We start from the raw sequence: 222,654 nt of genomic DNA, 5'->3' as shown, positions 1-222,654 counted from the left end.
GTAATTAATTAATGACTTTATTTTATTCGATCATAACTGGCATTCATCTAAATGTTTTTTAGATTTTCAAGTGTAAGATGTACACATCTAACACAAGTAACTGCGAGACCGCCGTACAGTTAGCAGACAAATATGATAAATCTTTTTTTTTTATTGCAATCGTTTGGGAATCATTTGGGAAAGTTTAGGAAACAACTTTTAGAGTTTGGGAAATAATAGTTTTTTAATAATTAATGAAAATTAGTTGAGCGTATAGTTATCATTCCAAATAGTGTTCTTTTTCGCTTCTTTCAACGCCAAATCATTTGGGAAATACGCCTGTAATGTTTTTAGAGTTTGGGAAATACTAATTGCATCTCCAAATAAAGTTTCATGTCATCAACCAGACTTCCCATACAGCACGAAAACATTTCAGAAATATTTCAGAAGTATTTCATCTGACAGATGAAAGCATCTCATAAACATTGCAAAATGTTTCTGCAACAGTTATGAGACAACTCCGGAATAGCAAAATGTCCGCGACACTTGCATTCAAAACCTTATAGAAAGGTTGCTGAAAGGTATAGATCAATCTGCAACCTTTCTGAAGTATTGCCGAAAGATTATTAAAATAGCTGAAATCTTTTCGATATATTACTAAAGGTTAACTGAAATAATTTTAAAACTTTCCTATGATGTTGCACACAAATTACAAAGCTCTTATTAAAATAAATTGAAAATACTTTAGACATTATATTTAAATTTATTATACGAGTATTCAGAAGGTTGCAAATACTAAAAAGTTATAATAAAAATTATATATAAAATGTATTTATTGTTTTTATTGTACGTTTTTATTTAATATTTGCAATCTAATTAATATAATAAATGATTTCTGAAATATGCTTAATGAAAAAAATACATAATATATATAAGATGTATATAGATATACACATACATAGCTAAACCAAGTATTCACCAAGTTTCCCTTTAAAAAGCGTGAATTGTTGGCACATTGACAAAGAGCCATTCTTATATTATATATTTTCCTTTTTCTTCCTCCAAATAGTTGATTAAAAGGAAAGAATTATATAGATATATAATTCTCTGTTCAACCAACACTTATATTTGAAAGAAAAAAAGGATACGTGAAGATAATGCGTTTTTTTGTCAACTGGTTAGCTTCACTAAAGATCGAATACTTGGTCTAGGTATATATATATATATATATATATATATATATATATATATATAATTTTACTTTTTACAATATTTACATTTTTTCAAATTTATTGCATGTGGTAGGTTTTAGAAACATCCCAGGCAGCACATGTTAGCCTAATATATGTTTCTTAGACGTATCTAATGTCTAAGAAACATAAAGTACCATTTAAGAAACGGTTTAAATAGAAACCGTTTTTAGACCTAAATTTTAAAAACGTATTTTTCACGTTTCCACAGAAACGAAAAATGTGTTTTATTAAATTGATTTGAAATTATATAATTAATATAGAAAAAATAGTAATTTCTACTTTGCGAGTATTAATTATTTTTACATCATACGTTTTAATGTACTCGATTATGGAATAAGAAACAAAAACACAAGTGCGTGTGATTCCCGCCTCTGATTCACCAAGCGACCGATAGATGGCCAGGCCAGACGTGACGTTCTCACAAGTAACATTTGTGTTATCACCTTATAAATAACCATCCGGAAAACCGATCCAATACTCTTTTCTTCTTCTTTTCTTTTGAAACTTTTAAGATCACTATTACTTGAAGTGATATTTCAAAAGAGAGATTCCACTACACGAAATTTAGAGAGTAATTCATAAAATATAAAAATCTAGTTTTTTACAAAAATGTGACTTACTCTGTCTATCTTTGAGGCACTGATATATAGAATTGATAAATATTTTTCTGATGGTTTCTGAAACGTTTTGCCGAAAAAGAAACGTTTCTCCTAACGTTTTTTCGTTGGACATTTTTCTCCTAAATAAACGTTTCAATAAAATGGTTATAAAACGTTACGACAAAACGTTTATGAAACGGTTTTGAAACCAATGTGTGCTGCCTGGGATTTCTATTACAACATTTCATATGACATATTGCGGAATCCTTTCAGAAATGTTGCATATGAAATGTGAAATCTTGAACTGATTTTAAAACCTTCCTGAAAGCTTTCTGTATTAATCGGTGCTGTATGGGTTCAAGCCAAAACGCTAGGGATTTTTTGACCATAGCCTATATAATGGAAAATGTTTATAATCTTCGATATATCTCATTGTTTTCTAATGTTTTCTATTGCAATCATTTGGGAATCGTTTGGGCAAGTTTAGGAAGGCACTTTCACAGTTTGAGAAGCAATAATTTTTATAATTAAGGTGATCCTGCAGTGACTAGTGAAACAGTGTTGCCATTTGCACAAAAATTACAGTTAAAATGCTTTTTACAAAAATTTGGCAATTTGTACGTACAAGATTGAGGCGGTCCCGTATCAAAATAAAATAAAGGAATATAATGAAGATTTTCGAAGTGACTTTAGAGGCGTAATAAAAAAGAAAGGTGTATTCTTCTTTACAGAATACAGAATACATATAAACTTCCTTACTGTAATATTATTAATTTTTTATACTGGGAAAGTATATGCTTGGGTGGAAGAGCACGAGGAGACGGGCTTCGCCCGTCACCTAGTACTCTTCCACATAAAAAAAATAACAAAACTTTCAGATGACCAAAAGTACAGCGTGGAAGTTACAATATAGAACCTTGCTTTGCGTGGAACCTCGCTTCACATGAATTAAAAACCTGTATTTGGAATCGTACTAATTTGCATTGTAAGTACAATTAGTACGATTCCAAATACAGGTTTTTAATTCATGTGAAGCGAGGTTCCACGCAAAGCAAGGTTCTATATTGTAACTTCCACGCTGTACTTTTGGTCATCTGAAAGTTTTGTTATTTTTTTTATGTGGAAGAGTACTAGGTGACGGGCGAAGCCCGTCTCCTCGTGCTCTTCCACCCAAGCATATACTTTCCCAGTATAAAAAATTAATAATATTACAGTAAGGAAGTTTATATGTATTCTGTATTCTGTAAAGGAGAATACACCTTTCTTTTTTATTACGCCTCTAAAGTCACTTCGAAAATCTTCATTATATTCCTTTATTTTATTCTGATACGGGACCGCCTCAATCTTGTGCGTACAAATTGCCAAATTTTTGTAAAAAGCATTTTAACTGTAATTTTTGTGCAAATGGCAACACTGTTTCACTAGTCACTGCAGGATCACCTTAATTATAAAAATTATTGCTTCCCAAACTGTGAAAGTGCCTTCCTAAACTTGCCCAAACGATTCCCAAATGATTGCAATAGAAAACATTAGAAAACAATGAGATATATCGAAGATTATAAACATTTTCCATTATATAGGCTATGGTCAAAAAATCCCTAGATTTTTGGCTTCACGTCTGGGCATCTATCACGTAACTTTTCCCCTAGGATGGAAAATGAAAATTTCGCGTGAACTTTTACGTTATGATTTGCTGCTGAGATGAAGAAATTTTCATTTTTCATTTTCCATCCTAGGGGAAAAGTTACGTGATAGATGCCCTGGTTGATGACATGAAACTTTATTTTGAGATGCAATTATTATTTCCCAAACTCTAAAAACATTACAGGCGTATTTCCCAAATGATTTGGCGTTGAAAGAAGCGAAAAAGAACATTATTTGGAATGATGTCTGCTAACTATACACTCAACTAATTTTCATTAATTATTAAACAGCCATTACTTCCCAAACTCTAAAAGTGGTTTCCTAAACTTTCCCAAACGATTCCCAAATTATTGAAATGGAAAACAATGAGAAATATCAAAGATTATATACACTTTTTTCATTATATAGCCTATAGTCAAAAAGTTCCTAGATTATTCCCTAGATTATACTGCACGTCTGGGTGATGACTTTCAACTCAATTTTGAGGGGAAATCATTATTTCTCAAACTCTGAAAACATTATAGGCGTATTTCCCAAATGATTTGGCGTTGTAATAAGCGAAAAAGAAAATTATTTGGAATGATGTCTGCTAACTATACGCTCAACTAATTTTCATTAATTATTAAAAAACTATTATTTCGCAAACTCTAAAAGTGGTTTCCTAAACTTTCTCAAACGATTCCCAAACGATTGCAATAAAAACAAATAAGATTTATCATATTTGTCTGCTAACTATACGGCGGTAACTGCAAGTTGGCTAAGACACCCGTACGGTATGAGGGAGGTCCCAGGTTCGAACCCTGGCTGAGATGATATTTTTCACAGTGAATATTATTTAAATTATTCCTTATTAGGTAAGATTGCTTTCTACCATAGGAAAAATGGCTGCGTTGTAAGACTGACAAATCCCGTTGGCGCGCAGTTACTTGTGTTAGATGTGTACATCTTACACTTGAAAATCTAAAAAAACATCTAGATGAATGCCAGTTATGATCGAATAAAATAAAGTCATCAATTAATTACGTTAATAATAATTTACTGGCGAAGTTAAGAATATAACATCTCTATATCAAATAAAATATTCTTAAACTTCATTTTATGTCTAATAAAATATTTAGAAAAGAACTAAAGATTACCTCTAAATTCGTTGATAATTCTTAGAGAACTAACCAAAAACCATGCGGTATCAGGCGACAGTCAAGAAAGCCGGTACCGGCAATATCGGAAATGACGTAAAATACGCTACTATCTGAATAAATCGAAAGTATATTCTAAGAATATATGGAGCATATACGAAACATAATATACTGTAAAAGATATTAAAAGTATATTCTGAGAATATACGAGAATATACGAAAAATAATATACTGTAAAAGATATTATTAGTATATTGTGAGAATATACAAGAAATAATATACTATAAGAGATATTGTAGGGATGTTCTCAGTATATTATGTTCAGTACGTACATTCACAGTATGTGTATAGAATATTCGAATGATATCATGTGCTGTTAGGGATTATGCACCTTCCATATACACACACACTCTCTCTCTCGCATCCGCATCCGCACAATCTTCTCTCCGTCGCACTCACGTAGAACCTTCTTACTACTTTTCATGCTGTTCCGTCTGTTAGATCAGCGTGGCTTTCAACTTACTTTCATAGCATTAGAAACATGTTGTAAAAATTACAACCTTTATGAAACAATTTGAGTACCATACCATTAATAATACAATTTTACTGTCTATAAGTCCAAGCCAACCAAGACGCCTGGCATATTTTTTTATTTTTCAAAAAGGTATACAATTTTATGTATTAAAATTTCAACTTTTATACTTAATTTTTGTCAGTATTTCTTCTTACAGTTTTAAAAAAATTAGGGGTGCGCTTCCGGCCGACACTGGCCAGCCAGGTGCTCAATATCTTATTCAGATAGGAAAAAATATCTTTCTACAAAATTTCAACCTTTAAAAGGTATTTTGAACAAATTGTACACCAGCTCTCCGTCTAATAATAAAGGAAGAGATTTTCTGATTTGCATAAATACCCATTTATTTCATAAGAGTTTTTAAATATAATTTTAGAATGGTAACACATATTTTTTTTATATTTCTTATCGAATCAGGAAAACCCAATAAAAATGAAAAGAAATTTACTGCTAAACCTCAGAGTATTCAGCACATTATGAAAAGTAGTGTGATAAGAAGAAAAAAATATCACTTCTATTTTCATCATAACAGGTATATTGAAATCTGAATAATTTCTGTATTCCTATTATTAAATTATATTTTACATACAGTCCTTATGATACTTTGAATACAATAATGACGTGTAATAACATATAATAATATTGTAATCAACTTCAGAAATAAATCCACACTGTGCAAGCTATAATAATATTCGCTAGCAATTATTTCTTCGGAATGAAATAAATGAAAACCTCTTCACCTGGTCGATAACTGATCGAGAAGTGGGGATAAATCATGTCAGGAGTTTTTACACTTTTCACCCTCCACTTTCTGAAAATCGCCGTTAACACAATTTTTATTACAAGTAAAGCAAATTTCTGACCAATGCAGTTTCTTGGCCCAGCACTGAATGGAATATAGGCATATTGATCCCCGATTTTTCTATTTTCTGGAAGGAATCGATCCGGATCAAACTTTGTTGGTTCTGGCCAAAATTCCGGATTTCGATGAACTAGTATAATTGGCAACGCAACTTCAACATTTTGCGGGAGCATGTAATCACCTAAAATAAAACGGATCAACATAACTATTCCAAAACATTATGTGGACTACTTTTCTAAATAAATATATACATAATTTATATAAAAGATAAAAAATATATAAATATATGAAGATTTTGTACAAAATTACAACTCTAATAAGTTAAATAGATATCTAGTGCATATATATTAATATTCAGTGGATTTCTCCGTGGTATCCATTCATGATATCGTTAGTGTAAGACAATAAATGGAACATGACTCTAAAATTGCAAAATAACATAGATATAAATATAAATAAAATATCAATAAGAAAATATACATTTAATTGCACATAAATAATAAAAATTGAACAGAATTTTAATTGCAGAAATACTATATGACAGAAATGTGATTATAATGTCACCATGATTTATTAAGAAATATTAAGAAAAGAGTACTGGATCGGTTTTCCGGATGGGTATTTATAAGGTGATAACGCAAATGTTTCTTGCGAAAACGTCACGCCTGGCCTGGCTATCTATCGGTCGCTTAGTGAATCAGAGACAGGAATCTCCATGGACCATGGATATAAATAACATCTTATAGGCCCGTATTCATAGTCGGATCTTATATTTAAGACCGTCTTAAGTTTATCTGAAGATGCTGTATGGATCATTTCATTGGCTATGGAGTATCTGAAAATACACTTAAAACGGTCTGAAATATAAGATTCGACTATGAATACCGGCCATAGATATCTTTGATAGCTTTGTAATAGACATGGATATGTGAATAATATGTAAATATCCACTAGATATCTTCAATAATTACTTGGTGAATATGGATATATAAATAATATATAAATATCCAAGAGATATCCCCCTAGTTATTCTAGAGATATAGATATTTTGTATATCTATTAAATATCGATACGTTATCCATAATAGATATGGACATCAAATAGATATGTAGATATTTATTAGATATTTAATGAACATTTTGTTCTGTGTGGGATTATACTATACATCTTTATCTTTATTTTTTATTAAACAAAAGAAAAACATTTAAGAAATATACTTTTTGCTTTCTCAAACTATTGAAAATGTTACAAATAAATCTACATATTAGAAAAGTTTCTAAAATATCTATATATACATGTTACTTTTGGCAAATAAAGAGAAAAGTATATCGTACCTATTTTTATGTCTTCACTTAGATTCCTTATGATGAAAGGTGCGCTTGGATATAATCTAAGCGTCTCTTTTACTATTCTACCAAGATATTTTAACTGTGATACCTCGGTTTCACTAGCCAGTGTTTCTGAATTTTGAAAATGTTTCTCAAGTTCTTCGTGAAGTTTCTCTTGATGCTCGAGATTAGTACCCAAGAGGACAAGCGCCCAAATTATTGCAGCTGAAGTTGTATCTTGGCTCTATATGTATACAATGTAGTTTTTAATGTAAAATACATACATACAATGTCTATAAATATACTGATGTATTATCATTATGAGATAATTCCGGTATAGATGGCCACATGAGAGAGATAATCAATCGTTCTAATTTCGCTACTGGCTGTATAACTTTGTGTTATCACTCAGTCTGTGATGAATTTTAATTGTGTTTGCAAGAGAAAGTTTTGTAGAAAAAAACATAATAATTGAGAAAATATTTCCATTTAAACTTTACTGTCTGCTAGTAATTTTTGTGTCTGTTACTAATTTAGTTTAACTATCTGGCTTGAACTGACAAAAAGATTTAAGGTTTATTTAAAGCTCTCTGAGTATGCCTGCTATATATCACTTGCGTCCGTTATATTTATAATGAAGCGTTTTGCTCATCTCTCTCGGATAATTGGGGGAGATGGCTACAGCACTTCAAAATACTTGGTCAACCTTTGAATAAATAAAACTTTTGACTCACTGCAAGAAGAAATGTATGAATTTGTGCCACCAATTGATCATCGCTTAAAGGCTTGTCAGTTTTGTCGTTCTCATCTAACAGCAAATCTAAAAAGGCTTTCTTCTTTCGTGCAGCTATAGCATAAAAAGTTTTGGTAATTATTTAGATTAACGGAGCAACCTCGAATGACCTTAATCTTGACATATGTTGTCACGGTCACCCTCCTGAGTGACCTTCAAAAGGTTTTAGCCATCGCTCATTGTTTATTAAAAAGTTATTAACAAAAGAAGTTTCGAAAATATAGTAGTTATTTTGAATATTGAAAGACATAAACGACGAATATGAACGAAGGAAGGAAAGTGATTTAACCTAATCTAACCTAACCTAACCTGGTTAGGTTAGGTTAGGTTATATTTTCCGAAACTGGAGCCCCTCCCCCCCCCGCCAGGATCCGTGCCGTGTACCAGGTGATCAAAATCTGTACAGTGAAATCTGTAATACCGGCTCCGGCGGGGGGAGGGGCAAAGCCCCCCGCGAAGCGGACTGAAAACGAGCGTATGTGTCCGGGGCATAGACTTATAGAGATAGACCGGCCCTCACCGAAGAAAGCAGCGCAGCAACATCACGGTGCAGACATAGCCTTGTGGAGTAGACCCGTCCTTCTCTTTTAGTCGCTGGTGGGGAGAACGAACACGCCCCTTATCGTATCTATAGATATAGGAAAGTTCAGTTCTCGCTAACTCGCAGGCTCGCAGTTAGAGAGAAGAACAGTGTATACCGAATTACTGAACGTGCATACAAAAAGTGAGATGAAATTTATGAGATTATATTAATAATGGCAAGATCGTGCTGTATCTGCAAGAAAGAAGCTGGTATAGAGGAAAACGTGACTTTTCATCGATAAATATTCGCAGTATATATTATGCTATATAAAACGAAATATAAATATTGTCTATGTCGCTTCCATCATATTTGCAAGTAAATACATTTATTCGATGTTTTTATACACACAAGAATATTTGAAAATTATCGTTCTTTACTTACTCTGAAAGGAGTAATAAAACGTTAAAATGTTAAGTTAGAGATTACAACTGTGAACTTTGCTATGTAGAAGATGGCAAATTTATTTAGAAGCATACAATTATATAAACTCGACTTTATTTAAAATGAAATATACCCTACTATGGCTGCGTTCGAAAATTCACTGCCAATACCGAAAGTCTATAGTGTACGTGACATAAACTTATAGACTTTCGGTATTGGCAGTGAATTTTCGAACGCAGCCATAGTAGGGTATATTTCATTTTAAATAAAGTCGAGTTTATATAATTGTATGCTTCTAAATAAATTTGCCATCTTCTACATAGCAAAGTTCACAGTTGTAATCTCTAACTTAACATTTTAACGTTTTATTACTCCTTTCAGAGTAAGTAAAGAACGATAATTTTCAAATATTCTTGTGTGTATAAAAACATCGAATAAATGTATTTACTTGCAAATATGATGGAAGCGACATAGACAATATTTATATTTCGTTTTATATAGCATAATATATACTGCGAATATTTACCGATGAAAAGTCACGTTTTCCTCTATACCAGCTTCTTTCTTGCAGATACAGCACGATCTTGCCATTATTAATATAATCTCATAAATTTCATCTCACTTTTTGTATGCACGTTCAGTAATTCGGTATACACTGTTCTTCTCTCTAACTGCGAGCCTGCGAGTTAGCGAGAACTGAACTTTCCTATATCTATAGATACGATAAGAGGCGTGTTCGTTCTCCCCACCAGCGACTAAAAGAGAAGGACGGGTCTACTCCACAAGGCTATGTCTGCACCGTGATGTTGCTGCGCTGCTTTCTTCGGTGAGGGCCGGTCTATCTCTATAAGTCTATGGTCCGGGGCTCCAGTTTCGGAAAATATAACCTAACCTAACCCAAACCTATTTCTGATTTAAAGATAAAATTCCATCAAATATACTCTTTCGTAAATGTATATGATATCGTAAAATTATGCTCTATTCATTAAACTTTTTTGTTAATAACTTTTTAACAAACAACGAGCGACGGGTGAAACCTAGTGCGGGTTATTCGGGAAGGTGACTTTTGTAATATATGTCAAACTCAAGTCCTTGCTTCGCGTGGACAGTTGAAAATTCGTGCAAAATCATTAAATTTCTTTTGTTAATAACTTTTTAATAAACAGTGAGCGACGGCTAAAACCTTTTGAAGGTCACTCAAGAGGGTGACTTCTATAATATATGTCAAGGTCAAGGTCATCCGAGGTTGCTCCGTTAAACTAAATAATTACCAAAGTTTTTGTTAAATACAATTTATATAAAATAGCAAAATTATTATATTGCGTTACAGGAAAATCCGTGCAAAGTTTTTAAACAAACTTCAAGTGCGAAACTTTGTATTAATACTTAATATATAATGTCAGTCTTAAAGTTTGCTAAAATCATTCTCTTGGACTTTTCAATCAATCCAATATAGTATGTTACATATCACATCAATTTTATCAGTACATTACTATTATTTTATCTCACCTATGTCAAAGTCGTCTTCATTATTTATACTGATATGATTGCTTTGTGATTGCCGTAAAGCTTTTTTCTTGCGTATTACCTGAAAATTGTTATCTATTTGTAATAAGACTTTGGTCAATCTATGTAACATTTAATACGGATTCGACGCGGAAACTTGGTTGAGAGCGGTCATGCGTTGCTGTCGGTTGAGAAGATGAAGAGGTTAAGCGTTCGTAACTTTGCGACTATAGAGGCAGAGAGGAGATTTGTGTTAAAATATTAACTATTAGATAGAAGTGTATTTTAAAAAAATAGTGAAAAGAGGACCTCAAGCATATAAAGAAGCCGAAGGAGTATCCTTCGGGTTCCACGTGAGGATTGCCGCGAGGGAGAAAGAGACGGCGATAGACGGTGCGCCGGAGACAAAGGAATGGAACGATACGGGAGAAAGTGAAAGCATTTCGAAATGTAGAAGAGAAGAAAGGATTAGTAAAGCCAGGCGCCGCGAAAGACTGAGTAAAAGCGTTTAGACCGGAGAGAGACCAAAGAAACGACGAAAAGAGTAGCGAATTGTCCGAAAGTCGAATTGAAAGAGAGATACTCATGCCTAAGACACATCGAGTGACGCCCAGTTGCGCACAGAATAAATCGGACACAGCAGGTGTAGTGAATCGGACATGGACCCAATCGGACACAATAAGAAACGGACACACTGCGTGTGGAATCGGACACATTGGCAATCAGACACATTGTCAATCGGACACAGTGCCAATTGCGCACAGTAGGAAACGGACACATATTCCGTGACAGTTTCATTCTAATAAGGAAGAGTCAAAATTAGATGTAGAATAAACATTGCTTTGTCTTGCAAAGTACATGCGTGGATACAGTGTGGATACTTTCCCAGTATAAATTTTCTTACTTTAATATTATTAATTTTTTATACTGGGAAAGTATATGCTTGGGTGGAAGAGTACTAGGTGACGGGCGAAGCCACATAAAAAAATAACAAAACTTTGGGGTGACCAAAAGTACTGCGTGGAAATTACAATGTAGAACTTTGCTTTGCGTGGAACCTCGCTTCATATACTCTCAGCATATGCTTTCTAAATTTATTAAATATCGCACGTATGCGCAAAGTAAGCATGGTAGCATTGCTACGCCATATAAAGAAATAGAAATAGAAAAGTCCTTACAAGTAACATTTTCAGGTTAGGAAAACTGTCACGGAACATGTGTCCGTTTGCAACCACCGTGTGTCCATTTCCTATTGTGTCCGATTGCAACCACTGTGTGTCCGTTTTCTACTGTGCGCAATTGGCACTGTGTCCAACTGACAATGTGTCCGATTGCCACTGTGTCCGATTAGCGTTGTGTATGATTATCACTGTGTCCAATTCTTATACACACAGTGTGTCCGTTTCTTATTGTGTCCGATTGGGTCCGTGTCCGATTCACTAAACCTGCTGTGTCCGATTTCTTCTGTGCGCAACTGGGATCATTCCAGACACATCGAAACAAAAGACGAGGGGAGGAGAAGGTAGATATGGGGGATACGGAAAAAAAGAATAGGTTATTAGAGGTATTGGGTCATCCGGAAAGTTCGTGCCGATTTTGAAGGAAAATTCAAAGGCAACATTTTTTTATGTCGATAAATATTTATTAACTTATGTATGCACCGTTTTGTTTCACAACCTTTGTCCATCTTTCACGCAACTGGAAGATTCCATTCTCTCAGAACTTCTTAGGTTTCTCGGCAAAAAACTCCTCAAGGTGGTTTTTTATGTCAATCAAAGAGTTGAAGTTCTTGCCGCTAAGAGAATTTTGCAAAGACCTAAATAAGTGAAAGTCTGAAGGTGCAATGTCTGGTGAATACGATGGGTGAGGTAGCACACCCCAGCCAAACTCCAACAATTTTTGTCGGGTAGTCAAAGAAACATGAGGTCTGGCATTGTCCTGATGGAACACGACGCCCTTCCTATTAGCTAATTCTGGACGTTTTTCCTGAATCGCTGTCTTTAATTTGTCCAGTTGCGAGCAGTACTTATCTGCATTTATCGTTTGGTTGTGTGGTAGGAGCTCATAATATAGGATTCCTTTCCAATCCCACCAGACACAGAACATGACTTTTTTTGGATGAAGGCCGGCTTTCGGAGTGGTTAATGCTGGTTCATTTCGCTTACCCCAGGATCTTTTTCGTTCTATATTGTTGTAAATGATCCATTTTTCATCACCCGTCACTAATTGCTTCAAAAATGGTACGTTTGCGTTGCGCTTGTACAGCGAGTCGCAGATGGAAATGCGATCCATTAAATTTTTTCGGCCAAATTATGCGGAACCCATATATCATAGCGACTTACGTAACCAAGCTTCACTACATGATCGTGGACAGTGGTTTTCGATATTTTCAGTATCTCTGCTAATTCACGTGTCGTGTAGCGCGGGTTATTCTCAATCAGTGTCTTGATTTGGTCATTATCAGTAGTAGAGGGTCTGCCCGAGCGTTCTTGGTCTTTAAGGTTAAAATCACCAGCTCTAAACTTAGCGAACCACTTACGTACGGTTCTTTCAGCTAAAGCGCCTTCTCCGTAAACAGAACATATCGAATTTGTTGCTTGTGAGGCATTTTTGCCTTTCCGGTAATAGAAAAGCATCAAGTGTCTAAAATGTTCTTTGTTTTCTTCCATCTTCAAAAGAGTACAAAACTGACACGAATCAATTTATCTCAAACAACTTTTTTCCTAAAGATGCGTTGAAATGTCACCTTTAAGTATATGTATATAATCGTATGTTTTTAATAACATTGATATATTCAGACATGTTCCAACGCCATCTATTAAAAATCGGCATGAACTTTCCGGACGACCCAATAGCTTCGACTAGTGGGCGGGAACAGGATAGGTTAAAAAGGAGTAGAGATCGTGCAGGTAAGGATAAGGATTTTCAACATTTATCGACAAGTAAGCCGCTGTAGCGTACGGAGAGTGAGATATTAATGGAGGAGACGGATATGGAGACGGATATCGAGGTAAGCGTAATAGATAATGTAGATATAGCTGATATTATTGGTGTGAACACATCTAAAGAGCAAGTACGTAAGGATGGTAAAGTTAAGATGGTTGTGGTTAATGGAAAATTATTTTATAAGGAAGCAAGTGGAGATAAGGTTATAGTGGATATTAAAAATGAGAAAGAACGATATGATGGCGATCATAAGGGAGAAATAATTGTTGAAGCGCGGGTTAGCCAAAAATATCTATCCAAGAGTAGAGCCAGTAATGCGCTTAAGATAGTGTCATATATTTTTTAAAAAAGGGATACGTGTCGATACAATTAGAAATAAGGGATTTAATATGTCGGAAATTGATTTTAAAAACATTGTAGAGGTGCTTATTGTTAGATATGGAAGTCGCGAATGCGGACAGGCCGGTCTTGTGTGCAATACCTCATAGAGTTAAAAGGTGTAAAGGAGTTATATCGGATTGAGATTTGGAAATGCCGTTGCATGAACTGGTGGAGGCTTTACAGGATACAAAAGAAATTTTACAGTTAGAACGAATGAGGAGGAGATTTCTGGATCGAGATACCAAGGAAGTTAAAATCTAGTATACGCACAATATTCTGATTACTATGGATGGAAGGTAATGAGTTACTTAAGGAACTACGCATCTTCAATGGACTGACGACAATAAAGGTACGACCGTTTATTGAACCAGTTAAACAATGTTTTAACTGCTTTCAATTCGGACACGTAAAGGCTTCATATAAGACTTCTAAGTTATGTAATTTGTGGAGAAACCTTTCACGATACCTGCGAACTTAGGTTGAGATGTGTTAACTGCGGCGAGAGGCATAAACCCACGAGCAAAAGGTGTACAGTGTGGGAGTACAATTACCAGTTGAAGCGATTAATGGCAGAAAGGAACATCTCCATCCAGAAAGCACGGATGCTGCTGAGAAAGGATTGCAGAGTAGAGGAAATAAGAGTGGGACAGGTTAAGGAGTGGCCTGAAGTACATCCTAAGGAACCGGACGGGATACACGGGAATGATGAGATAAGACAGTATCATGTAAACATATCATATGCAGAAGTAATTCGAGAAGAGAAGATAAGATCGACGGAACGGAATAAGATTGTGGAGAAGGATGCAGACAAAAGTAATCGCACGTCCCCGGGCGGCAACGTCCGACAGGGGCGGGAGAGGCAAGAGCAGCGACAAAGGTTTAACGTCGTTGGTAATAATAGAGAAGGTGAGCTCAGCAGAGAAAAATGGGGAATTGCAGCGAGGAATTGAAGAGATACGGAGGAACAAATAGAAGAGGCGACAGAGGAGATGCTTGGGTGAGAGGAACAGGTGAGTGAGAGATTGTTAGTTTTGGAAGAGAAGCTGGATAAAGCTTTAGTAAAACAGCAAGAGGAGATGGATCGAATTGTCGGACTCTTGCAAACTCTTCTCCGGTCACGGGGCTTTGAGGCAGGGGCAGAGAGAAACAGCACTCTGCGTAGTACTAGATAGAAACTTACCATTATGGGTTTGAAGATTCTTGTTTGGAATGCCTGAGGATGGAGGAACAAAAAAGAGGAAATAGTATAAAGAGCGAGGAGTTATGATATTAGTATTATAACAGAAACTAAAAGCAAGGAAGAAGATCGACTTCGAGTCTCGGGTTACGTAGTCCTGCATAAGGCGAGAGAATGTAATACGAGAGTAGGTGTTAAAGGGATAGCCTTCTTAATAAGGAGAGATATTCAATTTAAGGTGGTGTGAGGCACGCACTCGAATAATATAGAAACACTAGGAATATTATTAACAGGCCTGGCCAAGAAGTTAGGTATTGTAGGAGTATACAGGAAACCGGGAGCTACGGAACCTAATGGAGCATGGAAACAATTATTGACAGATATAGAGACAACAGATAGCCTATTGGTCGCAGAGACTTCAATTCTCACAACACAGTATGGAATTGTAAGTATACAGACAAAAATGAAGAAATCCTATTAGAAGAGATGGAAGAGAAGGACATGTTTATTACTAATAGGGATACTAAATCACGGTTGGGAGAGAGAGGAGAACGGGATTCGAACTTAGATTTACTTTTCGCATCACACAATATCTTACCGCATTTAAGTATACACAAATAGACGTGGGGGTCAGACCACTTTCACATTTTATTTGAATTAACATTTAATAGTGTACGTTACAGGAAGAAGACGAACAGAGTCTCTACGAAGCGAACTGACTAGAAAAGATTTATGAACGAATAATTGTAGAACAAGAAGAGTTGCTACAGGCAAAGGATTATTTAAGTTTAAATGTGAAATCCAAATATTCACAAATATGCGAAGTTATGCGACAGGCAGTGAACATAGCCACTTATGGCGAAGTACGACCTGCGACAGGAACAAAGAGAGATACACGAGTCAACAGATACAAGAAAAATCCTGTTAATTGATGGGATATGGAGGGCGAGCAAGTCATCAATGATCATAGGAAGAAATTGAAAGAATTTCAACGGAATCTTGACCTGCATAGTTATATTGAATATAAACGGGCAAGAGCGTTGGCGAGGCGGGTAATAAGGTTTAAGAAGAAGCAGGATTTTCAAAGTTTCGCGTGTAGTTTGAACAAAAACGCGAACATTAAATACGTGTGGAACCGGATGAAAATTATGAAAAAGAGTTTTAGGCCGGTATTCGTAGTCGGATCTTATATTTAAGACCGTCTTAAGTGTATCTTCAGATACTCCGTAGCCAATGAAATGATCTATACAACATCTGTAGATAAACTTAAGACGGTCTTAAATATAAGATCCGACTATGAATACCGGCCTTAGTAATATTGAGTGGAACAAGTGGCAAAAGACTGATAGAGAGGCAGAGGTGAGAGCCGAGATCGATAGGATAGCTTCGCCTTGGGTAGAGGAGGGTAGAGTACAGTTCAGTGAAACGAGAGAGGAAGAGTGTGAAGGAGAGGAAAGCTTGAACCGTCCTTTTTTAATGGAAGAATTGTTTAGAGCGTGTAACAATTGCAGAGAACGATCAGCTCCTGGATTAGATGGAATTGAGTATAGGATGGTTAAGTTGCTAAGTATGAGATTTAAATAAGAATTGCTTATGTTTTTTAATTATTGTTTTCGTACGGGGATTTAATTTAAGGAGTTGAAAGAACAACAGACTATATTTATCGACAAAGCGAATAAGGAAAAAGTCCGACCGATCACGTTATCGTCATATCTGGGGAAAATAATGGAACGAATGGTAAACGAGAGACTGTTATGATGGGTAGAGTCCTATACAGGGTGTCCCAGACCTACCGTACCACCGGTTATTGGTAGATTCCTGAGGTGATTCTGAGACGAATGTTCCTCTTGCAAAATGTCGAGGGTGGCGTAGTTTCGGCGCTACGAAGGGTTGTAGTTATCCTATCCTTGTGTAAAATTTTTCCGCGTTCAGTGACGGTGGGTCAAAGGAATCCCGCGCATCGCGCACACTTCAATTTGATCTTAATTTTTCGCGGCTGTTCAAATTTAAGTGTGCGCGATGCGCGGGACCCCTTCGACCTACCGTCACTGAACGCAGGAAAATTCTACACAAGGATAGGATAACGCCACCCTCGACATTTTGCAAGAGGAACATTTGTCTCAGAATCACCTCAGGAATCTACCATTAACCGGTGGTACGGTAGGTCTGGGACACTCTGTATAATAAGAGAAGCGCAATCGTTAGGGCTATCCTACACGAATTTGCATAGCGGCATATGCATAGTATAAGAATGTATAGACCAATAAACATCGAGCATTAATCATCGACATATAGAATGGACTGCGCATCGCGGTACCAAAGCTCGCGCCCGCTGTAGAAACGAGGTACTATATAATAGGTCTATGTCTGCCTCTGATTGGTAAGTTCGTCCCCACCATTGACGAACTTACTAATGAAAGCTGCTAGCAACAGAGGCAGACATAGGCCTATCATATAGTACCTCCTTTTCTACAACGGGCGCGAGCTTTGGTACCGCGATGCGCAGTCCATTCTATATGTCGATGGCATTAATCTATGCTATGTTATGTAAATCAATATGGCGACTTAATGCTGGATGCTCATTGGTTTAGACAATCTTATGCTATGTATACGCAGCTTATGCAAATTCGTGTAGGATAGCCCTTACCTCCTCTATGCTTCCTATTGCTGGTTGCTATGTTGGGCCCGCAGCTGTCTATTTATACAATACTATACAACGCTTATGTATCTGGTCCATTTGGTTATTCTCAATAGAAATAGTACAGGTTATGGTATGATATATCTTTAACTTGTACAACATGTATATCTAAGATGTTTCAAAAATGTCTCAGGGATATCTAAAATATATTTTTTTAGAAAATAACATTATAAATATATTTTTTTCTCACTTATGATACACCGATTGCAGTTAGTTTGCCCATAGGATTCACTACGGGACCAACATGGCAATCAGCCAATCAGTAAGTGAGACTCCGATTGCGCTTCTCTTATTATGGCTGCGTTCCAATATTCACTGCCAGTACTGAAAATCTATAGTTCACGTGACATACACTATAGATTTTCAGTACTGGCAGTGAATATCGGAACGCAGCCATAGGACTCTAATGGTGGGCTGAGAAGAATATTAAATTTAATAAATGGCACAACGAATTTTGGCGAGGAAGATCTTATATTGATAACCTTGTGAAAATGACGGCGGAGATAGAAGCAGGTTTAATCGAGGGTAAGAATACGTTTACTGTTTTTTTAAATGTGGCTTCAGCGTATGACAATGTTAGACGAGAAATTTTGGTGGAGGTTTTGAAGCAGGCAGGGTGTCCTATAAAGATTGTGCAATACGTAAATGAATGAATGCGGGATAGAAGAACGACATTTATCATCAATCAAGAGGAAGAGGTTCAGAGGACGGTACATAAAGGATTGCCACAAGGCGTGGTAATCAGCCCCACTTTATATGCTCTGTACACTAAATGTATTACGAGCGGTATTGTGCATTGGGTGAGGGTTTTACAGTACGTGAATGATATTACTATGTATATTATCGGAGACGATTTCGAATGACAGATTGAGGAACTCGAGAGGGCCCTTACATCTATTTGGCGGAATTTAGCAGATTTGGGGTTAGAATTAGAACCACATAAATGTACGTTTGTTGTTTTTACCAATGATCGAAATGGAGCGGAGAAGTATAAGATACGGATAAGGGATCGATTAGTTAGTGATGTGGAATATGTTAGATTTTTAGGCATTTATTTTGACAGGCATTTAACTTTTAAGAAACAAGTCGATAGTGTATAGAATAAGGTAAATAAGGCGGTTCATATTCAGCGATATTTGAACAAAATTTCTTGGAGCATGGAAACAAACACGTCGCTACTTATATATAAAAGTTACGTACAGTCTATACTTGATTACGGATTATTTGTGTATTTTCCACGGGATTTTAGTGGTAGAATGAAAATAGAGAGATTGCAATACAAAAGGATACGTATAGCGTTAGGATATAGAAACAGCACACCTACAAATGTGATGATTTCAGAAGCAAAGGTGATGAGGTTGGAAGAGAGGGTGGGTTTTTTAGCGAGTAATTATTGGTTGAAAACTTATTCGTATGGTGATAGTAACACGATAGGCACTATGAATAGGCTCGAGCTTGAATTCTCGGCAAAGAGTGGCTAGACTTCGAGGTATGAGGCAAGTAATGTTAAGCTCATGGAGGGCTTTTAAGACTCGTCGAAAGGATTTAGAATGAATAGGTAAACTTGAACTTTATAATAGCGCCAATTATATTATTGGTCTTTAAGGCTGAAATCACATGGTACGGAATAGAGCGTGCGGAATAGAGAGTGCGTCATAAAACAGTCAATCAGCGATATTCCGCACGCGTAATGTGTAATGCGGAATAGCGCTGATTGGCTGTTTTATGACGCACTCTCTATTCCGTACCATGTGATTTCAGCCTAACAGAACAAATTAGTGTTAATATCGAAATCGGTAAGAGGCGAAAAAAAGAAGAGTGTTCCGATAGGGATTTGTTAAATTGGTATAAAGATAAGTATGCAGGCGTATCCCGTTTGCACACGGAACGATTTCACATCTCACGATCGGCCACCGCACGATTGCACACGCACATTGCACGATTGGACACCGCACTATTAGGCACTGCACGATTGTTTAATAAAACTGTATGAACGAAAAAGTTTTAATGATCAGTAAATGATTCCGCATAATCTATTTATTGAACCTCAATGAGGTCCGTGCCTTGAACATTCCACACCAATCGAGGTCCATCGCGGGTGGGGTAGGCCCCCTGAAGTTTGTTTATATTTTTTTTCGGCGCCGAAGGCGAAGCCCTTTCACTTGCATTACCCGCCCCACGCAAACACTGTTAAGTCATCGGTACGATTCCACATAGGTTCAATAACATGAAGTCAAAAACAGTCCTCTTTGAACATACGCGCGCTGGCTCTTATTGAATATCATCGGTTGTAAATTGGTGTCCAATCGTACAGTGTCTAATAATGAGGTGTCCAATCGTGCAATGTGCGTGTGCAATCGTGCGATGGCCGATCGTGCGGTGTACAATCGTTCTGTGTGCAATAGAACAGTGTGCAATACAACGTGTGCAATATTACGTGTGCAATCATGCGGTGTACAATCGTTCCGTGTGCAAATAGAGGCCACCCTGGATGTGGGTATCGCCATAGAGGAATCGGATGTAGCATATAAACTTAGTATAGATAAAAGGTGTTCCATTTATACTGCGGAGGCACTCGCCATTGAGAAAGCAGTAGGTTGGTTACAGGATAATGAGTGTAGAACTGATGTATTGATTCTTACGGATTCGATGAGTACATGCCAAGCATTAACTAATAACAAATTAAGCGTCTCTCAGAATAAATACATATATAAAATTCGGGAGAGAATATATAAGTGGAAACATGAGGTAAGACAGTCAGGGGATAACAAAACTAAGTTAGTTATTGGATGCATTCCGAGCCATATGGGGATTAGGGGTAACAAGGTGGTAGATGCTGTGGCAAAGGAAGCGGCTGGGGAGGATAAAGATGATAGGATCAAGGTGCCAGTGAGAGATTGGATTCCCATTTTTACGATTGCAATGTATAAGAGAACGAGAGCTAGAGTAGAAATTGAAGGACGGTATAAGGGCGCAAAATTTTTTAATGAATATTATAATAGGGAAGAAGCCCGACCATGGTTTAGTAATATGAATGAACCGAGAGGTTTGATTTCGACGGTTAATAGATTACGAGCGAACCATTACAATTTAAACGCATCTCTCGCGAGAAAAGGATATATACATAGTGCGAGATGCGATTGTGGGCATGAGTTTCAAGATATCGGACATATGTTATTTCACTGCGCTAATCATGACGAGACTAGAGGAAATTTTTATCGGGAACTAGAGAAAGCAAGGATTCCCTACCCATACGATATACATAGACATATGGCTGAAGGACGTCAACATAACACCTCTTAAGGGGATGCTGGAGCTGCTAGTGAACTTCTTCGCGATGGTGCTGCCATCGCACAATATTTGCACAATAAAATGCTTTTTACAAAAATTTGGCAATTTGTACGGACAAAATCGCTGTTGAGCGGTGTTTGGACACAATTAAGGAATATGAGGATACTTTTCGAAATGACTTTAGAAACGTCATAAAAGAGAATTCTGTGTTCTCCTGTATTCTAACCTCTAATCCTAAAGGAAAACACAGAATTCTCTTTTATGACGCTTCTAAAGTCATTTCGAAAAGCATCCTCATATTCCTTAATTGTGTCCAACCACCGCTCAACAGCGATTTTGTCCGTACAAATTGCCAAATTTTTGTAAAAAGCATTTTATTGTGCAAATATTGTGCGATGGCAGCACCATCGCGAAGAAGTTCACTAGCAGCTCCAGCATCCCCTTAAGGGGATGCTGGAGTTGCTAGTGAAACAGTGTTGCCATTTGCATAAAATTTAAACTTAAAATGCTTTTTATAAAAATTTCGCAATTTGTACGCACAAAATCGCAGTTTCGCTGGGTGAGAACACAATTAAGGAATATAATGAAGCTTTTAAAAGTGCCTTTAGAAGCGTAATAAAAAAGAAATTCCTAATCTACTTTACAGAATCAAGCAGATTAGGAATTTCTTTTTTATTACGCTTCTAAAGGCACTTTTAAAAGCTTCATTATATTTCTTTATTTTATACCGAGAGGGCAATTTTGTGCGTACAACTTGTCAAATTTTTATATTAAGCATTTTTTTTGTGCAAATGGCAGCACCATCGCGAAGAAATTCCCTGGTCACTCCAGCATCCCCTTAAGGCGATGCTGGAGTGACCAGGGAATTTCTTCGCGATGGTGCTGCCATTTGCACAAAAAAAATGCTTAATATAAAAATTTGACAAGTTGTACGCACAAAATTGCCCTCTCGGTATAAAATAAAGAAATATAATGAAGCTTTTTGAAGTGACTTTAGAAGCGTAATAAAAAAGAAAGGTTTAATCTTCTTTACAGAATCAAGAAAATTAAACCTTTCTTTTTTATTACGCTTCTAAAGTCACTTTGAAAAGCTTCATTATATTCCTTTATTTTATTCCGAGAGGGCATGGGTACAAGTTTGTGCGTACAACTTGCCAAATTTTTATATTAAGCATTTTAATTGTCATTTTTGAGCAAATGGCAACACTGTTTCACTAGTCACTCCAGCATCCCCTTAAAGCTAACTGGACCTTTTTACAGAAGATTGGAAAAGTTATATAAAAGTGGAACGTGTTATTGTGTGTAACGGGCAGAGGCTCTTTTACGGAAAGAGTAAAGACTGTGTCATAATAACTACAAGCATTGCTGGTTGGAGGCACGTTAAATACTCGGAAAAAAGTAACATTTAATAGATTGCTACTGTAAATTAACTTAATGTTTACTAATATTTGTTGCGGAAATTAATTCGGTATTTTTGCTTGTGGAAATCGAACCTTTATTTATAGTAAAATAATAAACATGTCAATCTTCGAAAACTTCACCATGATTTTTTTTCTTTTATCGAGTAACTGACGAAAAACAGGCTTCTCTCGTAAAAAAGGCAGCTATGAATCGATGAAATCATTGATGTATTTTCGGATATCTTTTATTTACCGGATCGCGATTAAAAAATACATCGGCCATTCCTAGTTGTAACGAAAGTTCATCAAATCTCAGAAGGATTTCCATTGAATAATTACTCAAGCTCCTAGTCCTCAAGTCTTTTCGCCGACACTTTTTTCATCGGTACAGAAATCACCACTCCGAAACTTATGGTACCACTTTAAGATTTTATGCGTTGCAGCACATTTCCCCAAAACGGAGCAAATAATTTTTGCAGCCTTGCCAGCAGTTTTCTCCAACTAAAAAGCTAAAAGAATTGCAATGTCTCATGCTGCATGTCGGACGTTGGCTGTCGTGGTTGATACTGTTTTGCGAGATTATGTTGTCAGCTTCATCAAACTACATATCTAACGCATTTTAAACTTTAAAGTTGGCACTTTAAAAGTTTCTAGACGGGAAGATATTTGAATTTAAAAGTTATGATTGAGTTAAGATAAAAACATCGAATTAATTTCCGCATCTAATATTTTAATGATATAACATATATACATATGACAATATATAATATATTGTTGCGCTCCGCGGCAAAATGTTGCGCTTCGCGGGCGTCGCCGCGAAATGTCGCGCTCTGCGATCTAGCACTGCGCTTTCTAAGGCGACGCGCTAAAGACGAGCCCGCGCTTTCCACGAGACATAACATACTCCGTACACTTATTAATTAATCACAACACTTATTTATTGCAACACTATTTACAATGAGCCACGTATTATTAATTATAATCCACAAGCCCGCGCACGTCTGGCTTGCCTGACAGCCACTGCTCGACTCGATATTCTCCTCTTGTTTTTCCCGATCGCCTGGAAACCGCAACAGCTGACAACCATCAGCTGAGCGGCGACGATCCTCGATCATGACGCGTGTTGCACTTGCCATGGGCGCAACAATATATATTGTCAGTGCTTCAGCATACCTCGTTTGAAAATTCGTTAAGTCTGTTAACTAATGATTTGTATTCTTTTCCACTACTTGTTAGATAGTAGAGCCACTCTATCCAGAACCATGGTTGAAGAATCCGCTCAAATACTAACGCATAGCCTCTAAGAAATATGATTAGTAATTTATAAGTTTATACAGGGTGTCTCATAACTCCATTACTGCCGGTTAATGGCGTATAGTTTGGACTTAGTTGAGTCGAAAATCACAAAATGATACAGGACTTTTCGACTCAGCTAAGTCCAAACTATACGCCATTAACCGGCGGTAACGGACTTATGAAATACACTGTATATATTATTTATTTATAATAAACTTTATTGGTTTGTTAATAGCGGTAATTACTAATTATGATGTACAATGCATATTTAAACTGACCTATCTTTTAAATAAGTAAATTCACTTTCAATTTCTTGAATACGTAAATCCACCCCCATCGCTGTATCTGCAATTTAACAATTATTCTAGTGAGATTTATTTTTATTTCTACTTATATATAGTGAGATATTCTTGCTGTAATGCCTCGTCACTTATAAAGTTAAAAGTCGAAGTAATAATTATAATTTATACATAAACATTACCGCATGTAATATCGAGAGTAGCTTTTCCAATGAAAGGAACAATATCGATAGCATTGCCTGAATTTCTTTCGATTTCTCTCTCGAGACATTTTATCAAAATCTTTGTTTTTTCCGACATAATCGTGGCATAATTGTTTAATACACTCATATGGAACGTTGGTGTAATGAGTTTCCTGTCATGAAGCCATTGTGTTGCTAAAGCATATTAAAATGAAACAAACAAATTATATTTAACAGAATATTATAGATGATTGAATATTGATAAAAAGGTAATAGAAGCAAACAAAAAATACATCGCATGTTCATTATTATCATTTCAATTATTTCTAAAATGGCGTGAATATTTTCTTTTCTCTGTGTTTCAGTATCGCATTTTAGCAAAGTAAACGAATAAACATATATAAGTAATCCCATGAATTATATAACGAAATTGAAATACACATATATCCCAGGCAGCACTTGTTAGCCTAATATATGTTTCTTAGACGTATCTAATGTCTAACATAAGAAACATAAAGTACCATTTAAGAAACGATTTAAATAGAAACCGTTTTTAGACCTAAATTTTAAAAACGTATTTTTCACGTTTCCACAGAAACGAAAAATGTGTTTTATTAAATTGATTCGAAATTATATAATTAATATAGAAAAAATAATAATTTCTACTTAATTTGCGAGTGTTACGTCCAGGAGACTCCACGGTTCCTCGCTTCCATAGGGAAAACATAAAATAAAGGGAAGAGACAGATAAGATTTAATCCCCATTAGCGGGAAAACGACCGGACGAGCGTAGGGGGGAACAGGTGGTCTTATTGTAATAGATATCATGAAACGATACGTAAACCATAAGGTTCACAAAATTATTTCACACACCCCCACCTGCGCTCGGCTGAAACGTTCGATAAGAGAAAGAGGGAAAAATCACCCGGAATCAATAGTTAATCACTAAACAAAGACCGCTTCTGATTCGGAAAGACGGAGCGGGACTTGGGAATTGTCACTCGCTGACGGCAATAAAAGTAATCCACCGATAAGGAACCCTGCCATACAGGGGCAGCTGTAAAATAGATTAAGAAAAAAGTAAACATGGATTGTAATATGGATGGTCAAGTGAAGGATCTTCACAAGTCAAGCGCTGGACTCTAATCCTTGGAAACGATAACGTAAATCCATCAGATATCATAGTAATACAGTAGCAATGGACGCTTCATTAGAAACAAGTTTATTGCCTTTTTCCGTTGTTCTTCTTTTCTGGGAAAAGAGTGACCCCGCCTACATTTTTTAGCCCTATATAAAGGGAAAAATTTGGCCAGAGAGCCTCTTCTATCTTGGCCAGCCTGCAATTCACATCGTTACTGTTACGTTCCCGTGATCGGGACATCGGGCTTAAATATTAGAGTCAGTGTTGGACTCCACCCGAGCGATTCTGGTCTGGTTGGCTCCATCGCCTGACTCATTGACGATCAACTCCATCCGAGAACCGACACAAGAAAAGTAAGCCTTTTTAATTATTTCATTTAATTACCCTCTAATCGTTTCGCGATTCCAGTAGAGCAATTCTCTATTCCTATTTATTTCCATTTAAGTGGCTGATAATATTCGCGGACCAACCGATTCCTCAGCAGATTCGGGTTATTTTTTATCGGCAGACTTGCTATCGTGCGACCAAACCGCACCCCTCCCCGCGCCGGAAACAACCGAACAACTTGATACACTTAGCGATAGAACCGAGCAGCGATTATCACCATTTACAATTAGCATACCATCTCCTACCTCAACGACTGCTAATTCACCTTCCTCCCCTAGTGTTTCCCCTTTTTCCCTACCTAAGTTATCCCCGCGGTGGTACTCACCCATCCCTTCTGAACAGCTTGGACAATTCCTTGACTTTCCACCCCCCCCCCCCGTTCATGAAAACCCTGAAACTGAAGGGATATCAATCCCCTCAATTTCAGCACTCCAAGAATTTTCCCAGATAGCCCTCAACTTGGTTATTGATTATTTCCTGGATCTTTTCCCCACCTTCACTCATCCTCTTCCTCCACACACCGTTATTTGCGGCCCTGGCTTAATCGACATATCGGCTCTCGGGGAAGCGCTCGTTTACGCTGGCCGTGATACCTTTATCCCCTTTATCACCCACAACCGCATTCACCCTGTCCTGATCCCCGCGTCTTACATAAGTGAATTTTTATATAATTTTAATTTTGAAATGTAGGCGTAAATAATGTAATGATAGTAATTTGTATCAACGTTTTTTGGATTAATTATTATACGTTTGAGTTAGAATTAATTTAGAATTATAAAATATGTACCGATGTTCTTCCGAATGAATCGGATTAATTTTTAACTTGTACAAATATTTTAGTAAAATGCGTTTTGATATTATATTGCGTTTCCCGTAGCGGCGTTTTAATCGAATTATAGTTTTTATAATCATGTTCAAATCCGCAAGCCAGTTTCAAAATTCTAACCATTTGTACTCGTATTTCTGATGATTATTGACAGAATAAATTATTGTTAATTTACCAAATAAATTTCATTTTAGTTAATTACCCTCGTTTCACCCTCGTCCTTGACAGATCGTACGGGTCCTATCCTTGTGTAATAGGGATTTATTTCCCTTACCAAAAAAGGACCATCGAGTTGACCGTCTCGAACTATTAGAGTAGATCGACTTAGTTGGTTGACCCAAAAATCGAGTGTCCGTTTCGAATAATAGGGTAAAATCGACTTTGGTCGTTGACCCGAAAATCGAGGGACCGTTTCAAATAATAGGGTAGAATCGACTTTGGTCGTTGACCCGAAAATTGAAACAAAATCGGTCGGCTCGAACACACGAGGTACTGCGGTTGTGTGCCTACGTACCTCGAGAGGCGTCTGGTTGCGCCCTTCCTCGAGCTCACGGAGCTCTGGACGTAACACGAGTATTAATTATTTTTACATCATACGTTTTAATGTACTCGATTATAGAACAAGAGACAAAAACACAAGTGTGTGTGATTCCCACCTCTGATTCACCAAAGGACCGATAGATGGCCAGGCCAGGCGTGACATTCTCCCAAGAAACATTTGCGTTATCACCTTATAAATAACCATCCGAAAACCGATCCAGTACTCTTTTCTTCTTCTTTTCTTTTGAAACTTTTGAAATCATTATTGCTTGAAGTGATATCTCATTTCAAAAGAGTGAGATTCCACTACACGAAATTTAGAGAGTAATTCATAAAATATAAAAATCTAGGTTTTTACAAAATTGTGACTTAACTCTGTCTATCTTTGAGGCACTGATATATAGAATTGATGAATATTTTTCTGATGGTTTCTGAAACGTTTTTTTCCCGAAAAAGAAATGTTTCTCTTAACGTTTTTTCGTTGGACTTTTTCTCTTAAATAAACGTTTCAATAAAATGGGGTAATTATGCATTATAGGGGAGCCAGCCCCGATGACCTTGACCTTGACATATATTATAGAGGTCACCCTCCTGAATGACCTTCAGAAGGTTTTAGCCGGCGGTCATTGTTTATTAAAAAATTAATAACCAAAGAAGTTTAATAATTTTGCACAAATTTTCAGCTATCTACGCTCGTTCACAGCCCGGTTCGCGGGAGGACTGGGGGCAGGGGCTTCGTTCCTCCCCCCCGCCGGAGTCAGTGTAAAGCCTATTATACAATGCAAAGGAACAGGCAACAGGAATAGGGAATAGCCAATCGCGTTGCTCGATTTGGTCATCCGTACTCAAATCGTGTAACGCGATTGGTTATTCTCTGTTCCTGTTGCCTGTTCCTTTGTATTGTGTAATAAGCTTAACAGATTTCACCGTACAGATTTTGACCACGTGGTACACGGCACGGATCCTGGTGGGGGAGGGGCGAAGCAGGTTAGGTTAGGTTAGGTTAGGTTTTTGTCAAGAAACCTCAAAAACAAAGATATATCAATTTTTATTTAATTTAAGTTTATTCATAATTTATATTTTCAGTTACGGGATATTTAATAGCCATTATTTCAAAGAACCTAACCTAACCTAACCTAACCTGGCTTCGCCCCTTCCCCACCGGGATCCGTGCCGTGTACCACATGATCAAAATCTGTACGGTGAAATCTGTTACACTGACTACGGCGGGGGGGGGGGGAGCGAAGCCCCTTCTCCCAGCCCTCCCGCGAAGCGGGCTGAAAACGAGCGTATGTACCCGGGGCTTCACTTTCGGAAAATATAACCAAGGTTAGGTTAGGTTAAAGCAGAGAATATTTTGTACTTATATTAAAAGAAACTATTCTATATATTAACGATTCACTGCTTTAAATGACTTTCCTTCCTTCGTTCATATACATATTCGTCGTTTATGTCTTTGAATATTCAAAATAACTACTACATTTTCGAAACTTCTTTTGTTAATAACTTTTTAATAAACAATGACCGCCGGCTAAAACCTTCTAAAGGTCACTCAAGAGGGTGACCTCTATAACATATGTCAAGGTCAAGTTCATCGGGACTGCCTCCCCTATAATGCATAATTACCAAAATAGTTATGAAATGTTACGTTAAAACGTTTATGAAACGGTTTTGAAACCAATGTGTGCTGCCTGGGATATCTTATAGAAATAAATAAATAAATAAATATTTAAATTAATTATAGAAATAATTTAATGAAAATTTGTTTATTTATTTATACCTGTAGAAGTGATAAGTCCTTCTCCTATGAAAGATTTAGTCAAGTTATAAATTATTCCCTTGTCAAGATTCACAGTACTAGTCAAAATAGGCTAGAAAACAATTTAGCAATATATAAATATACAGAGTTTCCCACAAACCACCTGTAACAATTCTTGTTGCTTTCTGAATTAGAAGGGATTAAAATTCATCAATAATAGAATTATTATTATAATAGAAAAATTTTCAAATCAATAATAGAATTAATTTTCAATTTTTGTCGTTGATAACTCAAGAAATGATGATTCCTCATGCACGGGTGGAAGTTGCAAAAGATCTCCAAAAAGAAGTATATGTTTTTCGCCGAACCATCCATTATCTGATTCGCCAGTATTAAATATCTCTGTTAATCGAAGATATATGTATGTACATTAATGTGATATTTGAAATCATTGAAATTTCATCGATAACTATACTAAAACAACATTTTTAAGTTTCTCTCGTATAATTTTAAGAACTATATCAGAAAGTTGTTTATAGTTGGCAGTACGACCATGTTCTACTGGTAACTGAAACAAACTATGAATAATACCCAGACAGCACATAATATTTATGATAAATATTCATAAATATTTATTGATATTTATTATTTTAAATATTATATAAATATTTTAATAATATTGAAGATACATAAAGACAATACAAAAATAAAAATTGTATTCGACATATTATTAAAATAAATATTAAATATTTTATATAATATTTACGGTAAGTAAAAATAAATATTTATAGTAATATCTTGTAAATATTTGATTGGTTTATTGTGTGCGTGTGAGATTCCCGCCTCTGATTCACCAAGCGACCGATAGATGGCCAGGCCAGGCGTGACGTTCTCGCACGAAATATTTGCGTTATCACCTTATAAATAACCATCCGGAAAACCAATCCAGTACTCTTTTCTTCTTCTTTTCTTTTGAAACTTTTGAAATCATTATTGCTTGAAGTGATATCTCATTCCAAAAGAGTGAGATTCCACTACACGAAATTTAGAGAGTAATTCATAAAATATAAAAATCTAGTTTTTTACAAAAATGTGACTTAACTCTATCTTTGAGGCACTGATATATAGAATTAATAAATATTTTTCTGATGGTTTCTGAAACGTTTTTTTCCCGAAAAAGAAACGTTTCTCTTAACGTTGTTTCGTTGGACATTTTTCTCCTAAATAAACGTTTCAATAAAATGGTTATGAAATGTTACGTTAAAACATTTATGAAACGGCTTTGAAACCAATGTGTGCTGCCTGGGAAGTAATTTTAGAATATTTAATTAATATTTATGATAAACATTTTAAAGATATTTATGATAAATATTTATGATCTGTTTAATCTAACAAAGAGACACTACGGTCTGGGAAATTAAGTTTGGGATGAGACTTCGTGTGGTGGTAGTGTACCCTTAAGGTGTTAATATACTAAAATACTAGGGCGTACTATTCAGCCAATTTCGAGGAAAAAAAAACGGTCCAAAGTTTTCAAGCGTTACATACGAAAAAGTTATTCATTTTTGAACTGCTCGAGCAGTTCAGGCGTTAGCGTGCTTGTTTCACGAACCCGAGGTTACGGGTTCGATTCTCGGCTGGTGCAACTTTTTTTTATCCAAATAATTATTTCATGCAATTTAAATATTTATTTTCAAAAGCAGATTTTTTCACGAAACGTTTTTAATTTACAATATTCCGTAGAAAATACCACATAAATACTTTCAGAAAAAAATATAAATGAAAAGTAATGCAAGACATTAAAATTAAATTAAAAAAGTTTCTTGAAAAAATCTGTTTTCGAAAATAAATATTTAAATTGCATGAAATAATTATTTGGATAACACAAAGTTGCACCAGCCGAGAATCGAACCCGTAACCTCGAGTTCGTGAAGCAAGCACGCTAACGCCTGAGCTGCTCGAGCGGTTCAAAAAGGAATAACTTTTTCGTATGTAACGTGCTTGAAAACTTTGGACCGTTTTTTTCCTCGAAATTGGCTGAATAGTGCGCCCTAGTATTTTAGTATATTAACACCTTAAGGGTACACTACCACCACACGAAGTCTCATCTCAAACTTAATTTCCCAGACCGTAGTGTCCCCTTGTAAGACTACAAAAAGATTTATGAAATATTTTGATAAATATTTATAAAATATTTAAATAAATCTTATAAATATTTTATAAATATTTCATAAATATTGTGTGCTGTCTGGGTAAGTCCATCGATATTAAAAGCAACTATACTAGTTGGTGCAGTTATCGCTGTGTCTTTTCCAACATTTTTTTATCCAATAGTAACTTCTAATAGTTCTTATCAAAAACTTTTTCCAGTACCACCCTCACCGCTTACATAACACCTAAGAATTTCATTATTAGATAATATACTAATGGTTTCAGCAAAATGTAATTCCGTAGAAGTAGTATGCTTAGACTGTCCACAAAACGCATTCATATAATCTATAATATTTGATGTGTTTGCATAATCTATAATCCCAGCAAACACAGATATATAACTATTATATTGCCACTATATAACGAAATGTAACAGGTAATATAACGTATACGTTACATGTAACGTATACATTAATTGTAATTTCCACCCATGGATTATTACAGTAATATAATATAAATACAGTAATATAATATAACAAGTAATTAAAATGTTATATAACAGTTATATAGCAGAAATATAACTTGCTGCGTCATTGTAATATAACTATAGCGTGATTGTTATCGTACTGCGTTATTATAATATATAAAAACTGCGTCATTATAATATATATATTATAATGACGCAGTTTTTCCAGAGGAAAGGGAAAAATATAAATATTTAATCATTATATTTTGCACTCTAAACATATATGTTTAGGAAGAAAATATGTTCGTCAGATTTGGTTCACATTGGAGACCAATTGAGGACACAGTAGGCTCTGGCTTTGGCATTATAGTTCCGCTGACATTTGTTTCTCATTTGGCAACATCCCACAACCAAAATGTTTGCTGACATAGCGTGTTGTTGCGTGTTATGGAAGCGTTCTCTTTATCCAAGGTAATCTTTTCTAACAGTAACATTAATATTAAAAGTATTCAAACTAAGTATTATATTATAAAGAAAACTAAATATTTGTACATATAATTTTACCAGTATTCTTTAACTTATTGCAGTTAATCTATGCATATGTAAAATGGTAGTAGATGCAAAAGTCGCATTGCAAGAATGCAACGCCGAGTCATTTCCACTTATACGGAGCATTTAGAAATACTTAATTTCATTATCAATCTTTAGAGTTTTGTACATTTGATAATGATAAGCATTTCTAAATGTTCCGTAGAAGTGAAGACGGCCCGGTATTGTATTCTTGCAATGTGACTTTTGCATACATAACCTACTACACCATTTTACATATGCATAGATTAACTGCAATAAGTTAAAGAATACTAGTAAAAATATATGCACAAATATTTAGTCTTTATAATAATACTTATTTTAAATCAATGTTAGAAATTAAGGATTACCTTGGATAAAGAGAGCACTTCCATACCACGCAACAACACGCTGACACGATGAAAAAACCAGCAAGAACTGAAAAGAACGCAAGGATGCCAACGACGAAAAGAGGAAATATTTTAAATATACAGGGTGTCCCATTTTATATTTGTCAGTCAAATATTTCGATATGACGTTGGGTGTTTTCCATCAACGACACAGTGCGACACATAGTATCATTCTATCTTCTTTCAATACCAGTGAACAACAAAGATAGAATGATATTGGGAGCTTTCCAGCAACGACACAGTGCGACACAGAGTATCATTCTATCTTTGTTGTTCACTGGTATTGAAAGAAGATAGAATGATACTCTGTGTCGTACTGTGTCGTTGCTGGAAAGCTCCCGTTGCTTCAGAGAAAAATGTTTCAAACAAAAGTGGTATGGCTTCGAGGGGGCAAGATGATGATATTATCACTTTAATTATAGATGGCGCCACTTTAGAGATTTTATCATGGCGGCCATTTTTTAAAATGGAAGTCGATTTTTTTCTCAAAATAGAAGTTGTACCTGACAATGAGATGAATACAATGGTTTTTCGTTTTTTGCAATTGGGTCATTTTTCAGTGAGTTACAGCGGTCCAAAGTATGATATTTTATAATTTAAGTAAAAAGCTTCCATCTCCATACAGTATGCGTATTTTGTGACTCCAAACCACCCTCCACCTCTGTGTGTGTACGCGCGCGAGCGTGTGTCTGTGTATGTTGTTCCTATCCATTATCCTGTTCTGGACTGATTCTGTTTGATAATCCATCAGCTCCAGACTGATTGACACGCATTTTGCCATGCTTATCATTACCAGGATGAACGACGTGCACGTGGCGAGGCTTTTATTAAGCTTTGGAGTGCTTGATTTACGTGAATCCCCTTACCTCTCACGATTCGGTGTGCTTGATTAGCTTGAGTCCCCTTGCCTCTCACAATTGTTTATAAACATATTACAAAAGATGTTCAAAGACGTTTCCATTTTCTTGGACACATAAATGCGGTTCTTTGCTCTCAACAGCTAACAGTTTCTAGTAATACGACCCGTGGTATATTTGTACAAGCAGTTTTAATTCTCTGAATCATATCTTCTCGAGTTGTGGGTTCGCGCTCGTACACGACATTTTTTAAATGTCAATCACAACTCGAGAAGACATGATTCAGAGAATCGAAACTACTTGTACAAACATACCACGGGCCGTATCACTAGAAACTGTTAGCCGTTGTGAGCAAAGAATCGCATTTATGTGTTCAAGAAAATGGAAACGTCTTTGAACATCTTTTGTAATATGTTTATAAACAATTGTGAGAGGCAAGGGGACTCAAGCTAATCAAGCACACCGAATCGTGAGAGGTAAGGGGATTCACGTAAATCAAGCACTCCAAAGCTTAATAAAAGCCTCGCCACGTGCACGTCGTTCATCCTGGTAATGATAAGCACGGCAAAATGCGTGTCAATCAGTCTGGAGCTGATGGATTATCAAACAGAATCAGTCCAGAACAGGATAATGGATAGGAACAACATACACAGACACACGCTCGCGCGCGTACACACACAGAGGTGGAGGGTGGTTTGGAGTCACAAAATACGCACACTGTATGGAGATGGAAGCTTTTTACTTAAATTATAAAATATCATACTTTGGAACGCTGTAACTTACTGAAAAATGATCCAATTGCAAAAAACGAAAAACCATTGTATTCATCTCATTGTCAGCTACAATTTCCATTTTGAAAAAAATCGACTTCCATTTTAAAAAATGGCCGCCATGATAAAATCTCTAAAGTGGCGCCATCTATAATTAAAGTGATAATATCATCATCTTGCCCCCTCGAAGCTATACAACTTTTGTTTGAAACATTTTTCTCTGAAACGACGTCATATCGAAATATTTGACTGATAAATATAAAATGGGACACTCTGTATATGTTATATTCATGTTATAATATATACAGGGTGTTTCCTAATTAAGTAGACAAACTTAAGGAGGATATTCCTTGGCTTATTTTAAGAAGAAAAGGTCATATAAACATATGTCCTAAACTGCTTTGTTTTCCAAAAAAAGTACATCACTGTTTTCGTTCCCTTTTCGTTTATTATAGAACAGTTTGTGTTATTGCAAATGAAACAAATGAAAAACTTTTTGATTGGTCCTGTCTTTCTTCCCTTGAAACTTAACGGTGCTTCGTATCTACATTTTCTTGAAGATGAGCTACCTTTGGAAGATATTCCACTCATGCTCAGAAATAGAATGTGGTTTATGCATGATGGCGCTCCACCCCACTTTAGCTTAGCAGTTCGTCAATTTTTAAACAGGAAGTTTGCCAATCGATGGCCTTATGGCCTGCAAGATCCCCAGACTTAAATTCAGTAGACTTTTTTCTATGGGGACAGCTTAAATCTTTAGTTTACGCTACACCTATTCAAAATGAAGAAGATCTCAGAAATCGCATAATAGATGGATATAAAAGAATACGTAACACTCCAGGTATTTTTGAGCGTGTACGTCAATCAATGGAAAGGAGAGTTGAGGCGTGTATCATGACTGCAGGTGGACATTTTCAGCAGTTACTGTGATGTTATTATTTTTCTTTTTAGTTACTATTTTCTTTTTCGTTATAATTTTTCTTTTTGGTTACTATTGTTTTTCATTTGTTTCATTTGCAATAACACAAACTGTTCTATAATAAACGAAAAGTGAACGAAAACAGTGATGTACTTTTTTTTGGAAAACAAAGCAGTTTAGGACATATGTTTATGACCTTTTCTTCTTAAAATAAGCCAAGGAATATCCTCCTTAAGTTTGTCTACTTACTTAGGAAACACCCTGTATAATATAAAATGAATATAACATCTCTATATAACACGTTGTATAACATCAAAGTAATAATAACACAACAAAATTACCTTTTTAAAAAAAAGGTATAAAAAAGCGTCAAGTATACGCGCCTGAAGTTCTTTCAAAAAAGGACTCTATAAAACTAATGATATGAACAAATTGCGCCAACTATAATGGGTATATTTATGCAAACCAGAAAATCTATTACTTTATTATTACTCTTTGGCCGATATTCATTGTTGATTCTGATTTAAGACCATCTTAAGTACAATCATAAGATATTTGAAACCAATCACACAGTCGTATTAGCATCTTAAGACATTACTTCAGATCGTCTGGAAATAAGAATGGACTATGAATACTAGCCTTTGATATTAAAAAATAAAGAACATAATAATATTAAACAGATATTTTTATACGAATAACTATTTTAATACATAGAAATATATTTATTAATACAAATAAGTGTTTTTTTCAAAATACTTGGCGCTGCTAAACCGAATGATTATGTTAATTGCCTCATTCTCTTTTTTTCTTTTTTGTGAATGCGTGCATGTGTGTGTATGTGTGTGACATTAGAATTAAGCATAGAATAAGTTTAACTACATTCCCAGCAAACACAAAGTAACAGTAATATACATGTTAATTATAATTTCCCACTCAACGATGTAGTTGTTACATAACACGTATGTTATGTTCTATTTATATTAATGAGTGGGAAATTATAACTAACATGTATATTACTGTTACTTTGTGTTTGCTGGGTTTATACATATATGTATTTCAGCGAGTTGTTATGTAATTTAGAGTTTAAGGAAATTATTGTAATCTTTAGATTATTTAAATACTAAGACAATTTTTGATTCGGTTTAGCAGCGCCAAGTATTTTGAAAAAACACATTTGTATTAATAAATATATTTCTATGTATTAAAATATTTATTCGTATAAATATATATATATCTGCTTAATATTATTATGTCCTTTATTTTTTAATATCAAAGGCTAGTATTCATAGTCTGTTCTTATTTCCAAACGATCTGAAGTAATGTCTTAAGATACGACTGTGTGATTGGTTTCAAATATCTTATGATTGTACTTAAGATGGTCTTAAATCAGAATCAACAATGAATATCGACCAAAGAGTAATAATAACCCAGATAGCCAAATCGGACAGAGCACGTTTTACAATTGTGTTCTACATTATTATGTTGACAAAACTGCAGCAACAGCTAAGCATGATCTGCCCTCTTAATTAATGTCGGCAGAAATATAGCAGAAAACAAGCAGTCTCTGCGTTATGCTTCAAAAAATACTATAAAATTTAAGCAGATCTTAACATAAAAAGTTTAGATTTTAAACATTATGTGTTGGCATAATATATCGACAGATAATAAACTGAAAGTGAGCATAACATGACATCATGCTATATTGGCAGAATATCCTCAGAAATCGAGCTAATCTGCAAGCACGACGTGACGGCAGAAACGCGGCAGAAATGGAGCATGCCCTGCCATGTCAAAATATAACAGCACAAACACAGCAAAAATACAGCATAGCTTGTTGCCACGTTTTTAGCATCACGATGCAGATCATGCTCCATTTTTTCTGCGTTTTTGCCATTAATAGCTGATAAGATAGATCGTGTTCTGTCTTTACCGCGTTTTTGCCATTACGGTATGATGGCAGACAATGCACGATTTTTTATTTATATTTATATTTTATTAAACGGGAAAAACCCTCTAGTATACAGTAGATTACAAGAGAAAATGAAAAAAAAGACGAAGATGAAGAGTACATAGAATCCAACGGACACGTGATACAACGAAAACGAAAAAACATGATGTTGTTTGATTGCGGTACAAATCAATGGGCAGTGACATTCCATTAATTAGTAAATTCACTGCAAGGATAGTCCAGTATATACAGTCCCACAATAGTGGTCAATACAAAAAATACAACCATTGTTATCACCCACCTTGAATCTTAATACGGGGAAAAGCAGCTCTAATCGCATTAGGAGAAGCATAACAAAAGTCAATATATGGGGAAAATGTATTCGCAGCAATACGGAGACGATTTAATGGCTTATGGTAACCACACGATGAACGAAGAGACTCAACATGAAACAATTCAGCCCGCCTTACGGTCCTACCAGGGACATGCAGACCGATGCATTCCAGCAAATCTGGGCAATCAATGCGACCGCTAATTATGTTCCGCACAAACACCAGATGCGCCTGAGTTCTCCTGTCCCTTAAAGATAACAAGCCCAATTCGCGATGCAAATAATCATAATCGTGGTCAAAAAAGTTCATCGGTCTAAGCAACCTAAAACTGATCCGGCGGAGAAAGCGGTGCTGGATATGCTCAATTATGTCGCACTGATATACCAGATAGGGAGCCCAAACTATAGATGCGTATTCGAGCAGAGGTCTCACGAGGGAACAATACAGAAGCCTCAAGGTACCAACATTACTGAAAAACTTACAGGCCCGGTTGACAAAGCCCAACCTTCTAAGCGCATTGTTCGTAATAGTTTCTATATGTTTTTTAAAGGATAAGTCGCTACCAAACGTCACACCCAGATCACGGATGGAATCAACCTTGGTAAGAGTAGTTCCACTCAAAACGTAATCATGCCTATAACCATCCGTTTTCCGGCTGAAGTGAACAACATGACACTTAGATAAATTAAGCCTCATGCCATTATCCTCACACCAAGTATCCAATCTCAAAAGGTCACACTGAAGTAACCATGCATCTACAGAGTTAGAAATTCTTCTATATACCTTGAGGTCATCTGCATAAAGTAAAAAATTCGAGTTCTCAAATACATGTTTGATGTCATTAATAAAAATGTTAAATAATAGAGGACCCAAATGAGACCCCTGCGGGACTCTCGATGTAACCACTACGTCCCTCGACAGCGTATTATTGAATCTCACCGCCTGCAGCCTACCTGTTAAAAAACTGGATATCCAATTCAGAAACACACCATCAACGCCAACCAGCCGTAACTTCTTTAAAAGAATCACATGATCAACTCTATCAAATGCCTTACTAAAGTCTGTATATACGGAGTCAACCTGTGATCCATCGTCAAGAGCATTTGTAATGTAGTCATGATATAAAACAAGGTTGGTCGACGTTGACCGTCCCGCCATAAATCCATGCTGCTCATTAACTATGATATTCTTCATCAATGAAGACATTTTACACGCCACAATGCAGTCAAACAACTTGGCTATATCGCACTGCTTGCTAATAGGTCTAAAATTGGTTACAACATTGTCACCACCTTTAAAAACAGGCGTCACAATGCATTTTTTCCAGAAACTCGGGAAAATGCCACTGGACAATGATTTGTTAAATATCATTCAGAGGATTCTCGACAAAATATAGCAGCATGACTTTATAAATATAGATGGGATTCCATCACTACCTGGGCTAGAGCTTGATTTCATTCTATTTATCTGTGTAAAGACTTCTCCAATACTGATATCTATGGATATTACTTCACTATTGGTTTTCACACCTACATCATGCCCCGTCATGTCGATTAGGATCGAACCATTTGACGCGCCACAAGTAATGCTATTATTATTGTACACAGACTCGAAAAAGTCAGCAAAGTGATTCTCCGTAGCTATCTCATCACTCGTATGCACCCCATCCCTATAGACATAAGGGGGAGAGGAGCCCTTATTAGTAATAGTATTTATAAAATTCCAGAAATTATTGATATTATTCGGGATGGAGTTCTCGGTTCTACCGACATAATCCCTCCACACCACCTCAGACAGAGCCTTACATTGTGATCTGGCATTTGAAAACACCAGATAGTCTGAGAACAAATTAGTTCTTTTAAAAGTATAGTGAGCTCTCCTTTTTGATTTAACAAGGGCAATCAATTCTCTTGTGAACCATCTAGGGTAGGTAGATGGACGAATCGTGCATACCGGTACATACGATGAAGCGGCATAATCCAGGTGCGAGTACAGTAAACCAACAGCGCTCTCAACGCTCAATCCCTCAAGCTCCACGTCCCAGTGAATACCTCCCAAATAATCATTTATTGCCACGTAATTCGCGCGACTAAAGTTCCGTTTCACAACTCGTGGCCCGCATTCAAGTTCCACCTTTGAACACGGCAACGTAAAGTCAAGGGCTGGGTGATACTTATCGCAGCTTAACAATGATTCGACGGCCAGATACGCCGGGGCCATTTGAACGGTAGAAAAAACAAGATCTAGCGTATTACCAGTCACATTGCTAACAAAGTTGTGTTGGTACAGTTGCAACTCATTGAAATGAGTTACCAGTGTATTTGCTTGCCTTAACATATTACATCGGCCTTTAATTTCATATGTTAGAACTCCCCGAACGTCAGAACCGACCACCAAGTGTGGAAGATTATAGTCACCGGCAATGACCAGATCAATATTGCGAGATTTGGAGCAAATGTCCTCAACAACCGAGCAATGCGACTCGTAAGTCATCGTATCCGATCCCAGCGGTATATAGACCGCACCGAAAACAATGTGTTTATGACCAATCTGGACATCAATGTATAAATGTTCTACAGCTGATTCACAAATATTTAGCGCCCTCGATGGATAGATCTCACGGACCGCTATCAAAACGCCACCTCCTCTGACGCAATCACCAGAAGCGCTCTCTCTGTCACAACGAAATACATTATACCGGTCCAAACCAAGTTCAGCATTATTTATACTTTTATTCAACCACGTTTCGACTAGGATTATCACATCGTACGACATCGTAGATAAGTTCGATGCACAGCGCAAATCCGGCAATTTAGTTCTCAGACCACGCACATTTTGGTAGTATACTCGAGGATAAATTACACGTTTTTTGAATTCATTGGCTGATTCGCATTTACAATTTTAGGCACACCACCAATATATCTAATTGTCTTACTCTCGCCCGCGTCTTGAAGCTCTCTGAGATGAGCTTTTAGATTCATCAAGTACTTTCGTTGTTTCGGTGTTTGATCTTGATAGATTTTTGCTGGTCCAGTGTACTTCCCCTTATTGCGTAGTACCAGTATCGCTTCTTGTTTTGAAGAAAATGAAACGCACAGAGGCCTGGGTTGACCATGTTTCTTCACTCCCAATCTTCTAACTTTATAACTCGGCTCCAAACTGGGCAAGATAGTATGAAGAACATCGTTAACAAGATCCTTATCCGAAACGTCGTTACTATCCGAATGTTCCGGTTCATCTAGAGAAAACATAATGATATTCGAAGCTCGACTTTCTCGTTCCGCGATCTCGGCGAACAGATCCTCCTCGGCCAGCGATACTCCATCACTGGCACGCCGCTCCACATTTTCGAGTCCGTCAATCCTCTCAGCCAGTTTCTGCATATCCTCCCTTATAATTCCAATGTCGGCCTTAAGAGATTCTACTATCTCTCTCCGAAAAATGGCAAATTCAGACCTTATCAGCTCGCGAATCTTATTGATAGCCGAACCAGAGAGACCGGCATCCGCCGGACAGGCCGTACAATCTAGAAATTTTCCATTCAGATACGGATGCCCAGTACGAGGGATGCACGCTGGATGAGAAGCAATGCCACACTTAATGCAGACAATAGGCTTTGCCACAATCGTGTTGCAACCTTTACACACTTTTTTATTATCGGACATGATGATTTAAAATGTATCGAGCAAATTCAACCGTCAATACAGCGAGTACAGCAAAGTTGTTTGTCAGAGAGTCGAGGAAAACACATTCAACCTACACCGCTGACTAGACTAGACTAGTTTTTGTTGCGTTTGTGCCGTATATATCTAATATGATAGATTTTGCTCGATATTTGTTATTTTTCTGCTATCATAACATAATAGTAATTCATACTCGATTTTTGCTGTATTTTCATTATCAAATTACATCAACAAGATGTGCTATCAGAAACTAAGCTTAATGGGAACGCAGCAGATTAGAATCTGCTGCAAAGTCATGATTGACTTTGCTTGTATACTGCTGGCATTTTGCTATCTGGGAAAGTAATAGATTTTCTGGTTTGCATAAATATCCATTGTAGTTGGCGCAATTTGTTCATATCATTAGTTTTGTAGAGTCCTTTTTTGAAAGAACTTTAGGCGCGTATACTTGGCGCTTTTTTTAAAAAGGTAATTTTGTTGTAATTTTACACATTTTGTAGTGTGAAGTATGTTATTCTTTTTTATAATATATAAGGAGATGGTCTCGCTGCGCGTATACCTGGCGCGAGACACTACCGTGTCTCTTGAACCTCCTGAGTAACAAGTTTCAGGCCAATCTGTTTGATTTTTAAAATTACGTCCGCCGTATTGGTTCCGCCATTTTGAATTATTTATTTTTGACTTCAAATTTGTAATCAGCGTCCCCGAAAACTCTTATTGTGGTAAGTTTCAAAAAATGAAATTTACTAGAAAACAACGTGAAACAAAGGGTTAAGATACTATAGCATTTCACAATTAAAGTGAAAGTATATTGATAAATATGAAATATTACATTATATTTATAATTATTTTATATTTTGTTATCATACACACACATAATAATTAACATTTTAGTCTATGTCATACAAGCTCTCTTTAATGCATTAGCTCTATATACATAACGAGTCATCTCGATCCTTGTTGCCATCTAGTGGCGACACCTAGAGACTCACATTTCTTCATTCCCCTTACCGCGAGCCCCCTTGCCATCACTTGACGATGATAGAAAAAATGGAGTATCTTAATCGAAAAATCGTGACATTTCGACTTTGCATCGCAATATCTTCGCTCGTAGGACACGTAGGAGAAAAATGAAAACACTTTTATTACATAATTCGATCCCAAGCTATCTATTGAGCCTACTCTGAACTTGATCCGTTCAGCGGTTATTGAGATCTAATAGATGATTTTCCAGCAACGACACAGTGCGACACAGTGTATCATTCTATCTTTGTTGTTCGCTGGTATTAAAAGAAGATAGAATGATACACTGTGTCGTACTGTGTCGTTGCTGGAAAACCCACATAATCTGAGTGTCTGCGAAAGCGTCGCTTCGCGTAATAGTGTCACGGTTCGGTCTCGTTGCGCGTATACTTGGCGCGAGACACTATCGTGTCTCTTGATATAGCATTTGTAATATCACGTGTTATGTTCAATTTATATTGCTGTTATATTATTATAACCAGGAAATACCCCAGCCAGCAAAACGATAACATAATGAGCTCTTAAAGAGGTCATATTTGAGAGTATGATGTCTTACAATACCATCAAAAAGATATCATAATGATATCATAATGTTGCCCAATGCGTCGATTTTAGAGGAAATGAAGACATCATAGAAATGATGTCGCAAAGAGCTCTTCAAAGTGACATGTAATAGATGTCACAAAAGCCTTTATATTAGGAGGTGGACAGTGACCGAAATAATGTTATTAATAACAGGGCAGCGATCACTTAACTGTTCTCTTAGAGAGGAAATGTGATAAGTTTCATTAATATATATGGAATTTACCAATGACACTTTTCGCGTTTCTTCTTTAGCGGAACAGTTAAGTGATCGCTGTCCTAGCTGTTATTAATTATTTCTGTGGAATATTTTCTATAAAATAAGTGTAGGATATAACGTATAATTATTTATTTTTTCTTAAAAATTTGGCTCAACAGTTTTTACCAGATCTAAAATGGCATTTTTGAGTCCATAATGAACATATTCTCCAGGAGGAACATCACGCACAATAATATTTTTTGGAGTCTTCAGCAATGTCCTAGGATTAAGTGGAAGATTTTTCACGTCTTCTCCATTAACATTTTTTAATAATTGCAGTAGTGCACCAGCTGCTGCATGAGAAATGTTATATTCACATATCCATTGATTTAATTGCTCGTTAAAGTTAATACAGGGTGTCCCATGGGAAGTTGCTGAAAGTAAACGATTGGTTCTCCCCTCCATGACTTCAGAAAGGGTCTTACGGTTAACGGTCGTTCATCTGAGTGTCCGCAGTTTTATTCTGGTTGTGGTAGATGCAAGTCCGTGCGCGTCAAAATGAGTAATCTGACGACGGAAGAAAAGATTTATCTTGTCGAGTGCTTCTTTTCCAGAGGAATTGTTTATAGCAATGCTTACAGGGGGTTTCGTACTAAATACGGAACACATAAAGTTAAGAGCGAAAACACGCTGAAAAGGTTAGAATTTATTATTTCTTTAAACGTATGCGTTACGTCACTCCATTTTTTGGCAATAAATCTGCATTAAAATAATGTTTTGTGTTATTTTTATCAGAATTATCGATAATTTTATGCAGTATGGAACTATCCAAGACCGTATGTCTACATGATCTGCCAGGTCCTTCTGTGTCTGTAGCTGCAGAAGAAAACATTGAAGATATTAAGAAGTATTTTGAAGAGAATCCAAATTCTTCCATTCGGAAAGCTACCCAAGCTCTTGAAATATCCAAAACAACGTTACACAGGATTTTAAAACATTTCCTGAAAATGCATCCCTATAAAATAACATCGCATCAATTGCTAACCAAACGTGCTATGACGAAACGTGTGGAATTCTGCAAGACGATAAATGAAATGTTTGAAGATGGAGAACTTGATGCAAAATTGATAATTTACACGGACGAAGCACATTTCTGGCTAAATGGTTATGTTAATAAACAAAATTATAGATTTTGGGGGTCGGAAAATCCCAACGTTTCCCTGGCTAAACCTTTACATCCACAAAAAATAACAGCATGGGCTGCGATCTCGGTAAAAGGAATTTATCTGCAATTCTTCGAATCAACAGTCACTGGTGAAAGTTACAAGCAGCTTCTCGAAACACAATTCTTCCCTCATGCAAAAAAAAGAGGCCTGGTCAGAGGATTTCATTTCATGCAGGATGGAGCAACACCACATCGAACCCAGGAGGTCTTCGAAACAATCCATAAAGTTTATGGCAATCGAGTCATCGGTCTGGGATACCCCAAATTTGCCCAGGGGGGGGGGCTAGAATGGCCACCGTACTCGCCGGATTTAAATCCATGTGACTTCTTTCTTTGGGGATACATTAAGGACCATTGTTATGCTGGAAATCCAGAAACAGTGTCAGATTTAGTAGTAGCTATTAAAAAGGTTGTCAGCAACATTAAAGACGACATGTTAGAAAAAGTTTTCACAAGTTTTCGTAAAAGAATTGATTTTTGTACAAATTCAGATGGTGCACACTTTGAAAATATTTATCATTAGCTTACTTGATTATTAGCATATTTTTCATTAATAAAATAAACCGATATACAAACATTTTGCTAAATTTTATTTATACCCATTAAAAACTGCAGACTTTCCTCTTTCCAACGCAATTTTTGTTTCTTTAATAATTGCATACGTTTAAAAATGACAGCTGATTAGTTTCAGCAACTTCCCATGGAACACCCTGTACTTTCCTGGCGTCTTAGAATATTTACATCACAATTTTCTCGATTATCACTATCCGACTCTGATGATTCCATATCAGAATAACATTGGAACACACATTATATTTTTCTTGCCGAGTCTGATTTGTGTTTCTGGATGTGCTTGCACATGGTTATTTTCAATATTTTTACTTTGAGCAACCCAGTAAGCAAACTGTCAGCAGTATGTCGACAGATTGGCAGCAGATTCAATCAAAATAATGCAACAGATCCGGTACCATCTGTGTCCGCATTAAGATTGTGTTCTGCCAGCAGATTCTGCTAACATGATCTGACAGCAGATTGGCGACAGAAACCGAGCAGAGCCTGCCGACATAACCTGGTGGCAGATTGGCGGCAGAAATAGATAAGGATTTGCGCAGTGTAGGTGGCAGCAGATTGGGAGCAGAAATCGAGCAGGCTCTGCGAGAAAGTGCCGTAGTAGTACAAATTTATTGGAGCAATATTGGTTAACAATATAAATCTAATTTTTTATGTGGGGTATGAATTAATTTCTTATATTGGTCCACTATTGTAAAGTAATCTGTTTTTTTAATCAATACTTAATTTGATTAAATGGGCAAATTTAATGCCTTCAGATTGCTTGCGGCGTGTGTGGACGTTGTCCATGAGAACCTCTGTGCCGCAAGTGCAAAAATTCTTAGAAAAATTAATATTATTATGTCAAGACGCGTATATTAACTTATATAACTGTCAGGCTAAATCTTAACATCGAGTAAGAACTCAACATGTTCACCACCTAGCGGTGCGGAGCGAAAACGCATATTCCTAGCCGTGTAAATTTGAATAGTGTCAAAAGCTGCAGATCCTGTTCGGTTTCTGCCGCCAACCTGGCGCCAGGTTATGTCGGCAGGCTCTGTTCGGTTTCTGTCGCCAATCTGCTGCCAACTGAACTGCGCAGATCCTGCTCTATTTCTGCCGCCAATCTGCCGCCAGGTTATGTCGGTAGGATCTGTTCAGTTTCTGCCGCCAATCTGCTGTCAGATCATGTTATAAGCAGGATCTGCTGGCAGAACACAAGCTTAATGCGGACACAAATGGTACCGGATCTGTTGCATTATTTTACTTCATATCTGCTGCCAATCTGTCGGCATACTGCTGACAGTGTGCTTACTGGGTGGATTTTGTACCCAATCTGTGGCCTCTCTGCTCACATATTTTGTCGAACAGATTTTGCCAATGTCTGTTCTTCGCAGGTTTGGCTTACTGGGAACTTCACTTTGAACAACTTCAATATTTTCACTTTGAGTTGCATTGTTGAAATTCAATATAATTTTACGCAAAGATTACACGCAATAGCAACAAAAAAGAAATATATTGAAACGCAAATATAGAAAATAGCACAATACGCTCTGTGTGCCACGTGCTCTTGACAAATCAAATGTTCTCGCTTTTTCAAATAAACAATTCTAAATAAACAAATATAATACTGAATACAAACTAATATGCTCTCTCCTTGTTACGCATACATGAACTTATAATATCTAACAAAAAAGGTTTACTTATCTTTTACACGCTTTCTGTATCGGTGAGCTCACCCGCGACTGGTCTACCTAAAGGGAGAGAGAGCCTTCGCCGCGCTACGCAAGCATATATATCGATTTAATTAAGGCATGTTTCCACACAATCAGAGAATAGACAAGACCGTAAGAGGGCGCCAGAATTACTATTTCCAACATGCATGATTATGCAACTCACAAACTTTACGGAGTCTTCTGGTTTTTTGACTTGCTGACAGGCTTTTAAAATCTTTGCGGAAAGACATTCTGACATTCACAATAACAGTTTTGCAGGTTATCAAATCTAGCTATAATATACCGAGGTTATCGACTATACTGAGAACACATTATGATCTCGTTTCCATGATATCTTTTATATTTCTTTCTAAGGATAACATTGCGAGTTCTCTTATTAGACATCTCTACAAATAGACAACATAAAGAGCTCGTTTCAAAGATGTCTCTTAGAATGACAACTTAAAGAACTCATGTTCCCAACAATGCTGACTGGGACAGTTATAATAAAGTTTTAAAACAAAGTAATATTACAGTTATAAAAGGAAATTATGTAGCCTCAATATTAATAGTGCATAACAACTGTTATATTATCTTATTTTTCTTTTGATGGACATACATACAAATTTTTGGTACCTCGATGGGGTCTCCAATTTCAATGATAATTGCTGATATGGTGTTACAGGACGTGGAACAGGTTGCTATAAATAGTTTGAATTTTGAAGTTCCTATATTTTTTAGATACGTCGACGATGTTTTGTTTGCTACCGACCCTAAATATTTTGACATTATTCTGGAGACTTTTAATTCGTTTCATAATAGACTGCAGTTCACGATTGAAAATAACGATAATAACATTATTAACTTTCTTGACTTTTCTATAAGTTTTGTTCAAAGTGCGCTTAGTCCCAGTGAGCATTGTGATATCAAAAAGAGCTCTTCAAGTAATCAAGTTTGAGAGTTGGACTTCTGACAATGCCATCTTGAAGATAACATAATGATGTCAATAAGCTCTCTAATGCGTCAATATTTGAGACAAAAACGACATCACATAAATGGCATCTAAAGGAATACAAGAATTTGATATCTTATAAATGTCAAGAAAATGTTAACATTAAGAATTGCTATTTACTAGTACTATTTATATGAAAAAAGATAAAATAACCGAATATATGTATTACATATATAAAATTTTATTACACGTACATATAGAATATAATATTATTATAATATTATAAAATCATTTTAGAAATTACATTTTAATAATACAAAAATAATTTTTTTATAACATACAAAACTATAATTTCAAAAATAATAGAAAATACTGAATTGGTGTATGTATACGACTCACATATATGCATACAAAAAATGAACATGTTATATTAAAATTTTAATTAAACTTTTAATTTCATTTGAATACTTGCCATATTGCACGCACGTGAAAACTAAAATCATGACAATAATATAAAGAAAATTTCAATATCACTTTTAAACATTTTTTAAACATTTACCGATAAACACAATCAAATATTAGAGTCAAAATCAAATATTAAAAAAATTAATGGATGCATTCAGTAATACAATCGCTCACTGAGCGACTAAGTAGATCCGCTACTTTTTCTCCACTATTTTTCTAAACATTTCATTTCTTCAATTCATGTCGTTTGGTATTTTGATTGATCCAATCTCCAGCATGCTGTAACCAGATTTTAATAACTGTTTGGATAGAATGGGAAGAAATACTGTTTCCACTACCACTGATAATGACTTCTGTAAAAATACGATTAATAAAATTTTTTTAATAAAAAATTATTAATTAATAAAACTTATAAATTGTTCATTTTATGTATTTATTATTTTCTAAAAATATATTAAGAAATATCAGAATACAAATGTTTCCAAAAGAAATTAAAATTAATTCTTGAACGTTAAACGTATGTAGTGAATACTTAATGAACAAAATTAACTGGAAATAATATATAATAATAATAGTTATTATAATAATTTGGAAAAATTGCAACAAAACTATTTTTACAATTGTTTTGCTATTTATGCTCAATGCAATTTTCATTATTATAAAAACATAATGACAAAAAATGATAACGTTACCTCTTGTTTCCTTCTTCCTAGTCTCTTGTAGTCAGGTTATGTTCCACTCAGTGAACTTTATTAACAATATTATAGAAAAAAATTAAAGCCGAGTGAGACCGAAAAATAGTGCCAAAGTTCTTTCTCTCTTTGAGAGTAATTCTCTCTCTATATATATAGTAATTCTTTGTATTTTATAGATATTTCTGCGTGCAATGTAGCGCTATATACCTTTTGCCATATGAAAGTAAATGGTCGCAAATAACCGCGCGAGGCACGATTGCACGGAAGGTATCATAAAGAGCTTTTTTGAAAGACATCTTATGAAAAGATAACTTATTGATATCGTTTTTAGAAGATGTTAATGAGGTCTATAAAAAGTCTTCTTAAAGAACTCATGCTCTCAATAATGCTCACTTATTGATATCGTTTTTAGAAGATATTAATGAGGTCTACAAAAAGTCTTCTTAAAGAACTCATGCTCTCAATAATGCTCACTGGGGTTTTAATTGGTATTACAAGCCCACTTTTTCGGGGAGATTTCTTAATTTCAATTCACATCACCCTATAACTCACAAACGCGGTGTGATATTTTACCTGGTGGAGAGGGTTCTGCGCCTGTCTGATCCACAGTTCCAAAAAGAGAATTTGGACTTAGTTATTAATACTTTATTAAACAATGGCTATCCGTTACAATTTATTTTTGCTAATATTAATCACGTTTTGAGGAAACATGTATACAAGGATGATAACATAGCTGACGACAACAGAAAAAAGTACTTTACGATTCCTTATGTAAAATACATTTCAGAATCTTTGGCTAATAAGGTTAGAGGGTTTAATTTTAATGTTGCATATAGGTGTTCTCATTCTCTCAACGGTATCATCATATCTGGAAAGGACCGCATAAATAAGATGTCGCATTGCAATGTGGTGTACAAAATATCTTGTAAGGATTGTGAGGCATCTTATGTAGGCTAGACGAAGCGTCAGCTCTGCACTAAGATGAAAGAACACAAGAACGATATTAATAAGAGATCTGGTTCTCCATCAGTCATCTCTTCCCATCGTAGTAATTTCAATCATGATTTTAAATGGAACGAGGTTCAGATTTTAGACGAAGAGACATTATATAAAAAAAAGGTTGATCTCGGAAATGGTCAATATTAAAAGACAAAAGGAATCGCTTAATTTGCAAAGTGACACACGGCTTTTATCAAAGGACTATTTGCCGATTTTAAACTTGTTTCCTGCTCTCTGACCTTCCCTTCCATCTCACACTTGTTTGCTTGTATGTATGTCTTGGTTTGCTGAGCCTCGCTTATCTCAATAAGGTTCGTTACATCATAATGACGAGATCTAACAAGGGAACATCGGCAACTGTCAAATTCAAAAAATTCTGAAACTTTGCATAAATATAGAGTAGATGAACCTAATAAGGAAACAATTTTCTGTTGGGGCTCATATTCACTTTTAGTGGTGGAAACACCCCTTCGAAAAATTTTGGTTTTATTCTTTCTAAGCGAATATCGTCGAAAGGATGAGAGATACGAAAAAATGTTTCGAATAAAAGTTGTATGGCTTCAAAAGCGCTTTATATCTGTGTACATAGATTTTCCAAAAATTGTAAATTTTTCAAAATGCCCCCACCACTCACCCTTTTTTTGGAAATTTAAAAATCTTTTTGCAACTAAAATAAAACTTATTTTACACCAAATTCAACCATATATAACAAAGTTATAAAATTTCGAAAATATATTTTTGAGAAATAATTGGAGACATCCTTATATGTATACGTATGCTGTCCGCACCAATCTTATCGGCTCGTTACTTGGCAACAGTCTCTCTTTTTTTCATTATGATTTTCCACAGTACGAGATAACGAAGAAACATGTATTCGTAATACATTTAATTAAATAATAAAGAATTGTTTCATATTGTTGCATTCATTTTATACATAATAATAATAGTTAACGTACATAGCAAACTCACAAATAGGCAAAAAATAAATCATCATCTGTAATAATAGAATAACACAGCGCGATATAAATAGCGCGAAAATAAACATATGTATAGTAATACATTATGCACCATGCATATAAATCATACATAAAGTTTTCTGTTATGTAGATTTATATTCATAAGCCTGGAATATTGTCAACACGCTTATATTGATGCACATTTGATATAATATGTAATTCCAGACAGTCATTGCGACTGCAAACAAAAGTACATATGAATACCAAATTAGCTATAGTTCTATGATCTTTCAAAGTTAACAGGTTTCGTACAATTAATACGTATTTATAATTGTGATTATATAATTTCATCGGTTTATACGTCTCATTGATTATATATCATCATATATTTAAATAGAAACAAACAAACTACAATAGACTACAATATTGAAAGAAATATGTAGAGAATACTCTAATTACTTATGCAGTAGTAATTACATGCTACTTACACTTCTTTATTATTTAATTAGATGTATTACGAATACATGTTTCTTCGTTATCTCGTACTGTGGAAAATCATAATGAAAAAAAGAGAGACTGTTGCCAAGTAACGAGCCGATAAGATTGGTGCGGACAGCATACGTATACATATAAGGATGTCTCCAATTATTTCTCAAAAATATATTTTCGAAATTTTATAACTTTGTTATATATGGTTGAATTTGGTGTAAAATAAGTTTTATTTTAGTTGCAAAAAGATTTTTAAATTTCCAAAAAAAGGGTGAGTGGTGGGGGCATTTTGAAAAATTTACAATTTTTGGAAAATCTATGTACACAGATATAAAGCGCTTTTGAAGCCATACAACTTTTATTCGAAACATTTTTTCGTATCTCTCATCCTTTCGACGATATTCGCTTAGAAAGAATAAAACCAAAATTTTTCGAAGGGGTGTTTCCACCACTAAAAGTGAATATGAGCCCCAACAGAAAATTGTTTCCTTATTAGGTTCATCTACTCTATATTTATGCAAAGTTTCAGAATTTTTTGAATTTGACAGTTGCCGATGTTCCCTTGTAAGACTTCTTGTTGTATAATTTAGTCTATTCACCTTACTACATCATGAAATTTAGTTATTTATTAAATGTATAATTTATGTATATTTGTTCTGAAAGGTATGGTATTCCATCTTGTAATTTAATTAAGTTATTTTGCGTATTATTATTGATATGATATATTGATTGGATAGGATTTTGCACTGAAGATGGCCCAACGCATGGACCGAAACGTTTGTTATTAATGTATCCCACGGTGGAATAAATGAACACTGGCATCAACATCTAACTACGCTCACAGCCTCATTTATTATCTATGTTATATTACGTGTTACTTCTGAGATATATAATAGTTATATTCTGTGTTTGCTGGGATGTTTGATGTGGAAAATTCTGTTACGCGAGTTAAGCATACTTAGCTATTTGTTTATACTTATTAAATTTTTTTTTCATTTGAATAATATAAAGTTGTTTGGTATAGAAACACCTTTTCACTATATGCTCTGCTTCTAATCTATTTTCATATAATGACGGCATCCTGAGAAATTTTGATATATTTCTAATATATTTTCCTTTACTATATTTTAGTTTTACATTTGTGGGCAATCACGTATATGTACGCCCCTGTGCATAGCACGGATTGGGCATAGCGGGCCGATACCGAGTTTAGTCTTATCCGATTAGTCAGTCGAGAAACATATTTACTGTTATCGTCCCGAGGTTCTAACGATTGTAGTGTTCTACGAGATCTAAATATATATTGCTTTGTTTCGAACTCCTATCTATTGAAATCCTGACCATAAAGAAGACATCCTGACGACACATTATATTGTAACATATCATTAGCATTACATAATTTCTTTTTATGTGTGAAAACTGAATACTGGAAGTCAAAAGTGTTATTTTACATGGATTCGACTCGAGATTTCAGGATTTACTGTACCAATTTCATTCGGATTACTCGCAATCGAAAGATCGTATCAACATTATATAATAAAAGTATCATTAGATTTTCTATGACCTTTGTTTCCGACATTATTTTATCGGACAAGGCGAAAAAAATGTGAAAACTCGAGATAAAGCTACTTGGTAGCGCCTCGACGATGCAACGCTACCGCGCCGCTTGATTATAAATTATCCATACTTGATAGTTGATTATGCGTATCTAATATGTGCTGCGCATAAGAAAAACAATTTATTCGTGAAGTTATTGGTGAATATTTATACAATGACTTCAAAAAATATTGTCAAAAAGAGTTCTTTTCGCCGAAACATCTATCCTGTATGATATTTCGACATAGTCGCACAAAAGTTCTGTTCTGTCATTCATGAATTTTAATTTTTCATTTAAGAACAATTGCAGTCTCTACTCTTTCTTATTAAATTTTTATCTTTTTCCTTGAATATTCCATAGAATCTGCCTTCACAATTATGTACTGCTCCCTTATAAGATAAGTAACAAGAATTCCATTTCGGAATTTTTCCGCAACCATATATGAATGGTACTATTATGAAATATTTAATTTTTGCAGTAATAATATTTAACGTTTAAAATTTAATTAATGAAATAAATTTATTTAATTAATGAAAAATACTTAGTAGTATATTGAGTTCTTACCTGAACTAATTCCGGCTTAAATACAAATATCATCGGCATGCCTCCAATCCATTCTAAGCATATACCTTCTTTAAATCTGTCGATGAGTGACAGACCCCATTCTATTCGTTCTGTACACAAAAGCACACGTTCGCACAACTAGATTTACTAATTATACTACATTAATTACACACATATATGCACTGAGAAAAATATCATGGCCTATCTAATCGGATAATCCAATTAAATAGTAACAAACGGATATATCCGATTAAATTGTATAAAAGACAAAGAAAATGATCGGACATATCCGATGAAGGTAATCGGACATATCCGTCATTTAATCGGAAAACAAGAGTAACAATCGGATACACTATTTAATTGCGGGTTTATCCGATGAAAATTTTTCTCAGTGTGACTATTAGAAAATATTTCATTTCTGCACTAATAATACTTAATTTACAAACTTTCCCACCTTTATCTAACATTCTTATAAGCGCAAGCGAACTGCCAATAAAAGGATACACGTCCTGAGGAAGATGTCTGACTTTACTCCAAATAATATATTGTCTATGCATTATCCGCATAATTTTCATTATTACAACAATGCATAAAGTGCATAATATAAGAAAGATAATATCCATTTTCGTAGTCTGTAAATATTTTAATATATGTTGATTTATAATTATAACGATGTATAATTTATGTAATGTTTGTACAAATAATGTTTATACTGTATATATAATATTTAACAACATATGTTTATACTTCATACATGTATGGTTTACTATACCTGTATTATATAATTGTATTATTACACGTACGCTTCAATCCACACTAACTCGTTAGCTCTCAGCAGTACTCACTTCTGACGACGGTTATCTAATGCTTTGAAACATTCCAATGATAGGTATTTATAGAGTGTTCCGATACATTACAGATGTTTATTCCGAACTGATTTTTATTAGTTGAGACGAAAAAAATATAATATCACTAGAGCATTTACATACATATATATGATTAAAAAAACACAGTATGTAGTGACGCAATGTTATCATTCAATGTTTTATCACATTGCACAGTATGCAGTGATAACCGAAGATGATTTGTATAACTCTCGTGCATAAAACCGGTTATTGTATTATATAAAGGCAGGTCCATATGCAACGTTTTTTATTCAGTTATAATTTTTATTCAATTATAATTGCACAAATAAAACGGAAAAAAGTGTTGCAGTACAATGATCCCAGCAAACACAGAATATAACTATTATATATCTCAGAAGTAATACGTAATATAACAGTTGTTATACACTATTAATATTGAAGCTACATAATTTCCTTTTATAACTGTAATATTACTTTGTTTTAAAACTTTATTATAACTGTGTTATTTCCTGGTTATAATAATATAACAACAATATAAATTGAACATAACACGTGATATTACAAATGCTATATTATTATTACTTTGATGTTATACAACGTGTTATATAGAGATGTTATATTCATTTTATATTATATGTATTATAACATGAATATAACATATATATTTAAAATGTTTCCTCTTTTCGTCATTGGCATCGTTGCGTTCTTTTCAGTTCTTGCTGGTTTTTTCATCGTGTCAGCGTGTTGTTGCGTGGTATGGAAGTGCTCTCTTTATCCAAGGTAATCCTTAATTTCTAACATTGATTTAAAATAAGTATTATTATAAAGACTAAATATTTGTGCATATATTTTTACTAGTATTCTTTAACTTATTGCAGTTAATCTATGCATATGTAAAATGGTGTAGTAGGTTATGTATGCAAAAGTCACATTGCAAGAATACAATACCGGGCCGTCTTCACTTCTACGGAACATTTAGAAATGCTTATCATTATCAAATGTACAAAACTCTAAAGATTGATAATGAAATTAAGTATTTCTAAATGCTCCGTATAAGTGGAAATGACTCGGCGTTGCATTCTTGCAATGCGACTTTTGCATCTACTACCATTTTACATATGCATAGATTAACTGCAATAAGTTAAAGAATACTGGTAAAATTATATGTACAAATATTTAGTTTTCTTTATAATATAATACTTAGTTTGAATACTTTTAATATTAATGTTACTGTTAGAAAAGATTACCTTGGATAAAGAGAACGCTTCCATAACACGCAACAATACGCTATGTATATTTTATATGTATATGTTTACCCAGCAAACACAGTCATATAACAGTGATATGGCCATAATATAACAGAATGTAACACGCAATATAACATGTTCGTTACATGTAATGTATATGTTAGTTGTAATTTCCCACTCATACGAAATTGCAGTAATATAACGTGTTACTAAAATGTTACTTAAATGTTATATAAATGGAATATAATTATTCTTTCTTCCTCTTTCTACAACTACTACTAGGTTTGTGTTTAATTTATTTTCCTAAACGTTGTGCAGAAGTTAGTACTTTGCTCTTATTTATTATTCGTTCAAAAATGTACTACTTCATTGTAGAAATGGACTTATAATACAAGTTGTACCGTGCCGTGATCACCGTTCTTATATATATTTTGTATCATATTTTGCATACGAGAAACGGAAGCCATCTAGCGGACGACTCGACATCTGTATGTTAAAAATGGTATATAACATAGACATAATATGCAAATATTACAGTTATATAACATCGCATATTTAAGTTATATTACTGTTATATTATTATAACCAATATATAATAGCAATATAACAGTTTTATAACACAGTTATAGTGCAGTTACAAAGAAAATTATGTAAATTTAACATTAATAACATATAACAGTTGTTATATTGCGTGTTACTTCTGTGTTATATAACAGTTATATTTTGTGTTTGCTGGGTAGAGTGCAAAATATAATAATTAAATATTTATATTTTTCCCTTTCCTCTGGAAAAACTGCGTCATTATAATATAACTATAGCGTGAGTGTTATCGTATATGTTACTGTATTAATTTATATATTTTATACATACTAATTCCAAGAAAGGTCTTTGAATTAATTTCGAGCGAAAGCAAATGAAATAGTTTGTTCTTGCTTAGAATTAATTCAAAGACCTTTTCTGGGATTAGTATGTATAAAATATATATTTTTATTCTACAGTTTCTATTCAGTTACAAAAATATAACAGTAATATAACAATTACATAATTTACATCACGATTATATATATCCCAGGCAGCACACATTGGTTTCAAAACCGTTTCATAAACGTTTTGTCGTAACGTTTCATAACCATTTTATTGAAACGTTTATTTAGGAGAAAAATGTCCACCAAAAAAACGTTAGAAGAAACGTTTCTTTTTCGGGAAAATAAACGTTTCAGAAACCGTCAGAAAAATATCAATTCTGTATATCAATGCCTCAAAGATAAATCAGTGTTAAGTCACATTTTTGTAAAAAAACTAGACTTTTATATTTTATGAATTAACTTAACATTTCCTTAACAACCTCATTCATAAAATATAAAAATTTTGTTTTTGCAAAAAATGTGACTTAACACTGTCTACCTCTGAGATACTGATATATTATGCTTTCTAAATATACTCTTTGTGCAATTAATAATAATGATAAATATTGCTTGAAAATTTATCAATGATGCTTCATATAAAATTTCTTTGGCAAATTAAGAAACAACATTTGTCACTTTGTTTTTTAGTGTACAAAAATCATTTGGAAAGCTGAACGTATATCTTTTTATGCTTTATCATATAAATAAAACTTTGATATATAAAAGTATTTTAAACGATTTCTGAAATTGGTATTGGTAATATAGAAAATTACACCTTATATACTATATCAAAGAAGACGCTTTCTTTGAGATTTCGCTTTACAATCATTCTACACACACACGCACGCGCGCACAAACACACACACACACACACACACACACACACACAATGACGATAAAATAAGAGCGACCAAAGAGGTTCCCCTCCGAACGCGCGCATGTAGAGATTATACATTCAACTACACTTTTTATTAAAAGTTATAATTTTATATTTACATATATATACATATATGTAAAATTTCAGGACCACCCTGTATATATATGTGAACTTCATATTCTGTTTTTGATAACATTTGCAGAACATAATTATAAATAATATATTTTAGAAATACAACACAATTTAGAATTGTACATTTGTACTAAAACTTCAGGTTTGTTTTGTATATGTTTTATAAGGAAAATGTCGGTACAACTTAAAAGTACGATGTTTTTAGTATTATAAATAAGAATAAATGTGATACTTAATGTTTAAAGAGTAAATAACAACGTTAAAATAAAATTAATTAACGCATATAAAAGTTGTAAAAGCATTACACACACAAGCTACAAAATAAACTAAATGTTAATGTAATATTAAACTAATACATAATATAAAACTGAAACATTATAAAATAAAATGCTAAACTGTTACTGATATTTTTATGGTATTAAAGTATATAATTTTTGTTATATCTTTTTACCACCGTCAAAGTATCAGGAACATCGCCAACTAAAAATGTGTAAAAATATATAATATTGCACATTGCGTATACATATATGTACTAAGTTTTAAATTTAAGTTTTAAATGTAAGTTTTTAAACTAAAGTTTTTATCGATTTTGGTTTTAATTTTTAATTACATAATTGTATTACGCATAACATTATAACAAAACAACTAACAGTGCTTTTATATTATCGGTCATCTTTGCGATACATTATTAGGTGGTAAAGAGATATATACTTATTTTAATGCTTCAATGAGATCACGTTTCAGTGGCGAGTGCGAGTACATTGCAGAATACTATGATAATACATATTCCTAATTGTCCTGCAAATTACTAAATAATAAATCTCAAATTCTTGAAATGGAATGGATAGAAATATGTAAATACAAATAAACATTAATATCGAAACTGAAACGATGAGAAATTATACTTTTCTTGAATTTGTCTTCAATGCCCTGGAATCGGCTAAGGCTACACGAAGAGGTGCTAATTTGAGCCAATCTTTTATGAACTTTTCTACATCATATATTGCAGCATTTGGTTCAATAGCCTTGACAATAGCTAAAAAAAAAGAGATAAATTTACGTATGATCAAATGCCATATATTAAATGTGATAAATGTTGATCAATACTAAAAATTAAGACGATACAACAATAAACATGTGAAATTATGATTCAACAATAATGAAGTTTTTGGAAGAAAATTTAATCAGAAAATAATTTTTCAGCGCAAAACTTATATGTAAACATCAATAAGAAATTAACATATGTAATATCGTATGTATTGTCTATCATGATTAGTATTTATATAAAATTTATTATAAAAGAAGAAAAAACAAGACAAACCTATTTACTAAGTCCTTTTTTTTAAGAATCTTGAAAGATTTCTTCGGTGTTCTTCCTGCCGTTAAAATTTCTAGCATAATTATTTGTAATTATTCTTTCCAGAGTCCTTCTACTGATCTGAGAAACAGTTGTGCCACCTGATATGCTTAAAGTATTAACCTATCAAACAACGATGATAATTAATGTGTTAGTTTTATATGAAAAACATAAAGCAATAAAAAAAGATAATCACAATACAAAAGAAAGAATTTCAAATTGTAGTGTTAGAATATCAGTGTTCGAAACATAAAGTTTAACTTTAATACTATTTGACACTGATGAATAGATCAAATAAAGAGGACAACAGAAATAACAATTACCATGTACTCAAAATTTGTATTAGTATCCAAAAACCTTTCGAATTCTTCCAAATTTTCATCACTGTCAACTGGAAGTTTGGGAACACCTTCCATATGAGATACTTTCGATAGTCGGAAGTGTACTATAAGTTGCTTCACCATTGGAAGAAGTATATTCATTGAGTTTTCTAATGCTCCTAATTTTATAATAATAACACGAAACAAATCTGAAAAGAACATGTAACGTTTAGACAAATAAAAGTATTGAAAAAATAACAAAATCTAACTTAGGTTGTTCGCAATCGATGCTAATCGGTGCTATTATGATTTTGTAAATATAAAAAAATCCTGTCAAAACCGTACCTGATGAGTGCCTAAGTGAAGTATTTAATAGAATGTCATGTAAGCGCTGTGAAGACTCAGTTCCTCTTGATGATGAACTTTTCACACTTAGTACAATATTACAAGGTGAACGTCTTGGAGATGAACGTCTTGGAAATAAACATGATGGAGAAGAAATTGTTTTTGACGAAGGTGTACACGTCTTATATTTTGATATAGTGCATATTTATTATCTATTAAGAATTTTATTTATTGAAACAATTTATCTGCTTTATTTAATTTGTCTTGCTTTCTTTACAATATCATATGATATTGTTATGTCCGAAGTCTGCCCGAACACATAACAATATTTATAGGTTAAGAATATTCATGTCGAGATAACTTGTTTCAATAAATAAATTTCTTAATTAGGTAATAAATTCTCAATCATGTAATTAGAATATATTAATAAATCAGTACACAATGCTTACCTTAATAAACTGGCTTTTCCCACCTTCTGTAGAGAGAGAGAGAGAGAGGGAGAGATGATGATGAAATCGAACCCGAGCTCTTCTTCTTTTTGCGGAACAGAACAGCTTTCCGTTCAAGGCAATAATGGGAAATAAGGTTAATAATTCAATTAACCAAAGCGCCGATACTCGCAAGATAGCCTAGGCACACACAAAAGAAAACCCGGCTGCATAATACACGAACGTGTACAAACATGTGCGTTCCACTGCGCTCGACAATCAACAGGCCGATGCTTCGACGTTCGAATATTTAGCGTAGAAGAAAACAATATATAGCCTTTTCTATCTCTTGTCTACCGATCATGCGAACGCGCGCTCGATGCTGGCGCGTGCAATAATTATGTTATTTTTCCGCGAAATGTAAATGTATAAATAAAAACATAAATTTAAAAATAAAATAGGTACAACTTTTTTTGTTTCACTTACAAAAGAATCATCACATCACATAAATGGACATGACATAATAATCACATAAAAGGACGTATGATACATAAATCATTTTCAATGAAAAAATTTTTTAAATAGCTTTTACGTAATTATAACAAATAAAATCTCCATATATCCAACACTTTTTGAACTTTGCCAAGATAAATTTCATATAATTATTGAAATTAATCTCTGCATTTCAAAAGTGTAAAATTATGTATACTTAAGCACACACGCACACACACGCTCACACGCGCACACACACGCACACACACACACACACACTTGTGTTGATTTTTGTCTCTCGTTCTATAATCGAGTACATTGAAACGATGTAAACTAATTAATACTCACAAAGTAAAAAGAAATAATTAATGCTCATAAATTAAGAAGAACTTAAGAAATTATTATTCTTTCTATATTAATTATATAATTTCGAATCAATTTAATAAAACACATTTTTCGTTTCTGTGGAAACGTGAAAAATACGTTTTTGAAATTTAGGTTTAGAAACGGTTTCTATTTAAACCGTTTCTCAAATGGTACTTTATGTTTCTTAGACATTAGGTACGTCTAAGAAACATATATTAGGCTAATATGTGCTGCCTGGGATGTTATATAATTATTCACTAACTTTGTTAAGAGTATATAACATCCCATACAGCACGAAAATGTTTCAGAAATATTTCAGAAGTATTTCATCTGACAGATGAAAACATCTCATAAACATTGCAAAATGTTTCTGCAACAGTTATGAGACAACTCCGGAATAGCAAAATGTCCGCGACACTTGCATTCAAAACCTTATAGAAAGGTTGCTGAAAGGTATAAATCAATCTGTAACCTTTTTGAAATATTGCCGAAAGATTACTGAAATAGCTGAAATCTTTTTGATATATTACTAAAGGTTAATTGAAATAATTTTGAAACTTTCCTATGATGTTGCACACAAATTACAAAGCTCTTATTAAAATAAATTGAAAATACTTCAGAAATTATATTTAAATTTATTATACGAGTATTCAGAAGATTGCAAATACTAAAAAGTTATAATAAAAATTATATATAAAATGTATTTATTATTTTTATTGTACGTTTTTATTTAATATTTATCTAATTAATCTAATTAATATAATAAATATGATTTCTGAAATATGCTTAATGACAAAAATACATAATATATATAAGATGTATATAGATATGCATATATATATCTATATACAGGGTGTCCGGTAATGATCGCCCCAGCTTCCGTACACGAGTAGAGCGGATCAAGATGAATAGAAAAGTCCCATACCATTTTGCGATATTCGCAATAATAATCCCAGGGGGGAATTCACAATCAGCATTGGTGTACAAAAGTTCGGCGTGCACAGTGGGCTAGAATCGAAAAAAGCTGGCCAAAAGTTGAATTTTTTCAACTCTTGGAAATCCGTGCATTTCGACCTTTTTTGATTCATGGATATCAGTATTTTCAAAAATGTGAAAGGAGTTTCGTAGGAAAAATTTCCTTCCCATTAATCAACAATTAATAGGAGGCAACGCATTAATGTTCCCAAAAACGAATTATGAATGAGTATAGGTTATAGCTTACATTCTTGTATGCGGATGCAAGTAATTTTGCTTTTTACTCTATAAATAGAATTGAAACTCTTTTCCCAAACAGTTATAACCATTAAAAATGTTTGTTCATCAATTTGTGTTAATCTAAGTTTTTGATTTCTTAAAATATAAGAAAGAAGTAAAGTTCAGTATCATTTTTTTTAAATAGCTGTAAAAGGCTGTTTGGGATTCTTGTTTTATCATCTTGTGTAGGATTCAAACTAAGTATTTCCGTTTGAATTGTACACACCAACGCACACCTTTGCGTTATATACAGGATGTTTCATTTTAATTTTCATATCGTAATAACTTGAAAATTTGGCGTTTTGGTAAAAAATGTTTGAAATGAAAGTTGTAGGTTTTTAAGTGAAGCATTACATAGCAATACCAGTATGACCTTGATAGTGTTGTCAAGATCATGTACAGATCACCGTGAAATTTTTAAATGCTGCGAAACGTACGACGCGGCGCGGTAGCGACTGTAACTTTCAAGCTTCATAACTTCGAAGTATTTAACGGATAAATACTTTGTTATAGTGTTCTGAAAAGCTCTTGAGGTAAGCTACAAAAATATCTAATGAAAACTGGAGGTTCCCATTTAAAAAATTCAAGGTGACCTTTGCGTGACCTTGGCAACGCTATTCACAGTCATACTAGTATTATTATCTAATACCTGATTTAAAATCCTATAACTTTTATTTGAAACATTTTTTTCTAAAACGTCATGTTTTCGAGTTATTACTTTTGGCCAGCTTTTTTCGAGTTTAGCCCACTGTGCAGTGGACTGAAAAAAGTAGGCAGTGGCCTATAATATTTGACGGCATTGTCGTCAGTGGTTGGGCAGTGGTAATAATGACTAGTGGCAGTGGCAATGTAGAAGGCATTGCATAGCATTGCTAAAGCATTATCAGAATTTTAGCCGGCATTGACTCGGCAATACGGCAGTGGACGTCCCACTACTCCTATTCCTGGATATGCGCATGTGCAGTCTAACAATAACAGACTTCCAGAGATGCCAGATTTCGGTCGCTGCGCACTGGTAACATTTGGAAGCATGGGAAGGGATGACACACACAACTACGTATCGTGTCCATGTGCGCTCGGGACGGTTCCGAGTAGTCTCGAGTGCACACGAAACGTATGTTGCGTCAGTCTCTTCGCATGCTAACAGATGCTAGCAATGCGCAGGCCGGCATTTTTGATAGTCATAGTTATAGTTAGCAAGAGTTTTCGTGCCTGATTTAAACTACTTTAAAGTAGTGCAGTTAATAAATTTAATATGGGTAAGTACAATTTGCTCATCTTAATGTAATATAGTGTATTAAAGACATTCTAACCTTAACGGTGTTAACTAACATCGCCCCAGTGAGAAATGACTCGTCGATCGACGTCGAAACGATGTCGAATCGACGTTGATTTGACGGTTTCGACATCGATTCGGCATCGTTTCGACGTCAATCGACGAATTATTTCTCACTGGGGCTAAGCCTCTTAATTAATTCGCTATAAAATATGCGACAAAAATCATGCGATGTTTTCTAAAAGCATCTTTTTTCAATTTCCTTTGATTTTATATTTTAGAGAATGCATCGCCGACAATTGAGAATGTACTATCCGATAAACCTTCGGAAAAGATTACATTTAACTTTTTGATACAAAACAAATTTCCGAGCCTTCCAAATAATATATTATCGTTAATAAAATACTGTAGATGGAACACTTTATCTCAGTTCCAAAACATCACCGATGCAGATATTAATCAAATGGAAAAATTTGCTCAGGAAGAATTATGGCAGCTTTTTTCAAAAGAGGAAAACGAAACTTTTTATGGCATTTTCTTTAAAAAACCTATGCTGTTTAAAATTCTTAACGGGCATAGAAACTTATTGATTAACATAAAAAATGCATGTGTGGAATTGTGTGGTGGAAAAAGGTTAAAATCAAATGAGCAAACCTGCCGCTGCAAATGTAAATGTAAGGCCAGAAATGTAACTAACAGACCTTACAGGGTAAAACAAGCCTCTTTGCGTTTACCTAAGTTGTCAAATCCAGTACCAGACTCTCAAACGGAAAATAATAATACAGCTATAACTGAAGACGAAACCCATGTACTAAACATAAGTTGTGATTATATTAAAGCTTTTTGTATTAAAAATTTAAAGGAACAGGAAGCTGTCCAAATTCTAAACAAAATTAATAAATTGAAAGTAGACGTAAATCTTTGAAGATCCTGAAGAAGATTCCATGTTTGCTCACATAACTTGCATTATTTGCGAGCAAAAAATTAAAGTCAACGTGGTTATTGGAAAGTATGGACGAAAATGGATTTGTTCAAATTTCAATTCTCATTTCAAGACCCATTTTGAAGAGAAACTAAATGAGTCGGATAAATTAAAACTAAAGCCCACACAAAAACCCTTCAAAATTACTTCAATTCTAGAATTTGTAAATCTCAAAAATCCAAAGAAAAATGTTGTTACCAATGCCAATACAACAGATGATGCATCTACAATAAGTAGCCCTCTAACTAGTCAGTCTATTTTGGAAACTCACACTGATCTGGAGTCCAGCCTTCATGATCTTGTTACAGAGCAAGTAAATACTGTCGTTCATCGTTCTGTATTAAGTGAAAGCCCCTCTATTGCAGAATTCAACAATGATTCTGACAACAATATTTCCAATTTAAACAACACTAGAGCATCAAATTCTAACGACTTAAACACTCAGGATTTTTTTGAGGACGATAGTATTTTCCATGAGGCGGGGAATTCTATCGTTTCCTTAAAGTCTCATAACGTTATTTTCACTGATACTACTAAAACATCAAAGTGGCAAAACGAGAAATATTCCCGTCGACAAAGAAACCGTAGAAGATTAGAATCCCTCTCAAAAGATCAAACAAAAATTACATCTTTCTTTGAAATAAAGGAACATGTGCAACAAATATTTGCAGAGAATACTGAACTCGGGAGCGTAATTATAAGATCATGTAAAGATAATTTTAATATGGAAAATATAAATAAGAGTAACTTTTTGACAGTCCTTATGACTTCTGCTCGACATAACAGCAGTTGTCCTTCGAATCACAACAGGTTTACTGATGAGTTGATAAGGTTTTCTTTGTACTTATTCATAATTGGAGGTAAACTTACTTATGAAACTTTACAAAGTAATTTGAAAAATGTTCTTCCATCTCTTTCAACCTTGAAGAGAACGTTAAATGAAAATGTAACTGTACAAGAGGGCGTTGTTTATATGGCAAATTAAAAAATGTATCTAAATGCTAGGAAACTTCCATTAAAAGTGTTTATTAGCGAAGATCAAACTGCAGTGTTGAAGAGAATTCAGTACGATCCAAAGTCAAACAAACTTGTTAAATTTGTGCTTGATAAAAGTGACGAAACCGGCTTTTCTTTAACTGAAAAATTTATTGTGAACTCAGCCTGGAATATACAGAAAGCATTTCAAACAGGCATTTTATCCAATAATGTTTGTTTTTATGGCACAGCCTCTAGAAGACAAAGTACCAGCTTTTTGTCTTTGCATGTTTGGGAGTGACAATAAATTTACCTATAAAGAAGTAGTGCACAGATGGAATTTCCTGATACAAGAGGCTGCGAAATTTGGAATTGTTGTGGAGGGTTTTTCTTCTGATGGCGATACCCGTTGCTTGAAAGGAATGAAAATATTTAGTAATTTTCCAGAAAATGCACCTAATGAGCTTTCTCCATATTTTCAAGTAAGTACTTTATTTGTTTATGTATCGGCAATCAGATAACACCGTTTTCAATTTTTTAGATGTCTTTTAATACCGATAAGGTGACAGTAATTCAAGACACAGTACATATTCTCACGAAAATGAAGACAAGACTTTTAAAACCAGGGGCAACTATGAAGCTGGGACATGAATATATTTCTTCAAAACATTTAGAGGAAATGGTTGACAAATTTCATAAAGACACCCATTTATTATGTAAATCGGATTTAAATTGTAAGTGATCAGTTAATTACGATAATACTTCATAGTGTATCAAATACATTAATACAATCCAATACAATACAAATATTTCTGATGATGATGATTTAAATTATGTTGGTAAAATATAATAATTGAATGAGAAAAATGCCATTTTTCGGTCGAGACTGGATCTTAGTAGCCTAATAATATTTCTTGCGTGCATATTATACAACTTATTCAATCAAGTAAACTGCGCGCCGGTCTTTAAAACACAACTCCCTATCGGAATCTACAAGCAAATCTACATATTTTTTAATCGATAATTGAAGACCGACAAACAATCAGCGCAATTTATCTGGTTAGATAAGGTGTATGATATTTACACAAGAAATATTATTAGGCTACTAAGATCCAATCTCATCTGAAAAATGGCATTTTTCTAATTTAATTAACCTTTATCGATATACTACTTAATAATATAATACTACTACTTACTACTCTACTTAATAATATAATAATTGATTAGTAAGATTTGCATTGTTGTAGGCATTCGTTTTCTAATTACTTTTTATTAAATTATAGCTCAAGATAAGATGAACTTCAATGCCGCAAAAAAAATATCTTCTGAAAAAATAAGAAATACCTTAAAGCAGAGACTTGGTAGCAAATGTACCATTCAATATCTGACCCTAATGAATAAAATTGAAGAAGCCTTCTTAAACAAATCATTAACGTGTTCGGACCGAATTTATAACATGTGGTACACAATATTTTTTTTTAGGGCTTGGAGACATTGGCTCTACATAAATAAGATTGATCACAAGAATTTTATAACTTAAAATACGTATACATGTATAGAACTTAATGGTCATGGACTTATTTTACTACTAATCAAACTAAAGGATAACCCAGAACAGTTTTTACCCTGGTTCTTTTCAAGCCAAACTTGTGAACGAATATTCCGTCAAGCAAGGTCAATGACGAGCACTTACTCGACAGTTGTAAATTTTTCTACACTAGACCTTTTGCGAAGGCTGTCCCGGATTCAAGTGATAAATGAAATCGTCACTGACTTAGGTATTATACATATATTATATATTATATATCATTTCTATATATACTATACTAGAATATAATTCAATCTTATTTACTCGACTAATTCATTTTAGGAGATTCATTTACCTTTCCGAGGGAAAAGTGCTCGTCAAAATTGGGAAATACAGCAAAAAAAGATAGTGGAAAATTAATAACACTTAGCGAAATCAAAGAAATTCTTTTCCGCGCTAAAGCTGACGTACTAAGTGATTGTCTTGAGCTAGGAATAAATACTACAGAAGAAGCTTTTTGTACGATATATATAAAGCCAGACTCTGCTGATTATTTCGATCACGAAGACAACCGGAGTGAATCTGATAATGATAGTGTGTCTCCAAATGAAAATTCAGGGTTTATTTCCGAAACAGACCTCAATGATATTACTGAATCTAAAACTATTTTTCAAAACATGGATCATCTGGATTTGAAGGATTGTAGTAAAACTGCAAACAATAATCGATCAGTTTTGAAAATAAAACTGAAGACTGGCAAAACTATAACTGTAAAGAAATCAACCCTTTGCTGGTTTTTTACTGAAAACAGAAGTCGTTTATTTGCAAACCGACTAGATAGAGTGAAGGGCATGGGCTCACAAAAAACCAAAAAAATCCTTCCAGAAATGAAATCTACGTTTTTAAAAAGTCGAAAGAGAATAAAGAAATCTATAAAACTCCCAATAAAACCAAAGAATAAAAGAAGTAAATTGACGGAAGAGGAACAAGAAAGTGAGACGGAAACTAAAGACGAACAGAAGTACATTTCAGAATGTGAAAGTAGCGGTGGTGAATATGTGGCAAAACGGAATAGTAGTTCTAATTCGGATACCCCGAAGAAGCAACAAATAGCCATTGTCGAAGAAAAATACTACGCAGTATACTATGATGATCAGTGGTATATAGGAAGAATAATAAAAATCGAAGAGACAACGTGTCAGATAAAATTTTTGTACCGAAATTTGGATAGTTTTAACTGGCCCAAGCAAGAAGACGTGCAACAGATCAAAAAATGTTATATTTTTTATGGACCTATTTCATTATTAGGCTTAAATCCATTTAATCTTAAAAGATACGACTTATGTGCAATTGAAAAAAAGTACAAAATGTTTAAAAAAGATAAGTAATCAACAAGAATGTTTAAAGTTATTTTGATTATTTAATTATTATATTTAGTGTTGTTTGAAGTTGTAATGAAGTGCAGAAGGCATATAATAATGTACAATTACATGTATAATTCATAAATAAAAAGTTTTTTAGTTCTTTATATTTTTGAGTTGTTTGTAATTGTGTAGAATATTTCAGGAAAGCTTTAGAATTCTTCTTTAGCTTTAGGATAGCCATTGGCGTACGATAATGGGCGGCAGTGTTCATAATACACTTCGCACAAAAATTAAGGGAACACCTAATGTTTTCTTAAAAACGAAGCCCACTTTGAATTAGCGTAACTTCCGTCCAAATGATCGCAGAAAAATGAAAAAAAAGCAAATTAAAGGTCAAAATGTTTACTTTTACGTCCTGTAGGTTAAAATGTCGAACGTATCCATTTTTTTATGTTATGTTACTCGGAAAAAAAATTTTACAATTTTCAATTTTCTTTTCCGTGTTTCCGCAATAATCAAGACGAGGAGAAATTTTTATCGAAATTCCTCACATCGGAACTGGAAAGTACAACTCTTCCCCTTTAATTTGCTTTTTTAAACATCTGGATACGATTTTTTTAACTGAGTTATTGAAGTTTAAAGAAAAAAACCCATTTTCAACTTTGACAGCTTATATCTCACGAACCAATCAACCTTCTGCAAGTAAAAAAAAGCAAATTAAAAGGTAAAGATCCAACTTTAACATGAAATTATCAGATTTAATGAATAGTTACTTTTACGAGAATTTATTCCCGTTTTGCGAAGCCATAAAAATACCAAGAAACGACATGTTTAGACAAAGGAATGTGGAACACATGGATCACGTCTCCCAGGTGGCCCGACGTAAGATTTTAAAGTCGAAACCTTACTAAATAAAAACCTACTTGGACTTTTCAATTTTATCAATTTTTAATCGAGATATTGCATGCTAAACATTGTCTATGCTTCGGACATCACGTTTACCGCAATCGCAGTATTTCCACAAAGTGCAAAAAACATAAGAAATAAGATTTTTATTTAAAATATCGATATCTCAGCTTACAATATTATCTTTTTTCTCTTTTTTTAAATTTTAATTTTTTTTATTTCTTTTAATTTTTTTCATTTCTTTTAATTTTTATCTTTTTTATCTTTTTAAAAATTTTTATCATTAATATTGCGTGTTCCCGCCACGACTTCGAATAACAGCGTTTAAGCGTTGACGCATATTGATGCAGCGTTGGATTTCCCGCTGCGGAATTTCTATCCATATCTCACGCAATACAGCGCCAAGCTCTTCAAGATTTGCTGGCGGTACTGGGCGCTGTCTCAATGTACGACCAACAATGTCCCAAACGTACTCTATTGGGTTAAGATCAGGGCTGTTAGGAGGGTGGTTCAGTAAGGTTATGTCATTCTCCAGGAAAAACTGTCGGCTCGTGTTAGCAGTATGAGGACGAGCGTTATCTTGCATGAAGACAAATTGCCTACCGAAACGGTGTCTTAAGGGCAGCACGTGCGGTCTCAATACCTCATCCACATAACGTTGAGCAGTCATTCCTGGAGGTGGTACAATGACCAAGTCGGATCGTTGGTTATACGAAATTGCAGCCCAAACCATTACTGAACCACCTGCATAGGCTCTTACTGATCGTACGCAGTTTGAGTTGAACCGTTCCCTTCTGCGACGCCAGACACGTTCCCTACCATCATTATTGTACAAACAAAATCGAGATTCGTCAGAGAACCATACTCGTGTCCATTGTCTGAAGCGCCAAGTAACGTATGTACGTGCGTAATTCAAACGCGCATATCGGTGATTACGATTTAGAAACGGCACTCGAGCAGGCCTTCGAGCACGCATACCGGCATTGTGTAGCCGGTTTCTAATCGTTTGTACTGCTATTCTTTGTCCTGTCGTTACTTGTAATTCATCCCTCAGCTGTCTCGCGGTTATCATTCGTTGGGACGCGTTTCTGACGATTCGTTTGTCAACTCGGGCAGTGATAATCCGCCGGCGACCTTGGCCTGCTCGTCTGCCAAGTTCATTCGTTTCTTGGTAACGAGACCAGGCGCGGTTAATTACCGATACGGATACCCCTAACTGATTAGCAACATGTCTTTGAGAGTGCCCTTCTTGTAGAAGAGTAACGACTCTCATTACTTCGGGCTCTGACAAGTAACGTCGAGGCATGATGTGATGGGTTCTAAAAAGTGAAGCTTCGCGCGTTACCTCCACTCTACTCCCTCCAATTCGGCGAGCCGTGAGCCGCGTCTAGCAGTTCTACATACTAGAGATGCCACATTCTGAGGTCGGTCGCGTGACGCACGTTTAACTTACAAGCAAAATCGCTAGTTGCACCAGCAGATGTATCAAACATAAAAGACGTTTAAAAGTAAAAAGACTGTGGTGACAATCACTTTTTAGAACTCGTCACATCATGCCTCGACGTTACTTGTCAGAGCCCGAAGTAATGAGAGTCGTTACTCTTCTACAAGAAGGGCACTCTCAAAGACATGTTGCTAATCAGTTAGGGGTATCCGTATCGGTAATTAACCGCGCCTGGTCTCGTTACCAAGAAACGAATGAACTTGGCAGACGAGCAGGCCAAGGTCGCCGGCGGATTATCACTGCCCGAGTTGACAAACGAATCGTCAGAAACGCGTCCCAACGAATGATAACCGCGAGACAGCTGAGGGATGAATTATAAGTAACGACAGGACAAAGAATAGCAGTACAAACGATTAGAAACCGGCTACACAATGCCGGTATGCGTGCTCGAAGGCCTGTTCGAGTGCCGTTTCTAAATCGTAATCACCGATATGCGCGTTTGAATTACGTACGTACATACGTTACTTGGCGCTTCAGACAATGGACACGATTATGGTTCTCTGACGAATCTCGATTTTGTTTGTACAATAATGATGGTAGGGAACGTGTCTGGCGTCGCAGAAGGGAACGGTTCAACTCAAACTGCGTACGATCAGTAAGAGCCTATGCAGGTGGTTCAGTAATGGTTTGGGCTGCAATTTCGTATAACCAACGATCCGACTTGGTCATTGTACCACCTCCAGGAATGACTGCTCAACGTTATGTGGATGAGGTATTGAGACCGCACGTGCTGCCCTTAAGACACCGTTTCGGTAGGCAATTTGTCTTCATGCAAGATAACGCTCGTCCTCATACTGCTAACACGAGCCGACAGTTTTTCCTGGAGAATGACATAACCTTACTGAACCACCCTCCTAACAGCCCTGATCTTAACCCAATAGAGTACGTTTGGGACATTGTTGGTCGTACATTGAGACAGCGCCCAGTACCGCCAGCAAATCTTGAAGAGCTTGGCGCTGTATTGCGTGAGATATGGATAGAAATTCCGCAGCGGGAAATCCAACGCTGCATCAATATGCGTCAACGCTTAAACGCTGTTATTCGAAGTCGTGGCGGGAACACGCAATATTAATGATAAAAATTTTTAAAAAGATAAAAAAGATAAAAATTAAAAGAAATGAAAAAAATTAAAAGAAATAAAAAAAATTAAAATTTAAAAAAAGAGAAAAAAGATAATATTGTAAGCTGAGATATCGATATTTTAAATAAAAATCTTATTTCTTATGTTTTTTGCACTTTGTGGAAATACTGCGATTGCGGTAAACGTGATGTCCGAAGCATAGACAATGTTTAGCATGCAATATCTCGATTAAAAATTGATAAAATTGAAAAGTCCAAGTAGGTTTTTATTTAGTAAGGTTTCGACTTTAAAATCTTACGTCGGGCCACCTGGGAGACGTGATCCATGTGTTCCACATTCCTTTGTCTAAACATGTCGTTTCTTGGTATTTTTATGGCTTCGCAAAACGGGAATAAATTCTCGTAAAAGTAACTATTCATTAAATCTGATAATTTCATGTTAAAGTTGGATCTTTACCTTTTAATTTGCTTTTTTTTACTTGCAGAAGGTTGATTGGTTCGTGAGATATAAGCTGTCAAAGTTGAAAATGGGTTTTTTTCTTTAAACTTCAATAACTCAGTTAAAAAAATCGTATCCAGATGTTTAAAAAAGCAAATTAAAGGGGAAGAGTTGTACTTTCCAGTTCCGATGTGAGGAATTTCGATAAAAATTTCTCCTCGTCAAGATTATTGCGGAAACACGGAAAAGAAAATTGAAAATTGTAAAATTTTTTTTCCGAGTAACATAACATAAAAAAATGGATACGTTCGACATTTTAACCTACAGGACGTAAAAGTAAACATTTTGACCTTTAATTTGCTTTTTTTTCATTTTTCTGCGATCATTTGGACGGAAGTTACGCTAATTCAAAGTGGGCTTCGTTTTTAAGAAAACTTTAGGTGTTCCCTTAATTTTTGTGCGAAGTGTAATTCGCGGCAGTGTTCATAATTGCATGGCAGTACCTTAACTTTAATACGGAATTGACGGCATTGTAAGCATTGACTAGGCAATGTCGGCAGTGAGCGAAAATGTCGGCAGTGTTTTCTCGAATTTTATGGCATTGTCTAAAATTGGCAGTGGTGTAGAAAATTTTGGGTTGTGAATTCCCCCCTGATAATCCTATACCTCGAGCGGCTCGACACTCGCCTCCGCGCGCTCTGGATTCGTTTGACTTTAATATTCAATATTTCGATTACACTGGGGAACACGAATTTTTTGTCGGGCCAATGGCAACTCATTCTGATAGGTTTTTTCCCGTAGAATCCAAATGTGGAAATGAAAATAGTGAATTGGCTCTAGTGTTTAAACAAAACGGGGTCAAATGTGCAAAAACCGTGGGTTTTAGGTCATTTTTGAACACCTGTAGAAAACAACGGGAGCTCCTAGAACTTTCTAATTGAGATTAAATGAAAGCCTAAACTTTGTCCTTTTAGGCTATAGATCGGAAAAGGAGGTGCCTTTAACTTGGACTAACAATTTTTTTAAGAGCGCGCACCGATTCCGCCACATGCTTTTCTGGCCGCGTGCACTGTTCTCTCCGCTCTCCAATTATTTTATCACTAGTATCCCCTGTCTTCGGCTTCGTCTGTGTTTTTCTACAGTATATTCACCACAAATGTAGCAGAATACATCTGGATGATTAAGACAAAGTTTTCGTAATGAACTCATATTTATACAAACCTTAAATCGTAATTCCAATGTTTATACGATGTAAATATATAAGAATGGTACCTCGCACTTGCAAACACACTTTATGACTCGTAACAAACTCACGAAATGCATCTGCTCATTCATCTGCTCATACATGTGGCGGATCGCATGTGGCGGAATCGATGCGCGTTCGTAAAACAATTATTACTCCAAGTTAAAGACACCTCATTTTTCAATCTATAGCCTAAAAAGGCAAGGTTTAGGCTTTCATTTCATCCTAATTACAAAGTTTTAGGAGCTCCCGTAGTTTTTCTACAGGTGTTCAAAAATGACCAAAAACACGGGTTTTTGCACTTTTGATCCCGTTTATTTAAAAAACCAGAGCCAATTTAGTATTTTAAAGGCCAGATTCATGTTTAGCGCACCCAAATTAGTAAAGAATACCCATTCCCTTAAAAACAATCTAAAAACGATAAAACTTTGTTGACCAGTGTTATTATTGCGAATATCGCAAAACGGTATAGGACTTTTCTCTTCGTCTCGATCCGCTCTACTCGTGTACGGAAGCTGGGGCGATCATTACCGGACACCCTGTATATAAGATATATAGATATACACATTCATACCCAGTAAGCAAAAAATCATTAATGCAACGTTGATACAATGATATTTGACAACATGTAACATTTTCAAATATGTAGCTCTTAATGTTGTATACAACATCATAGTGAATAACCTTTGAGTCACATCTAGAGATTTCAGTAATGTTAGAAAAGAAGTAATATATCGTTGCAATAATAATGTGCTTATATTTTCTTAACATTATATAGTAACGTTTTTATAATATTATAAAGTAATGATATATAAACATATTATGAAATATATATTATCATTTTATCAACGTTAAGACAATATTGATTTTAACATCTATGCAACATTATTCTTAATATTTTATTTCTATTATAAGCAATATTTTTCAACAATTTTCGGGAAAAAAACATTTCAGGAACCATCAGAAAAATATTTATGACTTCTATATATCAGTGCCTCAAAGATAGACAGAGTTAAGTCACATTTTTGTAAAAAACTAGATTTTTATATTTTATGAATTACTCTCTAAATTTCGTGTAGTGGAATCTCACTCTTTTGGAATGAGATATCATTTCAAGCAATAATGATTTCAAAAGAAAAGAAGAAGAAAAGAGTGCTGGATCAGTTTTCCGGATGGTTATTTATAAGGTGATAACGCAAATGTTTCTTGCGAGAACGTCATGCCTGGCCTGGCCATCTATCGGTCGCTTGGTGAATATTTATAAATAGCGTTTTAAAAGCATTCATGAAACATTATGTAAAAACATTTAAATATCTATAAAATCAATGTTTTAAAACGTTTATTTGATGTTTCTCGTTTACTGAAAAGCAACATTAAAAAATACTTATACTAATATTTCTAAAATATTTTTATATATCTACAAATATTATATTACTAAATAATATTTTTAAAACATTTGTAAAATATTATGTGAAAACATTTATAATTTGAACATAAAATCAACGTTTCAAAACGTTAGTTTCCCAGATAGCCAAACCTGCACGAACAAATTCTGAGCAGTGTCTGCAGTAAATTTTTGATGTCAGAAAGGCAACAGATTTTATACAGAAGTTGCTCTTTCAGATGATGTTATCAAACTGTTATCAGAAATGCAACAGTGTCTGCTGACAGGCAATGTGAGCAGATTGGTAGCAGAAACCGAGCAGAATCTGCAGCTTTTGACACAATTCAAATTTAAACAGATAGGTATGCGGTTTCGCTTCGCACCGCTATGCGGTGCACACGTCGAGTTCTTACTCGACGTTAAGATTTAGCCTGACAGTTATATAAGTTAATATACGCGCCTTGGCATGATAATATTAATTTTTCTGAAAATTTTTGTACTTGCGGCACAGAGGCTCCCATGGACAACGTCCACGCACACCGCAAGCAATCTGAAGTTCGAAAACAAAATTCGGACTTCAGATTAGAATAAATTAACAATAAGAGAGAGATTATGCAACGAACTGTCAGAAAAACACATCAAGCCAAATGTACTTTAATTTAACCATATTGTTCACATTGTTTTTACTGGATATATATTTCATTCTTATTATTGTATATTTCTTTTCAATTTTGCATTTCTTTCCCATTGAAAATAAAGAAAAATAGCAATTTAAATAGCAGTATGGATTAGGGGTCATTTTAACAGCTGATTATGTATAGAATCTGCTCAATTTCTGCTGCCAAACTGCTCTCAAGTTATGTGCGCAGGCTCTGCTCTCAATCTGCTGACAATCTGCTACCAGGTTATGTGTACAGACTCTGCTCGATTTCTGCTGTCAATCTGCTCACATTACCTGTACAGCAGGCTCTGTCGGCAGAACCCGAGTTTAATGCGGACACAGATGGCTACGGTTTTGGTTTGGGATTCTGATCGAATTTGCTACCAATCTGCGGGCATGTTGGTATCATTTTGCTATCTGAGTTAATATTTCTTGCTTACTGGGTAACTAAACCAAGTATTCACCAAGTGTCCCTTTAAAAAGCGTGAAGTTGGTACATTGACAGAGAGCCATTCTTATATTATATATTTTACTTTCTCCAAATAGTTGATTAAAAGGAAAGAATTATATAGATATATAATTCTCTGTTCAACCAACACTTATACTCAGTCAGCCAAACCTGCGAAGAACAGACATTGGCAAAATCTGTTCGACAAAATATGTGAGCAGAGAGGCCACAGATTGGGTACAAAATCCACCCAGTAAGCACACTGTCAGCAGTATGCCGACAGATTGGCAGCAGATATGAAGCAGAATAATGCAACAGATCCGGTACCATCTGTGTCCGCATTAAGCTTGTGTTCTGCCAGCAGATCCTGCTTATAACATGATCTGATAGCAGATTGGCGGCAGAAACTGAACAGAGCCTGCCGACATAACCTGGCGGCAGATTAGCGGCAGAAATAGAGCAGGATCTGCGCAGTTTAGTTGGCAGCAGATTGGCGACAGAAACCGAACAGAGTCTGCTGACATAACCTGGCGCCAGGTTGGCGGCAGAAACCGAACAGGATCTGCAGCTTTTGACACTATTCAAATTTACACGGCTAGGAATATGCGTTTTCGCTCCGCACCGCTAGGTGGTGAACATGTCGAGTTCTTACTCGATGTTAAGATTTAGCCTGACAGTTATATAAGTTAATATACGCGTCTTGACATAATAATATTAATTTTTCTAAGAATTTTGCACTTGCGGCACAAAGGTTCTCATGAACAACGTCCACACACGCCGCAAGCAATCTGAAGGCATTAAATTTGCCCATTTAATCAAATTAAGTATTGATTAAAAAAACAGATTACTTTACAATAGTGGACCAATATAAGAAATTAATTCATACCCCACATAAAAAATTAGATTTATATTGTTAACCAATATTGCTCCAATAAATTTGTACTACTACGGCACTTTCTCGCAGAGCCTGCTCGATTTCTGCTCCCAATCTGCTGCCAACTACACTGCGCAGATCCTGCTCTATTTTTGCCGCCAATCTGCCGCCAGGTTATGTCGGCAGGCTCTGCTCAGTTTCTGTCGCCAATCTGCTGTCAGATCATGTTAGCAGGATCTGCTGGCAGAACACAATCTTAATGCGGACACAGATGGTACCGGATCTGTTGCATTATTCTGATTGAATCTGCTGCCAATCTGTCGACATACTGCTGACAGTTTGCTTACTGGGTATTTGAAAAAAAAAAAGAATACGTGAAGATAATGCATTTTTTTGTTAACTGGTTAGCTTCACTAAAGAGCGAATACTTGGTCTAGGTATACCCAGATAGCAAAATGATACCAACATGCCCGCAGATTGGTAGCAAATCGATCAGAATCCCAAACCAAAACCGTAGCCATCTGTGTCCGCATTAAACTCGGGTTCTGCCGACAGAGCCTGCTGGACAGGTAATGTGAGCAGATTGGCAGCAGAAATCGAGCAGAGTCTGTACACATAACCTGGTAGCAGATTGTCAGCAGATTGAGAGCAGAGCCTGCGCACATAACTTGAGAGCAGTTTGGCAGCAGAAATTGAGCAGATTCTATACATAATCAGCTGTTAAAATGACCCCTAATCCATACTGCTATTTAAATTGCTATTTTTCTTTATTTTCAATGGGAAAGAAATGCAAAATTGAAAAGAAATATACAATAATAAGAATGAAATATATATCCAGTAAAAACAATGTGAACAATATGGTTAAATTAAAGTACATTTGGCTTGATGTGTTTTTCTGACAGTTCGTTGCATAATCTCTCTCTTATTGTTAATTTATTCTAATCTGAAGTCCGAATTTTGTTTTCGAACTTCAGATTGCTTGCGGTGTGCGTGGACGTTGTCCATGGGAGCCTCTGTGCCGCAAGTACAAAAATTTTCAGAAAAATTAATATTATCATGCCAAGGCGCGTATATTAACTTATATAACTGTCAGGCTAAATCTTAACGTCGAGTAAGAACTCGACGTGTGCACCGCATAGCGGTGCGAAGCGAAACCGCATACCTATCTGTTTAAATTTGAATTGTGTCAAAAGCTGCAGATTCTGCTCGGTTTCTGCTACCAATCTGCTCACATTGCCTGTCAGCAGACACTGTTGCATTTCTGATAACAGTTTGATAACATCATCTGAAAGAGCAACTTCTGTATAAAATCTGTTGCCTTTCTGACATCAAAAATTTACTGCAGACACTGCTCAGAATTTGTTCGTGCAGGTTTGGCTATCTTGGTATATATATAATTTTACTTTTAACAATATTCACATTTTTTCAAATTTATTGCATGTGGTAGGCTTTAGAAACATTTCTGTTGCAACATTTCATATCACATATTGCGGAATCCTTTCAGAAATGTTGCATATGAAATGTGAAATCTTGAAATGATTTTAAAACCTTCTTGAAAGCTTTTTGTATTAATCGGTGCTGTATGGGATGTTACATACGTATTATATTCACGTTATATAATTGTAACATGTTTGAGTGGGAAATTACTACTAACGTGTATATAACCTAGTACATCTATGTAATATTGCGTGTTACATTCCGTTTTATTACGGTAATGTAACCGTTATATACCCGTGTTTGCTGGGATATATATGAATAATAATATCGTAGATACACAAAAGTTTGCGTGATGAGTTTGGGCGCACGTCGTTTCACGGCGATTATGAAATCTCAAGACACGGTGAACTAAAAAGCAAGTAGAATAAGTAATCTACAGCACAGTATCTTATACTGCATCTACAGACTTACTGCTATCGCCTAAACTAGGGAAAGAAAGAGCGAATTACTTTTTCAATAATTGTAAAGACTTCGGCAGACCAGCGCGACGCAACTCGCGACAGGCGACATGCGACGCGCGATATCCAATCAGCTTACAGTTTTGATATAAAAGCTGTACACTCATTGGATATCGCGAATCCATTTAAGGGTATTCATTTTGAGTCATTTCAAGCATTTTCACCAAAGGATATGTAAATCGGGTATGGGAGCTTTTCGGAAGTTTATCCGTACAGTGTCCAATCGTGCGGTGTCCAATAGTGTGGAGTCCAATCGTGCAATGTGCATGCGCAATCGTGCGGTGTACAATCGTGCTGTGTCCAATAGAACAGTGTGCAATACAACGTGTGCAATATTACGCGTGCAATCGTGCGGTGTGCAATCGTGCGATGTGCAATCGTTCCGTGTGCAAACGGGATACGCCCCACTAGATTCTCTCTGTTAGCAATACGCCAGATACGCCTAAATAATAACAACCAATCAAGAATCAATTTAGTATTTCTGCCTGATCTGTTATTGGTTAAGCTTGTAACGCTTTACGTGAATTTACACAAAATACGCGCCATGTAAATGCCAACTTTTAAGGTTTGTTCTTTTCAGCTGCACTGGTACTGCACTAGTTCTGAACTAGAACTGGCGAGAATAGCGAAAGTTTTCATAGGTGCAGAATAGTGCAGGAATACAGATAGAAAGGGAAAGAACGCCACAGTGCAGAAATCAACATGGCGCAGTACATAAATATCAAAACAAATCTCAAATCATCAAATCTCTAATTTTTCTCTGTTAATTCATTTATTAATTATTTCGGATTACTTTCTATTATTGTTGGTTTTATGCGTATTTTTTTACTTGCACAATCTCGAGATTTTCTCAACTGATATCTAACTTATTTTTGTATACTTGTATCAGAGGATTCTCACTCCGGTTCAATAAATAAATAAAAGATATTGGCCGGTATTCATAGTCAAATCTTATATTTAAGACCGTCTTAAGTCTTATCTGAAGATGCTGTATGGATTATTTCATTGGCTATGGAGTATCTGAAGATACACTTAAGACGATCTTAAATATAAGATTCGACTATGAATACCGGCCAATATCTTTTATTTATTTATTGAACCGGAGTGAGAATCCTCTGATACAAGTATACAAAAATAAGTTAGATATCAGTTGAGAAAATCTCGAGATTGTGCAAATAAAAAAATACGCATAAAACCAACAATAATAGAAAGTAATCCGAAATAATTAATAAATGAATTAACAGAGAAAAATTCAATATTTGAAATATGGCCGGTATTCATAGTCGAATCTTATATTTAAGACAGTCTTAAGTGTATCTTCAGATACTCCATAGCCAATGAAATGATCCATACAGCATCTTCAGATAAACTTAAAACGGTCTTAAATATAAGATTCGACTATGAATACCGGCCATAAACTCATTCTAAGTTAACCAACTTCAAAAATCTTATCAAATAAGTATTATAAATTAAAATTTACTTATTAAATAGCTATTAATATTTACATAAATAATACCTATTGACATATTTAGATAGATAATTTTAATACGTTTGACTCACAAATAACATTTCCATTTATATATCAACTAAAATATTTCCAGCTAAATCCTTTTTAATATATGCAATATGATCATCATCTCTTTTCTCCATATCTATGTACCTTTTTTTATATGACTACAATGTTTTTAAATATTAAGTTAAGAGAAGCTAAAAAGAAAAATATATATCAAATGATTTAATTTGAGATAATGATACGTTTGAGGTACGAATTGTGCCGCTATTTTACACGCTATTTGTTTATACATGTACGCTGCCATATTGAACTGCACGCTGCACTAGCTCGAGACCTAGGGCAGACAGTGCAGTGAACTGTTGCACTAAGTTCTGTTGCACTATTGAAAAGAACAGTCACCTCTGACGTCACTTCTGGTAGAAAGAACGCGTCAGCGTACACTTCTTGAACTAGTGCAGAAAGTTCAGCTGAAAAGAACAGACCTTTAGAGTGGAGTAATTTCTGGTAAGTTACTAGAATACGCAGATTACGCCACAAATGTCTATACTATAGGTCTGTTCTTTTCAGCTGTACTGCTGGGCATCTATCACGTAACTTTTCCCCTAGGATGGAAAATTAAAAATTAAAATTTCGCGTGAACTTTTACGTTATGATTTGCTGCTGAGATGAAGAAATTTTCATTTTTCATTTTCCATCCTAGGGGAAAAGTTACGTGATAGATGCCCTGAACTGGTGCAATAAGTTAGAGTGAGAAAAAATATACTTGTCTCACTTTAACGTATTGCACTAGTTCAGTAGTGCAGCTGAAAAGAACAGACCTTAGGCCGGTATTCATAGTCAGATCTTATCATTGAACTATATCCTAACTGTAATGAGCACTGCTATTGTTCTCGGGTCACGTGACCCGTTTAGAAAGAGAGGGTGAAAGCAGGGTATAGCTGTCCTTTCCCAACCTGTAGCCGCCATTGCCGTTTAGACAAAGACGACACAAGAATGGATATTACTGTCCTTCTTTCTCACTAAACAGCAATGGCGGCTTGGCGCTCATTCCAGTTAGGTTATAGTTCAATGTTGTACGCTCATTGGATATCGCACGTCGCGTATCGCGCATCGCGAGTCGCGTCGCGCTGGTCTGCCGAAGGCTTTAACGCTATATCCTTGCGTATAAACGAACATCATTTATAACTATGGTTGTTACTATTGGATGAATTGCCGTATAAACATATTCATATATTCTAATTACAATTAAAATTAACAATTTAATTAAAAAATTGTAAGTTATAAATAAAAAAATATATATAATAGTAAATTTTAGGTTTCCATTATCATATTTTTGCAAACAAATCCTGTTAGGTATTTTGTGAAAATATAAATAAATAAAGTAATTATTAACCTTTAGAGGGTCGGACTGGCTGATATATATATAGGAGCCAGGTACGAACTTGGGAACTTTACGGAACCTATAGATTGCATATATGCATAAATTTTACGTTAAAAAATTTTAAATTTCAATGGAAAAATCCTGGCCCTCTAAGGGTTAATGAGTAACTGATGGTAAATATATATGTATAAGTAAGCAATTATTGTATAAATATTTATAATATATTGTATAATTGTATATTATTAATTTATATTAAATAATGTAAATTATATATAATTCCTTTTTTATTTTTTTGAGTTTTGTTACATTTTGAATAGATTTTATTATTTCGAAAAATAAAGTTCTTCCATTTATATGTACAAAAGGTGCAAGATGTAAGAAATAGTAAAATAAAAATTTTGTGACAAATAACGTGTTTCATTAGGGAGATCAGAATTGATTTATCCAGACAATATAGTTATAGTTGTGCTTAGAGCATTTTATCTATTGTCTTAGCGCTTGAGATGCGCTCTGATTTGCTAATTTTAATGAATTAATAACTCTAATTAAACTCTATAATTAATTATATATCGTGAAGATCGTAAAACTTTTCTGTTTCATCTCATTCTACTTTCGCACGAACGTTGATTAGGTCATTATTGAACACCTTATATATCAACTTTATGTATTAGGTATGCAAATTAATTCAGTCTTTTTTTTGTTTTGAAGAAATTGTGCCTTTATTTACTTAATTTTTTTCGAGAGAGGATTCATCAGTTGCCCGATAGATGGAGGAAAACATTAGAAAATGACGGCAAATATTTCGAAAATTAAGATGTTCATTATTTTTTTCTAAAGGCCGAATTTCTTCAAAACGAGCACCTAATTAATTTGCGCATCTGATAAATCGCGGTAATCGTTTCGACGCAAGGGCATTAGGTGACAGGATCGATCATCGGTCATACGAGGTACACTTTACTTTAGTGTTGTGTCACTCGTGATTATGGCAATTGCCGAATAAGAGAGAGAGAGAGAGAGAGAGAGAGAGAGAGAGAGAGAGAGAGAGAGAGAGAGAGAGTGTTAAACGAAAAAGTGTTCGACGAAAAAGAGAGAAAGAGCGCAGTGTTGTGCAAAGAACAGCCATTTGCGGTGAATGATTTCCGTGAGGTGAGGAACGATAGACGTGAGGATCCGGATTCTCGTTTCGAAGTCGCGATTCTGTTCTCATGTACGTTCTCATTGCGCCGTACCGAGGCCAGTACTTCGACTGCGGAGCTGTCGATCCGGAGCACGATGTAAATCACGGTCGGCGACAGCTGTCCTTCCTTCCAGCCGTACCTGAGTACAATAATAGATTTGGCTGGAACCTGCAGTCGCAGTTAAATAAATAGTATTGTGTCTCGGACTGTTGCTCTCGAACAGTGGCGGATCTACTTGACCGCGCTGCTTCGCAATCATCGAGGGATATTCCTTCGCGACGTCGCGACGTGATCGAATGTTTTTCTCAGCGTGATTCCGCGCTTCGCATAACCTTTCGATACTTTCGATACTTACACAACGTGTGTTCACAAATAGACCAGAGTACATCCGGAGGAATAATACATTTATAAAATAGGAGGCGCATACACACACGCACACGCACACACAGTACGTCAAGTGATTCGAAGTGTTGAATTAATCGAATTAATCGGAAACGCTAGAAATACGGTATAAAAAAAAGGAAGAAAGCTCGTGTGCGATAACGCATGATTTCGGACAACAAGATTACGTGTTTAACGTTTTTAGTGTGTGCGTAAGCGAATATATATGTCGCGACACACACACCGGGCGCGTGTTTCAGGGTTAAATATCCTAATTTAAAATATGAATTTAGGACCTCATAACAAGAAAAAATTTCCTTTAGAGGTATGTCTATAAACTTTTTGGTTAGGAGATATTGTCAGCTAAACATTTTCAATATAAAATTTTATTAAATTATTATCAGGTAATAATGAACAAATTAATAGTGTGTTCCAACTACTTTATTACTAGAAAATATGAAAATTTGAACATAATTATAAATTTTGTTCAAGCCGATAGCCTTGAATATTGAGACAAGCTTGGCATCTTCCTTTCGCAGCAACAGTGGCAGAGCGACACTGGGCAGCTGTTATTGTTTCAACAATTCTTCCTTGTAAAGAATCAATGTCATTAACCAACCTTTCATAGACTCTTTGTTTAACAGCATCCCAAGCAAAACGATTATTGTCATGTCGCTGAGAAAGTTTCTCACGGACTCTGCAGAAGAATTTTTCTCGTTTTGAGAAATTCTCCTAAATTCATATTTTAAGTTAGGACATTTAACCCTGGAACATCCTGCATATATATTGAGAATATCATTCGCAAAAACATACAAGAATTACTGCTGTAACAAGAATATTTATTCTCATAAATTTCATTTCATCATAAATTTTTATGAATAATTTTCAATGATTTGATGAATTTTTTGCATGTGAGTGTAGAGAGTTATAGATTGAATGGACACGTAGGACAAATCAGTGTCTGGTTTCAGTACACAGTTGTCAAGAGTCGCAGTGGCTTGTGTAATCAATGTCTTTTCTCTTTTTCTTAAACCCTTTCAATATGGAATTTTGTTCTTGCAGGAGGTATGGAAGGTCAACAGTTCTGCTTGCGATGGCACAATTTTCAAAACACGCTCTTGAGCTCGCTTCCAAAACTGCTCGATGGTGGTCATCTAACGGATGTCACTTTGAGCGCCGGAGGCAGAAACATTCAAGCACATAGAATCATACTCTCAGCTTGTAGCTATTATTTTAAGGAACTATTCAAGGTATTTATAAAGATTTTCTTTATGCAGGGTGTTCCAGACCTACCGTACCACCGGTTAATGGTAGATTCCTGAGGTGATTCTGAGACGAATGTTCCTCTTGCAAAATGTCGAGGGTGGCGTAGTTTCGGCGCTACGAAGGGTTGTAGTTATCCTATCCTTGTGTAGAATTTTCCCGCGTTCAGTGACGGTGGGTCGGAGGGGTCCCGCGCATCGCGCACACTTCAATTTGAACAGCCGCGAAAAATTAAGATCAAATTGAAGTGTGCGCGATGCGCGGGACCCCTCCGACCCACCGTCACTGAACGCGGGAAAATTCTACACAAGGATAGGATAACTACAACCCTTCGTAGCGCCGAAACTACGCCACCCTCGACATTTTGCAAGAGGAACATTCGTCTCAGAATTACCTCAGAAATCTATCATTAACCGGTGGTACGGTAGGTCTGGGACACCTTGTATATCACTAGGTAAACATAGATTTTTTATCAAATGTTTTTATTCTTTTTTTATTCCTTTAGCAAATGAAGCTTACTTTTATTATTTTTATTTCTTTAACAAATAAAGCCTTTAGCATTATGTAATTTTTTAATTATAAACACACCTAAAAGAATACAAATATGTAAATATAATGCAATTACAAAAATATAAATCAGTGCATACATATTTTTGTGTTGCTTTTTCGTTGCTTCTTTTCTATGCTAATTAATTACATATTATGCAAAATGAATATTTAGAATTGTTAATTTTATTATTATCGCGCGTGAGTGTATCTAATTCTACTAATAAATAAATTTAGAATGCTTCTATTTATTTTGATATTTATATTAATGTTGCATATACTATATCTTGTATTAAAATCGAATATGATTTAAGGTATCATAATGGATGACATGAAATTTTTATGAATGCATTTTTAGGACTTAGGATCTTTGCAACATCCTGTTATTGTGTTACCAGGCATGGAATATGCAAATCTGTGCGCTCTAGTCACGTTTATGTACAATGGAGAAGTGAATATTTATCAGGAACAATTACCTGCACTTTTAACTATGGCCAATGCATTACATATTCGTGGATTGGCTGATATAGCTGGGGTAAGTTTCTTAGTTTCTTTTTTATTATTATATGATATAAAAAATGTATATTATTATAGTACAAAACATTACAAAGTGCTGAAAATTTAAAGGAAAATTTGCGCAATATATCTGTTTATTATACCTATATCTTTTTTTTAAATGTGTTTTATGTTTCCTTCTTTATCAGCTCATAAGTTTTCTTGCTTTCCTATCAGCAATTTTGTCATCTCAATGAGATATTTTACAAAAGTTCTGGTGCACTCGGTTTTTTTATTTTCGCATTGTATATTAAATTTTTATTTACGATATTTGTACGTTAAGTATCTTATGTAACACGAAAACTACATTGTAATACGTTCAAAGATAAGTACTGATAATAATGGCGTGGCTATTTGGTATACTTAAGGTAATTAGCATGAATAACACTGAAACGTTTTAATACTCTCTTGTGCTCAAGCGAAAATCTCAGATTGCTTATTTATAACAATGCATGGACCTTTTAATCGATATAGAGATATGATTTTCCTTAACAATTCTTATACTCTTACTATCCTAAAATTAAAAGTGAGTGCTGAACATTTGACTTCTTGTTCACAAATGTATATGCATATTTGTAAAAGAATAACTATAGAAGATGCTAAGCGATACGGCTAGCATATGTAATATATACACAACTACATGGGTCATATGCAACGTTTTCGTATTAACTTGCTCACATTGTATTACTTGCTGATATCTAAACTATTTAATACATTTCTTTTTATTTTTTTTAGTTAACATTAATATGATGTACACCTGTTTATGCATTGTAATATTTGATTGATAGTATCTGTATATTCAATAGCTGGTAAATAATATTGTTAATTAAAAATTATGGTGTATGTGTGTGCGTGCGTGCGTGCGTGTACGTATGCGTGTATGTTATTTCAGAATCTTTTTCTTTAACTCTTTAATGTTGCACAAATTTATATAATATCTGGATGGTAATATTTATATGAGAACACAGTAAATGTTGTAAGCGTTAACTATCAAGTGAAATGTGTTTTACATGTAAACGGCATCATAACAAACTTCATATATGTATGTATGTATGTATGTATATGTGCGTGTCTTTCTCTTTCTCTCTCTCTCTTTCTCTGTGTGTGCATGCGTGTGCATACACGTATGTGTGTACACGTACGTATGTTATTTTACATATGTGTGATGTGCGTATGTATGTATGTATCTGTGTATGTATGTAGTATAAAATATAACAGAACATTTGTATATTATTGTAAATTTATATTCTTGCAACTTGCATGTGTCTGATGCATCATGTACATACTTTAAAGATTACAGAACTGCATACTATGTTATTGTGAATACGTTTGGAAGACTGTCCCGAAGATAATTAATTTCTCTCGTATTTTTAATAATAGCAACAAAGAACAAAGAATGAAGCAAAATTCGCGTTCGCTTGTTCCTCTCTCTTAATCACATCACTCTATATTACCCTATGATCGTGTTGTTTTGTTCAGGTCACTTAAACACATTCACTGTCGTTCCTCCAAGAAAGAAGTACCTTCGTGAAGGAATTGTACCACTATTACGTTCGTACATATGCGTCAAAGGAACGATAATGAATAAAACAAAAAAAACGATATCCACGAGATCAAGATCGTTGTGTGTGTTGCAACTAAATGCAAGTGGATGCATCCCATGGAACCTTACCCCATAGAATGACTTTACAGGTATAAATCTAAAATAGCTTTTCTCTTCCACGAATTCTTTAAATTACTAAAACTATTCATTAGCGAGTTTAGAACCGTAATGTTATATGATACATGTTTTTTCTTCTTTTCTTTTTGCAGTATAATAATGCTTAACATTTTAGTTAAGTGTGACGATAATAAAACGTTTATCATTAATTTTGTCAAATTTAAAGATGTTAATAGCTGAGGAAAGGTGCATGGACATATTTCCAGAGAACGAACATTATTTATAAATAAACTGGAATAAGTCAAAAAGTCGTACATTTATGCGCTGAGGTTTGTTAGAATCTAATAATTTTGCGACTAAATATTATTTCATAAAAAAGCGATTTTGGAGCTGTTCCCGCAGAAGAAACATTTTGTTAAGGAAATTTTATTATGTTTAACGAAGTACATCTGATTATTATATTATTAATAATGTAAATCAGAAGAACGGTATGCCCTAAAACTGATCATGCTAACTATCCTTAAGTAACATTTTCCAAATACCAATTTGAATAAAGAAGAAATTGCACAAAAGATTAATAATTAATGTGCAATGCATAACCAGTTGTTTAATACAAGAGACACTATAAAATTGTCAAATTTTGTTTAATTTTGAAGAACGCGTTCATTGCTTGTATGTCATTATAATATCCACATGTATGTCTACAAAAACTTAAGTAAACGTATGTTTATCGCGAGTATGTAAAGATAAAAGTGATTTATAGTTTTGGTTATGTCCTAACGGCATTATACAACCAATATTATAAAATTATACATTACCATTTACATTACAAATTACCATCATACAAGTAATATAATGTTACAATTGTATAATTTTTTTTAATATGTCTTTACTACATAGACAATAATGCTAAGCATATAACACCGCCCTGTTTAACTAAAGTTTTTTGAATTACGTTTCTTTGTACCATTTCTCTTCTTTAGTGGAAAGATAAAAATAAAAGATAAAACTTAACGTGACTCACGTGACCGTGCATGTATTTTCATTTCAGAAAAATCCAAGACACGATAACGGGCTGTACGTGCAACCGCCAATAACGCAATCCCCGGAGAAGTCGCCGAGCAGAGAAGAGAGAGCAACGACGGAGTTGAAGGACGATCCAGCGACCGTTGAATTGTCGGAGCCAGCGTCCGCACCGTTGACCGAGATAACGGACAATCCGGATGATGAGGATTCCGGTAACGATCCGGAGAGCATACCGTATTGCGTGAAGACGAAACCGTACTACTCCATCAACGCGAAACTGAACCAGAGGGAGAGATTGCCCGTGCCCGCTGGCACGACTGTCAAATACGTCGATAAGGGATACTCGGAGGGCGCGAGGGATGAGGCCGCATCGATCGTCATGGAGGATCAGGTCGCATCCGCTGTCGCGGAGGACGTGAAGCCACCGGCTACCGTTATGTGGGACGCGAACTTCAAGTTCCTCGGTGCGCCCGGCCGGACCTCTCAGACGTACAACAAGTCCGGCGTTACTTGTCTAATCTGTGGCAAGCAACTGAGTAATCAGTACAACTTACGGGTGCACATGGAGACACACAGCAACAGTTCGTACAGCTGCGCGGCGTGCTCGCACGTGTCACGGTCGCGGGACGCACTTAGGAAACACGTTTCGTACCGGCATCCGGTGACCGCGCCGCAGAAGCGTCCGCGGTACGGTGCGTCGAAACCATAGAAGTTACTATGCCGCGCTGCCGCGTAGACGCTCCCTCGTTCTAGGATCTTTAATGTTTTTACCAAAAAATGTAGACCTTCGTGCGATTACGCGAAGGCAACTTTTACCCCGGCAGCTCGAGGTAGAAGTAACATATTTTACTAAACGTATTTGAGGATAAGCGCGCGTACGATTAATCTCTTGCGTTGGAATCGCGTCTCTCCACTCTATCATGCTTCTCGCAGGTCAAAGATGTCAAGCGTGTCTCACGTGCGAGATTAGTTGATCGTGATCAGATGACTCGGTTAGCGCTCAGCTGAGTATAAATAAATCTTATCATTTTGTAATAAATTTATACAAAAATATCAGCTGTAAAAAACTTTAGTTTTGAAAAGTTCTAATAGATAATACTTTGAGCAGCGTTAGTTGTTCAGTAAATGACGGTATATTTCCATCGTGTCGGAAATGCGCGATTAAAGTGCATAATTATTAAAGATTCTGCTAGTCGAATAATAATAATAATAATAATACCTTAGACGCTTAGACCATGGTTGTGTTCTGATATTACTGCCAGTACTGAAAATCTATAGTATACGTGACATAAACTATAGCTTTTCAGTACTGGCAGTCAATATCGGAACGCAGCCCATATAAGTATGGACCAACAGTGGCTATGTTCAGGTTGGTTGTCAAAAAGAGCGACATCACTAACCAAGAACTAACAAAATTTGCTATAGTTTATACACCATATATATATATTTTTTAAAATTCACAATATCTTCCTAAATTAATATAAAAAAATTATAAAATGTATTTTTAATTAATTAATTATAAATATAAATTAAGAATAAAAGATAACAAGATATAAAATAACACGATAGAATTTCATAAAGATAGCAAATTTGATTTTCACGCGGATTTTAAGTGACCAAAAACCGTTTTGGCAATACTTTTCGCCTCATTTTGCTATAGGATATACAGCCTACTGGCGGTTCATAAATAATACGTTTTTATTATCAGAGCAATAAATAGAGTAAAGCAGAGAAGTAGAAAGCAAAAGATAATGCAGAAATATAGAAACATACAAACGCCTTGAGTAAATTAATCTTACGTAAAGTAGACGATAATATTTTGGATACGTTTCGCGAAATTTTAGATGAATGAATTTTCGACAAAAATAAAATTACAATGTTAGCCGTAAATTATAATGTTACAGTGTTACCTTGAACACGTGCGTCTCGCATGATTATCAGTTAAATGCCAACGCAAGTGGTTAAACCAGAGAATGAATCGGCGCGAACGCTCGTGGTATCTAGTTATTGTCTGCGTAAGAACTGACTGATAGTAAGATGAACCAAAAGGACGTATTATTTACTTCCTTAAGTGTACAAATGGTGAAGTGACGCGTGATCATGTTCCTGAGGACCCTTAGTGTTCGAATTGTTATCGTTTTCTCTTGTTATTGTTACACCATTTTAATAAAGACGAATTAGAGGCAAGTCATGTTGTATTCTTAGTACGAATGCAGTGTTTCTAGTGCGGTTTCAAGGTTTCTGGCCTTCTTACCGCGATAATATTGAAATAATATCGAAATAGAATTTACATGGAATGTAGAATTTTGTTTTTATTAATAAAATCAATGCGAAAACACGTGTAAAAGTTTGCAATATAATCTTTTTAATCATATATCAAGGATTGTATTAAAAAATAATATACAATATTCGTAGACTACGAAATAAATAAAATGCTTCCAAAGTCCGATGCTTTCCTTAAAAGTGACACGATAAATTCTTCCAAAAGATAATTTATATCTTTTCTATACGCCATATTTTAGTATTGCAGTCTTGTCCGACCGAGATTAGAGTTTCCTCGTCCAACCACACTAAGCGCGTTATCTGACTTTGAGGATGAGCATCTAAAACGTAAATTTTTATTTCTGTTGATTCCGGTCCGTTTGTGCGGGCGGGACAATTCGTTGTTACTTACTCTTAATGATGGTGTGTTTTGCTGGATTCGTTACGCTCCAGATAATGATAGTCGTGTCAAGACTGCCACTCGCAACCATGTCGGAATTTGCAGACCACGCGACCGAATTTACTCGCGCGTTATGGAAGCCCCATTCTCTATTGTGCGCCAACTGCAAATCAAATTATTTTGTCATATTCCTAAACTGCAAACTAAACTTCGGATGAACATAGAACAAAATCGGAAACATAAATTCGAATATATACTCATGTTTTATGTTCTTGTTACAATTATACTTGAGTACTACAATACAAACACTTAGTTGCACTTGATTACTCACCCTCTGATAATCCGATAAACGCATAACAAACAATTAACAATAATTAATTAATTTAATTAGTTGAAAAAGTATATAAGAGTAGTTACTTTATAATTACGTAGTAAATATCGCGGGATAAAATTTAATTGTATAATATCGTAAACGTACGATTTTAAAGTACAATTTATCATTATGTTAAAGATCTAATAACGAAGACTGCATTCCAATGAAATCGGTGAAGTAGAAATAAACGAATCGGATTCGGCATTCAATGTTAAGAGTTGGTCTCTCAGACACTTTAGATACATTGTATTAGAAATTATATAAATCTCTCGACAGTGAGGGACTCCACAGAGCTTTATGGAATTTTTATTACTGTTACTGTTCCTAGCATTTTCGTTATTTAGAACTATCTATATGCTTTATTACTTATTCTTTTGATTTTGTTTTATACAATTATTAAGTTGTAAATTATCTTGTTATATCCTGAAATTAAATTTGTTTGTTTGTTCGTTCGATAGTTACAATCGGATTTGGTTTCCACGTTCAGACTGCCGTTTCTTGTGGGAACTAAAGTGACGAGAAACGCGGCTTCAATTTGGATGCCACGTCTAATTGTATATATGTCTTATTGTATATTATCTTGCGTATAAAATTTCTTCATACCTTGTATTCTGGTACGGCGTATAATATAACTTTTCTGTTTGCATCACAGGCGACTAAATATTTATTATCGGGACTATATGAGACATCCGTAACTGGACCTAGGTGTTCTAATTCAGTCTTTTGAGTTAGTGTTGTATCTGACAATTCGTAGATGTAAACCTACAAAAGACAGTAAATTATACATCTCTCTCTCTCTCTCTCTCTCGATAATAGTATTATATAAATACAACACAAATAAATCTTTTTCCAAATTATATGTAGATACGCGCGTGCTATGTAAGCAAATACGAACTTTATTGTCGGACGTGGATCCAATAGCTACATCTCTGGTTTCTTGATTAATTGACACACATGATGGCTCATAATCGATCGCTATACTAGACAGTTTTTTATCATTTTGCGTAACTGCAATCTGTAAAGCATAATTGTTGTTATAATACAACATGTAAATATAAAAATCGCTTCGTGTTTCGCTTACCTGTCGAACCGAAGCCACCACAACTATATCGTCACATATATCCAGGCCTCGTGGTTGCGAATCCAGTTTTACCACTGAAGTTTCTGCGTACGCGTTCGACGCGATATCAACTGACCTCAAGGTATCGTCGATGCCAGCAGTGTAAAGTAAATTACCCACAGCCTTCATCCCGTTAATTTGATTACCATGACCGTGCCCTTGCACGCGATCATTCTCTCCCGTCTCTGCATTCCAATTGGTGATAAAACCGTCGTGGGAACCAGTGTAAATCGTACCTCTATCGGGACTTAATGTTAGTACCGTTATCGGTTTATTATGACCCTAGAAATATCGTATTGCATTACTTAAAAATTATTAGTTCCTTTAGGAAAAAGATTAACAAAAAAAATTTATACATATATAGAATATTGTATGCGTATGTGTTAGAGGTACATAGTATCTGATTTAGTTTTCGGATTGGTGGTACGTTTTCCGTCACTTTGGTTTCAACATTTCGTAAATATTTCAGTCCACTTCATCAAAAGTTACCTTTATTATTCTGATAGGCTTATCAGGATTATCAATGTCGAGATAATTGATGAAGCCGCTGAGTGACACGGATAACAAGTGGTTTCCTTGCCAGAGGCAGCTCACCTAGAACCACAGATTATTTTAATTAATTGTGTGCACATCATTTCTCCTGATGCTTTATCTTGCAAATTGATTATACGCAGAGTATTTCAATCAGAGAATTAATTTAATTATATAAACCTGCTGATCATCGACCGTTGTTCCCATATTGAATTCCGTAATTAACGAACGTGTCTCAACGTCCCACAATTTACAAGTCTTATCTCCAGAAGCAGTTAATAACTGCTTACCGTCGGATTTCCATGCAACCTACAATATAAAAATATGCGTGATGGAAATATCATTATAAGTGGCTGCTTTGACAGTTGCCCACAGAAAAGAATCCAGTAACATAAAATCAGACGAAGGAGACCATATACATTGCGTGCGATCCGACATTACGTAAATTATTCACTTAATATTTCACGAGTTGTGAGTGTACTGTGAGCTGGACATTCGTAATGTTGATATCGCAAGTAACTCTGCTGCGATCAAATAATTTAGATATTTTAAATTTTGCGCAAGTTACTAAATTGATCTCGTTACACCACACAATGATACGTGCTGCTCCATTTAATAAAAATATGGATGACTTCGAAATCTGGAAAAATATGACCCTGAGAAAAATTGTATGATTGTCATGATATTTGTCTTTTTGAAATAAATAATGTGTTCCTTTGACATTTTTCTATATTTATGAAAAAAGGGAGATGCTTAAGATGCTCAAGCTTGGTGGAACGCTGTATAATAAATTTAGATAAAATAAATGTCAGATTAATCTATCAACTTTCTGTGAGGGAGATGAATTAACTCATTTTTTAAAATACGTATCATGATTTAAAACTGTTTCCTTGCTGAGAGAAATTAGATAATAACACCTATTTGCTATGAGTGAACGTGTTAACAAGTGTTTTCACTTATATTTAATTACACGTATGGGATTAAATGTGCAATTAAATCTAGACTCTTAAATGATATCTAATTAATCTATTCTAGAAACCATGACCCAGTTAACAACTTCCGTAAACAGGGGAGAATTTAGAACTGACTGCATTACACACCCCATAAACGCCACCTTGATGCGCAGGAGATCCTATTTCACCGACGAGATCGGATGTTGTCCCGTTGTATATGAACACTTTACCGTCGAATCCGCCGGAAGCAAACAAATTCCCGTCAGGCGAGTAACGTACAGTCTGAACGAAACGCGTGTGCTCCTGCTTCGTCATCCTAAACAAGCAGCATATAGTGAATTATATGAACAATTTAAGCTTTCATGATGTACCACTTTCGAAAAAGCAACAATTATAACGGAATTAGGATGAGTTTTGCGTACATACTTGAATTTGAATGGTGGTCCTTCGAATACAGCGATGGTGTTATCTTCACTCCCAGTTATTAATCTGAACGGTCTCGTTGGTCTAAAGTCGCACGAGTTGATGGGTTTGCTCTGGCCGGAGATCTCGCCTACCGATGTTCCGGTTTCCGCCATAAAAACATGCCCGAATCTAGACACAATGATTCATATATTAATTTTTGTTTTCCTCTTGATTTTTACGTTAATGTGATTCGGGCAGCGTAACTACCTTTCTCTTCCTTCTCCGACCACGACGATGCGCTGACTGTCTTGGGACCAGGCGATGTCCTTGATCGGCCCGCCGATAGGATGGAATTCATTTTTCAATATGTGCTCCTTGTTAACTGTATCCCAAATACGTACTTTACCCGATTGATCTATGAAATACAGTAGAAATACAAATAAAAAAATCCTTTTTGAGTAATAAAATACTTTACTAATTGCTGACTAATTCAATTAATTGATTTCATATCCATTTTAGAATAGTTAATGTTTTAGTAACACAATTCTTTTCAACTTTTTTTATGTATACCTAGTTTTACTGCTTATTTGTTTTATGTACTTGGCAAGTCTTTTTCTCTCTGTAATCTTTGTAAGGTTCTTTCTTACAGGATCATAAATTGCCGTCAGGTTTTAAGGAATATAAAGATACATACCACTTGATTCTCATTTTTTTAAAGTAGTTATATAACAATTGGTTTTCGATACATATTATTTAGGTTGACTAAAGTAATTTTAGGTGATACATCTATTAATTTTGTTAAGGAGAAATAAAGCTGTTACCACTTGGGTTGGAATAGGAAGATCCTTGAATCTTTGTAATTGGCGCAATTTAAAGGTTTTATATATAAAGGTCGTGAATAAAAAATATGCGCTAAATTATTATCAATAAAAGCTATTAATTACGAACAAGAACGCAAGCAATCATTACGAAACTTACAGAGATTACATTATTCTTTAAACAACTTATAAAATCTACAACATATAAATTATATTACAATTAAAATATCACATACCTCCCGAAGCGATGTAGAAACCACTTGGAGAGTATTTGGCGACGTTTACAGGACAAGAATGTTCCGTGTAAATATCCGCAATTGCTGGATTCTGCAAAATTCGACGACACACAGATTAATATACTATATATGTCATTGAGAACAAGAACTCGTACTTATCGTACTATAGAAACTCACATCAATATTTCTAATGATGACACTATTACCATTAGTATATAAAAAGTTCTTTCCCTTAGGATCGCCACCTAATACAAGAGGTTGCCCTCTTTGAGTCCTCGGTAATGTGGCAAATATGTATTCTGTAATGCCGAAAAATTTTTAATTATTTAGACCAAGTTCGATTAGTTTATTTCAATTTTATACATTTAATGGAAAAAATTAGAAATTAGATTATATCAGAGATAATCAGACATCCCGAAAATATCCTACATATCTCGGTACTGAATTAGTTTTATAACATTATTCTTCATATATTAATATATTTATTAAAATATATTATCTTGTTTTAAAATGAATTTTACACATTGCTTAAAAAGATACAAAGTACACTTTTTGAATAGTATTATTTATATGTAAATTTACGATTAAAATAATAAAAAATATATATTTTATATTTTATTTTTTATAATATAAAAGTTGTTATTCTTGTTTTATTATTTATTTAACATAATGAACAACAATTATTTAATGTATGATATATACAAACATTTTAGTATATATTATTAGTATTAATTAACATTTTAGTATATATATTATTTTTAGTATTAATTTTAGTTTTGTTTATCTAATTATATATTATGTATAAACGATAATGTGTCTATTATATATAAACAATAAATAAAAAATAGAATAAAGTTTATTTGTGAGAATGTTGTCATACAAATGAGAACAGCTCAAATATCATGCAAACAATGAATATAATACATCCAGGTGCTGGAACTAAAATACTCTACGTTGATACATTGGCATGGATCCAGTTCCTAATGTTTCAAATTATTTTGAGCGCTAACAAGCTACAGCTTGCATTCTGAATAATATTATAGTCTCTCTTTTTGGAAGTAGCATTATCGAAAAAAAATTTATAAACGCACTTGAATGAAATTAATTACAAGTAAATATAGGTACATATATGTATAACAAAGCAATCTAGAAAAGATGTTTTTATAGAAGACATTTAATGTAACGTAAATATGTAAATGTTAATAATGGTTCTCTCTACCACTCTTTCGCATAATCTGCGCTATATACACATGTTTTAATAAATGTAAGAGAATTTAAAAGTTATAAAATTATATTACAAATTATTAATTATTCATAAAAACAATAATTATCATAAGTTATAATAATATTTATCATAAATATTATGTAATAATTACATTACAATTATATATATATATATAAATTATAGAAATATAAAAATGCTGCTTTGTTTTCATTAGTAAATAATTCTTTATCCCAAAGTTTTATTTTATACTTACTAAAAATATTTTTCGTCCTATATTTTATTTGATAAAAATGCGATAGATAAACTGCAACTTAATTTTTATCTGTAATTTTTATCTGAAATCTAATCAGGACCTTGTCACTTAATAGCTGTTGATTCATCTTTTGCTTGTGTAAAGCACGTATATAGTGTATAGATATGGTGTCGCAAAAATCTTCATAGGTTTCTTACACACAAAAAACTTGATAAGAATTTTGATGCTTCTTATTTCTTACTCCTAACATAAAAATTCTCAATATAAACAATTTCTGTATGACAAGATTTGAGATATTAAGGCTTTGAAAAATGAAAACTGGCGTGAAGAATTAATCGAACAACACACTTATCGCGTATTCGTATGACAAAATATTATATTCCACGTTATTCACATCAATGACTAAAAAAAAATAATTTTTCTAAACTCGATATAATAATTAGCACAAGCACATTCATCCCAAAACTTGATCAAAAAATTCACCAAACAAACCCGTCGACTCTTTCCGATCACCCTATAGATATTGACACAGCATACAAATTGACGTATGTCGGCGGCATTCTGGCGTATTGTGTCACATACGGATTTTCTCTTGAATGAATGAAAAGCAAGAGAAGCGCGAAACGAACTCCAGTTAGTCGGCGAGGAAACACGAGTGACGTGGAGAACGATAAGCGACTTTAAGGTTCTTTCATATCGATTTAATCGCAATATTACGGAGCTTGCATATCCAACTGTGCAAACCGGAAAACGCAGTGACACTTTACACTATCTCAAAATCGTACAGTGAGTCAATGCTTGATGCGTTGCAACTTACTTGTCTCGTACGACATCTCGCTCCGACGAAACGGCTGCTCTGCAATTGCTTAATGTTCAGCGAATTCGAAACGAAACGAATCCCCGATGACAAGCGGACGCACAACCGTCTACGGTGAGAACACTCGACAAGCGACAACTCCCACACACTCTCACGTCGAATGCTTGTTCCGCCCTTTACCTTATTTGGCTAAAGCACGAATAACAGTAAGACTAGATCGGCCAATAGCATGCGCATGGAGTTACGCCAAATGGATCCATAGGTTTGTTCTTTTTCGCTGCACTTCTGAACTAGTGCAATAAGTTAGAGCGAAAGAAAGTATATTTAGGTCTGTTCTTTTTAGCTGCACTGCTGAACTGGTGCAATACGTTAAAGTGAGACAAGTATATTTTTTCTCACTCTAACTTATTGCACCAGTTCAGCAGTGCAGCTAAAAAGAACAGACCTTTTATTTCACTCTAACTTATTGCACCAGTTCAGAAGTGCAGCGAAAAAGAACAAACCTCATGTATGTACCACTCTGTTGCGCTCGTTCTGTTGCACTTTCTGCACTTTACTTAGTTAAAGATAAGACTTCTATGGTCCAGTTCCACAACTTACTTTAACCGGAGTTTAACTCGTTAGTCATGAAGACTGTAGAGACTAGCAGGTTCATCTTCCCCGAGCAGCACATAAACATTGGTCTTATATTGGATTTATGTTGATTGCCCAACGTTTATCATGTTGGCCCGACGGTTGGTATTGCGTCGTCAATCGATTAATAATGTTACACTAAAATGGTTACAAATACTGCAGGCTATTTCAAAACAGATAAAATTTATAAAGAAACAAAACATATATTTTATCAATGTCTGTTACAATGTCTTATCATATATTTAATTCGAGTATGAAATAATAAAAAAGGAAAACATTTTAAGGGGATCCTGGAGTGACTAGGGAACTTTTTCGCAATGGTGCTGCCATTTACACAAAAAAATGCTTTTTATAAAAATTTCGCAATTTGTACGCACAAAATTGCGGCGGTCCCAACTCGGGATAAAATAAAGGAATAGAATGAAGCTTTTCGAAGTGACTTTAGAAGCGTAATAAAAAAGAAAAGTGTTTATGAAAATCTTGTGCATACTTATACATACATACAAGATTTTCATAAACACTTTTCTTTTTTATTACGCTTCTAAAGTCACTTCAAAAAGCTTCATTCTATTCCTTTATTTTATCCCGAGTTGGGACCGCCGCAATTTTGTGCGTACAAATTGCGAAATGTTTATAAAAAGCATTTCAACTGTAATTTTTGTATGTGTATGTGTGCAAATGGCAACACTGTTCACTAGCAACTGCAGGATCGCCTTAACGATATCGGTCAACATTGTTTTTCCAACTGTCGATGCTTCCGATTTAAAGCCAACTGTTGGCCAACCAACATGTGCTGCTCGAGTCGTGTTTGAAAAGTGAAACCAAAACCATATAACTAGTAGGGGCACTCTCTGTCGGCCCTTTGATCTTTTCGTTCTCGATCACGTGGTATTTCGCCATGATTTGGTAGCCTATCCAGCACTTCCCATACAGCACAGAAGCTTGCACCAACATTGCAGCAACGTTGCAACGTTGCAAATTGCAATGCAACAGTAAAAAGACATTGCAGAGATATACAGGGTGTTTCCTAAGTAAGTAGACAAACTTAAAGAGGATATTCCTTGGCTTATTTTAAGAAGAAAAGGTCATATAAACATATGTCCTAAACTGCTTTGTTTTCCAAAAAAAGTACATCACTATTTTCGTTCACTTTTTGGATAGCGTGCTTTTGCAGTACGAGTCAACAGCGATGGGGATGGAGTGGGGATGGTCTCGCGGCGCCGCAAGTGAACACTCGTTTCAGACTGTGCCGCGCGGCCGCCGCGAGACCATCCCCACTCCATCCCCACCGCTGTTGACTCGTACTGCAAAAGCACGCTATCCGGCATCACTGCTATCACGTTATCTTTGACGCAAACTTTATTAGTTCCTATTAAGTTTAGTAATTTTATTAATTATGGTAAATTACACAAACGCCGAAATGGCAGATATGCATTTCGTATACGGTCTTGCTAATGGAAACGCTCGTCAAGCAAGACGTATTTACAATGACAGATACTTTTTTTTGGAAAACAAAGCAGTTTAGGACATATGTTTATATGACCTTTTCTTCTTAAAATAAGCCAAGGAATATCCTCCTTAAGTTTGTCTACTTACTTAGGAAACACCCTGTATATCCGCAAAATACCAGCACACTTGTAGCAACATGACATTAATATTTCGGAAACATTGCACAATCAAAATTTGTAATTAATTAATATTAATAATTCATTTTATTAAAACATTGGAGTCTTCCTATCCTAACGAGATTCGTCCAAATCTATTCGACCAATGTGATGACCAGAATCTGAACTCGGTAATATGCGCATGCGGTGTTTGTCTCTTTCGACTATCTAAAGAACATGGTGGTTGTATGACGCGAGCATCATTCTAAAAGAAAGTAGTTACGTAAAAGAAAAAGGTAAGTACTTTTTTATAATATTATGTCTCATTATAGCACTTGTGTGCTGTTAAAATCTTGTATCTATTAATTAATTATAACAGAGAATCACTCTATTTGTCTATCTCACGGTTTATATCACTATAACCTCAAAATTATGGAAATTCATTAGAAAACTGCATATTAATAGTTGTAATATTTTTAATAACTTTTTCTGTTATAGAAGCTGTTCGTGAAATACACAATCATGCCACTGATGCAGAAATTGCTGAATGCATTTCCAAGTGGCTTGCTCAAGCTCCGGTTAGGATTGAGAGATCAAAGTATGTCATTTTACATATAATTCTATACATACTTGCAGTATATGTATATTTTTATGTAATTTTATGCTAATATATATGAATTTTAATTCCTATTTTATTTTTACAGGCAACATACAAACAAAAACGAAGAAGATTCAATTATTTAATTAAAGGAAAAATATTTAAACATAATTAAAGGAAAAATAATATCTCAAGAAGAGGATTTTTAAGTTTTTTTTATAAAGAACAGTTACTTTTTTTATAACAAAAATAGAGAAAATGTTTATTTCATTTTTTATTACTATTGTTATATTACATATAAGTGTCTATTTATGTTAATAAATAAAAATATTGAAGTTATATAAATACAAATATTTAAAGTATATAATAATGAATAATTATTGCAAATTCATTACATTGCAATATTATTATGACGTTTCGTTGCAATGGTCCGAAAAGCGGACATTTTCACATTCCTGCAATCCCATAGCAATGCTGCAGAAACATTTCGCAGTGCATTTGCAATGTTGCTACGTTGCGGTGGAAGATTCCTGCAATATATATGCAATCTTTGCGTGCTGTATGGGTTGATTAGTCAAAACGTGTTACACACTCGCTGAGTTTAAACTACTACATATACAAAACTTGTCTCATATTGGTCGCTACCAGAAACATGGCAATGCGCAGAAGGGATCGGTGCAAAGCGAAACAAAAGACTGACTAGGTATCAATAGTTCAAAATATGTACACTGATAGCATTGCGATCGATAAACTATTGATAATCGGAAGTCGGGAGAGGATAAATGGAATGAATCGGAATGAAATTCTTCATTAGTCTCCATGCTTAACAGGAAGACGCAAATTGTTATTGCCATTGATTTTGTCGTCGTTGTTGTAATTCTTTGATAATTAAAAATAATACAATTGCAATTTTCTTACGATGTACAGCAACAGCAATGACTTGGAGGTCTATTACGTATCTCTTCACGGAGTGAAAATGTGAAAAATGAGCAAATTTACTAGAATATTTATAAGTTAATTGGTCAACACCTAGTAAATTTGCTCACTTTTCGCATTTTCATTCCGTGAAGAGATCACTGATCTATATAAATCATAGATCTTATATACCTGGATAGGTCTTGTTGATGAAAATCGAGGACCGAGATGCCAGAGCGAGAGAGCAATATATTTTCTGTCCTTCTATTGGAAAAGAAAGACTGTGCAAGCGCGGAGGCGCAGGAACGTAATATCTGATGAAGCAAATAAACAAGTATAATAAAAAATCAAGCGGCAAGGGCTTTTACGGCTATTAAACAAACAGATAATTATAAAACTTCAGAATTAAGGAAATTGAAAGTGGAATACCTGGAGCTATTTTATAGGGATGTAAGAAGGAAGGAATTATTTTTCCGGGAAAGGGAAACAAGCATTGAACTATAACCTAACTGGAATAAGCGCCAAGCCGCCATTGCCGTTTAGTGAGAAAGAAGGACAGTAATACCCATTCTCGTGTCGTCTTTGTCTAAACGGCAATGGCGGCTACAGGTTGGGAAAGGACAGCTATACTCTGCTTTCACCCTCTCTTTCTAAACGGGTCACGTGACCCGAGAACAATAGCAGTGCTCATTCCAGTTAGGATATAGTTCAATGGAAACAAGAGAAGATATAAAAATTAATGTATGATTGAGAAAAGAAATAATAGCAAATATCATTAGCATGTTATTTAGTAGTATAATATAAACAATATTAATATAATATAAATACTATTTCTAACTTATAGTATCTATAAACTTATAGTAGTACTTTTATATCAAACTTTGTGGGATGATTTTACAAGGAATCAGTCATGAGAAAAAATTAATTTAGTTAATTGTTTACGTATTTTATTTGGCTTTTCGTTATTTTCACGTGCTATGTGATAAAATCTTATGTCTATGTAAGTAGAAACAATAAGATTTATGAGCTGATTTCTGTGATTACAATAAAAATCTTGGCCCTGAGAGTGACCTGTAATAATTTCAGTGAAAACAACTTTATTAACTAAATTTTTTACTTTACTTATTCTAAATCCGACTGTAGCACAAAGCAGATACATATCCTTTATGTATCTGAATATTTTCAATTACTTTTATCACATTTTTAACCATAACCGTTTATTATAAGTGTGTACTTCCGAATGAAAAGAAGTATTGTCATTTTTTTTCCAATATCTGCCGCATACTTTACATCTTATCGTCAGTTTATCGATAAATGAATAAATCACTTTTATAGGTTACATTCATGACACATACGTGAAACCGAACTGTTGGCTATTTTTAAAGTAAAATAAAGGTAATTTCATTGCCTTGTGCAACACGAATCGTGCATTCCTCAGAGGGTGATGGATCACAGTGACCTGACAAAAAGTAATTATACATATATAAGTTTCATTATATTTTTTATGTATAATTTATGAGAAAGAAGTAGTTACATGCAAAGAAAGATAAAAATGTTGGAAAGGAAATAAAATGAGTGCATCGATTCATGTGAACGTTTCTGCTTGCAGATTATACAAGCTGTTTGTGGATCTCCAAAACGTGTTGGGACACTATCAGATTTTAAGCGTACTTGAAATGCAGATTTGTCAAAACAATTTTCTGTAAAATGATCTGAACACAGGAGGCTATCCTTATTTGGTGTCCAATGCTTCATTGGTATTTGCTTGAGCCACTGCTCTAACATAAATTTATCTGATAAAGGAAACCTTCACAAAAAGAAAATAAACAATACTTAATTTTATTTACTTATTAAATACACTGAACGAAACAATATAGTTAATCATAATTATTTACCCTGTAAACATAACCTGCACTTCTTACTTTTTATTTCCTTTTATATGTAATTTTACTATACTTACCTGTAAAATGTCCGTCCACATCCTTTTGTTAAAATACTATTAGAAAAACAACATCGCACCATTGTAAAACAGATAGAAAACTTTTAAAACTACGTAAACCGTAAAATAATATCAATACAGGATCATACTTGTATTCATAGACGTATAATAGTGGAAACCGACGCGCATGAGCGGACCTGTAACTAACAAGATGGCCGACCTTCATTTGGGTACACTCCGGTGGCCTGCAAACAAAGGCTGTCTGCAATCCATTTATATAGATCAGTGGAAGAGATATGTAATAGACCCCCTGCTCCATGTTTATTTACCACCCAATGTCTTTCAAACAGAATTGACTTTCAGCCAGCACGAAAACTCGCAACGTATGAAGTCAAACCAATAACACGACCACCAGCACAATTGCCCGCACGGTAGCAAGTACGCAAATCCATCTAGCAATTCAGCGCGAAAACAAGCACCGTGTGCCGCTGACTTAAGGGAAAGCTGGAGTCCTCTGTATTACTGAAAAAATTGAGGAATGTAGCACACAGAAATCCTTTTATTGGTTATGCAGAATAAAAAATCTTTTTCCACAAATAAAATATACATAGTAAGAAAGTTTGTGAGACAGGACTTTATATTCAAAATGGCAAAAGTTCAAAAATTGCAGTTTTGTTATCGGTTTGTAATCTAACCTGATTACATTAATTTACCTAATATGAAAGTTATGGGTCCATATTCTCAGCTCACTTATATCAATAAATGCGCGCATTTATCTCTGATATTCTATAATATATGTAACGTGAACCAGAGAGAAGCCTGAGAGCGATCACGCTCGCGTTTTAACTGTAACGCCTCAAACGTGGACATATGCGTTCCACTTGACGCTCCCAACGCTCGCGGCGTCATTCTATCTTTATTCAATATTCAGTGAGCAATAAAGACAGAATCACTTCAATCACTTCAATGTCCATGTTTGAGGCGTTACAGTTAAAATGCGAACGTGACCGCTCTCAGGCTTCTCTCTGCGTGAACTATACACTAAATACACGCATTTATCATAAAAGTGAGCTGAGAATATGGACCATGGACTTTGTCTGCACAAAAGCGCTGTTTAGCAAGGTAGGGACACAATGAAGGAATACGAGGAATGCTTGTTCCGCCCTTTGCCTTATTGGGTGATGGATTTGCCTTTTTGTTTTTAGAAGTGTAAATAAAAAGATTTCTGTGTGCTGCAATTTTGTGAATATATTTTTGTGTAATATCGTGTCCCAAGAGTAAAACAGAGCACAAAATTAGTTCCTCAAGGAACTATCAATATCGTGCAAAAGGATTTCTTTAATCGTGTAAAAGGATTTTTCATTCTACTCCACCAATAAAAAGAACTATTAAAAAAATCACTTACTCTGTCGGTAATACAGCAACTCCACCTTCCCCTTAAGACCGTGAACTATATAACATACTAAATACTATAACCACAGTATATATACAGTAGCGTAACTCACCTAAGTTTGCATACCGCGAAATGGAATGCGCATGAGCGAAATCAGCACTTTACTAGTATCATCATCTGAACTTTTCTCTCACTCACTCTTTCTGTTCCTCATTCTTTCGCTCTCTTTTCAGCATATTACTACATCTAAAATTGTAATAAAAATTGCGTAAAAAGACGATATCAATAATTATAATATACACAAGATAAATAAGAAATAAAAAGAAAATTTGAGAATATATAAAATAATACATAACATAATACAAATAGAAATTAATAACACTTAATGTCACAAAAGAAAAATAGCAAAGACATTACTTATTTATTTACGTATAAATACACATATATGCAATATATATTATGTTTAACTTCTTACATTATTTCTTTAAATAAACAATAAATCAGAAATCCTCTAACAAATTCTCAAATTCCAGAATTTCTTTAAGAAACTATATTATAATTGTGGAACACTGTATATTGTTAATTTGCATTTTTAATAGTATTTTTAGTATTACAGTTTGCCGCCGAAAATCGAAAGAAAAACATTCACATTAAACGGACCTATCCCCACTATCATCGTTTCCAGACCTGTAAGACTAGAGATCCTATAACAGAGATCGGACACCGAGTGAACGATTTTTGATTGGCTCGCGTGCGTGGAGTATAACCGGAAATGTGAGAGAGAAAAATATATATCTAACAAAGACATATTAGCCGACTTAAGGGGATGCTGGAGTTGCTAGTAAACTATTTTTTCACTATAGCGATGGTAATTGCAGTTTCGAAAATTCTCTTTATTGCTTGTGCAGAATAAAAAATCCTTTTCCACAAATGAAGTATAGATAGAAAGAAAGTCCACTCTACAGGACTTTATATTCAAAATGGAAAAAAGTTAGAAAAGACAAATGCAAGTTTTTAACATTTTTTATTCTGCACAAGCAATAAAGAGAATTTTCGAAACTGCAATTACCATCGCTATAGTGAAAAAATAGTTCACTAGCAACTCCAGGTTCACCTTAACCATACCTGTCTTTCAAAACAAGTCAAAACAACGTTCAAACGCAGAATAAGATATGTATTTCACTTCACATTATCAATACTTTAATGTAACTTATTAGATAATGTAAGCTCAAAAGTAAGTCCAATACTTTTTTGTTTCAAATCAAATAGATACAAAAGGCTCAACAAAACCATCATACCCGGTTTTACCCCATGGCGGCACGTTGTCCGATCTCTGTTATAGGATCTCTAGGGCCCGTATTCATAGTCGGATCTTATATTTAAGACCGTTTTAAGTTTATCTGCAGATACTCCATAGCCAATGAAATGATTCATACAGCATCTGCAGATAAACTTAAGACGATCTTAAATATAAGATCCGACTATGAATACGGGCCTAGGTCACGTGATCTCATCGTCTCTGATTGGGACCCATGGAGCCCATGGTATGGATTGGCATGGGTTAATAGGATTTCAGTATGAAGAAGAGGTTAAAAGCATAGGTAGTTCGTCACATTACACAATCGAATCTCTCCGTATACATCGATACATTATTACCCAGCAAACATTTTGGTTGTGAGATGTTGCCAAATGAGAAACAAATGTCAGCGGAACTATAATGCCAAAGCCAGAGCCTACTGTGTCCTCAGTTGGTCTCCAATGTGAACCAAATCTGACGAACATATTCCACAGTCAAATTGACGACAACATTAGAGCAGATCTGACAATAGAACGGTAAAAATGTTGCATATTGACGGAAGTGTGCTAACAGAATTGCAACAAAGTATGTTAACAAAGTATGTTTTCCATTTGCGACCTTCCGGCAAACATAATTTGTTGCCACATTTGTACCCTAACAGCACATGATATCATTCGAATATTCTATACACATACTGTGAATGTACGTACTGAACATAATATACTGAGAACATCCCTACAATATCTCTTATAGTATATTATTTCTTGTATATTCTCACAATATACTAATAATATCTTTTACAGTATATTATTTTTCGTATATTCTCGTATATTCTCAGAATATACTTTTAATATCTTTTACAGTATATTATGTTTCGTATATTCTCCATATATTCTTAGAATATACTTTCGAGTTATGCAGATAGTAGCGCATTTTACGTCATTTCCGATATTGCCGGTACCAGTTTTCTTGATTGTCGCCTGATACCGCATGGTTTTTGGTTGGTTCTCTAAGAATTATCGACGAATTTAGAGGTAATCTTTAGTTCTTTTCTAAATATTTTATTAGACATAAAATGAAGTTTAAGAACATTTTATTTGTATGTATATTTTTGAATTTTTAAGTTCGTACATAAGTGTTCTTTAACAGATTAAGAGCAGAATTTAAAACGCGCTTATTAAATATACTCGATTGCGTAATGGACTAGAACGAGGACTGTGGAGCTCAACGACGCAGGTTCAAATCCCGTGTGAGGTAAGTGGAAATTTTAATTAACAAAATGTATATAGTATACATATGTTATCAAATAGCAAAGCTCAGGAGTAAATATAGTAAGAATATATTAATTGATAAATAGGTAAAAATTAATTTTTTTATATGTATATATTTTTAATCTAGCCCAGGCTAGCTCATTACTAGACAAATATATTTGTCTAGTGGCTAGGACTTCTAAATAGCTCAGTACTAGCTACGTTTGCTAGACGGGGGCTACAATATAAATAATATATAAAATATATAATATAAAACACGTATCGGCTAGCTAGTGACTGCGGCTACCGACTAGGTTAAATTTCCACTCGGGATACTGGAAACGTTCTATCAATATACTGAAAGATATTCGCAGTATATACTATGAACTAGGAAAAAGTGGACATTAGATCATTCTCAGTATGTACTCAGTATATCGTGGTACGTATCTCGAATGTTCTGAGAATATTCGCAACATACTTTTGCGATATTCTCCAAACATTCTCAGTATCTACATGTGCTGTTAGTGTAATTGCAGAAAATGTTTGCTGGGTAATTAATCTTGGAAGTATTTATCTCTTCGATTTGATATACATGAAATAAAGCTACGAATATACATACTACCCAGGTAGAACAGAAAACTCATAATGACATCATTATGACTTTATTCATACTTAAAACTTATCTGGACAAAAATGACACAAAAGTGACTTCGAGATGACAAAAAGAATCATTAATCTCAAGTCTTCTAAGATAATTGTATACTTTTACGATTTATGCCGCTTGAATATATTATTGTTAGAGTATGTTATTTTAATCAATAGAGTTCGCTAAGATCGTTTTCCGCCACAGCCAATATGCGATTGTTTTGTTTGTTCGTCATCTTTGTGATCTGGGAAATCGTTGAATGGTAGATATTCGGGTACTGTCATGAGTAACAGTACATAAAGCTTTTCTTAGACAGATTGCTGAAAAAATAAAGTTCATCATGTCTGGAAATAAAAATAAGGTAAACTTTAAAACTTATTTCATTACAAAATCCTTTCTTTAATTTCTTAACCTATTTCTGCACCGCATGACTCATTTGAAAGCTACGATTGAAGTCTTCCAGCCTCATTTAACTTTTTCAATTTTTATTTGTTCTTTCAATTTCTGTTTTAATCTACTCTAATCGTGCCATGCTATATAATTAATTTATTCCCTATTTTATATTCATAGATTCCACCAATTAAACGAAAGATAGCATTGAAATATAGAATTAGTGCTATAAAACGTATCAAATTAGCCAAGCTTTAAGCAAGAGCTGCAAGATCTATTTTATTCGATTCTGACAATGACAGTGATGATAATAGGATTCCTAATTTGGAGAATATTACTGATTATGATCTTGAGAGTGAAGATTCTTTTGAAAGGAACATAGATTTGCAGGAGAATAGTACCCCTAATTTAGATCCTAATTTTGATTCTTTTGATAATTCCATCAGTAGCAGTGAAAACAAGAGTATTATTAGTGATTATATGCATGACAATAGAGATGAGCAAGATAAACAGAATGATGCGAATATAACATTGAACTGTAATGATAAAGAGGACCAGAACAATTATTTATTAAACAGCGGTTAAGGGAATGGGCTTTGCGTGGAATATCAAAGAAAAAAGTTGATGAATTGTTGACTCTGTTACAGCCAATTTTGGCTGCTGTTCCGAAAGGAACATGTCGAGTTCATGGTAGTCCTTTTGTGTACTGAAAATAGATACCAAAATAGTGTAAAATACAAAATTTTAGCCGCGGCAAATCATTTTTTCCGAAGTTTTTACCTAATAGAAAAATGTAAACTAAACGCTATTACAATAAAGAAAAAGGATATTGTTCCGAAAGGAACATGTCGAGTTTATGGTAGTCCTTTTGTGTACTAAAAATAGATACCAAAATAGTGTAAAATACAAAATTTTAGCCGCGGCAAATCATTTTTGGATATACTTTAGAAAAGTCCCTGCTCAGAAACTTAAAGTGTTTGCACGGGTTTCCCGTGGAGAGGAGAGCACGAAAAAAATCGATTTTAGCTGTCGGAAATTTGTCCAAAACCAAGAAAGCCGCACCTAATTTTTAACAGTTTTTACTTAATTTTCGCGATTTTTGCACAGAAAAATGTTAGGTAGGTTAGGTTAGATTAGTTTAGGTTAGGTTAGGTTAGGTTATAGGTGAATATTCAAAGTATAGCCGTTTTGATCACAGATCTTACGCGGGCCGCTTACATTTTAAGTCACTATAATCGGAAAAATCGCGAAAATTCAGTAAAAACTGCTAAAAACTAGGTGCGGCTTTCTTGGTTTTGGACAAATTTCTGACAGCTAAAATCGATTTTTTCGTGCTCTCCTCTCCACGGGAAACCCGTGCAAACACTTTCTTTTAAGTTTCTGAGTAGGGACTTTTCTAAAGTATATCCAAAAATAATTTGCCGCGGTTAAAATTTTGTATTTTACACTATTTTGGTATCTATTTTCAGTACACAAAGGACTACCATAAACTCGACATGTTCCTTTCGGAACAATATCCCCAATTTTTCCTTCTCTGCGTAAGAGTCACAAGACTCTGTTGCATACTTCGAGAAAAGTTATTGTCTCTGATATAGATAATGGGCTGTTTTGGTACAAAGGAATAAAACTGAATATTAGACAACTACTTTCTGATGAATATATTCGTCAACATGGTGAAATACTGATAGATGTCAATATAGATGGCATTCCTTTAAGCAAAAGTTCCGAGATGCATTTCTGGCCCATTCTTGGCAAATTTTGGGATTGCAAACATCCCTTTTTGATTGCTGTTTATCTGGGCTCTGGAAGACCTAGTGATGTTAATATTTATCTGGAAAAATTTGCTGTTGAAGTAATTCATCTGTCGTGAAAGGTAAAAATGAAAATAACTTCTATGATTATTTATTAGCACTGTTTTATAAAGAAATAAAGTTTTTTTTCTGAAATTCAAGGTACTTTATCTGAAGTTTTGGATAAGACTTCTCCTGTAGTTGAATCCACAAAAGCCGCAACTTCCCAATCCCGTTCAAACTGTATGTATCTATGTTTTATTGTTTGGTTGATTTTTCAGCTTACATGCATGATATATCAATCAATATTTAAATAGCGTGGTCATGTATTTACTATTCTTCTTACAATGAAATATTAGCTCTCAATTGAATATTTGTTATAGCGTACAACAATCCATCATGTTTTAATACTCCACCTCTAGAAAATAAATTACCAATAAGTGGAACGTCTCCCTTATCTTTCGGAAAAACTATATCTCTTAATGAAACCTCTACAAAAAGAGATACTTCAACATCTTGTAAATCTGTGACTCTCCAGTCAAATCAAAAGTGTAAGATTATATGTTATTTTTGGACTATAACAAATTTTCTGCTGACTGTGTATTAAGTCCTTGATTAATTGTTCTGATATTTGATTTAACTGATGTATGTTTCAGCTTCTTTGCCATCGTTGATGAAAAATGTGCATATGCAATTAGGTAAATTGTTAATTCTTTTTTTATTAAATTCTATTTTTTTACTGGTCATTGACAAATAATTTTACGCATTCATTCATAAAAACATTATTCAATCTCCAACCTCCCATACAACACCGATTAATACAGAAAGCTTTCAGGAAGGTTTTAAAATCATTTCAAGATTTCACATTTCATATGCAACATTTCTGAAAAGATTCCGCAATATGTCATATGAAATGTTGCAACAGAAATGTTTCTAAAACCTACCACATGCAATAAATTTGAAAAAATGTGAATATTGTAAAAAGTAAAATTATATATATATACCTAGACCAAGTATTCGATCTTTAGTGAAGCTAACCAATTGAAAAAAAATGCATTATCTTCACGTATCCTTTTTTTCTTTCAAATATAAGTGTTGGTTGAACAGAGAATTATATATCTATATAATTCTTTCCTTTTAATCAACTATTTGGAGGAAGAAAAAGGAAAATATATAATATAAGAATGGCTCTTTGTCAATGTGCCAACAATTCACGCTTTTTAAAGGGAAACTTGGTGAATACTTGGTTTAGCTATGTATGTGTATATCTATCCCAGACAGCACAAAATGTCCTTAGGATCATCCTAAATATGTCCAGGACGATTCAGGATATTTCGAGGATGTTTTAAGATATGATTCTAAATTTGTTTTATGAAAATTTAGTATGCATTTATAATTATTTTCAATTATGTAGAATATTTAACATAATTAAAAATTTTGAATATTATAATAAAATATAAATATCCCATAAATATCCACTGGATAACCACAGGATGTTTGTAAAATATATGGCCTGTCTATATTATGTCAGATAGCTTATAACGTCCTAAAATTATCCTAAACACATCCAGGATATCTTGAGATTCCCGCCTCTACTTCACCAAGCGACCGATAGATGGCCAGGCCAGGCGTGACGTTCTCGCAAAAAACATTTGCGTTATCACCTTATAAATAACCATCCGGAAAACTGATCCAGCACTCTTTTCTTCTTCTTTTCTTTTGAAATCATTATTGCTTGAAATGATATCTCATTCCAAAAGAATGAGATTCCACTACACGAAATTTAGAGAGTAATTCATAAAATATAAAAATCTAGTTTTTTACAAAAATGTGACTTAACTCTGTCTATCTTTGAGGCACTGATATATAGAATTGATAAATACCCATACAGCACAGAAATCAATTAGGACATATATCCTGTGGACGTCCCTGCAACGTCCCCTGGAGCTTCTGTGCTGTATGGGTTTCGTCTTTGAAACGTACGAATAATATCCCAAACATATCCTATAGAAATCCTTAGGATATTTCATAGGATTTCCCTCGATATTCTAGAGGATCATATACGGCTATCATTTCCTCTTCCTCGGGACATCCAGAGGAGATCCGAGGATTAAAATGGGATATCTTCAGGATATCACACATGTACGTCCTGGATGTTCTTCGGATGTCCTTAGGATATCCTTGTGCTGTCTGGGATATATCTTATATATATAGATATATATATGCATATCTATATACATCTTATATACAGGGTGGCCCATTTTAATTTATACAGTCGATTTTTTAAAAAACTAAAAGAGATACGAAACAATGTTTCAGACAGACATGTCACGATTTCGAAGGGGACATAAAATGATACCATTGGTTTGACCTTGAATAGTCGTTTGAAGGTCACACGAAGATCACCTTCAATTTCTTAAATTGAAACCCCAACTTTTTATTGCAGATTCTTATTCTCCATCGAAAAGTAAGTAACTTTTGTTTGAAACATTTTTCCGAAAAATGTTTCAAACAAAAGTTACTTACTTTTCGATGGAGAATAAGAATCTGCAATAAAAAGTTGGGGTTTCAATTTAAGAAATTGAAGGTGATCTTCGTGTGACCTTCAAACGACTATTCAAGGTCAAACCAATGGTATCATTTTATGTCCCCTTCGAAATCGTGACATGTCTGTCTGAAACATTGTTTCGTATCTCTTTTAGTTTTTTAAAAAATCGACTGTATAAATTAAAATGGGCCACCCTGTATATTATGTATTTTTTTCATTAAGCATATTTCAGAAATCATATTTATTATATTAATTAGATTGCAAATATTAAATAAAAACGTACAATAAAAATAATAAATACATTTTATATATAATTTTTATTATAACTTTTTAGTATTTGCAATCTTCTGAATACTCGTATAATAAATTTAAATATAATTTCTGAAGTATTTTCAATTTATTTTAATAAGAGCTTTGTAATTTGTGTGCAACATCATAGGAAAGTTTTAAAATTATTTCAGTTAACCTTTAGTAATATATCGAAAAGATTTCAGCTATTTTAATAATCTTTCGGCAATACTTTAGAAAGGTTGCAGATTGATCTATACCTTTCAGCAACCTTTCTATAAGATTTTGAATGCAAGTGTCGCGGACATTTTGCTATTCTGGAGTTGTCTCATAACTGTTGCAGAAACATTTTGCAATGTTTATGAGATGCTTTCATCTGTCAGATGAAATACTTCTGAAATATTTCTGAAATGTTTTCGTGCTGTATGGACTCTCTCTTTCTTTACTAATTTTTATTCGACTTTGACATCATCATATTGTTACTTCATTTCAGATTCTCGTGTTGCTGCTATTCTTCAGATTTTGGTAGAGAGGCAAGAGGAATTGAATGGGAAAGTAGAGCATGTTATTCTGATGCTTCATAAGATTCATCGCAAGTTGGCTCCAGAAGAAGAAAAAATTATTAAACCGAAAGAACTCCTTACACTCCCCTTAACTGATGAAGATGCCTTCTCAGATTTTCAAACGTTTCTTACACATGATACTAACTTTTATCCTGTAGTAAATATATAGTTAGTAATTAATGTTGTAATAGTGACAAAATTTGCAAGTTGTACTTGATAGCTATATTTTATTTCATTTTTGTAGGTTATTTTTACATTAGCACTATATTTTATATATTTGATTTCTATTAACATTATTTTATTACATTTTACATGTTTACAAATAAGCTTTATAAAAATTTGCCTGTATCTCAATGAAATCTTTGGCTCTAATAATAGTCTATAATAAAGTTGCGAAACGTGAAAATATTATAAAGTTCTTTTACATTTCTTTTTGACTTCAATGACGAAAAGTTCAATTTGTCGATATAAAGAGAAATAATAGTAATCAGTTAATTCATAATTAAATACGTGTACAGTTTGTGTTATATATAATTAAATTTCTTTTCTTTTTCAGGTAGATTATTTTGCTAAACTAATGAAAGTTGATGAACACACTGACGAATATACAGCTGTCGGCCGTATTCTACCAAAAGTAATTACAAATTCTTTGGCTCGTATGATAAATTATGCAGGATCAGGTTCAGTAAAGTTGAAATTCGAAAATACGAAGCTTCATGAAGCAATTATTTATAAGTTCAAATTTAGTACATAAACGATATTTCTTATTTTTAAGTGAGCAACATCATTAATCTCTTTTTATACATAGGTGCTGTTTTAAAAGCATTCCCTGATAGCAATTTGGTACAAGCGGAGAAGAAGATGTCACGTTGGTTCTACACAAGTAATCAGCGGAAAATCTAGTCGCGCAAACTCCTCAGCTCATTCGTTTCATTTATCGTTTGTTGTGATGTTTATGAGACCAATTTTTTTATGTAGAACTATTAACTTCAGTAGAGAGAGAGAGAGAGACACCATAGTGTAGTAGTATAGGGCTTAAATAGGCTATTAATGTTTTGTGCAATGAAGTTTATTTTGTCTTATTATAATAATTTTATAATTATTTTAATCGCGGCGCGCAAATTCCTCAGAACAATTAACTATCGTTTCTTTTAATGTTTTAAGTTTGTTATGTAGTAGTATAGGACTTAAATCGGCTGTCATATTTAGTGCAATGACCTTTATTTTCTCTTATAACAATAATTTTATAATTATTTTAATCGCGCACATTCCTCAGAACAGTTAACTATCATTTTTTTAATGTTTATAAGACTAAGTTTTTTTACGTAGTAGATTTAAATAGGCGGTTAGATTTTAATAAATGTTTATGTTTTTTTACAGTTATATAATTGTTTATGCAAATAAAAGCTACTACCGTTCAATTTTGTGTAATATTCTTCTCTTTGGAAGTCATATTAAATATGAGATCAAACATAAGTCACTGAAACATTGCCAAAAATGTATCGAATGAGATCATTATGATTTTTCTGAAATGACTTTTAAGTAATGTCATCATGATGTCATTATGAGTTTTATGTTCTATATTTTCAGATTTCCATTGTTCGTGCAAATTATAAATTATAAAAAATTATTTTATTACTATAACACATTCTACTTACAAACCGCTTTAATGTGTTAAAGATACAAACGATATAAGATATTATTAGTATTAATACAAGACATATACAAGATTATTAGTATGAATAGTACAAAATTGAAATACTAGAATACAAACTGAAATTGAAATTGAATAGTACAAAATCAGATATCTCTTTCAAACAACCGTTCTACAAAATATGTACAATTGAAAAATAGGTGCAAAATTAACCAATATCATCAAAGATTTAATGCATTATATGGAAACAAAAGACTTAATATGTATCAAATCATCTTGTAAACGATGAACTCTTTCCTTTAAAACTTTATTTTCCCCCTTAATAATATTTAACTTTACTTGCATTTCTTCGTACATTAGTAAGACTTTTTTTTCTAAATATTTAACTTGACTTTTCAGGGCATCTTTTTCTTTATTAGCCATTTTTAATTTTTCTTGTAGCAGGTTAAATTCTTCTGGACTAGGTGAACTCTCTATGAATACTGTTTCATTCGCAGCTATTTCTGGTAACGTATTTATGTTATTATTATCTTCAACTGTATTTCTATTATTATTATCTTCAACTGGATTAGAATCTAACTTGTCATTATCTTTTTCAGATAATGCCTTCTTCAATGTATCTATAGTAATAGGTTTTTTCATTACAATACAATTTGAAGTATGGACATATTTACCAGTAAGTTTTTCTTTTTGAGATTGAAACCTACATTCTGTACTTTTACGCACAGAAAAGTAATTATGTTCTCTAAATTCATTAACATACTGGTTTGTCTTACAACTTTTACTTTCTATAAAATACGAATGATCATTTCTTACTTTTTTAGAAGCAAGAGATTCAATTGATTCCTTCGATTTAATTTCTGCGAGAAATTTTCTTTTTATATGTTCATCACACTTACAAAACATAGTTGGAATGACATTCTTCTTTATGAATTTTTTGTTGCCCACGCAGTATAATGCTGATGGATGAAAATGCACCTAAAATAAGAAGTACAGGTACGTTAGAAAAAATATCTGTTACACCATAAGAGCCTCTGCATAAGAACATACTTAACACGTTGTGTTACCTTATGTACTGATCATAAATTTACACCCGTACTTAAGAATGAACTTCAGCACTAAAAGCAATTCGTAATGTAAGATTAACTCTGGCTGAAGTTTATTCTTAAGGATGAGTAAATTTATGATCAGTACTTAAAATAACGTAACGTGTTATTGTGCTGACGCTCTAACATTTGTATATATGCTTCAGTACTAACTTCACACAGTGCAGCGGTTTTTGTAGGCTTCCAATCCGTAACTCCAGCAGCATCAATCCACGCTTCTTTTATTTTTGAATCCTGGGGAAATGTCGTCAAGCAATATCCTTTTTTGTTCGAATTCGTGCATCTGGGAGCATTGCAGGATTTAGGCATCTTTTATAATTTATAATTTGCATGAAAAATGGAAATCTGAAAATAGTATATATATTCGTACCTTTATTTCATATATATCAAATCGAAGAGGTAAATACTTTCAAGATTAATTAATAATGTATCACTTACGGAGAGATCCCATATAATGCGACTATTCACGCTTTTAACCTCTTGTCCACATCAAAATGTCAATCTATGGACCCTATAGCCCCCAACCAATCAGGGACAATGAGATCACATGACCCAATTTGCAACTCTCTTCCTCAGAAACTCTCTAGTATTGAGGCACTTGTTCTTTTTTGCACGCTCATTTGTCAAAAAGCAAATCTGTCAAAAAATAGCTGATAATTGGTTGTGATTAGTTGGTAATGGATTAAGTGCAAATTTAATCTACTCAAAGGAGGACTATCCCTTAAGAAAATAGTGCGTAAATAGCATTATAGGTTGTAGTCCATTTAGGACTACGTATGTTTCAAGACACTCTGACTGTAACCTCCGGAAAGTTAGCCGGGTAACTTTTACTTTTTTAATTTTTGACTTTACGAATCGTTTGTTGGTCGTTTGTTGGTCATTGTTGGTCATTGTTGGCCTAATTAAAAGGTTTGTTGGCTAATACTTTTTTTTTTTTAATAAAAGAAAATTGTGTGGAAAGTTAGCCGGACGAAACTTATTTTTTTACCATTTGCGGCTTAATCGATGCGCAATCGTTTGTTGGTCACAGATAAACTAATTAAAACGTTTGTTGGTTTATCTGTCTTGAAAAAAAAATAAAAAACTTATATGCACTCCCGACTCCGTGAAACGGTGGCGTCATCTGCGCAGTCAGATGCGCAGCCGTATGTAGCACATCTTTATCTTTATACGTCTATGATGGAATTTTTACATTGCTTTTTATTAATCCCTTTGAGGACTGTAAATACTCAAAAGTTATTATGCTTGTGAACCCCAAGTGCAAACAGATCTTAGGGTTGTATCATACAGAATTGATGCTCTCGACAACATCGCAAATGTTGTAAGAAAAACCTTGGCCACGGAACCAAGTATAAAAAAATACGACGAAATGCACGAGCTGCAAGGGCAGCACGTATCCAACTGTAGTATTAGAGCCAAATCATAAAATTATTGGAAAAGAAGTCTTTAGATCTCTGGAGAAATCTTTGTTCTTTCGATCGCCAAGTTATCACATACGTTGTAAAGATCCATGCTTGGGAAAGTATACGTTTAAGGAGCCAGGCATTCACATTTTCATCGAGCTCGATATACGCCCTAATCTTCAAAGTAACAGTTTGAGCTGTATGCTGGATCGAATGCCGACAACACTCGGTCTTCAATGCGACGAAAATACAATCGAATACAGGTAAGCACAAAAACTTTTTTATTTGCAGATACATATACAGATATATTTTTTAAATGTATAAAAACTGGATTAATTACTATTTTAAGGTTAATCGGAGTAATAGACTACACATCGGGGCACTACATTGCATACTGCTTGCGTTCTAATGGATTTTGGCAGATGTACGACGATTTGCGAACAAGTGTGGTTCTAAAACTATAATAACTTCACATCTTGTAGTATATATACAAAAATCAGTTTAAAGATGGAAAACCAACTGAAACTGACAAACTGCCAGAAAATAGCACGTATTACGTCTTGTTGGAAGATAGCATCCTTGAAATTTTCAAACAATCTGGAGAATATGAAATATCACTATTCACAGACTTTATAGACGAATATGAAAGAACTTTTTTTCATTGGAGAGATCATGATACAACCACCTATGACTAAAGGTAGTGTTTAGATGTCCTTGTAAATATTTTTCTTATCTGTACAATATAATAATAATAATGATAATTATTTCTTTACAACAGTTTACCAGAATGAGAAATAAAGATCCTAGTATGGGTATTTGGTATAAAACTTTCTGACGGAGGCCACAAAAGAGGCAAAGTTAGATGCTTTTAATTTTGATATTATTGAAACTTTTCTTAGCAATGGCAATAGCAAACCGTCTAAAATGGATGATATAGAAAGGAGAGTATTTGAATATTATGATAAACTAGGAACAAGGAACAATGTTGTCAAAAAAGTCTATAAAGGTTTATTGCAGACTTGGAATATCTGACAGGTAACAATGAAATTGGAAAAAGAGCTAATGAAAAGAATTGCTTGAATTACAGAAATAATTATAAGAAGCCAAATTCTCTTGAATCTCAAAATGGGATCGTAAAGAAAGACAGTGAAAACTGTGAAAGTCCAAACTATAAGGAGGTTAATAAGGAATCAAATATTGATATCAGAATGTACATTACCAACAAATTTTATGAAATGGAGAAAAGATTGAGGAAAAGAAACGAAATGGAAGCTAATACCAATCAGAAACTGGATACCATCTTGAGTAAACTTGAAACACAGCTAAATTAAAAATATAAAAATGTCTCTGATTAAACTTTTATTTCAAGTGGACGAGACACAACAGAATAACAGAATTATGATATAAAAGCAATATGTATATCTATTGATTATTTAGTAACATTTGTAATATGTTATATATGACAAATTCGTCTTAGTGTGATGATATTGATTTATATAATAAAAAAGTACAGTAATTTTAAGAAGATACAAAGTTCATTTTTTATTTTTGTATATTTTTTAGATTATAATTCTCAAGTATATATGGACATTCATACATTTTATTTATTACCATATTTAAATCTTGTATACAAAGCATTGCACAACTTCACAAGTTAACATTCGAACATTTTTAACTTATATATTATCAATTCAATTTGCCTCAAAATATCGAGTTAGTCAAAAAATTGTGTTCGATTTTCAATATTTATGATGATGCCCACATGTAATATACAGGCAACGATATTGATAATGTCTACTTCATAGAAAATGACTAATCATAAATAATGATTATATGAAAAAGTGATTACTTGATTGATGAATAGTTTGCTTTTATTGAGTGCAGTAAAATTTGACGCAAAAATCGAACTTTTTGACGGACTCTATATTTATATGATTATAATAATCTGCATAAAATATTGCTTCAAAAATATATATGTATATGTGATAGTATGTTAAACTGATAAGTTATGAGCGAAGTTGTTTTAAATGATTATAAAATACTGTAAACAAAAATCTAAAACGTGAAACGATTATTTTAAAATCATTATTTCTACATTTAATGTATTTAAGCTTTAAAGTATATTATAGACGTTGTTGAAGTAGTACGTAACAAACAAGAAAGTACGAAAAAATATGCAATAATTATATGAATTAAGAAAAATGTGATTAGCAGTAATTCAATGAAACGACAGCCTCTTAATCTGTTTGGTCCTCCTTAGGAGGATTCCAAGAATGCAGTTGTTTCCGCTACAATCTTATCATGCCATCCCAGCCTCTTCTGCTGTATTTTATATATTTTGGAGGTGTCCTCGGATGTTCTCGTGTACGTTTCTTTCTGAAATAAAAGTCGATAAATAAATCAATGGTATTCCACTTTAAACACAAGTGATCTACAGAATCCTGAACACTTACTTAGGCACCAACTAGATGTATCTGTCATACCCAATAGTATTCTTTCCATAATCTATTTCTTTCTGCCTGCGTGTCAATACAACTAAATCCGTTTCACGCTCGATATGCTTTTTACCATTATCTGAAGAGTTTCTAGAGTTAGAGCTTGAGTCAATGGAATAACTTCTGTAACGAGAAATCTTGAAAACATCGTAATTCTCACTATTCTGCCTCGTTTGCCTATGCCATGTATGCGATTCTTCTAACTAGTTCTTTACATTGTCTCTATACTCTATACGCATAATGTTACTTGTGATCTGTATCATTACCTTCTGTCCAATCAACATTGTCACTTTCTGCTTTTGAATTTGCATTATTCACAGGAACCTCAGTTTCAGTTGGTTTTCCATCTTTAAACTGATTTTTGTATATATACTACAAGATGTGAAGTTATTATAGTTTTAGAACCACACTTGTTCGCAAATCGTCGTACATCTGCCAAAATCCATTAGAACGCAAGCAGTATGCAATGTAGTGCCCCGATGTGTAGTCTATTACTCCGATTAACCTTAAAATAGTAATTAATCCAGTTTTTATACATTTAAAAAATATATCTGTATATGTATCTGCAAATAAAAAAGTTTTTGTGCTTACCTGTATTCGATTGTATTTTCGTCGCATTGAAGACCGAGTGTTGTCGGCATTCGATCCAGCATACAGCTCAAACTGTTACTTTGAAGATTAGGGCGTATATCGAGCTCGATGAAAATGTGAATGCCTGGCTCCTTAAACGTATACTTTCCCAAGCATGGATCTTTACAACGTATGTGATAACTTGGCGATCGAAAGAACAAAGATTTCTCCAGAGATCTAAAGACTTCTTTTCCAATAATTTTATGATTTGGCTCTAATACTACAGTTGGATACGTGCTGCCCTTGCAGCTCGTGCATTTCGTCGTATTTTTTTATACTTGGTTCCGTGGCCAAGGTTTTTCTTACAACATTTGCGATGTTGTCGAGAGCATCAATTCTGTATGATACAACCCTAAGATCTGTTTGCACTTGGGGTTCACAAGCATAATAACTTTTGAGTATTTACAGTCCTCAAAGGGATTAATAAAAAGCAATGTAAAAATTCCATCATAGACGTATAAAGATAAAGATGTGCTACATACGGCTGCGCATCTGACTGCGCAGATGACGCCACCGTTTCACGGAGTCGGGAGTGCATATAAGTTTTTTATTTTTTTTTCAAGACAGATAAACCAACAAACGTTTTAATTAGTTTATCTGTGACCAACAAACGATTGCGCATCGATTAAGCCGCAAATGGTAAAAAAATAAGTTTCGTCCGGCTAACTTTCCACACAATTTTCTTTTATTAAAAAAAAAAAAGTATTAGCCAACAAACCTTTTAATTAGGCCAACAATGACCAACAATGACCAACAAACGACCAACAAACGATTCGTAAAGTCAAAAATTAAAAAAGTAAAAGTTACCCGGCTAACTTCCCGGAGGTCTGACTGTATTCCAATTAGCACTGCGAATGCTACAAAAGGCTTTCTATCCTTTTTTTTCTTTCAAATAATTCGCAGTGCTAACTGGACTAGCGTCTTCTATCTTTATTACTGAATATTGAATAAAGAATGCATAATTTCAAGTAAAATAGTATATAGAGGGAAGTAGAAATAAAGATATTGTGCAACAGTGTGTGTGTGTGTGTGTGAGAGAGAAACAGATAAATAAGAAACCATGCGATAGAGAGAGCGTGCAATTGCTTCACGTGGACAGCTGAAAATCCGTGTGGAATGTCAGAAATCCGGAAAGCCATATTGGAAAAAAAGAGTTAAAAAATATATAGGTTACATATGCCTCCCCCAACTGATTATTAAGGCAGGAGCACAGACTTTTGCATAAGCGCATAAAAAGATGCATAAGGAATTTGATTGGTCTATAAGCACGTGCATAAGGAAATGGACCAATCAAATTCCTTATGCATCTGTTTATGCGCTTATGCAAAAGTTTGTGCTCCTGCTTTTACTGTTGGAGTCATAACAAAGATTTTTACCAAGAGAGCCGCAAAAATCAAAATTTGAAAAATTATTGTAAATAATTACACTGAAATGAATAAAAATACAGCGTCAGAAACTATAACTATTGAAGAATGTATAAAAAATGTTTCAGTCGATTTGATGGTGTTCATGCTTGTGTACACGCATTTCAAACTGGACGTCTTCGAAAACAGCGTTGACAGCAAATTGGCCATATACTTCACCTGAAACCAAAAAAATTTAGAATCTACATATAAATGGTTATTGCAGTACGTAGGGAAATTAAAAAATTTTGAAAAATAACAAAATGGTGGATATATGACATAGTACTTTGAAATTTTACAAATTCTTCGTGTAAAAAAAGTTATATAAAATTGTTATTTTTCAAAATTTTTGAATTTCCCTACGTACTGCAATAATCATTTATATGTAGATTCTAAAGTTTTTTGATTTTTTTATTTCAAGTGAAGTATATGGCCAATTTGCTGTCAACGCTGTTTTCGGAGACGTCCATTTTGAGATGCATATACACAAGCCTGAACATCATCAAATCGATTGCAACATTTTTTTATATATTCTTCAATAGTTATAGTTTATGTATAATAAAACAGAAAAATGTTATATCATATTGTTTGCTTCAAACAATTCTTAAAAATACCTGTTTTTCGTCCCGTCACTTTGTTCTACCCCCTTAAGGGGATGCTGGAGTGACTAGGGAACTGCTTCGTGATGGTAATTGCAGTTTCGAAATTCTCTTTATTGTGTAGGCATTCGACGTTGCGTTGCTCGAATTTGAAATTCTATTTATCACGTTTGTGTCTATCGATCACCTATTTGCCGTCTTCTGTTGACATCTAACAAGGCCACAGAGGAAAGTTTAAATTCGCTTGCTTGCGGAGACATACAGACATTCGACGTTTAGTAATTTGGTAACATCGGCGAAGAGCAACCGTAACGAGAAGCCCGGAAAGTGATAATAAAGCGAGTGACCGTTCTGACTCCAATCCTCGACACTGTATTCTTCATAATAAAGAACAACGATTATAAACCAATTTGTGTCTTATAATTGCTTGTGCAGAATAAAAAATCTTTTTCCACAAATGAAGTATAGACCCAGATAGTAAAATGATACCAACATGCCCGCAGATTGGTAGCAAATTCGATCAGAATCCCAAACCAAAACCGTAGCTATCTGTGTTCACATTAAGCTCGGGTTCTGCCGACAGAGCCTGCTGGACAGGTAATGTGAGCAGATTGGCAGCAGAAATCGAGCAGAGTCTGTACACATAACCTGGTAGCAGATTGTCAGCAGATTGAGAGCAGAGCCTGCGCACATAACTTGAGAGCAGTTTGGCAGCAGAAATTGAGCAGATTCTATACATAATCAGCTGTTAAAATGACCCCTAATCCATACTGCTATTTAAATTGCTATTTTTCTTTATTTTCAATGGGAAAGAAATGCAAAATTGAAAAGAAATACACAATAATAAGAATGAAATATATATCCAGTAAAAACAATGTGAACAATATGGTTAAATTAAAGTACATTTGGCTTGACGTGTTTTTCTGACAGTTCGTTGCATAATCTCTCTCTTATTGTTAATTTATTCTAATCTGAAGTCCGAATTTTGTTTTCGAACTTCCGATTGCTTGCGGTGTGCGTGGACGTTGTCCATGGAGCCTCTATGCCGCAAGTACAAAATTTTCAGAAAAATTAATATTATCATGCCAAGGTGCGTATATTAACTTATATAACTGTCAGGCTAAATCTTAACGTCGAGTAAGAACTCGACGTATGCATCGCATAGCGGTGCAGAGCGAAACCGCATATTCCTATCTGTTTAAATTTGAATTGTGTCAAAAGCTGCAGATTCTGCTCGGTTTCTGCTGCCAATTTTCTCACATTGCCTGTCAGCAGACACTGTTGCATTTCTGATAACAGTTTGATAACATCATCTGAAAGAGCAACTTCTGTATAAAATCTGTTGCCTTTCTGACATCAAAAATTTACTGCAGACACTGCTCAGAATTGGTTCGTGCAGGTTTGGCTATCTGGGGATAGAAAGAAAGTCCGCTCTACAGGACTTTATATTCAAAATGGAAAAACGTTAGAAAAGACAAATGTAAGTTTTTAACTTTTTTCCATTTTGAATATAAAGTCCTGTAGAGCGGACTTTCTTTCTATCTATACTTCATTTGTGGAAAAGGATTTTTTATTCTGCACAAGCAATAAAGAGAATTTTCGAAACTGCAATTACCATCGCTATAGTGAAAAAATAGTTCACTAGCAACTCCAGCATCCCCTTAAGGGGGGAACCTGCTTTAGAACGCTGAAAATAAGATACACTTTACGAATTGTTTTTGGAGAAACTATATAGCGGATCATTATAAAACTTTTATGCATTTATTATTACATGTTTAAAGATGAAACATAATTTTTTATTTAAATATATCGCCTGTAGAGGGCGTCCTGGAGGAATCTTAGTGCAGCCGCGCCACCGGCATTGCAAATTTGCAAGCATTCTCCTGCCTCCAAATTTTATCTAAACTGAAAAAATGAAATATTTTCTCGTTATTTATGATTCCCATCGTCGATGAACCAAAGAGATAAGAAAAAAGTTGAAAATTGCCAAAATGGTGGAGCTTAGAACACAAAAGTACGATTTTCAGGCAAATTTTTGAACTTTTTCATGCAAAAACAATTGTTTAACTTAATGCTTTTATGAATATTAAAGGTTCATCGACTATTGTTTATAATTAAGAAATTAAATACATTGAGACAAGTCATTCGGTTGATTAGTTTTGTTGTAATCGTGCTCGCAATTCGGAAAAAGTAGTTTTGAGAAAAACACATTTAAAGTTAGAAGTATGAAAAACTTATTTTATTTGGAAATTTACAGCTAGTCTGCTATTCCAGGTCCATACATTAGACCTTCTGCTTCCTCAAACAATTCGTTGTTTGCCAATTGTTGTTGTCTGCGAAGTGTTCTGGCCTCTTTTGTTGCACTTAGGCTCCGGCGATCCTGCCTCTTCATCCGCTGTGCGTCATAGTTCTCGGCGAAAAATCGACATTGCTAACCGATTTTTATTTCCAAGTTTACCATCATTTTTAAAATTGCATTATCCTTTATTAAAAACTCCGGCAGCTATGAAAGCAGCGATCTCAATGTTTTTTCTGCCGGAGTTGAGATGCTTAGGAGCGAGACGCCAAACGGTAGAGTTGTAACTTTCATTCGAATTTTGTGTGTGTCCGCCTAAGCATCTCTGTAGCAGGTCGTCGTTTGTAAGATCTTCATAGATTGGCCATAAATGCTTCTGCACATCTGGATGAAGTGGAGGGGAATGGTTGAAATGTGTTTCGTTACCTGCGGCCTTAGCTTTCTGCCACTCACACCAACTCTCAGTTCCCGTTGGACAATTTTCATGTCTAGGATTTGTATCGGTGGAACATAAATGATACAGCGTCGTCATTATGGCTTTTTTCATTCCGTCAACAGAATCAAAATTTCGCTTTATTGCTAAACCATAATAAATAGTTAAGTTTTTAATAAGGCTATCCGTTAACTTTCCCTTTCTACCAAGCTTTTCTTTGTTCTTAATTTTGCGAAGCCGCGTACCCATTCGTTTCTCGACATGCACAATGCATTCATTTTTAATAACTTGAAAATCGTCGCCATATGGATTTAAATCTACAATAGCCTTGAATGTTTTTGAATCTCCGTCTCCGATGTAGTTACCGTACCTGACATTGAACTTCGTCTCGGATCTCGAAAACATTTCTCGAACGGCGTCTACTTCCATCTTACCAGCAGAACAACGTGATTTGCGATGCATTCTTCTTTATGTCCTTCGAACCACTCAATGTACTGTTCAGTATCTTGTTTATTTTTCCAAAAAGTGCAAGACTGGTAGTAACTTCCTTTGACGACGAGATCCAACAGTTTCCCACTATAGTAGCCTATAAGTGTCGTAACACCATACAGCGAAGTAAAGCCGCGTTTCTTCCACGATTCATCACCCGATACTTTTAAAGTCGTTGCAGGCCTTTCATTTTTTATATTTTGTTCTTTCTCTTCATTCACTGTTTTTTGGCATAAAACATCAAATACTGTATTCGCGACACTGTGAATATGATCCACGATTTTGTCGTATGCACTTATGCTCATGCCTTGGGCGATATCCATTAAACCACAGAAACTGTTTATGCTTTCTCTACCGACACCTAGAAGCCTCATGACAAATACAATTCTTCGATTAATTTCGTAACCAGTATTGATGAGAGGTCCTAAGTGGATTTTACGAGAACCACAACGGCACGCAATAACAAGCTGAAAACCAAGTCCACGATTTCCACACTCTTTGAACTTCACATCTCGTTTACACTTTCTACAAATGAGCATTTCAGCAATATTACTAAAAACAGTTAAAAAATCAATAATTCTATAATAATGCATCGACCTAAAAATGATGTCTTCGTCAGTCGCGGTTTTTAATTTTTTCGCTGAAGTACTTAGTCCGGTGAATTCGTCTTCTTTGTTCGTAAATTGATTTCCACGGAATTTTCTTTTATGTGGTCTTGCTGCTCGATAAGTGCTGTCTCTTTTTCCTTTCGGATACATTTTCTGGTCCGTCTGCACAGGTCGAAGTTTTGAGCAGAACTAGATCTCGTCAACAATACCAACGGTTTGGAGAGCTATCTCTTTCGAAAACATCTTTACTGTACCACAAATACACTGTCTCCACTACATCTATACTTGCACAAACACACTCAGGCTACCTATATACAAATATCATACTCATACACATTCAGGTAAACAGGTGCATATAAGTTATACAAAGAAACAGGTCTACAGGCGAGACCCGTTCGACGCTCCGAGTAAGCGCAAGTATATGTGCTTGAGGCCCAGATGCTCCGGGGCCTATATCTCCAAAACTACTACGAATTTCGATCTAAACCTTTAGGATTATATTTTTCACATGTATTACTATCGATTAAAGCCAAATAAAAATATTGAATTTTCTGACCCGATAAAGCAGGTTCCCCCCTTAAGAAACCATTTAAATAGAAACTGTTTTCAGACCTAAACTTTAAAAACGTATTTTTCACGTTTCCACAGAAACGAAAAATGTATTTTATTAAAATGATTCGAAATTATATAATTAATATAGAAAAAATAGTAATTTCTACTTAATTTGCAAGTATTAATTATTTTTACATCATACGTTAACTCTATCTATCTTTGAGGCACTGATATATAGAATTGATAAATATTTTTCTTATGGTTTCTGAAACGTTTTTTTCCCGAAAAATAAACGTTTCTCTTAACATTTTTTCGTTGGACATTTTTCTCCTAAATAAACGTTTCAATAAAATGGTTATGAAACGTTACGTTAAAACGTTTATGAAACGGCTTTGAAACCAATGTGTGCTGCCTGGGTATCCATCTTTCCTAAAACGATAGGAAAGATGACGCAAGGTTTTCCGCTTTATTTAATAACAATATAGCAGGAAGAACTCGAAATGAACACATAACCTCTTTAAGCTATGTTACTTTTAATAAATACCCTAACAGCACATGTAGATACTGAGAATGTTCGGAGAATATCGCAAAAGTATGTTGCGAATATTCTCAGAACATTCGAGATACGTACCACGATATATTGCCCATACAGCACAGAAGCTTGCACCAACATTGCAGCAACGTTGCAACGTTGCAAATTGCAATGCAACAGTAAAATGACATTGCAGAGATATATATCCGCAAAATACCAGCACACTTGTAGCAACATGACATTAATATTTCGGAAACATTGCACAATCAAAATTTGTAATTAATTAATATTAATAATTCATTTTATTAAAACATTGGAGTCTTCCTATCCTAACGAGATTCGTCCAAATCTATTCGACCAATGTGATGACCAGAATCTGAACTCGGTAATATGCGCATGCGGTGTTTGTCTCTTTCGACTATCTAAAGAACATGGTGGTTGTATGACGCGAGCATCATTCTAAAAGAAAGTAGTTACGTAAAAGAAAAAGGTAAGTACTTTTTTATAATATTATGTCTCATTATAGCACTTGTGTGCTGTTAAAATCTTGTATCTATTAATTAATTATAACAGAGAATCACTCTATTTGTCTATCTCACGGTTTATATCACTATAACCTCAAAATTATGGAAATTCATTAGAAAACTGCATATTAATAGTTGTAATATTTTTAATAACTTTTCTGTTATAGAAGCTGTTCGTGAAATACACAATCATGCCACTGATGCAGAAATTGCTGAATGCATTTCCAAGTGGCTTGCTCAAGCTCCGGTTAGGATTGAGAGATCAAAGTATGTCATTTTACATATAATTCTATACATACTTGCAGTATATGTATATTTTTATGTAATTTTATGCTAATATATATGAATTTTAATTCCTATTTTATTTTTACAGGCAACATACAAACAAAAACGAAGAAGATTCAATTATTTAATTAAAGGAAAAATATTTAAACATAATTAAAGGAAAAATAATATCTCAAGAAGAGGATTTTTAAGTTTTTTTTTATAAAGAACAGTTACTTTTTTTATAACAAAAATAGAGAAAATGTTTATTTCATTTTTTATTACTATTGTTATATTACATATAAGTGTCTATTTATGTTAATAAATAAAAATATTGAAGTTATATAAATACAAATATTTAAAGTATATAATAATGAATAATTATTGCAAATTCATTACATTGCAATATTATTATGACGTTTCGTTGCAATGGTCCGAAAAGCGGACATTTTCACATTCCTGCAATCCCATAGCAATGCTGCAGAAACATTTCGCAGTGAATTTGCAATGTTGCTACGTTGCGGTGGAAGATTCCTGCAATATATATATATGCATTCTTTGCGTGCTGTATGGGTGAGTACATACTGAGAATGATCTAATGTCTGGTTATTTTAGTTCGTAGTATATACTGCGAATATCTTTCAGTATATTGATAGTATATTGATAGAACGTTTCCAGTATCCCGAGTGGAAATTTAACCTAGTCGGTAGCCGCAGTCACTAGCTAGCCGATACGTGTTTTATATTATATATTTTATATATTATTTATAATGTAGCCCCCGTCTACCACACGTAGCTATAGTACTAAGCCATTTAGAAGTCCTAGCCACTAGACAAATATATTTGTCTAGTAATGAGCTAGCCTTGGGCTAGATTAAAAATATATACATATAAAAAAATTAATTTTTACCTATTTATCAATTAATATATTCTTACTATGGTAAATCTACCGATTAGCGTACCCACCTCCTATCACCTTCTACTTGACATATATTATAGAGGTCACCCTCCTGAGTGACCTTCAAAAGGTTTTAGCCGTCGGTCGTTGTTTACTAAAAAGTTATTAACAAAAGAAGTTTAATGATTTTGCACGAATTTTCAGCCGTCCACGACAAGCAAAAGGTTATATTTTCCGAAACTGGAGCCCCGGACACATACGCTCATTTTCAGCCCGCTTCGCGGGAGAGCGAGGGGCAAGGGCTTCGCCCCCCCCCCCCCGCCAGAACCAGTGTAACAGATTTTACCGTACAGATTTTGATCACCTGATACACGGCACGGATCCCGGCAGGGGGGAGCGAAGCCCCTGCCCCCCGCCCTCCCGCGAAGCGGACTGAAAACGAGCGTATGTGTCCGAGGCTCCAGTTTCGGAAAATATGACCTAACCAGGTTAGATTAGGTTAGGTTAGGTTAGGTTAAAGCAGAGAATACTTTGTATTTAACTGTTTATGCTTTTGGTTAAAGTGAAGAATAGTTTGTACTTATATTAAAAGAACTATTCTATATATTAACGATTCACTGCTTTAAATGACTTTCCTTCCTTCGTTCATATATATATTCGTCGTTTATATCTTTCAATATTCAAAATAACTACTATATTTGCAAAATTTCTTTTGTTAATAACTTTTTCATAAACAACGATCGACGACTAAACCTTAGTGCGGGTTATTCGGGAAGGTGACCTTTGTAATATATGTCAATATTATGTCTTGGTTCGCGTAGACAGCTGAAAATTCGTGCAAAATCATTAAACTTCTTTTGTTAATAACTTTTTATTAAACAACGACCGACGGTTAAAACTTGCACAATGTTACTCAGAGAGATAACCTCTATAATATATGTCAAGGACAAGGTGATAGGAGGTGGGTACGCTAATCGGTAGATTTACCCTTACTATATTTACTCCTGAGCTTTGCTATTTGATATACAGGGTGAGCCATTTTAAGTAACGCATTGATTTTTCTCGAAAACCAAATCTTGTATCGAAAAATGTTTCAGACAAAAGTCATTTGATTCGAAGGGGGCAAGATGATAGCATTATCAATTTAATTGTAGATGGCGCCACTTTAGAGATTTCATCATGGCAGCCATTTTTTAAATGGAAGTTGTTTTTTCTCTCTAAGTGAAAGTTGTAGCTGACAATGAGACGAATACAACGGTTTTTTGTTTTTTGCAATTGGACCATTTTTCAGTGAGTTACAGCGTTCCAAAGTATACTGTTTTATAATTTAAGTATACCCATAAACCAAATCTTGTATCGAAAAATGTTTCTTACAAAAGTTTTATGACTTCAAGGGGGACATAAGATGCTGCCACTGATTTGACCTTGGGTGCACCTGTCAAGGTTATGTGAAGGTTAACTTTTTTTTAATGGATCTCTTTATTTCTCATTATACAGTCTTGTAGCTTACCTCGAGAGCTTTTCAAAACTCTATAATAAAGTATTTTGTCGTTAAATATTATTCGAGTTATGCGAACTACAAGTTACAGTACTGCCGGCATTTGCATTACCCAAAGTGTACCGTTCTATCAACTATCCTACTTTTGGCGCTACCAAGGAACAAAGGCGTGGACGTAGTAGGTTTCTGTTCCCTTCGGGGTGCTTAATTAACGCGAGTCCCCTAGCCTCTCGCGATTCTGGGTACTTAATTAACTGTTTCTCAGCATCTATCGGAAAAGCTGTTCAAAGTTATCCCCGTTGGCTCGAATGCATAACCTGATTCTCTTTGCGAAGTGTTCGACCGTTCGAAGTAAGACAGCCCTTGGTATTGCTCTACAAGCCATTCGAATTCGTTCGATCATGTCTTCCCTCGTCGTCGGTTCCCGTTCGAACACCAAATTTTTCACTCATCCCCACAAGTACACATCAGATGAGGTCAAATCTGGTGACCGAGGAGGCCATGCAATTGGACCACCCCGTCCGATCCACCTACCGTTGAAGTTTTGATCCAGAAAATGTCTTATGTTTTTGCGAAATGTGGTGGCGCACCATCCATCTGCATCCACATTCTTCGCCTTGTCTCCAAATCACCTTCTTCAAGTAAAGTGGGTAAGTGGTCTCTTAATAACTCTAGAAAGCTATGTCCGGTCACATTCTGATAAAAACAATAAGGACCAATTAGATAACCGTTGACAATTCCACACCAAACTACTACACTCCAACGATGTTGATTATTAACTTGCCTATGCCAATAAGGATTGACATCCGACCAGTAATGACAATTATGTGTATTTAATTCTCCGGTATTTATAAATGTCGATTCATCAGAGAATAGAACGTATTTAAAGAAATCTGCATCATGCGCAATCATCTGTCTAGCCCATTGACAAAACAGTACACGTTGTCGCATGTCATTTGGAGTTAGTGCCTGCGTTAATGTGATATGGTATGGATGATGCTTCTTTTTCCTCAAAATTCTCACAATCGTTCTCTGAGGTATACCTGTTTGTCTAGATATTTGGCACGTACTAATATGAGGGTCAATGTGAACAGCCGCTAAGACAGCCAGAACACGTACATCATCAACATCATAATCACGTTTAGCGTGACGACGAGTCACGCAGACAACTGACCCTGTTCGGCTCTTATCTTAAGCCTCCGAATGACGGTACTATTTGGATGTCGTCTGTTTGAATACCGATTTCGGTAAAGCTCGCAGCTTCACGGTAATTGCCAAAACATTCTCCGAAAGCTACTAACATATCGACGATTTCTTTAGGAGTATAATCACCCATGTCTACTATCGTAAAAAATATGTTACTTATAATATTATAGTTAAGAAATGAAAATATGAACAGAGAACAAACTTTAACGTATATCTAACTTATCACGCCATAGAGTAGCAGAGCTTCCTCTCAGTATGCCGCAATACGACAGAATTAATTCGCGGTTTGACTTAGCGACTTATATACAATCTTTGTGGAATTTTACTTTCGAGAAACGCTTTTAGTTCTCATAACTCGAATAATATTTAACGACAAAATACTTTATTATAGAGTTTTGAAAAGCTCTCGAGGTAAGCTACAAGACTGTATAATGAGAAATAAAGAGATCCATTAAAAAAAAGTTAACCTTCACATAACCTTGACAGGTGCACCCAAGGTCAAATCAGTGGCAGCATCTTATGTCCCCCTTGAAGTCATAAAACTTTTGTAAGAAACATTTTTCGATACAAGATTTGGTTTATGGGTATACTTAAATTATAAAACAGTATACTTTGGAACGCTGTAACTCACTGAAAAATGGTCCAATTGCAAAAAACAAAAAACCGTTGTATTCGTCTCATTGTCAGCTACAACTTTCACTTAGAGAGAAAAAACAACTTCCATTTAAAAAATGGCTGCCATGATGAAATCTCTAAAGTGGCGCCATCTACAATTAAATTGATAATGCTATCATCTTGCCTCCTTCGAACCAAACGACTTTTGTCTGAAACATTTTGCGATACAAGATTTGGTTTTCGAGAAAAATCAATGCGTTACTTAAAATGGCTCACCCTGTATACATGTATACTATACTATACTATGTATACTATACTATACATTTTGTTAATTAAAATTTCCACTTACCTCACACGGGATTTGAACCTGCGTCGTTGAGCTGCACAGTCCTCGTTCTAGTCCACTACGCTATCAAGTATATTTAATAAGCGCGTTTTAAATTCTGCTCTTAATATGTTAAAGAACACTTATGTACGAACTTAAAAATTCAAAAATATACAAATAAAATATTCTTAACCTTCATTTTATGTCTAATAAAATATTTAGAAAAGAACTAAAGATTACCTCTAAATTCGTCGATAATTCTTAGAGAACCAACCAAAAACCATGCGATATCAGGCGACAGTCAAGAAAACCGGTACCGGCAATATCGGAAATGACGTAAAATGCGTACTATCTGCATAAATCAAAAGTATATTTCGATATACTTTCAATATACTTCGTATATTCTTCATATATTCTTAGGAATATATGGAGAATATACGAAACATAATATACTGTAAAAGATAGATAGATAGATAGATAGATAGATAGATAGATAGATAGATAAATAAATAGATAGTGTGGGAGATGTAAACACGTTGCCTTAAAAGCACGGGGCATGCGAACGCTCCTGGGCGAAGAAAGAAAAGAAAAGCGGGCAGCGCGAGCGTGGCGCGAGGGGAGCGAGCGGGGGGAGTAGTCGGATTCGAGTCGTGAGCGAACAGTGGTAGATACGCGAGACATTGTATCTTAACCGAAATATACCGTTACTTGTGAACCAGTAATAATTCCATTTCCTACAAATCTGGGGGCTCGTCCGGGATGTACACGAGCGGAGTGGAATTTCGGAATATCGAGTAACGTGCACGAAAAGACGTGAGAAAATCGACGTTTTACGACGACGATCAAGACGATTAAGACGAGGATAGCTGAAGGACGACGACGATCAAGACGATTAAGACGAGGTGATGGACGATTCAACGACGAAGGATCTGAAATCATTCACGCTGGTCGAACTCAAAGACTTTTTGAAGCAGCGCAATTTGAGCACGAAAGGAAGTAAGAACGAGTTAATCAATAGACTTCTTCGCTGCGATCTGTCCGGCACGTGGTTGCAGGAAGTGAGTACGAAAGACGGAAATATCGACAGCGGGAACGCAATGAGTGCGGCCACTCAGGAGGTATTTCAAAACAACGGTGAAGACGTAGCGCGAATAATGCACAGCGACGGAAGTGACGATGACGGCGGCACGGACGACGTAGTACGACAAAGCGGACATGAAGAGGGGAATGATGGCGCAACACGACGATGTGGATATAGTGACGAAAGAAGCATGTATCAACGAGAGATCGAGATATACAGGCGTGAAAAAGAGCTGGCAGAGAGGGAGCTCGTGTTGGCAAGGCGCGAAATCGAGCTTCTTCGGCGAAGGCAAGACGATCAGGCGACAAATGAAATGCAGGAAGCATCGTCCGTTACGGCGAGGCGCGAAGAAATTGCTGGTGGCGGCGTTGCAACTCGAGAGGTAACGCCATCCCCTATTTTATCGACGAAGGCAAATATAACCGCTATAGCCGATTTATTGAGTTATTTTAGCGGAGACTCTGACATTTTTGAAACGTGGGACAAGCAAATCAGGTTTCTCAGGACGACCTACAAGCTAGATGACAGCTTAACGAAGATTTTAATCGGTATGAGACTTAAAGGACGTGCGACGGAGTGGTTCCATTCCAAACCAGAATACATCGGTATGACGGCGGATCAGTTGCTCGACGGTTTAAGGGGTATGTTCTACCATCGACCAAATAAGATTGTGCTAAAGCGCCGGTTTGAAGAGCGGATGTGGAAGAAGAATGAAACCTTTCACGACTACGTGCATGCCAAGGTAATTTTGGCAAACCGCATTGCGCTGAGTGACGACGATATACTAGAGTACATCATCGACGGGATCTCGGATGTGAGCCTCCGGGATCTAGCCCGAGTCCAGGGATTTACATCGCGAGACGAGATGTTACGAGCATTCGATGAGATCACGCTGCGTGACAAGGGCGGCGTTACTACTGCTACCTCGAAGCCTGGCGAGAAAAGTGGTGATGCGAAGCGTAAAAGTGATAAGTATTGTAAAGACAACGCGAGTGTAAAAGGTGAAAGAAAAGTCGCGGTCGAGAAAAAAGAGTGTGATAACGCGAAGCGCTGTTTTAATTGCGGTTTAAAAGATCACGTTAGTTCGGTATGTCCAATGAAGGCGCAGGACCAGAAGTGTTTTAAATGTAATGAGTATGGTCATATTGCGCGCGAGTGTCCGGCGAAAATTGACCCGACGACGACAAATGCGTGTACGGTTGACCGGTCAGAACGACGAAAGCAGACGAAAAGCGTGTTAATCAATGATATTCCAATTTGTGCGATTATTGATACGGGAAGTGATATTACGATTATGCGGGCAGACGCATTTATTAAAATCGGTTCTCCGCCGCTTGAAAATATTGTAACGCCGTTTCGCGGTGTCGGTACCGAAGAAAACGCAACGTTAGGCCGATCTTGGGTGACGCTTACAGTTGACGGAAATGCATTTAGAATTTTTATTCATGTTGTTTCCGATAATCTTACGAAGAACCAATTGTTATTAGGTAGAGATTTTTTAGATACGATCGAGTTGCATATGAAACGCGGGGAAGCCGTGATTAAGCCGTTGAGTACCGACGATTTTACTTTTGCCGAGATTTGTCAGATTAGCGCAGGTGTTGATTGTGAGGATAGTAATGTAGATTTATCTCATATAATAGACGATACTTATAAGCAAGTTGTACGACATTTGATAGATCAATATAAACCGAAGCGAACGCAAGAATTTAATGTGAAGATGAAGCTTATTTTAAAAGACGACGAACCAGTTTATCAGAAAGCGAGAAGATTGTCAGCGGCCGAAAGACGCGAGGTTAACGCGCAGATAGACGAATGGATTAAGAATGACATTGTGCAACCATCCGTTTCCGAATACGCAAGCCCAGTTGTGTTGGTTAAAAAGAAAGATGGCACGAATCGATTATGTGTTGATTTCCGGTTGCTTAATAAAAAGATTATTAAAAGTCGTTATCCTATTCCACGTATAGAGGATCAGATAGACGCGTTACAGAATGCAAGAGTATTTACTACACTAGACCTTGAGAACGCATTCTTTCATGTGCCGATAGATGCGTCAAGTATAAAATATACTGCATTTATAGTTCCCGATGGGCATTTTGAATTTCTTAGAGTACCGTTTGGGTTATGTAACTCGCCCTCAGAATTTCAAAAGTTCGTTAATAATGTGTTTGCGAAGCTCATTCGTGAGGGCATAGTATTGGCTTACATGGATGATTTTATCATAATTTCCGATAATGTTAAAGACGCGATAAGAGATCTCGAGCGTGTGTTGAACGCAGCTAGTCGAGGCGGGCTAGTGATTAAGTGGAAGAAATGTAGTTTGTTGCAGACGACGGTTGAATATTTGGGTCACGTAATTGAGAACGGATGTGTTAGGCCATCTGAGCGAAAGACGGAAGCTGTGCGATGTTTTCCGACACCTGTTAGCGTGCGACAGGTGCAATCGTTTTTAGGTTTGACGGGATACTTCCGGAAATTTATCCCGGGGTATTCGATAATTGCGCGACCTTTAACGAATTTGTTACGAGCTGACGTAAAGTTTAAGTTTAATACATGTGAGAAAGCTGCTTTTAATCAATTGAAGTTTGTGTTGAGTAATAAGCCATTATTGAGATTGTATAGAATAGACGCGGAAACCGAATTGCACACCGACGCGTCGAAACATGGCTACGGTGCAATTTTGTTACAACGTTGTAATGTCGACGGTGCCATGCATCCAATATATTTTGCGAGTGGGAAGACGACACCCGCTGAAGAGCGATACACGAGTTACGAGCTTGAGGTTGTTGCCATAGTGCGAGCGTTGAAAAAATTTAGAGTATATTTGATCGGGATAGCGTTTAAAATAGTTACCGATTGCCGTGCGTTTACGTTAACAATGTCAAAGAAGGATTTATGCGTTCGTGTAGCGAGATGGGCATTGTTTTTAGAAGATTTTGATTACGAGATTGAGCATCGTCCAGGGAGGAGTATGTCTCACGTGGACGCATTGAGTAGGAACCCGTTGATGACTTGCCTGCTCATCGACGAGTGTGACGGCGACATAACGAATCGGCTTAGGAAGGCGCAAGACGATGACGAAAATATAAAGAAGATCATGCAACAAGTCAAGGATGGAAAGGCCGACGGTTACGTTGTTCAAGGCGGATTGCTGTTCAAAGTAATCGATGGTGATTATCGTCTCATGGTTCCCAAGGCGATGCACTCACAAGTGATCAGAAGAGCACATGAGAAGGGACACTTCGCAGTGGCCAAGACGGAAGCCATCGTTAGCCGTGATTATTATATCCCGAATATACGACCTAAGATTGAAAGAATCTTCCGCAATTGCATTAATTGTATATTGGTCGAGAAGAAGCGAGGGAAGCAGGAAGGTTTTCTGTCTGCTATTGATAAAGGTGAAGCCCCTTTCGATACGTTTCATGTGGACCATTTGGGCTCACTGGCGTCGACCAAGAAAAGTTACCGACACATATTCGTCGTCGTGGACGGATTCACCAAGTTCACGTGGTTATACGCAACAAAATCGACGACTACCGCCGAAGTTGTCGATCGCCTTAAGAAGCAAGCGAGCGTGTTCGACAATCCCAGAAGAATTATCTCTGACCGGGGCACGGCGTTCACCTCGAGTAAATTTCAAGAATATTGTCAACATGAGGGGATCCAGCACACCTTGATTGCCACGGGAGTCCCTAGAGGAAATGGACAAGTGGAGCGTGTTAATAGAACGCTCATACCACTCCTGACGAAATTAGCGGCCCCACGACCTGAAGATTGGTATAAACATTTGAATACGGTTCAGCTGTGTTTGAACACGACGATGCATCGGAGTATAGCAACAACTCCTTTTCATTTATTGTTTGGAACCAAAGCACATTTGCGAGATGACGATGATATTCGAGAAGTATTGGAGAACGAATGGGCAGCAGCCTTCCAAGAAGATCGAGACGAGTTACGAGTTCACGCAAGAGAAAATATTTCCAAAATACAGGAGGAAAATTGCCGCACTTTTAACAGGAAGCGGAAGGAAGCTCACGTGTATCATGAAGGTGATTTGGTAGCAATCAGACGAACCCAACAAGCTCCCGGTTTAAAACTCGCATTCAAGTATCTTGGACCTTATAGAGTCACAAAAGTTTTACGTAATCATCGTTATTTAGTAATCAAAGTCGGTGAACATGAGGGACCAATACAAACGTCCACTGCAGCTGATGCTATGAAGTTATGGCTCGACGAGGACAGCGATGTTGAGTTGGAAGGAGGTATAGAAGGCGAGGAAACTTCCGAACAACTAGAACCAGGAGGAATCCAGGAGTCATACGAGGACGCATGACACTGCAGGACGACCGAGTGTGGGAGATGTAAACACGTTGCCTTAAAAGCGCGGGGCATGCGAACGCTCCTGGGCGAAGAAAGAAAAGAAAAGCAGGTAGTGCGAGCGAGGCGCGAAGGGAGCGAGCGGGGGAAGTAGTCGGATTCGAGTCATGAGCGAACAGTGGTAGATACGCGAGACATTGTATCTTAACCGAAATATACCGTTACTTGTGAACCAGTAATAATTCCATTTCCTACAATAGATAGAGAGATAGTTAGATAGATAGATACTTTATTAATCCCCTTAGGATTATAAGGCGCTTTTAAGGAAGCAATGCACCCCTTTACATTCTTTTACAATTCCTTCTTATCCTAACTATATTACTGCCAGGAGAAACATGCTCCTGCCTCCACTTTCGTTGTCGGCACATGTCTCCCCCATGCAACCCGCCTTCTAGCCGTACACACACAACACACCTTCGCCGGGACTTCCGTTTCCATTGCCTTCTTTCATCATTTCATCATTTCTGAGCTATAACCTTTTCATCTCTTCTCTTAACATCTTTACTTTGTTCAGTCTCATTCATTCATCTTTACCTCTCCATCTATCCCATCTCTCTCTCTTTCTCTCTCACTCTCCCCTCTCCCACTTCCCTCTTCCCCTCTCCTTTTCCAGTTCTCTCAACCATTCCTCTCCCTCTCCTTCCCCTCCTAGTATCCTCTCCACGCTCTCCATCCATCCTCCTCTCTCCTGTCCTCTCCAATCTCTACATTTCTCCCATACATATTCCCATGTCTCCTCCTCTTTTCCACACATTCCGCATTTTTTTCTTCCTCCTCTTTCCAATACTGTCCCGCTCTCATTTTATTTCCTAATCTAAACCTTGCCAGTCTCCTACACCTGTTCTCTCCTCATCCTTTCTTTAAGTATTCCGGTATACCATCTCCTTTTATCCATTTATACCATTTGTTATAATTTGATTCTCTTATTCTTTTCCATCTTTCTTCCTTTCCTATCTCCTTTCCCGCTTTTATCAGCTCCTCCACTAAAGTTTCCCCTTTCTCTCTCTTCTCCCTCACCTCTGACATACTCCATCCTCTCCTTTTAAAGAATTCTATTCTTCCCCTCCCCCACTCTGATAACTCTGTCCCCCTCTTTGCCCTTCTCCTTATCTCCTCCAAACATTTCCTCGCCAGTTCGCTTCCCTTCCCTTTCTCTAACCTCCTTTCCCAGCCCCATGCTCTTAGTCTTGCCTTTTCTCTTATTTTCTCCCTCTGCACTTCCTCTCTCACCATATATCCCGGCGTCTTTCCATCTACTCCTAACATCCACCTTATATATTTCTCCTGACTTCTTTCCATCGCTTCCCTCTCTTCCCATCCCCATACCTCCACCCCATATCCCATCACCGTCCATACTAAACTGTCAAACATCCACATCCTTCCCAGTCCTTTCCATATCTTCTTTTCCCTATGCTCCATACCTGTCCCATTACTGCCATACTCCTCTTCATTCTCTCTTTTACTTATCCCTCCTGCCCTCCATTTCTCTGCATTACATATCCCAAATACTTATATTCCTTTACCTCTTCTATTACTTTACCCTTCCATCTCCAACTCACTTTCTTCTCCCTTCCTCCTCCTTTCCTAAACCTCAATATCTTTGTTTTCCCAATATTTACTTCCATCCCTATCCTATCCATATAACCCACCAGTCTCGCTATCATCGCCCTCATCTCATCCTCATCTTCTGCTATCACTACCTCATCATCCGCATATCCTAATGAGTACACCTTTTCCTCATCCTCCTCTCCTTAGCACCTCTTCCAAATCCGCCATCAATAGACTGAACATAATTGGGCTTAGCGGACACCCCTGTCTTACCCCTCTTCCCGTCCAAAACCTTTCCCCTATTTCCTCCCCTATCTTTACTCTGCTCATTGTTTCCCTCAATACTATTTCACACTTACTCACCAACCCCTCTCTTATTCCTCTTTCCCTCATCACCCTCATCAGTATCCCTCTATTCACCGAATCAAATGCTGCTTTCAAGTCTATAAACAATGCTATTAATTTCCCTTTTTTCTTGCTCAACTGTCTGTTTATCAGATAATTCAGCACGTATATATTATCCATCGTGCCCATCCCTCTCCTAAACCCCCTTTGGTTCTGTGGTAGCACCATTTTCTCCTCCACCTTTATCCTAAGCCTCTCTGCTAACGCCGCCGTATAAATTTTATACAATGTCGACATCAACGTAACCCCTCTATAATCCTTAACCATCCTCCCTTCTCCCTTCTTTATTATCGGCACCACTATCCCCTCACTCCATCCTCTTGGCCATTCTTCTCCTTTCCATATTCTGTTACATATTTCTCATACCCATTCCTCCAGCTCCTCTCCCTCATATTTCCATGCTTCATTCGGAATCTCATCCCTACCTGTCGCTTTATCATTCTTTATCATCTTGATCACTCTCTTTATTTCTTGTCTGCTAATCTCTATCTCCTTATCTAACCCTTCCCTTACCTTTCTACCTGTAACTACTCTTCCTTCTGTCCCCCCTAGCAAAGTCTTAAAATAATGATCCCATGTTTTTATCTCTATTTCCTTATTTATTCCCTTCTTCCTCTTCCTCTTCCTTCTAATAATTTTCCATACATTGTCCTTCCTACTTTCTTCTACTACCCATTTCTCCCATCTATCATTCTCCTCCTTTTTTCTTTCACATATTTTTCTATATTCTAATCTCTTCTCTCTATACATTCTCTTATCCCCTCTGTCCTTTCTCTAGTTCCTTAACTCCCTTCTCACCTTCTTTTTCTCCTCTATACATTCTTCATCCCACCATTCCCTCCTCTTTTCCTCCCCTCTCCCTCCCCCTCTCTAACCATTGCCTCTTTTATTCTTTCATTTATCTTTTCTATCTCCTCCTCCACTGTACCCTCCCCTGCTTTTATCTTCCCTAAATTTTCTTTATATTTACCCCTACTCTCATCTGTCCATATTCCTCTTTTCCCTTTTCGTCCCATCTCTTTCTTCCTTTTCACCCTTTTTCTATCTCCTTTCATCACTACTATTACCGAATGATGATCCGAATCTATCTTATCTCCCACTTCAAGTCTCGTAATTCTCTCCCATCCTTCCTCATTTACTATTACATAGTCTATTACCAACTCTCCTCTCCCTCCTGTATATGTCCATTCTCCCTCTTCATCTCCTTCCATCCCTCCATTCACTATCATCCATCCCCTCTCTCCAATCACCTCTACTAGTTCTCTCCCTTCATTGTTTTCCTTCTCATCTCTTGATTTTCTTTCCTCCCCCTCTCCCTCCTCCTCCCCCAATTTCCTTCCACCCTTCCTTCCTGTTCTCGCATTAAAATCCCCTCCAATTATTGTTTTTCCTCCTCCTCCTTCCTCCTCCATCCATCTTCCTAATCTATCCAATTTAGTTTCTAGATCCTCATTCACATACACCCCTATTATTTTCCACTGTCGTTTCCCTACCAATACCTTCCCCACCATCAACCCTTCTATCTCATCCGTTCCTTCACCTCCCTCCTCCCTCACATGTAACTCTTTCCTAACCCCAAGTATCATTCTCTTATCTTTTCCTCCATTCTCTCTATCTTTCCCATCATCTCTCTTCTTTCTTCCTGCCATTTTTCCTCTCTATCCTTTAATTCCTTCCTCATCTCCTCTAAACTCTCCCTTACCCATCTCTCTTGATTCTTCATTCCTTCTCTAATTCTACTAGTATCTTTTCAATCTCCATCCTCTCCCCCTCTCTTCCTTCTCCTGTAACTATTTCCTCTCTTTTCCTCCCTTTCCCCTCCTGCTCCGTCGGTGATCTCGGCATCTTTTTACTTCTCTGAAAAGTAAGCTCTTTCTCTCTCTCCCGCCCTTCTCCTAGCCCGTCCCTTTTTCTTTTCAGAAATTCCGTTATATCTCCTGTACTTCCTGTTCTTATCTCTGGTTTCCTCTCTATCTTCTTTCCTACTCCCTGACTATTCATCTGCCCACCAGCTCCCTCTCTACTTTCTCTATACTCTATGCCTAACCTCCCGCTTAGACAATCTATTTCTCCACTGATTTCCCGTTCTTAACCTGTATATTTTACCTTCCCTCTACTTATACACACTCTATTTCACCTTCTCTCTCTCTCTCACATACTCACTCTCACCTCTATACCTCTCCTCCTCTCTCACCTTGCCACTTCTTAATCTCTTACTCTTAATACACTTCTATCTCTCTATGCACCGGAAACGGAAGTCCTACTGTAAAATATATTAAAAGTATATTCTGAGAATATACGAGAATATACGGAAAATAATATACTGTAAAAGATATTATTAGTATATTATGAGAATATACAAGAAATAATATACTATAAGAGATATTGTAGGGATGTTCTCAGTATATTATGTTCAGTACGTACATTCACAGTATGTGTATAGAATATTCGAATGATATCATGTGCTGTTAGGGTATGATGATTTTCATAAAAAATGTTCGTCCCTTGTGCTTACCGAAAATTAAACGGTTTTGCATAAATATGCCGATTAGGGGAGCCAGCCCCGATGACCTTGACCTTGACATATATTGTCAAGGTCGCCCTCCTAAGTAACCTTCAAAAAGTTTTAGCCGTCGCTCGCTGTTTATTAAAGAGTTATTAACAAAAGAAGTTTCGAAAGTATAGCAGTTATTTTGAATATTGAAAGCCCAAACAGTTAAATAGAAAGTATTCTCCGCTTTAACCTAACCTAACCTGGTTAGGTTAGGTTGTTTATTACAAGTTATTAACAAAAGAATTTAGAAAGTATCGCTTGTTCGTTGAAATGTTATTAGTAGCTTATAGATTTTATTGACACCGTATATATAGAACTGTAGTATGTAAACACAGCATCAATATTTCCACACAAAGAGAGCATTTCAACGAACAAGCGATACTTTCGAAATTCTTTTGTTAATAACTTTTAATACACAACCTAACCAAGTTAGGTTAGGTTAGGTTAGGTTTTTCGCGTTTTTGTTTTTTTATTTTTCGTCTACTCCTCCTTTGTTCGTGTTCGCTTGTCGCATTTTGTCGTGTTTTTGGTGCATGTTTTGCTCGCTTTCGACATTCGTGTTTGCCGTCTCCTGGCTTCCGTCGTTGTTTGTTGCTGGTCCGAGAGACGTTAGTCCGCGTCGCGTTTGGGACGGCAGCGTGGGACACTCCCCTCCTGATGGATGCAGCGTTTCGCCGTGAAATCGGGTGGGACTCCCGCAGTTCACCGTGCGGGTTCGTAGAGGGTGTCAGACCATCGACTAACATTTGTTTGGTGTGTTCCAGGGATGTTGCTGCCGTCCCCATGATGGCCGATTCGTGGGGACCAACGTTGAGGGCCTGGTTACACGGTATGTAATCGGGTTTTGGTTGCAGTTTCGCGGCACCTTTCTCCAGGTGCCGCGAGGCGCTTGCGCCTTGTGGGCGGTCGCCTGAGATGGGAGCGGCCGCAGGCCAGTGTTCTAGCCGGCCTTTCGGGGTTGCTTTTCATAGCCTACCCAGCAGTACACTTCGTCTGTGGCCTCGGCCTCGGCGGGGTATCCTTCTGGCTTGGATGGGTCTCTTTAGATTTTTGTTGTTGTGCATATTCCGGGTGGGGGGGGGGGGCGGTGGCCGAACCTCCTGGGGGCAGGGGGCCCACAGGGGGAGTAGGTCGCACAATATCGCCCGCTTCAGCCGGGAGAGCGGTACCGGCGAGGACCTTTCCCGAAGTACTACGTAGTCCCGGGGGTCCTCCGAGTGATTTGGTGGTGGGATAAAAAAGGTTAGGTTAAGTTAAAGCAAAGAATACTTTGTATTTAACTGTTTGGGCTTTCAATATTCAAAATAACTGCTATACTTTCGAAACTTCTTTTATTAATAACTTTTTAATAAATAACAATCCACGATTGAAACTTAGTACGGGTTATTCGGGGAGGTGACCTTTGTAATATATGTCAAATTCAAGTCCTTACTTCGTGTGGACAGCTGAAAATTCTTGCAAAATCATTAAACTTCTTTTGTTAAGAACTTTTTAATAAACAACGAGCGACGGCTAAAACCTTTTGAAGGTCACTCAGGAGGGCGACCTTGACAATATATGTCAAGGTCAAGGTCATCGGGGCTGGCTCCCCTAATCGGCATATTTACCACCATTTGGTTTTAAGAATTTACAATACTAACATACCGATCAACAATCCCAAAACTCCCGGGATTAGTAGTTTCCAATTGCGACCAGAAAACAGAAATTTCCGGAAAATTCCGAATCCTAGAATTGTATTCCTTACTTTACAGCATGCTATAGCATATAGAAGGGATACACACACAAGCGAGCAACCAATCGAAGTGCAGCGCGTACACGTACACGATTGTTTGCGTATCCCCTCCATACGCTGTAAGCAGAGAGAATCTAGAGAGAGTGGAGCGGATTGTGTTCCGTTTTCTGATTGGTGCCGCCATTAAGTGGGCAACTTCCGCAATTTGTGTCCGTGGTGCTTGCATTCTTTGCACGTTTCACACTTTCAGTGCGATGAGATTCAGTATTTAAGTGTAGTTGGATAGTAGAAGACACAGGAATGTCAAAATGTAAGTTAATTACTTAACGTATTTACGTACACATGTTAAGATTATTGTATATTACAAAGTATACATTAATTTTATGATTAGATGACAGGTTGTGAAGCAAAGCAGTGCCAGAACACAAATAGGAAAGGGGTGAAAATGTGCAAGTTTCCTACAGACCTCGAACAAAGAGTAAAATGGGATTTATAACATTTAGGTTAAAAATAAATCCAAGACAGATTCGCTCTAAAAAATGTAGACAGTATTTTGGAAGCAAAACAATGGCTATACATAATATTGAATGATATTCTTTCTACATTGAAATATTATTAATCGACAGTCAATTTCATATATCAGATAAATATTTTCTTCGATCAAACCTGGTGTTACGTCCAGAGCTCCGTAAGCTCGAAGGAAGGGCGCAACAGGACGCCTCTCGTATCTTGTGGCGGTCAGGCCCCAAAACACGAGTCGGACTGACTACTTGCTCCGACTTAAAGGTCAACCACCACAGGGGTCGATCTTACTGTAAGCCCGGAACGGTCTGCCCGTAGGTCCCTTTTTAGGTCAAGGAAACTTCCCTTTTACCTGGGATAGGACCCTATACAACCTGCTGGGGCGGATGGATGAACAGAGGGAGTTAAAATGATTAACACATCGGTGTCTAGTTAACTAAAAAAACATTTATTCAAATAAAACAAAGTATGTCTAGAACATATTTGGTTGAAAAAGAAAAATTTAAAGTGTATGTGTTGTTTTGTGTATATAATTGTGTAATTTGAAAATATAATTTTACTTGGAGATTATAATCAGTTATAAATTGAAACTAAACATAGCCGAAAGCTAAACGCTCTACTTCCTAAATCTATCTTCCAAATAAAGTCTAATTCTAAAAAACATAAAACTAAGGGGGAACAACTTAACCAATAAAATAATATATAAATGAAAACTACGGCGACCGATCTATTTCTAAAATCTATTTCTACATTAACACTAATCATTAATCAGGAAATATCGGCGCAAAAGGTGTACTGGGAATAGGATAGGAAATAGGTGTCCTCTGATTATGAGGGCAACCCCGGCGCCTGGGTCAGTATGCCGTAGGGCGGCCCTGAGTGAGGGGATAGGGAAAAAATCGGGGTCTATAACGATGGCATCAGGGGGAAGAGGGAATGCGACTTGCGGAAGGATGTGAAAGAACCGTTCACCCAGAACTGCAAGTGAACGGCTGACGAACTCCTCAACTATATGTTCGTCTCTCAAGGGCGACGGAGAAGGAGGAAGAGGAGGAGAATTCGGGAAATCCTAAAAATCAGCCGGTTGAACCGGTGAGTAGTGTCGTGAGGATGGAGCCGGGGAAATGGAAGGAGAGTGGCGGGGAGAGCTAGGCGGCGATGCCTGGATGGATGCTCGTGAAGAGGATTCGGACATAAAGAAATAACAAGAAGGCGGTGTAAGAGAAAGAGGAGGAAGGGATATAGATAGGGCAACGCTAGAAGGGGCTGAAGGACGTGAAAAGGAGTGCAATTGAGAAGAAAAAGAAGCAGAAGACGGAGTGGGTGACCGGGCTAAGGGTTCCAAAACTTGAACGGATAGCGATGACAATGGCCTAGGTGAGGGAGAGGAAATGATCAAGACGGAGGAAGATGAGGAAAGAGGGCGAGGAGGATCTACAATTATGACCGATGAACTGCCCGACGTTGTTGAGGGGGGCCGCGGATCGATCTCTGTCGCGATCTTTTTCCGCGGTGGTTCCGTCGTTGGATGGCCCCCAGACCACGACCCTTGGTTGGTATTAGATGGTCCCGCAACGGGAGACACACTTCGGGATCTTTTTCCGAAAGACACTTAAAACGGGCAAACGGAATGAGTCAGGGAGAAATGGATAGAAACAGGGTAGAAGAGACTAGAAGAAATTAAAAATGAAAGACGTCGGTGATGATTTAGCTGAGTGAAAGGAAAGAAAGGAAAAGAAAGATGTAACAGACTGAAGGTTCGCTTACTCTGTTGAAGGTGGGAATCGTCTGGTAATTCCTGTTATAATGAATCGATGTAGTGCTGGCCAATCAGAAGTTTGTTACTCTGCAGTGGCGTGTTGGTTCCCAGCAGAAAACTACCTGGTGTTATTGCACCTTGGAATGGTGCAGTGTTGCCAGGTCGTTTCGAAGGTTGTCCCCAAATGCGTATCTGAAAATCCTCCAAAATCCCCTAAGACTAGAAACAAATTCCCTAAATTTTCCCCTAATAGGTTAAAGAGCTACACAAAAGAAATTAAATTGAAATATAAGTATATTAGAAAATACAAAATATTATAATGTTACAGAGTGGAGTGAGTAAGCAAACTACGAAGGAACTATTATATATTAAGAAAATAAATATGTAATAATACACACACACACACACACATATGTGTGTGTGTGTGTGTGTGTGTGTATTATTACATATTTATTTTCTTAATATATAATAGTTCCTTCGTAGTTATATGTGTGTGTGTGTGTATTATTACATATTTATTTTCTTAATATATAATAGTTCCTTCGTAGTTATATAATTTCCAATGTAGAAATTTTAATATTTGAAATTTTTAATTTATAAGATGATCCTTTAATATAACTCCTGCTAGTTTATATATATTCATATTAATATCATATATATATATATATATATATATATAAATTACAAATCTTAAAAGTAAAAACTATACGATACATATATCGTAATATATATCGCTAAAACGTTTTATTGTATAATTTCAAATAATTCTAAGATTTCCAAATCGTTGTTAAGATTAGTGTCATCATACATTGATGTGTTGAATTTTTCGATCATCGATGTAGTTGGTTTGAAATCTACACAGGTAATATTTTTACTTTTCAAGTAATATCTAATTTTCATTAGAGCTTCTACCATATCTACAGAAAGTCGATTTCTTAATTTACATTTTATTATATTATAGGTGGAAAATGCTCTTTCTACGGTTGCATTGGAAATTGGTAATGAAAGTAATCCTAATGCTAATATACTAATATTTTCGAAACGTTGTTTTCCAGCACTATCTTTATCATTATATACTTCTGACCAAAATTGTAAGTAATTCTCTGTTTCATTCCATACTTTATTAGAAATTAAATCCCATTCTGATTGGCAATGTTCTACAGAAAACCTTGAAAACTGTGACACTATATCTATTATTTGAGTTCTCATTTGAGATGTGGTAGATTCAGGCATAAAAATTCTAATTTTTTGAAGAATATCAATGTTTTGAGTAAGTCTGTACTGGATTTCTTTGCAAATAGTTATCAAAAATTGTTTACATTTTAATTTTACATCTGTTATATCATCTTTTTTCATTGTTTTAGATATAATATCAAAATCATATCCATAAGTTATAGAATCTATGTGCATGGTATGCTGTTCAAAATTAAAGTTTGTTAACTGTACATCAGTAATTAACTCTAGTTGCCTAGGCACAACAATCTTTCGCAACATGCTTTTGTACAACATAAAGATGTCTTCAAATAATAGAAATGGATTAATATTCTCACTTTGGAAAAGCATGTTTGTTCGACATATAATTTCCAAATTGTCTTTTAAAAATATTAAATATGCTTTATAAGCTGGGCAATCCATTATTAAAAATAATTGTTCTGCCATGTAACATCTGTCTTCTATCATGGCCTTTTTAAAAAAAAGATACAAAGCATTCCATTGTAACAATATAGTATGTATAGCTGCATTTCGAGCTAACCATCATGTTCCTGATAATTTTGCTACTTTGTTTGGTACATCGCCTTTTAATTGTAAGCATAGATTCCTATATTCTATTATACGCTTTGGACTATGTGAGAAATAATTGTGAACCTCTCTTACAAAAAATTCCAGACGTTTGAGAAGTGCTTGGCAAGCTTTTTCTGCGCATAAATGGAGAGAATAACATACGCATTTTACTACAACAATATCTGGGACTTCTTTTTTCCAAAGAGTTGCAAAAGAATGTTGTCCCACCATCACATTAGCACCATCAACACCAATGCCAATTAAATTTTTTAATTTAAGGTTATCATTCAATAATTGTTGTTTTACAACAGTAAAAAGACTTTCTGCATCACATCTCTCTAATAATATTAATCTATAAAATGTGGTAATAATTTCTTTTCTTTTCACAGAGTAATATTTTATCATTATGCACATAACTTTATCAGAAGCAAGATCTGTGCTCTCGTCCACAATAATAGAAAACAAGGAATCAGCTATATCTTCTACTAACTCGAGAAACATACAAGGTGCAATAACTTTTTTTAATAACATTCTACATTTAGTTTTATGTAATCTTAAGTTAGATAATATTGTAGAGTTTGAATCTATTTTCGGAAGTAATTCACATAAATGATTAACTGTACTTATTGATGAATGTTCTGCAATAAAAATACTTAATTTTAATTCTGCTCTTTTTTGCGTATCTGTAAAATGCGGTGTTATATTAATATATTTATCTAATTTTGCTTCCTTGTCGAGTTTAACATGTCGCTCGTGTTTTGAAGATTTGCAATGATTAAGTAAATCCTTTTTATGAGCAAGTAAAGAACACTTGCAATATTTGCAATATGCTCGTGTCGTACATCCTGTTGGATCAGGTGCAAGCCATGCTAAAATGTAAATATTCGGTCAAAATTTTTAATTAACGATAGCTTTGTATGGATCATTAGTAAATCATGAAATTTTATATTTTGATTTTATATACAGGGTGTCCCGGGTTTTAACCGACAAACTGCGGGAGCATATTCTACTAGTGGAAATAAGAAAAAATTCTTATATCGAGTTTGCTTAAAAATGCTTTATTACAAAGTTATAAACCAATATTGAAAAGAAATATGAGATAAGTAACAACGGATTTTTTCACAAAAATAAAAATTATGTACGCAATGATTTAGTGACGAATTCAAAATGTTGTCCTTGCACATCGATACAAGCTAGACATCGACGTAGTACAGAATTTGTTACAGTACGACATTCCTGAAAATTTTGTTGCATCTCAGTAACTGAATTAGTAATTCGTTGCTTTAAATCTATCTGGTACTCTCCTGTTAGGAAATCTACGTTGATACTCTCGTACGGCAGCTCGTGCATTTCCGTCACAGAATCCGTACACGAAATGAATATCAAGTGTATTCCTCATTTGAAAACACTTTTGGCATTCTGATAGTAATTGCTAGTTCACACGACGATTGAAATCTAACAGCTACTATTGTGAAAGTAACAATCATACTGAATCGTTTCAACATAGTGAACATGAATACATGTGAATACACATAACATAAACATCTTCGACCTTCCAAATTCTACACTATGTTCCGTTGTTACTTATCTCATATTCCTTTTCAATATTGGTTTATAACTTTGTAATAAAGCATTTCTAAGCAAATTCGATATAAGAATTTTTTCTTATTTCCACTAGTAAAATATGCTCCCGCAGTTTGTCGGTTAAAACCCGGGACACCCTGTATATATATAAATTTTTTGTAAACATTTTTATTAAATATTTCATAAAATCAATTAAATTCCACAATTATTATATATTTAATTATTTTACTATGGCTCTAATGATCCATATATAGCCTGAATGAACAATGTAATCGACGAGACAAGGAATGTATTAAATATATTAATTAATATATATATATATATATAAAAATTAAGAGACGTACACATTAACTCTGGATCTTTCTCCCAAGCTTTATTATAAAATTGTGTGTATTTCTTTTTGTTCATCTTGCAAAATATTTTAGACAATTTTAGCACAATGCACGAATATTTCTATCTGTTGTAGACATATTGTAAAAACGTTTGTAACTTGTTTTATTACTATTCTTATATAAGATGTTAGGCTTTTATTTATAAAAGTATTGGTTCCCGCACACAGGGCGCAGCAAAGCTTGTCGCGTGGCGGACTTCAAAAAGTCCCCTAAAACTTCCCCTAAACTTATTATTCCCCTAAACAATCCCCAGGGAAAATTAAAAAACCCCAAATTTGGGGGAAAATCCCTCAACTTGGCAACACTGGAATGGTATAAGGCACTGAACTTTTCGCACAACACCAAGATAACCGGTTTCAATTTGAAACTGACTTCCGCACAACACCGTAATACAAGAAATGGTTATGAGCGCGAACGCTAAGAAAAAATGAATGAACTTCGTTCGCGAAGACGGTGAGAAAAATGAATGAGCTGCGTTCGCGAACACGGACAGAAATGAAAAAGCTGCCCTCCGGAGTGATCATCGCCTTTTTATAAGATAGGGATGACGTGGAAGAGAGGTAGCTTTTCCGGGAACCGTTTTTCGGGGAACCACCTTTCGGGGATCGTTTGTTAATTTAATTGCAAATAATCGACAGTCGGTCTATGAGCCGATAAGCCGCTCGCAGATGGTTCCTCCAGGCCGGAAGGGTTCCTTACAGAAGTCTCGCGCCGACACACGTGTGTCTGGACTCGCGGCTCCTGTGAGGGGTTTTACCTGGGGATGATCTGGCGCAGCTGTATCATTGCTCTTCCTGGAAGAGCGATACCGCAGTTACGCGCGACCGAATTTGTTGCAATGCGGCTTAGCGTCTTTCAATTCAAATGATAGGGGTCTAATATCGCGCCTGTCCGGACACGTGCGTCAAAACCCGCGGCTCTTGTGAGGGTATTTTCCCGGAAATATTCTGACATAACTGTAACCTTTGTTTTTTTACTAATCCCTCACTGAGGCCCTTCTGATCACACGCGACCGGATCGACGTGTCGCGTCACATTGTTCGATAATTAAAAAGAATATCGTTATATTTCCTGGAAGCAAGGAACCGTTCAGTCTCTGGACGTAACGCTGGCTAACATATGCTAGATGGTCAGCAATAGATAAACTAAAATCTCTGCTTTTTCAAACGCGATATACTGCACGTCGACGGGATTTGTCAGTCTAATAATGCAGCAACCGTTTTTCCCTTTACCACGAGAGAAAATCATCGATGAAGTTAGAGAAGAGCGTTTCGTCTTAAGATGGGGGCGCTTATGTGGATTTTCTTGCGAGTACTCTGTACGGCACCATTTGAGATATATACGAGTTTTTAACATCTTCGTGTATCACAGCGTCTAGGGCAAGGGATCGTCTGCACAGCCCTACTGATGAGTCTGCAGACGATCTTAAAACGCTCCTCTCTAACTTCATCGATGATTTTCTCTCGTGGTAAAGGGAAAAACGGTTGCTGCATTATTAGACTGACAAATCCCGTCGGCGTGCAGCATATCGCGTTTGAAAAAGCAGAGATTTTAGTTTATCTATTGCTGACCATCTAGCATATGTTGGCCAGGTTTGATCGAAGAAAATATTTATCTGAGATATTCTTTCTATTTTTGTTATAAAGCCCGTATCAGACTACATATTGGAGATTGGAGATTGCGAATGGGAGATTGAAATTTAACCAATCAGAACAAAGCAATCTGGGTCTGCTTTGTTTTGATTCGTCAAATTCCAATCTCCAATTCGCAATCTCTAGAGTCCTAGATATAAGAGAAGCGACATTGAAATCGATACATGCGATATACCGATAAGCCACCATCTTGTTTTCTCCATATGCGAGGTACAAGAAGGTCAAAGCAGGTTCTGCCGTTCTAAAAAAGAAAAAGAACATCATATAAAACAGTTTAATATTGCTTTCAATATGTAGGATTTGATTTATATGTAATAAATACTTAGATAAAAGTACTTACATCGTAATTAATAACTGCTTGCCTGTACACATAATTGCTTTAAAAGTAGTCATCTAACCTTATTTTATTGCACCATAGTAGCAAACAAAATGGCGCTCATCACGTGATTTACCTGGCCAATCAGACGATATTCTTCAATGTCGCTTCTCTTATATCTAGGACTCTAGCAATCTCCAATCTCCAATACGTAGTCTGATACGGGCTTAAGACTGACTTGTATTACTTTTAATAACATGTAATGTGTTCAACACAGAAATGTGTAGACTGCAATACTTGTGATGTTAAGGGGATGCTGGAGCTGCTAGTGAACTTCTTCGCGATGGTGCTGCCATCGCACAATATTTGCACAATAAAATGCTTTTTACAAAAATTTGGCAATTTGTACGCACAAAATTGCACCCATGCCCTCTCGGAATAAAATAAAGGAATATAATGAAGCTTTTAAAAGTGCCTTTAGAAGTGTAATAAAAAAGAAATTTATAATCTTCTTTACAGAATCAAGTCACCGCAACACCACCGTCTGGCCGAGGACCATGTGCAGGCCCAAGTCCCTACTCGGGACTCGCCGCGGCTCCGGCAGCTTAGCAGCGCGAGGACACCGGTGTCCCTCCGCCACTCGCCCAAGGCAGGCGACGGCGAGATTTTTAGAATGGTAAAAATTCCCATATCCCCCGGCCCCTCCCCCCAAGGCGGGGGTCGAACCTGATGCAGGTTTTCCCCGCGTCAAAACAAAAAAACAAAAAAAACATTACTACAGTGATTGAGCCAAAGAGGTCTATGAAGTGACTTTATCTTGTGTTATCTCAGAAGGGGAGCATTTCCGGACCCATGTTTATATGGATATTTTGCTTTGTTTTGATACGTAGCGTCTGTGGTTAAAGTTTGACGAGACCTTTTAGAAACACCCTGTATACGATTATATATGATGATGTATAAAATATTATCTTACAATTATACAAAATCACAATTTTACAAAAGATAATGCGCAAATTACTTTTCTACTTATTTTTCAATTATTTTTCTTATTATTTGTTCTACATATATGTGATCAGAAATTATACAAGAGAAAGAAAGTATGTATGGACATATATGGACATATTTGATACATAATTTTATATGTTTCTATATAATTACGTACAGTTTTATATGATGATCTATAAAAATTTTTTTACCGGGATTGTTCTTCCAAATCTTGAGAGTAAACCTCTACAAGAGTTTTGGTGCTTACTTGCATTTCATCGCTCGCTCTTTCTGTCTCTCATTCACTCACGCAGTCATTCAGTCTCTTTCTAATCAGTCAATCGTTATTTCATGTTTTTGGAATATTTCATTTCACGTTCTCGCTTCTTTCCTTCACTATATTTATGAAGACCCGTTATGATATTCTTTCTTTCATACCGCTTGTATTCTTTACATTCTTTGCATTTTTGCAAACATAGGAATAAATGTATATTGTATATATAAAATTTTTATGCATTGATTGCTCGCAGATAATGTCCATTCACGCCTATTTATTTTATTTCTTTGCCGTATAACTTACGTATGAATGTATTAAATAAATGTATATAATATGAATATATTATATGTATATATACATATACACATTTTTATTTTATAGTAGAATATGAAGTATTAAAAATATAAGTTATAGTTTTCTTTTATATTAATAAATATAACTATAATATAATAATATAATATAATAATATAATAACATAATATAATATGTATTCTTTACATATACTAAATGTTCTTAACATGTACTACATAAACATAATTTAAATATATGTATATGTATTATATGAATATATGTATGTTTTTTTACAACTAATTGTTAAAAAATAATTTTGTTTATTGTATACATGTAAAGAATACATGTTATATTATATTATTATTTTATATTACATTATCATAGGCATATTTATTAATATAAAATAAAACTATAACTTATCCTATACAGCACAAGATCGTTCTATGATCATTCATAGAATAATATCGGAGAATGTTTAGAATATTCTCATATAATACTTCAGAGTTTCTGTGAACCTTCCATGGAACATTTGAAGTAGACAAAAACTCACATTCTCTGAATGTTCTACAAATATTCTCTAGCATATTCTATGAACATTTTGCGTATGTTATGGACTGTTTCTATAGGATATTCTACACTCTAAATAATAAGTGTTTGAAATTTCAAACACTTTCGTTATCGCCGTTTTCAAGATGTTTATTAATGTTTGACATTTCAAACATTTATAAGTGTTGGGTTTGTGAGTTGGTGTTTAATTATATTACACGCGTAAGGTGTTTGATTTTCTACTTAATTAAAATTTCCTGCAAATCAAATGTTTATATGTTTGAAGTCTAACGAATTTGTTGGCGCGTAGTGGTTGAATTGGTTCCTAGAGCGAGAGATTACTGCATCTTAGTCTGACCATCAGATTATTAGATATTCCCAGTGTATCGCGATTTAATAAATATCTTGTTAGGCAACTCTTGCTCGCGAGAAACTGCGCCGCGAGCGCCATCTGGTTTGTTGAAATTTTGTAAGAATTTAGTGCTTAAATTTGTGTTTGTTTCATAAGTGTGTAATTAGAAAGTGTTTGAAATATAAATCTGTTTGACTTTCTAATAATCAAACACAAATTGTGTTTTATTTTGTTTCCGTTTAAAAATCAAACGTATATATCTGTTTAATTTGACTCATGTTTGATTTTAGCAAAACAATTTTAATATGTATATATATATAGCAATGTTTGATACAAAAGTGTTTGAAACTCAAACGCTTTTCCACTTGCGTTTGATAAGTCAAACATTATTTCTGCTTAAATGTGTATAATCCAAACACTTAATTACGATGAAGCCATTTTTAGAGTGTATAGGATATTCTAGGAATATTGTGGGAAATATTATAAGAAATAAAATATTATAAGAATATTCATTGAAATATCATTAGAATATTCTGAGTACTTACCAAATAACATACCAATAACATTTAGAACATTCGTGGAACTATTTATGAATATTCTTTTCGAATATTCTTAGAATATATGGAAATCATGTTAGAATATTCTCCGAATATTTTGTGCTGTATGGGATACGTATAGAATGTTGCGTCCGGGGCGTCTTCGGAGCGCGCAGCTGATTGCGATCAGCTCGTAACACCGGGTGGTTCCAAAACACGGAGCCACCCTGGACACAACAATAATACTTCATGTATATTATAAAATAAAAATGTATACATATACATATATATATGTATGTGTGTGCGTGCGTGTGTGTATGATATAGATTTTATAATATTCATTACATTTATTTTATGGATTCATACGCAACTTATACGGTAAAGAAATAAAATAAATAGAAGTAAATGGGCATTATATCTGTGAATAATCAATGCATAAAAATTATATATATATATATATATATAATATATACAGTTCTTCTTACGTTTGCGAAAATGCAAACGATGTAAAGAGTAAAAGGGACATGAAAGAATATTCGGATAATCAGAGTGAAAACAGAGAAGCGCGAACATGATGAAACAAAAAATGTCAAAGGCATGAAACAACGATATAGTAAACGACTGATTAGAAAGAAACTGAATGACTGCGTGAGGCAGTGATGGGAGAAATGGGATTTTTACACACACGGCAACGGAGCAAGAGGGGATGAATGGTCACATACGCAGACAACGTCCGTCTGTCCGTGAGCGCTCGGAGCATTGGGCAACTTTGGGGCAGTCAAAAGATACAGACGCCGCTCAATTCAGAAATTCTGAATACGGCGTAAGCAGCAGATTCACCTTTATTCTTAATAAAAATATATATATAACAATATATAATATTGTTAGAGGATAATTTCTCATAATGATAAATCTCGATAGACGGAGATATCGATAGATTAATCGATAGCTAATCGATGCGAGCGATGGCGCTGATGCGGGCACATCTTCTTAATAAAACCAGTACACGCGTTCGTGCTCTACCTCTGTCGAGTTCCGTACAGTACAGCTCTCTAGAGTAGAGACTGAGTTTCTTTTCTCTTAATTATTTCTCATTGTATGAACTTCTTTGGTTACTTATTACTTGTTAGAATAAACTCTGTGTGTTAAAACCAAAGTGCTCCGATTTCTCCGGTTACCTCGCCCTTTCCGCTCCAACAAATATAATTCTTATTATATATATAATATAATGAATAAAGGTGAATCTGCTGGTTACGCCGTATTCAGAATTTCTGATTAGAGCGGCGTCTGTATCTTTTGACTGCCCCAAAGTTGCCCGATACTCCCCGAGTGCTCACGGACAGACGTTGTCTGTGTATGTGACCATCCATCCCCTCTTGCCCCGTTTCTGTGTGTGTAAATATCCCATTTCTCCCATCACTGCCTCACGCAGTCATTCAGTTTCTTTCTAATCAGTCGTTTACTATATCGTTGTTTCATGCCTTTGACATTTTTTGTTTCATCATGTTCGCGCTTCTCTGTTTTCACTCTGATTATCCGAATATTCTTTCATGTCCCTTTTACTCTTTACGTCGTTTGCATTTTCGCAAACGTGAGAACTGTATATTAATTATATATATGTATATATAATTTTTATACATTCATTATTCACAGATAATGCCCATTCACTTCTATTCATTTCATTTCTTTGCCGTATTAGTTACGTATGAATCTATAAAATAAATGTAATGAATATAGATTATATATATATATATATATATATAGGGTGTCCCAGAATTGTGTATGAAGCTCTCGTGAGCGGGTAGAACGCTTCGAACTGAGAAGAAAAGTCCTTTACCGTTTTGAAATTTTCGCAATAGTTGACGAGTTATTAATTATTAAAAATCGCTATATTAGTCCGGCTTACCGCCGAATGCAAGCGCGCGGCGAGATGCGACCGCCTAGAGATCAAAGTTGCTAGGCGAGCGAAGAATTGTTTATTACAAGTCGCTCCTGCCTAGCCATTGCCACTTGTAATAAACAATTCTTCGCTCGCCTAGCAACTTTGATCTCTAGGCGGTCGCATCTCGCCGCGCGCTTGCATTCGGCGGTAAGCCGGACTAATATAGCGATTTTTAATAATTAATAACTCGTCAACTATTGCGAAAATTTCAAAACGGTAAAGGACTTTTCTTCTCAGTTCGATGCATTCTACCCGCTCACGAGAGCTTCGTACACAATTCTGGGACACCCTGTATATATGTAAAATCTATATCATACACACACGCACACACACACTGATGGCGTGAGGGAAGAGAGAGAGAAAGAGCGAGTGACCAGCGAAGGAACCAAAACGAGCGATCGAGTGAACATATGATGTAACTTTTCAATATTGTACTTTTTCATAAATTTTTTTAAGCAATCTTATTCCGATAAAAGGATGTCTGGGAATTGTCTGGAAATTTGTTTGGGAATTGTGCACATATAACAAAAAATACAATAGATATATATTTTATGTATTTAGTTATTTTTCATCGGTATGGTGAATATTGGGGGTATGGTGGGTATGTGTATGGGTACGGTGCAGGCGGTGCATATCCATATGCTGTCGGCGGCGGCGGTGCGTATGCTGGATAGGCTGTAGGTGGCGGCGGTGCGTAAAATGGATACGCTGTAGGCGGCGGCGGTGGGTACGGTCCGTATGTTGGAGGCGGCGGTGGTGGTGGCGGACCATAACCCATTCTCCTCCTCTCTTGTTGCAGCGCCCGACGTACCATATTTTTGACGTGCTGAATAACAGAAAAAAACATTTTTTTACTCTAAAAAAATGATGTTAATCGACCAACTGGCTGTATGTAATTTTTATTAAAAAAACAACGTTTCGATCGTAATTGCGATCCTCTTCAAGGATCGTTAGTCAAATAAAAAATATGAAATTGTTGTACATCAGATTATAAAAACCATGGAGTTGTCACATTAAATGTAAAATGTATAAAAACATAAAAGTAGTAAATTATAATTAAAATGTATGTTAACTGTAAGACTTATCAAAAGAATGAAAAGAAATGAAACGTGTAAGCAAAATAAGCACTTTTTCTTACTTACACGTTTCTTTTCTTTTCATTCTTTTGACAAGTCTTACAGTTAACATACATTTTAATACTTTTTATGTTTTCATACATTTTACATTTAATGTGACAACTCCATGGTTTTTATAATCTGATATACAACAATTTCATATTTCTGATTTGACTAGCGATTCTTGAAAAGGATCGCAATCACGATCGAAACGTTGTGTTTTTTTGAATAAAAATTACATACAGCAAGTTGGTCGATTAAGATAAACTGACGAAAATTTCCTTTCTAATTATACATTTTATTAATACATCTAAAATAATGTAATATATATGTGCGTGCGTGTGTGCGTGTCGTGTGCGTGCGTGCGATGCGTAACGTAAGCGTGTGTGCGTGAAAAGGAAAGAAGTAAGGAATGAGTGAACGAAGGAATGAGCGAGCGAGCGAATATGTGAACGAGCAAAGAAGTAAAAGGGAGAGCGAACAAGAGAGTCAGCGAAGAAACGAGAGAGAGAGATGATGATGAAAGACATTTATTAGCTGCATTAGCTACATAATAAATCATACATAATAGTTCCTCCTTACTTATCACTTGTATATAAAATACTCTCAATACTAATATACATTTGCTTCCCTTCCCCTTCCTTTAATATGATCCGCCAGCAATTTTCTGAAACTTTTCAGTCTTTCCTCACTTCTTAACTCTATCGGTAAATCATTATACATTCTCAGCCCATCGTGTAATAATCCTTTCTGTTCCTCTCTAGTCTTATACTTTTCAATATATAAATTACCTCTTTGCCTTGTACCTATTCCGTCTTCATTTTGCACTAATTTTATTTTGTCCTGTAAGTATTTTGGACATAAACCATTTACCATTTTATACACTAATATGCAAACACTATATTCAATTCTTTCCTTAATTGACATAAAGTATAACGCTTCTAACATGTCCATAATTCTGACTCTTTTGTTACATCTGAGTATAATTCTCATACTCTGATTTTGCAATTTCTGTAAGTGTTGCATATTCGTTTTACTTACACTCACCAAAATAGATGCACAATAATCGAATATTGGGGCAATTATGGCTCTATATATTATACATCTCATGTTCGCTAATATATCCATCCCTACTCTTCTCATAATACCCAATTTCGCTCCTACCTTTTTACTAATATAATCAACGTGTTTCGAGAAATTCAAATTGCTATCAATTATTATACCCAGATATTTAATTTTACTCACTACCTCCAATATCCTATTTTGCAATCTGACCTTTATACAATCCTCCATTGCCTTCCTTCTCACCCCTCTTATCAACATAACCTTCGTCTTATCAATGTTTACACACAGCCTATTTATCATTAACCATTCTTCTATTTTTACCATTTGCTCATTTAAATTATCATTAATTTCCATACTTGAATGTCCTATCGTATAAATCAGAGCATCATCCGCAAACAATCTTATTCTACATTTATTATTAATCATCTCTGTAATATCATTTATATATATTAAAAATAGCAACGTTCCCAAAACAGTTCCCTGCGGAACCCCTAAATCTACAATAATGGAAGGTGACAAGATCCCATTAAATTTTACTCTTTGTGTTCTATTTTCTAAATAACTTTTAAACCAACTTAATACTGCTCCCTTTATTCCAAACCATTGCAATTTTTTTATCAATATTTCCTTGTCAACTATTTCAAACGCCCTTCTTAGGTCCAAAAATACCACTCCTATCATCATTCCATCCCCTATTACTCTTTTCCACTCTGAAGCTACCCACTGCAAAACAGTTTCGCATGAATGTTTCTTTCTAAAACCCGACTAACATTCACTAATCATCTCGTTATTTTCTAAGAACTCAACTATTTGCTCGTGCACTACTTTCTCCAAAATTTTTTCATAAACTGGCAATTTATTTACCGGCCTGAATTCCTCAATTTTATTCGTTCCTTTAACTTTTGGTATTGGAACTACTATCGCTTCTTTCCATTCCTTGGGGAACATTCCTTCTTCAAAAGACTTATTAAATACGTGACATATCTTTCCTGCTGCTACTTCAACTACATGTTTCATTATTTCAACAGTTATGCCTTCTTCTGTACCCGCCTTGTTTTCTAAATTTCTTACTATTTTTACTAAATGCTCTGTTTCGATTTGAGCAAATGTTTCAAAAACACTATCGTTGTAGTTCCTATCTTTTATACTGCATTCTCCATCATCCATATTCGTCAATACTTTAATACTATCTATGAAATAATGATTAAATTTATCAGCCATTTCCTCCATCCCCTTAATAATTCTATTTCCTAATTGCACTTCCATATATTCCTTATCAGTTACTTTACCTTTCACTAATTCTTTTAATACTCTCCACATTTGTTTCGGATCCTTTTAATTTTTATCTAGGTTTTCTTCCATATATCTTCTTTTCGTTTTCCTGCATACATCTACAACCTTGTTTCTTAGCTGTTGAAATATCTTCCAATCCTCCTCATTACCACTCACACGAGCCACCCTATGTGCTTCATCCCTTTGCCTTATTGCTTGATATACGTCTTCACAATACAATTGCTTTCCCTGCCATTTCCTTCTTAACAAAATTGTTTTTTGAGGTGCAGTTACATCAAGACAATTGATAATTTCTTTTACTACAGAGTTTGCTAACATATTAATATTATCTCCTTCAATAGCATCTAAACCGCTCCTTATCATTCCCTTAAATTTATTTATGTCCATTCGCTTATAATCTCTGTATAAAATTAACTTGTTCTCATTTGCTACCAGCTTTCCATCCCAATATAACACTATTGCAGAATGATCCGTAATCTTGGGTTCGTGCCAAACTGCAACATTCATTTCAACATTAGAAAAGATTAAATCAATTATTGTTTGAGAATTTCTTACAATTCTTGTTTCTTCTCTTATAAGTTATTTCAATCCTATAGAACTCATTACTCTAATTAACTTTCTCTGAATATACTTATCTACCTTCATATCTATATTAAAATCTCCCATGATTATCACGTTATCATTCTGCATATTGTTGACGCATTCTTCTTCAATATAATCAATAAAGCCATTTTCACTACCATTTGGCGAATTGTAAACTACCATAATTGTACCTATATAATCTTTATCCTTAATTTTAACTGATATTGTCCACCACTTCTTCTCACAATTTTTTATCGCTATTATATCAAATTTAATTCTTCTATCTATATATAACAGTACCCCTCCTGTTCTGCTAGATTCCGAATCACCTCGCACGCATACATAATCACTGATGTTTAATTCATGATCCTCTATTTTCTTCGTTACATGCGTTTCTGTAAATCCTATTATACTAGGCTTATATCTCCTTATCAAGACATTCTCTATTTCATCCTTGTGCATTAAGAAACCCTACGCATTTAAGCATATTACTTTGCCTTTTTCCCTATTTACATCCGTTAATTGCTAATTACATTGAATTCTGTCTCTTTGCTTTTCCATTTCTTTCCTTAGACATGGACAATTATTATCGTACGCCGAGTGATTCGTCTTTAAGTTTTTAATGTTATAAACCCTAATTTTTTCCTCACAATTAATGCACTTTCTTGTCTCGCTATTACAATCTTTCGTCGCATGTTGATCTACACATTTTCCGCATATTTCTTTTGATTTTGAACAATCTTTCGCAAAGTGATAATAACCACAACACTTAAAACACCTTAAAATCCCTACATAGTCTTGTACTCTGCATATATTCCAACCAATCTTTAACTTTTCCAGTTGTGGAAATCTCTCTCTCGTCTCCGCATTCACCACCGCCACCACCGTCATCCTCTTCGAATTTGCTCTCACCACCTTATGTATTATTTTCCCTTCAATGGAGTTCATCCGCAGTCCATTTTGATCTCTTATTTTTTCCCAGAAACCCTGTTCATCCTCGCAATCCTCCTTGTCCACAAATATCTTCAATTTAATTTTCCTCCTCCTTGGTGCCTGCACTTCATATTAATCCCCTAGATCTCTTGCAACTTCGTCCTTCAGCTTTTCCGCTTGATCCTTATTCTCACATCCAATCACGACAGCTCCTCCTGCTACCTTCTTCATTTTCGTAATTCCGACACCTAACTTCGCTATATCAATTCTTTTAATATCTTTTTTTGTATTCTCACTTAAATTATTCTTTTCTCCGTTCTTTGGTTTGACAATTAATATCGATTCTCTTTAGTTTTTTACAGCTCCACTGTAGCTTTTCTTTATCTCTCCTGTTTCCGAATTTGTCACCGATGTATGACATAATCCCTTTTGCAATTCAGTTTTCACTGTTTCATTTAATATATTTACTCCTTCACTCTTCCAGTTTTGTATCTCCTCCTTCACTCTTCCAGTTTTGTATCTCCTCCTTCACTCTACCCATCTGTTCGACTATAACTTGCTTTAGTTCCTTTTTAATATCCTCACATTCACATCTAATTATTTCCATAATTAATGACTTGATTTCCTTTTTACCCGTTATTTCATCCTTTATCTCTCTAATTGTTTTCACAATCCAATCGATTCTCATATCCATCGTTGTTGTTGACTTACTCGAGCTCCCCGATGAATCTGCTGCTACTCCCACAGACCCTACGGATCCTATTCTCTCCCTACTACTTCCTGCCGCTATCTCTCTCTTCATTTCCTCTCTGTCACTGTCGATTTTTAATTCTTCGAAAGGACCTTCGCATTTTACCAACTCCTGGCACCTATTGTACACTTGATGTTTGCTTGCACATCCTGGATGGTAAAACAGTTTTACACATTTCCTGCACTGAAGCACGATGTTCTTTATCTCTTTCTTACATGCAGAGCACTTGTACTCTGCATATCTAGCCATGTCGATAATACCGACCGACATGACTTGTAACACATCCAATAGGTGTGTTTGTTTCCACACTCATCACACACTACGTGACCCTTACATGTCAGCACTATTATGGCCGACCGTCACCATCAACCAAGTTCAAGAAAGAAATTCACTTCTCTTGACCAGACAATATCCGTCCTGACTAGATAACACTCGCACCTGCTCTTCCTTACATAAGTGCATCCTGGACAACTCTCTTGCTTATCTGCACTATACTTCCACTAAAAAACTATGAACTCTATGGAGCCCTCTCACACACGTCAGTCTCAAAGAGAAGAGAGAGAGAGAGAGAGAGAGAGAGAGAGAGCGACTTAAGATACGTCTCCACATGAACGAACAAAAACTAACCTAACAAATTATAATTATAAAAAATTGTGCCGTATAGCTCTGAGTTGCATGCACTAACCACCAAAACAAAATTATTGAAAAAGTACTTACTTTATGCGATACGGGCGCCCCTCTTCCTCTTCCTCTATCTCGTGACGGTCAATCCGTTACGGTTGATGACGACGGCGATGGTGCTGTCGACATCAACACAGTTGACGGGGGCCACGGGGCTGCCCCGTCGGCGGTGGTGGTGGCGATGGCGGTCGTGGCGACGGCGGTGGCGATGGTACCATCGCCGTCATCAATGTTGTTGACGGAGGCAACGTTTCCGGCCGATCGGTTGCGCCTTCGCTTTTTGCTGTAATAAAAAAATGTTAATTATGTATTTTACATTATTTATGTTAATTATATATGTGTGTGTGTATATGAAACATATATTCTTACCTTTTTTATAAGTTTGTCGCGGCATGATCGTAGCACGTCTCAATTACAAATGGCGCGAGCAAAACAGGGAGTCAGGGAGGCCGGCCGATATCGACGGAAAACAAATGAAGATCTTGTACATATGTCAAGATCTCGGATGGTGTGTGCAATGCCGACGATAGTCCGCGTTTCGCGAATAACATTTTGCACCCCTTTTTCAAATATACTATATAATAAAAAAACTGAACTTTTAAACTAAAAAAGAAATGTCGAAATGTTGAACTATTTTCAATACATATTTCATATAAGGTACCCTATAGTAATATCAGATTATAGATATATTTAAAATAAATAAATTTATGTATTACTAATTGTGTATTATGTATCTTTATAATATTACCGTACAGGGTGTCCCAGACCTAACGTAACACCGGTTAATGGTAGATACCTAAGGTGATTCTGAGACGAATTTTCCTCTTGCAAAATGTCGAGGGTGGCGTAGTTTCGGTGCTATAATGGATTGAAGATGTCCTATCCATGTAGAGAATTTTCCCGCGTTCAGTGATGGTGGGTCGAAGGGGTCCCGCGCATCGCGCACACTTCAATTTGATCTTAATTTTTCACGGCTGTTCAAATTGAAGTATGCGCAATGCGCGGAACCCCTTCGACCCATCGTCACTGAACGCGAGAAAATTCTCTACATGGATAGGACATCTTCAATCCATTATAGCGCCGAAACTACGCCACCCTCGACATTTTGCAAGAGGAAAATTCGTCTCAGAATCACCTTAGGTATCTACCATTAACCGGTGTTACGTTAGGTCTGGGACACCCTGTATACAACTTATAATTCATAAATGTATATATTAGGTTGGCAAATAAGTTCGTTCGGTTTTTGCTTCGGTGCAACTTCTTTCCAATTCACTCTTGTTTTTCTCGATACTATCGCGCAACTTCAGAGTGCATTTAAAAGCACATGTTTCACATAACCTTTCTGTAAATTTTGGTTTGACTAACATCAATATTGTGTGTGCTGCGTAGCTGTAAAAATGGAAGTAAATAACGTGCATTATCGTCATATTTTGCTCTATTATTTCAAGAAGAGCAAACGAGCTGCAAAGGCTCATAAAAAGATATGCCGTGTTTATGGAGATGATGCCTTAACAGAACGCGTATGTCAAAAGTGGTTCACCAAATTCCGTTCTGGAGATTTTGACGTCAATGATGCGCCTCGCTCCGGTCGCCCGATCGAGATTGATTCAAGTAATGTCAAAGCTATCAACGATAAAAATCCATCCCAATCGGTGCGAGAGATTGCTACAGCACTTAATATATCTCATATAAAGCGTAGAAAACAATTTGCGCCAACTGGAATACGTTTCTCGGCTCAATGTGTGGGTGCCGCATGAATTAACCGAGGCCAACTTGGCCACTCGCATATCCATCTGTGATTTGCTGCGGAAACGTCAAGAAAACGATCCATTTTTGAAGCGGTTAGTGACAGGAGATGAAAAATGGGTCGTCTATGAGAATGTAACGCGGAAAAGATCATGGGGACACAGCAGCGAGCCACCACAAACAACCTCGAAGGCAGGATTGCATCCGAAGAAGATCATGCTCTCCGTATGGTGGGATTTCAAAGGTGTCACTTACTACGAGCTGTTACCGTCAAGCAAAACAATTGATTCAACCATATACTGCTCGCAGTTAACAAAATTGGACCAAGCACTCCGCAAAAAACGTCCAGAATTGATAAATCGAAAAGGTGTTGTCTTCCACCACAATAACGCCAGACCTCACACATCATTGACAACTCGGAACAAATTACTCAGTCTTGGCTGGGATGTTTTGCCTCATCCTGCGTATTCACCGGACCTGGCCCCTTCCGATTATCATTTATTCCGGTCGTTGCAAAACTCTTTAAACGGAAAAATCTTCAAGGATGAAGAGAACGTCAAAAGACACCTGGATTGGTTTTTCGCCGATAAGCCTCAGATGTTTTACGAACGCGGCATAATGAAGTTGGTGGAAAGATGGCAAGAAGTCATCAATAAAAATGGTCAATATATAATTGATTAAAATTGATTTCGTGTATCAAAAAAATTGTATTTTATTCCACCTTAAAAAACCGAACCAACTTATTTGCCAACCCAATATTATAAATATATCTATAATCTGATATTACTGTGGGGTAAAAATTCATTTAATTATTATTTATTGATATACAGTGCTGGCAAAAAGTTCCGGAACGGTTAAAAATCTTGGAAAATAATGATTTAGTGGAAAAATGTTTCAAAGAAAAAGTATAGGGCTTAAAAAACTCTATTAGATGATGATATATATTTTGACCTTGGTATGACCTTGGAAAGCCCGGTCATGGTCAACATAAAAATCTTAAATGGAAACCCCTATTTTTTATTACATATTCTTGTAGCTTAGCTCGAGAGCTTTTCGAAACGCTATAATAAATTCTTTTTCGCTTACGTACTTTTTGACTTATAAGGCTTGAAGGTTACACAGTACCGCCGGCATTAGAATTCCCCAAGGTGTACCGCGTGAAGGTTGCACGGTCGGATTTACACCTCTTTTGTGTGCGCACGTGTGCGTGTGCGTGTGTGCGTGCGTGCGTGTGTGTGTGGCTTGCGCGCGTGCGTGTGTTCTTCATAAAACTAACTTCACAAAAATAGTTTATACTCGTTTGTACGAACAACGGCATTAATGCCATCCGAAAATACGTGTGACGCACACTAAGAAAGCGCGTCACTTATAAACTTTCTCGCGTATAGGTGAGGTGTTCCGATAACTATTTTGCTCGCTCGTGTTTACCTAACCTACAACCGGCATTGTGTAAGCGACCCGATCGTTGTGTGTGATCACACGGGTATTCGGACGGCATTAATGCCGTTGTTCGTACATACGAGTATAAACTATTTTCGTGAAATTAGTTTTATGAAGACACACACGCGCGCGCGCGCACGCACACACACTCATACACGTACACATACGCACGCGCGCAAGCCACACACACACGCACGCACGCACACACGCACACGCACACGTGCGCACACAAAAGAGGTGTAAATCCGACCGTGCAACCTTCACGCGATACACCTTGGGGAATTCTAATGCCGGCGGTACTGTGTAACCTTCAAGCCTTATAAGTCAAAAAGTACGTAAGAGAAAAAAAATTTATTATAGCGTTTCGAAAAGCTCTCGAGCTAAGCTACAAGAATATGTAATAAAAAATAGGGGTTTCCATTTAAGATTTTTATGTTGACCATGACCGGGCTTTCCAAGGTCATACCAAGGTCAAAATATATATCATCATCTAATAGAGTTTTTTAAGCCCTATACTTTTTCTTTGAAACATTTTTCTACTAAATCATTATTTTCCAAGATTTTTAACCGTTCCGGAACTTTTTGCCAGCACTGTATATACAGGGTGAGTCTTAATGACTGTGTCAACGTTTTACCATGAGAGATGGATTACCGACTGCAACTCTGGTAAACGGATTGGCACAGAGATGGCAGTTGCTTGGATCGACCGTGATGTACATACAGGCAAGTTAAAAATGTATTCAAATCACCGATTCGCACGGAGAAAAATAATTTAGATTCGCATAGTATATTTTATGCTGTTTTAAGTAAATTTTGTCAGTTATATGAGTAGCAATACCATTTGTTAAGAATACTAATGTTATTGAAAAATAATTTTGTTACATTAGCAAATATTGTTTACTATAAAATTAAAATGAACTATAAAAATAAAATGATTTCTGTTCTACATTCTGCTGTAATGTTGAATAAGTTTAATAAGTTATAATATAATTATATTATAATAGAGAAATTTTGTCGTTATCAAATCATCAAATATGCAGCATTAGTAACAACAGCAGCTTTACTGCAACAGTAAAATTATTTTGTTTCGTGCGTATTATTGAAACTATACATAAAATAAGTAAAATAAGATCTGGCATCACTGCATATATTAACATAAAATATTAACATAAAAGTAAAAAAACGTTTGCCGTTATAAATTTATAAATTTACGGTGGAATTCCACACCATCTCTGAGGTTCCACTAATGGTGCGTTAAGTTCTTTTAAAATGGACCTTCGCCTGAAACCATATTATACCCCCCCCCCCCCACCCACACACACATTTTTCCTGACGAAAACAAAAATCGGAGAATAAATCTAATGTAAAGAAAGAATGATAGAAGTTTCGTTTATGTCACATGTTAAGCATACATTGTCATAATATATAACATTATCAAAATTGCGAAAGCAGAGTAGTGCAATCTATTTGCTGGCAATTATTGCTGTCATGTTGCTATAATAATGACAGAAATTAACTTTTGCCACACTTTTGTTGACATAATGCCATAATTATATATTTTTCACCGCAACTGTTGCCCCAAAGATGCTGTAAAGTTGCTGTTTCGTGTTTCTTTGCTACCAATATTGAAACAAATGAGGACTCACCTTGTTGCCATTTTGTTTGCAACATTTCTGAGCAAATTCTTAGCAAAATACTTGCAAAATGTTATGTGGGATGTGACATAAACGAAACTTCTATCATTCTTTCTTTACATTAGATTTATTCTCCGATTTTTGTTTTCGTCAGGAAAAATGTGTGTGTGGGGGGGGGGGGTATAATATGGTTTCAGGCGAAGGTCCATTTTAAAAGAACCTAACGCACCATTAGTGGAACCTCAGAGATGGTGTGGAATTCCACCGTAAATTTATAAATTTATAACGGCAAACGTTTTTTTACTTTTATGTTAATATTTTATGTTAATATATGCAGTGATGCCAGATCTTATTTTACTTATTTTATGTATAGTTTCAATAATACGCACGAAACAAAATAATTTTACTGTTGCAGTAAAGCTGCTGTTGTTACTAATGCTGCATATTTGATGATTTGATAACGACAAAATTTCTCTATTATAATATAATTATATTATAACTTATTAAACTTATTCAACATTACAGCAGAATGTAGAACAGAAATCATTTTATTTTTATAGTTCATTTTAATTTTATAGTAAACAATATTTGCTAATGTAATAAAATTATTTTTCAATAACATTAGTATTCTTAACAAATGGTATTGCTACTCATATAACTGACAAAATTTACTTAAAACAGCATAAAATATACTGTGCGAATCGGTGATTTGAATACATTTTTAACTTGCTTGTATGTACATCACGGTCGATCCAAGCAACTGCCATCTCTGTGCCGTTCCGTTTACCAGAGTTGCAGTCGGTAATCCATCTCTCATGGTAAAACGTTGACAGTCATTAAGACTCACCCTGTATACATATGTGTGTGTATGTATATGTATAACTTTTTTATACCAATATAAATTATTATGCGGTACAATTATATAAAATTAATAATTCTTGGATTCTTTGAAGCCTTCGCAATTCATATCGAAGCCTTCAACGCAAATTAGTAGTCCTACTTGTAACTAACTGCGCAAGGATACGCGTAAATTGTACGTAATAAATGCATATTGCAGCAGCATGCTATCGTACAGTATTGCGCTTTATAAACACTACACATACATAACTACTCACAACACTAATCGAATTGCACTGAGCGACAGCAGAGTGAGAAGGATAGTGTCGCGCGGCGGAAACAGTTGAGAACTTCAATTAATGAAGCACATCGGATAGTATCCATTGTAGCTAACGCGAAATCGTGTGTGCTACAATATTATTTATCTATTATATTACACACAGTATAATAATTAATAAATTATTACTGTTGTGATGGGTGTACATTGTGGAAAGAAATTGCGTCCATCTTTGACCAGGTTCTCCAGGAGAAAAGCATACGTACAAAGGTTAGTATCTTGTATATGAGATTTTCATAACAATGAGACAAATAGACAGGCAGACAGACAGACAAACAGGTAGACAGACATACAGACAGATACTTTATCATTCTCTGTATATAACAAAAAAATTATTTTTACAGATTTAATAAACATTTATTATTTTGTTAAATATTTTAGGTTATCAAAATAATAAAGTTCTAAATATTGTTTTTCGTAATGCAGAAAAATGCAACCGTTGAAAAATAAAAATGTTCTTTGTTTGTTCATCTTTATCTTGAATTAAAAATAAACTGTATGCAGTTATTCTATTTATAATTTATAGTAACAATTGTAATGTTATGCTAGAAGCGTCTACTCGACGACATAGATTAAAACAGGGTTGGGAAAGTTACTTTTTAAAAGTAACGCGTTACCGTTACTCGTTACCGATTTTAAAAAGTAACGCGTTACCGTTAAGTTAAAAGTAACGATAAAAAATCGTTACTTTTTCCTTAATATTAAGGAAAGCTCCTGAGTATTCACCACAGCTATGTTGGATCGTGATCTCAAAAGCGAGAAATGACATGCTGAGAATTCTTGCGTGCCATTTTCTAATAAAAAGATATTTCGATTACAAAAGCCTCCGAATCCCTTCAGCATACTTCTAAAAATGTCCGAAAACTAACTTTTTCTGTTAACAGTCAATCAACAGTCATAAAATATCTGTAATATGAAAATAGTCTTGCACATGCGCAGTCGTTCCGCATGACTAAATCTCATATCACAGTCATTTTATGGCTATTGATTGACTGTTAACAGAAAAAATTAGTTTTCGGATATTTTTAGAAGTATGTTAAAGAGATTTAGAAGGGTTTGTAATCTAAATATCTTTTTATTAGAAAATGGCACACACGAATTCTCAGCGTGTCATTTCTCGCTTCTGACGTCACGATCCAACATGGTTACAGTGAGTACTCAGGAGCATTAAGACAGAATTATAATAAAGAATGACAATACAGAATCTAATCCAGTCAGAAAGTTTCGTCGAAAAGATTTCGTCTTGTATAGGACGTGCTGCTAGTGAATCCTTAAGCCTTGTGGCCACAATGCTAGAAATCGGTCCGAGATCTCAATCCGAGAAATGTGTGGCCAATCGACTTGCACTTTTACAGAAAAGCAAGTTGATTGGCTACATATTTCTCGAATGAGATCTCGGACCGATTTCTAGCATTGTGGCCACAAGGCTTTAGAATCCTTATATAGAATGCGATGTGAATTCTCCCTTATGCATTTTGAAGTTGGTCGGACCGGTTCATAGAAATGTATTAAAAAGTAACGATAAAGTAACTATCACTTTCGTTAATATCGTTACCAAAGAAAAACTAACATCGTTACTCTTTCGTTACATATAGAGAAAAGTAACGGCGTTACCAAAGCGTTACCGAAATAAAGTAACGAAAACGGTAACGGCGTTAAAAGTAACGCGTTACTTCCCAACCCTGGATTAAAATAAATATCAGAAGCGTCTATTCCGGCGGTACTAATTCAAATAAAAATCAGAAGCGTCTATCCCGACGGTACTAATTGCAAGAAATATCAGAAGCGTCTATTCCGACGGTACTGATTCCAATAAATATCGGAAGCATCTATTCCGACAGTACTAATGCAAATAAAAATCAGAAGCGTTTATCCTGACGGTACTGATTGCAATAAATATCAGAAGCGTCTATCCCGACGGTAATGATTACAATAAAAATCAGAGACATCTGGTCTGACAATACTACTTATTACAAATAGAATAATAGCATACAGTTAATTTTTAATTCAAGATGAAGTCCATAAAATAAGTGTTTTATATATATATATATATATATATATATATATAACACTGATTTTTATTTGCATTAGTGCTGTATATGTGTGTGTGTGTGTGTGTGTGTATACATATACAGGGTGTCTCAGACCCTCCGTCCAATATTTTAATAGCGTATTCTAGAGGTAAAACAGTGAAAAATTCTAATACGAAAATTTCGAGGCTACAATAATTTTTGAGTTAGAAGCGATTAAAGTTTCCCAATAATATTGCGTAAAACTCGCGCGCTTAGGCCCGTGACTACACACGTACCGATCTGTCATCTGTTATTGATTTTCAAGTCAGGTATGGATTTTTGCTGCACAGCTGATTTTGTCATTTATTATGTATAGCGAAAACATTTAATTTTTTAAATAAAAATTTAAATAATTAATTATCACATTTAATAAAACATAATATTTACGTTTACAAAAAATTAAAGGCATGTGATATTAATAAAAAACAAGATTTTGATAAAATGGATAACTTAATCTTATTTTCCTCTCAGAACCTGTCACAAGAGAAAAAAAAAAATTAATTTTCACCTTTCTGATTAAAACGAAAATGTATTTCGTTTTTCACATGTGTGAGAACATTATGTTTTATCAATGTGATAATTAATTATTTAAATTTTTATTTAAAAAAATTAAATGTTTTCGCTATACATAATAAATGACAAAATCAGCTGTGCAGTAAAAATCCATATCACCTGACTTGAAAATCAATAACAGATGACAGATCGGTACGCATGTAGTCACAGGCCTGAGCGCGCGAGTTTTACGCGATATTATTGGGAAACTTTGATCGCTTCTAACTCAAAAACTATTGTAACCTCGAAATTTTCGTATTAGAATTTTTCACTATATTTTACCTCTAGAATACGCTATTAAAATATTGGTCGGAGGTTTTGAGACACCCTGTGTATATATATATATATATATATATATATATATATATATAGTAGCAGATAGATATAGAGATAGATAGCAGATAAATATAGAAATCAGGTGAGAAAAACAAGGTAGTAGTAGGATAAGCGAGAGCTGCGTAAGAATAAGAAAGCAAAGTAAGGACACTCGGTATCAAGCGTTCATTACCAAAGGAAGCAAGGGACCGCTATTCTGGAAGTAACGATTGAGACGTGAAGAAAGAGAGGATCCGAGGCATCAGAATAAAGAGTGAAGGAGGCCACTGATAAGAGAGCTTCGGTGAGGCCATTCCAATTATAATCAGCATAAAGAAGAGTTTGCGGGATTATGTGAAAAAGACTATAGTTATAGTAACCATAGTATTGTAAGAGACGAACATTGCTGAAATATATATATCTAGTATATTTGTTAAACAAAAACCAGTTGGCTTCTTATAGTTTTTTATCATTTAATTCGACTTCAATTCAATTCGTCGACTAGGTAGTTCCAAGATTCTAAATGAGATAAAATGTTCTCGATTGTAAGAAATCAGTATCAGGATAAGTAATATAATTCCAGAAAAGTCTGGATTGAGAATTTGAGGACTTGGGATACAAGAATTTGAGATTTAAGGGCTTGTGAATATAAGTCCTTAAATTAAAGATTCGAAGTTTAATGCTTTGCGGTTAAAGAGTCTTGTTTTTACAAGTCTGGAACTCATGGGCTACCATGTATCAAAATATGTCTATCTACAAAATGGTATATCTTGGCGATAAAATATCAGATTGGGACAATTCAGAATTGATTTTGAAGGTAGATAATAGTAATTTCTGACTCAACCAAATTACTCTGAGCTAATTACTATTTCAGCAATAGTTATCTGAAATCTGAATATCGTCAAAATCGACATTTTTTACTTCTTTAACCGGTAGTTATTTAGATTAACGGAGCAACCTCGAATGACCTTGACCTTGACATATGTTGTCACGGTCACCCTCCTGAGTGACCTTCAAAAGGTTTTAGCCGTCGCTCATTGTTTATTAAAAAGTTATTAACAAAAGAAGTTTCGAAAATATAGTAGTTATTTTGAATATTGAAAGACATAAACGACGAATATGAACGAAGGAAGGAAAGTGATTTAACCTAACCTAATCTAATCTAACCTTGTTAGGTTAGGTTAGGTTATATTTTCCGAAACTGGAGCCCCGGACACATATACGCTTGTTTTTCAGCCCGCTTTGCGGGAGGGCGGGGGGAAGGGGCTTCGCCCCTCCCCCCGCCAGAATCCGTGCCGTGTACCAGGTGATCAAAATCTGTAACATCGGCTCCGGCGGGGGGAGGGGCAAAGCCCCTCCCCCCGCCCTCCCGCGAAGCGGGCTGAAAACGAGCGTATGTGTCCGGAGCTCCAGTTTCGGAAAATATAATCTAACCCAAACCTATTTCTGATTTAAAGGTAAAATGTTGAGGATTACGGTGGATTCTCGAAAAGAAATATGTTGTTTAAAGAATACTTTCGCTTTATTCGCAATTACAACGTGTCTCGGTTACATACGAGCTTGACTCGACGCAAGACTAATAGACAGTGAGTGAGGAGCAGTGCGCGAACCAAAATATATAAAGACAGGAAATGAGAATATTCGTCGCGCTACTGCCACTCGTCATATTATGATAGGCTGAGGATATACATGGCAGGCAACTTAATAAACTCAAATTAATCAAAAACAAAAGCACGCAAACATCCTCAACACTACCGCTGTTTAAGTGCTTTCTTGTATTAACTATTGATTTTTGGTTTAACACCTAAACTTTCTCGCAAATTTAAAAATTTATCTTTTGGTAGCGACTTTGTAAAAATGTCTGCCGTTTGCAGTTCCGTAGGTACATAGGCTACTATAATTTCTTTATCTTCTGTCTTTTCTCTTATATAGTGATATCGGACGTCTATGTGTTTGGTTCTCTTATGAAATTCCGGATTTTTAACCAGTCTGATCGTACTCTGATTGTCAATAAATAAATTAGTTGACTCAATACATGGACATCCGAGATCTTTTAGTAGTTTCCTTAACCAAATAGCTTCTTTAGTGGCCGACGCAGCAGCTACGTATTCTGATTCGGTTGTATTTAAAGTAACTAAACTTTGCCTTTGAGACGACCAAGAAATCGAACCATTAGTCAAAAGGAATACATATCCAGTAGTAGATCGTCTCGTTTCCAAATCGCCTGCGTAATCTGCATCGGAAAAACCTACTAACTCTAATTTGCTACCGCTGCTTGTATACTCTATACCGTAATTACGTGTACCGACTAAATACGCAAAAATTCGTTTCACCGCTCTCCAGTGTTCAACATTGTGATTACTGACAAATTTACTTACAATATTCACTGCATGAGCAATATCGGATCGCGAAACTATAGCTAAAAATAACAAAGATCCCACCGCTTCTCTGTAGGGTACATTTCTTTCTTCGACGGAATCTTTAGAATCTGCAGGTATTAATATTGAATGTGGATCGGATGGTGTGCTAACAGCTTTTGCTGTATTCATCTTAAATTTATCAATGATTTTCTTAGTATAAATAGATTGATGTATAAAAATAGATTTCTCTTTTCTATTTCGTTCTATTTCTATACCAACAAATTTGCTGCAATCACCAACCGTAATATCAAACGTTTTTCTAAAATAACCTATAACTATCTCGAGAATTTCTTTTGACTTAGCTGCTAGTAATCCATCATCCACAAATAACGCTAGAATAACTTTAAACTTTCTAACACAACCAACAAAAATACTTTTATCCCTTTCAATTTCTCTAAAATTAAATTCTCTCAAAACTCTACTGAACTTTTCGTTCCAACATCTAGAGGATTGTTTTAACTCGTATAACGATTTCGAAAGTTTACAGACTACATTCGCGCTTTTACAATCTTCTTTGTTTCTTACAATATCCAATCCATCTGGAGGCTCCATATAAATCTCTTCTTGAAGTTCTCCATACAAAAAGGCTGTTTGTACGTTAAATTGTACCAATTCGAGATCCTCTTGAGCTGCTATTGTCAGTAACACTCTAAGTGAGTCGTACCTTACGACTGGCGCAAACGTTTCCTGGTAGTCAAATCCTCGCTCCTGTTTGAAACCTCTGGCAACTAATCTCGCTTTGTAACGTAATACTTTTCCTTGTGCGTCTTGAATAATTTTGAAAACCCATTTTGAGTCGATGGTTTTCATATTTGGCTTCCTCTCTACCAAGATCCTAGTTTGATTATTTTCATGAGCTCGATACTCTTCCGCTATTGCTTGTTTCCATTCTTTGGATTGCTCATTACTTATAGCTTCCTGAAAAGAGCAAGGTAAATTATATTCGGCAATACACGAATGGTACCTGTTTGGTGGCTGAATAGTTTTCCGATCTCTCAGTTTATGTGCATGCTGAGTTACTCGTTCTTCAGGCTCCAGGTTCACTTCCATGTTTTCGTCTTCTCGTTCTTCTTCATCCTCCTCTATAACTGATTGACTGTTGCCTCTTTGTTGCTCAACTGGTTGCTCCACCTCACCTTTTGGAAGTACGACAATCGGTTCCGCTGTTTCTGGTGAAGGAACTCTTGACACAGAGTTTTCGTAAAAAGTTACATTTCTGGAAACAGACACCTTTTTAGTCTTTGGGTCATACAATCTATAATTTGAAGAATCGTCTTGATACCCAACAAGTATCATTTTCTTTGCGCGAGCGTCAAACTTCTTTGTAAATTGTTTCGGAATGTTCATAAACACGTCGGATCCAAACACTCTCACATGACTTAAACTTGGCTTTTTATTTGTCCACAATTCATACGGCGTAATGTCTTTGTTAGAATTCAATGTCAATGTTCGATTTAAGATATACACCGCGGTGTTAATTGCTTCCGCCCACAAAAATTTAGGTAAATTTTTAGCAAGCAACATTGTACGCGCACACTCAACGATAGTACGATTATCACGTTCCGCTTTCCCATTCTGCTGGGGAGTGTAAGGCGCCGTCGTTTCTCTAACGATCCCGCACGATTCTAAGTAACTGTCCATTTGCGTGTTGCAATATTCGCGCCCGTTATCACACCGAAGAACTTTTATTGTCTGACCAAATTAATTTTCAATTAATTTTGAATATTTCTTAAATTGATCAAACACGTCGGATTTATGCCGAATGAAGAAAATATGACGATAGCCTGTTGTTTCGTCTTTAAACGTTACGTAGAATTTTGTGCCTCCTAATGATTCTACTGACATCGGACCGCCAACGTCGGAATGTATGCGCTCACCTGGACTCGTAACTTTTGTTTCACTGCACTTGTTGAATGGTAATCGATGAGACTTACCAATCTGGCACAATTCGCAAAAGAAATCTTGATCCTGTTTTGTCGTCAAGCCAGTCATCAGGCCCGCTTTTGCCATATGCGCAAGTGCCTTTTTGTTCACGTGACCTAGTCTTTCATGCCATAGTTTGAAATTTGCATTTGACACATTAGCTTCTGCACAGTTCTCTACAGTTTTTACTTGAAAATGCATGCGATATAGTTCATTTGCCTGTTTTGCATCCACTGCAACTGTCTTATTATTTTTCACGATCAAAACTCGATCACTTAAGAATTTTACCTTGAAACCTTTTGAAGTGCACACGCCGACTGAAAATAGATTTTTCCGGAGTTTCGGCACATAAAGTACATCTTCTATGCGCGTTTCAATCCACTGTCTGTATACATAACGCATTACTTTGATCGTTCCTACTCTGCGCACCTCACATATTCCATTATCTCCTAATGAGATAGTATCACCATCATTGGTAACCCGTAACTCTGCAAACCACTCCCGTCGGTAAGTTACATGTTTTGACGCGCCACTATCTACTAACCATACATCACTTAAGTCAGTATCTAACAGTCTTTGTATATTTCCAGCAGGCGTCACTGTGTCCTTTCTTGTCCCTTTTCTAGACGATTCCACAAGGAATGCGCAATCATCCTTGTTTACGTGTTCGCTCTCTCGTCGTCTTGATCTACAGTCCCGCGCGATATGACCTTTACGTTTACACTTGAAGCACTCAGCGTTCTTTTCCCAATGTTCTTTCCATCCTAGTTTGCCTTTGTTTGCAGAATTTTTCGCTTGCTTCGCCGAATAAAGAGTACTGTTCGGATCACTTTCCGCGTTTAATCTAGCTTCTTCTTTTATTAATCGCTCTTGCAAATTCGCTATAGTCTGTCTTTCAGGTTCCACACTGTCCCACGCGGTTTAAAAAGCACTATACTTTGAAGTTAAACTACCAAGGATTTTGGCCATTATTGTTACTTCAGATAATTCTTCACCAACGTCCGCTATCTGACTCGCAAGATTTTGAACTTTCGTTATGTGAGTCACCACCGAGTCACTAGCACCCATTTGATACTGGAAAAACTTTTGCGTCAGCATTAGCTTATTACTCGCAGATTTCTGTTCATGAATTTGTCCAAGCTTATTCCACATTTCTCTAGCCGTGGTACACGACAGAAGACACTCAAACTGAGCAAACTCCATGGATGATGATATCAAAAACATCGCTTTCGCGTTATCACGCATCCATACCTTGGCTTCCGCCGAGGCATTGTCTCGCGGTTTCACTCTTGTACCGTCGATAATATCTTGAATTCCGTATGCGATAAATAAAGCGTTTATTTGAAATTTCCAGCCTTGGAAATTTTCACCATTGAATTTCGTCACGCTCTGCGCAGATATCTCCTCCATCTTGTCGCAACGTGGCTCACAAATTCTTTCACGCGTACGCGCACAACTTCGTTTTCGCGAATCCTCTTAGATTTGAATCGAGCCTGGGCCCATAACCTGTTGAGGATTACGATGGATTCTCGAAAAGAAATATGTTGTTTAAAGAATACTTTCGCTTTATTCGCAATTACAACGTGTCTCGGTTACATACGAGCTTGATTCGACGAAAGACTAATAGACAGTGAGTGAGGAGCAGTGCGCGAACCAAAATATATAAAAACAGGAAATGAGAATATTTGTCGCGCTACTGCCACTAGTCATATTATGATAGGCTGAGGATATACATGGCAGGCAACTTAATAAACTCAAATTAATCAAAAACAAAAGCACGCAAACATCCTCAACATAAAATTCCATCAAATATACTCTTTCGTAAACGTATATGATATCGTAAAATTATGCTCTATTCATTAAACTTTTTTGTTAATAACTTTTTAACAAACAACGAGCGACGGGTGAAACCTAGTGCGGGTTATTCGGGAAGGTAACTTTTGTAATATATGTCAAACTCAAGTCCTTGCTTCGCGTGGACAGTTGAAACTCGTGCAAAATCATTAAACGTCTTTTGTTAATAACTTTTTAATAAACAATGAGCGACGGCTAAACTCTTTTGAAGATCACTCAGGAGGGTGACCTCTATAATATATGTCAAGGTCAAGGTCATCCGAGGTTGCTCCGTTAAACTAAATAAGTACCCTTTAACCTTATTTATCTCGGAATTCTGACGTGCTTGAAAAATTTGAAGGATTCAGATTCAGCGCAAAAATTATGTAGGAAATGACATTTCACTTTCAATCATCCGAACCTTGTTGACCTGTGTTATCTACTTTTGTGTACATTGTACAAGCTTAAAAATGCGCAAATTATCAAATGCATTCATTATGTATTAATCGATGAATTTATATATTAATTTACACAGTTTTCAGAATATTATAAAAATGTGATATAATACAATATAATATATTGTTGCGTCCGGGCGTTGATCGCTGGCGCACACACTCAAGCACACCCGCGGAACTCGCGCACACGGAAATGAGAACACAGAGTTAACTAAACGAGAACTTTATTATAAACGGGACAATTATCGGAGCTCGCGGAGAACACGTCTAATCTTGTCTAGGTCAAGATCTGATCTGTCTTTCCCTCGCTATTTATTATTATCCTAGCAACCCGTCGCTAAGAGGCTCGCGCCTTCCTCCCAGCGGCCGACCCGACGGCGCTCAGCTGACAGCAGCCGGCACGCGTTATACCGGGTACCCGGACACAACAATATTTATGTACAATATACAAATTGTGTACAATATTATCACCAAAATATGAATTTATAGGCTAATATTGTGTTGTGTACATTGTACGTGAATGTTAGATTTAACACTAGAACTACCGACGATTTACATGTATCTATTTCTATCGGAGAGATCAAAATGACTTGGTCTTGAAAAGAACAACTTAGTTAAAAAAAAACGTGCATTTGTATATACTTTTTGTTGTACTTAACAAAAATAAAAAATAAGATGTAATAAAAATGACTAATCAGTATAACAAAATACCAGACAAGTCATTTTGACCCTCTTGGTAAATCTAGTGTTAAGTAAGAACATCAAGTAAGAATGTATGTGTGTGTATGTGTCCACACTGCAAAACATGTCCACTTTAACTATAACGGAAAAAAAGTCATTTTTTTCCGTTATAGTTTCGCGGAATTTAAAGTGGACATGTTTTGCAGTGCACATATATACTCATTCATAATTGCAAATAACATTTACCATTAAGATATATTTTTAAATATTTCAATTGTGTATTTCTCAAATTCATAATACAGGGTGAGGCAATAACTATTACCACCTTAAATATCTTCGAATTTATAAGGTCCAGAGAAAAATTTATGTAATCAAAATTATACGGTACGAAGGGGGCTAACATATAGCGATAATAATTTTTGTCCTGGTGGAGGCGCTTCGGAGATATCAAGGTCAACTTCATTTTTTAAGGGGTTCGGTATGTTTTTTTCCATAATGTGATAGAGGAACTTAAAACAAGTTCAGAATTCATGACACAAAATTATTGAACAAGATTAAATGTAAATGAAAACGGTAAAAAATACAGTTTTATATTAAATGAAATTTACGTTTAAAAGATGTACGAAGTGACGCTTTATCAGTATGTTTTGTCGAAATGTTTTCACCACTGGATTTCTTTTTATGGGGGACCCTAAAGGACATGGTCTACAAAGAAGAACCAACTACACCTCAAATCATGCGACAACGGATCAGTGAAGCCTGTGCGTCAATAACTCCCGACGTTATTAGAAGAGCAAACCAATCAGTGATCAAAAGAATCCAGTGTTGCATTGATAGTAATAGCCATTACTTCGAACACCTTTTATAAACATTAATAATAAAATAAGAGATAAAATGTCATATAATAAAATAACATAAAGTTTCATTTAATATAAAAAACATATTTTTTATCGTTTCCTTTTACATTTAATCTTGTTCAATAATTATGTGTCATGAGTTCTGAACTTGTTTTAAGTTCCTCTATCAAATTATGGAAAAAAAACATACCGAACCCATTTAAAAAAATGAAGGTAACCTTGATATCTCCGAAGTGCCTCCACCAGGACAAAAATTATTATCGCCATATGTTAGCCTCCTTCGTACCGTATAATTTTGATTACATAAATTTTCCTCTGGATCTTATAAATTTGAAGATATTTAAGGTGGTAATAGTTATTGCCTCACCCTATAATGAAAAGATTAATGAACAGTTGTAATATAAAATAGATTATATTTTGCAAAAATCGCTTTTTTTAAACACGATGGTTATCGTTTTATATAAAAAATATAGAGGGTATCCCACACTTACTGAATCACCAGTTCAGAGTAGACCCTTGACGTCATTCCGAGAAAGTTCCTCTGGCAAAATGTCGAAGGTGGCGTAGTTTTGGCGCTATAAAGGGTTAAAGTTTAATCCATGAATTTTCCCGCGTTCAGGAACAGCGAAAAGGCCCTATCAATTCGATCAATTCGATCGAGCGCACTTAATTCTTCGTGACTGTTCACTTCGCGCCACACTTCACGTATGTTTTGACAGTTCCTTATGTATCGCAATTTCGTGCAGGCTGCGTTCGGAAGCATCACCCGAGTGCCCCAGTGTATCATTTTATCCTTGTTGTTCAGCGAATGAACAACAAGGATAAAATGATACACCGGGGCACTCGGGTGATGTTTCCGAACGCAGCCCAATATGGTAAGCGATCGGTCCGTCTTTTCTCGTCGATCGTACTGCCGATGTCGCAGAAAGGCGAACGGTAACGCGCGAAAATACTGGCGCACACGTACACGGAAGTGCGTTTAACGAGACATATGCGGATAAATGGATCGAAGCGTGTGAACTGGCCAGCAAGGTCTTGACTCTGAAATAGTGCTTACAGGAACAGGACATTGAAACAGTGCTTACAGGACCATTGTGCAGTGAATAGAAACACGCAGTGAACAGTCGCGAAAAATTAAGATGCACTCGATCGAATTGATAGGTGCGCGATCCGTGAGGCTTCTTCGATCCGCCCTGAACGCAGGAAAATTCAGTACATGGATTGGTAAACTTCAATCCTTTACAGCGCCGAAACTACGCCATTCTCGACATTTTGCCAGAGGAACTTTCGTCTCGGAATAACGTCAGGAGTCTACCCTGAATAATTCGGTAAGTCTGGGACACCCTGTATATAACTATTCGCTATATTATCTATTATGTGTATATATATCTACACATACATTTATATGTTAATCTTAATTTATCACATTGTCTTATTGTCATATAATCTCACATTTCAAATATGTACATTAATATAAATACACATGTATAATATGCACTATATTTTATCACACTTTAGTTCTACCTTATTATATTATCTTATTTAAAATTAATCGTCCCAAATATATCTTTATATGTTTATCTATAAAGTGAAAATATATGCATTAATCTAAAAAATAATCGTAATTGTCATGTACTGTAAATGTGTAAATGCGTGTAATACAGATTTCTTTTTTAATAAAGTATTACTTTTTACAATTATTCCTTTTTTTAATCAGACATTTCCGACAATAAGCTGTACATTAAAATGCAAGTGAAATATTTCTTGACTATTAACATGATAGCATATTTCGTAATAATAGTAATTATTAATATAACTTTATTAAGTATACGAATCACTGTATTTCTCAACGAGATATATTAATTCCTTTACGTGGGAAGTAATGGCGAATACATACATATTAAAAAGAGAAGATGTTAAAGGATATTATCTAAATTTATATAAATTTGAGCCACAAATGAATGAACAGCAATAAGTAATATCAATTTAATAAATGTTAGGAGAGTAAGATATATTGAGTGTTAGTAGCTGCTGAACAAATGGCTAGAGTCAGTTAAATTATTAGAGATTATTACTTTTCTTTATAAATGGACTTTTTATCGGAACTTTTTAGCAAAACTGATATTATAGCTTCTTCTACAAGTATATATCTTAACTATTAATGTTAATGTCATATGTATGCAACACTCAATAATGTAGCATGACGTACATTTACAATTAACCTTCTGATCTTTGATCATAAGGTCTAACACATTTGGTTTATTCATTTGATCTAACATAAGTCGAGCAATACCCAATCAAATGGAGTAATAATTGAACATACTTTACGTTGTCAAAATACGCGCAACACTATGTTAGATGGCTATGAATAGTTTTAGCCACGGACTTTCGCATTTAGAAACTTAATCAAGACAATGGATAACACGAAGAAACATTCAAATATATATTATCTTAACTCTTTCGTCCCTGGTTATAATTATAAATATAAATATATATATGTTTCTGATACTTATGTGTACCATTTAGGACGAAAGGATTAAGGAACTTTTCTATCCTTTATTAATATTCTAAAATTTTAATTCTCTTATTACTATTCGCGAAGGGCTAAATGGGCAATGTTGTTTACAGAATAAAAATTTAGAAAAATTTATGATTAATCACTATTTTGCTGAAGTATCATATAGCATATCAATTATTAAAAAACAAAAAATTTGCTAGTTTTTAACAATCCTCGAGTTAAAATTTTTTTCAATTTTGTTTATTTTACTACATTTGTAGTTTAAACTTCGGTGAAATCTCATCGACATTTTCTGCAGAAGTTTCGCATGTGAATTATGACAATCACATCGAGTATTAAATAAATAACAAATGAATGACAAAACAACAAATGAATAAATAAGTGAAAACTACATGATATTCATGGTCGGTGACTACTCGTATGTGACACAGATAGCGACACGAATATGTACATATTTTTTTTCAACGCTCTCATTTTAGGAATCTAATTCCCGACCAATCGTCAAACTTTCGATGTATGCGGGTTACATGTGAAATGCGAATTCTCAAACAAAAGTCTTAGATCGCGTTCTCTTACATTTTCTTCATTTTATCTCTCGTAGCCCTACAGTCTTGATGTTCCAAGAAATCTCATGAATGAGAATTTTCCTTTTGTGATTGCATAATCCCTTTGCAAATACGCAACTCTAAATAAATTAATAAAACGTGCGTTGGTGGCAACCATTAATTTAATTAATGATTTCCACAGACGATTACTGTTAACATCGTCATCTACTGCAGTACAGCGATCTAATGCTGTTTGTACCTTCAGCTCCTCCCGCGTGATATCTTATATTATTCGATACAGAACAGTAGGCATAACGTGTGCAATCCATTTTGACAAGATAAAAGATTCTTTTTAATAGTAGCGAACTCTACGATTGTTCATCGCGCTTCGAAGTATCGCTCTATCGTAAAATAGTGGGTTGCCAAGACCATAAAGACGTCTTGCTTTCAATGGCCGATCTCTGTCGACTGCAACGTTGAAGGACGGTCGCCTCGTCGCTGACTCTATCGTGCCTTTTCCGTACAACGTACTGCCACTTTTGTCCTCAATCTCTTTCACGGACGGCAAGCGAGAGTATCTGAGCTCATCTACGTCCTCGTCTCTCGGCAATGGACGCTTCTTGTCCTCCGGAACTGGTCGACCATCCGGATATACCCGGATCACCATCGGACCTGTCAAGTATGGTTCGTTCGGTTCCGCTATATAGTCGCTGCTTACCACAGTCTCTTCAGCAAGACCATTTGTTTCGCTGCCACTACCAGCTGGAATGATAGAAGCAGATGGATTGTTAGTAAACGCATCGGCGTGACCACTCGATTTCGAGAATTGGTCTAATAGTTTATTGAGAATTGAATAACAGAGCGGTTTACGTAAACGCAATGGAAATCAGGAAGCATGTGCATGGAACAAATCTTGTAGTTGATTTGAATCGTTTTGAATCAAAATGGATTTCTTAAAATTGTATAAGTATGCACAAATGTGTCTCATTCGCGTTTTATAATCGGAATAGTTTTAAGTATATATATAAAAATTGTCTATTGTTGGAATAAGAGTCAGAAAAGTATGGTACATGCATGATCATTGGAGAGTATGATTATAAGAAAATTTTTTATATTTTAGCGGTAGAACTTTTCGCATTTTACATTGCCACTGCGTGTGTAATATATATAAGTATACATGCGCGCACACGTGCGTATAAAATGAAAATATATATGCATAAAAGATTTTCTGAAATCTTTTTGTAGAAATGATAAAGTTATTTAAATTCAGATATTGTACTATTCTTTTATATAATACTTGGAGTAATAGAAGTAATGTGCCAGTTAATTAATGTGCCCAGCAAGGCAATTAATATAATTTCAGAATTTGATTCGATAATGACAACAAATAAGCTTCACGTTCAACATTCGTTACAAGTCAAAATACATACAATTTACTTATTTAAGATAACAGAATATAAGATAAAATTAAAATTGATATTTAGCATATTCTCAGCATAGCTGTAAAACATTTTCTGTTATTGTTTATTTTATTCTGTATTAATATTTTATAATATTATGCATAATTATTATAAGTCTATATATTGTTCTACCATACTCATTTTGATGGAGAAAAATCCCACATGTTCGCCAAACATTACTTCTTTTGATTCCCGAGCAGAAATGAAATCAGGTATGCCCTATGTATGGTTAGGGCCTGATCAGGAAGCAGTAAGGTATGTCCTAATAAGACATTCCCGACATTTGCCTGATCCGGTGCGCAACAGAAGTTACGTTTTAAAACATTTTTCAGGTATATCTTACACGGGCCTGATTTCCTTATCCCTATTATTGCCCTATAAGGGTATTTCTTACACGGACCTGATTTTCTTATCCCTATCATTGCCCTATAAGGATATTTCTTACACGAGCCTGATTTCCTTATCCCTATCATTTCCCTCTTATAGGATTTGATAAATGTTAGCCTGATCATTTTACTTGGAACTGTAAGATCTTGAAAATTATCATTTTGTATACTACTCTGTAGTGCGACTCGTTATCGATTTTCGGTATCGATAACTAGCGACAGAAAAGACACGATCTTGGAGAAAAGCGCTCACTACACTCACAGGTTGTCACTACCCAGACAGCACATAATACTAAAAGTTAGCGGAAAGACGTCTTTTATAAGTTATCTTTTTGGCAAAGCGAAAAGATGTCTGGAAGACATATATCTTTTCATCTTACCGAAAAAGACAACGTAAAAAAGATATCTTTTCGTCATCTTTTTTATGATGTCTTTACCGACATAGCATAAAGACATATTAAAGATATCTTTTCAGCCAATCAACAAAAACCATTTTTATTTTATATTATTATTTTATAATTATATTAAACACCAAAATAAATTGATTAAAGAGTAAGAACTGTTTTATCGTACTTGCAAAATAAAGGTCATCACACATAAAATTCAATGATATATTTTTTACGTTTCCACAGAAACGAAAAATGTATTTTAATAAATTGATTCGAAATTATATACTTAATGTAGAAAGAATAGTAATTTCTATTTAATTGCGAGTATTAATTATTTTTATATCATATACATTTCAATGTACTCGATTATGGAACAATAAGAGACAAAAATCAACACAGTGTGTTTCCCGCCTCTGATTCACCAAGTGACCGATAGATGGCCAGGTCAGGCGTGACGTTCTCACAAGTAACATTTGGTTAGCACCTTACAAATAACCATCTGGAAAACCGATCCGGTACTTTATTCTTCTCTTCTTTTGGACTCTTACTTAGAACATATACTAGTAGTATATGTTCTAAAGACTCTATAGTTAACGATACTGAAAACTATCAATAACGAGAATCGCACTACTGATGCCCTTACCAGTACCCTATTAGAAAATGTAAGGCACAGCAAGGGGCAGTCATAAGGTCCTAATAAGAAAAACCTGATCAGGCAATTTTAATTCTCGACGTTACATTTATGGTCGGGGCCCAACAAGGACTACCTGATGAGACCCTAATCAGGTGTTAGGGCATGTTTATTAGGTCCCTATTAGAACCCTTCTAAAATTTCTGCTCGGGTTATTACGTGTTTTGGTGAGACAACGTGCCTTAGAAAATGTACAATGTATTTTCGACCACATTGGATGGCATGCGGAAATGGCTTAACGACTTCATCGCATCCAAACCTTGAAGTTTTTACGAGGACGAAATTTATAATTCAACGAATGGCGTTAAGTTGACAAGATTCAATTATCTCGATGTCCTATTTTCTTCTTTTTAATTTTTCATGAAAGTAAGCAATGAATTTCATAAAAAAGGATTTTAGAAACTTATTTGTAGTTTAGAAACTTCTAATAATAATTATATTAGTAGTTATGATAACAATAGATTGTATGTGTGTGTGTGTGTGTGTGCGTCTGAATATAAAATATATTAAATTACTATCAATTATAATTAATATTATAATATAATAATGTAATTGTATATAAATATATGTATTAACATATTATAATATAATATTATTATTTGATTTCAAGTCTCAAGGAAATCTGTTCTTTGTGTTGTTTCCGTATGAATCTCAATATTTGATTTTCTTTTATAACCGTAAAAATCCTATCAAGTATAGTATGCGTTCATGTTATTTGACATGACATACCAAAAAAGTAGCATCGTTCTAAACAGGATAAACATACATAAGAGTACAAGACAAACGAGAACGAATGCTCACTTTCTTGTGCGTGATAATCACACTAGCTCAATGGCCATCATTCGATCTGAACCCGTATATTTATTGCTAAACGCGACCTCCACATTATGATAATTTGAAATCGAATATCTGCATGTCAACACGCCTTCTCCTCACTTCCGACAACTAGTCAAATGCCATCGATTTGTAGGATACAAGGATCCCAAGCTGAAGAACGTGCAGGAATTTGCCCTCGTGAGGATAGGCATACGTGTACATGCATATAGATACACACGTAAGTAAGATGGATGGCCGCAGTGTAAAAGAAAAAAACACAAAGGACCTTCATAAATCATGTCAATCACAATTCAAGAAAAATAACTTCTACCGAAAATTTTGTTTGTCATAACACTTGTCTATTTAAAATCAAACAGTTTTTTTCTTATATCCTATGTACCTTCTATCCAAAAACAACATATTATAGTTTTGGATTAAAACTTTGGATACATTAAAGTAAAATGCTAGATATGAAGTTTTACTCTGTATAGAAATATATGTATACGTATTTTTGTATAATTTAGCGCGATCGCGAATGGGGCTGAAAAAAGAAAACGTTACACGTCATTTGAATTAGCAATGCATTGAGAAATGTACAATATAATCGACATCTTTTAATAGAATGTTTCTGATACGATTTCACTATACGTATGTACTATCTGGTACATGCGTTGATAATTAGTTGATAGATATCTGAAATTATGAGTGCAACATATCCGCTTGCACGCTACGCATGTATTATAGCTTTCTTCGCATGTCGATGCATTATTAGTATCCACGCATGCACGTGCATATATACGCGCGCGTATATACGTATGTAGGTATATATATAGATACATATGCACACTGATTACTCATTTGTTATTTATTTTTTTCTTGTTTAATTGATAATGATTTTTCGGTAGCCGATTAATTGATAATCAGATAAACTGATTTTACGTTTTGAGTTCGTAAAACTACTGCACATGCTACAGTTATTAGCGCGATACTGACACAAATTAGTTAGTATTAGTAAAATTTATTTATTCTGTGTGCATGCATACATCGTGATGCGGGCTTGAGCGTGTAAATCCACGCGATACCAATTATATGGTCGATTTTAAAAGCTTATAGCTCGAAACCTATTGAAGTTTTGGTATGAGAATTTTTGCCTCATATTAACTGCAGAATATTTTATTAAAATATGTAATAGTAATCGTAGAAGACTTTGTGTATGTACATATACTTTGTATAGATATATGGGCCACAGAGTGAAAATGTGAAAGCTATCTTGATGCGCCAATGCGAAGACCCTCATCAGTAACATCAAGAAAAGTGACCTCCTTAGGTGACCTATCTATTGATCATTGGATCTTTGTGAATATTGTTTCCTAACATTGATTGAAATTACGTTCATCGACAACCATTGATGTCAGATAACAAATTAGCAAACATTTTTAAAAAGAATATCTAATATTTCAAAAGAAGTATAAAAGAAAAAGTATAAAAATATACTTCTCACAAGTCTAAAAAAGAATTAAATTTTAATAAATATAAATTTATTATTTATATATTTTATATATCTTAACTTCATTTGATGAAAGTTTGCATTGGTTTATAGAACGCGACTTTCTGGGAGGTTTTGCGCTCTATTATTTATTGTTAGTACATCTTTCAGTCTGATTTCAGTCTGGGATTATATGAGCAATGTAGTATGATTTCAACAATTTCACAGAGTCTAAATCGATCCAATAGTTTTAAATTGGTGTAATGAAGCAATGTGACGATCCGCTTTTTCTTTCAAAAAGAAAAAAGAAAAGTTTACGCACATGTACACGAGAGAGAGAGGAGAGAGGGGGGTAATTGAAGCGTGGATTTATTGGTTATTTTTATTTATTTATTATTAAGGAAGACTTTCTAGAAGTGTAAACGGCATTAAAGCTGCGTCTGGAACTTTCTCGAGTAAGGTGCACTGAAATTTTCGTTCGCAAAACCGCGCTATCCAAGACAGATTTCCGAAATGAGAAAAGGGCAAGGCTATAATAAATTATGTCGCTTTTCGTTTCTCCTGATAAGCCGAAGTGCAACATTCGCGTGGCACATTCGTGTCCTGCATTCCTTTCTCCTTCGTAGCATGTTCCTTTCATCGCGACATGCGTATATGCTACATTATACAGTGGCATTTGCAATTAAAAGTTTTATATGTTGAAGACAAAGGTTCGAATAAATCATTGAATGTTGCACAATGTACTCCCTTTTACGAAACGATGTTTAAATAATATATTGGTATTTATAATAATAGTATACGATTTAACAGATTCCACAGCAAACTTAGAATTGTAATCTCTCTTAAGAATATCAATGTCTTTTGTATTACGAAATATAAAAGATAATGATAATATATAACATATTTTATTATAAAGTAAATTGGTCTTCGCGGGATTAATTGATACTTTCCAAATTAATATTTTATAGAATAACAATTTAACAATCTCGAATTTCGGGATTGTTGCGTTTGAACTGTAAAACTTCTTCTAACGATTATTGCCGCTAATAGAAGGTTGTCGAATAACTATCTTGATTACTTTTAGCATACCCACCTGATAAGTCGGCTCCAGTCGTGAAGTAGGACTCATCGTTATCGTGGCTGATCCTCGACGAGAATCTGCTGCTTCCAATCATAGCGCGCCAAACTGTAAATGAGATATCACGAAGTCGCTTGAGTATCGCATTGTACCGTATTCCGCTAATGGATATCCGTCTCACAGAAGTACATAATACTATAGCATTATATTAGATGTGTAAATTAATTTCATACTTTTTTTTTAAGAAATTGAGAAATTTAAAATTGCAGAAATTTCGAAGAAAGTTTTACTTTCTTTTTTTCGAGAGAAGATTCGCCCGATAAATGGACAAAAAGTATTAGAAAATAATGGCGGATATTTCGAAGATTGACATGCTTATTATTGTTTTATAATAAAGGCTTAATTTCTTCAAAAAACTACGGAATTAATTTGTGCATATAATATATATATATATATACATATATATATATATATATATTACATATATGTAAGTATAAATAGTTTTTCCCCTTATATGTCACACGTCGTACAATGTTCTTAAATGGTGATCAGTGTAACTAGGATTCCTCGACTTTAATGATTTGAGTCATGATCTGAAGCAACCTATTGTGATAGTCTTAAAGTGATGTTAAATATCAACGAAATTCCTGATTTGTATTTATAAGTATGCGATTTGTCCGATCATACTTTGATTGGGAAACATCATCAAACAAATATTAAAACATAAAATCTCAACTGTAAGCGGACAGGAACTTTTCCTTACTCATTTCCTTGGCGCCGCGTTGATAGGGGTCCAACCTATCAAGGATATTGTCGTCCATGTTGGCGAGGCTGCGCACTCCAGATATAAGTAGGTTCTTGTTGCAGTCCGGGCTTGATGAATCGGCACAGTAACGCGCTACTTGTTTGCTGAATAATCCGTATAGATAACTCATCTGAAATGAAAAAGAGAATTTACTTAAGACCTACTTGTAACGGACGTTGATCTAGCGTGTTTGCGAAGAGCTGATGTACATGTGTTCGCTCGTAAAAGAAAGAACCGCGCGTGTAAATTTGCGCATCTTCTCGAAATGCGATATCTTTGGAATAATTATGGAAAATGAAGAGAAATCGCTTTTCATTAAAATGTTACTGATAATATCTGAGAACGCAATTAAAGAAATAAACATTTTGAAACAGAATAAGTTCAAAACATGAGAAAAGAATGAGAAATAAAATTAAATTCTTATCAAATACAATCTTCAGTTGTAATATTTTCTTCATGGTAAATATCTAGAAGTTCCATTCCAACGAAAATTCAAGCTTTTTTAATAGCAATTAATAAAAGTATTATGAAAATGGAACATATGAAAATTTTTAAGAGAGACAAGTCTTTATTAAAAAGTTATAAACAAAACAGTTTTCTGTATAGAACTGGATAAAATTGAATATGTGGGAAGAGTGAAGCCCTTTTCCTTGTATCCCCTAAAAAACCTGATCCAACCCATTTTCTAGAGGTATAACATTATTCAAAATAAATAGTTCTTCGTGAATTTTACTATTTAATATTTAAGGAAATATTATATATATACGTCGACGAATTATTTCGAAAAATTATCGAATTTCAAGAAAAGTTCTCAATATATATATATATTGTGAAATAATACACAAAGAAATTGTGCTAAAAAATATATCATACTAATTAGTATGTTAGTAGTTAAAAATTATTATTCTTGTATTTTGTGATTGCGATATATTCATACTTCAATTCGTGAATCATATCATTGTTAACTTAATACAATATTTTTTGAAGGACTCAAGTTATCGATTTTTACACTAAAAAAATTCTTAATTAATTAATTTCCGTAATAAATCGTGTCCGCATTTTCTTTTATGTCACGTCGTCGAATATAGAAAGTAAGAAAGATGGAAAGGTGCGGGCAGCATCGTGCGCGCCTTACAATCAGGATGCATTGTCGTATGCTGATCGCGTTCGGTGAAACTCGCGAGTGATGTTCAGTTATAATATAACCAACGAATATGTATGCGCGATACGACGTTTCGTTTATCACGTATCAGATTGCGTGATACACGCGCGTTACACACGCGCCTTTTTTCGCCGGTATAAATCTCGCCGGTCGCGTGAAACCGGTTGTCATTCTGATACCGCTAACGCCGATGATGACGATAACTAGAACAATGTCTTCAAGAAGGCGAATGATTCCTTCTGCGGATGGCATCGATGACGCGCACGTGCGATCTTAGAATTTCTAATCACATTTCTGTGTGCGTAACGATACTTTTCATATCTTGCGCTCCTTTTACAAGCCATTCCCGCTGGGCGCGTTTACCTTTCGACATTTCTTGACACGGATACATGACTGATGATTTTGCAAATAATTAATCCATCTGATTCTGCATTATTGTATTACTTTGATATTTATAGCTGTTGAAATTTGATTATTTCCCTTTACAAATGTGCGAGATAAGGTATAAATAAATGTGTTCAGTATTTCAATAAACAAAAGAAAATGTATATATATATAATTACGAGAAATATGTAACAATATATTCAAACAGTTTCAAATAATTATATATCAATCACATACAAATAAGCAAGAAAATATACGTGTGAACCTCAAAGTCACAAGAAAAGAAGATACAACATTAGCCAATGCTTTGTTCAAGCAAAGAATCTCATAAATCAAATTAAAGAAAAATTTCTACTCATCCAATTGATTCCGTGACTTCCAGATATCAGTCGCCTTTTTCGTTTTTCAGATCTGTGCACAAATCCGCCTTAATTCTATATCGGTAATCTATTCGCCAGTAACCATCCGCCAGTGGATCCACTTATTTGTTCGCTCGCTCAGTACGTTCGCTCGCTACAACGGTCGCGTGAGAAAAAAGGCCGAATACATCGCTACGCGTCTCATCGTGCCGATATTTGTTTATCGATATTTGATGCCCGAATCTTCCCGAGACAATTGGGCAGAATTAGCGCGAAGTTTAAACTAGTTTTCTCAACAATAGCAAAAATTAAATAAATAAATATAAAAAACAGATAGCGATATATAATAAAAATATATGTATATTTTTATTAAGTATAAAGTTTAACTCAATTTAATTAATAATTTTGCTTAAATTAATAAAATTTCAATTTTGAAGAAATTGTAAATAAAATATTTTTGTAAAACGATATTATAAATAAAGATTCAAAGTCATTTGTATTTTTCTTCTAATTTTAATATCGGATACCTTTGGTGCATATCTACTTTTATTATTGAATACGATACTTTCGTTTACATTCCATGCGGTTCGCTTTCTTTACACCTCAATTATTCTGTGTGTTTGCAGTTATTCTAAGCATGTTTATTCCAAACTAACATGAGCTAATGTTCCCTTTCATGCGCGTTCTAGCGCGGTTACCATTGCTGGCTGATGTATCTCGGCGCGTGTGGTCAGTGAGGGATCGTTGTCCCGTTTCCGTTGTGATTCCGGAAATTGAGAGAAAGCGGAGATGAACGGCGGGACTATCTCGGCTGCAGGCGAATTAGCGCGGAAAGACAATGACTACACACAGCGTCACGCTAGAAACACACGTCTCTACACTTGGAAGCAGCGATATTTGTTCTTTTTTTCCTATGTCCACATTGTGACACATTCCGCGCTCTCTCTTTGCCACTTCGTCTCGTCTACCAAAATTGCGTTTCGCTAGGTTTCTTTTGCTTGTTTAACTATTGGGTCGTCCGGAAAGTTCGTGCCGATTTTGAAGGAAAATGCAAAGGCAACATTTTTTTATGTCGATAAATATTTATTGTCTTATGTATGCACCGTTTTGTTTCACAACCTTTGTCCATCTTTCACGCAACTGGAAGATTCCATTCTCCCAGAACTTCTTAGGTTTCTCGGCGAAAAACTCCTCAAGGTGGTTTTTTATGACGATCAAAGAGTTGAAATTCTTGCCGCTAAGAGAATTTTGCAAAGACCTAAATAAGTGAAAGTCTGAAGGTACAATGTCTGGTGAATACGGTGGGTGAGGTAGCACATCCCAGCCAAACTCCAACAATTTTTGTCGGGTAGTCAAAGAAACATGAGGTCTGGCATTGTCCTGATGGAACACGACGCCCTTCCTATTAGCTAATTCTGGACGTTTTTCCTGAATCGCTGTCTTTAATTCGTCCAGTTGCGAGCAGTACTTATCTGCATTTATCGTTTGGTTGTGTGGTAGGAGCTCATAATATAGGATTCCTTTCCAATCCCACCAGACACAGAGCATGACTTTTTTTGGATGAAGGCCGGCTTTCGGAGCGGTTAATGCTGGTTCATTTCGCTTACCCCAGGATCTTTTTCGTTCTACATTGTTGTAAATGATCCATTTTTCGTTACCCGTCACTAATTGCTTCAAAAATGGTACGTTTTCGTTGCGCTTGTACAGCGAGTCGCAGATGGAAATGCGATCCATTAAATTTTTTTCGGCCAAATTATGCGGAACCCATACATCATAGCGACTTACGTAACCAAGCTTCACTACATGATCGTGGATAGTGGTTTTCGATATTTTCAGTATCTCTGCTAATTCACGTGTCGTGTAGCGCGGGTTATTCTCGATCAGTGTCTTGAGTTGGTCATCATCAGTAGTAGAGGGTCTGCCCGAGCGTTCTTGGTCTTTAAGGTTAAAATCACCAGCTCTAAACTTAGCGAACCACTTACGTACGGTTCTTTCAGCTAAAGCGCCTTCTCCGTAAACAGAACATATCGAATTTGTTGCTTGTGAGGCATTTTTGCCTTTCCGGTAATAGAAAAGCATCAAGTGTCTAAAGTGTTCTTTGTTTTCTTCCATCTTCAAAAGAGTACAAAACTGACACGAATCAATTTATCTCAAACAACTTTTTTCCTAAAGATGCGTTGAAATGTCACCTTTAAGCATATGTATATAAATCGTATGTTTTCAATAACATTGATATATTCAGACATGTTCCAACGCCATCTATTAAAAATCGGTACGAACTTTCCGGACGACCCAATACAACCAAAATTAAATTTTGTTCAGTTTGCTTATAGATTGATCTGTGATCTGCACTCCGGAGAGAAACTTCTTATACTTTTCCGATCCTGCATACGCCGCGGCACTCTTGAACTTCAACTTGGCAATTACGGATGCAATCGCTTTTACTTGCTGCGGCAATCTTGCATGCATGCATTTAATTCCTAGTGCATGCAACCGCGAAATACCGCGCGTGTACAACCTTGGCCAAGAGAGTACAAGGCACCTTCGATAACTCGGATATGTCGACTTCACCAATTAAGAGTCTATGGCCGGTATTCATAGTCGAATCTTATATTTAAGACCGTCTTAAGTTTATCTGAAGATGCTGTATGGATCATTTCATTGGCTATGGAGTATCTGAAGATACATTTAAGACGGTCTTAAATATAAGATTCGACTATGAATACCGGCCTATATTTCAGTTTTAGTTACGACGTAGGTACGCGGAAACATAACAAGCAGAAATGTGAAATGACAAGATTGAGATAAGTGAATATTTCGATGTAATAGAAAATTTATTTAAAATTGCTTATATTTTACTGGATCAAACCTGGCAAATGTCGATGTTCAGACATGAAACTTTCTAACTGAAGCAACTGTGCGCTAACGGGATTTGTTAGACTTATAAAACACAGTTATTGTTCTAATTAGAATCTATATAAATCAATGAATAAATTATATTCACTACGAAAAATGTCACCCCAGCCAGGGTTCGAACCCCCCTCATACCGTGCGGGTGTCTTAACCAATTCGACCACTGGGGCATGTGGTCGCATTTTTTAAATTTATTTCTTACAATATACAGCGTGTTAGTTTTCAATAATGTTTTATATTGAATTCTATACATATTTGACCGTTGTATTTCTTATTATGTTTATATTGAGTAATATTTTTATTCTATATGCGCGCGGTTTATTTTTTAGTTGTTAATTAACATCTTGTTAATATCTTACTTTATCTGGTGATGTGTTTTGATCCACGCGCTTCTTAAATATTTGCCGATATAATACAATAATATATAATCGGAAATTTTCAAGCAATTTTCTTTTTTCTCTCTTTTTTCTATAATACATATGCAATTAAATATTATCGAAAAGTATATTTAAGAAACAAAAAACCATGTATTTGTTATTCATTTAATCATACAATCTATTTTGATTGAATGATATAATATTATCTGCAGGAAAGAATTTTCTAAGAAGTCCCATGGTCCAAAAATCGAGAATAAATAGTTAATGAAGATTAACTAATTTTTTGATGATATTCGTGGATTTTTATAATTTTAGAGAGATTTTGCCTATTTGCAAAATCATAGACGTTGTCTGATGATTTCTTGTATACCATTCTCTTGCGAAAATAATTCACGCGATTATCGTGTCACGGCGACAATTAACAACCGTCAGGTAAACCATCAGTAGTAATTATTTTTCCGTGTCAGCCAATCCTGGTAATCACATCGTAATCTTCGAGGATTTTTACGACTGTTCGCCACACTGCACAACTATACTTCCGCGGATATTAAAAGTACTGCACAATAGATATGAAGATATTTGAGATGTCAAGAATAAATAATAAATCGCTCGAAATATATAATACAATAATAAAAGAATAGTCAATGTCAAGTTATCGATTGATGACGTTGAAAATGCAATATAAGTTTTTATAGCTAATGCTTTATTTATGAAACATATGAAAAATAAAATTGGATGAATAATAAATAATGTATTCTCTTTAAATTTTTTAGGATTTATAATTCCCAGATCAACTAAGATCCAGATTAATAAAATAATAATAGTAACGATAATTTTATATATTAATATAAAAACAAAAAGTAAAATCACACGTGTTTTTAAACTTTTTACGATATAATTGTTTTTTAATAGGTTAATACGAAACTCTTGATATCTAAGCTTCAACTTCGAAAGTATCATTTGTGCAAGACTATTTACATTATCATGAAATTGGCAATATACAGTAATACATTAAACATATGTTTGATTAGCCTAATATTTCATTTAATATATTTATCAAATAAAAAACTGACAGTTAAAGTTAGACAGTTAGTTACTTTTATTAATCAATGTACAACACTTTACTGTTATAGAGCACTTTTTATAAGGTTTTTTAATTTTTTTTTTATCGTTAAAGACTGATGTGTTATTTAAAAAAGAAAAAAACAGCAAATTTGTTATAGCAATCTTGTTTAGATTGAATATGTAGATTGACAAATTTGTGACATCTACCTTAAAAGAAATATTTGGAGTGTGTTTGGAGTAAACCATCACACACACAACACACACACACGCGCGCGCGCGCGCGCGTCATTAATCCGACAGATGTAAATGTTACTATTCGCAAATTAGTTGTGCGAGATTTTAGCGGAAGAGGACAACTTTGAAGCAGGGAAAAGTGAAATCAATAGTGTTCAATGCCGAAATATTAAGTGATTGTATCGAATGTTCTAGAAATGTAGGAATCGTCATTATCGCCATTATTATCGTCATTGACATCAATACATTACAATAATGTCATGTTTAAACTAAAATTATGTATATAAGTATTTATAAAACAAAATTTCTTATGCTTTTATAATCTTGTTTAGACTTTTGGTATATATTATATATATGTGTATGCTCTGCTTTTCTTACGGTTTTCCTCTACTTGTTACAATCTACAGTCTGTAGTCTAATTGTAAGTTCATTACGTCGATTTTTTCACAATAAAATTACCTTTTTAAAAAAAGGTACAAAAAAGCGCCAAGCATACGCGCCCGAAGAACGCGTTCAAAGATGACCTCTATAAAACTAATGATATCAACAAATTTCGCCAATTATAAAAATGAGTATTTATGCAAACCAAAAACTCTATTACATTTATTCTATTTATTACATCTATTATATTTTTATACAACTAAATATTTTAATACATATAACTATTTCAATACAAATAAGTGTTTTTTCAAAATACTTGGCGCTGCTAAACCGATTCAATAATTGTCTTAGTATTTAAATAATCTAAAGATTACAATAATTTCTTTACACTCTAAATTACATAACACTTCGCTGAAATACATATATGTACAAATGTAGTTAAACTTATTCTATGCTTAATTCTAATGTCACACACATACACACACATGCACGCATTCACAAGAGAGAAAGAAAGAGAATGAGGCAATTAACATAATGATTCGGTTTAGCAGCGCCAAGTATTTTGAAAAAACACTTATTTGTATTGAAATATTTATATGTATTAAAATATTTAGTTGTATAAAAATATAATAGATGTAATAAATAGAATAAATGTAATAGATTTTTTGGTTTGCATAAATACTCATTTTTATAATTGGCGAAATTTGTTGATATCATTAGTTTTATAGAGGTCATCTTAGAACGCGTTCTTCGGGCGCGTATGCTTGGCGTTTTTTTGTACCTTTTTTTAAAAAGGTAATTTTATTGTGATTTCACACATTTTGTAGTGTCTTTGTGGGCGCACAGCAACCCGTCTTTATGGGCGCGCAGCTACCCGACTTTGTAGCAGTGTGGCTAGACGCGCGTGCGTGCGTACGTGCGTGCGTGCGCGCGCGAGTGTGTGTGTCTCAAAATCGTCATATTTCGAATATTCCATAACTTTATAAATGTTTCTTTGATTTTAATCAGCTCTTAACTACCGTGCCATATAAAATGTATTAAGAGATGATTAAAATTAAAGAAATATTTAAACAGTTATGCAAAATTCGAAATGCGACGATATTGATCGATACTGCATTTAGCATTATCGACTCTACATTTACGTGTCATTTCAAGCCATCTAGCGTCGAAATTAGCGAACTTCACATTTTTTCATTCATCTCTCCGCGAGCCCCTCTTGCCTTCACTTGACAGACAAGGAGAAAACGGAGTATCTTAATCGTAAAATCGTGACATTTCAAACTTTGCATCGCAATATCTCCGTTCGTAGGATACGTAGGAGAAAAATAAAAACACTTTTCTTATGCAATTCGAACCCAAGCTATCCATTGAGCCTACTTAGAAGTTGATCGGATCAGCCGTTATTGAGATCTAATAATCTGAGTGTCTGCGAAGCGTCGCTTCGCGTAAAAGAGTCACGGTGCGGTCTCGCCGCGCGTATACTTGGCGTGAGACACTACCGTGTCTCTTGATAATCACGTAAGGATATCGTTAAGAAATATTGTCGATAAATTTGTATAAAATATGGTGAAAGTCCATCAGTCAATATTGTGCAGATACGCTGCATCATCGTCTTGTTTATGAGATCAATTAAAAAGAAGCTTACTACACATTTAATATTTTTAAAAATAATTTTATACACAAAGGTAATCTATATATTGGTTAAATTTATTTTGGTTTTTAGACAAAATTGAAAGACAATTTTTCATATTCAGATGCAACTATACCATTTGTAATCTTTTGCTATCTTTGAGGTAGTTTCATAATTCTGTCTATGTAAATGTTATCAATTTTCTAAGTGAGAAACTGCTTGATGTGATTTTTGCAAGTTTCCGATAAATCAAAGGTTTGAGAAGACCGGAACAAATGATAACCAGAAGGTGCAAGATTTGAAGGATACGGTGACAACAATTCAATCAAGCTTCATCAATTTTTGCCGAGTCGCCAAAGAGATGTATAGCATATGATCTTGCGTTGTCATGGTGGATGACAACATCCTTAGGATTAATAAATTCTGGATTTTCTGCTTGATTGCTGCTTACGATCGGTTTTGTGAGCAATTGTGAGCAATACGCATTTGAATTAATCGTTTGCTCGTGTGATATAGGAGCTCATAATATTATATTTCTCTTCCATCAATCCCATCAAATACAGAGATCCCATCACCTTCTTCGGATGAAGTTTTGCTTTCGGAGTTAATAATGACTGCTCACCTTGTTTATCTCATCATCTTTTGCTCCTCACATTGTTATTAAAACTCTAGCTTTTGTCTCCTTAGTAACGACTCCTTTAAAAAATGATTCGCTTTTGTTGCGTTTCTTCAATAAATCGCATACAGAAATTTGTTGCATCAATTTGTTTTCCGATACATTATGCGGTATCGAAACAGATGACTAGCGTATCGAAGTGTGTGTAAATGTTCAACAATTGCTGTTTGCGATATTTTCAATATTTCTGCTATCATTCGCGTCGTGTAATTCGTGGTTATTTTTGATCAATGTCTTGATTTAGTCATCATCAACCGACCGGCTGTCCTGAGCATGGTGTATTATCGATAATCACAAAAATCACCACGAAATTTCACAAATTATTTTCGGCGTGTACGTTTGTTCATCGCATTCTTTTCATACACCGCATAAATCTTTTTTTTGAGTTTGAATTGTATTCTTGTCTTTTTTTAAGTAAAAATGTAGGAGATGTCGAAAACGCACGTTATTAGCCTCCATTATTGAATCGATACCAAATACACAAAACACAACCAATCTTTACAATTCTTTTTAATTAAGCATCGATTTGGCATCTGTAAATTTCTATCTGTTATTTGAGTAAAGTTAGGCATATCCACTTTTATTTATTTTTCATTTGTTGCTAAAAACAGAACTTTCCGATCTGCTAAGAATCTCATATCTTTTACAAGGTTACAATGAATTTATAAAATTTTATGAAGACATATTAAAAATACTTTGTTCTCTCAGCGTATTTGATATTGAGAATCGCAATTTAAAATAATTTTTGGTAAATATTGACAATAACGGAGACCGTTCCGATGATCATGACCGTGACATATATTATAGAAGTTACCCTCCTGAGTGACCTTCAAAAGGTTTTAGCCGTCGCTCGTTGTTTATTAAAAAGTTATTAACAAAAAAGTTTAATGATTTCGCACGAATTTTTAGCTATCCACGCGAAGCAAGAACATGATATTGACATTACAAAGGTCACCTTCCCGAATAACCCGCACTAGGTTTTCGTCGTCGATCGTTGTTTATGAAAAAGTTATTAACAAAAGAAATTTCGAAAATATACTAGTTATTTATTTTGAATATTGAAAGATATAAACGACGAATATGTATATGAACGAAGGAAGGAAAGTCATTTAAAGCAGTGAATCGTTACCCAGATAGCACAAGATATTCCTATGAATGTTTTAAGAATATTCTTGAAGAATATTTGGAATATTCCATAAGTCATTCTTATATATTTATCTTATGTTCGTAGGACATTCGAATGGCACTATTATAAATCTTTTTTGAATGTGAGTAGAATAATCTATCGAATATTCTGTATAATAACTATGCATATTTATAGAATATTCAATAAATATTCTAGGAACATCCCGGTAAAAATTTTTTTATATATAATCAGACAAAACTGGTTATACAAAATTATATATAATTTTTGTCCATATATAAATAGATATGCTTATATACAGGGTGTTTCCTAAGTAAGTAGACAAACTTAAGGAGGATATTCTTTGGCTTATTTTAAGAAGAAAAGGTCATATAAACATATGTCCTAAACTGCTTTGTTTTCCAAAAAAAGTACATCACTGTTTTCGTTCACTTTTCGGATAGCGTGCTTTTGCAGTACGAGTCAACAGCGGTGGGGATGGAGTGGGGATGGTCTCGCGGCGCCGCAAGTGAACACTCGTTTCAGACTGCGCCGCGCGGCCTGCAAGATCCCCAGACTTAAATCCAGTGGATTTTTTTCTATGGGGACAGCTTAAATCTTTAGTTTACGCTACACCTATTCAAAATGAAGAAGATCTCAGAAATCGCATAATAGATGGATGTGAAAGAATACGTAACAATCCAAGTATTTTTAAGCGTGTACGTCAATCAATGGAAAGGAGAGTTGAGGCGTGTATCATGGCTGCAGGTGAACATTTTCAGCAGTTACTGTGATGTTATTATTTTTCTTTTTAGTTACTATTTTCTTTTTCGTTATAATTTTTCTTTTTGGTTACTATTGTTTTTCATTTGTTTCATTTGCAATAACACAAACTGTTCTATAATAAACGAAAATTGAACGAAAACAGTAATGTACTTTTTTTGGAAAACAAAGCAGTGTAGGACATATGTTTATATGACCTTTTCTTCTTAAAATAAGCCAAGGAATATCCTCCTTAAGTTTGTCTACTTACTTAGGAAACACCCTGTATAAATGAATCTGCTATATACAGGGTGTCCCGGGTTTTAACCGACAAACTGCGGGAGCATATTCTACTAGTGGAAATAAGAAAAAATTCTTATATCGAGTTTGCTTAGAAATGCTTTATTACAAAGTTATAAACCAATATTGAAAAGAAATATGAGATAAGTAACAACGGATTTTTTCACAAAAATAAAAATTATGTACGCAATGATTTAGTGACGCATTTCAAAATGTTGTCCTTGCACATCGATACAAGCTAGACATCGACGTAGTACAGAATTTGTTACAGTACGACATTCCTGAAAATTTTGTTGCATCTCAGTAACTGAATTAGTAATTCGTTGCTTTAAATCTATCTGGTACTCTCCTGTTAGGAAATCTACGTTGATACTCTCGTACGGCAGCTCGTGCATTTCCGTCACAGAATCCGTACACGAAATGAGTATCAGTGTATTCCTCATTTGAAAACACTTTTGGCATTCTAATAGTAATTGCTAGTTCACACGACGATTGAAATCTAACAGCTACTGTTGTGAAAGTAACAATCATACTGAATCGTTTCAACATAGTGAACATGAATACATGTGAATACACATAACATAAGCATCTTCGACCTTCCAAATTCTATACTATGTTCCGTTGTTACTTATCTCATATTTCTTTTCAATATTGGTTTATAACTTTGTAATAAAGCATTTCTAAGCAAATTCGATATAAGAATTTTTTCTTATTTCCACTAGTAGAATATGCTCCCGCAGTTTGTCGGTTAAAACCCGGGACACCCTGTATATTTGTATATTATTAAAGATATGTAAGTAGTAAAATATATTATTTATTATAATCCGAAGTTTTCGAACTTCAAATTGCTTGCGTGCGTGAACTACATGGACATCCATGGGAGTCTCTGTGCCGCAAGCGTAAGAATTCTCAAAAAAATTAATATGCCAAGGTGTGTATATTAACTTTATTATATAACTGTCAGGCTAAATCTTAACGTCGAGTAAGAACTCGACGCGTGCACCACATAGCGGTGAGGAGCGAAAACACATATTCCTAGTTTATATAAAATCATATACAATTATATATGAATGCATCTGAATCATACTTGTGTTTATGTATATTTATATGTACATGATGCAAGGCTTATATATAATTATATATTAGACAAATACAGATCCATATATAATTATATATATAATATTGTAACGTTATACACAATGTGCAATACATAAACTCGATGAATATTCTAAAATCGTTCTGAACGAATATTCTAAAAACGTTCACGAAGAATATTCTATAAACATTCTTCTTTATTATGAATATACGATATCTAATTGTAACATTCTACGTATCATTATAGAATATTCAATTCGAATATTCTGAAATTAAGAACATTTGCACTCCATAAGAATATTCATAGAACTATGTGTGCTATCTAGGTAATATATAGAATAGTTTCTTTTAATATAAGTACAAAGTATTCTTCACTTTAACCAAAAGCACAAACAGTTAAATACAAAGTATTCTCTGCTTTAACCTAACCTAACCTAACCTAACCTGGTTAGGTTATATTTTCCGAAACTGGAGCCCCGGACACATACGTTCGTTTTCAGCCCGCTTCGCGGGAGGGCTGAGCCCCTCCCCCCGCCGAGATCCGTGCCGTGTACCAGGTGATCAAAATCTATACGGTGAAATCTGGCCCCGGCGGGGGGAAGGGCAAAGCCGAAGCGGGCTGAAAACGAGCGTATGTGTTCGGGGCTCCAGTTTCGGAAAATATAACCTAACCCAAACCTATTTCTGATTTAAAGCTAAAATTCCATCAAATATACTCTTTCGTAAACGTATGTGGTATCGTAAAATTATGCTCTATTCATTAAACTTTTTTGTTAATAACTTTTTAACAAACACCGAGCGAAGGGTGAAACCTAGTGCGGGTTATTCGGGAAGGTGATCTTTGTAATATATGTCAAACTCATGTCCTTGCTTCGCGTGGACAGCTGCAAATTCGTACAAAATTATTAAACTTCTTTTGTTAATAACTTTTTAATAAACAACGAGCGACGGCTAAAACCTTTTGAAGGTCAATCAGGAGGGTTACCTTGACAATATATGTCAAGGTCAAGGTCATCGGGGCGGTCTCCGTTATTGTCAATATTTACCTAATTTGTTTATTACATGTTTTTATATAATAAACAAATGTACAATTGTTCTCATGTAATTTTTTATATAGACTTACTTAAACAGAGTTGAGGGAGAATCTGTGAGTCTTAGAATAACTAAAGCAGCCTCTACATGTGTGTTTATTATTATAGTATACATCTTTCTATCATATATACATATACTTTCTATCATATATACAGGGTGTCCCACTTTAACTTTCGCGCTTGAATATCTCGAAACCACGGCAATTTCGGGAAAAATGTTTCAGACAGAAGTTGCAGGGTTGGAAGGGGGCCATTCAGTGGTGGTAACAGATTGGTCATTCGGATCATTTTCAAGGTCATTTGAAGGTCAAGTCCAATTTTTTAAACAGAAACCCATACTTTTTATTGCAGATTCTGATTCTCCGTTGAAATGTAAGTAACTTTTGTTCGAAATATTTTTTTAAAAACGCCCTCCTTATCCCGAAAACTCAGGTTCAACCTATGGCGGACCAATGATAATAACTCGCTTTATAAAAGACACTGAAGTTGTTTTTTTAGTATTTTACTGTTTACTGTCAGTATTAGCGTTACCCAGTGTGCACCACGTGGACGTTGCTGATCGGACACCTTATGGCCCTGAAACGGGCCGATTGCTCTGCTTTACACTAAGAAGCAGTACGTAATTTCAGAAGAAGTATATTATGTTTAGAAAATGCTGGAGGACATTTTGAACATCTCATGGATTAGTGTAAAGCGAAGCAACTGGCCCTTTTCAGGGCCACAAGGTGTGCAAATCCGATCAGCAACCTCCACGTGGTGCACACTGGGTAACGCTAATGCTGACAGTAAACAGTAAAATACTTAAAAAAACTTCAGTGTTTTTTATAAAGCGAGTTATTATCATTGGTCCGCCAAAGGTTGAACCTGAGTTTTCGGGATAAGGAGGGCGTTTTTTAAAAAAATGTTTCGGACAAAAGTTATTTACTGTTTGACGGAGAATCAAAATCTGTAATACAAAGTATAGGTTTCTGTTTAAAAAATTGGACTTGACCTTCAAATGACCTTGAAAATGATCCGAATGACCAATCTGTTACTACCACTGAATGGCCCCCTTCCAACTCTGCAACTTCTGTCTGAAACATTTTTCCCGAAATTGCCGTGGTTTCGAGATATTTAAGCGCGAAAGTTAAAGTGGGACATCCTGTATATGTCGTGTTATGTTGGTCGATGCAAATAGTTCGTCAGTCTTGAATAAATAAAAATAAAATCATACAATTCCGAAACAACTTGTATCAAACAATCTATTTGAAATAATACAGCCAGTTAGGTCGCCAGTGCATTGTAATCTTTTATTTATGTGGAAAAAAGCTTCCTAAATATTTATTTTAAAAAATTAAATTAAATTATTCTACATAAAATAGAATTTACAGAAACATGATTAATTTTTTAATCTATTATTTGCGTATTATGATAAATGCAATCAGAGAGAGAGAGAGAGAGAGAGAGAGAGAGAGAGAGATATGTCTGTTACTTACTTTCTCATTCTTCGAGAGAAATTCCCACATCGGTATCGCCGAACTGGTGACTCGCGTCGTTACCCAGCAGCCTAGTAGAATGCAGACAGTGACCTTCGCGATAAAAGTACCACTGGTCGTCATTATCATCATTATCGCGTTTCTTCTTTCTTTCTTTTTTTCTTCACTCTTCTTCGTTGGCTCCTTCTATCACACGTTTCACACTCTCGACAAGTGCAATCTTCACGCATGTGCAACCGGTTGTCTGTTCGCTATTTGATTCGTCTCACGATTGTTATCAAACAACCGAGCAACAACTCGCCTCTCGCTCTCTCGTATCTTACTCGTCAAACAGCGATCGATCGGCTGCTTGGCATATACTGAGTCGGAATCTCGTTTGCCGCTTCGTTTTATGTTGCCCCTCTGCATGGAAGAAGTATCAGGTCCCCCCTACTTTATTCCGTTCTCATCCGGGATCTCGTGCATACGTCAATACGAAGAGCAGAGTCCATGGGATGTCCGCTACGCGTGTTTTATTTACGCACTCTAGGAAATCGCGGTGACGCGACGCAAGTATGCAGAAAGCGCAAAAAAGGCGTCTTCCTAATTTTATTCGGCGCCACGCCGAAATTCCCGGGCGCGATTTATACGTATGCGAAGTCGAAGAAAGCCACTTGCGGTTCTTCGTCGCGATGCGATGCTCGATGAACTGCGATTAGCCATTCGCGAAACTTTATTTGTCTATAATTTTATTATTAAGGATGTGCAAACGGAAATTTATTGATTAAAACTATTTTAATGCAATTGTATCAAAGTTAGGGGCTAACGTGAAATTGACCTCCTCAAACTCCTTTTGTTAATAACATTTGTATTAGAAGTGTGCAAAAGAAAATTCGAAATGTGCAAACGATGAGCAATCAACTGAGCTATAGAAAGTTATTTTTTTTACATGTTGGGGGGTTAACTTCACGTGTCTCCAAAAATTTTTATTTGTACTTCTAGAGAAATTTGAAATAATAAAATTTATTTATTCCGATGAATGAAATGTAAAAATAAATTCCCTTTATTAGGCTATATTAATTCGCTTTTCTCTTTTAACTTCCTTATCAGTCAACAACTTTTTCTTTCAATAAATTATATATATTTATTTTCTTTCAATGAATTATAATATACTGGATATCCTATTTTAATTATAATATATAGGGTGTCTCATTTTAATTATTATAATATATTAGGTGTCCACTTTTGATTATAATATATAGTGTGTCCCATTTTAATTGACCACCCCTAAAAACGTGTATTTTTGGTTCTAGAAAAATTGGAAATAATAAATTAAAATATATTTATTCCGATAAAAAACAACGGGAGTAGTGGTAAACTCTTTCTTGTTGAATATATTGACTTGTGTGCATAAATGCAAACAATATAACTTTATTTTTATTTTAAGCAGGTAAGGTATAGGTTAATAATTTTAAAAAACTTAAGTGACAGTACTTTCATCTCCTCTTATATTATAAAAAAGAATAAGATATTTCACAGAATATGTGAAATCACAACAAAATTATCTTTTAAAAAAAGGTACAAAAAAGCGCGTGTGTTATGTGTGTGTGCGTGACATTAGAATTAAGTATAGAATAACTTTAACTACATTTGTAACATATATTTTATGTGTTTCAGCGCATTTTGTAATGTAATTCAGATTGTAAGGAAATTATTATAATCTTTAGATTATAAGGATTTAAATACTAAGACAATTAACATATTGATTCGGTTTAGCAGCGCCTAGCATTTTGAAAAAATACTTATTTGTATTGAAATAATTTTTCCCCATTCATAGTCGATATCATGTATGTATATATACATGTGTCTGTATGTAGTATAGATAACAATAAAGTAATAGATTTTCTGATTTGCATAAATACCCATTTTCATAGTTGGCGCAAGTTTTTGATATCATTAATGATTACCTTTTTAAAAAAAGGTAATTTTGTTGTGATATTATACTTCATGAATTTTTGCTTAGTAGAGAATATTGTTTGTATTATTTTAGTATTTGTGTGTCCTAAAACCTCGCCGACATGATAAAAATAGAAAGCACAAAAAAAGCGTTTCTTAATCTTATTTGGCACCGCATCATAATTTTTTAACGATGCATGCGCAAAATTGATAAAAGTTATGTATGATGTTTCGTTATAATGCAGAGTGAATGAAGTGGATTTATTAAAACACCATCAGCTCTTTAAATACTTAAATAAGAATAATTTATAATAATAAAAAAATTAATACTTTAAATAATCTCCTTAAATACTTAAATCATTATTTTGCACATGAACTCAAAAAATCAGTACATAAATATATTTTTTTCGAAAGCTTAATAAAATATACAATTGTCTGTTTTTTTGTTTAATTTTTGTTTTATACGGAAATTATAAATTTTTATTAATTAAATATCAGATATTATTACATATTTATTATAAATTTGTTCGATTATTTGTTTTTTATCTTATTTTATGCTGATATTTATGTGCTTTAGGAACTCACTGATACTACACAGAAGTATGCAGAAAACACAAAGCAGACATCTCTTAATTTTATTTGGCGCCACTCGACTGTAAATCTAAACACGATATACGTGTGAAGTCGAGAAAATTCTTTCCGTTATTCGCCATGACATAGACTATAGTAAATAAAATACAAAATAGAGGAAAATTTACAGTATATGTATATACAGGGTGGACCAATAACTCTGTCCACCTGGAATATCTCCGTTATTTTTAGAGATACAAAAATTTTGTACTTATAAAAGTTGTACGCTACCGAGAGGGCCATAATATGCTACCAAAGTTTTTTTTGTAGGTGGAGGCGCTTCAGAGATTTCAAGGTCATCTCAATTTTTTAAATGGAATACTATACTTTTTTATTCTTAGTGTAATAGCGGTTTAGACGATTTCAACGACCTATAATACAAGGTCATTCGGCATTAAATAAAAGTGTAAAACGATGATTCTTACCTTGCTTATAAGAGATGCTCGAAGTGATGTCCGTTTGTATCGATGCAGCACTGAAATCTTTGAATTGCTGAAGCACGTACATTTCTTAATGTTTCTGGACTAATTTTCGCACATGTTGCAATAATTCGTTGTTTCATATTTGCGGCTGTGGTCGGTATTTCTTGATATACATTGTTCTTTATTGTTCTCCCCCTCCCAAAAAAAATCGAGCGGTGTTATGTCGGGCGAGCGAGCTGGCCACGAAATTGACCCACCGCGTCCTATCCAACGCACAGTGTATCAAAACATGCGTGGATTCGTAGTTTTGAATGTTTGTTGCATATATCTTATAGATTGCGCATACAAAAATGGCAAATTAAAGACTCTGTTGAAAAAATCGCATTTGAGCGAAGGAAACGCGAAATTCAAGATAAATTTAAGCAGATAGGACTTATTGTAGATCGACCGTAACAACCCGACAAGAAATTTATCCAGTGCAGTGGTCCTGATCAGGTTGACCTTATTTTATTATCAGGTCCTGATAAGGTAAATTCATCAGGACCTAATCAGTCATGTAACGCAGTACAATAGTTAGATCCTTATCTGGATATCCTCATCAGGTTTATATCGGGTTGAATTATTAAATCCTTACTACTCAGACAGCACCAAGTCGTCTGAAGGATTACTAAAACTTGACATATTTTCGGTGAGTGTAAGAGTCCTTAGAACATGTACTACTAGTATACGTTCTAAGTAAGAGTCCAAAAGAAGAGAAGAATAGAGTACCGGATCGGTTTTCCAGATGGTTATTTGTAAGGTGCTAACCAAATGTTTCTTACGAGAACGTCACGCCTGACCTGGCCATCTATCGGTCGCTTGGTGAATCAGAGGCGGGAAACACACACTTGTGTTGATTTTTGTCTCTTATTGTTCCATAATCGAGTACATTGAAATGTATATGATATAAAAATAATTAATACTCGCAAATTAAGTAGAAATTACTATTCTTTCTACATTCTTAATATAACGTACATTATTATATGATAAACTACGTATGGTCCGATGTAGGACCAGATGTGGGAAACCTTACCTCTAAATTTTTAAAAATATCAGGATAAAGGAATAAGATCCTTAGTAGGTACTAATAATGTAAACCTCAACAAAATTTGTACTTTGAAATATCAGGCATAACGTAAGAAGGTCTTAATATGTTCCTTATTATTTTAACCCTAAAAAGGTCATACATATTTGAACCTGATGAGGATATTCTGAGAGCGCCTCAGTTGGACACAGTTTAATTGGACACGTTGCAAATGGACACCGTTCATTTGGACACCGAAAATGGCACACCGCTCAAATGGACACCGTGCAGTTGGACACAGAAAAATGCACACCGTTCAATTGGACGCCGTTATTGTGCACATGTATCATTTGGACACAGAAAAATGCACACTGTTCAATTGGACACCGTTAATGTGCACATGTATCGTTTGGACACAGAAAAATGCACACTGTTCAATTGGACACCGTTAATGTGCACATGTATCATTTGGACATAGAAAAATGCACACTGTGCAGTTGGACACCGTTTATTTCGACACGGAAAGACATGAAAAAAAGCGTTTTCCACCCACACACCCTGCGGGGGGGGGGGAAGGGCGGGGGGGGGGGCCGAAGGCTGTGTAAATGATATGATTTTTTTCTGTTCAAATGTGTATTTTTCACACTTTGTTTATTTATAATAAATGGACAACTTATGCAAAACACTTTTCAACCTTTCATGTATGTTCCCGTATCATATAAGAAGCTAAAAAACGCAAAAACCCGACAAGAATTCCTCAAATATGAAATATTTCATGAAAATGTGAGAATAAATAGGTGGTATGTATACGTACCACTATGCCTCAAAGGGTTAAATTATAAAATAGTATACTTTGAAACGCTGTAACTCACTGAAAAATGGTCCAATTGCAAAAAACAAAAAACCGTTGTATTCGTCTCATTGTCAGCTACAACTTTTATTTAGAGAGAAAAATCAACTTCCATTTTAAAAAATGGCCTCCATGATGAAATCTCTAAAGTGGCGCCATCTACAATTAAATTGATAATATCATCCTTTTGCCCCCTCGAAGCCATAAAACTTTTGTCTGAAACATTTTTGTCTATCGAGCTCAGTTCTCGAGATAATCATCTGGACTGTTTAAAATGGGACACCCTGTATACAATATACATATATAGCATATTAGAAGAAATGCGATAAAATTCTACTTGGAGGAGTGTAACATTAGTTTGGATGATTGAATTGTAATCTGAATATAAATAAGGTTCATTCACAAATTTCATCATGAAATTTCTTTGTAGTTACTTTGTAGTAGTATTTACGCGCTTTAATAATTCTTTCTGTCGTGATCAAGGATCAAGGTAAAAAGATGCGAAACAAACATTTGTCGATTTTATTCAGTGTCGAAACGCTTGATTCTGCATATGATACGCGTGTTGAAGAAAGTTCATCGTCGTGAAGAACATAGATAAGATAAAATGGAAAGTTCTATTAACGTTATAAACTTTTGTTTATTATTACATTATTTTATATACTAGTTTACATGCTTATAAAGACGTAAATACAGTTTAGAAGCCAGCTGACACGACAGGAATACGCGAAAAGTAAATACAAAAAACATGACAGTTTTTAATTATATTCGGTATCACGCTGAAATTCTGACGCGATGTAGCCAAAGTAAGCTGAACGGTTTCTAAAAGTTCATGAAATAAAATAAGGCATAAAATGTGGCAAACTTTGGAGTTTCATTATTTATTGCGAATAGTGCAATATGTAACCCTGAGGGGAATCAATAAATTATATTATTATTTATTGCGAATAACATTTTGGTTATTAAAGAGATTATTTTATTCTGTTATTTATGCAATTTAGAAATTTGTTGGAAATTAAGAAAATTAAGACACACATTATTGATATTTATTTGATGCCATTGTCAAAATTTTCGAACACAATATACGCGCGAAACGAAGGAAATTGTTTATGATTGTTTGTTACGATAAAGAGAGAGGTAAATAAAGATAAGATAGAATCTGAAGATTCTTTACTGTTTATAAATTTTTCTTATTAGATATGATAATCTTGTACGTTATTTTATGTCGATATTTACGTGTTCTAGAAACTTAGTGGTATGACAAAAATATATAAAAGATACAAAAAGACAATTAAATTGTAAGCAGTATTGCTTAAATATTGTAACATCAAGAGATTCTCTCTCTCTCCCCTCCTCAAGTCTTTCACGTTACAATATAGTTTTCGGAACAGAAGTGATAATTAAGATTTTAAATAGCCTGAAACATGTCGCTGTGCAATTTTCATAGAAGTGTTAAATGTGCGTAATAAATAATTAATAATTAATAACTAAGATTAAGAATAATATGCGATTTAAGAATAATGTATATTCTAAAGATTTGTCAAAATGAATTGATTTGTCAAACAATTATTATTAGTGAATAATTGGAAATAGCGCTCTTTCTGAAATGTTAAAGGTTGCTGTACAATGAAGTAATCGTGATCATTAAATAATCCAGTTCGATTCCAAGGCGGAATCCGAGAAGATGTGTTCGAAAAAGGGCTCGATCTTGCTCGTCCGGTTATTCCACCTCATCCTCTTTAGAGCGTGTTTCCGTAGATCCGATCAAGATCTTAAGGACAAATTCTTTTTTCTTGATTTATACTTCAGTCAGCGCGAGTATCCAGATATTTCTCAACAGCAATTTAACAACACCAAGGGCCTTTACGTCATCGTGCGAAACGTGATTTACGGTAAATCTAAGTAAACAGATCGTAAACTTGTAGTATACCGTTAACGACGTACTACGATGCGTTTATATTTAAAAAAGATGAAACTTTAAAATCTTAATTGATTCTATTTAATCTTCAGTCATTATGCCATATTAAAATCTCTTCTTTTGTTGCAAAAAGATTAGTAATGAACGAAGAAGATTAATATAAGTTACTGGGTAAACATTAACATGTTATTGGTAAATAGTTATATGTGTGTATATATATGTGTATATTTTTTAAATTTATAAAATCTATGACAAAGAGGATAATTTATTACAATGATAAATACAAAATTATAAACAAATAGATCTCTCTCATATCGCTAAAAAGATTTTTATTTATATAAAATATAATTCATTAGCGAAGCATTTATGCTCAAGTTTTCCTTAAATGAATGTTATGCTTACATGTAATACACGCACAAAACTTTTCTCTAATAAATATATAATAATAAATATTTATGAACAATTATGTAGCGTTTTTCTTAAGCTTTTGTTTTTCTACATTAACTATAAGTATGAAATCTGAAATAAAAATTTTACTATCACAATAGCTTAATTAACTTAATAGATTAATTAAAAAAACAAAAATTTTGTTTATTCTTTCCTAACTTATTTCATTAAAAAAATTTAGTTTTATTTTTTATGAGAACATTCGCTGTAATCACAAAACATTTTCGTTAGAGATAGATCAATTCGATAACAATTTCGCGTTACTATGAATGACTTTACTTCGAAAAGTTTTTATTTTATCAGCAAAACAAGTTTTACTACGATATTTAATATTTAATTACATAATTATTAATTATAATAATAAAATTTAATCTTTTTTATTAATACACTACGTCGAATGTATTACAAGAACAAAATTCGGTAAAAATATAGTTTAACGGAGCATCCTCGGATGACCTTGACCTTGACATATATTATAAAGGTCACCCTTCTGAGTGACCTTTAAAAGGTTTTAGCCGTCGCTCATTGTTTATTAAAAAGTTATAAACAAAATAAATTCAGTGATTTCGTATGGATCTTCGACTTTTCACACGAAGCAAGGACTTGAAGTTAACATATATTACACAGATCGCCTTGTGGCAAAGCCCCTCCCCCCCGCCGTGGCCAGTATAACAAATTTCAGTGTGATACACGATTGTTTTATACTATAATAGAAAACGTTCAGACACGTATCCCGGCGGGGGGAGGAGCAAAGCCCCTCCCCCCCCCCCGCCCTCCCGCGAGCGGGCTGAAAACTATGCGTGATACTTTTTTGGTTAATAACTTTTTAACAAACAATGAGCAACAGATGAAATCTTCTGCATGTTACTTGGTGAGGCGATCTGTGTAATACATGTTAACTTCAAGTCCTTGCTTCGTGTGAAAAGTCGAAGATCCATACGAAATCACTGAATTTATTTTGTTTATAACTTTTTAATAAACAATGAGCGACGGCTAAAACCTTTTAAAGGTCACTCAGAAGGGTGACCTTTATAATATATGTCAAGGTCAAGGTCATCCGAGGATGCTCCGTTAAACTATATTTTTACCGAATTTTGTTCTTGTAATACATTCGACGTAGTGTATTAATAAAAAAGATTAAATTTTATTATTATAATTAATAATTATGTAATTAAATATTAAATATCGTAGTAAAACTTGTTTTGCTGATAAAATAAAAACTTTTCGAAGTAAAGTCATTCATAGTAACGCGAAATTGTTATCGAATTGATCTATCTCTAACGAAAATGTTTTGTGATTACAGCGAATGTTCTCATAAAAAATAAAACTAAATTTTTTTAATGCCCCTCCCCCCCGCCCCCCGCGAAGCAGGCTGAAAATTATGCGTGATACTTTTTTGGTTAATAACTTTTTAATAAACAACGAGCAACAGATGAAACCTTCTGCATGTTACTTGGTGGAAAATCCATACAAAACCACTAAATTTATTTTGTTAATAACTTTTTAATGAACACGAGCGCCGGCTAAAACCTTTTGAAGGTCACTCAGGAGAGTGACCGTTATAACATATGTCAAGGTCAAGGTCATCGGAGATGCCTCCTTTTCTTCAGGTTTACCCACTTCTTTTGTTTACAACTTTTTAATAAACAACGAGCGACGGCTAAAACCTTTTGAAGGTCACTCAGGAGGGTGACCTTTATAATATATGTCAAGGTCCAGGTCATCCGAGGGTGCTCCGTTAAACTATATAATTACCCAAAATTCTCCATTAAAGCGATCCTGGAGTAGTCTGTATTATCAGCGGAATTACTGATTTTTCAAGAAATGGATTTTTTTATTGAATTCACAGAATGAAAAATTCCTTTGCAGGATGAAAGTACACACAATAATGAAGTGTGGAAAACAAGACTTTATGGTCGAAACGGGAAAAAAATAAAAAATTACAGCTTATCGCCGAATGTCGTACAATAATAAAAATTTGGCACTTAGTAATGTACGACTGTCTTGCACACTAGGGACACGATAAACGAATACGAGGGTGCTTTTAGAATTGAATTTAGAAGCGTAGTACAAAAAGATTCATTGTTCTGAAAATTTTGTGAATATGCGCGGATGTGAAATCATGGCCAAGAGTGAAACAGAGCACAAAATTAGGTCCTTGATATCGTGCAAGGATTTTTCATTCTGCACAACCAATGAAAAGATCTATTAAAAAAACTCATTTCGGTAATACAGACGACTCCATGCTATTTTGAGCTGTGTACATATGAAAACAAGAGTGTGCCAGTACGCACGAGTATAGATGCATGATGACGATTAATCGACTTGACAAACAAGTATACAACACACCAGGTCATCATGATCAAATGATCGCGTGAACGGAATGTTAATTGAGAATGACACCGACTGTATCGTCCGTATCAATGATCGTATTGTCGCTGCTGATTTATCCGAAGAGACCGACAGGTAGGTAAAAGGCAAATAGTATGTAATTCGTAACGTGCAGTGCACATAAATGTATCACATAACGTCCGTTGTTATTTATTCACTGCACGTGCTCTCGTAGCATACAAATGAAATTTGTATGTCATTTCCCAATTTCACTTTCACATTCACCCTTTCTCGCGAACAATCGATAAAAGCGATCGTCTAAATAGTATACACGGTCTATTGACTGAATGGCTTAGCCCAATGATCAAAAGAAATTTTTGAAAAATATATATGTATGTGTGTGTATGCGTGAAATTTGCATGTATCAAATATTGAGTCAAAAAGTTTTCGATTTTCAATATCAAAATGCCACGTATATGTAATACAGGCAACAATATTGATAATGTTTATATCATAGACAATAATATCTAATTATAGACAACGATGATTGATTGATGAATAATGTGTTTCTGCCGCAATAAAGTAAAATTTGCCGCAAAAATCGAACCGAACTTTTTGATTGACTCAACATTATCTTTACAATACTTTTCAAGCAGACGAAAGTTTGTTGACGCCTATAGTAGTGATGACTGTAATGATAATTATGATACAAACGATTCCAACCAATAAAGGAATTTAACGGTTCGTCGGAATTTCCGAGAAATTCCTGAACATAGACACGTCAAAGGTAAATCCACGAATCTTCTTTAACGGTATCGTCCCACGCCGAGAGAAAGAATCTTCGATGTCCTAATGATATTAATTACATAATGGCGGGATTTACAGGAAGATTCTACAGTAAATATTTCACATGTAGAAACGGCGCGTAGATGCGTTAGAATTCATTTTTGTAATGTAAGCAAAACTATATACAGGGTAATACGTGTAAAGTGACCGACTTAAATATTAGCGAAATTTGACATATGAAAAAATAGTTTATGTCGACATGTGCAGTACAAAGGAAGACATCATATTATGAAATCATAATGAAAATATCGTATAAGATATAATAGAAACAATTATTTTATGGGTGGAAGCCATTGAGAAATTTCGAAGTCAACTTAATTTTTTTAAATGGAATACTGTACTTTTTATTTCATAGTATAATAGCTCTGTTGAGATTATAATGTTCGCTATCCAATTCACCAGCACCGTCTAATATATTGCCGTATATTTAAATAATAATATCAATGAATACAGTCAGTATTGCACTACTATGTGCACCGTGTTTTACATACAATAACTAACGGACACACAATATGCTTTCGCGCGCTTACAACAAAAAACGGTAAAGAGGAAGGCAGGCAGCGCCTCACGTGAAAAGAAAGCAAAACAAAAAGGCAGCACAATAGCTGCGTGCACATAACTATCGCGAAATACAAAACCTAAATACAAAACATAAATCGCGGTTTTACGACCTAAATACTATAATTCTAACAAGCTCTTTTTAAGACAAGTTTTTTTTTATACTATACTAATTTTGAAAACTTTGACCTCAAACTCAACGACACAGATGAATTCTGTGTGTCAAACGATCTACTGCTCTTCTTCAGCCGATGGAATGTTTTCAAGTGCTGCAGTAATTCGAGCAATCATATCATGAGTTGTTTTTTCGTATGTGAACTGTTGCAGGTACGCAGGAAGATAACTATACACAAGTAGATAGTTTACAAGTAAAATAAAATAACACTTTATCTAAGACATATGGTTTACAAAGTTGCAACGTTTTCTCTTTTGAACAACGAGCGAGCGCGCGCACACAAAACAAAAGTACATCATCAACACGATTATCAACTAAAACAGTGCTCGGAATTAGTTGCCCTTTTCGGACCGATTTCAGAAGCGACGCCTATCATTCCCCCACTAACGCTCGACGCGCGACGGCCGAGCCGCCGAACGCTGTGTTTCAGGGGCGCCACTATATGAGATATACGCTGAGAGCATTATCCCAGCGCCCTTTCGTCTAGTCATTAAAATTTTTCTAGCTAAATAGGTTTTACTTTCACAATGAAAAGTGAAGTACTAAATTTTCAATTATTAACTTATTATTGATGTGTAATGTAAAATTATTACTGTGTGTGTGTATAGAGGAGAATCCCCTATTATGAGATATGCTCCTAATATGAGATAATGGAGTTTCTGCTAAACTAGTGAGCACCATCTGTTAATTCCACCATAAACTTATTACTCTTGGTGTAAAATGTATTTAGTGAAAAATTCATTGTTCGTTATTGCGTTTAGCTTTTACAAAAAAAGGTTTGTGAAATTATGAACATGTCAAAGGAACTTAAGGTAAGTCTTTAAACCTTGTTTATTACATAATAAAGAAATGGTTGGCAATAAATTCAGTATGCAATGATAGAGTAGAATCGTAGTAACAGGAAAATACGCGATTTGTTGAATTGCTTAATTGTAGAGATTAGATTTCATGATCGCGGAACCGCTAGGCGTGTGGCTCATATAATGAGATATTCAGGGTATTCTTTATATGAGATAATTATTGCTCGAATATGAAGAGTATGTAGTGTAATAAAAAGAAAGAAAATACTACGTTAAGGTTAAAGAAAAAGTTAATACGAATTTATATTACGAATTTTTGTGTATTTAATTTTTATAAAATCTGACTATGGAGGTTAGAGAAACGAGGAAGCGTCGTTGACAGTGGAATCGTGAAGATTTGGCGAAGGCTGTGGCAGCAGTATTTTTATAAAAATATCTAATAAAGTTTTTTACTTGCAATACTGATGTATTTTGCACTTTTAACACCGATTTCTCAAGGTATCTTATATTAGGAGCACACTTTCGCGATCTTGCGTTAAGCTCTTTTTTCAAATTGTTTTAATTTTCAGAAAAAATAATATTTAAATTAGATTTTTCATTTCACCAAACTAAAGCTTATTAAATTCTCTTCAAGAGAACGTATTATATTTTTAAATTCTGCCTATAGATTTCCTTACATTCGGCAAAATCAATATGGTATCTCATAATCGGGGACTTTCCTCTACTACATTAATAATTGAACATTTAGTACTTCACTTTTCATTGTGAAAGTAAAACCTATTTAGCTAGAAAAATTTTAATGACTGGACGAAAGGGCGCTGGGATAATGCTCTCAGCGTATATCTCATATAGTGGCGCCCCTGAGACACAGCGTTCGGCGGCTCGGCCGTCGCGCGTCGAGCGGTAGTGGGGGAATGATAGGCGTCGCTTCTGAAATCGGCCCGAAAAGGGCAACTAATTCCGAGCACTGAACTAAAATATACAATGTACTGTTGAGCATGCATACCAACCGCATAAAATGATAAAAATATTCAAACATAAATAATGAAAAAATAAATTTATAAATTGTTTTCCCAACATAAACTATGACTTTTTTAACACCATTGACCATTAAATGAATATAGTGCCTGTCAAAACCTGTCTCCGAGGTCTACATTATGTAAAGCATCAATGTTATTTACTTCCTGACATAAAACCCGGAATTAGAATAAATGTAACCGAATTTGTCTTTCAGTGTTATAAGTTTATTATTATCCTTTACTGATAAGTAAATTCTGATTTGTAGTAAACTTCACGTTCACACTGTGATGAATAATAATTATAAGTTATAAATAATTGCAAATACAAAAATGAAAGCTTGTGCATAAAATAACATTATTTTAAATTCTTGATTTATATTTTATTGTAAAATATCATTTCCTGTGCGGTTAAATTGTATCAGAGCAACTTCAATTCACCACAAACAATATTCATAATTTCGACATTCGGATCAAACTGACCGCACGATAGTGGTTACATTATTTAAACTCAACCACAGCGATATCCATTCAATGCATCTCAAATGATGTCGCGAACGATTCACAGCATTTATTGTTTCGCGCAACAATGAATCTCGTGCTCATCGTGACGGAATGCAGATGCATGAGAAAACGGAAATGAGCGGAAAAGAATAAAACTCGCTTCCTGTTTTCCAGTATTACGGTTTATAGTATAGAATTCAGGAACACAAAACTATTTGATACGATTGCATAAATACATAGAAGGACAATATATGTATATAAAATACTACATGTTAATTTTTTTAGTATATTTTAGAATAGTTTATTACATTTTATTATACTTTTTATTACATTTTATTATATTAATCGTTATATCGATTTTCATTCTTTTAAAATACGTTTAAATTTTGACTTACATATACAGGGTGTCCGGTATCGGGGAAGTATCGACCGGAAAGGTGGAGATATTAGGAGGTTGCATTGAGGTTGCATGAAGAATTTTCATGCTGAAGAATCGGAAATTTCGGTTTTTTTGGGTCATCCTGCTACAATGATAATAGTAACAATGATGAAATAATGATCTATTAGTGGTTATTATTTCAGAAAGAACGTTAAGCGTTAAGACCAGTTAAGACTTTGCAATGACATACCGAAAGAGAGAGAGTTATTGGAATAATAAGTTTAACTTTCGTACGCGCACGCAAGGCAAGGCAGTGTCTATAATGCTAATAAAATAAAACAAGAAAAGAACAAAACAACATAAGTTCCGGTTAGTCAATGATTGGAGTCAGGATTTGTAGACATTAAACAACACGAGAATGTCCTGTGAAATTATAGGATTTTACGATATGTTGTCGTCATTGTCGACACACAAGTGTATGCAAGAATGCAGAATTCGATGGCAAGAACAATGTTATAACTGATTAATGATAGAATGCGATAGGGAATTCCGCAGGACACTCACGATGAAACGGAATAATTTATTAGAGAGAAATTGCATGTACATGTGCGTGCGCATGGGAGGCAAATATGAAGTAATAAAATCAGCGCACATGGCCCGTCGCGAACGTATTTATCTTTTTCACAAAAATTTACCGCTCGGCTTCTGAAGGTCGTTTCTAAATATCGTCGAATAAATCAAGAAGTGTAAGCAACATTCCGGCGAAACCACATTATTGATTGTACTTATACAAAACAGAAATGAACTATTTATTAGCGATTAACAAGAAATCGCATTTTTTTATTCAACTCATGCACGATTTTAATATTGTTGAATTAATTTGTTGAATGTCGCCTTAATGATACACAATGATAGCGCGAGACATTGGGTGCATGTCGAAATTACATGAGTCATGATGAGGCAAAATCATATTATAAAAGAAGATCGGAATCTGTTAAAGAAATGGATAATAAAATAATAATTTAATTCGTTTTGGAAAATTTCATGAATATGTATGGAAATTACTTGCAAATCAACTTAGAAAATTGCGTAAAAAAAACAAGAAGAACAATGATGAGTGAAGAACAATTGTATTTATTCGCTCAAAATTTTATAAAACAGAAAATTTCATAAATGTAAAATAAAAACTAGATGGAGAAGTATAAAAAAGAGCATGAAGATATAATTAAAATCAAAAGATGATTTTACAATACAAAAACGCTGTTCTATTATTGATAAATTAGCTTATTATATTTATTCTACCTTTAAAAAAAAACAAAGGATTTATTGAATCTCCAAGAAAATTAGTATCTCTTTTCTTACTATTTATATATCTCATACTTCATATACATATGCAAATTTGATTTTAATTTAAAAATTGTGAAATGGTAAAAATCGCAATAAAGACATTCATGATTATTTTTTATAATCTTTTTATAATCTTTTAATTGTACAACAAGATATAACTAGTACACATATTGTATATATATAAACGTTGTAGTAAATATACGACACGAATAAACAAAAATGCAATAAATAATTTAAAATATGATAAGAAAAATCAAGCTTTCTATCTTCATAAACTGTCCAGTGAAGCTATCTTAAAATATATTCTAAAAGGCCTTTGACTTTTCAAACGATATTACGCGTAGGTGTGAGAAATTCCGATATAAATTTCTCAGTATGAAGGCATGTAACAGTACGTTTGCTGGTGTGAATATACACGCACACATATGCAAATACATAGCTTATATGTCCGTCCCGATGCTGTGTCATTTTCCAATTAGGAAATTCCCTGCTTTCGGATGTTCTACTAGAGAAGACCTGGACCGACGATGGTCAGCCGGTTGGTTGAATTGTAATAAGGCGCGTGCTAGATTATCTAGACGGATTAGTAGCGCGATGAATCATGGAATTATGGAATGGTCAAAGATATTTGTTATTAATTCTAATCATCTCTTTTTTTGCTAACGCAGATACGAACCGATCGATTAAACTCTATTAAGTAAAGAGATTTTTTATATTTTTTGCAATTGTAATTCTTCGTAAATACATATTCGCATATATTGTTTTTTAGATGTTGCCCAAACGTTTCAGATGTAAATGGTTTATGTTAGAGATTCTTGCGAAAGAAATGGCATAAAAAAACATTGATTTATACATCACTATACAGTGTATTTATTATTATTATTATTATACTATGTAGGAGAAGGAGGCATTATATAAAATATCCTGAATTTAAATGTCAAAAATCTTTTGATTGTTGAATATCTAGAGATTTGCTTATTGAATATCTAATTCATGGGCGAAAGATAGGAACGTAAACAAATTAAAGTAAACAGGGTACAATAATTCTGACTTTAAAGCTTTCATGGCTATTACCTAGTATCAGTACTGATGGCTTCCGGATAGATACCACGTTCCATGACAGCTTGCCGACATTTCACAGACATTGCAGTTCGCATTATCAGGGCTGAACTCCGATACTGAGCTCCCTTGGTTTGTGATGAAAAATGCAGTGTAGGGAATGAACCTTGTCCGGATTACAAAACTAAAAGGCGATTTATTCTCTTTGGCACGCACTCTCTTACAACGACGAGAACGTTAAATGGAGAAGAAAAAAACAAAAGAAAATTAAACATGTCGACATTTATCGATCACTCACAATGTATCGATAATCAATATTGCAAACAAATAAAACCTTAAATTTAAATATTTCCTTTTTTTATAAACTTTTTGCAACAGTTTGCAATAGTCCTTATATATCCATATTAATTAATCGATTAATCGATTCGATCAACGTTTCTCTCTTTCGAGTTCGAG

General features: G+C 35.0%; 10 protein-coding genes, 1 long non-coding RNA gene and 1 pseudogene across 20 annotated transcripts; 3 read left to right on the top strand and 9 right to left on the bottom strand.

The window, feature by feature from the left end:
- Positions 1-5,700: 5,700 nt before the first annotated feature.
- LOC105275088 (cytochrome P450 4C1) lies at positions 5,701-54,310 on the bottom strand. The gene is made up of 11 exons (XM_026973494.1): positions 53,847-54,310; positions 53,529-53,706; positions 53,075-53,184; positions 28,983-29,073; positions 24,309-24,503; positions 24,106-24,172; positions 23,705-23,831; positions 10,642-10,720; positions 8,110-8,222; positions 7,382-7,619; positions 5,701-6,228 (listed from the first exon to the last, which is right to left on the bottom strand). Exons 2-11 carry the CDS (start codon positions 53,695-53,697, stop codon positions 5,888-5,890), a joined length of 1,530 nt encoding a protein of 509 aa, XP_026829295.1. The 5' UTR covers positions 53,698-53,706; positions 53,847-54,310; the 3' UTR covers positions 5,701-5,887.
- Positions 47,973-48,901, bottom strand: LOC113562907. The gene is made up of 2 exons (XR_003407235.1): positions 48,467-48,901; positions 47,973-48,127 (listed from the first exon to the last, which is right to left on the bottom strand). It is a non-coding gene; the product is annotated as an uncharacterized LOC113562907 (long non-coding RNA).
- An 8,040-nt stretch (positions 54,311-62,350) lies between the features above and the next one.
- LOC105281531 lies at positions 62,351-67,952 on the top strand. Of its 3 annotated transcripts, none has more exons than XM_026973535.1 (5): positions 62,351-62,922; positions 65,148-65,378; positions 65,438-65,630; positions 66,180-66,674; positions 66,767-67,952. In XM_026973535.1, the coding sequence occupies exons 4-5, from the start codon at positions 66,575-66,577 to the stop codon at positions 67,810-67,812; spliced, it is 1,146 nt and encodes a 381-aa protein (XP_026829336.1). In that variant the 5' UTR covers positions 62,351-62,922; positions 65,148-65,378; positions 65,438-65,630; positions 66,180-66,574; the 3' UTR covers positions 67,813-67,952. The 3 variants fall into 3 exon arrangements, with proteins under 3 accessions (XP_026829336.1, XP_026829333.1, XP_019887910.1); XM_026973532.1 differs by having other exon boundaries at positions 63,221-65,378; XM_020032351.2 differs by having other exon boundaries at positions 62,351-65,378.
- A 14,227-nt stretch (positions 67,953-82,179) lies between these two features.
- On the top strand, positions 82,180-89,972 carry LOC105281532 (protein bric-a-brac 2). Of its 2 annotated transcripts, none has more exons than XM_011342813.3 (4): positions 82,180-82,322; positions 83,798-83,985; positions 84,903-85,079; positions 87,811-89,972. In XM_011342813.3, the coding sequence occupies exons 2-4, from the start codon at positions 83,803-83,805 to the stop codon at positions 88,492-88,494; spliced, it is 1,044 nt and encodes a 347-aa protein (XP_011341115.1). In that variant the 5' UTR covers positions 82,180-82,322; positions 83,798-83,802; the 3' UTR covers positions 88,495-89,972. The 2 variants fall into 2 exon arrangements, with proteins under 2 accessions (XP_011341115.1, XP_011341116.1); XM_011342814.3 differs by lacking the exon at positions 82,180-82,322 and adding an exon at positions 82,394-82,802 and having other exon boundaries at positions 87,811-88,494.
- A 105-nt stretch (positions 89,973-90,077) lies between these two features.
- On the bottom strand, positions 90,078-97,367 carry LOC105281533 (actin-interacting protein 1). Of its 2 annotated transcripts, XM_011342816.2 has the most exons (14): positions 97,179-97,367; positions 95,061-95,182; positions 94,884-94,974; positions 94,097-94,244; positions 93,851-94,018; positions 93,572-93,740; positions 92,652-92,780; positions 92,430-92,534; positions 91,902-92,222; positions 91,716-91,835; positions 91,424-91,582; positions 90,779-90,781; positions 90,460-90,610; positions 90,078-90,388 (listed from the first exon to the last, which is right to left on the bottom strand). In XM_011342816.2, the coding sequence occupies exons 1-14, from the start codon at positions 97,192-97,194 to the stop codon at positions 90,279-90,281; spliced, it is 1,812 nt and encodes a 603-aa protein (XP_011341118.1). In that variant the 5' UTR covers positions 97,195-97,367; the 3' UTR covers positions 90,078-90,278. The 2 variants fall into 2 exon arrangements, with proteins under 2 accessions (XP_011341118.1, XP_011341119.1); XM_011342817.2 differs by lacking the exon at positions 90,779-90,781.
- Positions 97,368-101,853: 4,486 nt separating this feature from the next.
- LOC105281536 (THAP domain-containing protein 2) lies at positions 101,854-115,641 on the bottom strand. Of its 5 annotated transcripts, XM_026973618.1 has the most exons (6): positions 115,503-115,641; positions 104,273-104,506; positions 103,017-103,389; positions 102,889-102,924; positions 102,600-102,735; positions 101,854-102,387 (listed from the first exon to the last, which is right to left on the bottom strand). In XM_026973618.1, the coding sequence occupies exons 3-6, from the start codon at positions 103,184-103,186 to the stop codon at positions 102,271-102,273; spliced, it is 459 nt and encodes a 152-aa protein (XP_026829419.1). In that variant the 5' UTR covers positions 103,187-103,389; positions 104,273-104,506; positions 115,503-115,641; the 3' UTR covers positions 101,854-102,270. The 5 variants fall into 5 exon arrangements, with proteins under 5 accessions (XP_026829419.1, XP_011341125.1, XP_026829412.1 ...); XM_011342823.3 differs by having other exon boundaries at positions 101,854-102,735; XM_026973611.1 differs by having other exon boundaries at positions 101,854-102,735; positions 104,373-104,506.
- Positions 109,708-114,115, top strand: LOC105281535. The gene is made up of 6 exons (XM_026973639.1): positions 109,708-109,716; positions 110,017-110,184; positions 110,290-110,331; positions 112,963-113,189; positions 113,589-113,763; positions 113,856-114,115. Exons 3-6 carry the CDS (start codon positions 110,307-110,309, stop codon positions 113,933-113,935), a joined length of 507 nt encoding a protein of 168 aa, XP_026829440.1. The 5' UTR covers positions 109,708-109,716; positions 110,017-110,184; positions 110,290-110,306; the 3' UTR covers positions 113,936-114,115.
- Positions 114,454-116,487, bottom strand: LOC105281534 (THAP domain-containing protein 3). 2 transcript variants are annotated; one of them, XM_011342818.3, is made up of 4 exons: positions 116,231-116,487; positions 115,946-116,137; positions 115,586-115,664; positions 114,454-115,306 (listed from the first exon to the last, which is right to left on the bottom strand). In XM_011342818.3, exons 2-4 carry the CDS (start codon positions 116,099-116,101, stop codon positions 114,924-114,926), a joined length of 618 nt encoding a protein of 205 aa, XP_011341120.2. In that variant the 5' UTR covers positions 116,102-116,137; positions 116,231-116,487; the 3' UTR covers positions 114,454-114,923. The 2 variants fall into 2 exon arrangements, with proteins under 2 accessions (XP_011341120.2, XP_026829350.1); XM_026973549.1 differs by having other exon boundaries at positions 114,454-115,664; positions 116,231-116,459.
- Positions 116,488-124,447: 7,960 nt separating this feature from the next.
- On the bottom strand, positions 124,448-125,597 carry LOC113562886 (annotated as a pseudogene).
- Positions 125,598-148,297: 22,700 nt separating this feature from the next.
- On the bottom strand, positions 148,298-152,344 carry LOC113561913. Its single transcript, XM_026969520.1, has 3 exons — positions 152,292-152,344; positions 152,014-152,192; positions 148,298-149,193 (listed from the first exon to the last, which is right to left on the bottom strand). Exons 1-3 carry the CDS (start codon positions 152,342-152,344, stop codon positions 148,298-148,300), a joined length of 1,128 nt encoding a protein of 375 aa, XP_026825321.1.
- A 5,403-nt stretch (positions 152,345-157,747) lies between these two features.
- LOC105283251 (leucine-rich repeat extensin-like protein 6) lies at positions 157,748-163,747 on the bottom strand. Its single transcript, XM_011345859.2, has 2 exons — positions 163,652-163,747; positions 157,748-158,021 (listed from the first exon to the last, which is right to left on the bottom strand). The coding sequence occupies exon 2, from the start codon at positions 158,007-158,009 to the stop codon at positions 157,764-157,766; it is 246 nt and encodes an 81-aa protein (XP_011344161.1). The 5' UTR covers positions 158,010-158,021; positions 163,652-163,747; the 3' UTR covers positions 157,748-157,763.
- Positions 163,748-182,083: 18,336 nt separating this feature from the next.
- LOC105275944 (rhythmically expressed gene 5 protein) lies at positions 182,084-206,897 on the bottom strand. Its single transcript, XM_011333165.2, has 4 exons — positions 205,919-206,897; positions 190,850-191,021; positions 190,102-190,194; positions 182,084-184,542 (listed from the first exon to the last, which is right to left on the bottom strand). The coding sequence occupies exons 1-4, from the start codon at positions 206,048-206,050 to the stop codon at positions 184,133-184,135; spliced, it is 807 nt and encodes a 268-aa protein (XP_011331467.1). The 5' UTR covers positions 206,051-206,897; the 3' UTR covers positions 182,084-184,132.
- Between the last annotated feature and the right edge of the window lie 15,757 nt (positions 206,898-222,654).

The sequence above is a fragment of the Ooceraea biroi genome, chromosome 1 (genome assembly GCF_003672135.1).
Source record: "Ooceraea biroi isolate clonal line C1 chromosome 1, Obir_v5.4, whole genome shotgun sequence".
NCBI classification, from domain to species: domain Eukaryota; kingdom Metazoa; phylum Arthropoda; class Insecta; order Hymenoptera; family Formicidae; genus Ooceraea; species Ooceraea biroi.
This window is presented reverse-complemented; position numbering and strand designations above follow the sequence as displayed.

What these genes read in the sequence shown, in the direction of transcription:
- LOC105275088 (XM_026973494.1), bottom strand. Translation starts at nt 53,697, where the DNA reads ATGGATATTATCTTTCTTATATTATGCACTTTATGCATTGTTGTAATA. An exon ending in AGGACTTATCACTTCTACAG is followed by an intron (nt 24,504 to 28,982) that starts GTATAAATAAAT and finishes AATATGCTTTAG; the next exon opens with CAACACAATGGCTTCATGAC. An exon ending in TACTCTCGATATTACATGCG is followed by an intron (nt 24,173 to 24,308) that starts GTAATGTTTATG and finishes GTTAAATTGCAG; the next exon opens with ATACAGCGATGGGGGTGGAT.
- LOC105281531 (XM_026973535.1), top strand. Translation starts at nt 66,575, where the DNA reads ATGACGAGCACTTACTCGACAGTTGTAAATTTTTCTACACTAGACCTT. An exon ending in TGAAATCGTCACTGACTTAG is followed by an intron (nt 66,675 to 66,766) that starts GTATTATACATA and finishes AATTCATTTTAG; the next exon opens with GAGATTCATTTACCTTTCCG.
- LOC105281532 (XM_011342813.3), top strand. Translation starts at nt 83,803, where the DNA reads ATGGAAGGTCAACAGTTCTGCTTGCGATGGCACAATTTTCAAAACACG. An exon ending in ATTTTAAGGAACTATTCAAG is followed by an intron (nt 83,986 to 84,902) that starts GTATTTATAAAG and finishes ATGCATTTTTAG; the next exon opens with GACTTAGGATCTTTGCAACA. An exon ending in GATTGGCTGATATAGCTGGG is followed by an intron (nt 85,080 to 87,810) that starts GTAAGTTTCTTA and finishes TTTTCATTTCAG; the next exon opens with AAAAATCCAAGACACGATAA.
- LOC105281533 (XM_011342816.2), bottom strand. An exon ending in TCATCATTAGAAATATTGAT is followed by an intron (nt 94,975 to 95,060) that starts GTGAGTTTCTAT and finishes CGAATTTTGCAG; the next exon opens with AATCCAGCAATTGCGGATAT. An exon ending in CAACGGTCGATGATCAGCAG is followed by an intron (nt 92,535 to 92,651) that starts GTTTATATAATT and finishes CTGTGGTTCTAG; the next exon opens with GTGAGCTGCCTCTGGCAAGG.
- LOC105281536 (XM_011342823.3), bottom strand. Translation starts at nt 103,186, where the DNA reads ATGGAGCAGGGGGTCTATTACATATCTCTTCCACTGATCTATATAAAT. An exon ending in TTATACGTCTATGAATACAA is followed by an intron (nt 102,925 to 103,016) that starts GTATGATCCTGT and finishes TTTTTCTAATAG; the next exon opens with TATTTTAACAAAAGGATGTG. An exon ending in TGTGGACGGACATTTTACAG is followed by an intron (nt 102,736 to 102,888) that starts GTAAGTATAGTA and finishes CTTTTTGTGAAG; the next exon opens with GTTTCCTTTATCAGATAAAT.
- LOC105281535 (XM_026973639.1), top strand. Translation starts at nt 110,307, where the DNA reads ATGAAAAATGTGCATATGCAATTAG. An exon ending in AAATGTGCATATGCAATTAG is followed by an intron (nt 110,332 to 112,962) that starts GTAAATTGTTAA and finishes ACTTCATTTCAG; the next exon opens with ATTCTCGTGTTGCTGCTATT. An exon ending in ATACTAACTTTTATCCTGTA is followed by an intron (nt 113,190 to 113,588) that starts GTAAATATATAG and finishes TTTCTTTTTCAG; the next exon opens with GTAGATTATTTTGCTAAACT.
- LOC105281534 (XM_026973549.1), bottom strand. Translation starts at nt 116,101, where the DNA reads ATGCCTAAATCCTGCAATGCTCCCAGATGCACGAATTCGAACAAAAAA. An exon ending in AAACCGCTGCACTGTGTGAA is followed by an intron (nt 115,665 to 115,945) that starts GTTAGTACTGAA and finishes TTCTTATTTTAG; the next exon opens with GTGCATTTTCATCCATCAGC.
- LOC113561913 (XM_026969520.1), bottom strand. Translation starts at nt 152,344, where the DNA reads ATGACTACTTTTAAAGCAATTATGTGTACAGGCAAGCAGTTATTAATT. An exon ending in AAGCAGTTATTAATTACGAT is followed by an intron (nt 152,193 to 152,291) that starts GTAAGTACTTTT and finishes TTTCTTTTTTAG; the next exon opens with AACGGCAGAACCTGCTTTGA. An exon ending in AAGCAGACCCAGATTGCTTT is followed by an intron (nt 149,194 to 152,013) that starts GTTCTGATTGGT and finishes TTTACATTTTAG; the next exon opens with CATGGCTTGCACCTGATCCA.
- LOC105283251 (XM_011345859.2), bottom strand. Translation starts at nt 158,009, where the DNA reads ATGGTACGTCGGGCGCTGCAACAAGAGAGGAGGAGAATGGGTTATGGT.
- LOC105275944 (XM_011333165.2), bottom strand. Translation starts at nt 206,050, where the DNA reads ATGATGATAATGACGACCAGTGGTACTTTTATCGCGAAGGTCACTGTC. An exon ending in TTCTCTCGAAGAATGAGAAA is followed by an intron (nt 191,022 to 205,918) that starts GTAAGTAACAGA and finishes TTTTCATTTCAG; the next exon opens with ATGAGTTATCTATACGGATT. An exon ending in ACGCGGCGCCAAGGAAATGA is followed by an intron (nt 190,195 to 190,849) that starts GTAAGGAAAAGT and finishes TCTCATTTACAG; the next exon opens with TTTGGCGCGCTATGATTGGA.